Source organism: Sporothrix brasiliensis, assembly GCF_000820605.1.
Source record: "Sporothrix brasiliensis 5110 chromosome Unknown Cont18, whole genome shotgun sequence".
Lineage (NCBI taxonomy): Eukaryota > Fungi > Ascomycota > Sordariomycetes > Ophiostomatales > Ophiostomataceae > Sporothrix > Sporothrix brasiliensis.
Genome location: NW_024467137.1, coordinates 3,355,096 through 3,592,435, shown reverse-complemented (window position 1 = coordinate 3,592,435; position 237,340 = coordinate 3,355,096). Strand labels below are relative to the sequence as shown.

At 55.9% G+C, this 237,340-nt stretch overlaps 58 protein-coding genes and 1 non-coding gene across 59 annotated transcripts; 29 read left to right on the top strand and 30 right to left on the bottom strand.

The window, feature by feature from the left end:
* Positions 1–3,717: 3,717 nt before the first annotated feature.
* SPBR_01256 (catalase/peroxidase) lies at positions 3,718–7,118 on the top strand (the record flags this gene model as incomplete). Its single annotated transcript, XM_040759567.1, has 2 exons — positions 3,718–5,928; positions 7,008–7,118. The coding sequence occupies 2 exons, from the start codon at positions 3,718–3,720 to the stop codon at positions 7,116–7,118; spliced, it is 2,322 nt and encodes a 773-aa protein (XP_040619944.1).
* An 8,599-nt stretch (positions 7,119–15,717) lies between these two features.
* Positions 15,718–17,588, top strand: SPBR_01518 (c2h2 finger domain containing protein; the record flags this gene model as incomplete). Its single annotated transcript, XM_040759828.1, has 2 exons — positions 15,718–16,375; positions 16,462–17,588. The coding sequence occupies 2 exons, from the start codon at positions 15,718–15,720 to the stop codon at positions 17,586–17,588; spliced, it is 1,785 nt and encodes a 594-aa protein (XP_040619943.1).
* Positions 17,589–18,908: 1,320 nt separating this feature from the next.
* On the bottom strand, positions 18,909–19,856 carry SPBR_01921 (transcription initiation factor TFIIE subunit beta; the record flags this gene model as incomplete). Its single annotated transcript, XM_040760231.1, has 1 exon — positions 18,909–19,856. One exon carries the CDS (start codon positions 19,854–19,856, stop codon positions 18,909–18,911), a length of 948 nt encoding a protein of 315 aa, XP_040619942.1.
* Positions 19,857–21,723: 1,867 nt separating this feature from the next.
* SPBR_02083 (cytochrome b5) lies at positions 21,724–22,238 on the bottom strand (the record flags this gene model as incomplete). Its single annotated transcript, XM_040760392.1, has 2 exons — positions 21,724–22,018; positions 22,120–22,238. 2 exons carry the CDS (start codon positions 22,236–22,238, stop codon positions 21,724–21,726), a joined length of 414 nt encoding a protein of 137 aa, XP_040619941.1.
* Positions 22,239–23,699: 1,461 nt separating this feature from the next.
* On the bottom strand, positions 23,700–25,634 carry SPBR_01493 (mtDNA inheritance protein; the record flags this gene model as incomplete). Its single annotated transcript, XM_040759803.1, has 3 exons — positions 23,700–24,662; positions 24,752–25,498; positions 25,563–25,634. The coding sequence occupies 3 exons, from the start codon at positions 25,632–25,634 to the stop codon at positions 23,700–23,702; spliced, it is 1,782 nt and encodes a 593-aa protein (XP_040619940.1).
* A 540-nt stretch (positions 25,635–26,174) lies between these two features.
* SPBR_01979 (uncharacterized protein) lies at positions 26,175–26,992 on the top strand (the record flags this gene model as incomplete). The annotated part of the gene is made up of 2 exons (XM_040760288.1): positions 26,175–26,331; positions 26,397–26,992. The coding sequence occupies 2 exons, from the start codon at positions 26,175–26,177 to the stop codon at positions 26,990–26,992; spliced, it is 753 nt and encodes a 250-aa protein (XP_040619939.1).
* A 2,341-nt stretch (positions 26,993–29,333) lies between these two features.
* Positions 29,334–31,926, top strand: SPBR_01352 (uncharacterized protein; the record flags this gene model as incomplete). The annotated part of the gene is made up of 4 exons (XM_040759663.1): positions 29,334–29,450; positions 29,581–30,627; positions 30,785–31,755; positions 31,845–31,926. 4 exons carry the CDS (start codon positions 29,334–29,336, stop codon positions 31,924–31,926), a joined length of 2,217 nt encoding a protein of 738 aa, XP_040619938.1.
* Positions 31,927–32,818: 892 nt separating this feature from the next.
* SPBR_01500 (uncharacterized protein) lies at positions 32,819–34,740 on the bottom strand (the record flags this gene model as incomplete). Its single annotated transcript, XM_040759810.1, has 2 exons — positions 32,819–34,548; positions 34,620–34,740. 2 exons carry the CDS (start codon positions 34,738–34,740, stop codon positions 32,819–32,821), a joined length of 1,851 nt encoding a protein of 616 aa, XP_040619937.1.
* Positions 34,741–36,751: 2,011 nt separating this feature from the next.
* SPBR_01617 (uncharacterized protein) lies at positions 36,752–38,358 on the bottom strand (the record flags this gene model as incomplete). Its single annotated transcript, XM_040759927.1, has 3 exons — positions 36,752–36,925; positions 36,990–37,297; positions 37,362–38,358. 3 exons carry the CDS (start codon positions 38,356–38,358, stop codon positions 36,752–36,754), a joined length of 1,479 nt encoding a protein of 492 aa, XP_040619936.1.
* A 1,355-nt stretch (positions 38,359–39,713) lies between these two features.
* Positions 39,714–40,508, top strand: SPBR_01982 (uncharacterized protein; the record flags this gene model as incomplete). Its single annotated transcript, XM_040760291.1, has 1 exon — positions 39,714–40,508. One exon carries the CDS (start codon positions 39,714–39,716, stop codon positions 40,506–40,508), a length of 795 nt encoding a protein of 264 aa, XP_040619935.1.
* A 993-nt stretch (positions 40,509–41,501) lies between these two features.
* On the top strand, positions 41,502–44,347 carry SPBR_01316 (uncharacterized protein; the record flags this gene model as incomplete). The annotated part of the gene is made up of 2 exons (XM_040759627.1): positions 41,502–41,579; positions 41,648–44,347. 2 exons carry the CDS (start codon positions 41,502–41,504, stop codon positions 44,345–44,347), a joined length of 2,778 nt encoding a protein of 925 aa, XP_040619934.1.
* A 289-nt stretch (positions 44,348–44,636) lies between these two features.
* Positions 44,637–45,857, bottom strand: SPBR_01791 (uncharacterized protein; the record flags this gene model as incomplete). The annotated part of the gene is made up of 1 exon (XM_040760101.1): positions 44,637–45,857. The coding sequence occupies one exon, from the start codon at positions 45,855–45,857 to the stop codon at positions 44,637–44,639; it is 1,221 nt and encodes a 406-aa protein (XP_040619933.1).
* A 1,550-nt stretch (positions 45,858–47,407) lies between these two features.
* On the bottom strand, positions 47,408–49,477 carry SPBR_01450 (uncharacterized protein; the record flags this gene model as incomplete). Its single annotated transcript, XM_040759761.1, has 1 exon — positions 47,408–49,477. One exon carries the CDS (start codon positions 49,475–49,477, stop codon positions 47,408–47,410), a length of 2,070 nt encoding a protein of 689 aa, XP_040619932.1.
* A 5,538-nt stretch (positions 49,478–55,015) lies between these two features.
* On the bottom strand, positions 55,016–55,424 carry SPBR_02114 (Yippee zinc-binding protein family protein; the record flags this gene model as incomplete). The annotated part of the gene is made up of 2 exons (XM_040760423.1): positions 55,016–55,249; positions 55,326–55,424. 2 exons carry the CDS (start codon positions 55,422–55,424, stop codon positions 55,016–55,018), a joined length of 333 nt encoding a protein of 110 aa, XP_040619931.1.
* A 1,233-nt stretch (positions 55,425–56,657) lies between these two features.
* SPBR_01534 (uncharacterized protein) lies at positions 56,658–58,499 on the bottom strand (the record flags this gene model as incomplete). The annotated part of the gene is made up of 1 exon (XM_040759844.1): positions 56,658–58,499. The coding sequence occupies one exon, from the start codon at positions 58,497–58,499 to the stop codon at positions 56,658–56,660; it is 1,842 nt and encodes a 613-aa protein (XP_040619930.1).
* Positions 58,500–65,166: 6,667 nt separating this feature from the next.
* On the bottom strand, positions 65,167–68,193 carry SPBR_09072 (uncharacterized protein; the record flags this gene model as incomplete). Its single annotated transcript, XM_040767198.1, has 1 exon — positions 65,167–68,193. One exon carries the CDS (start codon positions 68,191–68,193, stop codon positions 65,167–65,169), a length of 3,027 nt encoding a protein of 1,008 aa, XP_040619929.1.
* A 1,580-nt stretch (positions 68,194–69,773) lies between these two features.
* Positions 69,774–73,965, top strand: SPBR_01215 (protein TIF31; the record flags this gene model as incomplete). The annotated part of the gene is made up of 4 exons (XM_040759526.1): positions 69,774–69,822; positions 69,904–69,981; positions 70,082–70,140; positions 70,210–73,965. The coding sequence occupies 4 exons, from the start codon at positions 69,774–69,776 to the stop codon at positions 73,963–73,965; spliced, it is 3,942 nt and encodes a 1,313-aa protein (XP_040619928.1).
* Positions 73,966–75,079: 1,114 nt separating this feature from the next.
* SPBR_01710 (aminomethyltransferase) lies at positions 75,080–76,471 on the top strand (the record flags this gene model as incomplete). The annotated part of the gene is made up of 1 exon (XM_040760020.1): positions 75,080–76,471. The coding sequence occupies one exon, from the start codon at positions 75,080–75,082 to the stop codon at positions 76,469–76,471; it is 1,392 nt and encodes a 463-aa protein (XP_040619927.1).
* A 155-nt stretch (positions 76,472–76,626) lies between these two features.
* SPBR_09088 (cell cycle control protein) lies at positions 76,627–77,610 on the bottom strand (the record flags this gene model as incomplete). The annotated part of the gene is made up of 1 exon (XM_040767214.1): positions 76,627–77,610. The coding sequence occupies one exon, from the start codon at positions 77,608–77,610 to the stop codon at positions 76,627–76,629; it is 984 nt and encodes a 327-aa protein (XP_040619926.1).
* A 1,250-nt stretch (positions 77,611–78,860) lies between these two features.
* On the top strand, positions 78,861–80,690 carry SPBR_01537 (cell division cycle 20, cofactor of APC complex; the record flags this gene model as incomplete). The annotated part of the gene is made up of 1 exon (XM_040759847.1): positions 78,861–80,690. The coding sequence occupies one exon, from the start codon at positions 78,861–78,863 to the stop codon at positions 80,688–80,690; it is 1,830 nt and encodes a 609-aa protein (XP_040619925.1).
* A 1,562-nt stretch (positions 80,691–82,252) lies between these two features.
* SPBR_01452 (transcription factor tfiia complex subunit) lies at positions 82,253–84,299 on the top strand (the record flags this gene model as incomplete). The annotated part of the gene is made up of 3 exons (XM_040759763.1): positions 82,253–82,372; positions 83,003–84,144; positions 84,215–84,299. The coding sequence occupies 3 exons, from the start codon at positions 82,253–82,255 to the stop codon at positions 84,297–84,299; spliced, it is 1,347 nt and encodes a 448-aa protein (XP_040619924.1).
* A 1,606-nt stretch (positions 84,300–85,905) lies between these two features.
* SPBR_01774 (L-iditol 2-dehydrogenase) lies at positions 85,906–87,152 on the top strand (the record flags this gene model as incomplete). Its single annotated transcript, XM_040760084.1, has 2 exons — positions 85,906–86,078; positions 86,150–87,152. 2 exons carry the CDS (start codon positions 85,906–85,908, stop codon positions 87,150–87,152), a joined length of 1,176 nt encoding a protein of 391 aa, XP_040619923.1.
* An 894-nt stretch (positions 87,153–88,046) lies between these two features.
* SPBR_01981 (F-type H+-transporting ATPase subunit g) lies at positions 88,047–88,853 on the top strand (the record flags this gene model as incomplete). The annotated part of the gene is made up of 3 exons (XM_040760290.1): positions 88,047–88,371; positions 88,453–88,541; positions 88,632–88,853. The coding sequence occupies 3 exons, from the start codon at positions 88,047–88,049 to the stop codon at positions 88,851–88,853; spliced, it is 636 nt and encodes a 211-aa protein (XP_040619922.1).
* Positions 88,854–89,785: 932 nt separating this feature from the next.
* SPBR_01707 (uncharacterized protein) lies at positions 89,786–91,183 on the bottom strand (the record flags this gene model as incomplete). Its single annotated transcript, XM_040760017.1, has 2 exons — positions 89,786–90,635; positions 90,735–91,183. 2 exons carry the CDS (start codon positions 91,181–91,183, stop codon positions 89,786–89,788), a joined length of 1,299 nt encoding a protein of 432 aa, XP_040619921.1.
* A 4,427-nt stretch (positions 91,184–95,610) lies between these two features.
* On the bottom strand, positions 95,611–98,128 carry SPBR_01363 (tRNA-dihydrouridine synthase 3; the record flags this gene model as incomplete). The annotated part of the gene is made up of 3 exons (XM_040759674.1): positions 95,611–95,698; positions 95,784–97,787; positions 97,863–98,128. The coding sequence occupies 3 exons, from the start codon at positions 98,126–98,128 to the stop codon at positions 95,611–95,613; spliced, it is 2,358 nt and encodes a 785-aa protein (XP_040619920.1).
* Positions 98,129–99,253: 1,125 nt separating this feature from the next.
* On the top strand, positions 99,254–101,479 carry SPBR_01410 (kelch repeat protein; the record flags this gene model as incomplete). Its single annotated transcript, XM_040759721.1, has 1 exon — positions 99,254–101,479. One exon carries the CDS (start codon positions 99,254–99,256, stop codon positions 101,477–101,479), a length of 2,226 nt encoding a protein of 741 aa, XP_040619919.1.
* A 735-nt stretch (positions 101,480–102,214) lies between these two features.
* On the bottom strand, positions 102,215–102,976 carry SPBR_01993 (mitochondrial hypoxia responsive domain containing protein; the record flags this gene model as incomplete). Its single annotated transcript, XM_040760302.1, has 1 exon — positions 102,215–102,976. One exon carries the CDS (start codon positions 102,974–102,976, stop codon positions 102,215–102,217), a length of 762 nt encoding a protein of 253 aa, XP_040619918.1.
* An 8,070-nt stretch (positions 102,977–111,046) lies between these two features.
* Positions 111,047–114,184, top strand: SPBR_01277 (c2h2 transcription factor; the record flags this gene model as incomplete). Its single annotated transcript, XM_040759588.1, has 4 exons — positions 111,047–111,143; positions 111,201–112,335; positions 112,563–113,964; positions 114,029–114,184. The coding sequence occupies 4 exons, from the start codon at positions 111,047–111,049 to the stop codon at positions 114,182–114,184; spliced, it is 2,790 nt and encodes a 929-aa protein (XP_040619917.1).
* A 9,226-nt stretch (positions 114,185–123,410) lies between these two features.
* Positions 123,411–125,333, top strand: SPBR_01499 (uncharacterized protein; the record flags this gene model as incomplete). The annotated part of the gene is made up of 3 exons (XM_040759809.1): positions 123,411–123,893; positions 123,988–124,673; positions 124,742–125,333. The coding sequence occupies 3 exons, from the start codon at positions 123,411–123,413 to the stop codon at positions 125,331–125,333; spliced, it is 1,761 nt and encodes a 586-aa protein (XP_040619916.1).
* Positions 125,334–126,944: 1,611 nt separating this feature from the next.
* SPBR_01198 (histidine kinase group protein) lies at positions 126,945–132,032 on the bottom strand (the record flags this gene model as incomplete). The annotated part of the gene is made up of 1 exon (XM_040759509.1): positions 126,945–132,032. The coding sequence occupies one exon, from the start codon at positions 132,030–132,032 to the stop codon at positions 126,945–126,947; it is 5,088 nt and encodes a 1,695-aa protein (XP_040619915.1).
* A 6,650-nt stretch (positions 132,033–138,682) lies between these two features.
* Positions 138,683–139,689, top strand: SPBR_01885 (uncharacterized protein; the record flags this gene model as incomplete). The annotated part of the gene is made up of 2 exons (XM_040760195.1): positions 138,683–138,927; positions 139,017–139,689. The coding sequence occupies 2 exons, from the start codon at positions 138,683–138,685 to the stop codon at positions 139,687–139,689; spliced, it is 918 nt and encodes a 305-aa protein (XP_040619914.1).
* Positions 139,690–140,022: 333 nt separating this feature from the next.
* Positions 140,023–141,939, bottom strand: SPBR_01503 (uncharacterized protein; the record flags this gene model as incomplete). The annotated part of the gene is made up of 3 exons (XM_040759813.1): positions 140,023–140,914; positions 140,968–141,633; positions 141,698–141,939. The coding sequence occupies 3 exons, from the start codon at positions 141,937–141,939 to the stop codon at positions 140,023–140,025; spliced, it is 1,800 nt and encodes a 599-aa protein (XP_040619913.1).
* A 1,622-nt stretch (positions 141,940–143,561) lies between these two features.
* On the top strand, positions 143,562–145,137 carry SPBR_01628 (succinate-semialdehyde dehydrogenase (NADP+); the record flags this gene model as incomplete). The annotated part of the gene is made up of 2 exons (XM_040759938.1): positions 143,562–143,573; positions 143,662–145,137. 2 exons carry the CDS (start codon positions 143,562–143,564, stop codon positions 145,135–145,137), a joined length of 1,488 nt encoding a protein of 495 aa, XP_040619912.1.
* A 413-nt stretch (positions 145,138–145,550) lies between these two features.
* Positions 145,551–146,753, top strand: SPBR_01800 (uncharacterized protein; the record flags this gene model as incomplete). Its single annotated transcript, XM_040760110.1, has 1 exon — positions 145,551–146,753. The coding sequence occupies one exon, from the start codon at positions 145,551–145,553 to the stop codon at positions 146,751–146,753; it is 1,203 nt and encodes a 400-aa protein (XP_040619911.1).
* A 267-nt stretch (positions 146,754–147,020) lies between these two features.
* On the bottom strand, positions 147,021–148,044 carry SPBR_01880 (uncharacterized protein; the record flags this gene model as incomplete). Its single annotated transcript, XM_040760190.1, has 2 exons — positions 147,021–147,903; positions 147,977–148,044. The coding sequence occupies 2 exons, from the start codon at positions 148,042–148,044 to the stop codon at positions 147,021–147,023; spliced, it is 951 nt and encodes a 316-aa protein (XP_040619910.1).
* A 173-nt stretch (positions 148,045–148,217) lies between these two features.
* SPBR_09518 lies at positions 148,218–148,312 on the top strand. The gene has a single exon. It is a non-coding gene; the product is annotated as a tRNA-Val (tRNA).
* Positions 148,313–148,432: 120 nt separating this feature from the next.
* On the bottom strand, positions 148,433–152,560 carry SPBR_01216 (WD repeat protein; the record flags this gene model as incomplete). Its single annotated transcript, XM_040759527.1, has 1 exon — positions 148,433–152,560. One exon carries the CDS (start codon positions 152,558–152,560, stop codon positions 148,433–148,435), a length of 4,128 nt encoding a protein of 1,375 aa, XP_040619909.1.
* A 941-nt stretch (positions 152,561–153,501) lies between these two features.
* Positions 153,502–155,556, bottom strand: SPBR_01451 (uncharacterized protein; the record flags this gene model as incomplete). Its single annotated transcript, XM_040759762.1, has 2 exons — positions 153,502–154,982; positions 155,322–155,556. 2 exons carry the CDS (start codon positions 155,554–155,556, stop codon positions 153,502–153,504), a joined length of 1,716 nt encoding a protein of 571 aa, XP_040619908.1.
* Positions 155,557–162,792: 7,236 nt separating this feature from the next.
* SPBR_01567 (protein phosphatase) lies at positions 162,793–164,502 on the top strand (the record flags this gene model as incomplete). The annotated part of the gene is made up of 2 exons (XM_040759877.1): positions 162,793–164,385; positions 164,473–164,502. 2 exons carry the CDS (start codon positions 162,793–162,795, stop codon positions 164,500–164,502), a joined length of 1,623 nt encoding a protein of 540 aa, XP_040619907.1.
* Positions 164,503–164,546: 44 nt separating this feature from the next.
* On the top strand, positions 164,547–164,765 carry SPBR_09102 (uncharacterized protein; the record flags this gene model as incomplete). Its single annotated transcript, XM_040767228.1, has 1 exon — positions 164,547–164,765. One exon carries the CDS (start codon positions 164,547–164,549, stop codon positions 164,763–164,765), a length of 219 nt encoding a protein of 72 aa, XP_040619906.1.
* A 1,751-nt stretch (positions 164,766–166,516) lies between these two features.
* On the bottom strand, positions 166,517–168,931 carry SPBR_01383 (uncharacterized protein; the record flags this gene model as incomplete). The annotated part of the gene is made up of 5 exons (XM_040759694.1): positions 166,517–167,645; positions 167,723–168,128; positions 168,205–168,352; positions 168,424–168,513; positions 168,743–168,931. The coding sequence occupies 5 exons, from the start codon at positions 168,929–168,931 to the stop codon at positions 166,517–166,519; spliced, it is 1,962 nt and encodes a 653-aa protein (XP_040619905.1).
* Positions 168,932–177,039: 8,108 nt separating this feature from the next.
* Positions 177,040–177,459, bottom strand: SPBR_02110 (DNA-directed RNA polymerases I, II, and III subunit RPABC5; the record flags this gene model as incomplete). Its single annotated transcript, XM_040760419.1, has 3 exons — positions 177,040–177,178; positions 177,255–177,313; positions 177,424–177,459. 3 exons carry the CDS (start codon positions 177,457–177,459, stop codon positions 177,040–177,042), a joined length of 234 nt encoding a protein of 77 aa, XP_040619904.1.
* A 506-nt stretch (positions 177,460–177,965) lies between these two features.
* Positions 177,966–181,113, top strand: SPBR_01274 (WD domain containing protein; the record flags this gene model as incomplete). The annotated part of the gene is made up of 2 exons (XM_040759585.1): positions 177,966–178,243; positions 178,359–181,113. The coding sequence occupies 2 exons, from the start codon at positions 177,966–177,968 to the stop codon at positions 181,111–181,113; spliced, it is 3,033 nt and encodes a 1,010-aa protein (XP_040619903.1).
* Positions 181,114–181,561: 448 nt separating this feature from the next.
* SPBR_01795 (isopenicillin N synthetase) lies at positions 181,562–182,773 on the top strand (the record flags this gene model as incomplete). The annotated part of the gene is made up of 2 exons (XM_040760105.1): positions 181,562–182,413; positions 182,438–182,773. 2 exons carry the CDS (start codon positions 181,562–181,564, stop codon positions 182,771–182,773), a joined length of 1,188 nt encoding a protein of 395 aa, XP_040619902.1.
* A 483-nt stretch (positions 182,774–183,256) lies between these two features.
* Positions 183,257–183,731, bottom strand: SPBR_02098 (uncharacterized protein; the record flags this gene model as incomplete). Its single annotated transcript, XM_040760407.1, has 3 exons — positions 183,257–183,335; positions 183,435–183,580; positions 183,717–183,731. 3 exons carry the CDS (start codon positions 183,729–183,731, stop codon positions 183,257–183,259), a joined length of 240 nt encoding a protein of 79 aa, XP_040619901.1.
* Positions 183,732–184,320: 589 nt separating this feature from the next.
* On the top strand, positions 184,321–185,414 carry SPBR_01853 (uncharacterized protein; the record flags this gene model as incomplete). Its single annotated transcript, XM_040760163.1, has 3 exons — positions 184,321–184,426; positions 184,493–184,631; positions 184,715–185,414. 3 exons carry the CDS (start codon positions 184,321–184,323, stop codon positions 185,412–185,414), a joined length of 945 nt encoding a protein of 314 aa, XP_040619900.1.
* A 440-nt stretch (positions 185,415–185,854) lies between these two features.
* SPBR_01916 (B-cell receptor-associated protein 31-like containing protein) lies at positions 185,855–186,812 on the bottom strand (the record flags this gene model as incomplete). Its single annotated transcript, XM_040760226.1, has 4 exons — positions 185,855–186,233; positions 186,347–186,496; positions 186,595–186,680; positions 186,792–186,812. 4 exons carry the CDS (start codon positions 186,810–186,812, stop codon positions 185,855–185,857), a joined length of 636 nt encoding a protein of 211 aa, XP_040619899.1.
* A 1,771-nt stretch (positions 186,813–188,583) lies between these two features.
* On the top strand, positions 188,584–189,807 carry SPBR_01787 (glucose-inducible sam-dependent methyltransferase; the record flags this gene model as incomplete). The annotated part of the gene is made up of 1 exon (XM_040760097.1): positions 188,584–189,807. One exon carries the CDS (start codon positions 188,584–188,586, stop codon positions 189,805–189,807), a length of 1,224 nt encoding a protein of 407 aa, XP_040619898.1.
* Positions 189,808–190,225: 418 nt separating this feature from the next.
* SPBR_01183 (golgi family complex component) lies at positions 190,226–196,030 on the bottom strand (the record flags this gene model as incomplete). Its single annotated transcript, XM_040759494.1, has 2 exons — positions 190,226–194,958; positions 195,046–196,030. The coding sequence occupies 2 exons, from the start codon at positions 196,028–196,030 to the stop codon at positions 190,226–190,228; spliced, it is 5,718 nt and encodes a 1,905-aa protein (XP_040619897.1).
* Positions 196,031–196,911: 881 nt separating this feature from the next.
* Positions 196,912–198,585, top strand: SPBR_01590 (uncharacterized protein; the record flags this gene model as incomplete). Its single annotated transcript, XM_040759900.1, has 1 exon — positions 196,912–198,585. The coding sequence occupies one exon, from the start codon at positions 196,912–196,914 to the stop codon at positions 198,583–198,585; it is 1,674 nt and encodes a 557-aa protein (XP_040619896.1).
* Positions 198,586–199,424: 839 nt separating this feature from the next.
* SPBR_01624 (ring finger domain protein) lies at positions 199,425–201,017 on the bottom strand (the record flags this gene model as incomplete). The annotated part of the gene is made up of 1 exon (XM_040759934.1): positions 199,425–201,017. One exon carries the CDS (start codon positions 201,015–201,017, stop codon positions 199,425–199,427), a length of 1,593 nt encoding a protein of 530 aa, XP_040619895.1.
* A 6,456-nt stretch (positions 201,018–207,473) lies between these two features.
* SPBR_01931 (peptidyl-prolyl isomerase H (cyclophilin H)) lies at positions 207,474–208,399 on the top strand (the record flags this gene model as incomplete). The annotated part of the gene is made up of 4 exons (XM_040760241.1): positions 207,474–207,490; positions 207,617–207,650; positions 207,724–207,942; positions 208,055–208,399. 4 exons carry the CDS (start codon positions 207,474–207,476, stop codon positions 208,397–208,399), a joined length of 615 nt encoding a protein of 204 aa, XP_040619894.1.
* An 813-nt stretch (positions 208,400–209,212) lies between these two features.
* SPBR_01663 (uncharacterized protein) lies at positions 209,213–210,697 on the bottom strand (the record flags this gene model as incomplete). The annotated part of the gene is made up of 1 exon (XM_040759973.1): positions 209,213–210,697. The coding sequence occupies one exon, from the start codon at positions 210,695–210,697 to the stop codon at positions 209,213–209,215; it is 1,485 nt and encodes a 494-aa protein (XP_040619893.1).
* Positions 210,698–214,407: 3,710 nt separating this feature from the next.
* SPBR_01252 (transcription factor) lies at positions 214,408–217,841 on the bottom strand (the record flags this gene model as incomplete). The annotated part of the gene is made up of 2 exons (XM_040759563.1): positions 214,408–216,784; positions 216,877–217,841. 2 exons carry the CDS (start codon positions 217,839–217,841, stop codon positions 214,408–214,410), a joined length of 3,342 nt encoding a protein of 1,113 aa, XP_040619892.1.
* Positions 217,842–221,323: 3,482 nt separating this feature from the next.
* SPBR_01627 (uncharacterized protein) lies at positions 221,324–222,908 on the top strand (the record flags this gene model as incomplete). Its single annotated transcript, XM_040759937.1, has 3 exons — positions 221,324–221,438; positions 221,481–221,930; positions 222,016–222,908. 3 exons carry the CDS (start codon positions 221,324–221,326, stop codon positions 222,906–222,908), a joined length of 1,458 nt encoding a protein of 485 aa, XP_040619891.1.
* Positions 222,909–223,704: 796 nt separating this feature from the next.
* On the bottom strand, positions 223,705–225,225 carry SPBR_01647 (uncharacterized protein; the record flags this gene model as incomplete). Its single annotated transcript, XM_040759957.1, has 1 exon — positions 223,705–225,225. The coding sequence occupies one exon, from the start codon at positions 225,223–225,225 to the stop codon at positions 223,705–223,707; it is 1,521 nt and encodes a 506-aa protein (XP_040619890.1).
* Positions 225,226–225,466: 241 nt separating this feature from the next.
* On the bottom strand, positions 225,467–226,815 carry SPBR_01729 (uncharacterized protein; the record flags this gene model as incomplete). The annotated part of the gene is made up of 2 exons (XM_040760039.1): positions 225,467–225,496; positions 225,571–226,815. 2 exons carry the CDS (start codon positions 226,813–226,815, stop codon positions 225,467–225,469), a joined length of 1,275 nt encoding a protein of 424 aa, XP_040619889.1.
* Positions 226,816–227,921: 1,106 nt separating this feature from the next.
* SPBR_02019 (dynein light chain LC8-type) lies at positions 227,922–228,617 on the top strand (the record flags this gene model as incomplete). The annotated part of the gene is made up of 6 exons (XM_040760328.1): positions 227,922–227,979; positions 228,060–228,082; positions 228,145–228,178; positions 228,261–228,322; positions 228,402–228,471; positions 228,553–228,617. The coding sequence occupies 6 exons, from the start codon at positions 227,922–227,924 to the stop codon at positions 228,615–228,617; spliced, it is 312 nt and encodes a 103-aa protein (XP_040619888.1).
* Positions 228,618–229,620: 1,003 nt separating this feature from the next.
* SPBR_01332 (com1-like protein) lies at positions 229,621–232,328 on the bottom strand (the record flags this gene model as incomplete). The annotated part of the gene is made up of 3 exons (XM_040759643.1): positions 229,621–231,457; positions 231,742–232,076; positions 232,155–232,328. The coding sequence occupies 3 exons, from the start codon at positions 232,326–232,328 to the stop codon at positions 229,621–229,623; spliced, it is 2,346 nt and encodes a 781-aa protein (XP_040619887.1).
* Positions 232,329–237,340: the final 5,012 nt, after the last annotated feature.

Genomic DNA, 237,340 nt, shown 5'->3' with positions numbered 1-237,340 from the left:
TCGCTCCTCCTCCGCAAAGTGCCAGCAATTGTGTGTTGATCTAACCATTCTGGTAGTCGGCCGTTGGAACTTTAAACGGACGCAGGAACTGCACATCGTGCAATGCGGCGAATATAAACTACTTTTCAGCTTCACGTCATATATGATGGTCCCTTCGTCGTTCGATTCGCAGAAGAATGAACGCCTGGAAACTCAAAAATACGAGACTGCGTAAACCAGCCACCAAAACCAACAGCATATCTCGATGTTCAAGACTGCCGACGGCACGTCTACCATAGGCATTGCTCCGTACCATTTAAAAAGCGAGGACTAAACCCCGGGGTACCTTAAACACGTGTTCGGGAAAGGAGCAGGGAAGAAATATGGCGACGAAGAGCGCACCCTGCCGCCATCTGTATCCTCGGTGCGCGTCCGCCGCCCTCATCTCCATCAAGTCTTAGTCTTTCATGGCATATTTTGGTGGCCGGGACGCCCGTTCCATGGGCACGCGGAGATGGTCCAGGTGCATCTCTGGCATCGGGGTTGGTCCAGTGTGCGTCTTCCTAGATTTGGCACCGTTTCTCTATGCCGAGGTCGGTATCGCGGCAAGCACAGAGTAGTGGCTACTACCAATAACACGCATCCTCCTCATCCTGTTCCTCGTGGCGTGCCGGCCGTGTTTCGTTGGTCGGACTAGCACACGTTCCGGACGCAGTCTTTGCAGTCCCGAATTGGGCACTGTACTTTCCGCATATTGCAGTGCCGATCGGGATGTCGACCGGGGATCAACCAGGAGTCAGGCATGAAGTTGGACATGAAGTTGGACATGAAGTTGGACACCGTCGCACAGCTGGGCCGACTAGAGAACGGGTCGGAGATGTCGAGCAGATGGTACTTGGAGGTTCAAAGGGTGTTAACGAGAGGCACGAGTGCTTCTTTATACCTTTTGTTGCTTCATCAAAACAAATTGGCCCCCTTTTTCGGAAGCTATCGCCATTACAGATTCTCTCAAACTCTAGCACCAAACTTACACGAACGGCCCCGTCGATAAGTCGTGCGTGGGTCGCGCCATTCACCTAGCACTGTGTTGAGATCTAAAACCGCCGTTCCTGACATGGTGCCTGGCAGCTGTCAGTGTCAATTCAGGCATCAGTAAGCAACAGCCATTATTGGAGATCCAGAACAAAGCGCTGTGTGGGGTGTTTTTCTTTGTCTGTTTTCTGTCTCGTTTTCGAGCGCGTATCAGGAACTCTCCACAGCCTCGTCAATCAGATGCCGCTATGGACGGTTTTGCTTGTTTAGGATAAAGGACGGGCCATTGTGACCACTTCCCTTTTACCTCTTTGGGGCAATTCGCCAGCCTGTGCCCATCGTCTCTTAACATTTTTGCTCTGCTAACTTTTTTGGTCAACGGCTCGCATCCAACTTGTCTCCATAATTACTGTTGTCGGCGGCCAATGAGGCAGGGTGAGCCGATACAGAGTCGAACAGTTGGGACTCAATACATTTCCTGTCCAGTACGATGTAAATACACTCCTCGTGCTTATTCAACACTCTTCCATGGAATCCACGGCGAAGAAGGAGGGAGGCCAAGGTCTAAAACACAGAGTGCCAGAGAAGCCGAATTGAAAGCGAGACATCCGGTCGGGTTGGAATCCAACAACAACCAACAGGGTCTTCTAACGACCACAGTGCGCGAGAGTTTTGTGGTTGCGCGAAGAGGCTGCACTTGTGATGGGCGCATGCTCGAGTATTTGTATCTGTAACCTGTCGAGCCCGTTAGCTCTGACGCCGTTGCATGCAGCTTGCGTTGCACTCCTTCTTGGCCTGCGATTTCTGCTGTTTCTGCTGTTTCTGCCGCCCCTTTTTGTAGTCTCTCGCTGGCCCATTTCCCGATTTCCGTCGGACTTCGGTTCCCTCGTGGCGGGAGCTCTGGGTCGGTGCCGATGAAGTGCAGGTGTGAAAACGGCGCTTGGCAACCCATGTCCAATCCGAAGCGGTCGTTTTCCCTCTACCTCCACATTCGTGCCATCTGAAGCCAATCCCAACCTCCATCTTCACAGGCAACAGGACATCGTCTCTCCATTTCCAAAGGCTTGAGCACTCCACTTCGAGCTGCGATCGCGCCACCCTCCCAATCAGCCAATCGCTTGCTTGTAAAATGGCTGCAAATGGGACCATTCCGAGCGGCCCAACTCTCTTCCCGGCCAGGGAACAATCGTCCCGAACAATCAATGAACGTGCAAGAGGTCGATTTGGTGCTGTTCTTCCTGTGCCCGACCCCGGCGGCGTGAACCAGGGTGGTGGGGGAAAAACGTACATTCGTACTCAAATGCCATACTCAGTCTGAGCATGCACGGTAGGCGAGAAGCGTGTGCACAAGAGCCGGTGTGTGAACGGGCGGCCCCAGTGTGATTGAACCATCTTGGCCGTGTCCTCGCCCCCGTGTCTTTTTCCTGTCCCTTTTTTCCATTGGGACTTTCTCACCCTTTCTCGTGATCTTACGCAAGCTCGATTTCTAAGCTCGTCAGCGGCCAAGTAGCCAACAAGGTTGCTGCGGTGTGGGCGTTAGTACGGTTGGGTGGGGGGGGCGACGGACGCGAGGGAAGCTCGTGTAGCTCGTGGATTTACTCCTGGGATCTATGTCGATACAGTCGACACAGTCGATGTCGTCGGGTCACTGACAGGGCAAAGTGGTCGTCATCTCGTCTTAGTCTGGTGCAAAAAGTTCAGAAGCCCCGAGAGCCCCTCGTTGCAACTTCCCAAATTGATTTTCCTCTCATCTACCCCGCCAATGAGCTTCGCCGCATTAATACGTGACCGTGGGTGCTGGTCCTGTATCGGCCCCGTACCAGCCTGGCGATCAACCCACGGATGCTTGGCCGCTCCTGCCAATTGCACCGCCATTGGTCCCGTTTTTGTCTCTGACCTGACTCCCTGAGGTGTGCCCTGGCTCGCCTGGTTCCTTCTTGTTTCGTCGCGCTTTCCCGGCACGTCTGCTCGCAACTGCCCTGGCACAAAAGGGCGTCTGAGACCATACAAAGTGCGGGGTAACTTGGTCCGTCCGGGTCCCTCCGACGATGTTGCGCACTGTGCTCAACACGAGAGCACGGGGCCAGGCGACACGCGCTTCCCAGATAGGGAAAAGAGGGAAAAAAGGGGAAAGGAACAAGAGGCGAAATAGGCCGCAAGAGTCGAGCTTGTGTTAGCTCCGACGTGGGCGGGGCGCGTGGTGTAAGAGGCCAGCTAGGAAGGAAAGAACCTGGCGAAACGTACAGAAGAGAATGTGAGCAAGAGGCAGGAGCGAAGCACACGAAACCGAGCCAAAGAGGAAGGAGTGCCACGAACCACCTGCCCTGTGTTGCTCCCGTCTTCCCAGCTCCCCTCTTTGTCTCGAGCGCATACCGCCTTTGCCTCCTCTCTCTCTCTCTCTCTCTCTCTCTCTCTGTCTCTCTCACTCACACACACACTTCTCTCTTCTACCCCTTGCCTCCCCTCCCTCTTTTATATTCAAGCCGCCCCCCATTTCCCACCCCCTCGTTTCTGTTCCTCTTCTTGTTGCTTTGCTCGCATCTCTCTCCTGTCTCCCCATCTCCCCAATCGACGTTGATGCGTCTCTCAGCTCGCACCAACTTCCATCTGCATCCATTGCAAACTCTCCGGCTTTCCTCTAGGCCTTTCTTCAAGCTTCCCTCTTCTTCTCTCCCCCGTGCGCTCTTCTCTTCCTCAGCGCCCACCATGGCCGAAGGCAAGTGTCCCGTAGCCCACAATGTCGCCGGTGGCGGCACCAAGAACACCGACTGGTGGCCCGGCCAGCTGCGCCTCAACATCCTCCGCCAGCAGAACCAGGTCTCCAACCCCCTCGACCGCGATGCCGACTACCGCAAGGCCTTTGAGAGCCTCGACTACTTCCAGCTCAAGAAGGACATTGCCGCCGTCATGACCAACTCCCAGCCCTGGTGGCCGGCCGACTTTGGTCACTACGGTGGTCTGTTCGTCCGCATGGCCTGGCACAGCGCCGGCACCTACCGTGCCTTTGACGGCCGCGGCGGCGGCGGCCAGGGCCAGCAGCGCTTTGCTCCGCTCAACAGCTGGCCGGACAACGTCAGTCTCGACAAGGCCCGCCGTCTGCTGTGGCCCGTCAAGCAAAAGTACGGCCAGAAGATCTCCTGGGCCGATCTGCTGCTGCTGACCGGCAACGTGGCCCTCGAGACCATGGGCTTCAAGACCTTTGGCTTCTCGGGCGGCCGTGCCGACACCTGGGAGCCCGACCAAGCCACCTACTGGGGCGGTGAGACCACCTGGCTGGGCAACGACGTCCGCTACGCCGACGCCGACAAGTCCAACGCCAAGGCTCACGCCGAGGGCCTCGAGACCCCCGTCGCCGCTGCCCACATGGGTCTGATCTACGTCAACCCCGAGGGCCCCAACGGCCACCCCGACCCCGTTGCTGCCGCGGAGCACATCCGCGTCACCTTTGGTCGCATGGCCATGAACGACGAGGAGACCGTCGCCCTCATTGCCGGCGGCCACACCTTTGGCAAGACCCACGGTGCCGCGGGCGGCGACAAGCAGGGCCCTGAGCCCGAGGCCGCCGGTCTGGAGGCGCAGGGCTTCGGCTGGAAGGGCGCGCACGAGTCCGGTGTCGGCCCGCACGCCATCACCTCCGGCCTCGAGGTCACCTGGACCAAGACCCCGACCCAGTGGAGCAACCAGTTCCTGGAGTACCTGTTCAAGTACGAGTGGGAGCTGGAGAAGAGCCCCGGCGGTGCCAACCAGTGGGTTGCCAAGACCGACGACCTCATCATCCCCGATGCCTATGACCCCTCCAAGAAGCTCAAGCCGCGCATGCTCACCACCGATCTGTCGCTGCGCTTCGACCCGGCCTACGAGAAGATCTCGCGCCGCTTCCTCGAGAACCCCGACCAGCTCGCCGACGCCTTTGCGCGCGCCTGGTTCAAGCTGCTGCACCGCGACCTGGGCCCGGCCGCGCTCTACATTGGCCCCGAGGTCCCCAAGGAGAAGCTCCTGTGGCAGGACAACGTCCCCGCCGTCACCACCCCCATCATCGACGCCTCTGACGTCGACGCCCTCAAGAAGGCCATCCTGGGCTCCGGCATCGCCCCCAACAAGCTGATCGCCACTGCCTGGGCCTCGGCCTCGACCTTCCGTGGCTCCGACAAGCGTGGTGGTGCCAACGGTGCCCGCATCCGCCTGCAGCCCCAGCGCGACTGGGCCGTCAACAACCCGGCCCAGCTCGCCGAGGTCCTCAAGGGCCTCGAGGCCATCCAGGCCGACTTTAACAAGTCGGCTACCGGTGGCAAGCAGGTCTCCATTGCCGACCTCATCGTTCTTGGTGGCACCGCTGCCATTGAGGCCGCTGCCAGCAAGTTTACCGGCCACGCTGTCACCGCGCCCTTCCTCCCGGGCCGTGGCGATGCCACTGCGGAGGAGACTGACATCGAGTCGGCCGCTTTCCTCGAGCCCCAGGCCGACGGCTTCCGCAACTACGGCAAGTCCACGCCGCGCGCGCGCACCGAGGAGCTGCTGATCGACCGCGCTCAGCTGCTGGGCCTGACCCCGCCTGAGCTGACCGTCCTGGTCGGTGGTCTGCGCGTGCTCGATGTCAACTACGACGGCTCCCGCAACGGCGTCTTCACCGACAGACCCGGTGTCCTCAGCAACGACTTCTTCGTCAACCTGCTGGACATGGCCACCGCCTGGAAGCCTGCCACGTCGGACGCCCACCCGGAGACCTACATTGGCTACGACCGCGCTACGGGCAAGGACCGCTGGACCGCCTCGCGTGTCGACCTGGTCTTTGGCTCGCAGGCTGAGCTGCGCGCCCTCTCTGAGGTGTACGCCAGCGCCGATGGTGCCGACAAGTTCGTGAAGGACTTCATTGCTGCGTGGACCAAGGTTGTGAACGCGGACCGTTTTGACGTTAAGGTATGAGGGACAACACCACTTACTCTGCCCAGCCAACCCAACCACCATTGCATTCTTTCCCTGTCTTCATTATTTTTCCGCTTCCTCCTGTTGTGCGCAACGCTTTGTTGTCCCTTAACGTTTGCCCTTATCTATCCAAGCCTTTTTGTCATCCCATCTATGTGCTTCTTGTCAGACACTGTTTCGTCTATTTATTTTTCGCCATGGGCCACTTCTAGATTGCGTGGAATGCTGGACTGCGGTAGATGCAAGTTATCAAGCAGGACATGGAGACGCGGGATAGAGAAGAGAGGCAGAGGCAAATGAGTTTGTGTAGGCAGAGGCCACAATACCGAACACAGAAAAACACCAAAAAAGAAAACAAAGACAAGAAAAACAAAGGCCAGCGTGGGAAAAGAGAAACATATGTATCTATCCTACAACAGGTATAGGGCTCTTTATCTCGACAAAAACAAGAAACAAAAAAATCCGTGCTTAATATGTTTTTTTTACGCCGGAGAAGTGCCTGCGCATTTGCACATGTGTTTTTGCTCGCCCTGGTTTTGCCGACACCCTTCTAGCACTTTGTGTTTTTTTATCGCTCACCTCCTCCCGTTACGTCTGTTGCCTGCTCGCTTTCATTCTTCCTTTTTTCTTTCTCATGCTGATTGCCTAGGTGGGCTCTTCTTCTTCTCAGTCCTCGTCCTCGCCCTCGCCCTCGGCTCCGTCTCCTCCCGCTCCCCCAATTTCCCTGCCTCTGTCCCGTCTCTAATCCGGCCACCGCCATCCATCCTCCCGTCCTTGGGTCCTCCGATCTGTCTTCGGCTCTCTCCTCGCTCCTCGTTTCGCCTTCTTGCGTCCACCGTCTTCCACCGTCCTCCACCGTCCTCCACCGTCCTCCACCGTCCTCCACCGTCCTCCACCGTCCTCCACCGTCCTCCACCGTCCTCCACCGTCCTCCACCGTCCTCCACCGTCTTCCGTCTCTCCGCTTCGCCCTTTACTTTTTTTTCTTTTTTCTTCTATTTTTTCAAGCTCAAAGAAAGGTTGCGTACAAAGACTGACTCAACTCCCCGCCACGCCCGGTTTATAAAAAAACAGTCCGCCAACTTGGATGGAACCACCCTGACCAGCCGCGCCAAACGCACCGCCGACGACGCCGCCCATGCTGACGGTAGCAACGAGTTCAAGCGCGGCCGTGCCTACACATAAAAAGGTTATGTTGTTTTTTTCTGCCTGAGCTTCCCCTGACCGGGGAGGGGGGGAAGGTCTAACGATGGCGACGACTTGTGTCTTCTTTGCGTTTTTGTTTTTGTTGTTGTATGTCGTGCCTGGGGGAGGGGTTTGTGATTTCCGTTTTAGCAACCTTGTTAGACAAAAACTGATGTAGTGCAAGCTCTGCCCTTTCAGCAAGCTGATCAAAAATTGATATGCGAATTTATTTTATTCAGTCTCATAATTTGGATCTGAAAAGCAGCGTAGACCAGATAAGGTACACAACTACAAAATACGGAACAGGAGACAGGGAGAAGGCGCGTTGGTGAAATGTTCTTGATTCTACTTGCTACCTGCGCGATGGCTTACTTGTCCAGTTCACAGCATATTAGATGACTTTTCTATTATATCGGTAATACAACATGTATATACGAGTTGAAGAGAAAAGTGTTGTTAAAGTTTGTCACATTCCACCTTTGTTTTGAATGCTGGTGCATTCGACATATATGTGGTGTATCATGGACGTTGTTAATGACGTGCAAAGTTTTTATTTAAAATTTCTGCGCCATTTTTTTTTAAAAAAAAATAGGAAAGGAAAGCAAAATTAAACAAAAGGTATACGTTTATTTGCTCAAAAACAATAAAAAAACAAGGATAACATAAGTAAACAGTCCAAGCTGAATCACATTGCCTGACTCCAACAGGTTTGAAGCTCCGTTCTCAATTCAAGCCACAGTACAGCCTCATCACAAGCGCGTTGTGTTACGACGTAATGGCATACGGAGTACGTCGTACTGCTGTCTAGTTTCTTCGATTTCTTCTGGAAGACCAGTCTACTTTGATTACGGCCATGTGTTGTTTGGATGATACGACGCTGTAATGAGCATGTGTGATAAACGGGACAAGTGAGGGGAATGGACGGACCCTCTTTTTTGTCACGGAGATGCCGAGATGGCCAAATGGGAAGAAGGGGGTGTGGAAACCGAACATTGGGGTTCGCCGAGCGAGAGAAGCCAAGAAAGCTAAAATGGAAGCCTTGGAAGCTTTGGACAGACGGGGAAGACCAGAAGGGAATATGGAAAGTAGGGAAGCAGTGGAGGATATTTTGGTCGATGAGAGAGCGGAGGCTGAAAAGTACGAGAAATAAAACACAAAGAACAGCAACAAAAAGACTCAAAAAGAGGGATAAATCAACAATCGGCTTGGTATGTTTGGTTCGGTACCGAGAAGAGAAGTTGATCGCATTTTGCCACTCCATGCACCTCTCCTCTCCAACTTGGGCATGCGTCGTAAATACAGACCTATTGCCAGCGTACGGCGTATTCCGCAGTTTGATACGTAACTGTTGCTCACTCGTGCATACTGTTCTTTGGATTCCCACTCTTTTGTTGTCAGTCGCATTCGCTAGCGTCAAGGCTGAGTAGGTGGATGGGGTTTAAGAGATGAGCTCCATCTATTGCATCGCCAATTGGAGTATGGCTTCTCGCTTCTGCCCAGCTTTGGGCCAGTTGTGTGGGCTGATGGGGCATTCGTTTTGGCGACGTTTCTCATACTGAACATCTTTTGTTTTTGTCGATTTCGACAGATGATTATCTGTCAAGGTGAGCTTTGAAAAATAAAGTGAAGAAATGATTATGAAAAAAAAAAAAAAAAAAAAAAAATGATACACCGACAAAGACATGTACATGGGGAAAGATGTGACCGAGAATAAAGAGATAGAGGGAAGAGTGCACTGACCCTCACGGGGGTAAAAAAGATTAGCAAGGGGGACGGGGAAGACCTTCTGGAAGCATTTTGGAAGTCCTCCAAAGTGTTCCGTGCGTAGCGAGTCCACTTTTGTATGATACTCCGTACGCCGTACTCCGCACCCAAGCTCCATCCACGCGCCACGTTGCTACCATAGGTACGGATGCATACAGGTGTGGTGACCTTGTCGTGTTGTCTGTTCTTGTCGTACATTCGTATTGTCTCCTGTCTCACCGTGCCTGCAGGCCCGACGTCTGACACTCTTTGTGTTTCCCCAGCCTCACTCTGGAGAAGCTTGCGGGTGTTTTGTTGTTGAGGGGGCCCTTTTGGTATTGCTTTTGTCTCTCTTTTGCGTCTCGAGTCTAACGTAACGAGAACTGGCTGTCGTCCGGCCGCTTTACATTTGGTTTGGTCAAGTGTCTGTCTGCGTGAGGGGAAGGTACAAAAAGCGGGCGATCATGGTCTGAGAGCCCGCTTGCCGCCGTTCCGTCTGCGGTTGCGCGTGCGAGGTGCGGGTGCTCCGAACGATAAGTTCACCTGGATGGCCATCGTGCTCCAGCTAGATGCTCCAGTCAGCTTCTGACAGGCTTTCTCTTCGACAGGCTGCGATGCTTTCAGGCGACCCATTCAAGTAGGCAATGCCACTAAAACGATGTATGTTGAATGCGTCCTCCATACGGCGTTTATCTTTGGTCGTGTTCTTCGCCCGCTGACGAGAGGGTTTCCGTTCTCGACCCGCCAACGTCAACCTCGCTTCGATGTTGTCGCGCATTGCATTTCTTCTTTCGGCGTTGTCTAATGGTGACGGTGTGGGTGCGCCTCTTTGCCAGTCTCCAATCTCCCAAAACGGCAAAAGAAGTCGGCACTAGTACGACAGAAAGGCCGAACACCCTAGGATGAGTCTTCCCCAGATGGCATGAGGCATGAGACGGACCAAGGCTGTGCAGTATCGGAGACATGGCGACGATCATGACGAACGATGAAGGGGATGAAGACGGTCACTGCTCTTTCCTTGTGCAGGTATCTCGCATGTTGTACGAATTACGGAGTATGTCCTTCCCAGTCCGCCTTATCTCAGCGTGAGATGGGAAAGAAGGAGAGGCCAAGTGTGGAAACGAGGGTTGGTTTCGACAGGGGAGGAGGGCAGGAACGAACGGAGGAAGTTAGAGAAGCCGACAGGGGTGGCTCAGGGTCGGCAACAGCTGGCAAACCCACTTTTTGTCCATTTCCCCTGACCAGAAGAAGGAAGCGTTGGAGCGTGGGAAGGAAAGAACACACTGAGAAAGTGGAGACCGGCGCAGCCCACACAGGCAACGCATGCAACGCAACGCACACGCCCCCTGGCCCCTTCCCTTCCTTCTCTTTCCCATGCCCATTTTCCTCGTTCGGAAAGAAGGGGCGCCCCATTCTTTCCTTCGAGAAGACCCATCGAAGTCCGTTGCTCGCGGCTGCAACCACGGGCGCACTCTTCTTCCCTTCTGGTCCAGAGTACGACGTACGCCGTACGAGGCACGGCGTATTATGATTACCCCCGTTGATCATTTCTCGCGCCAACAAAGACGCCAACAACCTCAAACACCGGCTTCGCACTTCACATCTGTCTTATTGCATCTTACGTCGTAGCGTGGCAGACTACCGTCGTAGTGTGTGCCTCCAGCGGCGGAGAAAACGAATGGGCTGCTTGGTCCAAATGAACACAAAACAACGTCCTCTATCATGAGCCTCCGTCTTTGGAACAAGTTATGGGCTATCGCAGTACACCACATCTGTCTACGCCGTGATGTATGTGTGTGGATGAGACTAGGAACGAGAAGATGAGGAACGAAGATCGGGACGACTCATGACCAATTGGTCCCCTTTTTTCTCATTTTCCTCGCCTTTACTTACCTTCCTCCATCTTGTTTCGACTTGTTTCGACCTGTTTCAACGACCCTCTTCCTCTGCCAACCTCCTTGCCGCTATTTCGAGCCTCAATTTAGCCAATGTATATGTATCTTGGCTCGTATCGCACACCTGCATTGTGCCCTGTACCACTCTCCTTGTCGACCGAATTGTTCGGTTCCGTTTATTTTGTCTTTGCTCCGTCGACAGAGGAGAAGACGAGAAGAGGAGCAGAGTAGATTGATCTGCTCGCCAAAAGCAAACAAACACAATCTACTTTCAATCTCGTTCCACGGCTCGTTCCCACCTTTTCTCCCGGGAGAACGGGCCAGCAGAAATCAATGCCAAACGAAACGCAGAGGCCATACCATGCTCCGCGCTCTGCTGTCGTGCATTGTCTGATTGTGCCTATGTTTCTTCCCACGGGACGGGATGAGACTGCCTGTTTGTATCTGCAATATTGGCGGCGGCATAATCCATGTAGAAACGTTTTTTTTTCTTTCGCCAAAAGGGGCGATGTGTTCTTGCATCTTGGCGATTAAACGAACTATTGATGCGTGCTATCTACCTTCTGGGGTCTTTCCACCCAATCCACTTTACTGCCGCTTTTCTTACTGGCCACTTTTAAGGCTGAAATTGGGTAATCTTCTAGAAGGAAAACTGGCTTCTTTGTTTACAACGATTACTCCATAGTCTCGAAACATCCTCGATGGCCTGCAAAGACCCGTCCACATACTTCCTGCTCCTTGCTGGGTATATACAAAGTAGAAAAAGACAAGACTGTGGAGTAATTACAGCTATCATGGGACAGGTGGCACATGGCGTAAAGGCTTTGCAATGTGTAGAAAACAAGTCATGTAAACCTACGGCGTGCTACAAAAGCGGACAGACTTTCAGCATGGCCGTGGTCCGAGGGGCCGGCGTGCACAGATGCATTCACAATACCTGGCAGCGTTGTACTCCGGCAAGGCTCCAAGCACTGACGAAATACGTATGGTAGAGGTCCTCGTCGTAGTCGACAGACTCTGTATTTTGACAGAGGACTTTGCAGACTTTGTTTTAGTGGCGGGCAGACCGTTGCATCTTTCAATTTGACAAGGCCCACTGCGGCCCCATTTTTGGCACCGACCAGCGATCTTCATCACCGAGCCAGGGGGGAATCATAAGCAGGCAACGAGCAACAAAAATCCATTTGTGACGCTACGGTCGTACTCCGTTCGCCTTATTTCACTTCCCCCACAAGACCAATGTCGCTGGCCCTCGTTTTCCTTTGCAAGGGAAATAGGCTTCGTCTCATGTTTCCCAGATTGCATTAGCCCAACCCACTGTGCTCCCCCCTGCCGTGATTGCATCTACAAAGTACGAGGTACGACGTCCGACGTAGATTCGTAAGTCTCACAGCACTACGATTCACAGGTCGCCGTATGTAGTCTTTTGCCCGCGCGCCAAGTGTCAACGATGGTGCAAGATACTTCTGTGTCAATGCCAATGTCCATCGGCAGCTTGGAAGCGGCAGCGAGTGTAGTACGAGTTTGCGTTGTGGATCTACACCGTATTATTGCGAACAGACCAAACAGCCGGGTAGACAAACAAGAGATTCCGCCCTCCGGCTTTTCCGTGTCATTTCGGAGAAAGCAAACATAGAGAGGCGACGGGAAAGCCGGAGGCGCGATGCAGTCGCTGTGAATGGATAAGCAACAGGGCTAGGGTCCACAGAAGGAAGTCATGGAAGTCGTGGAAGTCGCGGACGGAATGGAAAATATAACGAAGCAGGGTCCAATACAAAAATAGACGGAAACGGCCACATGGAGAAGATGGTCCAAGCATCAGGGCAAAAGAGACGGGGAAAATCTTCCAGAACAAATCGTGGAAGGTTGTGCGCCGGGGCCACTCCTCTTCTTTTGTCCTTCAGGTCTTCCTTGTCTCCCTTCACTGAGCAGTCGCCGGCCAATGCGTTGCCCCGTCGGTGCATGGCTTCATAGAGGTAGCATTAGAGTGCAGGGGAACAAGTTGCGTGACCCAGATTGGACCAGGGGGCCACACTCTTGCGACCAGCACCAAAACCAGGCTACCCATGACAAGGGTCTGTTTGGGGCTTGTTGAAGAACACAAAGGAGCCCACTTTTGTTTCGTTGAAGGGGAAAGGAGAGGAACATGATTCAAAATGAGGGTGACCGAATCTTACTTCAGACGTGCTCATGTGCTCACCATCGAGGAACTGTTATTCCGTTCGAGTACTCCGTACAAGCAGCGCCTTTGTTTGTTTTTCCTGTGATTGTTATCCTCAGGACATCTTCGATCGACAGAGCCAAGAGCTGGCATGTACTCCGAACACAGGCGACTGAGGATCTGTGAGATGACTGTCAATTACGCCGTAGAGTCGTTAAGAGACGGGCGTTTGTGTTTTGCTTGTCAAGGCCGTTTGTATTTCGTGCGGAAAGATTCTTACCGGCTTTGTTTCTTTGTTTCTTTCGGGGAAGTCTCTCTCCGCATCCATGAAAGCTCCGCATAAAGTAGTAGTCGTCGTCGCCGTCATTGCAGCAGCAAGAGATCGATATTGGCTGCCATCCGCATCCGCTTCCGTTTCTGCCACACATAAGATACTCTGATGGTCGCAGCTTCAACCGTCGTTCCCCATCCGTTCATGAGCATGGCCATTGCTCCGAGTTGATCATCCGGCAACACGTGCACTCGAGCACGGGTTGTATGTTTCTCTTGATCCGACGTCCAGTTGGTGCTCAATGCTCAAAGCTCAACACCGCGTGCGACCATGAGGTTCGTCAACTCGTTCATCTCGTTGCGCCGTGGCCAAACAAGGCCGGCAGCTGTTTCAGCCACTGCACGTAGGCGAAATGGGAAGAAGATGATGCAAAAAGGAAGGAGTAGTAGCTTTTGGAGCAGCAGGAACCAGAGAATCAGTGCATCGCAGCACCCAAGCTCCTTTGGCGCTCCTGTTCTCCACCATCGTCCATGCGAAAATTGCCCTGGCAAGCTCTGCCCTCTGGCGATGCAAAAATAGAAAGCACCCCCTGCGCGCCCCCCTGGCCATTTCTTGCACATTTGCTTCCTTTCTTCCAACACCCCAGCCCAGCCCTTTTGTCCATGCTCCGTTTCCTTCTCCCGGGCCTTCTAAAAAGCTTCCAAGGCTTCCATGGACTCCAGGGGTTGGACGTCTGTTGCAAGGGCTCCTCCTTTGTTGTGTATCGCCCCTCGCATTGCTGCATTTCGTGGTATCGCCCTCAATCTCCCCATCCTCACCGCATCAGGCATGCACCCACGCATTTCACACTTACTTTGCCCTCCTCATCGCGGTGTGTTTCTCCTTTCTCAGCCACGCCTGTTTCCTGCCCGTTTCCTGCCCGTGTTCTGCCCGTTTGGTGCTTAGCTCAAGAATCCTTCCTCGATCTTCCTCCCGCTGCTTTCGTGTGTTTCCCTTGTCGTCCCAGTGCTGGTCGCGCCGCCAAACACCCACCGTCTTCGTTCTCATTCGTCGTTTGCCCCCCTCGTTTTGTCATGCCATGCCTGCCGCCAAACCAATGGCAAGTGTAGTGAGCCCGGCTTTGTTGTCGTGTTTCGAGTGCTGACCGAGCTGTAGAGATGCGTGTTTTGCGTCTCCTTTTTCACTTTGAACAGGAAGAGGCAACACAAGTAATACTCCGTAGCTATGCACATGTTCTGTAATGGAAGGTACGCTAGAGAGCAGCCGTCATGGCATACCTTCCTCGTCCGTCTCCCAATCTCCCAATTTTATATTTCGGGGGCTGCAAATCTCATGCGTCGCTCCTTCCCCCTGTCGTCTCGTGATTTGAGGGGCGTGTACAAATTACTCAATTGTGTTTATGTGCGTGTGTGTGCCTCGTAGTTTCCCAATCTGAGGCTAATTCGCCCATTTCTCTCATCCCCTCCAAAATATTGGCAAGCGACTTTACCCCTTATTTGTTCACTGTCGTCCTTGTTGCGCTACTGTGCGTCGTCCTGTTTTAGCGTCTTTTCTGCCTGACTCTGCCAGCCTAATCAGCCTGCACCATCCGTTCGCTCTTCACTCCACACCTTCTATCACCGCCCTGTCGCACACCCTCCTGGCGCTGGCGCCGTCCCCTAACGATGGGGTGTCGTTGGCAGCGGTTACAGGGCACCCCCATACTGCAACCGCGCCGCGCCGCCCCAAAAGACCTAAGAATTGACCACTAAATGGGACAAATAATTTATTAAATAAAAGAATAAAACGGCAAAGAAAGTCATTAAAACACAACTGCCAAGCAAGTCAGGCCCAAACCTAAAATAGAGGGAAAGACCAGCCCCAAAGAAAAAACGACAGGGCCCTTTCCCACGACACGGTCCACACCTGAACATCTTTTTTGGTTTGTGCTTCTTCTCCCCTTCTCTCAACCCCCCCCCCCCCCCCCACTGCACGCCCTCTCTCCCACATCCCCGTATACATGTACTTCGCCTTGTCCTTTTCCGTCTCTTCTTTCTCTGTTGCTCTTTTGCTTTCTGTCTCTCGATTCCCCTAAGCAAGTTTCTTCGTTTCTATCAACCTCGTTTTGCGTTTCGCCTTTCGCTTATTTCGTTGTTTCTTTTTTCCTTTAAATTTCGACTCTTTTCCTCGAACGACCGTGCATGACTAGATAATCCCCTTCTCTCACTGGTAAGCTGCTCGCTACGTCTCCCTTACTTTCTTGCTGCCACCATCGCGGCCGAGAGTGTCCGTGCTTGAAGCTGTCCTTGCCGGCTTCATCGCGAGATGACGGGAGTCGTGATAGCTAACAGACACACAGAGACCCAACTACATATCTTCGCTCCCTTCGCCCTCGCCCTATACAGTCTCTCAACCTCGTGGCGACTTGTCTGCTCCACCCGTACCTCTCTCTCGACTGCATCTCCGACTCTTACACGTCTTCGGCACAGCCCTCCCGCTGCTTTTGTTCGGTCTCTCACCCTCGATCCACATTCAGCCTGCCTGCACAATATGAAATCGCCGGCACCTGGTGAAGTGATGGGGATCGACGACCTGTTGAACGAAAAGGGTGGTGTCGTCCAGCAAAACACCTTGTCTCTGCCAGGCGTCAAGCTTGAGCAGCAGCAGCAGCAGCAGCAGCAGCAGCAGCAGCAGCAGCAGCAGCAGCAGCAGCAGCAGCAGCAGCAGCAGCATCAGTTCCACCAGCAACATCAGCAACAGCAGCAACAGCAGCAACAACACCAGTTCCTTCCACCCGTCTCTCTCCCCGGCATGCAGCCCCTGGCCCTGCAGCCGTATCCGTCCCACCACGCCCTCGACCGCGCCGACTCGCCGCACGGCTCCGACCACTCACGTTTCTCGTCTGCCGCCCCTGGCTCGCTCAACGGCCTCGACACGTCCGTCGGCAAACCCTTTGGCTCGCCCACCGCCATGCACAACTCGCCGCTCCACATCCCCGACCTGAGCACCACGCCCAACAGCAGCAACGGCCTCATCCTGCCCAGTCTGCCTCCCCCACTCGCACCCAATATGGGCCCCACCCTCGTCCTGCCGCCGCACGGCATCCAGTACACAAAGATCCCCATGGCCAGCGGCCAGCCGCCCAAGGCGTATCCGTGCTCGACCTGCGGCAAAGGCTTTGCCCGGCGCAGTGACCTGGCTCGTCATGGTATGCTGCACCCTGTTGCCGTTGCTCCTCCTTCTTTTCTTGCCATATATGCTATATGCACATTACTGACCGACCGGCATGTATAGAACGGATTCACACTGGCGTCCGCCCCCATATCTGCGAGTTCCCCGGCTGTGGCAAGCAGTTCATCCAGCGTTCCGCCCTGACCGTCCACCGCCGTGTTCACACCGGCGAGAAGCCGCACCAGTGCGAGCACTGCGGCAAGGCCTTTAGCGATTCCAGCTCCTTGGCCCGCCATCGCCGTATCCATTCCGGCAAGCGCCCGTACAAGTGCCCCTACGCCGATTGCCAAAAGACCTTTACGCGCCGCACCACCCTGACGCGCCACCAAAATCACCACACCGGCACCATTGAGGACGCTGCCCGTGCCACCGCTGCTGTCCTGGCCCGCGGCACCAACCCGATGGTCCGTGTTGCCAGCCGCCCGCCACGCTCCGACGGTTTCAGCAATGCTGGCTCCGACCATGCAGGCTCGCCCATGTCCACGCCGTCGCCGGGGCAGCGCACTATGTCGCTTTCCCCTGCTTCCGAGCTGACAGCCATCAACCAGCAGATCCAGCAGCACGGCCATTTCTCTCTGCCCAACAACAGCTCGCTGCCCGTCCACCTGCGCAACGACCTGCAGGGCAGCGGCATGGCAAGCCCCGTCTCGACCACGTCGTCATTGGGGCTTGGGAGCACCAGCGGCGGCGTTGGCACCACTGGTAACGGCGGTAACAGCAACGTCAACGGGGTCTTTGCCAACATTCGCCCGACCTCACACCCTACAGGCTACGGCCCGCCCTCCACGCTCGAGCCGAGCATTGAGCCGTCCGGCGGTGGCGGTGGTCCCGGCAGCGTTGGCGGTGGCAGCCCGCACATGGGCAGCCTATCTGGCTGGCAGTCGCCCTCGTCGCACCACCACGGTGGCCACAACAACGGCAGCAACTCGCCCGCTTCGCATCACCTGGCGGCGTCCCCCGCCCACAGCCACAGCAACTATGTATACCCGGATCCGGATCCGACCTACGGCCACCTGTTCTACGCCACGAGCGCCCCTAATACGGGCAACGGCACAGGCACAGTGACCTCGGCGCCCGGCCTTCACAACCAGCACCAGGTGCGCCGCCCAGGCGGCAGCGAGTCACCTTCGGGCGCCTTTGACGTGAGCAAGCAGCCGCGCCAGAGCGAGCTGTGGGCAATTGCCCAGTAGGGGAACGTTTAGTCCTCTGCCCTTCTTCTTTTCTTCTTGTTGTTTTTGCTTCCACCCCATGCTATTGCACAAACATACCACTATCTTTTAATCATCTTACAGGTATGGAGGAGGATGCTGAGAGCAACAGCGTATGACTTTTTTCGCTTTTCAGAGCGTTATCCTCCTCTCACCTGCTCCTTACCTTACACTTGCTTTTTTTGTCTTTGGATGGCCGAGCTGGATCTCTGGGAAACAAAACAACCACACTCGAACGGGCATTTTGCTGCCTTTGCTTTTTGTTTCTGACTTTTCTTTTTTTCAAATCCTGGCGCCATGACCTCTCGTCGTTCCTGGCTTGGCCCCCTACCCTTGTCTTAATCATACTGTCTACCCCTCTGCGCGCTTTGCTCTTTTTTTCATGACCGAATCTCCCTTCCGCCATATAATATCCTTTTATACCTTGCACCACACCGATAATACTTCACACCCAACTGCAACCAACAATCTCACGACCGGATCACAACAGACACCAACCCAAAAAAGAATGAGAGAAGCGTTTACTCTACCCTATATACTTGACGCTCAGAGACGATGAACCGGGCAACCACCATACGAAAATCAAAAATAGGAATTCGCAAAAGCATCAAAACTCTTGGCGGCCCAAAAGAAGGCAGCCTGGCAGAAAAAAAAATACCCCAACTTTTTGTTTTTGCGAGCTGTCTTATCCTGTTTTTCCCTTTACATCATACCCCCTTGGTTATCCCCGTTAGATTTTTAGCAGCTGTTGTACTCGTCCTTTGGTTTCCTTTTCTTTCGTTTTATACTTGATTCTCCTGTTTTGCTATAGACCGTGTGCATTTACCATTTCCTTTGTCTCATGCTTTTTTGGTTGGTTATGTCATTCCCATTTGGCTTTGTGAGCTGTCTAGCCGCCACCATTATAGACCTTTTGCAATTTTGCTCCTCTTATTATTTATACCATATTTTGCATTCTCGTACAATCAAGTCCCCGATGCTCATGATCCTCTACTCTGTTGGTAATTTCATTGTGACCAAATATAATAAAAGTGAAATTGTGAGACGAATTTCTGGAAACGCCTTGCCATGTATAATGGCCGCTTTTGATTTACACATTTTCTCAAGGACCCCCCAGATAGCCCATGTTTAAAGCAATCAACCGATATAAAACCACAGACAAAATTCACAAGGCCGAAAAAGAGAACCGCTATAATGCATGTTGGGTGAAACAAAATAACGCAAAGAAGGAAGCGCTTCTCGACCGCTTTCCAAAACCATCTGATCTCCCGCAAGCTCCCAAACCGCCAGTCTACCTCCAGTTTACCGCTTGCTGAGGCTGTAGTCCTTGAGCAGGTGCTCCATGTGCGTGTTGGTCGACTTGCCGGTCCGGCGCTGCGCCCGCTTCTTGGCCTTCTTCTCCTTGGGCTGCATGGCCGCCCGCAGCCGCGGGTCCTCGCTCGTCGGCTTCTGGCCCGCCGCCGTCAGTTTGCCGACAATGTCGTCCACGGACGGGATCGTCGACCGGTGCCACAGCGACTGGAACTCGGGCTCCACCGAAAAGCAGAGGCTCGGGTCGTCCAGCCACACCATGCGCGGGTGGTTGTCCTTTTTCGTGCGCACCACCAGCACGCGGTGCTCCTTCTCCAGCGCGGCCAGGGCGGCCTCGCAGTCGGGCCAGCCGTCCTTGAGGTCCTTGACGTTGACGCCCTGCGCGTCCGTGCGCCGCTGCAGGTACTGCAAGAGCGACGTGCGGTCCTTGACGTTGGGGATGATGGGCTTGTGCTCGTAGGTGCCCGTCGTCCAGTCCTCGTCGAGGTTGGCCGTCGACGAGGACATGACGGCCGTCTCGGTGGCCCGCCAGGCGATGCGCGGGTGGTGCCGCATGCGCTCGACAATCTGCTTCTGGACGGCCTCGGACTCGCGGTTGAGGTTGAGGTGCCCCAGCACGGCGGCCAGGCTCACGGGCTTGCCGCCCTGCTGCTTGAGGTAGTCGAGGGCGTAGACGATGTTGGTGCCAATGGCCGAGCCGACACCCGTGTTCTCGGGCTGCGAGTAGATGGCTGCACCGGCGGGCAGGTTGCCAGCAGGCCCGCCAACCACGCCCTTGGATTTCTTTGGTGTCGACGCCGCGGTGGCCGACGTCGTGGATGCGATGGACGGCGACGGCGACGCGGGTGCGCCGCCGCCGCCTAATGAAGGCAGCGGGCTGGGGGCGGAGGTCTGTGAGCGCTTGATGGCCGTCTTTGGGGCGGTGGTTGGGTAGGCCATTTTGAACGACGTGGGAGGAGGACGGTGACTGAGGTCGGAAAAGGAGACGGCGGTGAGAGCGGTCGAGACACAGAGGCAGAGCTGTTCGCTCGTGAGAGCAAGGTCCGTTGTAGCTCCAGAGAAGGTCGCAGGGCGTCGAAGGCTCGTCGTTGGAGTCGTAGATAGAGTACAAGATGTAAGACTCCAGTGCAGATGGATCTTCTGCTGGGGGGATGTGAGATGACGTCGAGGGCGAGAGGGACGATGGAGACGGTGGAGAGGTTGCAGTCCACGAAACGAGGCTCTGCACAGCGACGGGGACGTTGTGTTGCACGAGGCTTAGTGGAGGCTAGCTACCATAATGACTAAGCAGTTCGAAAGGCGTGAAAGCGGTGAAAGAAATTCTGCCGTTTTCCAACAGCTCGGTTACAGCACATGCTTTTCATGGACCTAACCGCAGTTGACAACTTCTCCTCTTTGCTTCTCCTCACAAGCTCTCGCCCTTTTCCCGTATGCGTCTTGTTTTCCGGATGCATCAGGCCGACAGACGAGATCAATGCATTTTATTGTTTCTTACAAGGTATACCGATATATCGGGCTGATAAAGATACTGGCATGATTGAGTTCAGGGTCCTCTTGCAACTGCGATTTGAGATAGGGAGATAAAGTGTTTCCAGTCGAATTGCTTCAAAGCCGATCCCAGGTTGCACAAGCTCCCGTACGTGGCCGAGGCTGTTTCTGCCGTTGCACCACCACACCATTACGCCGTAGAGACATTTTCATACATTTTTGTCAGCTTCGTGCAATGGACGTCGTGCTACGCCCCCGAGTTTCGCAACTTTCCCACATGCATTGTATTTTCCATATGCTTGTTTTGGTAATTAAGAAGCGGCCAGGCAGCAACTGTTGTCGTCTTGCTGAATATGGGTACGGTACGTTTAGACACGGCGTAGATCAGACACCATCTTCTGTCATCGCAGTGACCTGGTTGAGTCGTCAAATAGCACGAGTAACTTGCCGTCTGTCTTTGGTAACCGAAGCAGCAGGTCGCCGTGCGTGGTCGCAACGGGAGCATTGCCGTTCCTTATGGCCCTTTTATGATCATATATTTTAACAACGCTGTCCGATTCCCCCACGGTCCGGACCGAGAAAGAGGAGACGCAAATAATCTTGGTCCCGGAACTTTTGTCTTGAATTTAGTCGGAATCGGATTCGATAATATGATACCAGTTTTATCGGAAGACGGCAACTTGCCTATTTGCCTACTTCCTCTCTCTTTTCTAGTGCAGTGCCAAATTGGCGTAACCCCCATTGGGTAGAAAACTCCGAAGTTGCGACAAGGACAAATGGCAGAAAAAAACCCCAGAGATAGCTCCGAAAGGTTTGCCTGTTTCCCTCCCGCCAGTGCTCCCGACGCCAGTATCCGCTTGTATGAAAGTAGTGTGCAGACCAGTCGAGTTGGTCCTCGTCGGCAATCACCCAAGGCAATCTTTTCTGGGGGTGGGCAAGTAATAGAGCGCATCCGACAAAAGTACAAGGCCAAAGTGGACAATGGCAAACCACCAAGGCAAGTGTTCCTGAGGAAGTGAAGAAAAATCAAATAAAGAAAATATATATTAAAATTGACTGTAAGGTAATAAAGAGAACACGATATGTAAAGGAGGAACAGAGATCGTGGTGAGAGTAAAAAGCGACAAAATGTCTAAAAATTTATGAATTGTTTCTTGTCGTTTTTCGTTTTCTCTTCGCGTCTCTCTGTATCCATGTCTCCTTTTTTCTGTTTGGAATCATGGAACAATAAAAATGAGCTCGAAACACCACACTGTATCACACTCCTGGCTCCTCCGCTACTCGTTCCGTCCGCTCACCGCTTCGCCCTCTCGAAAGTTTAAGCAGGCGTTTGTTGCTGCTGCTGCAGGTATTGGTAGGCAAAGTAGGCAGCGGCACCACCGACGGCCAGGAACGCGTACAGGCCAATGCCGAGGCCGGCAGTGTCGGTCTGGGCCTTGGGCGCAACGGCGCCGGTCGTGGTGCTCGACGGGTTCGGGTCGCCGGCTTGGCGCTTCAGGCTGCCGACGAGCAGCTGCTGCAGGGTCTCGCGCGCCTCGTCGCTGTGGCCAACATCCTCAAACGCCTCGGTGGCGTCCTGGCCGCCGACGTCCAGAAGAACCTCCTCGCCGCCGCTGGAAAAACAGGGCTCTACGTTAGCAAGCATCCACAAGGAAAGCAAGGAAAATAAGGGAAAATAACAAAAGAGGGACGAATCGAAACAGCGTGAACATACGGGTGCTCGTCGACAAACTTGGTGGCGTCGTAGACCTTGTCGTGGATGACGAGGAACAGGTCCTTGCTGGTGTTGTGCTCAGCAACGTCCTGGTAGGTGTACTCCTTTGCGACGGCCATTGTGGATGTGATAAGAGAGTTTGGAGGGTTTTGTTGGAGAGCAGAGCAGTCAGACGCGAGGTCGCAAGTCGTTCGAAGCAGCGAGCAGGGGTAAATTGTCAAGACGAGAAGGCCGACAGGTCGACAAAAAAAGCGAAACGAAGAGGCTACAGGTGGGAAGGCTGTGAGAGGAGTGGAAAAGTTTGAAATGGAGCAAGACCAGGATAAAGAACAGCGAAGGGGAAAAAGAAAAAAAATTAAATGAAAAAGGGAACGCCAAATCGATAGCGCAGAGATTCAGGGAGCTGGCCCGTCCAGCGCAAAAGGGGCGCCTGCTTTAAAATTTTACAGAAGGGACCAACGGTTCAGGGGCGCACAAGGGTAAAAGAGCGCCGAATGTTGGGTGGATCGGCGCGTGGCCAGGTCGAACGGGGCTGCGAGTGCGTTGGGAAAGTGCCTGCGACGGTGGAATAAGAATACGACCCGAACGAATAGCCAGCATCTACTGGCATAAAGGGAAACAACAGAAATCCGGCCGCTGGGATTGGCTACGGCGCCTTGGGTGGGAAGGAGCTAGCTAGGGGCTCTTCAGATGCCTAGATACCTCCGGGGGCAACAATGGTCCCCTACACGTCAAGATAGGCAGGCACTCCCTCCATAGGGCTTTCCGGAGCGAGAAAAACGTACGACCACGGAAGGTAACGGCAATTGTGTCCTTTCGCATGGCAAGCACGGGCCAGTTACGCTACTCCCCAATTTTTCAGAAAGTGGGTCTCATGAGAGGAGCCGCACATATCTTTGGGGGAAGCCCCCTAGCCTTTCGCCTGGAAGTATTTTGCCTGGTTTCCCCAGGTAAAAATGCCTGGTTTGACCTAATTGGCAGGCCACGAAAGCCGAGAATAGAGGAACTGCGGGCGATTCCCAGCGAAGATACGTAGATGCGATGCATCCGTTTAAAGACCACCCCCAAAAAACAGCCCATATTATGAAATAGTACAGAGTACAAAGGAGTAATCCTTTATTATTTACAAAGTTTATATAGCCTTCGCTCCTTCCCTGCTACCACGGTCATGTTACGGCCGTCCCGGCTCCACAGCACTACATCCTGCAATTTGGTGGCTCTTGCCGACGGCGCGGAGTATCTTTTTGCTGTAGACGGAGTATCTTCGCAAGGTCACCACACCGTCGTCTCCTGCAACGCTGTCCTCCTCCATTGTCTCTGTTCTTCTTTGCATATTCCTTCCACTGTGTGTTATCTTGCTTGCGTTGAAGCGGCCCACTAATCGTAAAGCGGCCTTCCTGTTTGCCTTCCGTTCTTCTTTTCAGCGTCATCGACGGCACGAAAAGTGATTATTTTGTTGTATGCCGTATCGATCCGGACAGTAGCTCCCGTAAGCAATTACTTTGCGAAATATGAATATCTCCTCATTCAGCTCAGAAACATAAAGAAGAAGAATAACGTACAGGCCCCGGTGGACTCCCTCAATCCTCGTCATCGCCGGCATCACTCCCGCTCGACCAGCCGTCATGGTAAGCATCGGCCATGCCGGCCAGGTCGTTGCCCAGGGCCTCACGGTCCTCGAGCCCAACGGCCCACGGTGCACCCACCGTGACAGTTGTGCGCAACGTCTGGATCCGGTCGGCTACGGCGCGGTCGGTGGCCAGCGCGGTCGTCACGGGGATGGACGCGGTGCTGTCAGACGTCTGCTGGTAGATGTAGGGAAAGCTGTCGAGCAGCGGGAAGCCGAGGGGCACGGTGTACCGCTGGCTGACGGGCTTGAGGGCGAAGCGGCGGTGCATCATGTCGCGCCGATCCAAGGTGGCCCGGCGCTCCGTCTGGCTTTCGTCGTCGTCCTCTCCTCCCCCTCCCCCTTTGTTGTCGCCATCCCCGTCCTCTCCCGGGGTGGCTCGCGTCACGACCGCTTGACCAAACATGCGCGGCTTCTTGGCCCGAACGCCACGCCCTGCACGTCCAGCAACCACCACCGACTCGTCCCGCGGGGCAAAGTCAATCGGCAGCTGCAGGTTGCCGTCCATCTTGGTGCTGTCGCCGCCGCCGTCGTCGTCCTCGTCGTATCCGGCCGCTTCGCGCCGCTCTCGTGCGTCCTTTTGGACGGACTGCCACGGCTGCACAACGCTCATCTGCAGGTTGGCGACAGTCTGTTTGCCGGTGGCATTGAGAAGGTCTGTCAGGTACGCCAAGGAGTCGCCGCTCTGGCCGGCGGCACCGCTGCCCAGTCTGCGAAGACGCGCCGGCAGTGTAGCAGTTTCAATGGCCGTAGCCAGCAAGGCAGCCGTGTGCCACGTGGACGTCGAGTCAAAGGTGCTGGGCAGCACAGACGTGAGAGGCGTCGGAGGCACGGCGAGCGGGATGACGAGCGAGGCCTGGCTATAGGCCTCGACGAGGGTGCGAGCCTTGTTGGCCAGCCGCGTGATTCGTTTTTCCTAGCCACGTTAGAAGAGAACCTAGGAACCAGATGCAGATTGAGACAAAAAAGGGGGAGAGGGGGAGAGGGGGAGGAGAGTGGACGCACCCTCGGCAACCGGCCGGCCGGCTGCTGCAATGCCCACAGCCAAATATCGACTTTGCCGTACTCGTCACGCATCCGCTCCAGATACCGCGCCGCAAAACCACCCCAGCTGTCGTCGACGCTCGCCATCACCTGGAAGCCCTGCATCTGGTCGGCCTCCTCGACAAATGGCCGCAAGTCGCGGTCCAGCAGGTCGTGCTCACGGTCCAGCTCGGCGAACAAAGACTCGCCATCGCCCCACGTATACTCGCGAGGCTGTGCCGCGCCTGTGGAGGCTGCTGTCCCTAGTTGTGCCCCGTTTGTTCCATTTGTTCCATTGGTTGCCGTCTGCGGCGCTGACACGTCTGGCTCGTCCCCGACCTCAATCAGCGACCGTGGGTGGTAGTATACGCGGCTGTAGTCCGACCAGTAGCGAACGGTGGCGGGTGTCAACGGCTCCGTGGGCGGCAGACCCGTGTCCAGGCTCTGGGTATAGGCGCTCGGCAGGATGGGCGTCTCGCGCTGGACGACGGTGCGGCCGTGCCACAGGCTCGACGGCAAGTCCATGGCAGACGCCTGCTGATTGTGTGCTTCCTCTTGCGCCTCGTAGAGTGCGTTCACTTTTCGCAGCGAGCCGAAGCCGCCTTTGCGGTCGTAGACGACCGTCCGGGGCAGGTAGGTCTCGGAGCCGTCTGCGCCGATTCCCGCCCGCCAGTGGATGTCGTGGTCGACGGGCGACGGGTCATCCTGGCCATAGGTAAAGTAGGATTCCTAGACGTGTCAGACGGATGGACATGAACAAGAAAAAAACGAAGATCAAGTCACGCCTGCCTACCTGAGCGTTCCAGAAATGTGCCGCCACGTAGTTGCTCTGTCGGCCGAGCTGTAATGTGATGATCTCGTGCATTGTGTTCGTCGGCCGTGACTGGCCAGAAGGATGCAGGCCAGGGCGTGTTTTTCCTCTCAGTCCGGGCTTTTGTGGCTCTCAAACAACGTCTGACAAAATAACGATTTAAAGATAGGAAAATTTAGACCCAACGGAAACTCGGTGTTCGCGACAAGAATATTAAAAGAAAATATCGTTTTAAAACGGCGAAAGATCAAGAAAGCGGGAGATAGTATTGCCAAATATCCATACACAGATGCTCGTTTATGCCGCGCTGTTGACATTATTTTTGCAAAAGTGACGTTGAGGACGGCTGCCACACCGGCGATTGAAGCGGGGAGCTTTATCTTATCGGCGACACCATTTTTGGCCATGGTCGCACCTGCCGTTTTCCGCGGGAGAGCTTGCCCCCAAAGCGGCAATTTTGCCACGCCTAGCCAAGAGCTCGTGATTTCCATCCCTTTGCTCTTCACGACATGCCGCAATTGTTATTTGGTTTCTTATACAGCATCGCACGGACAGAAGTACTACTCCGAATAATCTGAACACATCGTCTCCACAATGGCCCAGCAACAAACCACTGCCGCTGGCAAGGCCACAGGGCCTGTCGTTGCCCCTGTGCCCGTTGTGGACGGCCCGGCTCCGCCGTCTCCCGAGTTCAACATGCCGCGATCGAAGCCCGTCCTCATCGTGTTCCTTCGCCAGTGTGGCGATCCCTGTGGGTCTACGGACTGTGTTGCAGAGTACTGCCGGCCTGGTCTCGACTCGTTGCTAACTGTTCAGTCGCCGAGAAAACGTTCCGCTCGCTGGCCGCGCTCTCCCAGGACCGCCCGGAACTGACGTGCATAGCCGTCTCGCAGGCGTCCCGCGAGATCACGGACCTCTGGGTGGCCGACATTGGCGGTGCCTGGGAGGTCGAAGTCGTTGCTGATCCGGAGCGCAGCCTGTACGCCCGCTGGGGCCTGGGCCTCAACACGTCGTGGCAAATGTTCAACCCGCGCGCGCTGTATGCCACGTACGCTCTGGGCCGCGACGAGGGCATTTGGAGCAGGGCCTGGGGCGGTCATAAGAAGGTGCCTGTCCCGTTGGGGTCAACTGCGGTGTCCGGCTCCGGCTCCGGCTCGTCCCCCAACGGCAACAAGTGGCAGATGGGCGGCGCGTTTGCTGTCGACGTCGCCGGCGGCATCCGCTGGGTGCACGTTCCGGTCGCGTCCGAGGACATTATCGACTTCAACCCCGTGCTCGAGCTGTTTGGCATGCCGCCGCTGCCTTCCAAGACGGCCAAGAAGCGGCCGTCGCCGTCACCGTCGCCGATCCCCGACGGCCAGCGCGCATTGTACCAGACGCCAACCCCCCGCGACCCTCCCCCGAAGCATTAAGGGCAGCGGCAGTGCGGTCTCTTTGACGTTTGTTTTGCATCTGTTGTCTTTCTATTCTAGTTGCTGCCGTTTGCCTCATGATTGGATACCTCTATTTTCGTTGCGTCTGTCCGTTGATTATGATTTACATTTACTCAAGATGGGAATCCTGGACTCTTACGAAATACAACTCATACAATGTTGCTTCGACCTTCCAATACTGGATGCTACGTCTTGCCATCAGCGTCATATGCGCACCCCTCTTCATGAAGCTGTTGCTGTTCTTTGTTCTCGTGCTTGACAGTCGGCAGTTTCCGTCCTACTCATAAAGACCGGGCTAATACGCCATACGTATCTCGAACACCGGCCATGCCATTGCCACCTCCTCCATCTTGCCAGGAGTCTTTTCGGGTCGGCCTCCTGCAGTATGTTGGTCGCCTCTCCACATTTCCCACGCAATATTTGTCGGAGCAGGTGGAGTTTTGACCGGTAAACACGGTGTCTTGTTGCAGTCTGTTTGGTCTCATCCTTTGCGTGCGTCAATTGGTGGTAGTTGTTTGCGGCTGTTGGCCCAAGTCGGGATGCGGGAGCTGAGTAAACACGCCCCGTGGCGGCCATCCAAAACACTCACCATTGTCCACTTGCGGCTGTGGGTATGACGAGTGCTATTGCACCACTAAGCTTCCATCGACTCACACTTGCCCGTCGTGTATCTTGTTGAGTATTGATGGAAATGCACATTATGTAGTTATTCGGCTGGTGCGATGTAATCAATAGCCCCTCTCGAGCCGTCATCACGATCGCTCTTTCCGTTGTATTTACTTGTCTTTACGTTGTACAGTGACCTGCACTGACCAATCGCTGCTTCCTAAAACACGTTCGTGCAGCTCCTTACTGCTGGAATTTCGCTTCTCTCCCTCCTGGACTGGAAACTGGAGTTTGCGCATCCCGCCGCCCTGCGAGTAATGCACGGCATGTCTTTTGTGGAATCTTGGCCAATTGCGCCGGATGCGCTCAAGGTGAGACAATGAGGCTTTCAGTGGGTGTCTTGTACTTTTAAACGACCAGAGACACTTTTACACTTTTTTCGGGCAGTGTTTTATTTATTTTTATCCCTTTTTGGCTGCGGGGTTCATATGGCGCGCTGCAGCCAATCAGCGCCCAGGTACCAGGTGTCGTGTTTGCGTACATTCGTACCTTCCCGTCCTTACAATGGACCCAGTCGCGAGTTCCTTTTGTCGCCGCTACTTCCCCCGTAAGGCCACAAAGTACGGCAAACACTGTAATGCACTTTCCGCAAGGAGGAGGCGAGGGACAAAGAAGACCACAGAAAACCAGCAGCGCCAGTGACGCGAAAATTAAAGTGCCAGAACGAGCAACCGCGATCAACCACAACCACCAAAACAGGAGCTGTTCGCATTGTCATCAATTAAACTAAACAAATGCCAAAAGAGCAGCTGCGACTCACCGCGGCTTCCTTTCTCGACCATTCATCTACTTTTGTGTCCATGTTCGCGGCGCCTTCCCCCTCCCCTCTTCCTTCTTTCCTTGGCTTTTGCTGCCCTCGCGTCCTCTTCTCATCGTCTCCCCATCCCCGACGTCTCTTTTCCCCTTTCATCATCAATAATCACGAACATTGTCGACCACCACCAGGATCGCCCGCCCACTAATTACCCACATCGCAGCCCCAGTCACCCTCCCTACGTTTTTATTAATCGTCGCATTGGACTAGCCTCTTATTTTTTTCACGTTGTTTTTTGCCCTTCTCCTCTTCTGTCCGCCCCCTGTCGTCGCCGTGTCTTTTTGCGTTTCGCAAGGACCAGCCAGCCGATTAAATTATCCAGCGATTTCTCCGGATTGGCAGCCCCGCGAGCGACAACTTGGAGAGTTTCATCGTCTTTCACTTTTATTATTTTATTATTTTGCGTCCTCTGGCCGGTTTCTTTGTGCCCGGATTGTTCTTTCAGTTCGAGATTACGCACGCGCTCGAATTCTGCCGTTTTTCTGACAGCTTCGTGGAGCTCGAAAATCAATATTGACTTTGGACTCTGGACTTTTTTTTTTTCGCTCACACCAGCCACCCTAATCGCGCCTATTTTCTTATTCCTATTACCACACCTCCCTCCCTCCCTGCCGTCGCCCTCCAGACTTCTTTTCCATCGAATTGGCCGCCGCGAACCTCCAACTTACTCTTCCCTCTAATTTGTTTCCATCAGCTCGGCTTGCGTCGCGTCGCATCCCGGCTACTGAAGAAAGTTTTTACCCTTCCACGCCGCGACGCACTTGGATTCCATCACTGCCGAACCGTGCATGGTCCTGGAACACCCGCCGTTTTGACGCCACCGCGCCTTTTCCATCTACGATGCCAACACCGCGCAGATCATCGCAGCGGGCTCGCCGCAACTCGTGGCGCAAGGACTCCGTTGCCGACCAGCCTGAAGAATCGTCGCCGACACGGCCTGCCAAGCGCAGAAAGCAGGTAAGCATGTCGCGTCCCCTCTTGTCGACTCTCGCCACCGTCGCGCGTCTTGTCATTCATTCGCAGGCGTATGCCGCACTCGACGCGTTATTTTACTTCGTGTTGCTGACCTGTGTCGTTTCGTGCCCAGGCCGATGAAGCGCCTCACGATGTCCCCGAAGAAGAGACGTCCAGTCTCCTTGCCGACAACTCCGCCGTGCTGCCCGTCGACGAAACCCAGATTGTCGCCCGCGTGACCCAACATCTCCTCGCTCCGAACGACGACCTTCGTGCAAGCAAGGACCACTCCAACGCGATACACGAGGCAAACAAGGAAGGCGTGCAGGCGTACGCCAAGATTGCTGCACAGGACTGGACATTTTACGTTACAAAGCTCACAATCAACATCGGCCGCACCCCCGAGCCGGCGCCAGAATACCCGCAGCGCTACGACCCCGATGCCGACCCCGATTTCGTGCACATCGACCTAGGACCCAGCAAGATGGTTTCGCGTCAGCATGCCCAAATCGTCTTCAATACCAAGAGCGAAAAGTGGTATCTCAATGTCAAGGGCCGCAATGGAATAAAGGTCAACTGCGCGCCTTGGCGCTTGGGTCAATCCAAGCCGCTCGAAAGTGGTGACGTGATCGACGTCGGTGGTATCGAGATGATGTTCGTCCTGCCGCTGGAGACCAGCCCTCTGCACATTCACGACGTATATCTGCAACGCGCTGGCCTGCCCAAGTCCGAGCCCGGCTTGTCGGATGACACGTCCCTGCAACACAAGCTGCGCGCCACGACGCCCGTCGGCGGCGGCCTTGAATCTTCTCCTCATGGTGGCTCCACAATACGTAGCACGCTTCCTCGTGGCCAGCCTACGCCGCAGGCGATTGCACCCGCACCGCCCGACTATAAGCGCCCTGGGACGCCGCCGTCAGCTCGGAGCCGCACATCCGCCCCAACGTCGCACCTCAAGTCGCCACAGTTCCGGGACATTCCCACCATGGTGGTTCACCCAAACGACGTTGACCTGAGCCTGGACGAAAACAAGAACCTGAAGCCCCAGTACTCGTACGCCCAGATGATTACTCAGGCGATCATGAACACCAGCGAGGGCCGGCTGAACCTGAACGGTATCTACAATTTTATCATGGAGAACTACTCCTACTACAAGCACCAGCAAGCTGCTGGCTGGCAGGTAAGCCGAAGCCGGCGCAGCTCTAACAAACTTCGCAATGCTTCCCCAGTGCCTCCTCGTCCCTGTTGCGAATGCTGTCGCGCTTTGCTTGCTTTTTGAATGTCGTTTCTGCATTCTCTTGTGCCACTGTGTGTACTAATCGCGGGCGCCTATGCAGAACTCCATCCGCCACAACCTGTCCTTGAACAAGGCATTTGAGAAGGTTGCGCGCTCGACCGAGGAACCCGGCAAGGGAATGAAGTGGTACATCTTGCCCGAATACAAGGACGAAATGGTTCGCACCGCCTACCGGGGCGGTCGTGGCGGCCATCGTGGATCTTCGAACCCGTCGTCACCTAGCCAGCTGAACTACGTCAACCAAGGTCCCCGTGACATGGCCGCCAAAGACCATGGATCCGCCCGGAAGCGCCGTGTGTCCCCCACCGGTTCCCCGCAGCCTCGCTCAAGTCTCCGCGACGTGCACATGACACCCGATCGCAGTTCGCGCCGTCTCCTCCCGGATGAGGCGCCTGCGTCGTCAGACGGAAGCCCCTTGCCTCGTTACCGTAGAGGCGCTGCTGCAAGTAAAGCCAAAAACAGCACATCCATCCTCGGCGGGGCAGCTACTAATGATGCCTCAGCCAGCGGCACAGCTCCCGATCCAGTCATCCCACGGTCGCCAACACTAACGTCGACGTTCCTCCAAGACGACATCAGCTCGTCCTTTGTAACGCCGGCACCGCACCGTGTGGAACTCAAGTTGAACCCCCCCAGCACCTTGCAACGACCCAGCCAGCACATGCCGACAAGCTCTCCTGCCCCCTTTTGGAAGTACGCCGACATTGGAAGCACCCCTTTGAAGCCACCGCCCTCGTTTGACTTCAGCCCGTCCAAGGCGCTGGGACTCAGCAGCGGTGTCAGCAGCTCTGTCGCCATGATGCCGGCCAGCAGCAGCCCGCCCCCTGTGAAGCGATCTGGGATTAAGTCTCCCATTTCCAGCCCAACGCGCCCTGCACGAAGCACATCAGAGGCCAAAGGGGAAACGCCTGCAAGCGACGCGACAGAGGTTCCTGCTCCTGCAGAAGCACCGTCAGCACCAGAGCCGGTCCTTCCCGAAGTCGAAGAGGATGGTGGCTTTGACCTTTCCAAGTATGTTTTGCACCCTTCTGCCCTTTGCAGGACCACATTTCCCCCCCTCGCCAAATTTTTCTACATGATGCTAACCACTCTCTCTTCAGGGGATTCCAAAGCATTGGGTCATACCACGCTCCTGTTCGACATGGTTTGCCTGTTGCAACGGCCATGAACGGTAAACCGTGACGGCCTTAATTGCTAATTGTTGGAGCGTATTTAATCCCCGCCTGTTCTTATTACTCTTTTCTGTTCCACTCCTTGTTTGTCCTTACATCTCTCTGTCCTGTTTGTGGCAGTTGGCGTTTTTATTTTATCTGGTGTATTCTTTTCGTTTTATTCTTTGATTGCTACTTTTTGACTTGGACCTCGGAAAAAGGGTGAAGCAAAAGGATTGGAGTACTTTTGATTTGATTTAATTTGGCATCACATTTTGTGAGTTGCTTTTGCTTTCTACTTATGCGTATGCTACTCGCTCCCCGCTTCTTCTCTTTCTTGAATCCCTGTTTATGTATTAACATGGAGAGTATTGGGAGGCTTTTGGTTCTCTGGTGTTTTCTTGTGATGGAAGGCAATTCTTCTGTCTGCTCAGGAAGGCGTTTTTATCATCTTTTTCTGCTCGCTTTGATTTAATTTTTGATTTTAACAATTGCTTTATATGTCCCCTGTGCTTCTTGGCTCATATTGTCATGCAATTATTCTTCGTTTTGGTTCAGCTTGTGTCACTTCTGTTGCTGCATCTGGTGTTTTGGGAAGTAGAAAGACGCGTTCTTCAGAGAACAATATTGAAATTTGGGACTTTATAACAATGTTCCATCCCGTGCTCCGTGCTCTCTATATGTGCAAACTATGACAAAGCGACAGTGATTTTTAGGGACGAACATCGTACATGGACGTGATATCAATTTTGTCACTGCACTTTCCTTCGCCTCAAGCTTGGAAGAATGCATAGTATTCGGCTATCAATATGAACAGATACAATAAAGGCCAAAATATACAATTGGCTCTGACGAAAACCGCTCGGTGTCTTTTCTTTACTCTTTGATGAATTTATTTTCTTTCGTTCTCACGCGGGATCCGTTTAGACCTTACCGCGGGCCAGGAACTTGTTGGGGATGTCGACGTGACGGCAGCGGATGAACTCGCAGAGGTTCTTGCCGAGTCCGTCGAGCGACGAGGTGGAGTTGAAACCACGGTCCAGGTGGTCCTTGAGCAAGAAGTGGACTGTCTTCAAGTTGGGCATCTCAAAGCGGTCGAGGCCGTGGCCGAGATACTCCTTGGCCAGCAGCTCAATGAACTTGTCCTTGGTGAGGAGGCTGCGCACCCAGTCCCACTCGTCGTCGTGGCGCACAAAGAGGCCAATGTTGGCGTTGCTGGCCTTGTCGCCGGAGCGACCCAGGACGACCCAACCGATGGGTCCTCGGGTCGTGGGGCCGAACGTTGCTAGATCGACGGGGGCTTCCGTCTCGTACGAGTTCTGGCGGTGGCCGTAGACCTGGGTGATCTTGGGGGCGGGAATGTCGATGGCCTGGTTGTTCCACTCGAGAACGGCGCGGTGCTTGACGACGTCCTGGGGCAGAAGAGCGACCCAGTACTCGTAGATGTTCTTGGGGGCGGCCTGGCGCTGGTCAGGCACAATGGTGGCACCAGGGGCACTCTGAAGGAAGTTCTCCATGCACCAGCGGGTAAAGTTAGGGCCGGTCATGTTGCCGAGACCAAGGACAGAGGGGTCGCGGGTCTGGACGAAAACACGGAAGTCGGCAGTGGCCGAGTTCTGGTTGTCTGGGTTCTCGGGGACCGAGCCGATCAGCTGGAACTTTAGGCAGGTGAGCTTGTCAATGTTCTTGCCCATAGCATAGCGGATCTGGCGCTCAGTCCACTCGGCCTTCTTTTCGATGTCGAGACCCACGAACAGGTAGTGGAACTCAGCCTGGAAACCGCCCTGGGCGGTCAGGCCGACCTTGGTAGTGGGGGGTGGTGGCAGGCCCTTGACACCCGTCATGCGGACCTCGTCCTTGCCGGTCTGTGTGAACTTAATGCCCTCGATGTTGGCCGTCACGTCCGAGTTGTAGTAGAGAGGGCCCTGGATCTCGTAGACCAGTTGCGACGTAACCGTGCCGACGGACACCTCACCGCCCGTATTGGCCTCCTTGGTCAGCACGGTCTCTCCGTTGGCCTCGACGGCCGCAATGGGGAAGCCGAGGTTCTCGCAGCCATCGAAAAGGTCCTTGAACGCGGAGTAGTAGCCACCGGTAACATAAGCAGAGCACTCGATCAGGTGGCCAGCCATCAGCGAACCCGCAAGTGCGTCCAGGTCGCTGCGGTCCCAGCCGTGCCACCAGGCAGCAGCACCAATGGTCGGGGCTGCGTCGGCAACCCGTCCGCAGACGACAATGTCGGCACCGGCGCGGAAAGCCTCGGCAATACCCAGGCCACCAAGGTAGCACTGGGCGTAGATGGGCTCGTAGCCCCACTCAGAGAGATCCTTGCCGGTGTCGAGATTGGTGAATTTCTCGCCCTTGGCGATCAGGTCCTTGACCTGGGGGGTGACCTCATCGCCCTCAATCCAGGCGACCTTGAGGCTCAAGCCCAGCTCGGTGATCTTGGACTTGACCTCACGGGCCAGCAGCTCAGCGTCGGAGGCACCAGCGTTGACAGCCAGCTTGACGCCGTTGGCCTGCAGGACTGGCAGGCCAGGAGTAAGACTGCCCATGAAGCACGGGTCGAACAGGCCGGGGCCCTGGTCCTCCTTGCCCTCGCGAGCGACCTTGAGGGCACCATGAATGGTCATGGTGCACTCGGACATCCAGTCTGTTGATACTCGGTTAGCCACAATGGTCTTCCATGTTGTTCATTTCTCTGTACGGGTTGTAGAGACATACCACCGACAATGACGTCGACATTGCAGTTTTTGGCGAGGTCGTGAATAGCACGCTGACGATCAGTGAAACCGCCAGAAGCACCGGCGATGCGGATGGGTCTCTTGGCTGTGCTGGAAGGCATTATGGCGGTCTTGTTGTGTGTCTTCGAAGGAGGTAGGGGTAAGGTAAGTATGTAAGTCGGAGAAGAGCAACTTCGTGCAAGACGAAAGCGAGACACGAAGGAAACAAAATAAATAAAAGGAAGGAATAAAGTGAATGAAGAGGGGACAAGAATAACAATTTATGAATGGAGAGTATCTTGAAGCAACTGTTTTCGAGTGGCATAATTATAAATGAAATCCTCTGTGAGTGGTCGACGTCCAACAATGGGTATGGAATGTTCGCACGAGCACCACTGCGCAAAAGCACTTACTCGTCGCTCACACTAGGATCTCCAAGTCCGCGCATTCTCCGAGTCGACCTGTGTCAACCCCACCGATCGGGCCGGGACCCATGTGCTTTTGGTCTCAGGACACTTTTTTTTGCACGAGTATGCTCTTGGCGTCTAGGTGTCCCTGGGTTGTCCATAATGAACCAGTCTTACACCGTCGCGAGGGCAGTTGACCGGGGGCGGACTCCGAGAGTGGAGGGCGTTGGGTTGAGATCGCTGCTATTAGAGGCGACTCCGCTGTCAAGGGAGACCAGGAGGTCGGGATGTGAATAGGAGCGGGACGAAAGCGTGTCGGGTGGTGGTTTGGAGAAGCACGGCCTGGCCATGCCAGGAACGCACTCTGTAGGCAAACGTTTCCCGACTATGAGGCACCCACACCAAACATGCGGCCTGTTAGTGCAGGCTACTTGATTGGCGCACGGTAGCATGATCCATGCCGTGCTGTTGGCGCAGAGCTTGGGCCCCCATTCCATATTTTGTTCCCCCATGCCTTCTTTACTCCAACCGTACCTTTGCTCTCTCCGTAGGGGCTAGTTGACGTGAAGAGGCAAAGGTTCTTTTCTTTCTTTCTTTTTTTTTACTGTTTTTGTTAGTGCTGCCCAGAGGCTCTCTATCACAGCCCTCAGTCCTCATAGTCTCACGCTGGAGAGGTATCGAAACACTCAACAAGTTCAAGGAGAGTTCCGAGATCACAAACCACATCAGCCTCTGTTCTTCGCCATCGGCCACCCGGCTGTGTGTCACAAGACAGCTTGGATGAGGGCTGATGTGTCTGCAGGTTGATGTAAGGCGGAAAAGGTTTTACGCGCATCATTGCGTTAGTCTGCACTTTGGTGCAGAATGGCGGCCACCAGTCGCAGCTCGCTCAGAGAATGTGGGCAGAGCGTTGATAGGGTGGCCACGGTGAGCTTGTGGAGATTGCGCCATGAATGAATCAGTCGTGCGAGTGAGGAAGTCGGCCAGACGCCTGTTTTGGCCGATGTCTATCAGTAGTGTCCTATCCAAGGTTGCTGTGCCCGTCCGTGGTCTGCGACACCAACATTGTAATGTGCCACCGATGCATCCAGAGGCAGAGACGAACGGATTTTGTATCTGCAAATGATGTCAATGTTGCTGTTGTGCAGGTGGAGCGGAATTCGAAGTGCGCATCTTACCAGAGGAAGAGGTCGAAGTTTGATTGGCGGCCTGGCCAAGAAGGCATGGCAGTCGTGATAGACGTGGTATGATGCTTCAAAAGCCACTGGTCGTCTTCTGATTTTTTTTTGGAAAAGATTGCGAAGGCGGACAAAAAGCGTATGGAAGTGAGAAGTTGGAAAAGCAAAAGGTAAGAAAAGGGGTAAGTGGGATATTGGTCGAGACATAAACAAATGTGGAAGGTCCGATGGTGACCTCTGTCCCAAACAAGACACGTCATTTGAGGCACGCGATGCGAGGAAGGCACGATCGGATCCAACGTCTGTCCTCCCTAGTTGCTACTACTTCTATTTGGCACTTCGTACTGAGGAAGGAACCCGGCGACGTGCAGGTGGCCATAATACAATCACTGTTAATTCAACCGTCGGCCATGCTGCCACTTGCACGAAGCTGCTACTGTTTTGCATACCTGTTGCTGCCTATGCTCGCTGCCATGTCCATGCATAGTCGGCCAACGCCACTTGACGAGCTGGCCGTACCAGGGAAATGCATTGCTTTCTGCGGGCCCTCAGACGGCACCCTCGCGGTCCGTCTCAGCCATCTCCTGCATAACCACCTCACCGCCGGCAACTTTGCTTTCCATGAGGGCCCCGCCCGTCTCGACAAAGCCGCGACCGTCGTTGGCCATGTGCACGACGACCTCGTCGCCAAACAGGTCGCCCATCTCCTCCAGCGTTTTGCCCTTGGTTTCGGGCAGGAAAAAATACACCACAATGGACGAGACGATGTTGCAGCCAAAAAAAGACCATGTAGTAGCGCCAGCTGATGTTCCGGAAGGCGAGGGCGGCGGGCGTGGTGTAGGTCAGGGTACCGATGAAATAGGCGAACCAGCCGAGGGCGATGCCCTTGGAGCGAATCGCGGTTGGCCAGACTTCTGCGACGTAAATAAAAGAGGCGGGATCGATGCAAATGTCGTAACTCACAATGTAGAGAAACAGGAAAAGGACACAGGCGGACAGGCCGGCGTGCGAGGCGGCGCCGGTGCCGTCGACATATTGGCGCTGAAGCAGGGCTTCGCCGAGGAGAAACAAGCTGTTGATTGGGAAGCCGATGACTAGATATGCCAGTATTGTAAGATGACGGGACGAGTAACAAAACAACACAAGGAGAAAACTCACCTAGGAGCGTTCGCCGTCCGATACGGTCGGCTAGGTAGGAGCCAAGGAAGGTTGCACTTGTGCCGATCAGTGTGTAAACAGCGTTCATCATAATCGGCAGCCCGCCGGTGAAGCCCAGACTCTCGTAGATAAGGATGGCGTAGTTGCCGATACCGAGGACGCCGGTGCTCTGGCTGGCAAACATGAGAAACAGGACCAGGAGCGACCGCTTGCGCCACGAGGGCCGACGAAACAGCTGCCAGTACGACACGTCAAACTTCTTGTCAAAGGCCACCTGGCGGCAGATTTGTGTAAACTCGGCCTGCGCATTGCGTTGCTCCGCATCGCCGGGATCATGGTGCAGCCGGCGGACAATGTGCCAAGCGTCTTCTTTGCGGTCCTTGAGGACGAGCCAGCGCGGGGACTCTGGGATGAACCACACGCCGATGGCCTGGGCAATCAGTGCCACACAGGCCAGCGCCAGTGGCACACGCCACTGCACGGTCTCGTTGGTAGCATAGTACGTCCCGAAGCTGATCCAGGCAACAACCGTGTAGCCAGTGCCGAGGGCGGCGGAGAACACCCCGATCAGTAAGCCGCGGCGATGTGCGGGAGCAATTTCGCTGATGTAAAGCGGCGCCAGCGTGACGCTCTGGCCGAGGCCGATGCCCTGGAAGAAGCGGACGATGATGAGCATGGGGATGGCGGCGGATCCGGCGGTCAGTGCGCCGCCGATGATGCAGACGATGGCAGCAGCAAAGATGGCGCGGCGACGACCGAGCCAGTCGCTAGTATAGCCCTGTGTCAGGGCTCCAACGGCCGCACCGAGGGCGAAGAGCGAGTTGATGGCATCGATGATGTTGGCTGTGTAGGTGCTGCCCTTGACGAGGTTGAAATAGCCAAAGAAGCCGGGCTGGCCAATGCTGGAAGTAAACACTCCAAATCCAAAGCCGTAGGTGAACCCGCCAGATGCGGCGAAGAACACGGACGCAAGGTTGAGCGCCGTGATTTTGGCCATGCTGCGGACAGTGAACAAACAACGGAGTGGTGGAGAGCTGGAGTTGACCTGAAGCAAATAAAAGATCACGGGGATTGATGGTCTAAAACCTCCTGGGAGTCTGGGCCTGTTGATCTGACCACTCAGTTGACGATTGCCGGTTTATAAACAAATCAAGTGTGCCGCCGTTAGAGCTTATGCTCCGTCGAGTGACTTGTTGGCTGGAGGGAGCTGCACAGTTATGCGATTCTCCTTACTTTCACGCTGACGGGCAGCGGACTTGTATGAACCGACGACTCTTGGCCATTCGGGGTTGGTCTGCTGGCACGGACGACAATGTGCGAGATCTGTGCCCCAGAACGAGTGCCGTGCAATTACCCCGGACGAAGCGAGATGCGATCCTGGGGTAGCGGGGAGGTGGAGACAAGAGCCGTGATGATTCACGAGGACCGGGAGAAGGGTGTGCAACTGCGCGCACATCACTTCCTCCTGAGGCTGACGTGTTTATGTCTGACTCATATGTGTATATGTGTTCTCGCCTTGACTCTTTACTCAGTTCAAGACGTTACTTCCACCGACACGACAAGTGAAGTCAAAGCCGAAAAGGCTCCAGGATTGGGACGTTTTGATTCTTTGAACCTCAAAGAGTGGATTTCCATGATGCATGGCGTACTGACACTAGGCTCTACCACTGCATATTAGACACTAGCTCCATGCTTGTCTGTGCCGATCGACCGTTGTTGGTTCATGTTGGAGTCGTAGAAAGGGTCACCACCCCAATTTGCCGACCATCACGCTGATGCGGGAGCGTAAAAGCATTTTCCGCCACTGCACGGTTCGTATCTGCTGTATCTTTCTCCAACGCGTTCGTGTGATCCAACGTCTTTGAGTTGCAAAAACGCAAATGCGGAACGCGGAGCTCGGTGTCCTCAGCTGATTCAGAACAACGTGCCCAGTCTGTGGCCCCCGGTATTGTTTCGCCATCGCCGGCCAGACCGACGTGCCTCAGAGAATGAGCACTGATGAAGCATATCTGACGCCAGAAAGATTGAGGGCCCGCAGAAAGTGCCAGAGAGAGTGGACGAGAAACCACAAACTATCATGAAGAGACAGAACCAACGCTTGTCCTGTTTCTGCTCCGCATTTTCTGTTTCGCGGATCTAGGAGAGGCCGTGTCTCTGCTGCTGTGTCCGAAGTAGCCAATGGTTCGTCGCGATATATATCATTCTTGGGACCAATCCTCGTCCTCACTCCTTTTCGGCTCTCTCTTTCGGCCAGTGTCTGAGCTGCAATTTGGCCGAGCTTCTATCGCCGGCCACCTTTGTCTCTGTGATTCATACGCGCACGCTCTTGTCGTCCTTGCGGTCCCAATCGCTATGGCCAACCCCAACCGGACGGACTACGAGGGCCCCGAGCTCTCGGGTCCTGGCATTCTCTGGATCAATTCAAAAGTCACCGACCCGGCCACGCTGCCCGTCGACAAGTTCACTCGCTGGTACGAGGATGTTCATATCCCGGATATCATTGCTGCTCGCCCGGGCGGCATTGTCGCGTCTTGGCGCTACCAGTGCACCGATGCCGGGCGCGCAGCTCCGTTCCTAGCCGTGTACAAGTGCCCCGACATGGGCTTCATCCAGAGCACCGAGTTCAAGTCCATCCCCATGACGCACCCAACGCTGCCGGGCAATGGGCCCATCCATCGCTATGCCGACTTTGACGCCCGCTTCTACAAGCACGTGGAGACGTGGAGCAGCCCCGATGCCGCCGACGGACGCACCGCAACGCTGATATCTGAGGCCATTGAGCCGGCGACCAATCTGAGCGCGGACGCGTTCAATGCGTGGTTCCGCACGGAGCACATCAAGGAGGTGGCGACGCTGCCCGGCTGGCGCCGCACGAGCCGGTTCGAGCTGGTGTTCAAAAAGGAGAGCAAAGACGACTCGGACAGCGCAGCTACGATCACGCCGTACTATCTGGCAATGCACGAATTTGCCAGCACCGAGGCCGTGCCGGCTTCTGGTGCTGTAGGAAGGTTTCCGGCACGACTGGTCGCTGCGTCCACGGCTGTTCTGGATGGTGCGCGAAAGGTTGACGTCGCCGCGTTCTCGATACTGCGCGGCTTTGGCGATGTCGGTGCGCGCTGGGTCGACAGCGATGAGAAGAGGGTGTAGGTGGTGGCGATGGCAATGGCAGTAGGTGGCCAACGAGTTGTCGCGGTTTCTTGAGGGTATAGAGTACGACCCGCTGAATCTATGAAAAGCAGCAGAATAAACAAACCGTCCACAGTCCGTGTCTCGACCGTGCCTTCCGCCCGTATCATCCGTGTCCGTGGTTCTTGCCGGGTACCTTCTGTTCTGTACCTCCTTCTCCATCTTGTCCATCACGCCTTCCCCACCAATTCCGTTTCACCGTCACTCCTTCCCTATCAAGTGACTGCCTTCCTCTCCGTCAACAATTACCTGGTCCGGAAATCGTCTTCCTGGAAAGAACGACTCCCTTTTCCTTCTAGTGACGCTTAGTTGCAATCCCCGCACGCTAACGGGGCAAGAGCTGGGGTCGCCTCCAAATACCACCAAAACCGGTCCGTTTTGGCACAACCTTCGCCTTAAACTCTCCTGAACCGACATCGTCTCCCAGCCTCACCAACCTTTCACCACAGGACAACACTACCTTAGACGACCTACATACTTTGTACGGTTAACCAGTTTGCAGGGCCGATCTGTGGTCTCACCGGCCTATTGCAGAGCACCGTTTTGTCAAAGATGGGCCTCACGTATCGACGTACGCGAAAAGTCGAAACGACCAGCTTGGGCCCCAAAGCATTTTGTTACTTTCGTTCTTATCCACCTCTTCTTTCTCTCTCATTTCGTTAGTTTTGTTACATCACCATCCATCTCTTGACTTCTTGACATTCACGAGGTGCGCCACGGCCATGGCGGAATCCTGAACCGAGCCGTAGGAGGAAAAGAGGGAAACTGGAGCGAAGCGGAAGAGCACGACAAGGACGACGACTGGCCCTGCAAAACCCCTGTCAGATCGGCAAAGAAAGCTACTTGCGAAAATTACATGCTTTCGATATCGCGATATTTTGAGTAATTTTAAGGGGCTTCTACACTGGCTTTGCGTCATCGTCACAACGACACCCACCGCGTCAAGTCTTAGCCATGATTCTGGGCCGGTCATCCAAGCCACGGTCCCGCGCATCTATTGCGTGCGCCGGTTGCCGAGCACGACGCACAAAGGTGTGCAGCATTTCCCCAAATCCCCAATGTCTGTTTGTCTCCAAGGTCCGCCCAGTTGACAACAGCAGTGCATTATTGACGAGGGCCAGAGCTCGTGCGACCGCTGCATTCGCCTCTCAAAACCGTGTGTGCTGCGCGACGACGATGAGCGCAAACGGCCCGTCACCAAGGCGCAGGTGCATGCGCTGATACGACGCATCGGCGCGCTCGAACAGCGCCTGAGTGATGCGGGCCTGGAGATCCCACCGGCCCTGACGGACGATGGCTCGATGGCCGCGGCCATGCAGATCCCGCGCGACCAGCAATCCTACGGCGACGACCCTCTTGAGCGGCGCACATCAATGCGTGACGATGTGGCGGCAGCCGTCCAAGGCAGCGTCGTCACGGCGGCAGCACTGGTTGCGGCAGCAACAGGCAACGGCCGGGGCGTGGCACAGGCGGCCGGATTTCGTCGCGACGGCAGCCGGGACATGGGCAGCTCGTCCCCTCCACAAGATCCGCAATCATATCATTTCCGGCCCGGACCCACGTTGACATCATCGACAAACGGCGGCAGCGGGCCTATGTGGCCGCCACCACCAATACAGGCAACGACGACACAAGACCGGAGCAAGATCGGACATGCCACTGACAGCACAGCAAACGGCAGCTTTAGTGGCTCTCGAACAAACAACAATGGCGCGACCGAATCGCCTGCGAGCACGGTCGGGTCATCGGACATGGCACCGTCGGCCTTGTACAGCGAATCCGATCAGCGACGGCGGTTGCGTGCCGGGTCCATGAGCAACATGGGGCCCCGCGGCCACTCGCGCTACATTGGCATCACGACCAACTACCACATCTACTCCAACATGTACCACGCCGAGAAGGAAGAAACTCGGCGCGAGCGCGAGAAGAACATGGCGCGCACGCGCGAGTTTTTGGCCAACATCCCCATTGACGCGCACCGCCACCTGATCAACCAGTTTTGGTCGTGCTACAACACAATCATCCACATTGTCCACCGTCGGGCGTTTGAGCTAGATAGCGGAATGATGGTTGGTGGCGGCAGCGGCAGCGGCGTCGACGGCCACAGCACCGACAGCCATCGAGAGCCAGAGATGGTTCCAGGCGCGGGGAGCAGCAACACTAGCAGTGGCAGTTATTATTCGCCGTTTTTGCATATGTGCATGCTGTCCGTTGGCTACCGCTATGCCGACCGAACGCGACCCGACGTGCAAGCTTTTGCGACCCCAGACGGCGAGTCATTGCTTCATGAGGAGGCCAAGCGACTCGTCGACTCGGAACTGCAGATGCCGGGCGGCATACCTTCGCTGCAGGCGCTGCTGCTTCTCGGCGACCTCGAGTGCGGCGTCGGCCGCTACAACACAGGGTGGCTGTATGCGGGGATGGCGTGTCGGCTGATTTTCGACCTGGGCCTGAACCGGCAAATCGGCCAGGCCGGCCAGTCGCGGCTGGACATGGAAGTGAAGCGGACGGTGCTGTGGGGATGCGTCGTCCTGGACCGGTTCTGGGGGTTGTTCCTGGGCCGGCCGACCAGCATCAAAATTGCCGACATCACCATCTCCAACGGCCCCACTCAGCCGTGGCCCATGCGTGGCTGTCTTCCCATGGGACCCAAGTTCCGTTTCGAGACGGAAATCTACGATGCACTCATTCACCTGACGGACACAGCCTCCAAGCTGACCGACGCCGCCCACTGGCACTACACGACCTCAGATCCGAGCGCATACTATTTTGTGACGGGCCTGCACCATGAGCTGCGCAATTGGCACAAGCAACTCTCCAGCCGATTGCAGTGGACGCCTGCGAACCTGGCGCGCGACCCGCCGTCGGCCTTTTTCAACCTGCACCAGCAGTACCACACCATGTACATTCTAATGTACCGGCCGTTCCTGTCGGCCGGTCAAGCCACACCAGCCGGCACGCACAACACGGGTGGTGGACAGACCAACGGCAACACTGAGCCTGCTTCCAGCCGTGGTGGTGGTGGTAGTTGCAGCCCCTACGATGATGTAATTGACGACACTGGGCCGACCGACGACGGCATGGAGCCAGAGATGGGCACGGACATTGTCACGGAAATGGCGCGCAGGATGTGCTTTACGCACGCCATCGAGGTCGCACGCATCTACGAGGCGTTTTGCGCGCGGTTCGAGTGCCGCAGCATGTTTGTGACGGGCATGCAGCACGCAGCAACGACCGCGTTTGCGATTGTCGAGGGCCTGTCAACACAGAGCGCCGACAAGCAGGCGGAGGCGCTGGTACACCTGCAACGACTGGCCGAGTCGCTGTATGCGCATGCGACCGTCTACTACCCGGCGCGGGTCATGTCCAATATTCTGTTCCGGGTGCTCGGCGAGTACCGTGACAGCCACGCCCAGCGGCAGGCCAACCAGCATCAACATTTTCGGCAGCACCAGCACCAGCACCAGCAACAAGACAGCGCACACCACCCACACCACATTCACCACCAGAGCGTTGATATGCCCGACGCCAATACGGCTGCGCCGACCACAATGCCGCCGGCCTGGACAACGACACCGACCAGCTCTGGTATGATGCAACCACCACCCGTCCCTGGACAAGCGCCGACAACACCTGTCTCGCACCCCGACTGGACGGGCGGTGGCTTGCAAGGCACAATGCTGGACGGGTCGATAATCTCTGGTGCCGGAGCCAACAGTTTTGTCGACTTTGAGTTTGACTCTGGCATTTGGGAGTCGATTATGAACACTCTGTCGCAGCCGTTGGATCTGGGAGCGTAGGCACCGGCCGGGAACGACTCGCGGCACTCCCTCGCCATATTGAAGTGGAGCATTATGATATAATGGCTAGTGGACGTTAGTTGGTTCACAGTCGACGGCATGATGTAAAGAAAGGATGATAAAGCTCGAGTTCCACTGAGAGTATAGAAACAAAATACCAAAACCAAAAGCTACAAAATCAAATTCCACATTCTTGCCAACGTCCAAAAGAAAAGGAAAATGCAACATTCAAATTGAACCGTGAAGCAACGCCCTTCCCCATCGACTTCCGTGGTCCCCATTCTCATATTTAGCTCGACCGGCGGATCTTGTTCTTGATCTTCTCGCCCAGGCTGACCTTCTTCTTCTGGCCCGCGCTGTCGCCGCTGTCGGCACTGACGTTGCTGTTGCCGCTGCCGCGGTTGTTGTTGCCCGCGCCTTCCGCCTCGGCCGTATCCGCGGCGCCCGGCTGCTGGTGGCCCGCGTTGACGACAATGCCCTTCTCCTCCAAGATGCGGTCGGCCTCGCGACCGGCACCCTCGCGCGCGGCGTCAAAATCGCCGCCGTCGGCCTGCAGACCGGTGCTGCGGACGTACTTTTCGCCGGTGCCCTCGCCGTGGGAGGTGGACTGGGGCTTGTCGTCGTCCTCGTCGTCAGCGCCGGCGGCGGCACCGGCACCGCCAGAGCCGGAGCCGGAGCCAATGCCGGGTTGGGCACGTCCCGCATCGCCGTGGTTGTCGCGCGCGACCTCCTGGAGGGGGCGGGGTCCAGGGCCGTCCACATCGGGCTCGGAGGCTCCGCCGCCGCCGGTGCTGGGGACCTTGGAGTCCTTCATGCCTGCGTCGCCCGCGGACGTCGAGGTGGCGGCCGGGTTGTTCGATCCGGCGTTGGTGGCAGTGTTGGCGGTGTTGTCGTTGACGGAGGCGGAGGAGGCAGCAGTGTTGTCAGCCGACCGGGTCCCTGCGACGCCGGCAGCGCCAGCAGCGCCCGCTACGCCCGCTGCACCGGCCACACCTGCTGCACCGGCAGCACCTGTAGCACCTGTAGATCCCGTAGCACCCGTGGTGCTAGTCGTTTCCGGGGCGCCGGCGGCACCAGAACCGACCGCCGACGAGTGCGACTCAGAGTACTGCGCGTTGGCATAGTCCTGCTCGTCCCTGTTGCCGGCGTCGTACGGCTCGCCCTTGGAAGTGTCGCCCAGAACACCCGAAACGGGCTCCTCGTTGTAGTCCGGGTGGCTGCCGGCCGCGACAGCGGAACCAGTGTTGGCACGGCCGTTGTTCACATTGCTGGTGGTGTTGTTGAAGCTGGTGTCGGAGGTGTTGTGCGGTGCCGATGAAGAGGCAGCGTTTGCGGCGATGTTGCTTTGGCCGTTGACATTGTTGCCGCTGTCGTAGGCCGTCGTGCTGCCGTCGCTGCCCACGTTGTTCGCATTGTTGATGTTCTCAGTGGTGGCGGTGCCGTCGTTGTTGTCGCTGTTGGGCCAGACGGTCTTTGCCGCGGCAGCAGCCATGTTGTTGATGGTCTCCATGGTGATTTGATGACTGGGGAGGTCTTGAAAAGAGTTTGAGTGTGTTGAGGGGGGTGTATGCGATATGAATGTGGGCTGGCTAAAAGATCAAGAGTGTCATGAACTGGAAATAAATTTGAAGGGCATAGCTTGCTTATAATGGCCAATTTATCTTAGTTTGGAAGCAGCGTCGACTAGAGAAGCGCCCCCTCTGACGTCGATTGCTCCTCCCTCATTTGGTGGGTGTGACACGACGGAGACAAGGGCTGATCAGGAAACAGGGAAGTCGAGGCAGGCGGCGTGCTCTTTCCTACGGCGTGACGGCGTGCACAAAGAAAGGCAGGCGCGCTGGCGGCTCCTTGGTCTTTCCATCGATCGAACAAACTTAAGAAATTGTGGGGTAATTCGGCCGGGGCCTGCCTCCTGCCCCTTTTTGGCTGCATCTCGTCGCTTCTTGCCACTCTTTGTCCTTTTACTGAGTCGTTTCGCTCTTCGCGCCTTCCCCAATATTCCGTCTTATTCTTTGGCCGAAGTGTGTGGCCGTTTAGCCATTTGTGATCTTTTGTTCACCTTGTCGTTGCTGGAATGTTAAGCTTTTTACGTTTGTTCCTGTCTTTACTAAGGACAGCTCTCTGATCTGGTCTTGCCATTGGATAGAATGGCTTCTACAAAAGCGCCACATTCTTCCCTTGACAGCTCCATCGACAGCTGCCCCGTAGTTGTGGCATCCCGTCAATCCTCTTCATGAATTGTATTCGTGTTTATTGACGTCGTGCATCGCCAACATGGACATCGCCGAGCTCGAGCGGAGAATGACGTTGCTCTGGTGGATGGTCAATTACGTCACTATGCGAATGGGCGTTCAATCGCGATGAGAAAAGTGGGTCATCCCACACGTCACTAACACCGCGACAAGACAGCCTCGCAGCTTCCAGCTGAAACCTTTTAGCGTCCAGATAGGGCCCCCACTGTTTGACCCCACTGCCGCCAGGCGCAGACGACGAACGGAACGAGAAACAGAATGGGAAGGTGCCTCTCAGCATGCTTCTACGACATAATACGCATATGCCCGACGGGAAGGTATGTTGACGTACAAGACAGGCAGGAACGAAGCACTACTATGGCATACTGCACTGTGATACAACGAATAACGTGCATGACTTCATATTTGACCATTTCGCAAGGGCTTGAGGAACCGTCTGATCTTTTTGTGGACCGGGGCTGGTAGTATGTTGAAGAACTCGATCGTGTTTTTTGTTAACAAGATTATATTAAACAGGTATTAAAGAAAGGAGAGAATGTAAATACATAGAGAGAAGTAAAAATAAACCTGAAAATAAAAATACGACAAAGAAAGGAGAGGAAGTGCCATGCGTACAAATCAATGCGCATGATACGGTGAGAGGACAGACAGCACGAATGTAGGGTGGTAAGAAAGTCGTGTGGTATCAATGAGTTTCCGTGGCGTTCCGATCCTTTTCCAAAAGAGTGACATATATAACGAGTGACAAAAAAAGAACGAGCAAGCGAGAGAGTAGCGAAAGAAAAACATGTGCCAAGCACAGACTGCCTTACAGGAGCAGGGCGACGGCAATGACACCGGCGGAGACGGCCAGGCTGCTGCTGAAGATGCTGGCAGAGACGGCGCCGGCCGTGACAACAACGCCCGTGGCGCTGCCCGTCTTGGAGGCCGTCGGCGAGAAGGTGCCGGTGAGCGTGCTGTTGCCGGCCGAGCTGCCCTTGCCGCTGCCGCTGCCACTGTCGCTGCCCTTGCCACTTCCACTGCCACTGCTGCCACTGTTGCCGCTGCTGCTGCCACCGTTGCCCTTGGCCGCGGTCGGCACCGCCGTCGGCGGCGTAAAGGTCTCGACAATGGGCGACGTGCACGGCACCAGCACAACGATATTGGTGCTCGTCGGCATCAAGGCCAGGTGGGCGCCGTTGGTGGTGGTCACGACGGCCGTGTCGGTGGCGCCGCCATTGTAGGTGTAGGTCTTGGTGACGACGTACGCGGCCTGGTACGACGCCGGGCAGTTGACAACAGACGCAGCACAGCTGGTGATGGTGTACGTGGTGGTCGAGAAGACGGTCGACGTGACCTCGCCGACGCCAGCACTGCTGGCTGCCGTGGTCGAGGCCGATGCCAGGGCAGACGAGGACAGGGCCGCCGACGACGTCGGGGGCGGGCTGACGGCGCTCGACGGCGCGGACGAAACGACAGCAGACGACGTAATACTAACAGAGCGGGAAGACGTAGGAGACGAGAGGGCAGGCGACGAGACCGGGACGGACGAGTTCGCAGACAAGGGAGGACGAGACGGGATGGATACGGACTGCTGGGCGCTGGACTTGTTGTTGTCGTAGCCGGAACCCTTGCCGTGGCCAGAGCCGTAGCCGGAGCCGTAGCCAGAGCCGTAGCCAGAGCCGTAGCCAGAGCCGTGGCCAGATCCATAGCCAGAGCCAGACCCGGAACCGCCCGAGTAGGAGCCGGAGCCCTTGCCCGAGCCGGAAGAGCCATGGCCACCCGAATACGATCCCGAGTCCGAGCCGGAACCCTTGCCATAACCGTACGAGCACGTCTCTTTGGGCTTATAACCGGTCGTCACAAAGGTGGCCGCTGAGCTGCCGCCGTACTTGGCACCGCCGGCGCCACCAGCAGCGCTCGTCACAGCGCCCGCACTGGAGCCCCAGCACTGGGTCGCCGTGGGCGCCGACAGCAGCGTCGTCGAGATGGTCGGCACGGCGCCAAAGGTGGTGTAGTCGACAACCACGTCGGCCCGGGCGTACGCGCCGACGTTGCAGTCCCAGTACTCGCGCGCCTGCAGGCCGCAGGTCGCCGTCTTCTCGAGGATGCTGACAAACTCGATGATGTTGGCGTAGACGCCGAGCTCGAGGCCGGCGCCGATGCCGACGAGCGGGGCGTTGCCCTCGACGCCGACCTGCGTGCGCACGCGCAGATCGGCCTTGAAGGTGGCCGTGCCGCTCTTGAGGGACACGGGCAGGGACTGCGCGCTGAGGCCGTCGAAGAAGGACTTGGTGACGGTGCCCTCCAGCAGGCTGGCCTCAATGTACGCGCCGTCGGCGACCGTGACGGAGAAGCCGCCGGCGTCAATGTCAATCTTGTCGGAAATGCTAAAGACGAGGTCCACGGCAAAGACGACGCCGGCGCTGTAGCCCGGCCCCGAGATGCCGAGCGGCGTGTTGGACGTGAAGAGGTTGATGGTGTACACGGCAGCCTCGCTGACGACCACGGACAGGTCCACGTAGGCCTGGACGCCCGAGAAGTCGAGGCGCAGCGTCGGGTCGATGACCGCGGGGTCGGTCAGCGAGGCAGAAATGTTGCCCTTGGTGTAGCAGGTGTTGCACTCAATGGCCATGGTGACGGTGCCGCCAAGATCGTTGGGGAAGGTGCCGTCAAACAGCATCTGGTGGTTCCAGTTGTGGGTGAGGTCGTACGTGGCCACCGCGGGCGCCTCGAGGCCGCGGGCCACCTCCTTGCTCTCGTCCAGGACCCTGCGGGCGACCAGGTCGTTGCCGCGGGCGAGATGGGCCGGGGGCAGAGCCGGGGCAATGCCTACGGGGCCAGCCTGGCAGACAGAGGCGACCACGGCGGCCCAGGTGAGGGGGTTGTTGAAAAGCATGATGGGCGGCGGCGGCGAAGTGTGTATGTGAGAAAAGAAGGTATATCCAACGAAGACCCTGGACGGAAACGACAGGTAAAAATGGTACTAGACCAGCAAGAAGTGAAATTGACGACAATAAGAACAAGTGAAGGGGAAGGGAAGAAAGAGGAAAGATGAACAGACCAGCTCGTCTAGAGGAGGACCTGTTTTCCGTCTTTCTCGAGCGTTGTTAACGACAGACAGGAAATACGTGAAAAATGGGAAAGACAATGCAAACGAAAGTGGGTGAGGAGCAAAGACAGGACGGAGGGAGAGATGAAAGAAAACACGACCGGGGAGAGGGAGAGAACTCTGACTTTATGGCCAACGAAGAGAGAGGACGCAGGACGACGACACAGGAGAGAGAGGGAGAGAGAGGGAGAGAGCAAAGAGCATGGCATGACTGCCACAGTCACATTTCCCATGCAGAGAACACAGGACCACTTACACGACGACGGCCAGAGGAGAGTCCATATCGAAGTGGGTTCCGAATAAGGCCAGACCGGGGCAGGGGATCAACGGACGAGGGAGGAGGCTAGACCGCAGACAAGAGTCGACTTGACGCCAGGAGATGTTGCCATGTTGCCTTGCCTCGGACGAGAAAAAGAGGGGAACGGGTGAAGCTTGACGAGGTTGCGAGATAAAAGAATAGACGCTAGGAATTCTGAGAACCTACGTCGTATGGAACAAGAAACGCAAAAGAGACGGCAGCAACAGAAACAGACTGCAAAACTGCAAAACTGCAAACAGCAAAGCCTCACTCGTTTCATGAGCGAACAATACGGCAATGCTCCGTGCCCCGTGCTAGGCCAGTGCCAGCCCAGCGTCGTATCCAGATGGCGCCCCGATCAAGGCCCATATTTGGGAGGAAGAGAGTACCGAGAACCAGATTGGGCCAGCGCTTTGATCGTTTACTTCTGGATTTAGTGTTATCTGCCTCCTTTTTGTCCATGAACGCGATGGACACTATATTGTCGTCTTTTTCTTGTTCCTTTCCATTTCAACGAGAAACAGGAAAAGACCGGAACACTACCTGCTGGAATCAGACGATACGAGGCCGGTGGAGAGAGAGACGGCCGAAGGATCTGCGGTGATAAACCAGGTTGGCCGGATGTAGACAGCCCTGTACGTCAACAGAGTATCGGTCACGCAGCGGACGAAAAGCCATGGTTCTCGGTATTCGCCAACGCTGCACATGCTTTGCGTTTCCTGGTTTCCCTGATTTTCTCTGATTTTCTCTGATTTTCTTTGATTTTCGTGACGCCCGGAAACTCAATTTCAGCTCGCCTCTCGACTTCCACTGGCCAGCTACTATAATGTCTGTGCGGTTGGTAGTGAGGCTCATCTTAGGGGACAGCCAAGCAGCGCACCAAAAGCGGCATCGATTCGTCTATTTGGACACAACGACCATGGACGGAATCAAGAAATAAATTGCCAACTAGAAGTAAGAGGCCTATGAGGCACAGCAACGAATAGGACAAGTCCGCTTCCCATGCTGCAGAACCCGCGTTCGACAACAACAGCGTCCTCGTACGACATAGGTTGAATGGGAGAGAGGGAGAGCGGGTCTAATGCAGGTACAACGGTTACAAGGGGTAGATAAAAAAAAAAAAAAAAAAAAAAAAAAAAGAAAAAAAAAAAAGAAAAGCACAAACAACAGAAGCGTAAATCATTGGGCAGCACATTGGCTACGTCGAGTTGGTCTTTCACGTGCACGGTACTACGATTAGACTAACGACCTCAAATACTTAAATACACAAATTAGAATGACTGTAAAATCGACCAATTTGAAACTAAAAGAGTGTGAAAAAAAAAAAAAAAAAAAAAAAAAAAAAAAAAAAAACAAAAAGTGGCCTCGAGGCTAGGGGCAAAAAGATGAACCACTTTCGAAAAAGATGATCGGGCGAGATTGGACGAGATGATGGAATGCTGTCTGTCTAATCATCTCACTGAATAAAGACAAAGTGGTTGACTTGAGTTGACAAGTTCACGTAAATGACTTACACTTGTGCTCTGGCCAATGACAGCGCCGCATTGCGGTGGAGACACCGGTCCTCCAAGACCCTGCGCAAAACGTGCACCCAAACTTCTCTAACACGCCAAGGGGGCAGGTACAGGGGGTTGAGGGGCGAGGCGAGTGGGTGGACCTCCCAGGCCTCCTTCCTCGGGGCGTTGCCCACTGAGAGTGCAGAACCGCTGGAAATAGAGTTGACGGGAAGCCGGTGTGCTCCTTCTCCTTGCAGGACATGCCGTCCCCAGTCCCCAGTCTTGTGAGAGGCTGAAGGAGAGAAGGAGCGACCGGGCGATTGGGCTTCAGATTGGTCATGGGAGATATTGTCGAGGAAAGAGCTGCACGTCGAGTAGCCAGTGACGAGCAAGATTGCGCAGCGTCGCCTTGTCGCGGAAGCATTTAGTCTTTTGCGGTAATTGCACTGTATTCAGCAGTTCGCTCATATGACTACCTACTATGGTGTACTCCATGTGTATGCCGTATGCGTCTGCTCCACCAGCGAGGAAGGAGCCATCCAGAGCACTGCACACAAGAAGGGGAAAGGTGACGAGAAACGGCAAGTGCCAACGGGCACACACCTGCCGTCAAGACTCGTCCTAGCCCAGGGCAATCCACTCGAAACAAACTCTCCGGCATCGTTCTTTCTCATTGCGGCCAGTCACAAAATGTAAAACACATCCATCGGCGAACTTCTCCTCTGGCTGTTTTCCCTCTCCCAAACGCCCCCAGCCATCAACAGCCGAAGCCATGCACAACGTTTGTGTTGCGGGTACGGTGTGGGTCTTGCCTTTCCCTCGTTCTTTTCTTCTTCAGCGGGTCCTCGGGACTTGCCAAGTTGTGATGCAAGCGCCGGGGCTTCCGCCACCAGGAGGACCTCAAGGTTCTCGATATCTCAAAGATAGACAAATAGACAACCGGCAGCGCGAGGGATATACTGACCGGACGACCAAATGACCAACAAGACCAGGGCAAGTCGTGTGCGAAAACATGAGGCACCGGCGTCGACACGGACTAGACAGACGCGGTCTCCGAAGTGGATGCTCGCTCACATGCTAAGCCAATGCCGGCACTACCTGAATCGAACTACCTGTCGTCCTCCGAACACTACGGGAGAACCAACGCTCGCCAAAAAGCACTAACACATGATTAGGACCCTGTGATACCCAACAGACGTATCTCTTTTTTCCCCTTTCTCATCCTTCTTTTAGCCCTCTTTCGAACTTATGTTTATGGAGAGAGGGAGAAGCGAAGAGACGAGAGAACCGGAGGGTTCGTGATCAGCCGCGGTGCTTGACCCCATGGCGTGCTTCTGGTAGGCCCCGACATTGTTCTCGGTCGGCAGTTCATCGCATGAGCACTCGTTATCTCAGTCGGCACAGCCTTGTCGATCTCTCCGGAGGCGTCACGATACCGGCTAGACCACTTGGTAGACAGAAAGATAACGGTGCCCAGCTGGACAGAGGACATCCCTGACCGAGTCCAGGGCCCACGTGCTGTCCAACGCTCACCATCAACGACGATACCGCGCACGTGGACCTTGGTTCAGGACGCAAAGAGGCGGAAAGACGCGACAATATGCGACGAAGAGGCGATACTGGACCACAGGAGGCGATCCATCGGACAAGCCAGGCTCAACTCACGCGCACCTGTCTTTCGGGATGCAGAGGGCATCATACGACGTGGATGGATCTTGTCTCGTTCATCTGTCGACACATCGGAGCTGAAGTAGACAAACCAAAAACTAAAATGAGCGAAAAGGGGGAAACAAATCCGGGTAACGATGTCGGCATATGATTTGAGGCAAAACGATCACGCCGTCCAGTACTGATGGAGCTTGATGAGCTTGACGACCTAAACAATTGCACCATCTTTCTTCCTGTCGATTCCTTGTCTGTTTTGTCTGGTGCTTCTCGTATTGAAGACTCCTGGCTGTTTAGAAGAGTTGGGCGGAGTGTAAGTGCGGTCGTAGAGGTAACTCTCTTTTCACAGCTTATGTTTTACACGATCGTCTGAAACAACATTGTCAGTGCCATGGCGTCTTAAACCTTGTGTAGAAGTAAAGGCTGTGAAAAACGAGAGGTGGCAATGCTTCGACCTGTTCCCAAATATAGACTTTAAGGTTGTTTCAGGATCACCAAAACGGCAAAGTCCACGGAAATACGTACAAAACCAGAAGCAAAGCAAAGATCGATTCCTCTTCCGCGGCAGACAAGAATAGAAACAGAGAAAAAGAGGAGCCCGCCGAAGAACATGATTAAATAAAAATACGTGCAAACCCACCACATTGGACACGGAGCGGGACTCGACGTCTCAGAATGAAGCGGGGGCACAAAATGTTCACGATGGAACAAGGCTGGCACGCAGTGCTGCCAATGCAACCTGCCCCGTGCCCTCTGTCGCGACACACAACCGAAAAAGGAGTCGTGATGGCATTCCTGTAACGCAATGTCGGCCTCCTTTAATGTCAACGATTTACCTCGATCGATTTCCGATGCTTAAATTTTACGACATCTCTTATGTAGACTTCACTTCTCCCGAGTCTTTTGATAGATTCTCCCACGATTACCTCCGTACCCTTGCCGCTGGATCTCATGTTGCTGACGATGCAATTATATAACTGTAAGTACTGACCTGAAGCTGCTTTGCACGCTCGTTAAAACCGGCCAAGCCTCCGCTCTGATAGGTTCCCACCAGCCGTACGGAAGCACAACGAAAACGACGTGCAGAAACACGAGACGCTTGCCATGAGGGGTGAAAACAATGCAATTTCGTGGTGTGCGGTTTATCGGCCGCATCGAGAAAATGAACAGAATGGGCAAAGAGTGTACGGAGTATGCCGTACAATGTATTCAATTGTAACAATTGTACCAGTTGCTCATCGAAGAAGCCCGAAGAAACGAGCCAACAAATGCCAAATAAGTTACATATACCCCCGTACCAGACCCAAAAACGAGTGAGAGAACGAGGCGGCAAGCTATCTACGCCTCGTGCCTCAAAGCATGAAGACGTTGTTCATCAATGCGTCGGTCGTCTGGGCGAGGGGATGTCTTCGATACAAGAGCGAAAGAAGAAGCAGAAGACAAAATAAAGTCGATGCCTAAACGAGCAGTAGGGGTGAAACCAGAAAAGTGCGTCAAAAGGCAACAGAATGAGCCGAGCGAGAGACACAAGGGGCTGTCGAAGAGAAAAGCACAGCCACGAAATGCCCGTGTCTCCTGTGACATGTCGTGACATGTCGTGGCATTGTCGTGGCATTGTCGAGGCATGCTTGTCACAGACTCCGAAAGTAAACGAAAGCAGGGTGGGATGTGTAGAGGCGCCGAAAACTCCCTGTGCTGTATGCCCAAAAGTGAATAAAACAACGTGCGCGACTCTGTAAAGTGAAGGGGAGAGGAGGAAGAAAGAAGCCGTCAAGAGCGAGGCATGGGAGGTGCGTCGTGGTTGCAGCGGTCTGTGCAATATGCACGCTGGCTGGCCAGGACATGGCCCTGCGCTCTGCCGCTGCTTCAGTTCACCTGGCACAGCAGCTCTGCCTCCAGAATGTACTTGCCCTCCTTGTACTTCTCCGACGCCTCGTACGCCTTGTCGTACTTCCATCCGACCGTGTCGCCGCAGCCGCGGCACACAATGTCGCGCACAACGTGCCGGCCCGTCGTCATGTTGCGCTCGGCCGCGTTGCCCGCGTCGACGTTGACCACCGAGTTGAAGAGGTATGCCTTGCCATGTTGACCCCGGAAGTTCTGCCAGACGCCCCAGAGGTCAGTTTACGAATTTAGTACAATGGGGCGGTGGGGAGGTGGACGGTCATGCACGCACTCTGCTAATAATGTCATCGTGGTTGGCCAGGTGCGCCTTGCAGACCTTGCAGCCGTAGATGCGCGTGCTGTTGAGGTATGTATTGTACGTGAGACCCATGGTGTCGGTTGTCGGTTGTCGGTTGTCGGTTTGCGTGCGAGGGGAGACTGGGACGGGAGTAGCGTGTCGGAACCGGCTAGACGTCGTGATCGTGATGTCTAGGCAGAAGCAGAAAAGGGAGGCAATGAAGCAAACGCAAGGAGGAGCTTGTTCCCAGAAAGATTGCCGGCACAAGAGGACGGCTGGATCGTTACGAGAAAGTTTGTATTTGCGAGTGCTTCTGTCAGCGACGTTTCGCTTTCTTCGTCGTCGTCGTCGTCTTCGTCGTCGTCGTCGTCGATGAGTTGTCTTATCGGTCGTCTCTTATCCGTATCTCTCCGGGACGCTCTATCGTCGGTGGGGCGAGATTAAGGCTGGCTTGCGAGATCAACGACAAGGGGGTGCAAGTGGTCGGGAAGCCAACAGGGCTGGAAATGGGAAATGTCGATGTGTTGAGAAGCCGAAAGAAATGGACGAGGAAAAGAAGGATGAAAGAAGGTAAAGGAGGAACGAGGGGGCGATGTCTTACCAAAGGCGTAAGATACATGAGGCGGGGAAACAGTGGCCGATTGGAGGCGCACCACAGCGCACAGCGCATGACCAGGTGACGACACATCACACGGCACGGATACGACGGGCTGGCGGTGTTGGCGGGGTTGGCGCTAGGCTCCCAGTAACACGGCGCCCTGCCCAAGTCCGCTAAATTCCCCAATCGGGTACCAGCCGTCCAGTTTCCGTACTGCAGGATTAGGCAAGCTTTCGGTCACTACCATAACGCCGCCTCAGAACAGCATTACACATAGCCAAAAGGCGAGGGAGAGCTAGCAGTCATGCAAACATTACACATGGCACGGAGGATGCATCACTGAGAGCCGCTGTGGTCAGCGACTATTGCATAATTTTTATCATAGTTTTTATTTGTTGATTTGTGACCGTTCTAACCGGGCGACCTCAGAGGCTTCTTTTTATCATCAGCGGCAACGAGACAAGGGAATGAAAAATGGTAGAAAAAAATGTACATAGAAAAAAGACAGTGACGTAAACGGCATCACTTGAAAAGACATGAGACCAGATGAAAAACAAAGCGCGAGATCTTCGCCTGCAGTAGCGACTGTGCGCGCGGACGCCGCATCTATGCCGGAAATAAAACCCAATACCCAGATGTGTAATTACAAACCGAACCAGACACCAGAAAAGTTGGCAGCCAGGCTGCCGTTGTTGTGCGGGTGTGCCGTCTAGAGGCCGCTTGCGCGCCTACCACGAAAAGGCCTCCTCGACAAACTCAATCGAGCCCTGGTACTGCCGCTGGCGGACCGCACGCCGCACCTCGTCGCTCAGCGCACCGGGGCCGCACACCGAGACGCCGAGCGTGCCCACCTGGTTCTCCATCTCGATGCCCAGCAGCGTGTCGATGTTGGGCCGGCCCGGGAACATCTGCACCGTCGCACTCGGCGAGTGGATCTCCTTGGTCGACCGGGGCCGGCTGACAAAGAGCATGATGCGCAGCACGTCGCGCCGCTTGTCCATGGCCAGGATCTCCGTCATCCACGGCCGGATCCACTCCAGGTGCTCGGGGCTCTGAATGATCCACACCAGCACAATCTTGCGGACCGCAACCGTGCCATTGGCATAGCCGACCACCAGATCGCGCACGTGGGGCACGGCCTGCGTCACGCCCACGCCGCCGGCGAACAGCATCACCGTGCCGTACGAGTGCATCTGGTGCAGGCCGCCGTAGGGGCCCTCGACGAGGCAGTTTGTGGCGTACCGGCCATCTGGGCTTGCCGTCGCCTTCTTGTACAGCTTGGCCGTCATGCCCGTGCGCCCGCGGATGATAAACGACATGCTCGTCTTGCGCATCGCAAGCACCTCCTGCCGGTTCATAGCCAGCTTCTCTGTGTCCAGCGACTCGGCCTCCTCGCTCCAAGCGACGGAAAACGGGTGCGACTGCCAGAGACCGACGCTCGGGAAGTACAGGTACGCGTGCTGGCCCGGCTTGAAGTCCCAGGTCCGCGCCATTGTGACTGTGACGCGGCACGCGTTGCCGGGGAGCGCCTCGACGAGCGTCTTGGTGCCGCCTTGCCCAACGTTGTGGTACACGATGCGGAGGATACGGGCGAGTCGGTCGATGGCCCAGATGGCAACAACGCCGTACAGGTAGACGATCTGGGGTAGGTCCTTAAGCTTCAGGTGGTACCAGACGCCCATAACTGCGACGGCAGCAACAAGGATGTGCACAATCTTGAACGTCTCGTAAAATGCGTGGCGGAGCGGGCTCATCGCCTGAACGCCCAAGAATAGGAAGGACACCGTCGCAATGAAGCCAAACATCATGTAGCGGACCGTGAGGGCCGTGTGAAAGGCGGCGCCCCAGTCCTGGGCCATGGCCTTCGGAATAAGGTAGGCAAGCGTATGCATCAGAGCCTCGAGAATGGCAATCCGGCCGAACCAGCGGTGGAGAAGGTTGAACGTGTCAAACGAAATGCCCAGCAGAGGGATCAGCGGGTTGTTGCGGCCGGCCAGGAGGAACAGGGGAACCATATTCACCACGGCCAGGACACCGCTACGGTTGCGCAGCTGGGCAGCCGCCGTGGCGAAGTTGCTGTGCAGCTGGATATCGACGAGGCAGAAGGCAACGTTCGTGCAGAAGTAGGCGACGAGGAAGGCCAGCTGCAGCCGGGTGGGTAGGGTGCCAATGTTGACAGCGGAGCTCAACTGGATCTCACGGTTGTGGCGTTTGTGGAAGACGGGGGCGTAGACCAGGTTGCGCTTGAGCCACGACGTCTTGGCATGGGGACGGGCGTAGTACCGCTGCGTCTCGTTCTGGAGCGAGGTGACGGTACGGACATGGCGGAGCAAGGCGTAGGTGGCACGGTAGACGAACATGGCAGCGGCGACCGAACCAACGATGAGAAGGAGGTACTTGGCGAGCAGCCTGTTCTCCAGGCCCGGGTTAAACGCAGGCGAGGCAGCCAACGTGGTCGCATTTTGGGCAGTAGCAGCTCCGGTCGAGTTTGAGGCGGTAGCGGTGCCGTTCATCGCGGCCGCGTTGTTCAAGGCATCGGGCCCCGTGGCGTTTTGACTGGATTCAGACATTGTCGTCCGTGTCTACCCGGTGTCGGGGTAAGGGGATGTGAAAAAAGGGCGTGAGGCCGGAAACCAGCCGGCAAAATGCTGGGAAGGACACGACAAGGAGAATGGTGGTTCTCCAAGTCTAGGTGACAGATATCAATGTCGATGCGGATGTTGGTGCGGATGTCGATGTCGTCGTCGATGCCGTTGTCAATGTTGTTGTCGATGTCGGTGACACCTTATTTTCCTGTATGAAGAGAAAGTGGGTTTGCGCGCGCCCAATGCTTTACAGATCGACCAGCGAGAGTGGTAGCAAAGAACAGGTGAAACGTTGACAGAGGATGTGTGTAGAGATGGTGATTGATGGGTTCGGAGCAGGTCTTGGCACGGTTTTATACCGCTGGGTCGTGCCGGCTTTGTTACCTAGTTGTCAATGCAACCTGTTCGCGTGTGTTTGTCGGCCTCGTCCAGTCCAGCCGACCTTCACGTTCCGAAGGAGACGAAAGATTACTGAAAATGTGACAAAGGCTTTGTCATATATGTCGTTGTCGCTTGGACCGTGAACAAAAGACTGGTTGTGTATGTTCGCATAAATGTAAGACGGTCGAATGAACAACACTTGATCGTGAAAGAATGGTCGAAATGGTCGGAAAAGGATGCGAAAGTGGGAAATAAACGAAAATAAGGAAACCAGAGAAGATGTAGAGAGAACCGGCTCGTTTGGCTTCCGTAGAATTGGATGTTAAGGGAAACGGTCTCGCCTGGCTGAGCAGTCTGGGACAGATTGGCGTTCTGATGCGTCGATATTGGCCGTGGATGGCTGGTTGGTTGACTGCCACAGTTTGCAAACGGGATCGCGAGACGTAATACGGCGATGCAAATGAAATGGAATAATGGAAAAAAAGAGGGGAGTCAAGAAGAGAAGAAAAGTGAAGGTATGCAACGGCTCCGTGAAAGACAATAACACGCAGTGTTAAAGGAAGGAAGAATGGAGGTTGGAAAAGAAAAGGGAGGTAGGAAGGGAAATGTCAAATTATGGCAAACAGAAGGAGCGGCAGACGCCAGATCGAGATAGATTGTCGAAGGTGCCTTCCTTCTTAATAGATCTGCTCTGGGCCAACCTTCGCAGGGAAAGAGCGGGTTGGAGAAGGAAGGAAGGACCTGCAAAAAGGGGGTGTGCCTTCCCCTTTTGGTAGTTTCTCACATTCCTGACGATACTCGCTCTCTTTCCACACCCCCCTCCCCCGGACTGCCTATGGGCACCAAATGTGCAGGTACGTCAACCCTGGTGAAAACCCACCTAGGTTTGCCAGTCGTGGCTTCTGATCTGAGCAAAAAGTGACATTCGGACCCGGGCAAACACAGAACATAAACTGGGGAGGCTCAGGGAAGGCGCGATCTTGTGTTTCTCCGTTTCGAGTGCTTTGTTTCGCTGGACGAATTTCTCCCCTGTCCGCCTCCTCTGTGCGAAATAAATTGGCGCTGCAGCACCACGAAAAGCAAATACGAGAACGCAGGAAAACCGCAATGCCGATTGAACCACTGCCGCGTGTGATACAAGCAAGCCATGGTTACAAGGACGTACGGGACACTCTCGAAATGAAGTGCACCACTTTGTTCGAGATAGAGTTTCTGTTGCGGCACTCACCCGCAAATTAACTGGGAACATCAAGCGCTTTGCCCATATTGCCGTGCTCGATCTAGGATTCTAGACCTGTTGGAAGAAACAGACGTCGATGGTCAGCTGCTGAGGCTTCCGAGTGTTGCTTAGCATTTGTCCAATCTCAAGATCTCTATGGCATACTAACAGCATTTGATAGATTGCAGGCCTCACATTCTTCCTTCGCCCGGCTTGTTGGTGCTCGGCAGTGCGACACACGACTTTGTTTGTTGGCGGCGGCGTCATTGTTTCATTGCCCTGCTTAGATCCCATTGTTCGCAAGCCCGGTCGTTCACCAGCCTGTTCAGCGGCATTGTGGATGGTTCTGTTTTTGGTCTTTGTGCATTGTCTGCCTCTTTGGCTTTAAGGTTTTTCGACCTTTGCCTATGTATCGGGCTGCACTTCGCTTTTCTCGCGCATCTCAGCCTCGTTTGCCATCGTCACGCCTGTCGGGCCTATGTTTGTCTTTGCAGTGTCAAGGTCGTATTTTGTCGGCGATCTAGGCAGTGGTTCTCGGTTCGGTGGTTTTCTGCAGGCCGCTTGTCGCTCCTGTGGCTGTTTTTTTTCTTCCACTGCGGTCTTACTTTCTCTCGAGGAAGCTGTCTGTGTTCTTCTCGGCGATCTGCCGCAGGGGGGTTCCACTCTCGACGCAGACCCAGCACCAACCACCCCCTGGCTTGGACTTGGAGCCGACCTTGTCTCTTATTATCGAACCAGAATGCTAATTCTCTGATCAGACTCCCTCTATCGTCCTTTACCGATCTCGACAACTTGCACACACAGTGCTTCGAAGGACCTCAGTGGGAGTGCAAGTACCGAAACACTCTTTCCTTTTTAACCTGTGCCCCTTGTCAGAGCTGCCAGAAGGCACTGAGACGCGTCTCCTGAAAGCAACGGCACATACACCTCAGCGGTGACATCCATGTGACTACAAATTTTCGATTCCCGTACTCAACAGACGATCCCTCCAGACAAGAAAAGCAACATGGACAAACAAACAGGACATCAATATTGAGAGGCTCTGAGGCTATGAGGCAAAATGCAGGCGTCAGGCCTTGAAACGCGCTAGTCCTAGTCCAGGCACAAGTCAGGTGGAGGCCAAGATGCCTGGTGCATTCTCCGCACGCTGAAAGTCGGCTGGTGTAACTTCTGCGATCATGAATGCCAGAAAGCGGTTGGGCGCTGTGGCTGAAGAAGACCAAAAGAAAGGGGTTTTGTTTGCATTCTCTGGGCTTCTGGCCGTTCACTGTGTTGCTAACGCTGACAGGATCCACGGCTAACATCCAGCCGTCGAGCGGCGCGCATTCTCCTGGGCGTGGTGTTAGACGGCCGCTCCATTGGAATGATTGGCTGACAGCGGCCTCCTAGGTGAAACAAAGAGAAACAGCCGAAGGCGACGGGCGAATCAGAGGCCTGTCCCTTGCATTTTGCCAAGGGAACCGCCGGACCATGCCCTGTTCTTGACCTGGTAGCTTTCTCGTTTGCAGCTGTCCCACAGGCCAACAAGGCGGCCTATTCACCGTCTCCCTTTCAGTGCATACGACGATATGGCTCCCTAGCAGAAAAAGACGGGTTGTTTTCTACGAAGAAAGGAAAAGGGGCCACATCCAATGATACTTTGAGCGGTGGGTTGATCGCCACATTTGCACGATTGACTAGGTTTCTCCCTGTGTCCTGCACCTCAATTCTCAACCGAGTCTATTCCTCAACCCTTGCCGCCGACTCCCATTGGGTCATTCTCCTCCTGTGTTTGTCCATATGCCCCAAAAGACAAAAAAAAATCATATACGGAGTACGACTTCCACCGTGAGTAACCTTTCCTGTCGACAGGCTAGACGAGACGGCGTCGCGAAAAGCCTTCACAAGACCCCAGCAAGTACGATCCCAGGGTGTACAAAAGCCGAATGGAATCACGACAGAAAATTAAGGGTCCGGGCGTCAAATTTCTGGAGGAAACTCAAGGTTGAAGTACTGAACAAGATAAGAGCCCGAAAAAAAAAGAAAAAAAAAGCGAAGACAACAAGGGAATGTCAAACGACACTCGGGGATCGCAAGCGCGGCGTCGTTCTTGCATGCCCGAACAACAATACCTCTAGCAATAGGAGTTTTATCGCCGGTGCGCTTCTGCTTCCTTTACCAAACCAATCCTCGGCCTTGTTTGCCTCTACTCTCAAACATACCTCTCCCCGTTACAAATGCTTTACAAACCGACCAGATCCCCCGTCAAAGAGGGAGATCATGCTAGCAAAGTGAACCAGGCAACTCCGGCTGAATTGGCGGGTCGACGAGCAGGATAAAAGGCTATGAAAGAGCGGCAAGAGACAGGGATGCCCCGACCACTGGTCAAGGAAATAGGACGATAAACGTCGTCTGGTCTGCGGACCACTTTGTTCGACAACGCATGAAGTTGCAAAATATGCCAAGCGGCAGGGATCGCAGCGGATCGAATACAATTGCGTGCGTAAGCCACGCATGTCATGTTTGAAATGTGTTGCTGCTGGGCCTCACTGTTGCACTGTTGCACTGTTGCGGCTGAGAGGTGCTTCAGTACCATGATACCATGTTCTAGAAAAACAATCACAATCATGCCCTGTGATCAACAGGATCCCTTTCAGCATTTCTGCAAACTACAGAACACCACCCTCGGCACTTGCATATCTGGAAAAGAGGGCCGAGCAAACGGCGCCCATGCAATGGCAGGACGTGCGTCGTGACTCTGCGTTGGTGAGGTGACATAGCTGAAACCATGAAATTTAGAAAACAGCAGACGACAGCAGACGACAGAAACATCCACGCGTCCAGCCAAAATACAAACAAAACAGCAGACGCATGGCGAAACGACTAGAAAACTAAACCAAAAACTAATGACGACGACGACGACGACAACGACTGTGGAAAGCAGGAATGCCAAGCCCTACACGTTTTATAACCGCCGTGGGAAAGGGGAGTTTGGTGTTTACGAATGCTGAGAGAAATATACAGGTATCAAGAGACAAAACTCGTTTTGAAAACTGCAAATGCAAACCTTAATGCAAAACGATTGCGACAGAAGAGGAGAGAATACGGAAAAAGAGATTCGCGTGTCGTTTGCTTATTCCCGTTTCGTCCCCAAGTCGGACAGTGGACGAAAGACACAAATCACTTCTCGCAACCGACGCTGCTTTTCGTGGCCGACATTATCGGGACGTGTGTCTCGTCCATCCTCCGCGGCTCCTTGAGTCTGGCAGTGATGAAGGACACAGCATCACTTCTCTGGTGAGTGGTTTGACCATCTAGGCGTCGTTGCTTCATTGCATATTAGGTGCTCACATGCAGCCACAGCACTTTTCTTTTTCGGATTTCCCTCAAGAAAAGCCTTGTTGTTATTAACACCTGTTAAGGTGGCTTCGTTTTCTAAAGTGAATAAATATATACTTGGTAAATGAAGAAAATTGGTAACAACGAATGCCTCCCGAACAAATAGCATCCCAATCTGTGTCGTACACGAAATTTATTCACGACAAAATTGCATGTATGTGCGACAGATACATATTGCGAGTTCGCTTCGGTCCGCACAAATAAGGTCCAATATGGATGCAAGGTGCGCCTACGCTCCTTGTCATGCATGCAATTTGGATCTCGATGTCGACGAGAAGAATAGGAGAACGAAAACGGAAGGGTGGATACTTTTAAGAGTGGACGTTCTTTTCTCGCCTACCTTGCCGCTTATACGAGAACTTGGCCGGCATGACGACGAGCTTTGGGCTTCGGGTGGCTCGATGCCGCCTTGTAAGCATTTTTATTTTCGATCGGAATATTGTTGACGGTCGTGAACAGATGGTCTGATCGTAATTTGACCATTCCTCGCCATGTGTTCTGTCTCCTCATTATTGCTTGGCTTATGTTCGCATCATGAACTGTGAAAAATAAGCCGAGTAGGCTTTTTAATGGTCCGGCTTGACCTCTACAGTGTCGGATAGAGGGCAACCCTTGAACCTCTTCTTGGGCTGCGTGTTTCCATGCCGCCGGGAGCGGCTTCCGAAATGTCTCGGCCTGGTATTATTTTCATATAAACTACTGCAACCATGGGTATGACATATTTTGTCTCTGATCCGGATTCGAAGGGGCTCGTGGCTGAGTGGAAATGAAAACAGGAAGACGCTCAAAGACACAGTTGGACGCGGGCTCCGACCGACACCTGCATACTCCAAGTTGCAAAAGGGGCGCGTTAGGCGAGTGAGTCGAAGTCTTGATACAGTCTCTCTGTTTCTCCCTGCAAATATGAAGATGCCCATCCGCACATAAAATTTTCACTGGACACGAGTACAGAGCAGTTGATGTGCAAAAGGCTACACCCGAGGACGACCTCGCCATGAGGGAGACCACGTTTGAAACGTGTGACTGCTCGGCGGATTGAGCCGCACAGCACTGTGCCATATGTATCTGTCTCTGCTTAAACTCAGACAGATCGTGTGCGTGACAGCCGGCAAAAGGCGAGGACTGGGAAAGAACACTGCAAACGGCGTGCACAAGTAAATAATCGACAGGGCCTCTCCACCCACCTGATACAAGACGTTGTCGCTCCGATCAGGGTTGCCGTGTTTCTCTCTGCCTTATCGTCTCCTAGTTATGTCGTGCCCAGAGGATGGCCATCGTCCGCCAATCTAACGGGGATCCTGCCTCCGAGGAGAGGAACCTGGCTTCGTCGAAGGGACTCTAACCCCCTAGTCTCCTGTCGTGTTTTCTGCCACGGCTAAAGCCGTTCGAAACAGGATCAACCGCTTTCATTCATTCATATTTTTTTTTTTTTTTTTGTGATCTGCGAGAGAGGGTGAGGAAACACAAGTACAGAAGACTATCAAAAAACGAGGAGTGTTAATAACAAACTGACAAAACATTTACAATATCATCCAAGGGGGGGATCTCAAAGCGTGGATTTCAAACTACCAAAGGTTTCCAACAGAAGAAGAAACTCAATTCAAAAAAAATATAAGACCAAAGAAGTATCAACAGTGTCAGAAGATGGATCAAAGCGTTACCAAAGCCTTCCTCCTACAAACACAACTCGTCGTCGCTGGAGGCTACATCGACATCGTTGCCCGCGGGACGGTAGCGACTGCGACGCACCGGCGCTGCTTTCCCCTTGAACACGTTCCCGGTCGATGCCCAAGCCTCATCGGCCTTCTTGGATCCGCCAGCGAGACCAAAGAGAGACATGCCCGCTGGCATTTCTGTTGTGTAAACGGGCTCCTCCGTCTCATTACACGCGGGTTCCTGGTAGTTTTTTTCGTCTGCATCGTCGTTGTCCGAAACACTATTCAAAAGACCGCGCGTCGTTCCTAGGCGGGGCTTCGATTGCCATGCAGGAGAAACCGCCTGCAGGCTGCGTGTTCGCTTGCGGCGAGTAAATGAGGGAACGTCCGACTGGCTGCCTGGAGTCCTGGGAGACGACGCTGTGTCGTTGTCGCTGTCTTGGTTAGAACTAGCAGGTGATCGCGAAGAGAGAGGGGTGGATGTCGTCAGAGAAAACCGGCTAGATCTTGCCATTGGCCGCCGAAGCGATCGCTTCGTGTCCAACACAGCCAGTTCTGGAGGAGGTATACTGTCGATGAGGACGACCAGCTCGCTCTTCTGGGAAGCCTTTGGTGCTGACGCAGGACGAGACGAGGGCACGCGTGGAGTGGAAACCACCCACTCGCTAATCCCTTCTTCCCATCTGTACCCGTCAAACAGAGCCGCTGCAGCTGGAGGGCAGGTCTTGGAGTATGGCAAGCCTGATGCTCCCATTAAAACCGAGTTTGGCAAGCGACAGGGCGGCTGACGGTGCTCGTCCTTCTGGACAGCGCTCTTGCTAAGGCTCTCGGCAAACGCGAGATCGCGGAGGTCGTTGCTTCGGCTGGCAAGAAGAAAGGCGGCGTCTGCTTGTAATCGACAGACGTAGTTGGAATAGGAGTCGCCGTCAGACGGACTGTATAAGTGATGGGCCGCATGTGAGCTCAGCTTACGCAAATAGGCTTGAGAACCTGGGGCGCTCGACAATGTCGATTCGGAACCTCGGCCACAACACTCAGCGACAAAGGCGACAAACGCAATGGTGGCATCATAAATTTGGCCGCCTTGGGTAGGTGAGGCGGTCGCAATAAATTCACGGAATCTTGTCTCGTCAAAGATGCTGCTCGTATGCGCGTCGGTCTTGGTCTCCACACAACAATCCGCCTTGCTCGTGGACATGGACTGTAGGAGACATAAGGCTAGCATCAAAAGATACTGTCGCGGATAGCAGTGACTGGCGACGTCGAGCCTGTACTGTCCCTTCCTGGCCTTTATCTTCTGTGATATATCGGACAGAGAGCGCTGAACAACCGCCACAACGCGCTTGACGACTGCTGGTCTCGCAAGTGGATTGGTATCGCAGCTATCGAGCGAGGCCTCCTGCTGCAGAATTCCGATGGCACATATGCTTCCTAGAATGCTGACTATCGTGTGATATGATGAGGATGAAGTAAGAGGGATGGTATTAGCAATCTTGGAGCTCGTCGTGGTTTGAGAAGCCGCCTTGGGATGTGGATCGGATATGTCGTCACTTGACCGAGAGTGGACAAGTTTTGCTATTGCTGTTGCGAAGAATTCGAGAAGGATGGCCTCTTCACAAGCGGGCGTGCCCCTGCTTGATAAGAGCCGGATAGCGCGGTGCCATAGGCTGCTGAACGCCTGCGTCGACAGCCATGCAACCGGCAACTGATCGTTATTGAGTAGTTCTGCAATCTGCCGCAGAGATGTCGATGTCCGCCCGGTCTCGTCTGAATACTGTAATAACATGCCCAGCAATGCCAGAGGACCCGATGGCCCGGACAGATCGACGTGTGTGTCATGGGGCCTTTCGCAAAGATGTTGGCCCTTGGGCAGGGAGGACCTATGGCTGTCAAAAAGTGCAGTCACCAAGTTTTCGGCCTCGTCATGTGCATTCAGATGTGTACAGAGTCGCACGAGCAGGCGAATAAAAGTGTCGTGCAAGAGACCTTCGGCGCAGGCAGTTTTGAGCATGTCAATGCCGTGCTCTCGAACGACAACGCGGAGATGCTTCCACCCACTAGTCTCGCTGCCTAGGGACTCCAGATCGCTGTATATACCAAACGATACACTGGACGAGGGAAGCTGCACCACGCCCTCCTTCTCGGCCTCCTCGCGCTCTGCCTCCTCGCACATCGTGACGTATTGGGGAACTTTTCGGAGGCACATGGCAAGGAGCGAATTCGATTTTCGAGTGGGCTCGAGGGTGGACGTCGTAGATCGCAGGAGAGCGTCGACAGCTCGGAAGATCGAGTCGTATAGATGATGGAACTCGGCCGGCGTCGCTTTTTCTACAGCGGCCCAGCCACTGTCGATGGAGGGACTGGAGCTGCTGTTCGCGCCTGGTCGGCTGGGGTTCTGATAGCAACCGCGGTACCTGAAGCCTGGGTTCCTGGGATTGGGTCTGGATGCATTTTCATTGCCGCCTGTGACTGTGGGAATGACAGGGACGTTTCCAGCATCTGTGGGTACTGTGGACGTGATGGGCGACGATGGCATCGACCAAGCTTGTCGATGCTTCCGCGCCCGACTCAAGACTGGTGTCGCCACCACGACCTCGCCGGGACAAAACGATCGTGCCGCTTGTTGCTTCAGCGGAGCGACTTTAACACGACTAGTTTGGCCGCCATCCGCAGGATTTGCTGCCGCTGCGGACTCGCCTATTGCGCCTGGCTGGCCGTATCGTCGCCGACCGGTCCCTTTGAGGGAGTATGTGTAGCGCACTCGTTTCCGGCCGGTTACGCAGTCGTCGGCGATCGGTCGTTTGCTGGGGCTCGTATTCTGTTGTCGAAGATCATTCCTTTGCTTCGACACGGCTCTGGCCGTTTCCCTTCGAAGAGCCATCAAATGTGTCAGCAGAGGTCGGAGTTGTCGGTGGCACCGCGTCGCCGTCCACGGCTGCTCGGCTGCCGCGGCCTCGCGCTGCGGCCAGGCCGGAAGGATGTCGCTGTTTCCGTGTCGGTATATTGGCGGGGCGGGTGCCGTGTCTAAGAAAGTCGGAGTTCCCATCGTCCTTTGTGGCTCAATCCATCACGCATCTCGTGCCCTCCAAACGCGCGAAGCTCTGCTGGCTGGTTTGCCAAAGCGCTCCTCCCAACCAAGAATCGTAAACCAAGAGAGTAGGTATAAAAAAGTCCAATAATATTCACTCTCAAAAGGCTCTAACGATGTCTGCGTGTGTCGCGGTATCTCAAAAAGAGTGCAATTGTAAAGAAGGTGTGCCGCAAATAGCTGTATTGAGGTCGCCAAAAGGGAGGACAGAGGGTCGTAGTAATGTGTCGCAATATGTCGCCGAGGATAGCTTCTATGTGATAAGAGTGGTATAGCAATAGCGCCGGGATGGTGATGCTTGGGAGACATATGTCGATGAATGTATCGTGAGGAAGAAATGGAGATGTCTAGTAGCAGTCGTCACTGTTTGTTGGTCCGCTTGCGGCTGTTTACTTCTTGCCTGTTTTGGCTAGTACGCTTGCCGAGGGCGGAGGACGCGACCCAGCGGTTCTCTACGGCCAAAGGTTGTGGAACTGGAAGGAACGGAAACGGGCGCCTCTGATTGGCTGGGTAGACTGCGGGTTTTTTCGCCCAGGTCACGACTCGACTGCCATTTTCAGTGACGCTATGCCGGGGACGCTAAGGGGAAAAAAAAAAAAAAAAAAAAAAAAAAGAGAGAGACGAGGGAGAGAGAGGAAAGAGGGGACGCCGTCCGCTGGAAAATTGGAGATGACCGCTGGAGACATCGCCTAATCACGGCCAAGTGCCATCCTCCCGGTCTGCAGGAAAGAGCGAAAACGCGAGGCAGGAGCACACTCGGCCTGTCGAGGCAAGAGGACAAGATCCCCCCAGCATTCCTTCCCAAGCTGGCAGATCCGCCAGTTTCCTCGGCTCTCCCGCATGGTCGCCCTGCACACCCAATTGGCGCGCCTTCCCCATTAAACCCAATCTAGGTAAGTCGTTGCTGCCGGCTGTAGCATTGTCCATGATGGCTTATTTTTTTCTGTTAACCCGAAAAAAAAGTTTCTCACGAGCGCAACCAAACATTGTCTTTTGCTCACCACTTCTGCCGTCTGTTGACTACCACACCACACCCTTTGGCAGCGACGCAATTCGATCTCGGCGGTTCTTTTCGTTTGTGCATTGTCTGGTTTTGGAGGTTTGGATCCGAAAAGTTTGTACTACCACCGTTTTCAATTTCCAGTTTTCCAATTCTTTCTTTTGCTTCTTTTTCTATTCTTTTTTTCTTCCATTCTCTTTCTCTTCGCCTTCTCTATTCTCCTCGGCACGATACGCCATTCCGACTCTCCGACTCTCGCTTCCTAAGCTCCAAGGCCTACTCCTAGAGCTTGCGTGTTCTACTGCCTGCTTTTCGCCTGCAGTTTCGCCCCGTGAGAACCCCAAAGGTCCGTGATTCCGCCGTTCGAGTCACCGACCTCTCGCCGCCACCGAATTGGATCTGTCAGGTCCAATTGGGTTGCACAACACCAGACAACCGCTCCGCCGTCCTTTCCACGAGCGGTTGATCCTCCGTTGCCGGCTCCCGCGACCAGCCGGCAGCCCCCGTCCGCCCTCTCCAACCACCAGCTTCGAGCAACATGGCGGCCTCCGAAGAACAGGGCACCGCCCCTCCGGCCGCTCCTGTTGGTGAGTAGAACTCTACCTGGCGCCTATTGTACAATTTTTGTCGTGGGATGCTGTCTACGGGTGCATTGGATACTAATACAGGTGTAGAGGACAAGGTTGCTACCGAGAATGCTGCCGTTGAGCAGGCCGAGGTCGACGAGGCCGAGCAAGCGGCTGAAGGTACGTCAGACGACTGGAGATCCATGCTCGTCTCCAACACGGCCACGCAAATCGCCGCTGTGCCGAATTGGCGTGTTTACTAACCGGCTGTTGTGTGCAGAGTCGCTCTACAACCTCACAATCGTCTTGCCGCACTCGTCCGAGACGCTGACGATCATGGTAAGCAACAAGCCTCGAACGACGTCACCATGGAGCTGTTCGGCCCTTCTAACACATGCCTTTCCCCAGATCTACGCCCACGAGCAGGTCAGTGAAGTCCGTCAGGCCATCATCGAGTCGCCCGCCGCCCAGCAGTACTCCTGCTTCCACCTCGAATACAAGGGCGCCCGCGTCAACGAGTTTGGCCAGGTCTCCGAGATCGCAGACCTTGCCCTCGAGGCCGACATCCACGTCGTCGAAGACCCCTACACCGAGAAGGAGGCCCGCCTCCATGTCATTCGGATACGGGACCTGATCGGCGCCGCTGGCGACCACCCTGACACTGTCCATGGTGTCCTGCCTGGCCTGTCCCTCTTCGACAGCGTGACCGCCGAGGCCACCGCTGCATCTGAGGCCACCCCCGTCGAGTTCGACTTCACTGCGCCGGCCGACCAGACTACTCTTCTCCCTCGCCCGTCCTCGGACGAGGCCGCGCCCAAGACCATCAAGGCGCTGCAGATCTCGCCCTGGAACCCGCCACCAGCACATCTGCGCCAAAAGGGCCACCTGATGTACCTCATTGTGACGACCAACGAGGGCGAGCAGTTCCAGGTCACCTCGCACGTCGCTGGCTTCTACGTCAATAAGTCGTCCAATTCCAAGTTCGACCCCATGCCGCGGCCAGCGCCCAAGGCTCACTCGGCCCACTCGCTGCTGAGCCTGATCGACGACCTCTCGCCGTCGTTTGCCGCCAGCTTCGCCAAGCTGCAGGAGTTCAACAGCCGCCGCGACCCCCTGTCCACTTTCCAGATCACCAGCGCTCTGCCCGCGGCCCCGTGGCTGGTGCCTGCCTTGTCGTCGCCTGCGCGCACACACAGCTCCGACATCACCCGCACCCAGGAGGCCTACCTAATTGCTGGAACGGAGAACGTGGACAACCTGCGCGACTGGAACGAGGAGCTGCAGTCGGCCCGCGAGCTTCCCCGCGACACCGTCCAGGACCGCATCTTCCGTGAGCGCCTTGTCGCCAAGGTGTTCGCCGACTACATTGACGCTGCCACCCGCGGTGCCATGCTCGTGGCCAGCGGCGAGGTGGGCCCGCTAAATCCCACCGAGGGCCGCGATGCGCAGATCTTTGTGTACAACAACATCTTCTTCTCTTTTGGAGCGGACGGTGTCGGCACCTTCACGTCCGAGGGCGGTGACGAGGCTGCTCGTGTTGCTACTGGCAAGGACGTTGCCGGTGTGCGCCGCATTAACCAGCTTGATCTGGACGGCCTGTACTCGCCCGGCACCGTTGTTGTCGACTACCTCGGCAAGCGCATTGTTGGCCAGAGCCTTGTGCCCGGCATCTTCAAGCAGCGCGAGCCGGGCGAGAACCAGATCGACTACGGTGCGGTGGACGGCAAGGACGTTGTTGCTGCGGACGAGCGTTTCGTCGCGCCGTTCGCCAAGATGTCGCAGGCGCTGAACGTCAAGCGGCACGCCGTCTGGGACAAGGACCAGAAGCGCCACGAGCTGGAAGCCAGCGTCGAGACCAAGGGCCTGATGGGCACGGATGGCCGCAAGTACGTTCTGGATCTGTACCGCATCACGCCGCTGGACATTTCTTGGCAGGAGGCGGGTGAGGCTGCCGAGAAGGACGGCGCCCCTGCCTACCCGCACCGCATGACGGTCCTGCGCCCGGAGCTCATCGACATCTACTCGCGTGTCAAGATGCGTGAGTGGCTCGATGGCGAGCTTGCCAAGCGCAACAAGGCCAAGGCCGAAGAGACGCCTGAGAAGACCGAGAAGACCGAGAAGACCGAGGAGACAGAGGAGAAGACAGAGAAGACAGAGAAGACCGAGGAGACGACCGAGGATAAGACCGAAAAGACAGAGGAGAAATCTGAGGAGGGCGAGGCCAAGGCCCAGGACAACCGTATTGACGTGTCCGATTTCAAGTTCGCCCTCAATCCTGACTCGTTCAGCGGCCAGGTGCCGCAGACCGAGGAGGAGAAGGAGGAGACGGCCAACGACGAGAAGGACGTCCGTGCCGTGTGCACCTATCTGCAGGACGTTGCCATCCCGTCTCTGATCTCCGACCTCAGCGATTCGGAGATTAGCTTCCCCATGGACGGCCGCTCCCTCAGCCAGCTGCTGCATAAGCGCGGCATTAACGTCCGCTACCTCGGCCGCATTGCCACGCTGAGCGAGAAAGAGGAGCGCCTCAAGTGCCTGCACGACGTGTCCGTCCGCGAGATGATCTCTCGTGCGTTCAAGCACGTCGCGGCCAAGTACCTTCGCTACCTGCCGCTGCCGCTGAGCTCGGCCTGTCTTGCGCACCTGCTGAACTGCCTGCTTGGCGCTGGCCTGAACGCCAAGCCGACGGCCGATGTGGACCCGTCCATCCGCAGCCTCTACAGCGAGGCCGACCTCGCGTTCGAGTCAGTGACGCCTGAGAGTCTGCGCGCCGATGTCGAGGCCGAGACGGTCCGCCGCTTCCGCTTCACGCTGCCGGCCAGCTGGCACACGGGGATGCGCAACCACCTGCAGCTGCTGCGCGAGGTCTCGCTGAAGCTGGGCATCCAGGTGCTGAGCTCCAAGTTTGCCTTTACCGCCGAGGAGGCAACCGCTGCCACGACCGAGAATGGCCAGACCGGCCAGAACGGCCAGAACGGCACGGCGAACGGCGCACCCGCGAACAATGGCGCGGCTAACGGCGAGGGCAGCAAGAACAAAAAGAAGAAGAAGGCAGCGCGCGACGGCTCGCCGTCGTCGATCGACTCGGAGGCTCGCGCTGCCGCCGCGCGCCCCGCACACACGTTCTCGGCAGACGACATTGTCAACGTCGTGCCTGTGGTGAAGGACTCGGCGCCCCGTGGCTCGCTGGCCGAGGAGGCGCTGGAGGCCGGCAAGATCTCGCTATCCCAGGGCCAGAAGAAGATTGGCCAGGAGCTGCTGTTGGAGTCGCTGTCGCTGCACGAGCAGATCTATGGTATCCTGCACCCCGAGGTGGCGCACGCGTACCACACGCTGTCGATGCTGTACTACCAGATGGACGAGAAGGACGCGGCGGTCGAGCTCGCGCGCAAGGCCATTATTGTGTCGGAGCGCGTCGTCGGCGTTGACAGCCAGGAGACGCTCCTGGACTACCTGAACCTGGCGCTGTTCCTGCACCAGCAGGGCAAGAGCGCGCTGGCGCTCGAGTACGCCAAGCACGCGCTGCGTCTGTGGCGCGTGATGTACGGTGCGGACCACCCGGACGTGATCACGACGATGAACAACGCGGCGGTGATGCTGCAGAGCATGAAGGCGTACCACGAGTCGCGGCGGTGGTTCGAGGAGTCGCTGCGGGTGTCGGAGCAGGTGTTTGGCCGCGCGTCGCTGAACTCGGCCACGCTTCTGTTCCAGCTGGCGCAGGCCCTGGCCCTGGACCACGACAGCAAGGCGGCCGTCAACCGCATGCGCGAGAGCTACAACGTGTTCCTCAACAAGCTCGGCCCCGACGACAAGAACACCAAGGAGGCCGAGAGCTGGCTCGAGCAGCTGACGCAGAACGCCGTGTCGCTGGCCAAGCACGCCAAGGACCAGGAGGCCCGCCGCCTTCGTGCGGGCATCAAGTTCACGACTCGCGGGGCGGCCGCCGGCTCGGTGGTTCCCGGTGCCGGTGCAGGCGCCAAGGCCGGTGCGACGCCGGCCAACGCGGCGGCTGGCTCGGCGGCCTCGGTGGGCGACAAGCCGTCGATGGACTCGCGGTCGATTGATGAGCTGATCAAGTTCATTGAGGGCGCAGAGGGCACGAAGAAGACGACGTCGGGCGGCAGCAAGAAGCGCAGCAACCCCAAGCGGAGGGGTGCGGCGTAAGAGGCTGTCCCAACACTCTCGAACGTCAGGAAAACACAAAATAACCAAATTATAAGAAAAAGAAGAACGAAACAATAAAAGAAAAGGCGACAACGAGGGTAGTTTGCATTAGAAAAGGGGCGGTCGACCGGAGTCTCGAATTCGACAGCTTCCGGGTGTATTATCAACAGCACGCACAACCTCCTCCACCACTCCATCGCGCCATGTCACAGAGGTTCCACATCTCTCCATCTCTTGCATATCCTCCCGATTGCTTTGCATATGTTGTTTGTCATTTGACTGCATTATTTCGCATTTTCTCTCATCTCTGTATCGCCTACTGTCCATGTTGCGACTTTTACATGTTCCAAAACCTATAAAATTCCTCTCTCAACTCCATTTCAGCATTGTTTTCTCAATACGCACACAACCAACCTCCCTCCTATACACATGTACATATAAAAATCATCAATAAGTGGACACGGCTTTTTCTGGTCTTTTCTTTCAGGGTTTGTTTTGTTGTCTTCTTCCCTTTTTTCTTCGAGTTCTGGAACTTACATGCAAAATGGGCCCAAGACACGATAAAAAGGGAAAAGGAGGGATTTATAGAGAAGACGCCTCGCCGTCGAACCTCTTCTCTTCTGGGTATTTACAAAATGGCGAGGGAGTCAAAAAAGAGGGTATTTTATTGTTACAAAACGGGACATGAGGCCACGGCCGTCATTGTATATATACACACACACTCTCCAATCTATCAGCATTCAAGACATAGTCACTATTGCTAGAGATGAGAGAGAAGCCAGTGAGATGCATGTGTATAATAAAGTGGTCATAATGGCAACGTAAAAGAGATTTTCACGGCCCAGGGAATACTGTCGCTTAGTCATCAATATGTCTCTCAGTCCAGCCGGTGTTCGTGGGTCCTCGCTGCCAAAATCGCCTGTAATTACAGGGCAGTTTCGGGCGAATCAGAGACCGGCTTTTGGGGACGATGACCGGCTTTTGGGGACGATGACTTCTCTTAGCTCATGCTTCTGCGTCTTTGAAAGTCCTTTGCTGCGAGGCAACGCATTTTGTCAGCCGGCCTACGTCATTCGCATCAAGAAACCAAAACAAAATCGAAAATATCGCCAAGATGAGTGCACCGTGGCTTGCCGTACCGCGTAGCCTGCAGGGTGCCGCCGCTGCATCTCGGGCGACGTCTGCATCGGCTCTCCGGTCGCCGGCCTCGTCCTCATTCTCGTCGCTGACCATCTGCTGCGCATGCCGGAGGACCCGGAGCCGGACCGGGGCGGCTCGGCGGTCGTACAGCAGCAGCACTGGAGCTGCCTTGCCTCAGGTGCCGGCGGCTGGCGTTGCTGCCCTGGCGTCGCGCCGCCTGATTTCCGTGTCGGGCCCCGACGCTGCAGAGTATCTGCAGGGCGTCATCACCTCGAGCATGGTGCGGTTGCAGACGCAGACGGGCCAAGACGACGGAACGGGCGCAGCGCCACCGCAGTCCGGCTTCTACTCGGCGTTTCTGAGTGCGCAGGGCCGCGTGCTGCACGACGTCTTTGTGTACCGGGACACACTCGGCGTCGGCAAGGATGCCGGCAGCGGCGGCGACGCGAGCGCGTCGTTTCTCATCGAGGTCGACGCCGACGCGGCCGCGACTCTGGCCAAGCACATCCGGCGGTACAAGCTGCGGGCCAAGTTTGACGTGCGGCTGCTCGCGGCCGACGAGCTCACCGTGTGGCACGGCTGGGGTCTGCCGGCGGGCGCGCCGCTGCCGTCCGTTGGCGCCGATCCTGGACTGATTGCACACCACGATACCCGTGCACCCGGTCTTGGCTGGCGGTTTGTTGCGCCGGCCGCCCGCACCGCTTCGTCCCTCCCTGCGCAGATAGAGCTCAACGTCGCGGACGAGGCTGCGTACCGCGTGCGACGCTACCTGCTGGGCGTCGCCGAGGGCCAGCGCGAGATGCTGCACAACCAGGCGCTGCCGCTCGAGAGCAACATGGACATTATGGGCGGCATCGACTTCCACAAGGGCTGCTACGTCGGCCAGGAGCTGACCATCCGCACGCGCCACCGCGGCGTCGTGCGCAAGCGGATTCTGCCGTGTCTCGTGTACGGCGCCGACGACGAACAACCGCGGTCGCTCGCCGTGGACGCACGCGGCACCACCAGCCACGGCCTGGCCGACACGATCCCCGCCGAGACAAGCATTGGTCGCGTGGGAAAGCGGGGCCGCAGTGCCGGAAAGTGGCTGAGCGGCGTGGGCAACCTGGGCCTGGCCCTCTGCCGGCTCGAGACCATGACGGACGTTGCGCTGCCCGGCGAGGCAGTGGCGGCCGCAGCGACGGCGGCAGCGACCTTTGACCCGACAAGCGAGTTTGTGATGAACGTTGTCGAGCGGAGCGAGAACGACAGCGAGGGTGGCAGCGGCGGGGAGGGCGAGGCTGATACCAGCGCACCGCCAACGGCCGTCAAGATCAAAGCCTTTGTGCCCGACTGGCTGCGGCAGGGATTGGCGCCACAGGATTAGGACGGTTTCGTGTTTCCATAGTGGAAAAGCAAACCACTTGTATTCTACTCCGTTTGCTCAAACGAGAACGGACGGGTATCATATCTAATGTACATAGCGCATAGAAGCATAAACCAACACTCCTCACAGCCCCAGGTCTAGGCTAGACCCTCCTCCTAGGCAGCCGTGTCCATCGGCACATGTCCTGTTCTGGCCGACGGCGCCGCCGCCGCAGGGAATTTAGGCACTCTCGTGATAAACTTGCGTACCTCAGGGTCGTCAATCTCTTCCCACTCTGGCTCGAAGGGCGTCACTGTGGCCGACGCATCTCTCGCGGCGTGCCGCCTTTGGGCCGTGCCCGCCGCCTTCAGCCGGTCCATTGTGTACGCAAACAGAGGCCGTTGCTGCACGGTGGCTACGTCGCCCGCCTTGGCCTGCGCAGCACCCGTCTTGAGCAACTTGCGCCATTCTGCATCGGGTTGGGAAACCGGTGGTTGTTGTGCTGTTGCTGCTGTTGCTGTGTCTGATGCCGCTGGTTTGGAACTGTCGCCGTCCCGCACACCACCCTTCCTTTCGGCCCGCCGCCGCGCCTTGTCTTCCTTGTCCCGCAGCCGCTGCTCGATCTCGGCAATCCGCTCGTCCTCGCGCTGCCGCACGCGGTCTTGTGCTTCCTGCTCGCGGCGCTGACGCTCTTCGGCCCGCCGCCGGCCGGCTTCCCGCAGCTTGTCGCGCTCCGTCGAGGCAGCAGGGGCCGTCGACGTGCTGGTGGCCCCGCCAAACCCAAACGGCGCACCGCCCGCCGCCGCTGCTGCACCGTGCTCCCGCTCGGCCGCCTCCAGCTCGTCCTTGAACCGCCGCCGCTCGGCGCTCATCTGCTCGCTCTGCAGCCGCCGCTGCGCCGCCGCCGCGCGGCCCGTGTCGTACACCTTGCGCGCCTCGTCGTCCACCAGCACATCCCGTGCCCGCGCAAATCGCTCGTACAGCGTCGGGTCGTAGTTGGCGCCCGCCTTGTCCGGGTGGTATTTGAGACCTTTGCGCCGCCATGCGCGGTGGATGTCGTCGCGCGACGTGCTGCCGTCCACGCCCAGCAGGTCGTAGAGGTCCACGCCCGCCTTGGCGCTCTCGCGTGCAAACGCGACGATCTCTGCTTTGTCGTCCATGGTGAGGGCGGTGTGTGGGGGGAGTGGATGTGTCGCGAGGAGAGATGTGTGCAGGGAGAGGTTGGATTAGGTGTGAAGTGCAATGCGGTGCCTGGAAAGGTGTGATGTGCCTGCTTGTGGCAGGTGGCAAAATTTTTATCTTATCTGTGCCCATTAACGCGCCAGGCGATAGTGACCCGCGTCAGGCGTAATTCGTTACAGCAGGTTCAGCGAACACCTAGCGCTAAAATACAGGGCCTGGAACCCACTGCCTTGACCCTGTGCCATTCACCACTTTAATGCGCATCTTCCGCTGAACCAGTCTACCCATGTCTCCCTCCTCGCTTCTCAATTGGAGAAGCTTTATGAGCATTGCCAAGTTAAGATGATGTCGTGTCCGCCGTGCCTTCTTGTCTTGCGCTCCACTCGCCGCTCGTCTGTTGCTGCATCAACCCTAGAATTACAGTGGAGTCAGGGCGCCACAGCGGCCATGTGAATGGAGACGTCGTGAGATAAGGGTGGCATGCACTGCAGCACAGAGCCTTTATTCTACACGAGAGTCCTGTAAATAAAAAGATGATGGAACATGAAACCACAAAGCTATGAGAAACGAGACTGTGCCGTCAAACTTCCTCGATCAAAATCGTCAAAGATCTGGAGATGTTAGAACCGCTGATGCCACTGAAGCCACTATAATTATAGTGGGTTACAGTGGACTTCTCGGCGGTCTAAAACAGGTTGACGCCCACACCGACCGCACCTGCACTTTAAATGGGCCAGACGTGGTTGCCCCGTCAACACGAATGGACCCACCCAATGTAAACATCGCCATTAAAAGGAGGCAGACCGACCACTTTTGCTTCACTTTGTCTCTCTCTTTCCCCTTTTCTTTCTTCCTCACCACCTACACTCATCTCCTCCCTCCCGCTCTCCCTCGCATTCCTCGTGCATCCTCTGCTTTTAAAGCGTCATCGCTTGTCCACGTCTCTTGCCTCGCTCCTGAATCTCCTCAAGTCCATTAGATCTTTTCGCTCCTTGCCATCAGATCGCCCCTTCGACTTGCATGCTACTCCCAGCAGGCTCTCACCTCGATACATTAGACCAAAACAGAAAAGAAAAAATAAAAGAAACCTAAGAACCACTAACCACACAACCAACAATTCCAGGAACCATTAGCTTGAGTCTCTTGGAGCTCGTTCGAAACATCGGATAAGCTCATCTACACTCGCATTTTGTCTTTTTCCCGCTTGTTTTTTAGCAAATCCTTCACAATGGCCTCCGCCGCTGTATCAACACCCCTCAAGTCCCATGCTGGACTCTTCTCCTCCCGGACCGCTGGCGGCCGCATGCCCCTGACGCCCTCCCCCCGTCAGCGCACCGCCGCCGCCCCGTCCAACTACGACTCCTCCCCCTTCACACCAGAACGCCAGCCGGCCAACAACGGCGCCGAGCGCATCTGCACAAAATCCGTCTATGGCGGCAACCTGTCCTCGCACTTTGCCCGTGCCTCCAAGTCGTCGGCTGCACACCGCGACTCGCCCAAGTCCAACATTGCCCGCAGCGTTCCAACGCCGCGCAAAGCCCTCGAGCTCGGCGTCTCCGACTTTGCGCTGACCGGCACTGGCCAGCAGGCCAAGACCCCCTCGAGCGTCCGCAGCAAGAAGACAACTGTGCGGCAGAAGACCACCAAGACCACGCTCACCTACGGCGCCGCCGACCGCTTCATCCCCAACCGTGCCGCCAGCTCTGCCATCGCCAACGTTGGCTCTGGCAAGCTTGACTTTGCCGACCGCACGCGCCCGTCCAGCCGCACGGGCAGCGAGGCGTCCACCGTCCTGTCCTCGGCCACCGACGATGCTCTGGCTGCCCTGGAGGCGCTGAACATTGACGACCGCGACGACGACGACTCGGCCAGCTACTCGCGGCCGTCTCCCGGTTCGATTGCCTACCAGGACTCCCTGGCCAGCGCCTGCGGCGTCAACATCAACACGCGCATTCTGCAGTTCAAGCCCGCGCCGCCTGAGTCGTCCAAGCCCATCGACCTGCGCCAGCAGTACAACCGTCCCCTGAAGCCGGCCGGTGCCAGCGCGGCCCAGTTCCGCCGTCGCATCGCCACCGCCCCGGAGCGTGTCCTTGATGCCCCCGGCCTGGTCGACGACTACTACCTGAACCTGCTCGACTGGAGCTCTGGCAACCAGGTGGCCATTGGTCTGGAGCGCAACGTCTACGTCTGGTCGGCCGACGAGGGCTCGGTCAGCTGCCTGCTCGAGACCAGCCCGGACACGTACGTTAGCAGCGTGAAGTGGTCGGGCGACGGTGCCTACGTCGGTGTCGGCCTCGGCTCAGGCGAGGTCCAGATCTGGGATGTCGCCGAGGGCACCAAGGTCCGCAGCATGTTCGGACACGACACGCGCGTTGGTGTCATGGGCTGGAACAAGCACCTTCTCTCGACCGGCGCTCGCAGCGGTCTGGTCTACAACCACGACGTCCGCATCGCTGAGCACAAGGTGGCCGAGCTCGTCTCGCACACGTCCGAGGTCTGCGGCCTGGAGTGGCGCTCGGACGGCGCCCAGCTCGCAACGGGCGGCAACGACAACCTCGTGTCCATCTGGGATGCCCGGTCGCTGGCTGTTCCCAAGTTCACCAAGACCAACCACAAGGCTGCCGTCAAGGCTCTGGCCTGGTGCCCCTGGAACATGAACCTGCTCGCCACGGGCGGCGGTTCGTACGACCGCCACATCCACTTCTGGAACACCACGTCGGGCGCACGCGTCAACAGCATCGACACCGGCTCGCAGGTCACCAGCCTCCGCTGGAGCACCAGCTACCGCGAGATTGTCAGCACCAGCGGCTTCCCCGACAACTCGCTGAGCATCTGGAGCTACCCCACGCTGGTCCGCAACGTCGAGATCCCGGCCCACGAGAGCCGTGTCCTGCACAGCTGCCTGAGCCCGGACGGTCAAATGCTTGCCACTGCTGCCGCCGACGAGTCGCTCAAGTTCTGGAAGATCTTTGAGAAGAAGGCCGGCGCCAGCGCCAGCTCGGGCAGCTCGGGCTCCTCCGGCAAGGCCGACATGGTCAAGCAGATGACGATCCGCTAACTGCGACGAAGGCGACACGACAACACGACATCACAACGACAACAGCGCAGCAACACTCGACAACGAACAACACGAACAACGACACATCAACAACTGCTCGGCTTACTCTCTCCCCGATGTAACTGGCAACGGTAGGTATAAACGGATCCTGGTTTCCTCGTCTGGGCTTTTATATCTGGTTTCATTGGGTTGGCAATTTGTTTTTCGTCTTCTTTCGTCCGGCTCGACAAAGACAAGACTTGGGTCGTTTCAGCGCGGAGTTGGGGATAGGGGGCTTGGTTGGCTTCACGATTTATTTACGATGGACAACTTGGCCGAATGTTCGATACTTCGCCAACAGGAAAAGAGGATACATTTTTGTTATGCCCTTTTTTTATGAGACGATTTCTATTCCACGACGGAAGAGGAGGGTAACTAGGGAAAACTGGGTTTCTCGAGCTCTTATTTTAATAATGAAAGCGGCTGCTGTTATTTGCATTTCAACAACGGCGATATTGAACAATTCGAGGCTTTGACTCTGTCTCTTATCATCTCCAGTTACTCTCACAATGTATGCCTTGTTGTATATAGGATTACCTTGGAAAAATGCGTGGCAAAAGCTGTGATGAAGCGAACCTATTGTAGCATGCGGAGTGCTGTAGAAGCTGTTAGAACAAGCGCAGACCGCTGAGAAATAGGGCGTCAGGGGCATCCTGGAGCAGAGAATTGCCGCCTGGATTCCCGCTAAACGTGCCAAGACTTAGCACACGTGACCTGGCTGCGGTAGTGGGACGTAGCGAGGTGCGGCGCTAACTAAGCAGGCACGGGCAGACTTATTACAAACTGCTGGGCAGCAGCCAAACTTGCCGGAAACAAACCACTGTTTTTGCATCGCCGTCACTGAACGCACCTTTGTTCAACGACGACCGCATCCAGCACCCTCACTCCGCAACCGCATACTGTGTGCACGTAACGACGACGACCCACCGCATTCACGTGTTTCGTCGATTCCCGAACCTCACAAGCCAATTCAAATAGGCGTTGTCGTGGTGGAAGACGCAACCGAAGGCCTCGTGATTTTACAGTTACTTTGCTGCACTTGCAGGACAGCGTCACAATCACGTAACAATCGCGGCGCAATTACAGCAGATTTCGCAGTTGAGGTACAGCTCAGGCGGGACAGACGACGGCAAGGCCAGGCAGAGACAAAAGTCAGGAGACTCCCTTTCTGTGAAAGCAGACTCTGGAGGCCCAAAGCCACCATCATTCACCAACTGCGACGAAAGCGCAATCACATCGACAGCACGGCTGAGTGGAAGTCGAGCCCTGCACGACACGACTCAGCTTCACTTTTTTTTGTGGCCTTTTGGAACCGTTCCCCCAAGCCGCAAACGCCTCCTCATTCTCACCTCGCCGTCACGTCCTTCACGTTCTTCACGTCCCGACTTCGCGTTCCCAAGACTCGCGCCGGCGTCTCACCGCACGGGGGGGATCGATCGACACACAGCACCCGTCTGTAACCTTGACGTACCGAGAGTCGATTGCGAGCCAGAGCGTCTGCTTGGCCAGCCCCAAGTCTAGCCATGTCAAATAACGTCGTCGGCTCGGTCTACGAGCAGATTATTGAGGATGTGCTCTCGACGTCGCGCGTCGACTTTGAGGAGAACGGCGTCGACGAGGGCGTGCTGGACGAACTGCGAAGAGTAAGTGGTTCTCTCGTGCTTCTTCTTGCTTTTCTGGCTTTTGCTTCTTGTCGTTCTTGTTCTGTTGTCCCGTTTTCGTCGTCGTTTCCTCTCCCTTGTGCAGTCTTCAGCGTCTTCCATCGTTCTGGCGCCCTCACGTGCACGACGCAATGTTTTCCGTTTCTCTTTCTTCTCTTCCAGAAACAAATGTTCTCGTCTTGTTTCCGTTTCGTTCCTCCTTTTCGTGTTCAAACTCCTGTTTCAAGCGTCGTGTCGTCGAGTTCTCGTCGCTTTCTTGTCACCCCATCGTCCTCGTTCCTGTGGCCAAAAGGCACGAAGAGAGGGGCGCGGAGTGGGCGGCCATGGCCTATTTGCATCCCTATTTAACTTTGCCACTTTGGCTCAGCCCCACGGTTGCCTAAGGTGCCCACTGAAATTCAGGCGGCTAAAGCGGCCACCGGGCTCCACTGGCCATCACTGAAGGGACGCTAATTGGTGGAAAGTCACCTTCTGCGTTTGCATCACGTGTAACCTGCAATCACTCTCGCATGAGGCCTTGACATTCGTTTGGCATATTCGTTTGCACATTGTTTGGCTTGATGCTTTTTATCTACAATTAAAATATGGAGATATACTAACATTCGACCTCAGGGCTGGCAACGGAAGCTGACCCAGTTCAATGTTGCTCAGTTCCCATGGGATCCCAAGCCGGAACCGGAGGCGGCCGCCAGCAATGGCGCTGCTGCAGCCTCGTCTGGCGGCAAAGCGTCAGGCAAGGACACCTCGCCACCGACGTCGACGGACAACAGCTTCTCCCAGCCCACCATGAGCCCATTGACGTCGCAGAGCCTCTCGCTGCCCAGCCTGCCCATGCCGGCGTTTGAGCCCGCCGGCATCAAGACAGAGGACAGCACGCAGTCGTCGGGCGGCCACCGCATCAAGACGGAGCCCGACGCGCAACACAGTTCGGGCCTTACGGGCGTGCCCTCTGCAGGGTCCCACATGCCCCTGCCCAATGCGCCGCCGTTCCCCTCGGCGGCCGGTGGGCCCGACAGTGCCGCCATGCGTGCCGCCGCCATGCTGAGCAAGGAATTCGGCAGCGCCGCCAACGCATCCATTAACGCCATGAACACGCAGCAGCAGCAGCAGCAGCAGCAGCAGCGTCCGGCGGGTGGCCAGCTCAGCAGTGCGCAACAGTACCGAGCACAAATGTCGGCGCAGGCCGCCGCGCAGCTGAACGGCGCCAACGGCGCCAACGGCGTGGCACGATCGCAGGTAGATGGCGGCGCCGACGACGGTGCCGACGACGGTGCCGACGATGGTGCCGACGATGGTGCCGAGGACAGTGCTGACGCCTCGCTGTTTGAGGGTGTGCTTCTCCAGCAACAGCGGGCCGGCCAGCCGCCCGTCGAGCTGGGTCGAATGGAGATTGACAACCTGCTGCACGAGCAGATGGCGCGGCGGGCGAAGCAGATGGAGGGCGGCGGCCTGATGCTGCCGCTGCAGCAGGCGAGTCAGCGTCAGGCTCGCCAGCGGCGCGCTGCCGCGACGGCCACCGCTGCTGTTCCTGCTGCGTCACAACCCAGAGCCGCTACGTCGATGGCGCAGCTTGATGGCATCGAAGACGGCGACGACGAAGACGTTAAGGCCGACATCTTGGACGACGAGGATGCCATCAACTCGGATCTGGACGATCCCGAGGATGACCGTGAGGATGAGGACGACGAGGACGACGTCATGGGCCCGATTATGCTGTGCGTGTACGACAAGGTGCAGCGCGTGAAGAACAAGTGGTACGTTTCGGCCTCCTTTTCCATTTCGTTGCGTTTCACTTTCTGCCGACGTCTACTAACCCCCTTGCAGGAAGTGCACGCTCAAGGACGGTGTTCTCACCGTTAATGGCAAGGAATACGTGTTCCACAAGGCGACGGGCGAGTACGAGTGGTGATGTCTCTGCGTAGGCGTCCTTGAAGAGAAAAGAATGTGATTGGGCCGGGCAAGGCGGAGCAAACAAATGTGTGCTCACCGTCGCCTTCTATTCAAAAACAGCATCTTATAGTTTCTAGTTTCTTGTATTGTCTTCTCACAATGGTTTCTGGGGTGAGCTTACATAATAACCCCTCACCGTTTTGTTTTTTTCGTATTTTTATTTTATGTTCGACTTTACCAAATGGAACAGGCAGCGGTTGATTTATCGTTTCTTATGATTGTGGGTTGAACGAAGAAGAGATAAAATAGAAACTAAAAACAGTACCGAACCAGTGCCGCCCCAAACATAGTTAGCCCTTTCTCGGTGAGCCGTTGTCCACACGATCAAGCGCAGGAAACGCATAGGCACGTAGAAATAAAGTAGTTTGCGTTGTCGAACAAATGTGCCTCCGTTCTGCCAGTGCCAGTCGCACCGCTCCGAGCTCCGCGACACCGACTTCCGTGAAAAAATCGGGAGAAGCAACAAGGGCCGGCCCAGAGCCAGCCCCCGGGAACAACGACATTTTTTTTTATCTGCAACACCACAAGTGTTCTCCAGCTTCAGGCTTCTAGACCTTCTGGATACGTCGAGGCTCTTGGGTTGAGCTGCCGGACACCTGTCTCGTCTCCCACTTTCTCATCGTCCCCACATTGCAAGCTCCGTAAAAGCCGTCTTCGCTCATGCACGTTGTCAGCTGCCACTCGGATCAGCATCGCCTCCCACCTTCATCTCCGGTCTCCGCAGCAGATTGGGAGAGAAAAGAGGAAACGATACAAATATGCAAGCCACGCAGAGACAACCAAAACAACGCGGCTGTCGGCGGCCCTACTGCTTACGGTCAATCCGTCGCGATTCCCCTCTCTCGCTCCTCCGTGACCCCCATTCCCCATCCTTTGTCGAGCTAAGGCTCCGGCAAAATGCAAAGCGCCCTGCGCAGGACACTAAAAGCTGGCCTTGTAAAAGGGGACGTACCAGCGAGCACAGCGTTTTGACCATCACCTGCCCGAAATATACGACCCACGATGCGGCGGTGCGACGGTGCGACGATGCTCCATCCTGACTACGAATATGAACAGCTGTCCCGACGCCCCCCGTGCACGTATGCTGCAAACCTTGCCTGCTGTGTCCGGTCACGATTGGAGAGGGAGGGATGGTATGCCACCAATAAACTGCGGCACGAGCACGGCAAAGTCCACGATGGTTTAGACCAGAGCCCCTTATTTTTGGCGTTCGCCCCTGTCCTGAGAGGCAAGAACTGTCCGACACACTGCGCTTGTAGATATTTTTTTTCCCTCAGTGTGTGATCTGGGCGAGAACCCCGCACTCGTTCATTCCCTCCTAGGAGCGGAGACGAGCCCTGCCATCCCGTGTTGATGTGGGCGGCTGGCAGTGTGGCTTATATTTAAATACGGAGGGACCGGCGCCTTGCTCTCGTCGTCTCGTCCGTCGTAGTTTCCTCCCCCAAGAAGCATATTTACGGCCAGCTCTACGTAGTTAGCAAGGGAAGCCCGCGTCCAATTTACAGTCCGTCCGTCTCTACACCACAGACCACATTCTACGAAACAACATCACCCTCGCTCGCACAATGCCGTTCGCCCCCTCCGTCGCGCCGACCAAGGCCAACATCGGCGTCTACACCAACACGAACCATGACCTGTGGGTTGCACCGGCCGAGCCCTCGCTCGAGACGGTGCAGGCCGCCGAGGGCCTGAAGCCCGGCGAGGTGACTGTGGCCATCCGGAGCACGGGCATCTGCGGGTGAGTTTTGTGTGTGTGCTGCTGCTTGCGTACGGTTGTTGCACGTCTTGCTCACTCTCCTTTTCCGACAGGTCGGATGTCCACTTCTGGAAGCACGGCTGCATCGGCCCCATGATCGTCACGGGCGACCATGTCCTCGGCCACGAGTCCGCCGGCGAGGTCATTGCCGTGCACCCCGACGACGCCGCCGTCGCCGACGACCCGTCCAAGGGCCACAACCTCAAGGTCGGCGACCGCGTCGCCATCGAGCCCAACATCATCTGCGGCGCCTGCACGCCCTGCCTGACGGGCCGCTACAACGGCTGCGAGCGCGTCGACTTCTTGTCCACCCCGCCCGTCAACGGGCTGCTGCGCCGCTACGTCAACCACCCGGCCGTGTGGTGCCACAAGATTGGCGACACCATGTCCTGGGAGGAGGGCTCGCTGCTCGAGCCCCTCAGCGTCGCCCTCGCCGGCCTGCACCGTGCCAAGATCGAGCTGGGCGACCCCGTTCTCGTCTGCGGCGCCGGCCCCATCGGCCTCGTCACGGCGGTCTGTGCGCGTGCGGCGGGCGCGTGCCCGCTCGTCATCACGGACGTCGACGCCGGCCGCCTGGAGTTTGCGGCGAAGCTGGTGCCGGGCATCCAGACGGTCAATGTCGGCGGCGGCGGCCCGCGCCCGGCGCCAACGGACCCCATCGACGGCCCGGCCGAGGCCACGGCCAAGAAAATCGTGGCCGAGGGCTTCGGCGGCGTCGAGCCGCTGCTGGCCATTGACTGCACCGGCGTCGAGAGCAGCATCGCGTCGGCCGTGTGGGCCGTGCAGTTTGGCGGCCGCGTGTTTGTGATTGGCGTGGGCCGCAACGAGATCCGGATGCCGTTTATGCGCGCGAGCGTGCGCGAGGTCGACCTGCAGTTCCAGTACCGCTACAGCAACACGTGGCCGCGCGCCATCCGGCTGGTGCAGAGCGGGCTGGTGGACCTGAAGCCGCTGGTGACGCACCGTTTCAAGCTGGAGGACGCCGTGGAGGCCTTCCGCACGTCGTCGGACCCGACGACGGGCGCAATCAAGGTGCAGATCCAGAGCCTGGATTAGAGGCGGTGCCAGAGGGAGAGTGATGATGAGTTTTAAACGAATTTAGGACCAGGAGCGTTGTTTGCCTTTTTGGCCGTTTTGCCATTTATTTTTTACACGTTATAGAATAGAATGCCATGCACACTGTTTCAAGCGCACCGTCGCATCCAACTGCTCCCTTTCGTGCCCATACTGCATTCCCTTCGTACCACAGTCGTGTTTGTCCGGTGTGTTTGAATGCAGCACTTCCGGCGCCTGCAATTATGGCCTTAGTCCAGCATGTGGCACGCTGCAAAGAAAAGCACAGGCGCGACTGCACCCCTGCTTGCCACGATCGTCCCAGCTGCAAGCTCCATCAATTGGCGCAATTCCATTGGCTGGGACCACCGGAGAATGCCAAACGTTCCTGCCTTTGGGACCTTGCGACATCTCCCGAGCTTTCCTCTTTTGCGACTAACTGGAATTTTCGCCCTGTAAGTTTTTTTTACTATTTTTTTTGGGCCCGTTCCGTGTCGCCTGCTCGATTACCGTGGCTTTTCGTTCACGTTCCCGTTCTTCCTTTCACGTTCCTTTTTCTTCTCTCCTGACATTTCCATCCCATCGAATCCGACGAAATCGACGACTGCGACGACAGAAGCACGAATTCCCACGGACACGGCATCACTCTCTTTGTCGACCAATCTCCCCTTTGCTCTTTCCCGTGCTATCATAGCTCCTGCCTTGTTTGCTCCAGTCTACCGAGGTGCTCCTTCTGCAACACTTTTTTGCGCGTTTTTCTATCGCGATTTTTTAATCACACTTAATATTTTATTTCACTTCATTCATCCATCCACCTCATCACCATCGCGTTCGCGCACCGTCCCATCGACAGCTCGATACCGATACCGACACCCTTTTCTCCTTTCCACACACACAATGTCTGCCATCCGCACGTCCACATTAGCCGCCGCCCCGGCGCGCCTGGCTCTGCGCCGCTCGGCACCGCGCCGCTTCCAGTCGACCTCTTCTTCGTCCTCGTCGACCTCGTCGGCCTCGTCGGCCTCCACATCCTCCACAACCGCAACCGATGCCGCCTCCAAGGCACGGCAGACGGCTGCGGACGTCACGTCCAAGGCCACGCAGGGCTTGACGCGCGTCACCTCGGCGGCCGGTCCCGCCCTGGCCGGCGCTGCCCGCGGCCTGAGCTCTGCGCTCGGCCGCGTCGGCGGCCGCACGGGTCGCTTCATCAACTTTGTCGAGCGTGCGTTGCACCCCACCATTGTCGCATTGTCGCCATGGATTCCCGTTGAAACAGTCGAGAAAAATCTAACAAGTTGACCAGGCCAAACCCCCTTTGTCGTCTACTACTCCCGCGTCGGCCTCGAACTCGGCCGTCTCGTCTTCCGCAACCAGAAGATGGCTCCTCCGTACGTGACTGGATGATGAACAAAAGAAGCAGAGACGGACCAGGGACGGACAAATTGCTAACGCTTCTTCTTTAGCCCCTTGGCCACCTTCCAGACTGCGTTCCAGAACGCGTGGGTGCAGCTCCAGAACCCGGCCCAGCTGCTCCAGAAGACGACTGCTTTCGCCAAGTCCGCCCGCAACCTCACCCCGACGCAGCTGGCCGCCGGTGGCGTTCTGGCCGCCGAGATCCTGGGCTTTTTCACCGTGGGCGAGATTGTCGGCCGCTTCAAGCTCGTCGGCTACCACACCACCGCCGCCCCGGCTGCTGCCCACTAAGCCCGTCGCTGATTGCAGTGGGCAGTTGCGAGAGTGTGTGGTGTGATGCGTCAGGGCGAAGAGAAGAAAGGAGAGGGGCAAGAACGTTTTTGAGGTGAAGCCTGGGCGAGACTGGCGGAAGAGAGACACGCCGGCTGTCTTTTCCCGTTTCTTCCTGCCTTTTCTCTCTCGTGGCATGGCATATTTTATCCCCTTTAATTTTCTACCATTGTTTTATCTTTCTCACCCTTTCCTCCCTTTTGTTTTTATCTTCTTTGTTTATCGACTGTTCCCACTACGTTTTTTTGCTTCACTACCTTTTTTGCTCTTCATCTTTTATCTTTTGTGTTGTTTTTTGTTCCTTTTCCCCATGTAAAACTTCCAAAAACGTGTACATCAGTTATTGCATCAATACGAAATCGGCAGGTTTGAGATGGGAACAGGTAGGTTAGAAACAGGCGGGCAAAGACAGGGCCCTTGGCGGATGACTGGAAGGCAGAAAGTTTGTCAAAGACGGTTAGTTCATGTCGAATCTCCATCGATATGAACGCACGCTTTGTCACGTTTCTTGTCTTTGTCAAGGTTGATTTGCACTTTATACTACTGCAGATTACAATAGAAAAAAAATACACAATATATTTTCATTTATCATTTATCATGACCGTAGGGCATCCCAAAGAAACTTTGTCCGTATGTTCGTTTCATTACAGTATTGGGTATTATATAAAGAAGATATCTGCTCCTGCCAGTTTGACAACGGCCTGTCGTTCCTGCCGTCTGCACACTCTGCGGTCCTTCTATGTCTTGCGTGCAAAATGCCATCACTCCTTCCCTGCCGGACTACCGCTCCTGCCGCACTGAACACTTTGCTGTCCAGATGTACCTGCGAGTGTTGATTAGCTTCATTCCCTCTCCTCCCCTTGACTTCGCTGTGCGCCTTTCTTTCTTCTCGCTTACATTGTACAACTTGCGGTGCATGACGGATCAGCCACCTCGCGCCGCACGTCGGCCATCAGGCGGTAGATGGTGTCCAAATCATAGCCGGCGCGCAGAAGCGGCATCAGCGTCAGGCCCTCGAGCCAGAGGTCAAAGGCGCGCGGGAACCACTTTTCGACACCGCCGCCGCGACGGCCACTTGGACTGCTGCTGTCGTGGCTGCCGTCGTTGTCGTTGTCGTTGTCGGTGCCGTCTTCCGCTGCCTCGTCGTCGTCGTCGCTCAAAGGAAATACCGACCGAGAATGTGACGAGGGAGACGATAGCGAGGACAACGACGGCAGCGACGTCCGTGTCCTTGTCGGGGATGCCGAAGTCGGGGATACTCGCGACGCCGACGCTCCAGCAGACTCTCTCCGGCCAAACGGCAACTGGTACGTGTCCTGGCGCACATCGACAAAGCCGGCTTCGTGCAGCGCCAAGCGCGTCTCGGTGGGGTCCACGCGCAGCGGCCGACCGGTGCGGTCCATGCAGTTGAGCAGGAGGCTGGCCCAGGCAGCCAGGCACGGGGACGATGGGGTGTTTCCGCTTCCGCTGCTACCACCACCACCGCCGCCGCCGCCGCCGCCGCCACCGATACTACTGCTACCCGCTCCTCCAGGCAATGCGGGCCGGGGAGTCCAATCGATCTCAACGTGCTCGATATAGCCGACGCCCGGGATGAGGTGGCTGTGGACGGTGGCGTACAGGCTGGGCCAATTGCGGACGACGCCATTGAGGCATCGGATGTGAATGAGGTCCCACGAGGCGGTGCCGAGCAGCCAATGTGACTCGATGTCAAGGCTCTGGAACTTGGCATTGGATGGTATTCTGATGGCACATCATCCAAGTTCAAAGCAAGGTTAGTTGATGAAAACGCCAATCAGATGGATTCAGGCAGGCGGGGGAGCGAGGACGGAGGAAACATACAAATGCGGCTGGAACGGAGCCAAGTCGACGCCCCAGACTTCAGACCGGCCGGCATACAGGTCGGCCATCTCGACTACCCAGAGCCCCGTGCCCGTGCCGAGGTCGAGGATGCGCAGGTGCTCGCTGGGCCGAAGCGGTGCACTATGGATGCGAGCACGGCCGCCGCCGCGGGCAAGGGTGGCCGCTTTGTGGAAGAGATCCATGCTGTGCGCCTCGACAGAGTCCCAGGGGAACAGGTACTGTGGACTGGTGGCTAGGAAATGCCGGCCATGTTGTTGTGTGGTCAGACTAGCGGCGGAGGGCGAGGATCGTCGTCCGGCGGGCGGCGAGCGTTGGGACGAGCCGCTGCCGTGTCTGCTGCTGCTGCCATGGCTGTCTTCGTGGGCAAAGGGTATGAACGACCCAAGGCTGTTGATGCGAGTGTGTGGGTTCCGGGGAGGGAGAGACATGGGGGAAATGTGGGCTGTGGACAGATGGACAAGTAGAGTTGAGGCTATTATGTGGAAGGAGAGACAACAACAAAAGAGAAGCAAAGGCGAGGGGTAAAGGCAGGAGGTATATGGGTGCTGAAGGAATGGAGGGGAACAAGAGAGGAGACGAGAAGACGAAGAGGAGCCGACAGAAGGAGGTAGGGATAAGGGTCAATGGCAGGGGTGGAGGATCGGAGCGAACTTTGAAGGAAATATGGGATCGGGCTCGATATATCGTTCTCTATGCAAGTCATATCCGTTTCTCATTCGTATTTATTCTATTTTGTCTTAGAGTTGCATTTCGAGTATATTCTTTCAGCTTGAGGCACGGGCCGCAACGGATACGAAGATGGCAACAAGAAATAAAACATAAATAAAAGTGACAATAAAAAGCGTCGAAGTAATACTGAATAGAACAAAGAGGAGGACAGAATAACTAAGAAACAAAAAAGAAATTCATCAAATGACGGAGCATTCAATAATTGCTGAGTTTTTGGGTGGCCGTTGTTTGCGACAAGGCAAGACAACACAGAACGAAGACTCGGAAAGGAGCAACTCGAGGGAGAAAGAAACTGAAGAAAGTAAACAAACAGCGAGAGGACAGGGACAATGGCGCCGACAAAAGACGAGAGAGAAATAAATCAACAAATAAAAGAAAACATAAAGCTGGAGGGAAAAAAAATCAAAACGTTCGGTCGGGTGAGACATGAAATGTGTCAAAACAAAGCGCATCAAAACAAGAAAACACGGCTGTGCCCGGTGCAAAGACTCGGACAGAAACACAACACGCTCGCGAAACAACGCTGTATCATAACAAAACGTAGGGCCGGATTTGTCGAGGCCAAAAACACAGCTGGCTGCAGGTCCAGGAAAGGCCTCGAGACAGGCCAGGGCTTCCTTTCGGCAATCTAACGGTGTGTTGTCAGTGACAGTCGGTGGAGAACACCGGCAGGAAAAGAAGAATAGAAAAGAACGAAAAGAGAGCAGAGACAAAGAAAAACAAACGCGGCCGTTCCGTGCGACCTTATTGTGCCAAAAGAGGAAGCGGACAAAATATACGACGAGCGAGGCCGGGTCCTGCATCATAGAAACATCAAGCATGGCATCGTGTGGCTGGCCTGGTCAGGCCCGGCCCATGACGGGCGGTTATGAACACATAAGAGGGGGAAGGACAAAAAAAAAAAAAAAAAAAAAAAAAAAAAAGAAGGAGGAAACAAGGTGTGACCCACGATCTCCGCATCTATGATTCGGCCGCCTGAGTAGGCCTGTGGCGTTCGTATTGTTCCTGCAGCCCACAGGACGGACAAGGGAAAGAAAAGAAAACGCTTGGAGGCCCGGCGCCTCGCTGACCATTGTTGTTTGGTTAAGGGATTAAGGGGATGTCACGAAATCGGACAACCAAGTTGGCCGACTATATTTTGTGCAAGTCCGTGGTTGGTCAAGATGGTATTTTAATTTTGAAAATGACCGGATGGTCGGTGCTTTCTGTGAAATTGTCTTGGAGACGTGTAAAAAAGAGAGAAAATAATAATAATACAGAGACTAGACTCCGACATAGCCATGTGCAGTCTCCTTCTTTTCTTCCACACCCTCAACTCCGGCGGCAAGGCATGACCACAGAGTCGCATCTTGCTTCCCACCGATCCCTTGCCGTTTCCGCTTCCGAGCGCTTGTCAGCTCCTTTTCAGCTCCTTCTCAGCTCCTTTCGTCTGTCGGCTCATCCTTTACCATCCTTCATTTCAGCAAAATCGCACATATTGAGAAGAATACGACGTTGTTTGCCGCCGGGCACGTCTATGTCCAAGGATTAGGAGAGAGGTTGTGATTAATTGGAAATAATAAATAACGTACATTATTTTTTTGTATTTCTTTTTTTTTTTAAGAAAAAATGAATGAATGAAAAGAAACAAAGAAACAAGTCTATAATTCTTCACTACATCCACGTTGCACACAACGTCCCGCTTACACGCCACGCATGCAAGACACCTCACAAGCGCGTGGTCACCGCCTATTCACATCTCGAATAGGTCGTGAGATGCAAACCCCCATTCCCATGCGTCCTGCTCCATCCTCGCCCCCATGTCCCATATCACGCATGCCAACCCGACGACGCTCCTTGGCGCCGGTTCGACGTCCATGTTCCCCTTCTGTCCAAGTCCTACCCCGCCAGTCTTTCCGCGAAAAACAGACATTCAGTCCAATCAACCCCTGCACATCGCCTCGACCGCCTCTTTTTGTTCTTGTCTTCTCTTCCTGTCTTGGAAAGCCCTCCGTTTCCTTCATCCCGACAGGCTGGAATAGCTAGCACTGGCCCTAGTTTACCGTCCATCCATGGTGACTGCCTGATCTGCGTGTGACCAACATACGAAGTAGGCCAGCATGCATGAGATGAGCTTTCTTTTTGTTACTTTTCTTCTTCTTTTTTTCTGCCATTGGTTTTAACTGTCCGTTTTCGATTTGTTGTGTCTTCTTCGTCCTTCCTTCACTCCACTTACTCTCAGACTACGTCGTTACAGCCCCCAATGGCGCAGAATGCACCCGCTTCCGCAAATTAATGGAGAGAGCAGAGACGGATACTACGACGAAAACAAAGAAAAGAAACTAGCAGAGACGAATTAAGCCCCGATGATACCCAACGCTCCTTGGAGAGAACACAAAGACCCATGACGCAGGATGCAGGAAGCCCAAGGATGCAGAGGATGCAGCCACAGGGGCCCAGGGCTCGGGAACGGCCAATTGGGTCCGAGGATCGTGGACGGGGGGTATGGAGATTTACTTTGGGCAAGTCAAGCAAACATGGACCGGATCTCTCTTTTTTATTTTTATTTTGTATTTTGTATATTATTTTTTCATCCGGGAAGAACGACAGTCGGGCCGACCCAACAAGCCGACCGGTGAGCAACAATTGAAAACAGGCAACCAAGAAGGAAGAAGGTGGATATACGCTACATGGAGGCTGGCGATGCTGTCTGTTTACTTTGGGTCCTGATTTTTTAATTTTCTATTTTTTATTGCACATTGCCATTCACGCCGTGTTTCAGAACGATTTCTACAACGCAAGGGACTGCCTAGCAAAGTCACAAATGGAATAAAGAAAAAGAAAATATCTCCTGGCAGGAGAAGCACAGCACCGGTGAGTTAACTCTTTGAGACCCGACGTAGCTAGACGTGGGACAGGACTTCTGCGCGCCAACGACCTCTCCGTGCGTCCTTGGATCAAGCAAAGGCACCATCTGAAAAAGAAAAGAAAAGTCCGAATGGTCTCGACCAATTCCAGTGGCGTGCACTGCATATGCAGGTTGATGCAAGGGGACCGGTGAAGGAAGAAGAAAGAATATGAACAAAAGGAGTTAAAAAACAGAGTAATGACTGAAGAAAGAAAGTGGAAATGCCAACGATCCTTACGTGCGTATGCCTACATAACAGAACACATCACCTACCCTTCCACATCTTACAGCACTATGCTATGGTCGGTTGGTTCTGTGTTGTTCTTTTATGGGCTTGAAGTGGCTGGAGTTCTGCCGTTCTAGAATGTCGGCTGTGTCGTCTGTTGGAACCGAGACGAGGAAGGGAATTAATAAAAAAAGAGAGAAAGAATACCAGAATACCATCGGATCGGGTCTTTATTTTGTGGTCTGTCTGTGAAAAAGCCCATCACACGTATCGTGGCTACGCCAGCGACCTGTTTGCCAACGGCACGAACGTGGACAGAGTACGGACTATGGACAATGGGAGCAAAGTTTGGATATGGATGCATTGTACATACAGAATCCAACCTTTGTCGGATTTGGCAAGTCGCCGTATTGTCGAGAATTAAAGGTGACAAAGGCTGGAACTGGAGAGGTGGTTCCGAGACGCAGACCACAAGCCATTGAGCGTTTGAATGTGAGCTGGAGATAAAGGATGGTGGATAAACGACAGAAAGAGATAAAGCAGGTCTTATGTTGCACTCGCGGACGGTAGAAAATGTCTCTTTTAACGAATGTGTCCCTTGCATCGAAAAGACAACAAGTTGCAAAAGCCTGTCATTTTGTCGGAAAAAAAACACAAGGCACAGAAATACGACGAAAATGCAAGGAATGAAAGACGAAGGCCAAACAGGAGAGCCAAGACAGAGGGCCTCGAAAGTCAACCACATACGACGAACCAGAATGGGACGAAGCGAGACAGAAACATGGACGACGTAGAAGACATGAAAGACTTCAGAGACAAGGGAGAGTTGCCCCTTGCTGAGCAGTTATCTCGCCTGGACTGGGATGAAAAGCAAGACAAAAATGAACTCCACACATGTCTACTCAAGGCGCCCTAACAAAATGACAGAGACAAAGGCCAAACAGATCAAAACGGACAATGCACTCGGCATCACAAAATCCAACAATAAATCAACAGAGGACGAACGCCCTCCCTCACCCCTCGGCCTCCATTTCGTATGCGTTGGACTTGTGCTTGGGCACAAACTTGAAGTCGGGATGTGCGGGGCCCAAGAACATTTCACTGTATTGTTTGCATTGTTAGCATTGTTAGCATGGCCAGCAGAGTCAAAGAAAAGAGGCCACAAGGATGCAAACGCCAAACCCACCTGATCTTGATCCAGTCCTTGTAGTTGCGGCTCGCCAGCAGCGTCTCCAGCTCGTTGCGGCCGCGGAAGGCCGGCGGCCGGTCGTTCAAGCTGGGCGGCAGGTACTCGAGCAGGCCGACGGGCACATACCGCGTCGCAAAGCTCAGGTACTCGAGCAGGAACCGCCGCGTCGTGCCCAGGCCGTACTCGTCCGTGCCCCAGGCCTCCATGCCGTACCGCGCAAACCGCTCCACGTACGCCAGGCGCTCCGTCGCCGACTTGTCCAGGTACTGGCCGGCCTGGATCTCCTCAAAGAGCCACGGCTTGATGAGGGCGCCGCGGCCAATCATGACCGCGTCGACGCCCGACTGCGCAAGCTGCTCCTGGTGCTGCACGTGGCTGTAGCAGTCGCCGTTGCCCAAAAAGAAGATGCGCGACGCGTTGGCCTGCGTGCGCGCGTCCGGCTCGCGCACCGTGTCGGCCAGCGCGTCGCGCTGCTCGTTGTACGACCGGACCAGCGCGGCGCACTCGGCAATGTAGCCCCAGTCGGCCGGCTTCTTGTAGCGCTGGTTGCGCGTGCGCCCGTGCAGCGTGATGGCCGCGCAGCCCGGCGCGCCCAGCCGCGCGCGCGTCTCCAGGCCGCCAAACGCCAGCCGCTCAATCACCTTGGGCGCCGTCGGGCTGTTGTCGCGCACGCCGATGCGCAGCTTCGCCGTGATGGGCACCTCGCCCGACACCGCGTTCATGCCGCGGATCATGCGCTCCAGCTTGTTGTGCGACTCGAGCAGCCCCGACCCGCCGCCCGTCTTGTAGATCAGGTCGATCGGGCACCCGCAGTTCATGTCGACGAGCCGCAGGTGCGGCAGCAGCCGCGTCATCGCCTCCGTCGCCTTGATGGCCATCCACGGCTGGTTCGCCGCGATCTGCGCGCCGAACTTGATGTCGCGGCGGTTGTCGTAGCCCGCCACCGGCGTCGTCGGCGTGTAGCGCGGCGCCTGGATCTCCGACGCGTGCGCCTTCATCAGCGCCCACTCCGGCTGCTTGCCCGTGACCATGTCCACCGCCAGCGCCATCTCCGAGTACGTCACCTCGCAGCCGAGCTCGACGCACAGCCGCCGGAACGGCAGGTTGCCCTGCGTCGTCAGCGGCGCCAGCGTCGGCGTCTCCGGCCCAAAGTAGATGCGCCGCTTCTCCGACGGCAGGAACGGCGGATCCACAAACTGGGCCCGGTAGTCTTGCACCAGTGTGCTCACGCCGGCGTCTCGCGGCTTGCTTTCGTCCGCGCCGTTCTCTGCGGTGGGAGCGGCACCGTCGCCGCCGTCTGTCGTCGTCTCTGCCGTCGAATCGGCAACCTCTTTTGTCGCGTCCGTGCCGTTTGCGTTGTAGATCTTCTTGACAATGTTCAGCTCGCCGTCGAGCCACCTGATGTACTGCTCCGACCGGCTCAGATCCATCCGCCGGCGCGTCAGGTTCTGCTTGTCCATGGCCGACACAATGTTGACAACGCCGGGACGTGCATCGTCGAGATCGTCTGCCGCCTCCGTCGACGCCTCGTCGCTGTTGCTGCTGCCGCTGCCCAGCAGCGTCAGCTCCGTGCGCCCGTCTTCGTGCTCGACCTCCTTCATGTGGCTCCCGACAAAGCGGCACTTCCAGCCCGACGGACACCGGCCAAACGCAGTAAACACCGGACACTTGCCCTCAAACGTCTCCAGGTCGCCGCGGCGGCCGCCCCCATACAGGTATTTGCGCAGGTCATGCAGCGCCCGGCAGTTGTCGCCGTAGCGGCACGACTTGGGCGAGAACTCGTTGGAGTGCGACACCGACGAGCACAGCTTCTGGGCGTCCCGCGAGCGGCCAAAGTCGCGGTCCTTGTTCTGGCCGCCCTTTTTGCGGTTCTTGCGTCCGCTGTGGCCGGCGCTGCCGCCGCCCCCTTCACGGCCGTCACGGCCCTCTGCCGTGTCGTCGTCCACATCAGCTTCAGCGCGGGACCCTCTTGGGTCGTCGCCGATGCCCTTGATCAGGTATCTGTCTTTCTGTCAGCCTGATTTTCATATGTACGTAGTGCAATTATGAAGCGAGACAGCCTCAACCGCAACGCACTCTTCCTTGATCATGGCGATGCCGTGGATCTTCTCGCGCTTCGCCGGCCCCTGCACACCGGCATCTGTCTTGACCCGCTTCTGCCGGTGCTCCGTGTCGTCGCCATGGCCCTCTGTGCCTGCAGACGGCGCATTGCTTGCAGGCACGTCCGCTGTGCTGGTTTCGGCTGCGGCGCCATTGCCAAGACTCCGCTTTACTGGCGAGCCAGGTACAACAGCCTCTGCGGTGTCGGTCTGCACGTTGGTATCTCCGTTTTCAGACACCATCGTATGAGATCCTGTCTTCGGGCGCCGAGACAGGAATATGCGTTGTGCTGTTGAGCTGCGGAGTGTAAATAAGAAAGAGCTCTAAGGAAAGGTTTTATAGACCCGATATATGCATATCAATGCACCAACCGGGGCGCTTCAGCTTATCCGGGTGTGAGCGTTAGACCTAACAAGCTCTCGCAGCCGTTTCCGAACATGGCACAAAAGCTCTCTGCTTTCATCGGTCATTCCTAAATCCCGAGTTTTAATCAATTGGGCCACTTTGTCTCGCGTTTCGTCGCATGAACTCGATGTCTTGTCACAGCTATCACCACATCTCGCCGTTGACTGCCGCTGCTCTAGCGCATGCTAGCGCCTCACTGGCCTTAACCCACTGAAGCGTTCCAGGGGGTTTGTCCAGGTGAGCCTGGCCCAGTCGTTCCTGCCAATCCACGACGTAATAATCAGGGCGGGGAGGGAAAGGAGGGGGCTCGTGCACCCTGGAAGTAAAAAAGGCAAGACCGTGTGGGCGGGCTGCGGAAGCGGCGTCCCACTAGCTCCGCACAGCTTCCAGGTGCTCTCCTTCCCAAAGCCAAAAGGTCCAGCCCGTCTCACATCTGGTTCTGTCTACCGCCGCACTCTCGACACACAGACCCAACGAACAACCACCAACCGAGGACTCGCCGTTGGATGCACACCTCGCCCTGGTAAACATTGGCAGCCCCTTTCTGGCTTGGTCTGGGTCTCACCTCCTCTCCCGCTCCTCTTGGTCCCTGCGAGCAGTGTTTCGGGCCTCGTCGTGCCCTCGCCTATCGACAACCTCGTCGTTGACCTGGAACTTTGCTGCATTTTTTTTTCTTTTTCTTTTCGTTTTTCTTTTTCTTTTTTGTTATTTCGTCTCTGGCGATCTCCACCTCGCTGACCTGCTGGCGCTATTCGACCATCTTGGTATCTCAAAACATAGTCACCTCCACGAGCTTCGCCTTTACCCACGCCACTCTCCTCGCCGGCCTTTGCAATTCCCAATCGTTCCCCACACGACTATCCTCTGTCGATACGCCGCTTTGCCGACAGACACCCTCTTCCCACTCGAGCTAGCATCGGCCAGAAACCTCGCCCCGTGGCCAATGCGCCCTGTGGCTCGGCATGGCTGACACAGGCCGCCAGACGCCGCGCTCGCCCCAGCGCTCCAAGGTGATGCGGTCGCAAAAGATCCAGCAGCTGGCCTCGCCCGCCGAGGACGAGGCCTCGACCTTTGACGACAGCCACCACCAAGGCCACGGCAGCGGTGGTGGTGGTAGCAGCGCCCGACGGCGACGTGAGCAGCGCGACCGTGCCAACAGCACGACCAGCACGTCAAGCGCCAACACGACCGCACCCCCCACCGCCGCGATCCCAGTTCCGCCCATTCAGCGCAGCCACACGCCCGGCCACCTGTCCACCAAGAGCCAGGACCGCCGGCGCAAGCCCACCGAGCTGTCCATCCGCCAGCGGTCGCAGTCGTCCAGCTCGCTGTCTGCGGCGGCCACCGCCGCTGCTGCCGCCTCGGCTTCGTCAGCAGCGCCCGTGCCGTCGTCCAACGCAGACTCGCCCACCACGTTCCACCTCTCCGTTTCCAACTCCAAGGCTCTCGGCCGGGCCGGCGGCGGTGCCGGGCCACTCACAACCTCCGTGTCCACACCATCGGCACGGTCACCCTATCGCGGCGGCACCGGTAACGGGACCGGCAACAGCGACGTGCACTCCACCGGCGGCGGTAGCGGCAGTGGCAGCGATTCCCAACCCGCGGCCGAGGGAGATGGCCGCCGCAGGCCATCGGCTATGCGGTCAACATCGGCCATTGCCAGCAAACCGAGTGTGTATGGCAATGTTGCGGGGGGCGGGTCGTCAAGCACAGTACGCTCGGGCGGCGGCGGCGGCGGCGGCGTAGGCAGTAGTTCGTCGTCACGCGCTACACCAGCAAGCACAACAAGCGCAAGTGGTGGCGGCCGTGGGATTGGAGGTGGTGGCGGCGGGAACACCAGCGACCGACTGTCCAAAGGACGACCCGCCGGCTACACGGCATTTCCGCCCTTGGCTGACCCAAGCACAGCGCCCGACGTGCTGCCCGCGCCCTCGTCGGGCATGTACTGGACACGGGCGCCCGTGTCTGGTGTGCGGCATCCCAAGCTGCGTGCGCACACGGCGACGCTGATCGGCTCCAACATCTACGTCTTTGGAGGCTGCGACGCGCGCGCGTGTTTCAACGACCTGTACGTCTTTGACGCCGACTCGTTTCACTGGACCAAGCCGCACGTCGTCGGTGATATCCCGCTTCCCCTGCGCGCCATGACGTGCACGGCCGTCGGCAAGAAACTCGTCGTCTTTGGCGGTGGCGACGGCCCCCTGTACTACAACGACGTCTACGTGCTCGACACCACCAACTTCCGCTGGTCGCGCCCGCGCATCTCGACCGATCGCCCGCTTCCGTCCAAGCGCCGCGCACACACGGCCTGTCTCTACAAAAACGGCATCTACGTGTTTGGCGGCGGCGACGGCATCCGCGCGCTGAACGACGTGTGGCGCCTCGATGTCAGCGACACGACCAAGATGGTGTGGAAGCAGATCAGCGGCACGCCCGACACGGACTCCCCAGACGTGGACGGCGACGGCGGCTCTGCTGCCGAAGGCGGTCCCTCGTCCGCTGCAGGTACGTCCTCGGCGGCGGCTGCGACGGCGGCCAAGGACACGGGAAAGGCCACCGGCCTCGGCGTGACTGGCGCTGGTCTCGCGGCCGGATCGTCCACGGCCACGTCCACGGCCACGACCAGCAAAAACGGCGCGGCGAATCCTGCGCCGTCCACGGCACTCTTTAGCAGCAAGGAGGACCCGGCTGGGGCGGCGTTCCTCAACCAGCCGCACCTGCTGAACCAGGCGCGTCCCAAGGCCCGCGGCTACCACACGGCCAACATGGTGGGCACCAAGCTCATCATCTTCGGGGGCTCGGACGGCGGCGAGTGTTTCAACGACGTGTGGGTGTACGACGTCGAGACGCACCTGTGGCGCGCCGTGTCGATCCCCGTGACGCACCGGCGGCTGTCGCACACGGCCACGATTGTCGGGTCGTACCTGTTTGTGGTGGGCGGGCACGACGGCGCCGAGTACTCCAACGACGTGCTGCTGCTCAACCTCGTGACCATGACGTGGGACCGGCGCAAGGTGTACGGCCTGCCGCCGAGCGGCCGTGGGTACCACAGCACGGTGCTCTACGACAGCCGGCTCCTCATGATTGGTGGCTTCGACGGCGGCGAGGTCTTTGACGACGTGTGGACCCTGGAGCTGGCCGTGCACGCCTACTACTCGCAGATCAGCCACTTTACGATTGAGGTGTAATCCTCGATGTGTTTCGAACATTTTCTCTTCTTTACAACGGCGGTGTTTGTTTATGCGGGCTTGGTTGCCATTCGCATTTTGAGCTTTTGTATTTTGACCTGGGTTTTGTTACTATCCGATTGCCTCTTTATGTACGGAGCACGAGTTTATGACATTTTTTTAACAAGAAAGACGCAAGGGCGGCAGGCTTCTATGTCGGCAGAGGGGATTCTTACCAAAAGTAGCGCAGCATAGAATAGACATGGAGCATGTTGTTAATATTGTTTCGTGTGCTATCATGCATCTCCACTCAGATGTTCATTTTGAACGTTATCTTTCCGTTATATCCTCCAGTATAGTATGCTCATTCTATGCCTTGGATCAGAAAATTGACAAATAAACAGAATACAGCTGCTTTTTCTGTCCGACAAGCAGGATTGTTGTAGACTCTGTACCAAAGACCAACGGATTCAGTTTAAAAAGATATGCAAAACAGTAAACGCCTTGTCTCCTATAGATCGAACCGCGAAAGGACAACAAATAAAACAAACGCCGTGTCCATGCAAAAAAATCAAGATGAAAAAAAGATAATGTGAGAGGGGAATGGTGTATGTCGCGGGTCGCAGGCAACGTGTAGGTCGTAACGCGCGCAAGAGGATGTCAAGTGACAATCACTCCTTACGACTGCGTCAGTTGTGTTAATACAGATGATGCAGCCGGACGTGTGCCGTCTTTTGAGACAACACCGGGGGGGGGTCAATTCTCAGCGGGAACACCAACTTTGTTGTCTTGTTTGGCCGAGGGAGCGGGCGCGGCCTTGGCATTGGCCTCCTTCTGCTCCTTGGACTTGGCCAGGCGACGCTCCTCGGCGGCGACCATGTCCATCCACAAGTCCTGGCCCTCGTACTCCTCCTTGTGGATGCGCTTCTCAATCAGCTTCTTGTGCTCCGGGTCGTTGGGGTCGACGACCTTGACCGTCTCCCAGCGGCCCTTGCCCGACTTGGCGTCGCTCATCTCGAGCGTGGCCGTCCCCAGGATAACGGCCAGCGTCAGGCCCTGGGCGTACACACGTGCCTGGACAACCTTCTGGGCGGTCGTCAGGTACTTGTTGCGGCCGACGAGGGCCAGGGCGATGCCGATCGAGGCGGCCCAGCTGCACATGACAATGGAGTAGCGGTTCTCGCGCGCCCACTGCAGCGTCTTGTCCTTGCCGGACTCGCTGCTGCGCAGCTCGCTGACCGCGCGCTGCGACGCGTCCTGGTAGCCGTACATGGAGTCCCGGGAGCGGGCAAAGGCAATGGAGTTGCGCTCGGCGACGATGATGGCGGACGCCGAGGTCGCCGAGGTGACGAGGAAGGCGCGGAAAGGCAGGGTCAGGTTGCGGACGCCGGCATAGCGGCGCGAGGCCGCGGTGAGACCGAGCAGGCCGACTGCAAGGCCAGCCGCACCGCCGATGAAGCCGCCACGCAGGACGGCGTCGTAGTGGGCCTTTTCCTCGTCCTTGGTAACGACCTTCATCGTGGCGAGTGCGTGTCGACGGGATTGGTCGACGGGGTTGGCAGATGGGGTGTCTTTTGCGAAAGAAGAGTTCAATTGACAATGTCAACAGGCACGAGTTGTAGGCGGAGAATGGAGGAAGAGGAAAAGTGTCGATGTTCTTTTTTTGGCGGGGTGAGAGAATAAGAGGCGAGGAAGGTCCCGTTGGCTGAATTGGGAAGCTTACGGGGTTTGCAGAATCGACTGACGTCTTCCTTTTCCCGGTGTTCGGGTAGGTGCGATTCGCTGCAATTGGCGTTTTGGCAGGCCCTTGTGTGGAGACGGCAGATAGGGAAGGAGCTGCTGGTTCGCAACACTAAACGCTGCAAAGAGCGGGTGGGAGCTAAATTTGAGAGGAAAGAGCGCCTAGAATCGCGTGCGTCTCGCTTCCGCGGAAATGGCCTGCTTTCTGTAATAGGAAGGATGTCGTACGTTGTTTGCGATCAGTGCTGTGAGGACTGGAACAGCAGGGACAGTCGGTTTGTAGGCGGGGAGGGTACAATTGGTTCTCGGGTTTCTGCTGTCGAGCTCCAATAGTGATGTCCCCCAATAAAGTATGGTGTTTTGATGCAATGGATGCAATGGATGCAATGGATGCAATGGATGCAATTGGCGTATGCGGTGTCTTGATGTTATCTTCGGACGAGACTGGAGTGGCAAACAGGAACTTGCATGGCCATGGGAAGAGAACCTTTATATCTTGACAATGTGCTGCTGCGCCGAAACCCATGTGAAGGACACGAGGTTATCTTTCTTGACTCCCTGGTACCTGAGCGGCCGTGACGTCAAATCGCATTTCACGGGAATTAATTCTGTCAAAAAAGACCATGAAAATCTTATTCTAGAAAGAGCGTTCTCTTTTCTCCGTGGACACCTTCCGTCGTTGGCGTGTGTGCGCATGCCTGACGCAAAATTAGGCACTACGGCGGTGCATTTTGGCAGGAGCAGAGGCCGTTCAAACCCCGATTTTCGTCCGTCAGAGTCCCGCAAAGCGTGGCACAGGGAAGGCACGAGGAACGTTCCGGGTTCTCCCATTTCGCAGGTCAGTATTACGGGGCCTTGCAGGCACAGTGGTGCCATTACACCATATCTGCCACCACTATTGACGGGCGTTTACGTGGCGCCCAGAGAATAGGGATTTGAAGCACGCGAATCCCACAGCACTCACAACCAGTCTGATCACTAAAGGTATGCTTGACAGCTGTTCAGATGAGAATATGAACACACAGCCAGCCTGTTCTTTTTCGTCGCCGTTTGGTCAAGTCTGCAGTCGAAAAGGCTTAACCTCAGCCGACAAAAAGCGCAAATGCTATTCTGGGCTTCTGGAGACCGCGGCACGTTGTCATGCTTTTTCTTTACAGGTCGTCCGGCGAGAATCGGTTTGCTTCGTTCAGTTCTGATGTGCCTTCTGGAACAAATCGTAGCTTCCCTTTCCATAACGGCCATTTCTCGGAGACGGGCAAACACGGCAGCAGCGCAACTGTAAAGCAGGAATCAGCAGTCCGCAGGGGAAAATCGCATATTGGCGCTGGAAATTCGGGACTTCGGCGTCTGCTTATTAAGGCAGGTGGCTTGTTGGGGAAATTTGTGCCTTAGGCACGATTCAGTACCAGCTGCAGCCAACCAATCATATTGTCCTAACATGGCCATCCAAAGTAGTGTTAGTCCCCTGCAGGCCAAAAAGCGGTTGGCACTAACAGAACCGACCCCTGCCAAGCGAAGAAAGAGAGCAAAAAAAAAAAAAAAAGAAGAGACATTCGAAACAGCAAAGCAACTTTTCGGGACAGAAGGAAGTACGGGTGTTGTGTTTCTTTGGGATATATGTTGTTGAGGGTTAATCTCTACTGCAGAGCACGGAGAACATCGTAGAATCATACTCTCTTTTTTCCCGGGCCTCGCCCGAACAAAATTGAATCAAAGAAAAAGATCAGCGCAGCGAAGCGGTGATGAGAAAACATTCGAGGCAAGCCGTCTCCACCGGCCGCAACGGTGGTTGCTCCAACACACACACTCAAACAAAACGAGAGAAAAGAAAGGAAAAAAAAGCAGGGTTGCTACACAATCAAATCGGGCAATGGGTCGTGTGTGGACTTCATCGGACGGCGTTTAATCCTCTCCCCTTCATCCTTGCCTATCCACACCCCGTCTCCATTCATCCCTGTTTGACGATGCTGCTGAAGAAGACGGTGATGGTAAAGCAACTGGTTGTGACAAGAGCCGCCGCTTTCTATGTTTGCCTCGGTTATTCTCCCTTTTTCGCCCCCAAAAACGGACAACATATAGCAAGGTTGTACGCTTTCATTATTTATTTTCTTTCTTCTCATCCTTTCCCATGCAAGCCCCTCCATTTTCCTTTCAAAGTACGATATATAAGTAGCATGTCATACTATCAGTGCTTGTTTACTGCGAAATTCTTCGTGAAATTGATCCTGCTTGCGTCTACGGCGCACTTTCCTAGTCGTTTTTTCTTCTGTCCCGCGAAAGCGGTGAACGACTCGCCCACATTGTACCGTGGGGGCCTCTTTTTTGGTGGGCCGACTGGTGGGTGACGGTTCAAATTATGTTGTACAACAGAGTAGGTGTGATTTCTTCTCATATCGAAAACTCTGATCACATTGCACATGTTGTATACATTGCCATGCGCTGCATGCGCTGTATCCTGCATGCAATGGATTCTGAGGGCGAAAATCTAACGAGATGATCTTTTCTTTTTTTTAATTTCTTTCCATCGCTTTTTCGACTGCATGAGTTCGTTCCGCGCGCGGACCCGTCTGCAAGTCTCTGTATTATCTGCCTACGGTGGCCGTACCAAGGTCGGGCAGAGACTGGAACGGGGAGGCGAGATGAGCAACGAGAAAGAGGATTGGAGATGAGATGAAAAGGGGATGAAAGTCATCAGAAGCAGCGCCAGTTGCCGCGTATGGCGAGGACCGACGTCTTTTGAGACTTCAATCTCCCGCTATATGTATTACTTCGTTTGGAGTCCGTATTGTCCGGCGTAGGGCGGTAACGTGAAGCTGCATCATGGGTCCGGGGTTTGTTCTCTATATTTCCCTTCTCCAGAGGACGCTCGTTGCATACAGTTTGCCCTTTCCTGACTGTGGTGGACACCGTAGTACCTCGTCCTCCATCTTGCCCCCGGAGTGCGGATCGGGTGCCACTACGTATCTGTGGTTTGAAGGAGCGGGTTTCAAGACGTACTTGATATGGGGAGGTGGAGAACTACTCTATCAAGCAACAAAAAAAATCACTGCTATTCGAGATACAAAATAGCTTATCTCTTGCGTCGAAGCGACGTCTGTTTCACGCCCAGACGTTGCTATAAATGGAATCGGCTGGCATATCTAGATCAGTCGATCGACAGCATTGTCTGCCAAAATAGCAAGGGATATCTCGAACAAAACACTAATGCTGGTTGCTTGGTCTGGATTTACGGTACTTTTCGAAGAGAACGAAATAGGACACAACAAAGAGAAAGATGGAAGGGGGGACTCGAACGGGCCATGGGATTACAATAGAGTAGTTGCATTGCAACGGGATGAATGTGAATTGGCAATGGTAGGAGACATCTGGTCAACCCCCCAAACCCGCCAGGGAGGGCCTCATTGGGCACTTGATGTGCTCGCTAAGGCGAGGGAGGGTGTGAAGTCAAGGTCAAATGCACGAGCGATGTCAGGGCGAACGGCACCATGTGGCAGGAGGCGGCTGGACGAGTTGATTCGGAGGCTTGGTGTGGTGGCACTTGACGGCCCTGCCCCCAATGCCTTGCAAGGTCTTCTGGTTTCTGTTTTTTTTTTTTTGCCATGGCGGATGCCAACAACAAAGTGAACAGGAGAAGCACCGCAAAAGCGAGGCGAGATTGTCAGGTTTCTTCGACAGCTCGCCGCCTGCTGCCCCAGTCTCTCCCGATCTCCCTTCTCTCAACGTTGGTCGTCTCACTTGGACTCGCTTCGCCTCATCGACGTCGACAGGCAAAGCATCCAGCTGTCGTTTGTTTGCTTTGCCGGCCGTCTCCCACCCCATGCCCAGCCGTGTGTTCTCTTGGCCGTTTGGCCATGCCGTCAGCCGCGTCTGTTGCCGTCCTGCCGTCGTACCTGCCTCTGGGACGTTGCAATTCATGCACCGGCCTCCACGGAAGCGGTGAGCAGCAGAGAGCACACCCAAGAGCATTTACGACAGCCAAATAATGCCACGCGTGTGGCGATGCTTGGCAGTTTGCCGCCCCTACGAATATGCCAACTCCCGATTGTTCCTGGCACTATGTAAAGCTCGCTGTAATACGTCGTAATTACTTTGTATGCTAGCTTTCCAAGACTTTAGCGTGTGTGTCTGGGTCTGCTGGAGGACTTTTTTTGTTATTTCAACCCCTGGTTCTGTCAGCACGCCGTACGCCACTGCATCCAGCAGGCTGTATGACCGTGAATCTTGGGATCACAAAATGCGACTCCCGTCCCGACCAGGCGCATGCATATTCAGCAACGTGCAGCAGAGTCGCCAAGGTGTACTAAAGGCGCAGACTGTTGCGGTTCAGTTCTCTTGAAAGGACGATTATGGTTACATCGTGATGATGAGTCGAACATGGCCAGGCTGCCATTGCTATAGTGTCATGCATCCTCCCGGATGACTCTCTGTCGTTATTGCAAAGGCTCGCTTTCGATTGAGATGCCACGCACAGAGGTGGCTCACAGAGTCGACAGCCTGTAGTCGTATTGGGGGCGACGTTTGTGGACGGCGCATTCCTTCCCTGTCTGACCTTGCTTGCCGTCTGTGTTCCGGCACCCTCCTGCCAAATTCAGCCTTCAGCATGACACCCGTCTCTTGTCAAGCCGGGCCTACCACTTTGCCGTTTTATCGATTTATTGAATTATCGTCATCTCGGAAACTCTTCGCTCGCCACTTCTGTTGTTTCTCTAGAACCCTGGCCCAGCACGCTCCAGTCCTTCGGCAGCCTCGGTTCCACTTTCACAGAGCAAGAGTAGCCGAACGCCCCTGTAATCGGAGCCACACGACTGTCGTATTTGGTCCTTTGAAAGAAAGAGCGACCGCCGTAACGACCGTCTTAGGGCCGATGCACTACTTTGTAGGCGGTCCTTATTTTTCGACTTGCCGCTGCAACGACCCAGTCAGAGCCCACTTTGTCTGTAAGATACGGACGGTCGGGAAGGTGCCACCCATCCCGACGAGCTCTTCCTTTTACCATATTCGGACAAACGAGACCAGCGCGATCTGCCCCTGCCCTTTGGGTAAGCTGTTTGCTGTTAGCGCAGTTTTGTCGTGTTAGTCGGCCCATCGCCCTTTCCGTCTTTCTGCTTGGATGCATTGTGTCAACCAGACTTTTATTTCCCTTTATTTTCCGATTTTCTACTTCCACGCTGGGATGCTCTCACACTCTCTTTCAGCGCTTCACACCATCGGTTGGCTTCTCGCGTGCAAGCCTTGCCTGCTGGTCTCTCTCGTGCAAACGCTCGCTCACCATAGCTTCATTCCCCCTTGGCTTGTGCGTTTGTCTGACCCGCGGTCGCACTGTCCCTACGTCAGTAAATCGTACTTTTCCCGGCCTGCGCCTCTTGTTTTCTTTGTTCCCATGTCTCAACCTTTTTTATGCCAGGCGGTTCGGCTCCTTGTAGCGCCTTCCCTTGGGTCCTTGGGAGTGTTCGGTGGCGTACCTGCGATCGCCGTCTTCTGGGCTTCGGAGACGACCCAACGGATCGTCTCTTGCCAAGGACTAGTCTTTTGTGTTATCATTGTCCCTTCGTCCTCTCGCTCTTTGCACTCACCATATACAAAAGGCCAGCAAAGTCCAAACCATGACAAAGGTAGCCAAACCACAAGTGGCCAACCAAAGAGCCGCCGTGTTATGGACCCTTTCGGCCTCGTGTCATGAATCCTTTGAATGCGGAGCCGAAGTCTCGCTCAACAACGCCAGGCCGCCTCACTCTCTTCCTCTTCGTTTCCTACTTGTTTTGTTGTATGGCTTCGTGCAAGGCCTGTGGTCGATTGTCATATTTCCCTATTTCTCGCGGTTGTCCTGTGCTTTGCCGAGCTTTTTGTAGATCATAGGTCCTATGGTTCCACAGTCTCCAATCGAAATCAGACGACTGATTGTAGATTCGCGTTGATGAAAAGACGGCCTCGTAAGAAGTAGTAAACGAAAACGGAGAGCGATAATACTGTAGATGGTACGGAGTGTGAGTGGTAGTCGACCACAGACCAGCCGCCCGAGGAAGCTACACGACATGTTATATTCTATTTTACTTTTCTTTATTTTTATTTTCGTCTGTCAACCCCCGAATCGTGACTCGTTTCTGTTTGCCTGGTTTACCTTGCCTTTTCTCTTTCACACCCTTTCACATGTCTCGTCTTCTCGAGATACTCACCACTGCCATCCATTGTCGTTATTCCCGTCCTCCTCCTCCACCCCTCCCTCACTTTTGCCCAAGTTGGCTTGACTGTATTTTGACCTCGTTCGCACCGTCCTCTCAACTTGCCGTCGTTCCCTCCGGCCGCCTTTTCCACACTTGCGCATACCGCTTACAGTTCGCCGTTTCTGCGCCCTCGCCTTCCTCCTTCCTAGCCGCCCCAGGGAGATTTCATCGTCATGCCTCCTGTCGGCCCGCCTCACAACGCTGCACGCTCGTCCTAGACCTACATATCTTGCAAAACCGTAAGCCATAACTTTGTGCAAGCCGTTCCCGCGTTTCGGACAAAGAAAAGAAGACGGGGTATTGTCCTCTTTCTTCCCTTTTTCTTTTTCAGTCATTTTTGTCACCTTGCTTCTCTTCCTCTGGATCATTTTACTCGGTTTTCTGTCCTCCCCAACCTCTCGTGTCGTCTTTTACCGTCTCTCACCGTCCCTCACCGTCTCTCGGCTCATCCTGCTTCACCTTCACCTCGTTTTCTTTCGACTCGATTTTGTTCTGTTGTGCATGCCGCCTGCTCCGCCTAGCTGCAGTGTTGCTGATCCACACACCGCCCACAGCACTTACATGCAGGTCAATCCGGACCTCGATCGCAACGAGTGATATACAAGTGCAGCGACAAACAAAGTCTGTTTCCTATCTTTTCCAGCTCAAAAAACAGCTCCCTCTCGCCTTGTTGACGGCCGTCGCACCTGCACCGAGTGTCGTGCCTTCCAACACAAGCTCCCCGCCTTCCGTGAGCAGCGACGTCCACCGCGCGATTTGACACCTCTCGATCGCTCCTTCCGTTTTTACTGTTTCCCGAACCAAAACACACTCGCGCTCCTTCCGTTCCGGTCCTCCTTCCGTTGCCGTTGCCCTCGCCCCTTCTGCTCTTGTCCCATTTCCTACGTCCTTCCTTCATTCTCCTCTTCTCTTCCTTTCTCCTTCTCTTTCCCACAACGAAATAAACTCTCCTCACCTTTCCTCTTTCTCCTCCTCTCCCTCCTCTCCAAACAACATCGCCCTCGTTTCCCCCTTTGCCGTCCATCTTGACGATCTATCGGCGCCACACTGCATCCTTACTCACCGTCGTCATTATTTTGCCCACTTTGCGACGACGACGACGCGGACTCGGACGCACAAGTACGCACTACGCCGTCCAAGCATATTTGACTGCACGACTGCCGCACAGTCACTCTCCTACATATCGCTTCCCTTTCCATGCCTTCATCTTCATCCACTTCTACTCTCTATTCCCACGCCCCATCTGGTTACTGTGCTGGTCCTGCACTCGCGTTTGTCGCCCTAGGCCGCCTCGGCCGCCTGCCAACAATAAGCGCCACCCACACATACGGCACCAAATCGCCTGGCCGCTTGTTCCTCTCAGAAACCCACTCGTGCCACTGGAGACGCTACCACCACAAACTCCGTGAACGCACGCCCCTAACGTCCCCTGGGCCCAGATCCATCAGTCCTCGAGACGGCGCTAGTCCGCGCCGGTTTTCGCCTTTCTGTTCTTTGACGGGCTCGACGGTGGACGAGAGCCCCACCGGAGACGCCCCAGGCTCACTTATAGCCTCTTTTACAGGCTGCCAGGCGTCCAGGCTGAGCGCCAAGTACCAGAGACTTCTACCAGCCACAGGAAGACACCATGAAGAAGGCGTTTCGGTGGTTTGGTGCAAGTAGCGACGACCTCGCGTCGTCTCGTGCGACAGCCGCCTCAGCGTCCACGAATTCCCAGCAGCAGAGTGCGTCTGCAGCTACTCCTTCTGGAGCATCTCCCGCTGGCGCTTGTCCTCGCCGAGGTGCTCCCCTCGCCGCCGCCACCTGCCGCATGACGCCTGCAACTGCCACTGCGGCCCTTTCAGCACCACAGTCACGCATTTCTTCGCACGAGTCCTCGGTGCGCAAGACTCCTTCTCTTTCCCACAACGCCAGCTCCAGCACTGTGAATCCCCCCACCGCCCACGGCTATCGCGTATCTACTGACGCTCTTGCCACCACCGCTACCATCTCTTCCGCCTCAATTCCATCTTCACCCTCACCATCCACCTCATCCTCCCCCTCTCCTCTCCTTTACTCATCACACTCTCTCTCGCCTACGCCACAGCCAGCCACTCCTCATTCCGCATCCCCCGACGACAGCCTTCACAGCGACTTCGACCTCTTCCCCCACGCCCGCCTTGTCGACTCGGTTGCTCACTGCAGCCTGAAGGAGGTCTCCAAATTGCCGTCGCCTGTTGTCGTTCAGCCGCTGTCGTCGTCGGCCTCCCCTGCCGTCCTCACTCCCTCTTCGCCCGCTGTGACTGCATCCCCTGCGACAATCGTGCCCTTGAATCCATCGGCCCATCGACGTCTTCTGTCGTCGTCGCTTGCTGGTAGCTCTCCGCCGAGAAAGCATCGTCGTCTTTTTACCGACGACCAGCACCGTGGCACTAGTCGCTACGAGACGGACGACCTTGAGCGCCCCTCTCCGACGTGCCCCACCAAGTCTTCTCAAACGCCGTCAACTACATCCTCTACGCCAATCTCGCCCTCAACCACATCCACACCCTCGACCGTCAGACGGACATCGCCCGTCGGCTTCGACGCCGACATCGACAGAGACATCAAGGAAGGGAACGTGATAGGAACACCAACCGCCTTTGCCCTCGGCATCTCCGTCAACTTTCGTCGCCCTGTCTCTTTTCGCAACCACAGCCCTCACACCCCTGAGAACCATCAAAAGAACGTCAACATGACGTCCAGTCACCCATTCGAGACCGCCATGAATCGCGGCCGCCAGGACTCCTTTGTCAGCGCCGGGCCCAAGCCCATCTCCATGATCAACCCCAACCGCACCGATGCCCACCGCGCACGGCGCGAGAGCCTTGCGGGCAGCCTCATGGGCGGCGGTATGAGCTGGGGCGGACTGTCTGTCAGCAGCTTCATTCGGGACGAGTAAGTTTGCGAATCTCTTCTTCCTCCCCCCACCTATCCGTTCCCAAATCTGTCTATCGCACTTCAATCGCATTGTGCATGCCATACCGTTGTTCCATCGCGCGCCTGCACTTCTCAGCCATCTCATCTGCCACCCCATCTATCAATCGGCGCTCTCTCTTCAATTCGCATCGTTCTTTTCCTGCGACGATGACCGTTTCTAATGTCCATTTTTTTGTCATTTGCAGGATGATGGGTGTTTCTATGGGCACGTCGCCAAACATGGCGGCCCACCAATCGCCATCTCTACACTCCACCTCGTACCTCCCCAAGATGGAGGCCAACTTCATGCGGGATTTCATGTGCTGTGACCGTATCTGGCCCACCATGCACGACCTCCTTCAGCACTACGAGGAAAGCCACACCCGCCAGGCGCCGTCGACCTCGCGTCATGTTGGCGGCAATACGCTGTCCATCCCGGGCAGCCAGCGTAATGCCAACGGTGCGTCACTCGGTGTCCCCGGCCAGTCCAACCTTCAGGCCATTCAGCAAGGTCAGCTCGGGCAGGCAAGCAGCCGCCCGGGTGGCGCGCCCGCCAACGGCAACGGCAACGGCCTGAGCATGGGCCTCGGTGTCGGTGGTTTCCAGCAGATGGTGCGCCAACAGCAGCTCCAGCAGCCAGCCGGTGGTGTTCAGCAGCAGCAGCAGCAGCAGCAGACACATTCCGGACAGGCTACACCAATAGCCCCTAAGCACCAGGCGCTGGCGATGAATGACGACATGGACGCTGTGGGCGACATGGAGATGGACGATGCCGTTGGTCACATGGACATGGACGACAGCAGCAGCAGCAATCAGCGCACCATCCAACAGACCCGCCAGCTGTTCGGCCAGCAGCGGCCACAGCTCAACCTCAACAGCAGCGGCCTCGCCCACCAAGCCCTGCGCACATCCAACCCGACCACCCCAGCCGCGGCGAACTTTGGTTTCGCCAACAACCCGACGGTCTCGTCGGTCAACACTCCCACCCTTAGTACCCAGCAAGGCTTTCCCAACCAGACGCAGTTCTCCCACGAGTCCACGCCGGACTTGGACGACGACGAGGACGTTGCCGGCCTCGGCCTCAAGATGGATCTGGGCAACATGGACATGACCAACAACTTTGGAATGGGCTTTGCGAACAACCTGGGCGGCCTTGATTTTAGCACCATCAACGACCCTGCGAAAAGCTTGTACAGTCCCAATGGTGCCGCTGGTGGTGGATCCCCGCAGCTCAGCCAGCAGCAGCAGGCGCTGGCGCAGCAGCTGGCCAATTTCAATCTCGACCAGTCGCAGTTCCCGCCGGGTACGGACACGGCGGCTCTTCTACAGCAGATGAGCGCCGCCTTCCTGCTGCCTGAAGAGCCCAAGCCCTTCCGCTGCCCTGTCATTGGTTGCGAGAAGGCCTACAAGAACCAAAACGGCCTCAAATACCACAAGGCCCACGGCCATGCAACCCAGCAACTGCATGAGAACGGTGACGGCACCTTTTCGATTGTAAACCCGGAGACGTCTGCGCCGTACCCGGGCACCATGGGCATGGAGAAGGAGAAGCCTTTCAAGTGCGACTATTGTGGCAAGCGCTACAAGAACTTGAACGGTCTCAAATACGTAAGTGTCCACCCCAACTCTCAACCTCGTATCTCACTCATTCGCACGTATTAACAAACAACAGCACAAGCAACACTCGCCGGCGTGCGACCCCGAGGTTCTTGCCCAACAGCAGAACCTTCTGTCAAGCATGGCAGCGACGCTGGGTCAGAACCCGATGGGGCTCAACCTTGGTGGCATTCCCACATTGCCAAACATTGGGGAAGAACAAATGAACTAAACCGAAAGAAGAAAGACGACTGTTTTGTTTTTGCTTTTCTTTTTGTTTACGTTTTGCCCCGTTTTTTTTATTCCCTTTTTTTCTTCTTCATTGGATTGGCAGTTCCTTGGTGTCGAGAATCTAGCTTTCCTGGACAGCTTTGCTTTAGAGTTACGTCCGAGTTCAAGCCCTATACGCCATATACCCTCCGGTCACTGCTTGTGGTCCGTCATTTTCTTTACGCCTACGATTTTCACATTGTTTTATACACTTTTTCGTGTCCTGTTTCGCGACCCTACACCACCCGTCCTTGGCCAGCAGGGTTGGGAGCTGAAAATCTCTTCTGCAGAAGCGTATTTCTTCCATTCTTGACTCTGAGGTGCGAAGAGGACAGACTCATTGCGCCATTGGATGGCCGGGCAGCGGAAGGGGCACCGGTACCGGATACGTACGTTTTTCGCATACCTTGTCTTTCTCGTTTTCAACATACACTGTTGTTACAGCAGCAAACAAAAGGTGACTTCTCATCTCCACCGCTACTGCCCTCATTTTCATAGACAGTTGTCGAGATTTTGAACACGCAACGAGGAGGAGCACTTGGTTTCTCCGTTGCTATCACCCGCCGTGTCTCGTCCCTCTCTGCTCATTTCCCTTCCCCTTGATGGATGCACGATATTACACATTTCTCCTTTCCCTTTTTTGATCCCTCTCATTATTAGACTCTAATACCGGCGTCATGTGTATGTGCCTTTCAAAAAGTTATCTTTTTTGTTTTATTTGGAGGGAGTCCGTATATAGAAGGGTAGGTTGGGACTTATTTTGTTTCCTTTGTTTTATTCTTTTTTTGCATGCTTTTCCATGGCAATGTTTGGGGCTGTTGGTCATGCCGGTACTCATGCCTGTGCTTGTTTTTCTTTCTATATTTGCCAAGTCTCTTTGTGAGATGATTGTTTTGAGCTACTTCTTTCTCGTCGACAAATCCAAAAAGGGGTCCAAAGTTTATCATCTACATGGCATCAACACATGATGCCCCAGCCCCACTCTCTTGTGATTGTTTTGGTATTTGGCGTACTCATAAGTCAGGTTGTATGGGTTGCCTAGTGACGGCCGTCCATTTCGTATCTTCAAAGCAGCCCTTGTTGGCGTGTCTCTTCATCCGTGTTCCCGGTGCCTGAACGCGCAAGGCTGAGAGATGATGTCCTGGTGGGCCGGCCGGCCACGGTCGCATTGGACTAGCGAGAGGCTTTCGCCTAGGCATCCCATCTGGAATCGACAAGGGAGGATCGTAGGTGGGCAGTCTCCGCACTACAGAGCAGGGCCATATATACCAATGGACCACCACCCAGAAGCAAGCCGATCTGGTCGTTTTGGTTTTGTTTCATTGCCAAATGGTGGTAGGCTTCGCACTGGTCGAGTTCGCCCCGACAGGTGGCTCGACCGGAGGGAGGGGGGAGGAACCCAATCCGGCAAAACCAACTGGCCGCGTGGCGTTCACAAAGGCCATAAACCGACACTTTGGGAAACGGGCGAGGCCACCAGGTGAACTGCCAAATCATGACAATACACACATTCGAGAAGAGCCTAGCTGTCATCGTGTGTCCTACCGTTGGCCTGTCGGGCGCCTGTCTTCTTTGTCCACTTTGTTCCCCCCCATACTCTCAGCCTAAGTCTCGCCATTTGGTGCCAGCTTTTCGCCATCAGCTGACACTAACAAAATCGGTCTGTCCACTTTTGCTGTGGGAAAGAAGCATGACCAACCAGACTCGACCGGCACTTTCCGAGAGACGACAACGAGGCAGGACTCGAAAAAGAAAGGGAGGTGAAGGAGCGGGAGGATTCATGCTCATACGTACTCACAAGAACCTTTCGAGTGGCCGCTCCTCGTGCCAGGATTTACTGCAGCAAAATAAGACAAACGGGCCTCTTGTACAAAACAGGCTCGCAGGATCGATTGCCACTGCCTTTTGTTGCTAGGTTGCGCAAGGGTCCAGAGGTGAGGGTCAGGGCAAAAGTGAGAGTGGCGTGGTTGGTGCATGTCGACCACGCGACGGCGCCTTTCTCTCTCTTTCTCCCTGCTGTGTGCCTGTCTTCCATTCCTTCATTGTCTTGGGTTGTCGCGTTTTCTTGCCCTCCTTACACGTCCCTTTCTGCTTGTCTCCCTTGCTGTGCTTCGTATGTGAATATGCACATCATCGCCAAAGGAAGGCCGTAGACAGGGAGGAGACACTCGTAAGCGGGCAAGTCCCTACAGAGTATCTCTTGCCGACATACGACAGCACTGAAATAACAAACAAATAAAAAATAAGTGATCGGTGTGAGAGAGCGCCGAGGCCGGAGAACTTGGCGGCCAATTTACTTTCATCGCCAATGCATTGGTCGCATTCTGACTGGGTAGATCATCTTTCCAAGTTTGCCCATCTTGCGCGAGCAGAGGCAAAGACGGCCAAAAGAGGCAATGAAAGGCGCCCGAGGTCAAGGCTCCTGAGCGATTCAGGCCGCTGCAGGCAAAAACATGACCAAACCAAACGAACGAGCGGCTGCGGCACCCTATGTATTCGTCTGCATTCCTGGCAGAGAGGGCTCGGTAGGATGTGACCCTTCTGCGTTTTAGTTTGTACTCTGTGCAGCACTGAACCGCGCCGTCGTCACCGACTCGCCTCCGCATCATCACCGGTGCCGGTTCGTATTTGACAGCCCGTGCTAGATGTCGACCAAAGTACTGCAGTATTTGCCAGGCCAATTTGGTGGGAGACATCGTATTGCACCCCCCAAAACGGTACAAAGTCACGAGATGCAGAGGCGGTACAGTTTGTGGCAATATGCACGCCATTAAACGTCAATCTAAGACGGGAGCTCAGGTCGCATGTGTCCTCTGAACACAGGGGTAAGCAGAAAGGGCAGGCTGTGGGATGTGTGGGCGGGGCATGACGAAATAATAGGCAAAGATGAGCCCGCGCCACAAAGTATCGGCCGCAGAATGACAAAACTATGTCCGTCGTATGCGCGAGGAAGTTGTTTGGATTGTCGTTACTCCTCTCTTTTGTTTTTCTGGTTCCGGGGGCACATCGATCAAGGCAATATGCATCAGTATGCACTTTGGTTTGCAACGAGTTCCCTTCTCCATATGGCATCGAGATCAGAATAGAACCTGGATGTGGCATGTCACTTCAACGCATATCGGAGATGCGAAGGATGGCAGTACAAGTGGAAGAGGGGGCTCGACGTCATAAGACACAAAGGGTGGGGAGATGCAACACCAGACGAAAGTAGCCAACGGCCAAGCAACGAAACGGGAAAGATGAAAAGGTCGCAGAAGATGTAAGACAGGAACGAGACGTAGAAACGTAAATGGACAACAGACCCTTCGGAAGGTTTGACAGGTCGACAAAATGTGCTTTGTTCACTGGATGACTCCACACGCACTGTCGCTGGGGGGTAACGGCGGTTGTTGAACGTGCTCGAATATATAAAACCGACTCAAATGAATAGCGACTCTGTCAAGCTGGCAAAATGAAGAGGGTGGAGCGCGGGCGGTCGCCGCTCGCTCTCTGCCACCTGCGGTTTGATGCCTTCGAAGGTAACTTCCAGTCTTGGTTGCACTTGGAGACTGCTTTTGGGTTGCCTTGATCTTTCCTTGGTCTGCTTTGTCCGCTTGGTCTGCTTGGTCTGCTTGGCCTGCCCAGATTGCGTCTGCTTAGAGTGTGTCTGTCCTCCGTGATAATAGGATCATGCGACCCAGGTGACCCATGGCGGGGGGCAAAGAAGGCTTGAGCAGGCAGAATCAAGTCCTTGGCTCGTATGGCCTGGAGCCGTCCAACGTGCCCTTTGCACGTTTCCTTTTCCCATTTTCTCGTGCCCGGCTATGCGTGCTATCCTCCTCTTGAAAAAAGCGGTGTTGATGAGTGATGGGTGAGTGGGGTCAACGGCATGTATTTTCATGCAAGCACTAAAAGCATGTGGGAGGAGCGTGGGTGTTGGAGCATGAAAGATGGTGTGAAGCAAAGCAGTGGTGTGCGGTGCGCTTGTTATCATGAACACCAACAATGGGCGACACCAGAAGCGGAAGGAGACGGATCGTATCTCTGACGAGATTTTTCGTCTGCAAGTCGGGCGGAGTGATGCAACAAATGTCGGGGATGGTGTTGTGGAAGGGATGGCGCGGCGAGACGAAGCGGCCCATGGCAAAGACACGGTGATTGATGCAACGACTAGCCGCCTCAGAACTGAGAATTCAACCACCATAGAATGTACAGCATAATTATTTGCCAGTATCTTCAACGGAGGGGCACGCAAAGGGACCAGCGAGCCAACCGCCTATCGGTCTGTCGACGACCGCCGGAGAAAGCGGCTGGTTGATCGTCGCTGTGTGCACATCGTCAAATGTAAGCTCGTTTTCGCTAGCACCTCAGGTGATCGTCGTTTGCTGATACCCACTGAGGATGATTTGCAGGCGCAGAAGCACAAGCCAGTAGCTTGTCATTTCCAGGCAAAAGCGGCAAGCCAAATAAAGAACAATTAAAGGTCGGACACACAGCAGCGGACAAGAAAAGAAGAAGAGGCAGCAAAAACGCACCAGGAGGCGGGGACGCAGATTCATATGAGGTTATCAACCTGAAGCACTCCACTTTCTTGTCTAGAGCGGTTTGTTTCTAGACAACGTAGGTCGAATTGCGGCGACTGGTATTTTGGCTTTCTTCTCTGAGTCTCGCTGTAGTGTGACGCCAGGCTGTCGGGGGTGTTTAGTGAGCCTCTTGATTTCTCTTCTTTTCCATTTCTTCGGGGTCTTGACTTGTTCGTTCAACCCCGGCTGTGTGTGTGTCTGTTCTGCGTGTTCTATTCTGTCTGTGTGTCTTCACAACCATCCCTCACGGATGTGTCTGAAGTGGTGTCTGAACTACCCACCAAAGCGAGACAAACAAAATGGGCGGCGCGATGACAGTGAACCGGGGGACCTGCGCGGATTGTGTGAACTGAGAAAAGCCAGCTCCGTCACGGATCTGCTGTCTGTCAGCCAGGGATGGCAAAGTATATTGAAACTGGGAGGGCCTTCGCTGGCTCTGGGGTCGTTTCGTGGACTCTCTTGTCAAACGAGGATGCTGTGTTAGCAAGGAGCTTCTCGTCGACGGAGAAATGGGGCTGTCGCTTTGGGGCAATCCAGTGCAACGGTCAAATGAAAAACATAAGCATTGACAACCTCGAAAATAACATCTACCCTCAGCGGCAACAGCACCAGTGGGTAAGTAATATGCATCGCAATACGAGGCATGGACAGCAGCCTGCCAGCCTGGGTACATCTTTCTGGGAATGTCGTGCCTGAAGACCAGCTCAGCCTGCTTTCTTGACAACTGGTTGGTCGATCGTCGACTTGTTCGAAGCACGGCGTCAAGCACTTGGTCGGGATCAAGGCCAGGGCCTGCGGGCCCTGAAGCCACGGCATAACAAAGTTAGCCTCGAAACACGGCCCAACCAGGCGAGCTGCCCAGCCCGTGGCCAACAGTTTTGAAACATGCCGCCAAGGCCAACGAAAGCAGAAAATAGGATAATCGTGTGCAGCCTCTAGAGCAGCAAATCAGGACGGGCATGTCAGCCGCCTCTCTCTGTCGGAGCGTATCTTATCATGCTAGGCCAAGACGACAAGTGCGCAAGGCTAGAACCAGTGAGAGGATTGCGAGCATTGAGGGTGTAGCAGAAAATGCGAGGGGAGCGGGCTTTGGTGGTTCTCCGAAAAGATGGGGCCTGGCTGAGCGCGTCGTGTGTTCTCGACCGATGCCCTTTTTCTGTTGGGATCGCTTCGCAAAACGATGTCAAATATGGCAGTTACGTAGTGGCGTGAGCCTGTTAACAGGGAAGGAGCACGGCGAAGCAGGTACGACACATGCAGTCACCCATCTCACCTTCTTGCTTCGTCAAGTGCGATACGCGCGGAAGCAAAAAGGCAGGAGCGACGAACCAGTCTCTCGCAAGCCGTTCTCGGACGGTTCAAAAAAGAAATAGTATAAAACACTACGGAAAACAGACCATCAGCATCGAATGTACGAAATACACAGTATTCCAAAATGTAAAGTCGGCCCCTCCCAAGCCTCCAGCGCCAAATAAGTGACCACAGACCCAAAACCTATTTTGATGCACCGGTCTCGTAACTCTCTTTTTCTTACGACTTTAATTGCAGTGGATCACGATATTAGCTCGCGGGACGAAATTTAATTGGCAAGTGGGGCCCTTCGTTTTGCTTTCCCTTTTTCCGTTGCTAAGGAGCAGGAACGCGGTCACCGCCCGGCTCCCACAGCGCCTGCTACAGCGATGTCGTCGCCAACCGTTGCCCTCGAACGTTTTCAGGGCAACCAGCGCCAGGCCAAAAACAACAGGCCACGGCCATACGCCAGGCCCATACTTCTCGTTTCTTACGACGTATTTTTACAATGTCTTTTGCGCGCTCCCTTGCGTTTCTGCAAAGTGACACGGCGCATCTCTCTCTGTATGTCTTGCGTCGCACAGAACAGTTCGGTGGAGGGGGTTGACTTCGTTTTGATTTTGTGCTCATGTATCGTTTTATTGTGCTTACCCCCTTAGGAGCGACTGGCACTCTCGTCAGGAAGCCACGGCCTGCACGCCAGATTCGCACATGCTGGTTACGGACAGGCCTGGCCCTTCTTTTTCGACCCTCTTTTGTGACCTGATCGACGCGAAGGAAAACGAGAGAAGGGGAGGGAAAACACCGGACCCTCTCGTTTACGATGTAAAGGTTTTCACTGCTCATTCTTGCCACATACCGACCAGGGAGGCTCCGTGTCGTATCAAAACACCCCTGTGCTGAATCACGATTGCAAGACGAATATCCTCTGGAAAAGACGTACGAATTTTTATTTTTCTTTTTTATTTTTCTTTTTTTAAAAAAAGTCACATGGCGTCTGCAGGCTGCTGCAGTAGGTGCGACCCACTCTCTGGGCAGGTGTCCATTCGCTTTTGATGCGCTACGACTAAGACTCTGGCCCACTAAAAATGCCGGTACTTTGCAGGCAAAGGTATCTCTAGCGCGGTAATTCGGGACTGGGCTGGGCCAGCCTGCCAGTTGTTATTTACTTTCGAGCTGCTCTGCTATCTTACGATTCGTTGGGAATACGGCACAGGTACAAAGTATGAGAACATGCAGCGCATTCTGCTGCTTCTCTACGAATACAACGACTGAGGATTCCATCTTCAAGCTCCTCCTTTTCCTGCCCCCAAAAGCTATGTGATGGGTCCGAGATTGGAAACATGTCTTCGCAGGCGCGTTCTCAGTTCGCCCTTGGCACCAGTTTCGTTGACTCATCGCGACTGTTTCGAGGGGACAAAAGAAAGGCGAAAAACGAGAAGAAAAAACGGGTTTGGCACGCCTGGCACGTCTGCCTCGTAAAACGTTCGGGTTAAAAATAAGTTAAAAAATCTAGCACGAAAAAGGCCGAACAATTGCACGATTCTTGGATGCATCGACACGCAGATTTTTCACGACGCAGCTGGCATGCGAAGGAGCGACCTGTCCACCACAATCGCCCACAGGGCCCGCACTGCACGCCGCCGCTTCGGAGAGTGCCTTCTCGACAACGGCCGGCCGACAGCAAAACTCTCACATCTTCCTCGGGAAATACGATGCTGCAGACGTGACTGACATAAGATACTTCTGTACAGGCTGACAGGCTGCCCGTGGCACCTTCATTCGCCGTTGCCCTGCCGCCGTAGCGCGCACTAGCAAAACTCTACGCTCCAAAATAAAATGATCCCCCCCCTACCCGTACCTACATCGTCAGGGCGATGCGCACATCACGCTTTATCGCGCCGGCAGCGCAAATGACGATCAGAGCCCTGTGCTCAGCCCACCTGCCGCGTATCGGGTTTCTTGTCGGTCGCTGCTGCCCGCCACCCACAAGACACCGTGTTTGGTCCTTGGTCCTGCCCGGAAAAAGCGTACCACGATCACCCCTGTCAGGGCGCCACTACGCTCTTTCCATTTCCCACCCCTGCGCTGGCCAAGCAATTTCAATTGTCCATGTCTGGGCCCAGGGCCCCCCAAAACCCCGTATCAGAAAATACTATGGAAACCCAGCAAATAAAGCTTTTCATGTCGAAAAGGGGCAGGTACGGAAGGTACGATGTACTGTTTTCTCGCACAAATGCTCTGATCCTGTCAGAGGCTGGATGCTCTCCCCAGCAACAACGTCCCAATGCAGCAGGAGCCGCCCACTGTGGAGGCCCAAATAATGGGCATCAGGAACGGGAAGCGAGATGGCAAAACGTCCGCAAACAAGAACCGATGGGGCTCAGGGAGGGCAGGTGCAACGGACAATCTGAGCAATCAACGCCCAAAGGCATGCGCGGTCACAAAGAGGCAAAAAGGTAGGAGCTCCGTGCTGTAAATGAGACGGGCAAGTATTTCGTACTACAGAGTATTCTGCCATCCAATGTGTAGATTGTAGCATCAGGCAAGCACCACGAAGGCCACCACGCGCCGTCGCACGCCCTGGCTTGTGCAGCGTGCACTTCGTGCAGCTCGTTGGTTGCTCTTGCCAGAGCAGAGGCGTTGCTCATTCGTCCTCCAACGTCTTTTCTCCCTCCATCCCTCCTTCCCTCCTTGCTCCCCCTCCACTCCCATTCCCTTCCAAAAGCAAGAGCGTCTATCAAAGGCGGTCCAAGTGCCCCTTCCTCATTCGACACTCGTGCAGCCTGGCCAATCAGGTGTAAGTGTACAAAGTACTTTGAGCTGCTCAGGCGGATCGTCCTCCACCCAGACCACTTTCTGTCTCTCCTGTGAGGTGGTCCCTTCCCCCCTTGGCCACGGGTCCCTGCCTGCTCTTGCCCTCCGTTGCTCCCTCCTGTTCTTTTAAAATAACCGTTCCTTCCTTTTCTACATGCTTCTGTTCTTCTTCTCCTTTCCTCTCTCCTCTCTTTTCTTCTCTCCTCTGCTCTCCTCACCCTTCTTTCTTTTGACATCGTACAAAAAATACCCAGCTTGACCAGTTCAACGCACAACACCCTTCACTAATACTCCCTTTTCTTTTTCTTTCGATTTCTCTTGTGATACCCCCTATTTCATTATAGTCTTGTATTTCTTTTTCTTTCCTAAGATACCCTTCGATACCCCCCCTAATCGCAAGATACCCAAATTTCCAAGTTCCGGAAAGATCACATCCGACAAGCTTTTCGCAAGGCTTCTCATCCCAAAAACAACAACCGTTCAACACACACCAAACTTCCAAACACTACAACCGTCGCAATGGCCGAAGAGCAGAAGCCCGTTGAGGTCCCCGCCGTTGAGGCTCCCGCCGCCGAGGCTGTCGCCGAGGCCCCTGCCGCTGTTGAGGCTCCTGCTGCTGAGACCGCCGCTGAGGCCCCTGCCGCTGTCGAGGCACCCGCTGCCGTGGCCCCTGCTGAGCCTGCTGCTGAGGCTCCCGCCGCCGCTGAGACCGCTGCCGAGGCCCCTGCCGCTGCCGAGGAGCCCAAGAAGAAGGTCGAGCCCATCGAGGAGGGTGTCCTCGAGGCCAAGGGCTCTGGTTTCCCCAAGAGCTTCTTGTACACCAAGAAGTTCTTCTGGTTCCCCAAGGAGGCCGTGACCCCCAAGGACCTGGCTGCCTACGTCAAGTCCGAGAAGGTCACGGAGACCGCCCACCACGTTGTCTCTTGGGCCGCCGAGACTGGCAAGGGTCTCCTTTTCTATGGCGACAAGCAGGGCGAGAAGCCCCACGGTGTCATCCATCTGGTACGTATGCGTATTCATTCATTTGCCGTTTTCACGGCGGCAAGAAATCTACACGTAGACTTTTGTTTTCTAACATGATCTCCCCGCCACCTAGGCCGATGCTTCTGAGCCCACCACCGAGGGTGCCAACAAGTTCCAGGTCACCGCCAAGGGCCACAAGCACGTCTTCAAGGCCCCGACTGCCGCCGACCGTGACAACTGGGTTGCCCAGCTCAAAGCCAAGATTGCCGAGGCCAAGGAGCTTGCTGCCACCGTCACGGAGAGTGAGACCTACAAGAGCACCCTTGCTTCGCTGAAGCCTGCTAAGAAGGAGGCCGCTCCCAAGGCCGAGGACGCTCCCAAGGCCGCCGAGCCCGCCGCCGAGGAGCCCGCTGCCTCTGCTACCGCGGCTGCCGTTGCTGCTCCCGCCGTCGTTGCCGCCGTTGCTGCTCCTGCCCAAGAGGCCCCGAAGGAAGAAGCTCCCAAGGAGGCTGCCAAGGAGGAGCCCAAGCGCCGCTCTGCTTCCGGCAAGCGCACTTCCATCTTCGGCAGCCTGATTGGCGGCAAGAAGGAAGAGAAGAAGGAGACTGCTGCCCCTGCTGAGGCCCCGAAGGACGCTGAGGCTGCCCCTGCTGCTGCTGCTGCCCCTGAGGAGGCTGCTGTCGAGGCTCCTGCCGCCGAGACCGCCCCTGCTGAGGCTGAGGCTGCTGCTGAGCCGGTTGCTGAGGCGGCCCCTGCTGTTGCTGCCCCTGAGGTGAAGACCCCTGAGATCAAGACCCCTCCCGCTACCAAGCGCGGCAGGTAAGTTCACAACCCGTTTGCCGCTGCACTGTGCATTTTCCCTGGACAACTGTCTGACGAATCCCTAGCATCTTCGGCAACCTGGGCTTCTCCAAGAAGAAGGCCGAGGCTGAGGCCGCCCCTGCTCCCCCTGCCAAGGATGCCGCGGCGGAGCCTGCAGCTGTCTCTGAGACTGCCCCCGTGATCCCGGCTGTTGAGGCCACCGAGCCCCTCTCTACTGAAGTCGCCCCTGCTGCTGAGGCGAACGCCGCCGAGGCTACCCCCGAGGTCGCTGCCGCCGCTACCAACGGCGAGAAGAAGGAGGCCAAGAGCGACAAGCGCAAGTCGTCGCTGCCCTTCAACTTCGGTGGCAAGAAGTCGGACGACGAGGGTGAGAAGAAGACGTCGGGCTTCTCTCGTCTCCGCAACACCGTCCGCCTGGGCCGCAAGGACAAGTCTCCTGGCCCCGCCAAGACTGAGGAGGCCGCTGCTGCCGTTGCCGAGGCCAAGCCCGCTGAGGCTGAGGCCCCTGTTGAGGAGGCTCCTGCCGCTGCCGCTGCCGCTGCTCCTGCCGCTGAGGCTGAGGCCGAGGCCGCTGCCCCGGCTGCTGCCGCTGAGGATGCTGCCGCTGAGGTTCCCAAGGCCGTCACCGCCACCCCTGTTGTCGCTGCCACCGCATAGAATGCGCGTTCAGGTTCGCTGTTCAATCGGCGGTGATGAGTTATTGTGATGATTTAACGGCTACACCTCGTTGTTTCGCAACTTTTTTCGTTCTCGCGTCCACCCTTCTTCCCTACTCTTCGCTCGAAGATGTTAATTACGACGACAACCGCCAAAAAAGGAGGCGGCCCTTAAAGCATCTAATACCCCATTGTCTGCCGTTTGTTTCGGGTTGTTCGGTTTCTGCATTTGAGATACCCTGTTTAAGAGAACGACCATGTCACCAGCAGGTTCTCGCTCCTCGTCACTGAGCAGCAGAGCAGCTCTATTGCGTGACATAGGTTGATTCATTTATTTTGCCATTGCCTTTCCTTTTCGATTTGCTTTTTTGTCGTTTTTGTTTTTCTGTTTTACGTGTCCGAAAAAAACCAACAAAAAAAGATCAACAAAAAAGTATACGCCTACGGACTCTATACCACATATCATTACCATACCTCTTAATAATTCACATACTGCTTTCTGCCATTGCAATGTTTTTGTTTCGCGTCCGTCTCTTTGCTTCTTGCTCTGTGCATCTCTTTACGCTGTCGCCAATCTCGCATTGGCGAGCAGCTAGCTTGTCGATGCTTCGAGTGTACATGGACATGAAGGACATGTTGTAGCTAGCTATTGGCGCACACCCCTTCTGCTGGACAAAACAGCACCAGACAAGTATGTTTCTTCCTGTTGGCAAACGGTATGTTTGGCTGCTTTCCTCGATGCGTTTTCAAAATTAGTTGTTTATTTAGGAGACTGTCTGCAAGTAAATATGAAGTTGTTTTATACAGTGCCAGTGAACAAATCCTGGTTGTGTTAAAGCAGATACAAGATGATTCCAATCGTAGTGCTTCTATTTGGTTTTATTTTTTTTTATTCTGTTATTTTTTTTTAAAAAAAAAATGTTCAATCCTCTTTCATTTTCTTCTGGTATTTTCTTTTTAACCCCCTCCACCTTCTTCCCCTCCATCCCCAGATCGTCCTAATAAAATATGCAGAATAAACGGCAAGCCTAATATCATTTTAGATTAACGTGCTGCCCTTTTCTACAAAGAAAAACAAGACGTCTTATATCATTATCATTTGTGTTCAATTAGTGAAATAATACTCCTTGGTGGTATCTTGCGTTTACCATAAAACATCGTCGAAGCAATAGGCTCCGCATGAGAACCTACAACGCCGCCATTCCGGTTCCCTAAGAAAAGTGAAGGTGTCTTGTCTACCCCGCCAATTTTGTAAAGCCGTTTCGCCCAGTCGAAGTCGACATAAAAATGATAAATAACACCCGTGCAATGACCATATCGCGTATGCCCAGTGGCACTGTATTGAAGGGCAAATTTACTTGCTTCGCTTGCTGGCAAAAAAAAAGGGGAAAAACAAAGAAAAAAGAAAGAACAAAGAGACCAAGAGAAAAGATACATGAAAAAGCTAGTGAGGCACGATAAAAAAACCCCCCGAGATGGCACCATGTCTAGATGACTTAGTATCATGGCATTGCGTATGATAAATGTGACGATGTATAAAATAGGATATGAAGTTAAGGAGAGCCGAGGAGAGATATAAATGGGCGTGGCGGATGGCAAAGATGGACGGATATCACCCAATTTCTAAGTTTGCAGTCTGTGCAAGAGGACGCAGTGCAACAGGGTACTTGGCCACCAATTCCTGAATCTTGGGCGTCAGCTGCGCTAGGCGGAACGGCTTAGAGATAACGTCGTCGATACCGGCTGCCAGGGCCGCCTCAATCTGTTCTGACCGGGCGTAGGCTGTGACCGCGATGACGGGAACATGGCCTGGAAGCGTGCCGCTCCGCTCCAGAGCACGGATGGCCCGCGCACAGGTCATGCCGTCCATGACGGGCATTTCCAGATCCAGAAGAACGATGGAGACATATGAACCAAGCGGCCGCAAGCCCGAGGAGGAAGCCGAGGGTGTCATGGCGGCGCTCGCGGGAGCCAATGCCGACGGCACCCTTGTCGCTTCAGGTTGCCCCTTGACACTGGATGCAGGCTCGTCCTCGACAGCACTGCCGCTGTCTGAATTCGCCTTCCCAAAAGAGGCAGCCTGGAGCAGAATTTCCAGCGCTTCGCCACCGTGGTTGGCTACCATTGTCCGGTTTCCACATTTGTCGAGCTGGCGCTGCAGTACCCTCTGGTTGACAATGTTGTCCTCCACGATGAGCACATCCAGTGTCGGCGAGACGTCCGATGCTCTATTGGTGTCGTCGGGGGAGCGCTTGGTAAGTGAGGAGACAGCAGCGTTGCTGATGATAGGTGTGGGAGCGGCCTGAGCCTCTTCCCTGGAAGGGCATTGGTGGGAGCGCGGTTCTGTCGCCGCCAGAGGCCAAAACGGTGACTCGACCATCAGTGGCGGCGATGGGAGCTGGGGAAGGACGGTGGCCGTTGACGCTACCGTTGTGCTACAGGTACAATTCCCGGAGCCATCCTTGAGGCGATTGGACGTGTAGGCCACGACAGCAGAAGCGTCCGTCGCGGACTGTGAACCAGAGACGATGGCGGAAATATCCGATGCGCCGGGCTGAACACCGGCGGGGGTGGACGGAACTTTCCTCGCCTTGACGTAAAACGCAAACGTGCTGCCCTCGTCCTTCTTCGACGCCACGCCGATCTGGCCACCCTGCAGTTCTGTAAGGTTGCGAGAGATGTAGAGGCCCAGGCCTGAACCGCCGTACTGAACATGCGTCCGGGGCGATGTCTGCAAGAAGTGCTGGAATAACTCGTTCTTTTCGTCCTCCTCCAGACCCTTGCCTGTGTCGGACACGGCGACGTGAAGGTTGATCAACTGGCCGTTGCCCCAGTCGGCACCATCGGCGATACTGGGAGTGTCCTGCCGACTGGGCAAGTAGGAGACTTCGGCGATGGAGCTTGAGACATCATTTTCGGCAGGGTCGCATTGGCCGTCGGAAGCTGCGAGGGAGACAACAATGGAGCGCTGCTCGCAGGACTGTGTGAACTTGATGGCGTTGGTCAACAGGTTGATGAGGACCTGGTTCAGCCGCGACGGATCAAGCCTCAGCCAGTTCCCGACGCCGACGAGGTCCAGGTACGAGGGTTGAACGCGGAAGGTGCAGTTGATGTCGTGGGCCAGGAGCTCCGCTTCGAACATCTTTAGTGTGCCGCGGACCACCATGACGGGCTGCACATCGACGGGGGTCACGGGCAGCAGCTGGGAATCAAGCTTGGAGAGTGTGAGCACGTCGTCGACAATTCGCTTTTGATGATTGGTGCAGAGCGTGATGGTGCTGCTGGCTTCCTGGATGTTGTCGAAAGCGCGGTTGAACTCGGTCGTACTTCCGTTGGCCGCCAGACGCCTGAGCTCGTTGACCGTGTTCGTGATCTCGTCGACGGTCTGCAAGATGGCACTAAGGGGATTTCGCATCTCGTGGCTCGTGATGTCAATAAAGTTCTCCTGCTGGCGCTTATGCTCTACGGCTTCTTTGCGGAGCTGAATCTGGAACTCTTCCGCCAGCTTCTGCTGGGAAATGTCGGTGATGCACCCAAAAATGCCCTTGAGATTACCCTGGTCGTCCTTTTCCGGGTATGCGCGCAGCAGAACCCAGGTGGTTGTCTCGATGGGTTCCGCACCCTCGGTCTGGATGGTCGTCTTCTCCTTGAACCGGAACTCGTGCGTGACATTGCATTTATCGTTGACGAGCCGGTTCCAGACCACGGCAAGTCCTGGCTGGTCCTCGTCCTGCACGCTATCCATCCAGGTGCCCCAAACGGACGAGGCGTCGTTGTTGAGGGGTGCAGCGACTTGGACGGGGGTGAGGGAGCTGGATGGAGGTGATGACGCAGCGACATCCTGTCGTGGGTGGCGCGAAATCTTCCACCACATGTCGTTGCAGTATGTTATCCGGCCCGTGTTGTCGGTGACAAACATGCCGACAGGCGTAAATTCGGCCATGCGCATGAATCGGTTTTGGCTGTCGACGGCCTGCTGGGTTCGGATCTGGAGCTGGTGTGAGAGCTCCTGGCGATCCTGTGCCGCTCTGCGCGCTGCCCACTGGCTGCGGCGCACTTCTTCTTCATACAGCACCACGGACGCCAGCGATGTTGTCAGCTGGCGTGCCAGCAGGTGCACGAACAAGCGGTAGTCCCGGTTGTACGACAGCCTCGGGTTCGTGCCCATGACGATGAAGCCCGAAATGGATGGGGAGGAGGTTGTGGAGTCGGACGTGACAGTAAGGTGCTGCACGGGAATGACGACGACGGTGCGGCAGGGATCGCCGAAGCCCCGGTCGCCGTGCAGGCCGGCTAGGAGCTCGGTGGGAAGCGTGCCGTTCTCGATGGACAAAACGACCGGCGGAAGCACGGTGGACGACGGTACGCTGCTGGTGGAACCCGACATGGACTGACGCATATACGGTGCGAAGCCGTCCTCGCTGGTGCGAAGATCCAACGAGTGCACAGCGGCTGGATGGTCGCGCGGTACGCCAAGCGAGCCCTCCAGCACAACATGGGGTTGCGGATTGGGCAGAGTGCCCGGCGTGGTCGACGACACTTTGCTCTCATCGATGTCGCTGCTGTTGTTGGTGGTGCGGACGACGGAGTAGATGAGCGCAAAGGGCACGTCGTACTCGTTGTCCTCCAGGCCCTCTCGGGCCGCCTGCCAAAAGCCGGGAATGGTTTGTGCCGTAGCAGTCTTCTCGCCCACATCGTTCAGAGTCAACATGCGCCGTTCATTGACCTTCCGCCGGGTGTTTTCAAAGGCGGGGTTGAACAGGCCCACAACGGAGCCGTCGCTGCCAACCATGGGCACAAGGGACCAGTCGAAAAAGGTCTCTTCGCAGAACCCATGGCGGTTGATGAACAGGTGGTTGTCCTGCTTCAAGACAGCCTGGCCGGCATTCCAGGCGCTGTCAAAGATGGGCTCCAAGTCGTCCCAAATCTCGGACCAACTTTGGGCGAAAGGCGAGCCCATCAACTGCGGGTGTTTCTGGCCAGCCAGCGAGGTATATGCCTCGTTGTAGATCACCGTGAATGACGGGCCCCAGTACATTGCAGCCGGATGCGGGCTTGCCACGACGAGGTTGGCCATGGTGCGGAGGTCACTTGGCCAGTGCTCAATCGGCCCCAGAGGTGTGGAAGCCCAGTCGATAGATCTGGCAAACCGAATGTGCGCTGGCATGTCGTCGGTCACGGCAATGCGTGTCCAGTCAAAAGACTGCTTCACATCTTCGAGGGGCGGGAACGGGACCAGGCTGGCGCCGAGATCGATGGCGGTTGGTGCCGCCGTTGAAGAACAGTCGCCACCGGCAGTCACAGACGGCAGAGAGATGGCCTCATCTTGCGGAGGGCTCTTCTTGGCCGGTAGGTCAGGCCCACCTGCGGCGGCTACGGTCGCAGTGGTACTGTTTCCTACCAGAGGAGAAGGCTGTGATGGAGGTACTGGCGCTTCGAAGCCGAGGCCCCGAATGACACGGAAGCGTCGCCGGAGAGTAGATGCACTCCACCGCCAACCAGCGAACGAAACAGGGGTTTGGTTCAGGGCGGCGGACTCTGGCGTCAATCGCAGCGCCCAATTCTTGAACTGTGACAAGGCGTCATCGTGGTCGGTGCTGGACAGCTTGACTAGGATAGACGGTAATGCCTTGAGGGCGGTGTTGGCGAAGACGACCGCCCACGGCTTGTCCATCTGTTCGCTATCCGTGGCGCTGGCATCGACGAGGAACGTCGGCCGATCGTCTTGGTTGAGTAGCTCAACGAGATCGGCATTCTGTGATAGGAAGGAAGCCGGCTGCGGAGTTTGCGGAGTGCCTGAGGCCGAGGTAGCCGGGCTGCTTGACTGAGTCGATTTGCGTTCGCCGTTCGCCATGGTGCCCTGACTTACACTGCCTTTGGTGAGAAATTGCTTCCGTACAACTTCGTTCCCGGGCTCATCTCGCAGACGGCCAGTCTTGGCGGCCGTTGTGAGAAGACTGTCTGGCGCGGAGACGTCGTCTTGGAATTCGTCTTGTCTGTTGTCTCCATTTTGTCCGTTTTGTCCGTTTTGCCCGTCTTCATCGTCTTGAGCGTCTAGGCCGAGGATGCTGCTGGTTTCCCGGTTGAAGTCGGAGGGTGTGATGATTTTGGACCGCAGAGACGCTCGCTGCTCCGGTATATCAACGGCAGCACGGTTGTCGGGGAGCCCGGCGGGGGGTGCAGATGCCAGATACGGTTGCATGGCTATCGAGTAACTTCTTGGCCGGAACAAGGAAGAGGGGTGCGGGCAGGGGGGATGCGAAGGCGAGCTGACAGAACGGGGTGTGTCGGCGTCGGTGAGTCCTCCGGATGCACCGCCGCCGCAACATGCGCCACCTCTTGCAGAACAACCCGCCGCGCCAGCAACAGCGGTGTAACCAGGGAACTCGTGCGTGGGTGCTAGCACATTCCGGCTGATTTCGGAGGCAATCCACGCCGGGACCGGCTGGTAGGTGGTCGAAAAGGAAGAGTGGCTGGTCACAGACGAGAAGAGCGAGGAGGATGACGAGGTCGGCGACGACGGGTGTTCGGTCGGCGATGAGACGGACGGGGCGGGCGTCGAGACGACGGGGGCTGCGCCGCGGCTCAAGCGAAGATGCTCCTTGACAGACGTAGCAACGGATGACGGCCTCGTGGCAGAAGAGCTGGAAGGGCGAGCGTGATCAACGGGTCGGCCGGTGGTTTCGTTCTCCACAGGCATGAAGAACATGAAAAGAGCTGTAGCCGATGCGGGCCGGGATGGAGGGGGGAGAACTTTGTCCCGATGGTGAACGATGAAGAATCCAATGGCCCAGTAGAGGCTACAGGGAAAGCTGCACGTTTGAGGGCGAGAAACAGAGGAAAAGAAAAGCCGAAAAAAAAAAAAAAAACGCTATGGAGCTGGCAATCCTCCCAGTCCGAGGTAAGAACGGTCGTATACGGCGTCCAAGAAGAGGGTATCAGAGGGCAACCACGAGTCTATTTCGGATTGTTGATTCATAGAGAGCAGTCTCGGAGACGACTGCAAAGTGTGCTGTCTGTCGAGGCCGATTCGATGAGTCTGAAGGTACACATCAAAGGTCAGATCAATACATCGGGATCGACGGCGATGGTCGTGTGAAGTAAGGCTGGATGCAATTGCTAGTTGGTGAGAGGGTGCGAATGATGCAGGGATGCTGAGCACTGGTGGTGGATGCTGGATATCGAGGAAGACGACGAACCGACATAAACAAGAGAGAACATAAAAAAGCCGCGAACAAAAAAAATAGCAATCGTGATGTGGAACGACGGAAAGAAGAGGGTCGATTGTTTATGGGAGACGTAAGACTCAGGCAAGGCAGGTGGAACAAGTCAGCAAGCGAGAAGGATCGAATGGACTCCGTTCGGCGCCGCATAGGCCGGTCTGGGCCCAGGCTCCAGCATCAAAATATGGGGGAGCCGGGTGTGTGCGCAGTAATTAGAGTTGGAGGAAGGAACGAGGGGAGGTAAACACCAACCAGCTACCAGCTACAAAGTGTCTGCTGTTTGGTGCTCAAATTTAAAAAAAAAAAAAAAAAAAAAAAAAGTTGGCGCCAGTGGCCAGTGGCCAGTGGCTGTTAGTGTTAAGGCTAGCTGGCCAAGGGAGGGAAGGACCAAGGGAGAGGTTGAGAAGCTCCATCGAGGTCCATCAAGGACAATGGAGGCAGAATGGAAGGGCTTTGGAAGGGGCGAATGGCTAGTCCAGGAGCTGGTGGCAGCCAGCAAGAGGGGTGAGCTACAGAGAGGGCAAGAGCGGGCAAGCGCGGGCCAGCATTGGTCTTACGGCATGAGTGAGCTTGTGAGCACCTGAGGAAGGAACCGTAATTGGGTCTTGGAATGGGGAAGGAGGGAAGTTGAAAGAGGAAAGAGGAAAGAGCGGGCTCCGATGTCGAAAAGGGCGTACCAAAAAGGACAAAAAGAAACGAAGCAAGCCCCGGGCCCAGGCCAATATGTCACCAAAAGTCAAAACAAAAGAAAGAAGAAAAACCAAAACGAGCTAGAGCAGGTCGATGACAATCGAAACAGAATGGCCTTCTCCCGCGTGTTGTTGTAGCGGGTGGTAGTGGATTTGCATCGATCCATTTTTGATTGTGTGGCTGCCTGAAGAGGCAGGGGCTAAGAGGTCTGGGCCCTTCGAATTTACAGCTGCGGTCTTGGGCTGCTTTCCTCTCCAGACGGCCCTAGCCAGGTTACATAATCTATGAAAAATGACTGCCGAAGTCGTCGGTCATATTCTGCAAGTCGCTGTCCCTGGAAGGAGACTTGTCGTCCCTTGTTTTTCTTTTTCTTTTTCTTTTCTTTTTCTTTTCTTTTTTAAATATATATTTGATTACTATTGACAGTTCGTGACATGCGGCCGAAGTACTCGTCTGCCTTTGTGTCCGCAGTAATCGCGTCCTTGCACCGCCAGCCATACGTATACGTAGCCCACAATACGACGCAGCTGGACATGCATGCAGGGGGTGCGTCTTTTTGGTCCGCTCGCTCGTTTCCTTCTTCGTTTCTTTCTCTTTGCCGCTTCTAATCACCGGCTCGTCTCGTGACGATGCGTCGGTGCCAAAGGGACGACGTTGAGAGTACGGAGGAACAACGCGTACAAAGACGATAGACAACGATGAGATAAAGGGCGAGAAAACGAGAGACACAAAGAGCCGGGCCCAAGGCAAGGCTGGACCATACAGGCCTGGCCCAGACCACATTCCACAGACCACGAGCGGAAAACGCAGAAAACTCGCAGTCCTCTGGAGACGGCGAACGGAGAAATGCTGAAGCTTTGCAATGCGTGCGTTGCGGTGTTGCGGTATTGTCAGCCTTGGCAGGCGCCATGGAGGGTGAGTGCATATCAACAGCCGTCTGAGGCAATACGACATAACAGACACGTACTTCGTACACATACAATCTTACATGAAAACCCGCTTATGCTCTTCTGCTGAGTAGACACGACAATGGGACGGGTAAGATCAAAGACAAAAAAAGAAGGAAACAAAAACCGAGACCAGAAATTAGGAACGGTGCTGAGGCATGAATACTGGAACGGTTGGACTTGGCGATGCCCCCAGTGATGGGGGTCTCTCGCCAGGCCATGAAGCGCGGAAGCCAGGCCACCGCCAGAAACCCTCAAATGACAGCGGATGCCCTGGCCTGGGTTGTTTGATTGAGGCCAGCCCCGAGCGAGAGAGACTGGCCTGCGCTCCACTTTCGGCGCACATGAGCTCCGGGTAGGTCGGGAAACGCGTGTACGCCGTGCGTGTGTACTTCATACACTTGCCCTGTCGTACTCAGCATGGTATTACGGCGTGGGGCAGACATCCTCATAAGGTTGTGAGGCTTGGTCTAGACTCTCGAGCCAAGCCAACCACGCCGATGTGTCTCGGGCACAGGCATTCTGCGGAAACGAGAACACGGTGCACGAATGGGCAAACAGTGCTGTCGGCAGCTCACTGATACGGACGGGCCTGGTGAGCACACGCCCGTTTGAGAGGGAACAACGCCAGTCTTCCCCAGGGTCAGAGGGTCAGAGGGTCAGAGGGTCTGGGGTCTGAGTCTGGGTTGCCGTCTGATCTGCCAACTGCCACCCTTTGTGCGGTCCACGTTGCACCCACGATTTGAGAGCCACGATGTTCTCAGAGAAGAAGACGACAAATCTCGTAGTAAGAGACTGCAGCGCTGCTCTTTGAAGTGGCCGCCAAGGGACATTGTCGATTGCTCATGCCAGGCGCCGATAGGGACTAGTTCCGCTAGTCAGACATGCCCGTTACATTGCATTTGCAAGGCAAAAGGAACGATTCGGGGTCGAGGGGGTGTCGGCAAAGGCCTGTGTCGGTCCCTTATTGTCCCCTTGCCTTCCTCTTTTTCTTTTCTTTTTTCTTTTTCGTATTTCTTTTTTTTCGTTTTTCTTCCTCGTTGTCAGACACATCGCCGGGGCACATGCCAGCGGCCTCAAAGAAGGCAATTCCTTTCACGTCTTTATTGCCCATTACCTCAAACGAGTCAGCCGTCGGGGCAAGTCAGTGTGAGACAATCGGTTGAATCTCGATGAACATGCTGCAGCCAATCAGAGAACTCCAAATCGGCCACTAACACCAGCTTGTATTGCTCGAGCGGAGCAATTACGCTGAACCGCAAAATCTTTTCTTTGTGCAACAAATCCCTGTTTGCTCTCTCCCGCCTCGCCCTGCCTCCTGTGATCAACCGAACAAGAACGGCCGAGCGGGGCGTGGCGTGGCATAGATCCGGTCTAGACCGCAAGGAACTCATGCCCCTTCCCTCCTAATTCGTACTCTGTTCACAGTCTCCCCGACTTGTCAGGAAGCTTGCTTCCTTTCGTTTTTCTGTGCATAACCATTTTATTCTTCAGCCTGAAAACAAGGATGAACTGACTTTTGGACTGGCTGGAAGAAACGGCCAAGAACGATCGTTTTGCTGTTACGAAGCCGCTAATTAACATGAAAAATCTTGTAAAACAATATGCAATTGTTTCTCTCTCTTCATCCTCGTGGTGCTCGCCTAACATCGCATCCCTCACCAAGTGGCTAACGTGGTATGCTTGGACGGGACCGTTATTTATTGGGCAAATCTAGGTTCGTCTTCTTGCTTTGAATTTGCATTCGCGGCCATTTCTCTACGCGTGTTTACACTGCCACAGGGCTCTACGGAGCTTTACAAACCCCGAAACAGCGACAGGCCGAAAAAAGCCAATCAACGAGGCAGGCTTTTGTACGGCACTGATGGGCTCCCCTGTTCTCGGCATCCGCTGGTTTGGCCATGCGTAAAACCCAACGTCTACAAAGCCTTTTCTTTGGTGCAGTCTTTTCTTGCTGGGGAAAGAAGATATTTTCACATCCTCTAACGGACGCTTTGGAGTCATTGGTCAGACAAACGGGCTGCAAGCTGGATACGGAAAGAGACGTAGTAAAGATCCCGAGAACAGACGGGGCAGACGCTTGGTCGGAAAGCGCGACCCGGTGAGGGATGGCAAAAAGAACGTAAATAGTGGAAGGAACAGACCATCGCCGATTAACCTGCATTACTCCGTCCCTCGGCCTTGGCCATGCCTTCTCGTCTGATCCCGAATCTAGCCCACCCTGGTACCAGTGGAGGGGGCCGAAGGTTTGTGCCGGCCGATCGACGGACGGCTACTGGCCACACCAAAGTCTAGATCGGTGTGCCGCGATGTTGCCGCAATGTTGCTACGGGAATCAGAATGAGGAAGAAAAGAGACGGAAAATTAACACGAAAGAGAACAAAAAGGAGACAGAAACCGTGACGCTCGAAGCACAACTTGGCCGTTTCCTCCGCCCAGTCCCTGACGCCCATCTGCACAACAAACGTCACACCGTCCATGGCACTGGTCTTTTTCACCGGGTCGCTTCACACTGTCAACGCTCGCTTCCCGCTAGGATCATGGGACGATCACCGTGATTGCCGGACATCGAATACGATCGACGGCAACTGCCACACCACTCGAGGTTATAAAAGATAGCAGACACCTTCTCTTGTCTGGCAGCTCACTCACTATCCTGCCCCTCTGCCGTTGGGATCCTCTGATGGCCCACCACGAAGAAGGCTCTGCCACTAGGCCTGGTGGAATCTGGCTGGATTTGACGTGACCCGGCAGTCCCTCTCAGAGCATACGGGCGTTGGACGACCAATGCGGCCATGCTTGGCCTTGGCCTTCAACGGCCGCCGTCGTATCTAGCATTTGCCGTACCGGTCTGGCAATGCCGTTGGTTTCAAACGGTTTATACCATCGTGTCCCTCTTTTATGTTTTCTCCTCTATCTCCCGACTTCTATCACACGTCTTTGTGCTCCCATCGACAAGCACCCAAGTGCGACCGGACCATGAGCACAATGATCGGCGGTGGAACGTGCGCACAGCGTATTGCATCTCTTCCTAGAACTTTCCACCCGCCTTTCTCACTGCTTTTTTATTTCCTTCGTCGTGCTTGATGCCGTCGACCTCTGCGAACGAAACATGCGCAGGGTTGGACGGACGCACGCATTATATTTACATCCGCCATTCGATGCACGAAAATCAAGAAAAGAATCAGCATCAAGGAAAATCGGATTCTCTCTGCTTACGTGACGAGCGGTTGTTTCATGTTTCATGGACACCGCATACTCGCATATTACCTTGCGGCCTGCCGTGGCCCGTGCCCGATGGGCACATTTATCCCCAAAGTCAATGAAAGGCATCGCTTTCGCACCAAAAGTGTTGCCCTTCTGCCAGCCAAACCTCTCGCTTGACGGACGACTGGCGCTCTGATTGGCCTGTTCGGTCTGTAGATATGCAGAAAACAACCACACGGCATTCGAACCCACTTTTTTCACTGTCTCCCCACCCACTGCGAATCGCCCGCCTTTCCTTCCCGGCGCTTAACTGCCTCACTGCCTCGACTTCACGCTGGGGCCCCATTCTTTTGTGCCTTTCCCATGCGCTGTGTGGTTCGCTCCTTCCCCCCCTGCACGCCCGTCTTGCATGTCTGTGATGTGATGAAGACGGCAGGTGCGCCCCTTGATTGGCTGGCACATTGCACATCGTTGCTTCTTTCCCAGGGGGTTACCTTGGTGGTATTGAGTCCGTTTGCTGTGATTCGCTGGATTGCTGCTGCCGTTGAGTGCTCTTGCTCTAACTCGTCCGTCTCTCGTCCTCTTTGGCACTCTCCCTCCCTTTGGTCTCACACTTTCCTGCTGGCGCATGGCAAGATGGCCGCAAAATGGCGACGAACGTGAGTGCGGGCATGGCGGTTAACCGCCGGAAAACATGGTGTGCAGCGCTGTGAGGAAACAGAGCGAGTGTGTGACAAGAGGCGCTCGGGTTGTTCTCAATGGGTGCACACAGCAAAGAAGTGGGCGCCAAGAACCAAGAACGAATGAACCACGAGGAAGGTGCCGGAGAGGGAAGGCGGGATCTAGGACTGGGTGAGAGGGAGACTGGGAGTATGGGAAAGAGCAGATGCTTGACAGTCGTGGGTGGGAAGGTGGGAAACAAATAAAACTGAAAGAGTCGTCCTTTCCCTTCTGATCGGTGTTCCTTCTGCTTCTCCTTTTGCTCCTTTTCCCCTTCCTTTTCTTGCCGTGATCGTTTTGTTGTTCGACCTTCACGTCCATTCGGCGCCCGGCCTCTCACCACCCCATCTGGCTCGTCGACACTGCTGGTCAGAAGACACGAGGCTGTGTCCCTTGCTTCGCATCCCGGAGTCGTCTACATCTGTGGACATATCGACGGGCATTTCCACGTCGACAAGCCCGCACAGAGCTCACGCAGGGCCTTGTTTCTGGATTCCGGCGAAAATCGTTGTCGAAACAACGAGACCGAGCCCGCGCTTCACACACACACCTACACAGCCAAGATGGTCTATCGGCTGCTCCGCCGGCCATGGCCGCGCCGGAAGATCTACTACAGCACGATGATACCGGAACTGGCCTGCACGGTCGGCCTGCTGGTGCTCTTCGGCCTCGCCCAGCCAAACACCTACCGCACGCAGATGTGGCAGATTGGCTTCAACAACGGCTTCAACTCAAACCCCAACATGATTCTTTACGCCTATGCGAACCATGCGCCCCTTCCGAAAATCCCATTTGTCTGGTCTCAAGCGTATGCCTTCCTGTGCCTCTGTTGCATGCAACGTATCTGTACCCCCCCATAAGTCCTTTTCCTAACCCACGGTCTTCTTTTGTAAACAGTCTCACGGACTTCAATGTCGCCATCGCCGTCCTGTCTCTTTTCGTCCTCATCGCCAAGATGATTGCCCTCATCATGCACGTCTTCTTCCCCATTTTCGGCCTCCTCATGTCCATCGCCATGGTCGCCCTGTACGCGACCAGCGTCTATGGACAGGCCGGCCCCGACTATGCCGATGCCCGCTATCCGAGCCCCGTGGCCTGGTACATTGCCAAGAGCTGCAGCTACGCTGCTGCAAACAACGTAGTCACCGACTGCATGATGGCCAAGAGCTCCTTCGCCATCACGGTTCTTATGCTCGCTGTGTACCTCGCCAACTTGGGCTTCGCCATTTGGGCGATGGTGCCGAACAAGGCCCTGGACATTGAAGACGAGGATTCCGAATCGGACGACGACACACCCAGTTCCCGCAAGCAATGGGAGATGCAGCCACAGGCGATTCGGTCGCCCGGACTGCGGTCCGCCGGGCTGCGGTCGCCCGGGTTGCGGTCGCCCGGGTTTGGAGGAGCGGGAGGAGGAGGAGGAGGAGGGGTGTTTTCTGGCGGAGGCCAGATGGCGTCGCCCTTCACCCCACGCACGCAAGCCTTCAACTCGTTTGACAGGAACGCCTCGCCGTTTACGCCTCGCACACAGGCCTTCCACACGTTGGACCGGAAACTGCCGTTGCGGGCGTAGAGTTGCCCACACTCTCGCCATGCATGTCCTGTCGTTTTCCACGCCGTCCATCAAAACGGCGGCGGCTGCACAGAGGTGTAGCACCTCTGTCTGGCGTGACACTCACCATATTGTATATATGAGGTGAATCTCAGATTGCCCATTTCTTTTCTTTATTTTTTTGGCTTTGCTTTACTTTGTACGAACCGAAGATATCTCTGGGTCTGTTTTTTTTGTTTCATATGCCTTCACTTATGGCTACTGGCGTCTTGGTAAACCAGATTAATTTTATTTTCTATCTGAAAGAATCATCCTTTGTCGTTTTGAACAGTCGAATGGGCAGCAACGTCGGGATCACAAATGCAGCAGTGCGGCGCTCGAGTCCGGCACGCTGACTGTTACCTGTCCGCCCTGTGACTGCAACTTCTCGCCTGTTGTCACGTTGGGCTGCTTCACAGGCCGCCCACCGGCGAGCTCCACATTGTAGCTCCAACCGTCCCAGGTGATGCCCGTGATCGCATCACTGCCGTTGGCGAGAAGGCGCTGCACAAGGAACCCCGCACTGTTGTTGTCAAGGCCGCCCGGCACATGCTGTTGAATGCCATTGTGGATGGGTGTAGGCAGAGAGAAGGTGTAGTTCTGGCTTGGGCGTGGCCGGAAGCCAGCAGGCGCTGCTTCGCCCAAACCAGTTCCATCCACCGTCGTGTTGTAGCCTCGCAAGTTGAGTACGAGCACGCGAGCGAGGTGGCCATCCACATAGATGGCGTACGCCGAGTCGATATCACCAGACGACGACGAGCCGGACGGAAACAGCACCGCTACCGATACATTGTGCAGTTGTGTATTGCCCAGAGCCGCCGCCACGGCAACGTTGCCATAGTACGGCGGCTTCGTCCCGCGCGTGGTACTCTCCGTATCAACCGGCTGCCATGAGGCGTACCGATAGTTGGCGCCCTGGTGCATGTGCACACGGCCAATGCCTGCGGCGGCGCTGTACAGGAGAAAGTCAACGCCCCAGAGGGCGGCGCCAAAAGTGTTGGAAAGACCCGGTTTGCCCTCGTTGTAGAGTGAGTTGGCCTCGCCCAGAATGTGCCGAGGCTGGGACCTCCGCGTGCTGTTCCCGGCTGCGACTCCAAAAATGGCCTCGTACTCGGCAATGTGCGCGTTGACAGAGCGCACCGTGTTGGTGTGGTTCATGAGCGTGCCCTGGAGAGTCACGCCGGGTGAGGTGGCGCCGCTGATGTAGCTGCAACAGTTAGTACCTCTCTCTCTCTTCTGCAGTTTGGCCAGCGAACGTACTTATGAGACGAGAACAACGCAATGTTCCGGTCAGCATCCAGACCGGCTTTCCATGCAGCAGGAGCTTTCAGATGGTTGTGTGTCCCACCAAAGGATGGAGCCATGAACCCAGAATAGTCGGGAGGAACAGCCGGCGGCGATGTCTGTGTCGACGAACCTCCGCTGCGAAAATCCTCACGCAACAGCTCTGAGCAATGCTTTTCGATAAGGCGCCGGATTTGCCTCGTGCCATTGAGCCACTGAGAAGCATAGATACTCTCGTTCCAGCCAGTTGGTCGTGTCGGGCCCTGTGCAGATGTCGACAGCAAATCAGGCTCGTTGCCATACTCCCATGTGTAGAGCCGACGACGGGTGTACGACATTCCCCTGTTTGCAGCACCGTTGCTGGCAGTGGTTGTGTCATTGGCTGGTATCACCTCGGGGGCCAATGCATCGCATACCAACGGCACTGTGTCTAACAGGCTTTGCCACCCAGCCGGCGTCGTTGCCAGAGCTAGGTTGAAGCCGTGTGAGAAGCGCGTTCCAGGCAGTGTTCTGTAGCCTTCGAAGAAGGACGGGCCGATGTATACGGTCGTAGGATAGTCGGCCGAGCGCGAGAGGTTGAATGTGCCGTTGATTGCCCAGGGTAAGCTTGCATTGTAGAGCGCATAGTCCTGCGTGTTGCCCCTAGCCGAGTCAGTTTCGTTCCCAGGCTACTCTGCTCTCATTTTCCTCGTCGGTGGCTACTTACCCAACACGAATATACGGTTTCGAGCCCGTCAGTTCGCCCAGGTTACTTAGCAATGCATCGCTGAACGTGTTAGGCGCCGATTTGTTGCCTGCAAAGTCGGGAAACGAGGCGAACTCGATAGAGTAGCTGACGAAGGCATCGAGAAGGGGAGGGCCGGCACTGGCCGGGGCGGACGTCCTGAGATGGTAGACGGAGGCCCTTGCTGCTGCTGCCCACGCCAGAACTGAGGAGACACTCTTCATGTTCGCACTGCGCTGTGTCTTGCTACGTTTGAGGCCTTGTCGTTGTGTCTTTGAAGAATGATGGTTGTACACGCTGGAAGCCATCTTGCCTCAGAAGCCCTCTACACTAGTCAGCAGTTCTGCATGCCGATTATCCAGGCCGTCCCGTCGCCATCAATTGATCGTTTGGCGATATTGACCATGGTACAAACAGCATCTTGCCGCTCAAGTGCTCAACTTTTGTCCATTTGCGTTGCCATGCCAGCTCGCGGCCGGGTGAATTGGCTGTCGCCGCAGGCCTCGCCTGGACGGAGTCCATGTTTCCAAGAAGCCTAAAAACATGACCGAGCTGGCCACGCATGGCATAGATGATCAGTTTATATGTCGGGTAGATTGGCGGCAACAGGCAGCATTGGAATATCAAAGGTGGAGATCGTCACGTTGGTGATGTTGGTGCTACGGTTGGCGCATTCTAGCGGCACTGGGCGCTACTTCCGTGCTAGTATCCAGGTACGCAAGGGGAAAGACCACCGCAACAGGCAAAACGGCAGGAACGAGCTGTTGGTCCCGCGCGGTCAAGCTGAAGCCTCAGGGCCTCGCATCTTGCATCCTTGTTCGGCTATGTTGTCCGGGCTTGAAAGCTCTCTGGCTCTCGGCTATGTTGTCTGGGTCTGAAAGCTATCTACATACCTCGTTTGCAATACCCAATTCGGGACAAGGTTTACGAAGGCTAGGAATGTTCTGCTCTGCCCCGGTCCTCCGATCTGTCCTCCGGATGGATTCGATTTGTAACGGCAGGAACGAGTGACGAGATAAAACAGCCAGCTGGAAGGAAGCTTCGGGGTGACCACCGGAAAAGAAAGAAAGGCCTCTGCTCTTGCCATCCAGGAAGAGTCTTTGAGGCCATGCCCCAAGTTTTTGCCCAAATTCGGAAACTGCAGCCGACCAGCTGCCCCGGCTTGGGGTGGTGATTTAGCGTCAAAGCCAGCAGGAAAGAGCAACTGACTGGACGTCATCGAGCTGGCCCCTCTTTCGTTCAGTTGATTGTTCTCAGGGTGCTACCCCCGGGCGCCTCGGCGCCTTCGGTCTCCTGTGCCACTGCTCTTGCCATTCCTAGCTCCCCCACATTGGCGCTACTCGTTGTGCCTTCCGTCCATCTACGTTCCAATTTCGCCTTCATGACGCTGCGTCGTCCCTCGTCAACGTCTCTTCTCTCCTCTCTCTCCTCTTGTCCGATGCGCGTCTTCTCCACATTGATTTGTCTACCGGCACCTAAAGGATAAGCATTGCAGGCGGCTTACAGGCCAGTGTTCAATCCCCCAAAACCACCAACCAGTGGACTTGTTTAGCGGACCCTGCCCGCATTCTGACGCCGGCTCTCGGCACTCGATTGCTTGCGGCTTCGACAGACAAAAGAATAGCCGGCACCGACCACCACGTTAAATAGGTCGGGAATAGCATCCGCACATAAAAACAGAGCAGAGGGAGGCGAGAGAATAGAAACCGCGCAAGAAGCCATGGCAGCTCTGCGGTCTATCGTGCGTCTTTCTACTCTGCAAACATCTCGACTTGTTTCTCCTGCACGCCGTTCTTGCTTCCAACCTTTGGTATTTCCCACAATTCTCTCCAGAAACGCATCCAACATGGTCCCCAAGGTATGTTTTGTTTTGGCGTTTTGTTTCCAATACTGGCCCGGTTGCGTCTCGTCGTCTCCTGCTTAGCCTAACGCGCCTTTCCCTCCAGCTCAATGATCCGTCGTTGCTGAAGACGGGCGTCTGCTTTGTCAACGGCGAATGGGTCAAGGCCGGCTCCGGCAAGACCTTTGAGGTCAGCGACCCGGCCACCGGCAAGCTGATTGGTGTTGCGCCCGAGTTCGACACCAAGGACACCGAGGCGGCTGTTGCTGCCGCCGCCACGGCCTTCGAGACCTTCCGGCACAAGACCGGCCGCGAGCGGTCCAAGCTGCTGCGCAAGTGGTACGACCTTATGATGGAGAACGCCGACGACCTGGGCACTCTGATTACGTGGGAAAACGGCAAGCCGACGGCCGATGCGCGCGGTGAGGCTGTGTACGCTGCCAACTTCTTCGAGTGGTTCAGCGAGGAGGCGCCTCGCATCTACGGAGACACGATTCCCTCGACCGTCCCCGGCAACCGTGTGCATACGGTCAAGGAGCCCATTGGTGTCTGCGGCCTGATTACCCCGTGGAACTTCCCTGCCGCTATGATTACGCGCAAGGTCGGCCCTGCCTTGGCCGCTGGCTGCACGGTGGTCGTCAAGGCACCCGGCGAGACCCCCTTCACGGCCCTGGCGCTGGCCGAGCTCAGTGTTCGCGCCGGCATCCCGCCCGGCGTTGTCAACGTCGTGACGGCCCTCGAGAACACCCCCGAGGTCGGCCTGGTGCTGACCACGAACCCCACCATCCGCAAGATCTCCTTCACGGGCTCCACCAACGTCGGCAAGCTGCTGATGAAGCAGTGCTCGAGCACGCTGAAGAAGCTGTCCCTGGAGCTGGGCGGCAACGCGCCGTTCATTGTCTTTGACGATGCCGACCTGGACGCCGCCGTGGCCGGCGCCATCACGTCCAAGTTCCGCTCGTCGGGCCAGACCTGCGTGTGCGCCAACCGCATCTTTGTGCAGCGCGGCATCTACGACGCGTTCGCCGAGAAGTTTGCTGCCAAGGTGCGCGAGTTCCACGTCGGCAACGGCTTCGAGAAGGGCATCACCCACGGCCCCGTGATCCACGACCGCGCCGCCAAGAAGGCCTATGAGCACGTCCGCGACGCCGAAAAGCTCGGCGCCACGATCGTCGAGGGCGGCACCTTCCTGCCCGACATCGGCGCCAACTTCTTCGCGCCGACGGTCCTGACGGGCCTCAACCAGAAGATGCTGATTGCGCGCGAGGAGACGTTCGGGCCTGTCGCCGGCCTGTTCCCCTTCGACACGGAGGAGGAGGTTGTCCGCTACGCGAACAGCACCGAGGTCGGTCTCGCCGGCTACTTCTTCTCGCGCGACATTGAGCGCATCTACCGCGTGGCCGAGCACCTCGAGGTCGGCATGGTCGGCGTCAACACGGGCCTGATCTCGGAGCCTGCATCGCCTTTTGGCGGCGTCAAGGAGTCCGGGTTTGGCCGTGAGGGCTCTGCCTATGGCATTGAGGAGTACCAGATCACCAAGATGGTCACGACCGGTGGCTTGGGTAAGCCTCTCCAGTCGTAGGGAGTGGCAAAAACAATACAATAAAGATTACATCTTTGGTTGTCTCGTGGGCGTCTATTTAGTTTTATTTTGCCCGATAATGCAATTAGTTAGAAATCTGATCAATAGGCACTCAGCTTGCAATGTGATGTTGGAGCTTCACTGCGACAGCACGCTGTGCCACTATACGTATAGCGCGTTTAGCGTTTTGCAGCACAACTAAGCAGCCCACTTTTACCGGGGCAACTGCCCAATCAAGAGCCACCGTATTTTCTCTCAATTTTCACCGTCCTATTTTCGAGTCGAGTTTCGTGAAGGTACAACGAAGCTCTTTCGGGCCCTGCATTGAAGCCACATCGGACGACCACAACCACGACGACACAAACACGCAGACATACCCACGGACGCAACTGCGATTGGTGGGTGCAAGAGATATGCCTCGGCCGTCTTTGCGCTCTGCGCTGGGGCGGACCACGCGCAGCCAGTTGACGACGGCCTGCTATGGGGCATCCGGCGCTCGGGGCCCGTTGTCGATCGAGACGACGGCGTTTTTCTCCTCGACACCCTCCCAAGCAGTCCTCAAGAACGTGCGTGGCCGCCAGGACCGCCTGGCCGCAGCGGCATCCGAAGTCGGTTCCCTCAACGACAGCAGGAGCAACAACGCCACAGATACGACAAATACCACAAACAACAGCCGCAGGGGCGGCGCCCAATTGAATAACGGCGCGCCACGGTCGCGTGGGCCATCATATGCGGCGGGACGCGGCGGCGGCAACATCATCAACCTCCGCAGCCTGCCGCGGAATTCACGCGGCGGACCCCGTTTCGCTGCGAGCGCGCCAACGCCTCGCGTTATCTCAAACCCTGCCTTCCAGGCCAGCCCCGGCGGAGAGAACCTGCTTCGTGACCGAGGAGGCTTTGGGCGCGGCCGGGGCCAGGGCCGGGGCCGAGGCCGAGGACGGAGCGGGCAGGGGCGGAGTGACGAAAACGAAGAAGAGGTCCCGGGGGACGAAAAGGACACAGACCCTCTGGCTCCCGAGATCATTGAGTACCTTGCCCGACAAAAGATGGGCGAGTACTCGGACTTTGAGCCGCGTCTGACGCTCGAGGGTCTGCTGGGCTACCGGCCGGCCGTGGTCTCGACCGAAGGCGACGGCGCAGGCACCGTGGCGATGGCACTGCGCGAGATGCGCGTGCTGTCGGGCGGCGACGCCTTTGGCGGCAGCGAGGAGGAGGGCGCGTCGAGCATGACGTCGGTGCCCAACGTGCAGAGCCTGCGCGAGCGCCTGCACAACGGCGAGACGGTCTTCTTTGACACGGCGATGGAGCGGTCGATGGTGGAGAAGGCGCTGCGCTCGTCGAGGGTGCAGAAGTGGCTGGCGAACAAGAAGCTGCCTGCCGACACGCCGCTTGTGGCACCGCTCAGCGAGGCCACCAAGGAGGTGATTGTGGACGCGGCGATTCGCGGCGCGTACGACACCGACACGGCCAAGAACGGCACGCTGCTGCAGACGCTGCACCGGTACCAGGGCAAGGACTACACGTACACTGAGCAGCACAAGCGCCAGTTTGATGCCAAGATCCTCGAACTGCTGCCCGATGCCGGCCACAAGGTGGCGAAGACGGCAACGGCATGAGGAGGGAGACAGAAGAAGAGAAGGGGCAAGTCGATTGTGAAATGTAGTAAAACGAGATGCTTGTATATTTCTGGTTGTTTCTCCTTCCCACCCACCACCCAAAAAAAACCTGTTTACTCGCCAAACGATGTATCAATGTACAATACAAAGCCAAACTTTTCATTTCAATTTTTGAATAATTTACATTGCCATGTCGGTGTGTGATGGCGTCTCTAGATGACCCTTCTGTGAGACCTGCGCTCTCCTTGTAACGATTGTGACCACCCTCTACCGCTTGTTGATCCGTTCGGCGTGCTTGGCCGCGTCCTTCTCGGTCGCGTCCACCTTGGCCATGCGCTTGTCCTGGCCCTTGAGCAGCTCGCGGTCCAGGCGGAACAGGTCGTCCGGCTGCACAGACTTGTCCTTCTTCCAGCCCTGGTGTATCTTTTGCCGGCGCGTCGTGGCCTTGCGCAGGTCCGTCCGCCATGCATTGGCCAGGTCGTGGACGCGCCGCAGGCGCTCTGCCGCGGCGGCGGCCGACGACGTCGTCTTGTCGTTGGCGCCGCCCAGTCTGATCAGCAGCACGAGCTCGTCGTTGGGGTCGGGCTGCGGCTGCTGGCCCTGGAAGAGCGGGTTGCTCTGCACGGCGCTCGTGATGGCCTTGCGGCTCGCCGGGTTGTGCATGCGCAGCTCGACGACGCGGCCGCCGGCGCGCGGGATGACGAGGGCCAGCTGGCTTAGCGGCACCTCGTCGCCGGCCTCATCACCGCTCTTCTGCACCACCCGCGTCTTGCCAATGGTGTCCACGTCCACGCCGCCCTCGCCGTCGCCCGCGCCGCCGCCGCCGCTCAGCGACCGCTTGAGCTCCTTGAACTTTTCTAGGTAGTGCACTTCGGTGCGCTGCCAGCGCGACTCCGTGTCCTCAAAGTTGAAGGCGTCGGCCGCCTTGGGCGCCGGGTGGTTGCCGCCGTCCGCGTGGTCGTCGTCTTCCGTCACCTTCTTCTTCTTGCACGGGACAGCCGTCTGAGAGAAGCTGCGCTGCGCGGCGGCAACGGAGCGGTTTGGGTAGGCGCTCGTCGAAGTGGGCGTCGCCCGCAGGGTAATGGAGACACCGGCAGCCGGGGCGAGTGTTCGCGAAGCGACAATGGCACTGTTTTGCAGAAAACGGCAGCTGTTAGAGACAAGGTGACAAAAGCATAAACGCAACTGCGAGGTCCAATTTGGCCATGGCCTTGAGAGCTTACCTTGCTGAGCGGCCGAGGCCAACTGCGCTGCGCTGGACCAGCCTCTGAACTGCTGCTGCACTGTGCATCTTGGGTGGTGGCTGTGCCTTGTCTTGCGCAGTGTGAACCAACTTGGTGAAGTGTTGTCGATGTTGTGCGTTTGAAGCTCCTGGTTACGATTTTGCGGGGGTTGGAGCTATGGTAAGAGCCCACTGCGGGGTGTAGTTCATATAGTGACATAGTTGAAAATTTTTATTATACTGATCGTGTGGCCTAGTGGTTAGGGCATGTCCTTTACAGTCGTAAAACTTTAATGCTGATCGGATGGGATCGCAGGTTCGACCCCTGCCACGATCATAGTATCGTCTTTTTTTTTTTTTGAATCTTTTCTTTTCTTTTTTATTTTTTTCTTTTGCAACTGCAGTTAAAGAACTTTTGAGTCTAATATAGCTGATTTTTCTAATTCTTAATGGTATCTTAGTCATAAATACTCCAATTCCATGTCTCCATGCCCATGCCGACGACAAGAGCAGAAATACTGCCAGATGCGCTTCCATCACCTTCAATGCTTTCCACGTCACCAGGATCAGCAATGGCGCTGTAACGGTCGTCCAGAAGCTGTATGCGGGCCGTGCTCGCCGCACTCGTGCTCCCCGGATGCGACATGATAACTCTCCATGCTTTGAGCCTCTGGTCGTTGCTGCAGGTAACCGCTGTGAAGCTGGAATTGCCCGTCTTCCCCCACGCCTCGTTGATCAGAATTTTGGCTCCGGTCACGGCGGCGGCATGAGCACTGGGCACGCGGAATGTCTTGTCAAACGCGTAGGTGACGCTGTTGTCGCCATGGACGATTGCGCCAAGGACCGTGACCGCTATTGCGTTGTCGTCGCCGCCGGTAAAAATGGCCCTCCGAGATTCGGTATCATCTTGGCCGGTCGAGACAAGGTCAAGAGACTTGACTGCACTTTGATGCGTCCTGGTCGAACACAAGAGCAAGTAGTCGTCGTATAGAATAGACTCGTGTCCTCCGGCCGCCTCCTGCGCCTCTGGAGCTGCTCTCCACACGGTCAAATGTCCATCGGCAAACGCCGCCAGCACCACGAGATCACCTCCGCGCCGCAACGACAGGTGGCGCAGCTGTGTCGGACAGGCCCCTGTGTAGTGGCCCTGGGACAGCAGCTGCCAGCCGCTGGCGGCGGCATAACGGTACGTCTTGAGGACCGAGTTGGACAGTGCGACCGAGATGAACATGGCGCTGCCATCGTTGTCGCTTGGGTCGAGACTCGCATCGAGGCCAATGATGCGCAGGATCTTGTCGTCCGTGCTGTCGGGATACGATGATTCGCAAAGTACGGCCAAGCCGTCGTATGACGAGTCGGCCATTGTCGATACCCGCCAGATGAAGAGTTCTTCGGAGCCGGCAGCGCTGATCAGGCAGTCATCGCCGAGCCAGGCCAGGCTGTGGAGGCCAGTGTTGTGTCGTTTCAGCACGGAAAGGCAACGTCTCTCCATCGCCGATGATGAGGTTGCTACACTGTTACCACCCGTCTGTGGGTTGTTCCATATGCGAACAACGGTGTCCTCGCCGCCGGTCGCGATATACTTGCCGCTGGCGCTGGCACGAACAGAACGAATCTCTCGACCGTGGCCACCGGTCTTGAGCGGCACGGTGACGCATACATCTTGCGCAAACACGTGCAGCTCGGACTGACGCGTAAATGCGAAACGTATTCTACCCGCGCTCGTCGTCGACTTGTTTCCGTTGGCCCTCCCATAGAGGTATGTATGGGTGCGGTGCGTGCCCCCGCAGTCGACCGCTGCAAGCTCTTGCTGGCGCGTTTCGTTCCAGACGACGAAATGTGTGCTTCGAAAGCCACACACGACAAGCTCGGGAGGCTCGTCTGGCGTTCCGCTTTGGATGAACCAAGCATCCCGGACAATGGGGCCGAACGGCGTGGCTGTCTCGTGCTGCAGGCATATGGAGGGGTTACCGGTGCAGCTTTCGACGATGGTGCAGATGCGGTACATGCCGTCGCGGGCTGTCACGACAAAGGAGGCAGACGATAGGGGAGGCTGGCCAGGTCGTGGAGGGAGTGGGACAATCGAGAGGATCGCGTCTCGGGTCCGTGTCTGGAACTGCGTCGCCAACACAAATGTCGCGGCCGCATTACCGCCGTCGCTCTCTACTGGCTTGTACAGGCACAGTTGTCCATTTCGGGAACCCAGCACAATGTACTCCAAGCACCGGCTTGCAGTTGTGATGACCATAGCCGCAGGTGAAGCCGGAACTTTGGTGGGCAGCTTCATCGATCTCGTGCTCTCGGACACCAGTGCGCCGCTGGACACGTCAATCGTCAAATCCAGAAGGGTAGCCTCATCTCGGAACAGAGTTGTCGCAATGACACCAAGATAAAATAAGGAGCCGCCCACAGCGTTGACGGCGGATATATCGTCCGCCGTATGCGGAAGGAAGAAGATCTCGTCCACCTTTCCAGGGAGGGTGGCAGTAAGTCTCTGCAGCCCGCCTCGTCTCGAGTACAGAAACAGGTGGCCGGTTGCGTTTCCAACAATGGCGAGCCCATCAGCACCGGGACTCGTTGCCACACCGCTGCCACCGTCGCCTAGCGGGCTGCGAACAACGTTGTAGTCTTTCAATGACAGTGTAGTGTCATCCGAAACGCCGGGCAGCTCGATCCACTCGAGCCTTGCTGTTTCGCTGCTTGTGTAGCGGAGGTCGCCGCGCAGAAGCCTTCCCTGAGTCGTGGCGGCTAGCAGCTGATCATCCGACAAAAAAGCATAGCTATTAAACAACTCCTCGCGGATCTTCATCGTCTTCGCTTTCGACTTCTTTTTCGGCACGGATTCTCCTTCCTCTTCTTGTGTGGCAGGAGGAGGGGGTGGCGGTGATGGTTGAGGATGCACTTTTGTGTCTACGCTGCCAACCCGTGAAGGAATCTTTGAAGAAGAAATGGTGCCCGACAGAAGTGTGGCGAGTTGGGTGCCTTGGGATGCGACAGGCTGTGGTTCGCTATGGCGACCTTCGAAGAGCCATATCTTTCCATCGCAACCGCCAGTTGCAATAAGAGGGCCTCGCGGCAATCGCACACCATGACATGCCTTGGGAAAGACAGCCGCCGACCAAATGTTCTTTCCAACATGTGATGAAAAGGTGCGTAAATGCACCAATTTCCCGCTGAAGCTGGGCTTGTCTTCTATGCGCGGGTTGAGACCCAATTCAAGCCGCCATTCTTGAGCCGTGGCGTCTTCACCAAACGAATAAAGAAGCAAGTTGCCGTCCTGAGCTGCCGCTGCCGAAAATTCACCAAATCGCACATGCCAGATGCGCGAAGCGTGTGCCATGACGGAAGCCAGCGCGGGCGACGAAGACGGTGTCGATGGTACCGGAAGGTCTGTGCTTTGGAGATACTGCTTCTTGACCGCCGTCCGAGGTTGTGGGTTTGCACCGTTGGGCGGCTCATCGGTCCGCCGGGCCAGCCCTTTGAAAGTATTCTGGAAACCAGTCTCACGGGCCATGTTCGTCGCGGGCGCACCGACCACCTTTGCACCGCCGTCCGCCTCATTGCTGCCGCTGTCTAGGTACAAAGGCCATATACATATTGTGCGGTCGTCGCTGCAGCTTGCCAGCAACCGGACCCGTCTTTGCGGCGCGGGTTCTGCCCCGCGGCCCACCAAATCGCTCGTGCGTAGCTCCGGCGACACGACGACATCAAAGATGGAGCCCTCGTGGCCCGTAAACACGTCGAGGACGTCAATCCCAAGGTCTGTTTGGCGGGCATTGTCCGTTGTAGGAAGCTGACACGTCCAGACCACGATCTCGCCAAACACGGTGCCTGCCACAACGAGCAGGCGTTCGTCTCCTTCACTGCCGACCGTGCTCTTGTCGCTGCCCGCCCAGGCCAGCTGGGCAGAGTATAGCACTGGTCGAGATGGTGAGATGGGCGCGCCGAAGCGGATCAAACCGCTCTGTTCCACCCACAATGGCAGTATCTCATTGTGCGCCGTGACCAGCGCACCTGCATGCCTTCCATCAAGTCCCTTTGAGGCACGGCGGCGCGGCAAAAGGCCGTCGTAAATCCAGTCTGGTGCCAGGACCTCGTTCACCACGGGGTGCCTTGGACTGGCTTCGTCTGCTACTCTGTCCCCAGCCGTGGCTGCCAAGATTTGGGCAATGTGCTCCCGGCCGACAATTGCCACAGACCGGCCGCCCCAGACGAGAACAGCATCGTCTTCGTCGCCACCATCCTCACCATCTCGACGTCCCACCCGGCATCCTTGGATAGGCTGCTCGGAAAAGATGCGGAGCCGGCCATAACAGCGACGGCCGGACAGGGAGTCAGATCCTGGTGCAAGTCGAGCGTCGCCTTCCAAGGCACCGTAGACGGCGAGCCAGCCGTCTTCCCCCGCAAGCACAAACAGGGAGGGGCTCTCTGTTGAACAAGCGTTCTGTCGAAAGCGGTAGAATGCGAGAGCGGTGACAGGGCACAAGACGGATGCTTCGTCGCGTTGAAGTTGGCGGGGAGCAGCAGGCATCTGGTTGCGTGTTGATTGCTGCTGGGCCTCAGGGGTCAACGTGGCGGCAGCCATGGCAGCAGGTACCACCCCGCCAAAACGGGGTTTGTGATCTCAGGGAAAGAGAGATCCTGCCCGCTGTAGCCTTTTGAGTTGAAATTGGTGTCTGGAGACTTTATACGGCCATATTGATGAGTGGAAGGTGCGATGGTGGCATAAGAGGAAACCCAAATATGAAAGAGCGACTTTGGGCTCCTTCCTGTATTGTGTGCCTTTTTTTGGCGTGTCGTTGATTTTTTTTCTCACGACACTAACTTGGGCGCTGTGGTTCTGTAGCTACAGGTGTCCACTACGACACTACACACAATCCCAGCACCACCTCAAGTTTCGTGCGGAAGAGAAATCACGTTTCTCGAAAACTATGATACCATCGCCCGGTGTTCTTATATTTTGAGTTAGCATCTTAGAATCACAACTCATTCCCGAGCCATTGTTGACGAATTTGCGATTGGAAATGTACTTTGGTAGTCACGTGCGGCTCTCACCGGGTAACCTTGCAAGACTTTCTGTATGTAGTGTCATTATGGTATCAACAGTTAACAAATGTCTGTGTTTTGCATTTTTCCACTTCTACGGCTCATGGCAACTTGCCGTCTCCGGAAGAAGCAGGGTATACAAAGAACAATATATAAAAATAGTTTCTATCGTCGTTACCCAGTCATGGACGAGCAAATATAAAAAAGAAAAAAGTCCACATCCAGCCCCTCATAAGGTAACAGATAAAAAACAACATAAATCGAAAGTAGCAAAAATCGAAAATCGAATCTTTCCAGATAAAACGCCGTTGATGCAGACATCAAATAAGCTGAGGGACGCAAAAATAAGCAAAATAGGTGGGTGTAGGAGGGAAGCGTGCGAGGGAGTGCGAAGAGACGCCGGCAGACGCCGGTCTCCCCTGGGGAGCTTTTCATGTGAAAGACAAAAGCCGAAAGTCAAACAGGCCGGCGGGCGTTTGTTTACACGCGCGAGTGCGAGTACGGCTCGTAGGCCAGATCCGAGCGACCACCCTGCGGGTACCGCGGGGCGCCGTACTGCGGAGCGTAGGCGTTGGCATTGTTGTACATGCCACCGTTGCTGGGGTCGTTGAGCGGCTGGTACGACGAGCTCGGCGGGATGGACTTGTCGTCCAGGTGGCGCGGGCCGTAGCGGTCGCGACGGCTCTCGGGGCTGCAGCAGCAGACCGTGAACATCCAGAAGAAGGAGGCCGCGATGGCGGCGGCGGCCGAGATCCAGACGGCAACTAGGAAACGACTGTTGGCCGAGGCATCGACGCCGTACTTGTTGGCCTCGGCCTTGATCGCGGCGACGACGACAATGGACATGGCGGTCGCCAGGCCGGCAGCGCCGACGACGGCGACGACCGTGATGCTGGCGATGAGGAAGGTCACGCAGGCAACACCGCGGCTGCAGGCCGTGAAGAGACCAAAGATAATCTCCAGTGCCAGAGCGCCAAAGGCGATGATAAAGACGACCTGGGTCCATTTCGCGAGGGTGCCAAACACCTTGATGGCGTTGGTGATGTCCTTGGGGATCTTCAGGTCGGTGCCCGTGGAGCTGATGAGGCTGGTGACGGAGTTCTCCGAGTTGTTGAGCGTCTTCTCGGCCCAGTTGAACTCGGGCTTGGAGCAGGTGCGCGTGCCGTTCTGCTCCTTGACACAGTAGTTCCACAGGCCAATGTCGTACAGGTTGCCGAGGGCCAGGTCGGCAGCGGTGATGTTGCCCGACGGCACGCCGCCGGCCGTGGCCTTCTCACTGGCACCATCCGTCGTGCCCGAGGTGGCGCTGTTGGCATCGGATTTGCCGCTGTCGGTCAGCAGGCTGGGGTCGTGGAAGCCAACCGAAGCACGGGCGACCGAGGCGTCGTGGAAGCCGACTGGCGCGGGCGCGGCAGCACGAGCAAGGGGGGCGGCAACAATGGGGACGGCAGCACGGGTGTCCAGAGCAGCGCCGTTCGACACCGCACGACTCAGAATGTTTACCGCATCGGCGGGGCTGACAGACAGCGCAGTGGTGTTCACCTCGAACATGTACAGGTTCTTGTCGGCGACACCGGCAAGAGCGGCCACGAGCAGGGCCGCGATGCTGATGACAGCCAGCACAAAAGGCAGGGCCACGCAGACGACACGTCCACAAGACACCATTTTGGCGGTTCGGGGATGTCGGTTGTGTTGGCGATGAGACGACAAGGCGGAGGACGAGCCCACGGCTTTTTTCAGCGGGCGCGGCGGAAGAGGCGGGCTAAAGGTGCGCGCGAAAGAAGCGAGCCTCGAGGTATAGGACGGTGGCGATGTGGAGCGGCTGGTGATGTCCTTATCCTTATCCTGTGGAGGCGGAAGTGGTGAAAATGGGGGTCTCCGGTGGTTGTGGACGCTGTAGTGGGCGGGTTTGGGAGGAGCCGGCGGTGGAAACGAAGCGAGTGGATCGGCGCCGCTGTTGACTGCAAAATGAGGTCGAAGTCGAGATCGCGGAGGAAGAAAGGGTAAGGGTGGTGAGGCGGCGGCGTGTTGGGTGGGCGAGTGCGAGGGCGGCGATGAGTCGTGAGAAGACTCGGAGGAGACAGACGACTCGGACTGGCTGGACACCTGGCGACTGACGGGACTCACAGAAACGAAAGTGGGCGAAGAAGAAACGGCGGGAAGATGACGAGGAGCAAAAGCAGGCGATGGGCGAGAGCGTCGGGGAGGGGGCTGCTCATAAATACGGGAAGAAGGGGAGGTGAGACCGAAGGAAGTGGCAGGGGGCGCGGCCTGGCGAGCCTGGTTCGCCTGAGTCGCACCTGCTGTGCGCGGCGTGGAAAATGTGGGAGCCTGAGACCGCGCGAGGAGCAGGGAATCGGCCTTGTCGAGGAAAGCGGACCTGGCTTGGTGTTGATGGTGGTCGCGGTGGTGGTGGCGGTGATTCGAGTGCTGTTCCTGCCCGTTTAGCTGGCTGGGCAGGCTCTGAAGACCAGTGGCGTGGCGCAGGGCGTGGCCGCCAGTTGGTGGATCTGCACAGGAGCGATCGCCCGACATGGCCTAGCGTATGTGTTGCTCAGCCCCTGCTTGGCTCTGGAGAAGGAAGGAGTAGCTGCGTGCGGGACAGGAAACAGCAACACAGGAGACCAGTGAAGGAACGTAGGGACTAGGGGTGCTTCAGGGGTCTTGCGTGCAAAATGGACTGTGTGCGGGTTGATTTCGACTTTGGGTGCTTTGGCTTCGCCGTGCACAGCGCGTTCGTGCAGGGTATTGTAATTTCAATTTGGCAGCGCGGGTGGTCGCGAGGCGCATTTTTGGTGCGAAACTATCCAAGGGGTTTGAAGGAGCAGGTCGCATCCGTCGTATCTTACGGACGATGGCTCTCATGGCAGACTCTCTCTCGACAAGCAGACAGAACAGTGTGTTTTTGTCCTTCACTGGGAGCAGCGAGTTTGGAGACACAAAACAAACAAAACAAAGAAAGCTGTCGATGAAGTTGTTGATGCTGGCAACGCTCAGCAAAGGTCGACAAAGTCGACGATTATACAGCGAATATATCTTACAGCGTTGGTGCAGCAGCCGGGCGTCGCCAGGGCATCTTGACGGATGCCACTTCTGGGCGAATTTGGAGCATCATGCAGTGTAATTGCGCGGGTTCGAAGCTGACGGTTCGTGGACCCGTCATCCTGTCATGGACACTAGAGCCAACAAATCAGCCCAGGCCAGGCACAGGGGGTACTTTACGTGGTTGAAACAGCTCTAAGATATCTTACATGTGCATGTACCAAATACAAGTCTACGAATTACCAACCTGTCCGAAGTATTTCGTATTAACTCGGCCCTGGCCAGGCCTGGCCTGATCTAGCTCTGCCAACGATGGGTTAGTGTGTCAAGAAACTTGTGAGGTGTGCATTGCGAGAGCTAAACATATGCATTCCGCACGAGGGCTGAAAGTACTCCGCACAACCATACGTCGTACTCGTCCGTATCTCGCGTTGGCGCTGCCCTCAATTGGGTAATTACAGGCCCAAGGAAGGGAAATAGCTGTCGAAGAAAATATACGGCGGGTACGGCTTGCACGTCCAGGATGTCAGCCAGAAGAGAGAAAAAAAGGAGGAGATCGATCAACAGCTTCCCTCAAGAAAAAAAAGTGCTGACAGGGAACGCAGCCAATCTCCTTCGACAGGCGTTGGGGCCAGGCCAGGGTCCCGGCACGGTGTCATTTGGATTTCCTTCCTTCTTCCTCCTTCCTCCTTCCTTCTTCCTTTCTCCGTTGTCGCTTGTTGCTGTCCTCGTTTGCGCTGGATTGCGCCGTGAACCAGCAGAAAGCAACCAGCAATATCATCCAGCATAAACAAACATTTCAGTTGGTTCACCCAGCGTCAAGCATCTCCCAGCCTGGCCAGTTCCAAGACGCATTGCGTCACCCCTGACGACAAACAAATAGGCTGTTGCCACCAGAACACGGGAAAATCTGAGGCAGCTTGCGAGCAGCGCCACTAGGGAAAGACACGACTTGACGCGTGGATAGTTGGCTCGGCTGGCCTTGTAGAATATGTACGTATCTTTTGCCAAGTTAAAAGGTGAAGCACAAAAAGAAAAGGAAAAAGAAAAGAGGAACCTGCTCGTCTGCCGAGAATCGACACGTAAGATCTGCCTCTTCTACCTCCCTTCGCCGGCGGTGGAGGTTGCGCGATAAAGAAACAAACGACAAGAACGAAATGCGGTTTAGGTCAAGGGTCCATGAGCGTCGTCGCCGGTCGTGTCTTCAATGCTCTTGACAGTCGCAAAATGAAGCAGACAAAGTCACAATACGGAGTAGGAACGTCGTAATAGGGCGTCGGAAACAGAGGGCAGAGTGGGAAAGAGGCTCAGCGTATTGCGTCGTTCCTTTCGCATGGACACAGTACTGTGGGGCAACCGTTTGGTGAGCCACAAAAAAGCTGGAAACCACGTCAGTGGTGAAACAAACCGCTGCAGGACTCGCTCTGCTCCTAGCGACTGGCAAAAAAGAAACAAAAAATAGAAACGTGGCGCGCGCAGCACCCACCCATGCGAGCCTTATTCGGCGTGGCTGGGGATTTCCCGCTTTTCCTCTTCGCCTTTTCGCCGGGCTGCACTTGTTCTAGCGGGGCTGCTCGCCGCTCCTAATTTTAGAAACAGGCGAAGCCACAGGGAATACAGTGGGATGGAAGGGGGAAGGATGTCCTTATGTCAGCTACGTAGTCTGGCAGTCCCTCCGTTGCTCTTCTCCACTTTTTTGGCCTGAGCAGTCGAAGTGCAAGCTTTCTCTACTCTCTTTTCTTGCGCTCCATCAAATACGTCGTTTGCCAACAACTGCCCATTCGATCGTGGGAGCCATTGTCGTTCAGGCTTGCCCCGCGCGAGACAGTTCTCGGTGCAGACGACCAAACCAATCAATGCGGCGCACAACGTCTCGCACTAACCCCGGGCAACGATACGGGTTATGCAGTCTGCACGATGCCACTTTGAATGACGTTGTCCCGGCAAGGCGGATTGAGACTTTACTTCTTTGAGAACAGTCACAGGTTGGTCGTCGGCGACAAGAATAGAAACACTGCGGAGAATCTGCCAGCGGAAGTGGAAGCAAACGTTTAAAAAGCAGTCGAGCCTCGCCCCTCTTAGTTACGCTGTGAAGTCGCCTCGTAGTATGTTGTACAGGCAGTGCAATACTCGTATGTGGCCTGGTCTCCGGGTTAACGTTATCACGTCTTGGTAGTGCTCTGTGCCGGCAGGGAGGCACAACCTTTGAGAACAACACGACATAGCAACTCGTGGCGTGATGATGCGATAAAAGGCTTTGTAGGTCTGGGGCACAACTTTCACCCGTCCAAGTGCATACTCATATTCGTCCCGCATCTGACTCTTAGGGACGTTGCTTACTCTTCAAGACATCCGACGTACGGCGGCAGCAGCTGCATACTCCTCACACTCACAAGCCGTTGCCGGTCCTCTTCTCGTTGCACAGCAGCCATGGCAGGAATAACGGGCCAGGCCTCCCCTCTCCCTCCCCCTGTGCATGTAGATCCCACATATTGCAAACTCACGGTCCATCCCTCGCCGCATCGTTACGACGTACTACGCTTATTGTTCATATCTCGAGAGTAATTGTGTCCCGTTGTACGTTGACGTGCATTATCGTGCTGTAGGCTTGGCCCTGGCCCTCCTGTTTCTAGTCTCTGGGTCTCTTCTCGTCTCGGCAGCTTGCACTGCCAAGCTCCAGCCGGGAAGAAGGTGTGGTGATACGAAAACACACAGTGAAGCTTGGCCTGTGGTGTTGCGTCGACAGGAAATGCTTGTCTGCTTCTCGTGCCAGTGCTGCCATGGATTTCGGCATGTGTCCTGTCATGAGTGAACGAAATGGTTTCTCCTCGTCTGGAATAACACCATCGCCAGCAGCGCCTCTACAAGTAAACTGTCGTCCTTTTATGAACCTCCGGACGACCTTTCAATAAGCAGCATCCATGGCGTGCGGTCAGAGGTTTGTGAGGCTTCCGGGAGTGTAGACGGTCTCGAACAAACTGACGCTGAGAGTGCAGAGGCACCGGAACGCTTCAACATGGTTGTGCACTCTTGGCGTCGTGTTTGAGCGCCACAAACGGCTTCTTCTGTTTTTTGACGTGTGGCCAGAGTGTCGTCTGTGGTTGGGTGACGCTGTGTTCCGGACAAGAGCGTACAGGATCAGGCCGCGGTCCGCGGAGCTTGGCACAGAGCCCCGATTTGTAACATCGCTGGTGGCAGCACGGCGTCCACCCTTTGCCTGGCAATTCGTCCATCGGCGAGTTGATGCGCGCTCCACTTGGGGGCCAGGACAGGGTCCCGGGCAGGCACGGGGCCAGGCTGGCGTCCGGCGCGTTTCTGCGAATCGTGGTTTCCCACACACAGACAAGATCCAGCCAACGGCCCTTCCTTGGACTATCGCAACGCACCTTCCTGCAGTGACGAAAGCGGGAGAGAAAAGGCGCAAGAAAATAGGAAGCAGGTAAAAAAAAGCGCCCAAAGAGGCAAGCACAGTCTCGTCCTTATGTCGGTGAAGGGACAACAGAGCACGTGTGGCATGATGCCCAATGGGCAAGAGCAAGACACCTGCAGCCTGCATCCCCCATCGTCCCTGCCCCGGTCGGTGACAAACTCTGCCTCTCACGGGACCAGCTTTTTGTCGTTGTCTGTGGTCGTTTCCCCCCCTTTTCTGTCTTCTGCATCCAAGTCCTGCATCTTCTCTGCTTCCCCTTGCTTTTCTCTGCTCATCGACCCCCCCTTAATGCAGCCCCAATTGCTGCATCCCACGTACTGCGTCTCCCACATACGTTGGAGTCTCACCACCTACAGCCTTGCACCCCCAACGGCAGCGATTTGCGGGGGTTCGCAGCGGTCGCTTTTCTCCGCAGTTCGGTCCCTTCTCGCATTGTTTTGACGTCTTCTTGTCTCGGACCCTTTTTGTTTCTCGAATTTCGTTGTTCTCCCTTCTTCTTTCAATCTCGTTTTCGGCAGGCTTCGTAGTTTCGACCTACCGTCGTCTCAAGCTCCATTCATCAATCCAAATCCCCTATCTTCCTTCACTCTTTGTCAAATCGGGAGACAGCACGGAAGACTCTGGAACGCCGAGGAACATTGGCGGCCTGTCAGGCTCTTTTCCAGCCTCGAATTCAAGCTCACGCAAGCCTTGTCAAGCTCAAAACCTTGTTTCCGGCTCGTCTTAAACGCGCGCCGTCCTCACTGCCCACGATCGATATCTCGCCCAGTACAGCTTGGCCGCTCCGCGGCGTTCGCCTTTAGCTTGATACACCTGCCATCACCTTGCAAAGCCAAAGCACCCCTGCTCCTTCAGCGACGGTGCCGTGTTTGTTCTCGACCAGTCTTTGATGGCCACGGCCAGACCATTTGAGCTCCATCCAGCTTGACCCCCAGCCAGCCTATCTCCAACCTGTCCACTCACACGCCGTTTTCCAGCCAAGGACCGCACACCCACCATTGTGCTCACTACCTACTTTGCGTCGCCAAGGAGCCTCTTTTCTTGGGTTATCATCCTCCTGCCCGTGGCGCTGCATCTCATGAGACTTGTGTGCCGGCCAGCACGCTTGTCAACGCTGCCTTTGTCAGTTTAGCTCGTCCTAGATTTTCTTTCTTTTTTTGGAATCAGATCCTCGAACCTGCATTCATCCTATATTACTGTCGAGTTGCCCTCGATCAAGTCAGTACGAAGTACACACCGCCTGCACTCGGCCCCGGTCCGCGGTCCCCGCAAGTACTCCCGGATCGACATCACCAAGTGCACGCGAAAACACCTCCGCAGCGCCAAGCCACGGTGTTGCAGGAAATAGATACGTCTTGCTCCGTACAAAAAGACACCCGCGCCTCCCCACGGCCCATCTTCTATCACCAGCCCAGTGTCGGCATACTCATCGCTCCTCTGACACGACGCGCTCTCAATCTCTCGCAGCCTTGACCTGGTCTGTCCTCTGTCATCAATAACGACCAACAATACAAACAGCTCATCGCCGGCGCTGGTTGGCCGCGGTCGTCTCGGACAACAAACGTGGCCAAATACGGACCGAAGAAAGAAAAGATACAAGGCGCCGATACAATCTGACCTAAGATAGCGACGAAACTAGAGATACGCCGTACTCCTACGCCAAGCCGTGCCCAGACCTCCTCCTCTTCCGACGGCGTGGCTACCCGCCTTGAAGGCCGTCATCTCTCAGGTCGGTAACGCTCCCCATCCACCCCTTACTCGCCGCACCTTTGACCAAGTGCGACTGTCTTTAATCTTGTGTCTTTCTCGTGCGTTCGTCTGCCTTCTTCTGTTTGTGCGCTTTTCTACTCCTCTCTTCTCCTCTTTATTCCTCCCCCGTCGCTCTACATCCTCGGTTTTCTCCAATCTTCGCCGTCTTCACTCTCTTCGCGACCATCAATCTGCACCACCCTCGTTCGTCTTACTTTTCGCCTTCCATTTGTGGGCTCACCGTCAGACGTCCTGCACATAGCGTAAAGCCTCTGCCTGCTACACGACGGCAATACGCTCTTAACATCATTCCTTCGGACCCGTGTCGGCCGGCCATTGCTCAGACCGAAACCTCCGACACCGACGACCGATGTAGCTTAAGAGTCGCAAGGCCCGCTTTTCACTGCGCTACTAGGATTACCCAGCGCGCGTCTTCGTTGCGCCTGTCCCGGATTCCCTGCCAGTGCATGTGCCCAAAGTCCTGCGTCAGAGCGACAAAAAATACATCACAAAAGAGAGAGAAAAACTCCGTCACATACTACCTCACATCCTCCCATCGCACAACCCAGCGAAACAGGCCCCTTGCATCACCTTTTCACCTTTTTGAGTCCTGTGTCTTTGACTCGTTCCTGGAACTGGAAACTCCATCGCGGGCTCAGTCTCAGATACAATTCGAGCCTTATGCCCCATTCCCCTCTCTCCCTCCGTTAACGCCCCACGCCCTCGGCGCCGCTCCCCTCTAAATCCGACTCGGTGGCAAAATCTGGAACTTTTGCTGACTTAGAAGAATCTCGACCACTCTTCTTTTGCATCTCAGCTGCTTTGACCCTTTCACCCCTCACATCCTCGTTTTTTCGAGCTTGCTTATCCAATTGCATCGCTCTCTCTATCCCCGACGACACATCACGACCTATCGCTCGTACATTTCCACGGCGCATCCAGATCTTCTGCTCAGACACAGATCCAACCTGCGACATCCTCCTCAGCGTCGACGAGTCACCTGCTGAACGTAGTCACCAGCCAGAAACCTACCCTGCCAGTTTCTTCATCCTCCACCCACAACGCCCGTCGCTCGTTTTTCTAAATCGCGCTCTTCAACCTCGTCACCGCTGTTGTTTGTCGTTTTATTCGTATTTCTCGACTTTCTCGTCTTCGCCGCTTCGCTGCTTCGAGCGAATACGCATATTTTTTTTCAGCCGCCGTCTTAGCCGACCCTTTCCCCAGTCGTCCACCACGGCATCCTTATCGCCACCCCATCCTCTCGCAACCCGCCTCATAGCGCTGGTACTCTTTTCTCACCTGTTACATCCCCCATAGTATTACGACCGACTCTTACGCCGGAAAGAGGGCAACAAAGTCCGCAAAGCTGATTAGGTGGCTTTGCGTCCCGTTTGCTCTCTCTCGCCCCTTCTCGATCGTTTTTGAGGGTTACTGCCGGCCCTCCTATCTAGGACATTCTCCTATACCAGACCAGAGCAGGTGTTCAACGACAGACCGTTCTCGCTCCATCTTTCCATCTCGCCTCTTTCTTCCCCTCCTCCTCCGGCAACATGGGAAACCAGGGTTCGAAGGAAAGCGGCGGGGCGTCCTCCAAGTCGTCCGGGCCCGATGGCCTGCAGTCGTACCCTTCGTTCAGCCGATCCGATACGAAAGACTCCACCCGGTCGTTCAAGTCGCTTCGATCTAAGATTCCCGGGGGCGGCAAAAACGACAGCCCACGGTCCTCCACCATCCTCAGTAACACCGATGCGTCCGTCGAGAGATCTGATGCAAGCTCCATCAAATCCAACCGAGCCAGCCGGTCATCCCTACCACCACTCGCGCGGCTAAATCGCAGTGACTCAGCTTCGTCTCCGACATCTGTTTCGTCGTCCATCGACTCAGCGCACGTCAAACCCTCCTCGTCGTTTAACGAGCTCCAACCACCGCCGTCTCCCATCCAATCTGCATCCATGAAGGCCGGAAAGCACAATGTGAGCGCCGCCCAGGCCAACGGCGAAGTCGGCCATGTTTCCGAATCGCCGCCCGCCGACGCTGCGCCGGATCCGAGCACCCAAGCTGAGCAACCGGGCCAATCCATCCTGGTCCGTCGTGACAGCAGCACCAGCTCTGTCGTCATACCCACGCTTACGGGAGCTACGGGCAGCCCAGGCACCGAGGAAGCAGGCGTCGCCATGAGCGAGATCAAGGATATGGACCTGGACGACTACATCAAACGCCTGCTCGATGCTGCCTATGCTGGAAAGGTCACGAAGAGCGTGTGCCTCAAGAATGCCGAGATCGTGGCCATTTGCCATCGCGCACGCGAGACGTTCTTGTCTCAGCCTACACTGCTCGAGCTGGATGCGCCCGTCAAGATCGTTGGTGACGTGCACGGTCAATACACCGACCTTATCCGAATGTTTGAGATGTGCGGCTTCCCCCCGTCGTCCAACTTCCTGTTCCTGGGCGACTATGTCGACCGCGGAAAGCAGTCTCTCGAGACCATTTTGCTTCTCATGTGCTACAAGCTCAAGTTCCCCGAGAACTTCTTCCTTTTGCGCGGCAACCACGAATGCGCCAACGTCACCCGCGTGTACGGTTTCTACGACGAGTGCAAGCGGAGGTGCAACGTCAAGATTTGGAAGACGTTTGTCGACACCTTCAACACCCTGCCAGTGGCCGCCATTGTTGCCGGCAAGATCTTCTGTGTCCACGGAGGCCTATCACCGGCACTGGACCATATGGACGACATTCGCAACATTGCCCGCCCCACCGATGTGCCTGACTATGGCCTCTTGAACGACCTCTTGTGGTCCGATCCTGCGGATATGGAACAAGAGTGGGACTCCAACGAGCGAGGCGTTAGCTACTGCTTCAACAAGAAGGTCATTATGGACTTCTTAGTGAAGCACGATTTCGACCTGGTTTGTCGAGCACACATGGTGGTAGAAGATGGTTACGAGTTCTTCAGTGACCGTGTTTTGGTGACCGTGTTCAGCGCGCCCAACTACTGCGGCGAGTTTGACAACTGGGGTGCTGTCATGTCCGTCTCATCAGAGCTGCTGTGCAGTTTTGAACTACTCAAACCTCTCGATTCCAACGGGCTGAAGAACCACATCAAAAAGCAACGCAACAGTCGCAAGAACTTTATCAACTCTCCGGTAAGACTAACACCTACCCTGCCGCCTGTCTTTAACCCCGCCCTTCGGATTTCACTGTGCAATTTACTAACTTGTGATACTCAATAGCCTGCCAACTTTAACCCGCAAAGTGTGTAATCCCTGTAAACAAATGGTGCACGACAAGACCAAAGTTACACGATATGCGCCCAAACGCACACAAGGAGCTCATGGCCATGCGCCTGAAACGGCCTGTGGTTCCACTGAACACAACAATTCGACACGTTGGCGACGTGACTGCACAACGTAGCATCTTTTCGCGCTACTACACAACATCATACAACGTGATCGATGGCAAATACGCAGCGACATATGCTTATTCTACCCACGGGCTACTCTCACACTCGGTGGCCACTGCATGACCACCAGCAGACAAGGGGCGGACGAAAGAAGAATGTGGTCTCTGTAAAATGGACTACATCTGCAGCATCTAGCCTTGTCTTTATCAGCAAGTGGCTAGACATGAAAGCCGTGCCGAGATGCACGGTTTCTAGACATGACAAGGCCGACGAAATGGCAAACCCAGAGAGCAACTGCAGATCTGATTCGTTATAAAATTTCAGCGACTGTTCTTCTGCAGTCTCTTTCTCGATTCTAACCAACCCACCTAATATGGTGCTGCTGTCTTATGCTCTCCGGGTCGAATGGAGGCGGAGCGGCTCTTTTTGGCATTGGGCATTGTGTAGGAGTCTTGTGTGGCTTTGAGTCCTTGCACACCCGCTTGCCCTTGGCATTCGCTTTCTCTTCATGCGCTCTCTCCCTTGATATATTTCCACCACCGGCGTCTCTGTTCTCATGATGGGGTCGCTTACGACCACAACGAATCGTGTACTTTCTTTGCTTTATTGTTTCGGGTTTTTGTGCTCTTTTCTCGTGCATGGGTAATATTCGGGCGTTATCGTTGTGTTGTGACTGTTACATTGTGTCTCAATGCTTTTTGTCTCTTCCTCCTCGGCTTTTCCTGCTTTTCGTTTACTTATATGACTGGTGTACGATGTTTGTTTGTCTAGTTGTTCTTGAAAACTGTAGGCAGCTTGGGAACAAGAGGGTGCACGTTCAGACGTCCCGGTCAAACTAGATTTTTTTACACTGTCCATTTTCTCGTTTTCGTTCATGCGTTCCTTGCGTTCTTTACTATTGCCAATCGTTTACTTTGTGATTTCCATAATTCTGCCGTTGACAATGGTCTAGAAGGACACCGAACCATGTGACTTAAAATATCCCATCTTTTAGGTGAAATTCACAATAAAAAACTGTGCTTTTTAGCTGCTGGGCTGGGTGCAAGCGACTGGCTTTCTTAGTTTACTTGATTTCGGTCCTTTGTCTTGTTTTTTAGCTGTGTAATGGAAAATATAACTATGCAAGGAAGTTAACGTACATTGTGTGATGAGTTGTACCTATTATAAAGTGATATCAATGTTGATACAGTTTATTTTATTGTAACATACTATAATTTGTGTACCTGTATACATAATTGTATTATCTAAACTATGCGGTCAATGACGATAATTGATATTTGTTGAACATGGTAGATTAATATTTCGAATAAGGTAATCGGCGACAGTTTTACTTAGCAACCCCACTAGATTGTTCTTCTTGCAACGGCATTTGAATAGCATGATAAATTCATATGGAGTATATAGAGGTATGTATAAGGGTGGTCTTGAAATATAAATAACGAAGTGAAGAAAATACGCTGCGAAGAAAGAGAGCTTAGAGGCTGGCAACTGACGACATGGGAAAATTCAAGAGCATAGAACTGTCAACGCTTTACAAAACACAGGAAAGGAATGGTCGAGAGGCAGATAAGACCGTATCTCCATCGTGGCGTCGTTTTCTCTCTCTCCTTTGCCAAAGTTACAAATCCGATAAAAAGAAGAGAGGTCCACCGGCGAGCTTATAAAATGACACAATAGAAATCCGCCTAGGAAAAACGAAATTGACGAAATGGGAGGAGAAAGGGGATATCTCGCATTGCTGGAAGGTGTGTATAATAGACTGGATTTGTAAGGGAGGGGGAGAAAAAACGGAGATAGGTAAGCTTGAGGAGAAAGTAATACCCGCAGTGATGTGCAGTTGTATTATTGATTTTAGGGCTGCCCCAGTGTTACCACTAGACAGAGATGCTCGAGTTCTTGCGACTGTCGGCTTCTTCAAGCGGAAAGCTGAACACCAACCGGAAGAGGTCTCGTAAAAAGCCGTACTGGTTGGAGCGCAGGGTCATCCAACCGACGCTCTTGGCCGCATCCGAGGCAGTAACGCGACGGCCCCGAGCTGGTAGGCTGTTTGTTGTCCGGAACGAGTTGTCGGCAAGCACAAGACTCTTGTAGCTCTGTAGGAGCGTCGCATGTGCAGGAAGACTGCCAAAGGAGCCGGTGGGCAGGTTCTTGACAAAGGACTGGAGCGACTTCGTGCCGCCCGCACCGTCGGAAAGGGCGGAGTCGCGGTTAAAGCCGATGTTCATTGCGGCTTTCAGAATCAGCATCTTGATGCGTACAATGTTGATGTCTTCCGCCGACGTTGCCGTCGTCGCTGTGCTGCTGGTCTTGTTACTGCCCTGCGAGTAGCCGGACAGGTTAGACGCGCTGCTCGGCCACCGGGGTCCGTTGCCGTTGGTTGAACCGTGCCCGCGCCCGCTGGTACCACCCACGGATCCGCTGTCACCGTTCGTTCCAAGAACCATGATGTTTGGCATGACTGGGCTAGAGCTCTGCGGAGAGATGGGCGTGTCTTCAAACTCGGTGACTGGTGTCTCCGGAACTGGTGGCGGATGGCTCTGCCGCGATTTCCGAGTCGAGGTCATGGAAGCAACAGAGTTGGGCCGGTCTTGAAGGCCCGGGTAGCTGTCACGCTTTGAGAGCGACGAGACGCGGGTTGTTCCCGAGTGTACACTGCCAGTATCCGAGGCATATGACTGTTGGAACGTAATCTGGCTGGGGCGTGGTGTTCCACGGTCTGGGCGAATCTGGGTCCATCCTTCGCGGAAGATGTCGCAGAGCTCCCAGCAGGCCTGAACGGCTGAGCCGAGCAGCTCTTCGTCTGGTGCTTTCCCATCGCGGGAGTTTTGCCGTAAGCTGAACAGCATTTCAGCCAAAGACCAGCATGCACGGAGAAGAGAGTCGGTCTCTTCGGCAAGTTCGCTGCGCTGCTTCATGAGGCGGTGGCAGAGCGTGATGTAGAAATCCAGGGTACGTTCCTTGAACGGTTCGGGCAGGCTCCGAGAGTCCTGAGCACTGTAAAGGCTGCAGAGGGAGAATTAGTAAAAAGAAAACCAAAGGTATATCAAACAGAATGGTAATGAGCTCATGTATCTGCTTACTGGTTGTTCAGTTCAAAACTGACTCGCAAGATCGAGTCACCGATCTCGTCTTGCCTTTGCCGGACATCGAACAAAGCCTGACAGAAATCCCGACACAGGTCCAGATTTATACGGACACTGAAGCCATCCGAGGCCTCGTCGCGGCTCTGGTAGAGTCGCTGACACAATTTCCAGCAGCATTTCCATGCCATTTCGTGTGCGTCGGGGGTTCCGGAGCTGTTGAATACCCGTTCACGATGGATAGAGCTGAGGTTGGCGAGTGTGTTGCACAGCGTCCAGCACTCTTCAAGGGCCGCTCGGAGAGCGCCAATTTCGCCTTCTCCTTCAACGTCGAGGTGCGGGCTGGTCACGTAGTCATCGTACCGTCGTTCATCTTGATTTTCGGTCTCACGATGCTCTGGAATGTCTGAGACGAAGGGAGCGAATATTAGCAAACAAACGGTTTCTAAATCAAAATGTTGGCACAACAAGTGCCTGCTTACCCTCAAGGCCGCCAACACTCGAGGCACGCATCCTCGCAACGTCGCTGAGGACATCGTCCAAGTTTTGGGCCTGTGGTGTGGCCGTTTCAATGCTATACCGGACCGGCTTGACGTCTGTCGAAATTGGCGGAGGACCACCGTGGTAGGGCTATTTTAAAAGGCAACCTGGTAAGTAGTTTGGCAAGAATTGCGAGGCACCTGGGAAAGGAAACGACATACTTGACCATTACTGCCATTGGGCGCAGAACTCATTATTCCAAGAGCTCTCACGTCGTTCAGTGACTGCGGCTCAGGCGTGGAGTTTCCAACCTAATTTATGTCAGCTCCAGTACGAAACCGAGTTTGTACCGAGGAACGCCAGCATACCCATGAGTGGAAACTTTCGGGGGCATGAATAACAGAGACTGCTTCTTCGCTAGAGGCGTGTCGTGCGTGACTGGGTAGATTCGTTTTCAACATCTTCAATTGCTATTAGGAAAGTTAGTTACAACTGTGCTTGAAAACTGACCCCTCAGCTGGTGGGAGAGTATTCTCTGACCTGTGTTTGGAAACGAGCCGGCTCATCCCCGGGCTCTGCAGGCTCGTCGTCTTCGATCTCTGTTGTTTCGGTGCCGTTTGACGTGACGGGAGAAGGTCCGACGATGTCGCTCGTCGGACTCATAACCTGGGACTGGAAAGCGCGAAGCACAGAGTTGGGGCGCGTGGGGACGGACTCGGAGCTCGTCATCGATGAAGTGGTTCTGTTGTTTTTTGTTAGTTCAACGTCATATAACATTGGGCGGGCAAGCACCAAAAGCAAAACAATTGGTTGGAACTGGCCCATCATGCGACGTACACTGGCATGAATTTTGAGCTCGAATTTGTAGATTCAGGAGACGTCGCGGCTATGTCCGACTGTCCGGCGATGGAAGACAAGCTTCCTGTCGACGTTCTCACGGGAGCTTCGAGAGCCATGGTCACAGATTATATATATGATTTCTGAGAGCGGAGTATCTGGTGATGTGCAAGACAAAGACGTGCAGGGCGACGTGGTGCGTCCGGTATCAGCATAAAGCTTTGCCGCCACGTCGTACAGTTGCCGCAAGCTTCAAGCCACTCTGCCTTGCGCTTGTTGTCGGGGCCCGATCTCTTGGCCAGCCAGGCGTATCGGGGCAAGTGAAGGTGTTTTTGTAGTATGAAGGCACCTGGGCAGTGCAGTACAGGAAGACGGAGAAGCTGCCCTCTGGGCGCAACAAGAATAAAAAAAAGCGTTGGCCAGCGACGACAAGTGGGCGTTAACAATCGTCGAGCGCAAGTTGAGAAGTAGAGTAAAGAGGACGAAATCATGAAAGAAGATGACAGGTCGTGCCAGAAGCGCGCAAGAGGACCAACGTCTGCCTTGCAGGTCTTTTTGCGTAACGCCGGCCTGGGGAAGGGAAGATGGACATTCAGGACCGATGGGAAGGACAGGTCGAGAGAGGAAGACAGCAAATATGGTTGGGTCGAAGAAGGCGGTCGCAGAGAGCTTCTTAAGGCGCAGGCGGTCTCGACAAGCAGGTTGCACGGTGGGTCAGGCCATGCGAAGGATGGAAAGGGTATGTGGGAGTGACCCTAGAGACCGGGAAAAGAGAAAAGGAGAAACAAGAGAGAGATGGGAGTGTTGTCGCTCAGATGAGTGCGCTCCAACGAGACGGAAAGTAGGTGGGGAATGGCACAGAGAACCAATGGCGCAAGTGACAGGGTAGAGAGGCGCGCAACGAACGAGAGAGAGAGAGGGAAATACCAAGGGAGTAAAGAGAGGCCGATTGCAACGTTGGCGTTGGGCTTCACAACAGATGGAAAGGAAACGAGGAGAAAATGAACAAGGGTAAGGAGGAGAGAAGGAAGGACGAAGTCGGTACAAAGTGCAGAAACCGAGAAAGAAAATAAAGTTTTGGTCGTGAATAAGTGAGATAGGAGCAGCAGCATCAAAGGAAGCGGGATGTAGGAAGCGGTCGTTTTGCCCGATCGGCTGGTGCAACTGCCTGGCAAAGCCACTTCGCAGACGGTTTTCCTTTTCCCCTTGTTACTTTGGTCCGTATAGGTTCAAGTAGCACCACAGAGCTGCACAGTTTCCTTCTGTGGCAGTTTTGTTCGCAGCGAGCTGGTTTGCTATTTCATGACCAGAAAGCTGCTGGTGAGACTGATGTGAGTGCCGGCGGCGACTTCTGACGAGCTGCAGAATCGGTGCGAGACGATATGAGCAGTGGGATTGGCTGCCTGTTTGGCTGGCTGGTTGTGAGGAGCCGGACAAGAAATAAGCGGCAGCGATGTACATATGCAGCACAACGACGAGGGGGACAGAGAGTGGAAGGCAAAGTCAAAAGCTGCCTAGCTTGTGATTGATTCCTTCGTGGTCTGGCCTGTCCTGTCCGGTCTGGGTGAATAAGAAAGAACATAAAAACAGGACGGAAGAAGGCGCAAGTTGAAGGAGGGGAAAGGGAGGTGCGGGTGTAAACCAGCAGACACGCAAAACACGAATACAGGGGGGGTGTGAGCAAGAACGAGAAAACAAAACACGACGAAGAACCCCCGAAAGTGATTGTGTGGGGATGTGAGAAGGACAAGCAAAAAGCAGAGCAGGAAGACCACTTTCGTCGTATGTCGTGCCCATTCGCTCCCTGTGTCTTGCCTCTCCGCTGGATTATTGCTTCAACGAGCGGAGTTTCTTGCCTCTTCGCGCAAAAGTGGATATCGCTTCGAGAAGGGCTGAGCTTAAATGACGGAAAGCAGAGATCGAGACGTAAGATGCGGTGGGAATACAAACGGGATCACGAATACCAGCGCCAATGTGTCTGTAGCCTCGCCGATAAATCCTCGCCGATACATGGCGGAGTTTTTGAGTAAACATGCTTCTTGCTCCAGAAAAAAGGTAGGAAAAGCATAAAGAAGATGTTTCGTCGGAGACGGGTTTTGTTAACCCCAAGGAGTACCAAGTGAAAACTGTAACTCGAAACAATGAGGCAGATGAGCGCCGCTCACGAGGCGAGCAGGAGAGCAAGGGTGCATTGAATGAGCCTGCCGTGGGTGTGGTGGACGCAGAGTGGACGGCGGCTGTCGACACTCAACATTCCCCCGATTTCGTGCATGGTTCATTTTCTGTCCACCTTCTGTCTTCTTTTGTTCTCTGTTTCCATCTCTTTCATCCAATTTCTCATTCATTCCTCCGTTGCCTGTCTTTTGGTGGTCGGAAGAGAGGCATATTCCCTATTTCCTCCATTGAAGGATCAGAGGTTGATGGCGGCGAAGTGCGAGGGGGGGCTGCAAGAGCGAAGGGAGGGTCTGTGGAGAGAGAGCAAGCTGGGACGTCCAGCCAGTCAGAGCACAGACAAGGTGCAGTCTGGCTGATGGATGGGTATGCAAGCTACTGGAGAAGCCGCATGAAGTGTGACAGGGGTCGGCGCTTAAGTCAGGTAGAGGAGGGGAGGAATGGGCGAGAGGAGCCACACTCGAGTAAATTGGGCCCTCGCACCTCGGTTTTGATGTTCCCAGCCTCGTTAGCCATTCTTCCTTTTCGTTTTCTGTCCTTGCTTGTTTGTTGGTGCTTCCTTTCGTTGTCGTCACTTACCAAAAGAGCACAGTCGCCCACCCCCTATTCCCTGTCCGTTGTGTCCCATTGCCCTTGTCCAGTACCAGATTGTGTCGTTGCTCCGCTCGTTTCGACGAAGAACACGTCGTCCGGGTCTGCACAAAGTGCGGCAACTGGCGGGCACAAAACGGGTTAGGCACATCTTGGAGGAGTAAGTTGAAAGTCAAAGGAGCGTTCGAGGACTCGGTTGTAACGTAGCGAACATACACGAAAAAGAAGGAAAGAAAAGAAAGAGGGCAAGAATTAAGATGTAAAGGGCCATGCGGGCAAAGCCTGCATACGCTATGAAAGCTGAGATACCGAGACTTTCATGGTGGAATTGGCAAAACGGGTGGAAGCAGAAGAAAATGAGAATGGTAGAGGATTGGACATCAACAGTGTCGATTGTGACAAAAAACTACCCCTTTCGTCACTCTCGATATTAGGGAGGTGCGATGGAGGCTGCTGCTGCTTGATTTGGAAGATGTTGTCTGCCACCCTACAAGGAAGGTGCAATGTTGCAGGTGTGAACAGCATCATTTCTCTGAATTTGCAGCGGGTTGAGCCGCTCAGTCGTTCTTTCCGCGTCCCTCCATCTCGCCCCTCGCCCCTACCTGGAGGGTGTCATATCAACAGTAAATGAGGAAAGAACCATCGTGCACAAAGGGCACGAAGTATACCACATTGGGACAAGGGACAACTTACCGACGTCCTGCACTCTCTTGAACGATGCCCCTTTATAAAGCAAACAGCAAATATACATGTCATGGAGTCATTCTCGGGGCCATTGCAACGCGTTTGGCGCGCCTCGCAACCGCAGCGGAGCACAACAAGGGAGCAAGATGCGCCGACCGACTAACAAATAGACGCATAGGGGCGACGACTGAAACCGGCAACGGCACGAAAAGATCCCTCACCATGCAGCCACATTCTCCCAGAGGATTCTTGGTTCCGAGTTGCTCACGAGTTCGGCGCAAGACGCGCGATGCAAGACTGAACAGCACACCGTGGTCGGGCTTGTACCTCCCATCTATTTCCCTTCAGCTGGTTAAGCTCTCTCCAAGCACTTTTGCATAAGTCTCTGTGAGTCCACTATTTGTAATTCTTGCTCCAGTGGAGCTACCACGTTGTGTGGACAATGTGCACTTGGTGATCGCCCTTTTTTTACACTTCTATCCTTCTTTCCGACGGTCTGGGCGTCCACTCGTCTGGTGTAAGTGAGGAGCTACACACTAGCGCCGCCTCAGATGCAGATGGGCATCAAATGGCCGTCACCGACAGTTTTGACTTTTTCTTTCCTTTGGCGTAGGACATGTGCGTGGCGAAGAAATCAGTTCGATGACTAATTATGCAGAGGACGAATCCGTCGTTCTCCTGGGCAATTGCACAGCTGCAGAGCCGCATTGCCCCGAGTGGTGTTTCGGTGACGGAACGGCACCACAATCAGAGACACGATGCAAACAGTCGCCACGAAACTTCTCATCCGGACAAGACCACCGTTGTTGTATCTTACTTAAAGGCGTTGCAACGGACATGGCGACATAGGTTGCACTGGATTCATCTATCGCGGCTGTACTATTGCAAGACATGCACGCCTTGCATCGCCTCGACTTCCAACGGTACAAAGTAACTGCAGGACCTTGGGGCGGCAGGAAATGGACTGCGATGAAGTGTGCGGGACCTTATGGATAGAAGCGCCGACGGTGACACAAAACAAGAGAAGAGGGTAAACAGCGGACTCGTTTGTGGATCGGGAAAGGCGGAAAACGTCGACGACAACTTGACAAAATGTGGTGGGAGAGGATGGCTCATGATGCAAGATGCAGGAGGTGCAGGAAGAAGGGAGAAGTGCAGCTTTGACCGGCACCGTCCAATAAGCCTCTCGCGGCTGGCGTCTACAGAAACGACAATGGAACCTGTGGTTGTGCACCTCGTAGCTCTCGAGGCCGGACACCCTTACCCTCATGCAGCTTCCTTTGCCAGCGAATAAGGTCATGACAGCACAGCAAAGTGGAAAAACACGCTGGAAGAGGGAGAGGCGGAGAGAGGAGAACAAGAAGAGAACAAATGAAAAACGGCAAACAAAAGCGCGGTGTGTCATGTTTACTCTGACTTCTCGTCCTTTCCCTCATCCGTTCATCTCGCGAGCCGCGTGTACTACCTTGTTCGTCTGCCGCGTGCGCTTCTTGCGCATGGCCGAGGCCACGATCAGGCTGTTTATTGGAAATGTCGGTCTGGACGTCCACTTGTCTGCGTTTACGATGCAAGAAAGTCACATATTTCTTCATAGATGGGTACAGAACAAGGCCGGTCCCCAGACAAAAGGGGCGGTGTACGTCGAACGTCGTAATAATATTCTGTACTGAGTACGTCTTAATCTGCATCGACATTCTGGAGCCGCGCTTTGGTCCTGCGTTCCGCGATTAATCGGACAAAATAAGCGACGTCGCGGACTGCTCATTTTTTTGTGGTTGGCTGGAACCTCCTGTAATTTCTCTTGGATGGCCTGTTGGCCAGGCCAGCTGGCCCGTTGGCCGGTTGGGCCTGGCCGTTTCCTGTTGTTGCAGAGGCACCGACGGTTGGGCAAGGAAGGGCCTTGATCAGAACCAGACAGAGCCAGACGCACAAAGAGGCACGAGGTGTGCGAGAGACGCATGCGGCACGCATTGCAGATGCGGGCAAGTGGGTCTCGGATATCTGGTCTTGTTCCTTTGCTCGAATTCGAAGGATCGTTCATCGCTTTTGTTCATTGCTTTCCTGTATTTGTATTTCTTTTGGCCGTCCATGAATGTGCTCCCCAATATGTCAGTCGTAGGATCTTGGCCGCATTCGACCTGTGGCTGTGATACGACCAAGAAGGCGGATGATAACCGGGCAGAGCATCCTGGCAAGGGTAGTCGAATGTACAAAGAACAGATAGTACGACGTTTATGGAATAGAAACAAGAAAAGGAAAAATAAGGAAAGAAAAAAAGGAAAAAGAAAAAAGACTCCCGGAACAAAATAAAAAGGTAAAATCAAATCTCGGCCCAACCCAACACACAAAAACCCGCTCCCCATCTTTCCCCCCTCTTTACCTCCAATGTGCCCCCAAAAACTGACCACCCCTGGTCGCTGGTTACGCGCCCGGCACGACGGAGCTTGACCCACCCAGCAGACATCCATCCATATTGAGCTACGATGCTATCCGGTGTCTTCTCCGTATTCCGTTTCTAGACCCCCCCTCGTCTCTCCCCCCTTGTCTCCAGAGAGTGATTTGAATTAGAAAGACAACATGGGGGCGGCACAAGGTGTTGAAATCACAATCTGGTCAGGCTTCCTCCCCACTCGTACGAAGCAAGTCAAGTTACAACGCTCTCTGTCCAAGACAGCCACCAAGTTTTCTTGGAAAATTCGAGCCTTTCTGGACTAGACGCGGTCTCCATATTTTCAAAGTACATGAGCCGGTACAGCTGATACTGGATGTGCGTGCTTTTTGACCTGCAAGAAACTCAGCCGTGGCGTGAGCTATGGCCCGAGCCAAATAGTCATATGTCACGCAATTATGGCTGCATGCACCTTGCAAAGAGATATATGGAGACCAGCTGCAATGCGCGGAAACAGGATGGCGGTTAACGATAAACACTATTCTGTAAGTTGTCTCGCCGGCAGCCCTTGGAGTGCGACCTAACCAAATGAAGCTGTTGGTGGCAATGGACATCCAACAAGACTCCGTACTCGTATTGAGTCTGAGAAAGTCATACGTCGTAAGACGCATGTCGTACTCTGAAGAAAGAGTGTGATGGGAGCTGTGATGAAGCCTCGTGCGCCTCTTGTCACCCCAGTTCCACGCACTCGGGTACGAGGCGCCCATACACACAATAGCGAGACGGGGAATGCCAGCAGGCTATTCCGCAAACACAAGAGTACAATGTATGAGCAGATGCATCGCGTTGGCCGTTGGCGAAAGACTGTCCCTGTTGGTTTAGTGCCTTCCCCTGGTTTGACAAGCGCCAACACGCCTCCCATGGGACTGGAAGCAACATGCCTCGACTCAGCCTGGATCTGTTCCTGTGTCGTTCGAGGCCAATGGAGCCACTAGCTCGAGTCTGCCCTCGCTAACCTGGTTTTGATGGCCAGCCATTTGAGCCGACCCAGATGGCAGTGTCGACTTTGCCGATCCTTGTTGTATAGATGGACACCATAGAAGGATCAAATATTGAACTGTCGTGGAAGAACGAATGATCCTAGGTATCCTGGCCCATCATGTACTGTTCACTGCGACAGGGGCATAGCAACCGACGCCGTCAATCTCTCGTTTGCTGGTGAAATCGTATGAAGTTGCAAGTATGTTTCTATGTACACCGCTGAGCAAGTTTCAATAACAAGTATAACTGGGACAACTAGGCACCCATGAAAGTCTTGTAGTCATGACTTTTTGTCAAATGCTCCTCTCCACTCGGCCAAGACGATGCCTTTCCGTCGCTTCCGCAAAAGACAAAAAAACCCACACCGCTGGGACATGCATGCCTCCTCCACTTCCAACGTATCTGCTGTGCGCCTGTTGCAGGATGCAGACGCCGACGCGCTTGTAAGCAGACAGAGTCTGTTGGATCCATTGCAAGCTCGTCTGTAAGCGCCGAGCGTTACCCAACAGACAGACAACGAGCCGGATGGAGAAAGAGTGGCGGGTTGCGGCTTCGGCATTCGGGTGGAAGAGGAGGATCGTCGGGTGTGTCTTTGGACCTTGGCCGCCATATCGAGTTCTTGTCTGGGATGTGCATCCTGCCCAACTTCCAAACATACCTCGACCCTGTCACATCAAGTTGGTGACACCCCATCTTCCGAATCTTCTCAAGTTGGTTTAGCCGAAGTGGTCGTCTCGTCTCCATGTCCTCCTCCAGCTCTCCCCATGGGTCTCTTTCACCAAAAAATAAACCAAAACAATCAAACTCCATACACCAGCTGTGCAACGTGAAGATAAATGCAAAACAGACAGGTTTGCAAACCGCAAAAGATGAAATACGTCGAACGCCAATAACAAAGAGAGATCGGTTTGGCTTGAGAGGGTGGGTGAGGGTCCTTCAAGCAAGAGAGGAGCCATGCCGTTGGGTCGCCGGGAGAAAGTCGGAGGAAAGAGTCAGGCAGCGCGCACGACTCTGATAAATGAACGAGTGTCTTGTCGTATTCAAGTCGACAGTCAGGTCGGCTGGGTGGCATAGCTCGAGTGTCGCTCGAGACGTATCAGTCGGGTCGTATGTTGTGCGTCGACTATGAGTTGGCAAGGGCAATCTTCTTCTCGCTGCGGCCGTCGGGCGTGTACTTGAGCAGCTTCTCAATCAGGTCGACATGAGTCATGATCATGCGGCGGCAGCAGTACCGCTTGCAACCGAGCTGATCCATCGCATCACTGATGGCGGAGAGATTTGTCAGTATTTTAAGCCATCGACATGCCGGCAGAGAGGACACAGGGGAGGGAAACATACCCATCCGGGATATTGTCATCCAGGAGCTTGAGATAGCGCTCCCAAAGATCGCCGGTCACCTATCCCTTCGTTAGCACGAGATATCCATTGCGAGGGTCGGTGACCACAGTGATGATGACAAAAAGCGACATCGTCAAAATGTCCTAGAGGGAGGCGCGCTGTGACTGACCTTGCCGCACGAGAAGCACCGAATGGGGATAATCATCTTGACTGGTGTGGATGAGGAATCGCGGTAACGTCCGTCACGTTGATGGTGGCAGAGTGGTTGTGGAGGAAGAGTGAGGACGATATCGCGAGATGCACGTTTCTCTTTTTTTTGTCGTCCGTTTCGACAGTTACTTTTCTACAGGCACGCGATGAACAGACGGTCCTTCCTTCTTTGTCGCCGCCGCCTGCAGTTTTAGCGGCAAAAGGAAAAATAAAAAGGCCGCCGCCCCACTATTTTCTTATCGGGCGTGCCTTCCCAGTCTTATCGCAAAAAAAGTTTCTTTAGAGCAGTAGCGTTGGACATTTGGGGGAAGGAAGCAGGAACATAGGCGGCAAGTGAAGGAAGGCGCCTTTGCTACCAAAAAGGACGAGTTTTTCCTAGTCGAATGCAGTCAAGAACAACATCACGACATTGAACACCTCTCTCTTTGCACATACAGCATTTCACAAAGTGGAACGATACACTGTACTGGATTTGAACTCAACAAACCTCTCCACAACAAAATGGCCCCTCGAAAGGCAGCGGGCGCGGCGGACAGCCAAAAGAAGCGGAAAAGAGACAAAGCCGAAGACGTCGTTCGTTTAAAGAAACGCAAGGGCCAACCCCAGGAGGAGGCGACAGTCCCGAGTTCAGAGAAGAAGAGCAGTGGCCCCGGCCGCAGCAGCCAGCTTGCCCACCCGTCGACACGGGCGATTGCCAACCAGAGGACGACATGGAAGCTCTCGGAGCCAATGGGCGGTGCCATGGCCGACATCGACCCCGTTTTCTCGACGGACGAAGAGTATGTTGTTCCCGTGGCTGGACCTTGATATATACTGGCCATGTTGATTTTGGTTTGCTTCTCTGCGGTCGAATGTGGCCCTACGCTTGTCGTGCTAACACGCTGCCCTTTTCAGACACCTCATTATCGCGTACCACACGTCCCTCCAAATATACTCGACCGCAGACTCGCTCCTGGAGCGCCGGATAAAACTGCCAGAAGAGGACCGTCCGGCCCGTATTGTTGCTATTGCCCTGTCGCCCAAGTCCGATGAGCTTGTGTGGATTGGCTGCGCAGACGGCACGCTCTACCGGGCCAACTGGACGTCGGGCGAGATTGAGCGGATGACGCGCAAACAGGCACCTGCCCTACGGCTAGCTGGCATGACGGTCGAGATGGTGCAGCTTGGCAAGCTGGAGAAGGAGGTCCTTTTTCTCTCCGAGGGTGCTCCGGGCGCATGGAGCGTGACGGCGTACGACGCGACGACACTGGCCAAGACAGCCGGCCGCACGCTGTTCACGGCTCCCAAGAACAGTTCGACCGCCATCGACCTTTTGCGTACGGCCAACAACGGCCGCTTCGTCGTCGGTTCGAGCGGAAACACTGTGTTTGTTGGCGGCCTGAAGACAGCGGCGGGCGGTGACCGCTCGTCCGAGACCACTCTGGACGACGTGGCGTACCAATTCTACTCCCTCGATGCGGCCGACGAGATCGCATGCCTCGATGTGCGGCCCACCAACACGAAGCGCGGTGCATCCCTCGACCTTGTTGTCGGCTGCGTCCGCGGCGCCATCTACGTCTACGAAGACGTCTTCAGCCGGCTGCAGGAGGCGACGGCGGAGAGCTCTCGGAAGAAGAAGGTCAATGTGCGGCCGCGGAAGCACCACTGGCACAGCCGGACCGTGAACTCGGTGAAGTGGTCCAGAGACGGCAACTACTTAATTTCTGGCGGCCCCGAGTCCGTCCTAGTCCTGTGGCAGACGGAGACGAGCAAGCTGGACTTTTTGCCGCATCTGTCTGCCAGCATCGAGAACATTGTCGTCTCCCCGCGTGGCGCATCGTATGCCGTGCACCTCGACGACAACTCGACCATGGTTCTCTCGACGGCCGAGATGAAGCCGACCTTTTACGTCTCCGGCCTGCAGTCTCTGACGCTGACACAAATGCCCGCCAAGGACGCCCATGTGCGGCGCACCTGGCAGCCGATCCAGTCGATTACGAAGCCCATCCCCGCCGCCATAAACCCGGCCGATGCCTCGCGGATCTGGCTGCGCGTCGGCAATGGCCAAAAGGCAGCCATGACAGGCGACCAGCCGTCGGCGTCGCTCCTGCAGACCTTTGACGTGTCGTCCTTCCGCAGCGTGGCCAAGCAGCCGCTGGCCCGCACCAACCCCACCGAGAACAACATGACAACACAGGGCCAGCCGCTCACGGAGCCGACCGTTACACACCTCTGCGCCTCGCGCGACGGCCAGTGGCTGGCCTCCGTCGACGAGTGGCAGCCGCCTGAGCGCGACATCAGCGGCATGCCCGGCGAGCCGTCGCTGAAGAAGGAGTGGGCGCGCGACCGGCGCGAGGTCCACCTCAAGTTCTGGTCGGTCAGCGACCGGCGCGAAGAGGATGCTGCTGCAGCTGCTGCGGGAGCGGCGGACGAGGAAGTGAATGCGTACGACCTGGTGACGCGCATCGACGAGGCGCATTTCACGAGCAAGGCGGAGACCATTTTTGCCGTGGAGGCCGACACACGGCACGGCAGCCGGTTCGTCACGCTGGGCGACGACGCCGTGGTGCGGTTCTGGGGTATCAAGACACGTGTACGCGACGGCCTGGTGGCCAAGGACGACGCCGGCCGTCCGCTGGTGAGCTGGCACTGCACACAGTCCGTGCCGCTTCCGCTCGGCGAGACGGACGACGAGAAGAACGGCCATGGCGGCAGCCCGGCCGCCCGCCACAACAGCGACCGTCGGAACGGCGCCCTCGCCTTTTCCGAGGACGGGTCGACCGTGTTTGCGGCGTTTGGCGGACCAGACAACGAGGCCGTGCTGTACACAATCGACGCCGAATCGGGCGTTGTGCGCGACACGCTGCAGGGCATGTTCCGGGGTCGTATCCGCGGCGTGGCAGTCATGGGCTCGTCGCTGGTGCTGCTGTCGGCCGACCTGCGTGTCTTTGACATTGTCGCCGACGAGCTGCGCTACGGCCTGACCGTGCTGGACAGCATCCCAGAGGCCGAGCTCAGCACAGCGTCCGCGCTGACCCAGCTAGCCGTCGGCCGCCTTGCCAACACGTTTGTTGTGGCGGTGCCCTACAAGCTGGGCGCGTCAACGAGCGAGACTGACGCTGCGACTACGGCTACGGCTACGGCTCCCAAAAAGACGGGCCAGACGACGCCATCCCGTTTCGCCTCGCGCCTGATTGTGTACTCCCCCGACCACGCCGAGCCCCTGTTCACCAAGAACCTGCCGCACCTGGTGGTGTCGCTGCTCCCCGCCGTCGGCCTGTCGGGTTTCCTGGCCATTGACGCGGCAGCGCAGATGTGGTCGATTGCGGACGCGGCCGACACGGCATCGCTGGGCCAGTCCCTGGCCGATCTCAACCTGCCGTCCACGACAAGCACGTCCAGCAACGCCATCGCTGCGACGCTGGACATGAACGGCGATGACGACGACGAGGAAGAGGCCGATGAGGATATGCACGACGCCAACGGTGCCGGCGCCGAGGACGACGATGCGTACGGCGTCGAGGACGCACACGACGTTGTGATTGCGCCGCAGAAGCTGCGGGAGATCTTTGAGGCAGCGCCGGCCACGGCCTCGACGTCCATTGAGGAGCTGTTCTGGCAGGTGTCAGGCTTGCTGTCGAGCCTGCCGAGCGTCGTGCGTGCGGGCTGAAGAGCAAACAAGAGGCCCCGTTCAGAAGGGGAATGCCGAGCCGAGCCAACGTTATGCGGGGGGCGAGTCTAGTCGAAAAAGTGAGAGGTCGCCTAATTTTGGGGGGGGGGTACAAAAGCCGGCGATTACGCCATATCTTTGGTGTATTCGCTACTGCACCGATCCCCGGACCCGGTTCGATATAGTGTTGTTTTTTTTTTTTTTTTTGGGGGGCACAAAGGTTATTTGCATGTTGGAGATTTTGTGACTTTGCATCTCCTGTCTTGTTTTCTATCTCATGGGCTGATTTGTCTGTTTTTTTATATCTGTCTGTTTCCTGCCATGATTTCGCATTTGCCTGTCTGCATCTGATCATATATTACAATTCTATACAGCATTTCGTCGTTACTATTGTCGGAACCACTTCTTTTTTTCTCCTTGTTCTGGCCGCCTCGTCCGCATCGCCGAGATGTCTTTCACATCGATTCCCGTGCTCGACGTCAGCCGCGCCAGCGACCCGGCCACCAAGCCCGAGTTTCTGTCGGACCTGCGCAATGCACTGATCGAGGTCGGCTTCTTCTACATCAAGAACGTTGGCATCCCCGACACCCTGTTCCAGACTGTCATCGAGCAGGGCCGTGCGTTCTTCGACATCCCCGAGGACGAGAAGCTCAAGATTGAGATGAAGAATGCGCCCTCGTTCTTGGGCTACTCGCGCCTGTCGGCCGAAGTCACGGCCGGCGCCGTCGACCACCGCGAGCAGATTGACCTGTCGACGGAGCACGCGGTGCCCGGGCCCGACGCGCCGCGCTACGACAACCTGCTGGCGCCCAACCAGTGGCCGGCCGACAGCGTGCTGCCCCGGTTCCGGCCTGCGTTCACAGACTTTATGACGCGCATGGGCGACATGTCGCTCTACTTCACGTCGCTCATGGCCGAGGCCATTGGCCTGCCGCCGCGTGCGTTCGAGCGCTACTTCGACCCGGACCCGCGGCGGCGGCAGCACAAGCTCAAGATTGTCAAGTACCCGGACGTGTCGGAGCTGGGCGCGGCCGCGGCCGGCAGCAACCAGGGCGTGGGCCCGCACAAGGATAGCATGTACACGACCTTTTTGTTGCAGGCCAGCGAGCACCGCGGGCTGCAGGCGCAGAACACGCGCGGCGCGTGGATTGACGCGCCGCCGATTGACGGGACGCTGGTGGTGGTGATTGGGCAGGCGCTGGAGGCGCTGACGCAGGGCGTGTGCGTGTCGACGACGCACCGGGTGCTGTCGCCCGCGGCGGGCGCGGGCGCGCGGTTCTCGATCCCCTTTTTCCAGGGCGTGCGGCTGGACACGGCGTTTTAGGAGCTGGAGCGGGTGGGCGTGGGCGCGGTGCCCGAGGACGTCAAGGACCAGCGGCGGGCGGTCGTGGCTGCTGTCGGCGGACGGCTGGACGACGTCGAGTTTACGTTCCGGACGGGCGGCGCGGCCAAGACGCTGGGCGAGGCGACGCTGCGCAACCGGGTCAAGAGCCACCCGGACGTCGGCGAGCGGTGGTACCCAGACATCCTGGCCGAGATCCGGGAGGAACAGCGGCTCAAGGCAGACGAGGCTGCGGCCAAGAGCCGCGAGGCATCCATCACGGCGACTGTGGCCCCGGGTCCCGAGGCATCTCGGACACCTGCTGTGCCGGCACATTGATGAGGCCGGCGGAGGGCAGTCGTACGACGTACTGAATACTCCATAACATGGCAACAAGACACAATGAATATAACGAGACATGACATCATCTTGAGGACCGAGCCGGCGATGACTCTCCTGTCCCGATTCAACGGGCTAGACACTGGACACCTCGTCGACAATCTCGCCTTGCTGATTTGTCTTTTTGGTATTCTAGAACGGCTCGCTTGTCGCTGGTCGCATTGCACTCTTCTCCCACCGTATTCCGTTCTCCGTCATGCGTCATTCTTCATCATCGTCTTCTGTCTTCAATTCGATTCGCCCAACACCGGCTCCCGTTGTAAAATAACAAAAAATAAATATAATAAAAAATGTACAACATATAACGCCTGGGCCCTGGGCAGTCCACCCATCTATGCATCGTCTGTGGCCCCGCATCGCCCCAGATGTCCCTAGGACACGGCAACGGTCGCCACGGGTTGTCGCTTTGCCTGTGCTCCGTGCTTATTTCGAGGCGGCCTTGAAGTCGGGGAAGCAGTCGGCCAGCGTCTTGCTGTGCTTGTTGGTCGCATGGTCGTTGAGGCTGGACAGACGCAGTTTGCAGTTAGCAGTGAACGGAAGTCTCTTGTCTCTGTGTGTGTGTCTCTCTGTCCGTCTGTCCCACCACGGGAGCTGGACCTACGCATTCTCGCGCGTCGTGCTGAGGAACGTCGCCTTGCAGACGAAGCACTGGATGTTGAGCGCCTTCTCGTTGGTCTTGAGCTGCGACTTGGCCGCGCCAGCCTTGTCCTTGGCGTTGCGCTCGCGCTTCTGCGCAGCCTTGGCACCCTGTTGTCGAGAGACGAGTCAGTGGACCGGCGAGGGAGACGGGGAAACAAGACCATGTCTTTCTTGAACGCGACGCCGTCCTGCAACAGGTGAGGCGTGAGAAAGAAAGGCCCCTGGAGGCTCCTGGAGAACGTACGTTACCGCCACCCATTTTGAGAGTGAAGAGGAGAAAGAGCAAAGACGAGAGCGTCGAAGGAGGAGATTGACAGAGTCTGGAAGTCGGTTGGTGTCGGGTTTGGTTGTCGCAAGGCTGTGATTGTCGGAGAGATACGTTGGTCGTTAGGAGTTTTTTTTTCTGTCTCCTTTTTTTCTTTTTTTTTCCCTCCTTTCTTTAGGGATGCGCGGGGCGATCGGCGGCCTATAAAAAGAGAGGGTAGGCCGGCAGGAGACAAAAGTTCAGGCGGCTAAAAACGAGAAAGAGCGACGGAAGACATGTGCAGCAGGTGCAGGTGCGAATGGCGGGGTTCTTCAGCCCGGCCAGAAGGAGACTAACTCACTAATTACACGCTGACAGCAGGTCCAGACCGCCGAGACCGCCTGTGCCAGTGCGCTGGACGCTGATTTGCTGGGTGCCCCAACTTACATCGTCGAAGTGGAGCGGGACGCGCTTGCCTACTGTGCATAACGTCGTCGCGTTGTCACGATGGAATGCTTCGTTTAACGTCCATCGCAACAGTCGTACGCGGCACGCCTCTTATTTCGGCCTCCCACGACAGATAAGCTCGCGGGCAGTTGTTGCAATGTCTATGTCGATTCCGTCGCCCGCCGCCATTTCGGTAGAGGCCTTTGCAGAGTACCTCGGCCGCTATCCCGACGTCATCGCTACAGTTTCCGCGGCGAAAGGGGGTGCGTTCAACTCATGAACTTGTGTTCTCGCCGCTCACATGGCTTGTTCTAACGATGTGGTGACAGCGAAGCCTGGCCAGAAGAGCCTGCTGGAGCTGGACGAGTATCGCTACGTCACGGCGCCAGCCACGTTCGGCCACCATCCTGGGGGGAGGCACAAGATCGCAACCCGCGATGATGTCCTGACGCTCGTTGAGTGGAAGCTGTACGTGTGGACACCAGAAGGGTCAATGGAAATAAGGGGGCGAAGGGCGAAGGGCGAAGCAAAGACGTCACTGACACACACAGCCGCCATGGCAAGTTTCGACCGACCCTCATGAAGCTTGTCGAGTCCAACCCCACGGCCACGCTCCAGGAGACCATCCGGGAGGCTGGGAAGAAGTTCTTTGCTGCCACGTGCACGGTCCCCGTTCGTGATGTGCGGCTGCCCGCGCGTGACGGGGCAGCGCTGCGCTCAGTTAAGATGCTCTGCGAACTCAAAGGCATTGGCCCGGCCACAGCGTCTCTGCTGCTTGCTGTGCACTACCCAAAGGAGGTCATCTTCTTTAGCGACGAGGTCTATGCGTGGTTGTGTGGCGGTGCGTCCCACAACCCGCCGAGCAAGTACAACGCAAAAGAGTATGAAAGCGTGGTCGACGGCATGTTGGCGCTGGTGAGACGGCTGCCCGAAGAGTTTGGCCCGCTGGATGTCGAGAAGGTGGCGTATGTCGTGATGTACGACAAGAAGAATGGCTCGACTGTCGTCAAGGTGGACAAGATGGACAAGACGGTCAAGCCGGAGACGACAAAGGACGCAAAGACGGCAGACGACGCAAAGGACGCTGGCCCGGGGAAACGCAAGGCGGAGCAGTTGGCCTATCTCGTGCAAGGGATCGACACCAAGTGGCGGAAGCCACATTCGGAGAAAGCAGCCCCGAAAGCAGCCGCGAAGGCGGCACCAGCATCCACCAGAACGCGGCGGTCAAGCCGGCTCCAGAAGTCATCGTAAGAGGGGCCATCAGCGCAAAGTATCAATGAGGTTTTTGTATAGCAGCGTGGATACCCATATTTTCCGTACATGATCAAAACAAATGTGTAAAATGCATAAATGCACACCGAAACCAAAGCAAGCAAAGCAAAACCAAACCAAACCAAAATAGCCGGTGCTCGTTTATGAGCGCCACGAGCGCGTGTTCCATAACGGAGCAAATCGAGAGCACCACAATACCCCAGCATTCTAGCGAGTGGTGTCCTTTTTATGCATCCCCTTCAGCCTCCACCGGCCTCTTGCCTCATTGTCCAGCCTCCATTCTCCGCGGACGAACAACAATCTCGCCCACCTTGTCAGACTTGTCAGGCCCGTGGACCTCCGTCCCGCCTGCAATCACCCGGCAAAAGTTGCCGTCCGCTGGCCCCCGTCGTGCAGTTCCACGTTCTTATGTTTCTCCCTTATTTGGTCTTCTTGGGGCCGGCCGGGGCTTGTGTGGCGCCGTACTTCTCGCACAGGTCATCGTACTCGCGCTGCAGGCCCTGGGCCTGTTTCTTGAGCGTTTCGATATCGCGGTCCTTCTTGGCCAGCTCCTTCTTGAGGTTGCCAATCTCGCCAAACTCGCCCGCCTGCGTCAGCTTCTCGCTCTGCTTGGTGTCGGCCGCGGTGCCCTCGTACTTCTTCAGCTTCTCCTCGAGGCGCAGCACCTCGAGGATCATGGTGTACGTGCGGTTGAGGATGAGCGACAGGAAGAGGGTAAATCCGCAGAGGTACATGTTGCGCTGGCTGTAGAACTTGCGCGCCTGCACCTCGAGACGTTCACGGCCAATGATGGCAGCCCTGGACAGTTAGTGGGTGGAGGAAGAAAAGCAGAAAAACCCGAAAAAGAAGGAAAAGAAGGAAAAGAAGAAAAAGCAGAAGAAGCAGAAGAAGCAGTGCAATGCCAGACGTACCCGTTAGCGGCATTCTCCGAGCTGAGGCCAAGTTCAACCTGCACACGGTAGACACGATTGACACTGTCGATAAACAGGATGAGGATAAATATAAATGTTATCTTCATGCCATATTGCACTTTGGCAACGAGCGGGTTTTCGGAGAGGAAACTGCGGCGAAGAAAGTGGGCACATGTTAGCGGAGGGGAGAACACTTTGGTGTGGAGGACGGAGCCAGGCGTCGGGTTTGGACGCAAGGGAGGACATACGTAAAGATTCTGCGCTTGAGCGTGAACGGCAGCGGCACGATGAGCACCACAAACAGTGACATCTCAAGCATGAGCAGCATAAACACCTGAGTAGTTGGTCAGTCAAGCCGAGCTTTGAAAGAGTAACACGAAATACCCAGAAGCAATAAAAAAAGGGGAGAAAAAAGGAAAATAGGAGAGCAAGAACATGAACATACCATAGTATAGTAGAGCGTCATTTTGGCGGCTGGGGTCGGTATCGACGGGAAAAGCAGGCGTGGAATTGATGTGTTAGGTATGGTAGGCTGTTGTCGGCAAGTTGTTTGGTCGGCGATGCGATGCTGGAAAGTGTGGAAAGGAGGGAAGAAACGAAGAAAGGAAAAAGAATGGCCGGAGGGGAGCTTTAAGAAAGAGAAGGAGGTTAAAAGGACAGCTCTGCTCCTTCCCTCTTTCTTCCTTTTCGCTATTGCTCCTCACAAGGTTACGTAGTGGTGGGGCCGTCAAGCTTTGAGGCAGGTTCTTTGGTTTGCTGCTTCCGGGGCTGACAAGTGCCTGCCTGGGAAGGAACAAGGGGTGCATGGCGGGTCTCAGCGGTTCGAGCAGCCTGCAAAGGAAAGAACGATGACGTTGTCGGTGGCCAGTGTGGGGCCCTAAGCTCTCGATTCTGGAAGAGGAGAGTCGGCATCTGTGGCTCCTGATTGGCCTATGCCGATGATAAAAAGTGGGTCGTTACATAGAGCAAATGCTGAAGACAGAACCTTGCGCGACAACATGCACGACACAGCTGTTGCCGACCTGTCAGGCGTAGGTAGGACAGAGGAAGTGATACGAGATTGAGAACCTTCAAGTCCCAGGAGACTTCACATAGGATGCAAACCCAACGGTAGCAGGTATAAATGACATGGTTGAAGCTCGCTCTTGTCTGAGACAATAAGGAAGGTGCGATCATCAAAAGCCACGCTACGGCTCGTCATGTCATAAGCGACAAGTTCCTGCTTGCAGCCATCGTTCGGGTCTATGCCTAGACAGCTTGTTTAACTGAGATCCCAAGCTGTTATTATGAATTAAGATTGTTTGTTGATTGTTCTTTGATACTGGTTTATGTCTAACGCACGTTCATTGGCTTAGTCATCAATCGGTATCAAGTGAAAAGTCCCGCTCTTTTTCCGTGCAAAATTGTGCGGACAGCCAAATCGCGCTCGTACGGTCGAACAAAGGTCGTAAACTCACACTAACTACTCACTTCGACCGGCTGTCTGTTGACACCCCTATAGACCCCCTAATCTAAACAACTTCCAACTTGTCAAACAATGCATTTGTTCCTGGTCTAAGGAACTCAAGTCCCTTCAATCTGTTGATTCTACGACCCTGTCCGTAACACTCTTCTCGCAATGTAGAAAACAACCCCACCAAATGGCCTCTCACCGAATATCGAGGATCGGAAGTCAGACAAGACGATGGCTGCCAACGTGACTCTGAAATTGCACTCAGCGATAACCCGTAAATAAGAATATGCGGCCGCCGGGTTGTTGCGAGCCAGGAAGGAGCGTCTCTCAGCAGCTCTTGCCGTACCTCGCTCATGTGGGTCCCTGCAGTCTCCCAGGGCAGGCACGTTTTGGGCCGCTATTGCCAATTTGACACTATTTTGGTTTGGATTTAAACTCTATTTTTTTTGCGCTTTTGCCTCATCGTTTTTTCTGTCACAACTCTCACCGACTTGCCTGTCCCACATAGCCATCCAGCACATTTCAAACACCACACCTTCACCATGTCGACCTTTCCGATCCTGATGCGTATCTCGGCTGCCGCCCCCCGGCGGTAGAGTTCTGCGTTCACCCTCGTACTCAAATTATCGTGACTTTGAGCGTTCATAAAGCCTTCCTTTAGACATTTGTTTTCCTTCTTTTTGTCACTTGCCCTTGTTTGATAGATTTAGATTCCACGTGTACACTTTCCTTCTTCCTATTTCCTTTCATATTCCAGCCCTTCCCTCCTCCTGCACCGCCCATCATGCACATCTCCGGCCTCGTCCCGCCGGAGCTCTTTCCGGCCATGCGCCAACAGCCGTCGTATGTCGACATTATGGCTTGTCTTGACGGACTGCGGGCCTCCCCGTCGGACCCACTGGCCCTCGACGACGAACGCGGCGAGCACGTGTGGGACTGCGCCACCCCACGCGACGAGATCGAGGCGCTGCAGGCCGCCTCGGCCCACGAAGTCCAGCGCTATGCCAACGCCGTGTCTCGCTACCTCAACAGCATCATCATGAACGACCTGTCGTGGCTGCCGGACGAAGAGGAGCGCGAAGCCGTGTGGGCCGCCGCCAGCCGCCGCATTGCCGAGCGGTGCGGCCGCACGGCCATGGGCGACATCACCCGGCGGTGGCCGCTGCCGCTTCCCGCTGAGGAGACCGGCGGCCTTGCGTCTCCGGGGGCGAGCGACAGCGACAGCGACGGTGCGTCCGTGCCGAACCGGCCCGTGCAAGTCGACCTCGTCATCAAAGAACCCGCCCTCGTCGGCGACAGCCTCGGCTTCAAGACCTGGGGCACGTCGTATGCCATGGCCCGCATGCTGCCCGCACTGGCGCACGCGCCGGGCCTGCGCCACCTGCAGCCGCTGCTGCGCCAGGGCCTGCCCGTGCTCGAGCTCGGCGCCGGCACGGGCCTCCTGGGCCTCGCAGCCGCCGCACTCTGGCGTGCCGACGTGGTGCTGAGCGACCTCGCCGCGATCGTGCCTAACCTGGCGGCCAACGTCGAGCGCAACAGCAAGATCATCCAGGCCCGCGGCGGCCGGGCGCGTGCCGGCGTGCTGCAGTGGGGCGCCAGCCGCGACCAGAACGACGCGAGGACCGGCACAGTCGTTGTCGACACGGATCTGTTCCCGCAGGACCACCAGTTCCCGCTGGTTCTGGTGGCCGATCCCATCTACGACGAGGAGCACCCGGCGCTGCTGGCCAGTGCCATTGACGCGCAGCTGGCCCTGGCCGGTGAAGACGACGACGACGGGGATGGCGGCGGCAGCAAGAACAAGAGCCCGCGTGCCGTCGTCATGGTCCCGCTGCGCGACCGGCAGACGGAGACGATGGCGGCCATGTTTGTGGCCGAGATGGCCGAGCGCAAGCTGGTGCCGGTGGACGAGGGCGAGATTGCCGGCCAGGACAGCGACTGGGCGACCGGCGGCGCTGGTGTTGGCTGCGAGTTTACCTGCTCGTGGTGGGTGTTTCACCGGGCGTGAACGACGATGAATTCACTCTTTTATTATTGCGAAGCGACTTTGATTTACAGCACCAGACATAGACCGAAGAAAAAAGACATCAAGATACACTAGATTAGAATTATAAACTAGAATGAGCTAGAATACAGAAAAGACAGCAGCTTCTGGTTACCGTCTTATGCCAAAATAAAACACAATAAATGTACCACTGACCTTGAAAAGGGGCGTTGCTATGTACATTGTAAAGCGGTGCTCGCACGACGAAGAATAGGACACAAAGCCGTCGCTTGATATAGTAAAGAAACCCGACAGTCCGGCGGACAAAAAAATTCAAAACACAAAAGGAAACTGAGTCTGCGGCGGACAACACCATAAAGTAAACAGACATAATCGCAATACAAGAAAAGATTTTTGTAAAAAAAGGTTCGACGACACCCAATCACCCATCAATGGGGCACACATAGTCGCGGTCCCGCTCGCCATGCTGGCGTCGCTTGTGCACCATGCCGTTTCCGTTGCTGCCGCCCGCCGCGGCACCATTGCTGCTGCCATCGGTCTCACTGGCCGCCCGCGCGGCCTCCAGAGCGTCGAGGCATCTCTGGTGGTAGATGTGCCGACATGCAAACAGCACCAAGGGGCCCAACGCCGCTGCAGACGGAGACCGCGGCCCACCGACGCCGCCATCGCCGCCATCGCTGCCCGGAACTGCAAGACGTCCATCGGATGCCACGGTGGCGTCAACAGCGCCGTCCTTGTTCGGCCTCAAATAGGCGTCTCCACCGCCGGGCGCCGCCAGTTGCGGCTGCAGCCCAGGCCGGGGCGACGGTGTGCGCCGCCCGCCAGGCCCACCGGTTCGGTCGGGGAGTTCGAGCAGCGGTGACGACGGTGGCGCCAGGCGGTCTTTGCCCTTGCCCCCCGTGCCATGGGCGGCGGCGGCGGCGGCGTCACCATTGTCTTTGCCCTTGCCGCGGTCCAGCCCGCCGCGGCTCGCCATCAGGATGGTGCGTTTCTTCTCGTTGCGCCGCTCCGTCTCGGCCGCCTGCTTCGCCTCCCACGCTTCGTAGATGCTGAGTCCACCTTCGCTTTGCGTGCCGCCTTGGCCCGGCTGCAGGGCCGCCGTGCCGGGCCCGCCATGCGATTGCACAACGCCGGGACCCCAGACGCGGCGGCCGCACGCTTCGCAGGTCGACTTCTTGGCGCGCCAGCCGCGCTGCCGCAGCTCCACGGACCGCTGCACACTGACAAACAGACTGCGCTCCAGCAGACGGTTGGCGAGGCGCAGAATGGACGCCTCGTATGTGTAGGCCGAGAAGATGGATGCCAGGACGGTGCGCAGGTCGGCCAGGCTGGGCGACGAGACGGCCGCCCGGGTCAAGAACGCTTTCAGGATGCGCAGGAACGACAGGCTGTTGCCGGCGCCCGTAATGGCACTGCCACCGCGGCGGCTGCTGGAGCGCGATGGTGCGCTGCGGCCGGGCGACGGCGTGGACGGCAGCGGGCCGGAGGAGGTGGTCGTCAGGAGGGCGGTAAACGTGTGCTGCACGAGCGACCGAAGCAGCCCGACAAGCTTGTCTGCTTCTGCTTTTGGGACCGGCTCGGAATCGGCACCGGTTCCTGTGTGCGCAGCCGCGCCATTGGTCGTTGCGGGCGCCGCGTCGGCTGTCCGCTGGCCGTCCGGAGTGTCGTGTATGTGGGACGAGAGGTTGCGCGTAATCTGGACAGTGGCATCAATCAGGTCGAGCCACAGCTTTTCGTCAGGGGAGAGGCCGTCGTCCTCCTTGTCGCCGGCACCATCTGATGCCGTCTTCGACGTCTGTTGCGTCTTGGACAGCGGCCGAGACGGCCGTCGGATGGTCGTGTCGGCCTGTCTCTGGCAGAGCCAGATGCCGACGTGCGTGTACCTTTGCAGCGCACGCATCAGGTCTTCGGTGGCACTGCGCTGGACAACGGTGGCATTGGACGCCCCGCCGTCGCTGCGCGCGTCCTCGTCGTCCGACGTGTCCGTGCCGTTTTGGTTCCCACCAGAATCGCCTCCGCTGCCGCTCGGATTCGCCGTCAAGAGACCCTGGACGGCTGCCTCGAGGGCGTGCAGATGCTGGACAAGGCGCCCCATGGCTTCGCGGACCTGGCCGTCCTGGGCCATGAGAACGACGGCAGCATCGATCACGCCCGTGTCCTCCATGGTGGGCAGCAGCCCCTCCAGACGCAGGTTGGCCGACTGCACCATGCCGACGTAGTCCGACACGTGCTGAGGGTCGAACTCGCACATGAGCCGCACATACTGTTCAATCAAGTCTCGGCGGCTGTCGGCGCTGGGGCTGGCGGACGAGGTGTCGCGATGGTCCTGCTTCGTTTGCCGTCGGCGGCCGCTGTCCGCGTGCGCGTCTTGGGCGGCCGTGTCGGCTGCTGCGTCTTCCAGGATCGTCTTCAGATAGGTGTACTGCAGATCGTGGCGGTCGTGGATCGCGTCCAGAACGTGCGGGTGCAGCTCTGGGGCATACGCGTCGAGCGTCCGGGCAGCCTCGGCCGGGTCCAGCACGACGAGCTCGACAGAGTGCTCGCGAATCACATTGTGCACCTCCTGGACGCGCCGCTTGACCACGCCACTGCCTGGGCCTTCGGCGTGGCCCCCCGTGGCCTGTAGGCGCAGGCACTCGGCGATGCACGCAAACACGCCATGCTGGTCGTCTGGATCCTCAAAGTACGTCTGGACAAGCTTTCCGTAGTGCTTGTCCGTGCGGTAGATGCGTTTGAGGATGCGGTAGAAGCCGGCCGCCTTGAAGAGCGGGATCAGGCTCGCCATGTCGGGCGGGTGGTAGACGGACAAGAGGTACTCCGCACTGAGCTGCGCGTCCTCTTCCAGATCGCCGCCGGGGTAGTGGCAGAGGCCCGCCAGCACCTTGGTGAGCGTCGACTCCGGGATCAGCAAGTACTGCGGGTATTTGGGCAGGTTGCGCGCAATGAACATGTCGAGGTAGATGGTGTCTTCGGGCGCAAAGTCGGCCGGGTTCATAATCTCAATGAGGATGGACAGAATGTACTGGCGGTCGACGGTGAGGCCAAAGACCTGCTCCTCCGGCAAATCGCGCGCCGGACGGCTGCCATTGACCAGCTGCTTGTCGGGCGAGTCGTTGAGGAACGAGTCCTCGAACGCTTCGTTGAGCGCGCTCAGGAAACTGGGCGCGTGGAATTTGAGGATCATGCGCAAGTACGGAAACGACGGCTCTTGGGACTGGTTCGGCCGTGTCAGGAACCGTCTGCGGGCGCTGGTCCCGCGCGGCCAGGCGACGCTCTTGCCCGAAAACAAGAACCAGAGGATCTCGGACTTGGCCTGCTGCTGCGTCGCGTCGTCCATGCTCTCGCCCGTGGGGTAGATGCGGCCCGTCAGCACGTAGGACAGATAGGGAAATAGTTTGAGCGCGTTTGTGTCGTGCATGTCCTGCTCGCCCGCTGCGTTCTCCGGCGCCTCGTACTCGCCGTTGGGCATGTGCGGCACAAGCAGGGACAGCAGGTCGATCAGGGGCGTGATGAAGTCGCGCATCGCCTGGTTCCAGACGTACACCAGGGCATCGTACAGGCCGTGCTGCTTGCAGAGAGACGTGATCTGGTCCAAGTCCAGCGTGGCGGTGTTCATGTGGCAGATGATCTCCTCCAGCCGGCTTTCCATGCCCCGGCCAACGTAGTGGCCGACCATGGCCTTCACGACAGTCGGGGGCACGGCCGTGATGGTCTGCTCGAGGATGTAGGGCTCGAGGGTTTCGAGGAAGATGCCCTCTGTGCCCGATTCCTCAAACCACTCAAACATCTCGTCAAAGACAAAGGCAGTGTCGCCGACGCTTTCACAGGCGGCAAAGCAGGTCTGTGCCAGCTCCCGCAGGTGGCTGTCGTCGGCGGTCTCGCGGTTGTGCTGGCGCCGGCTGAAGGCATACTTGAGCGACGCCGCCATGATCTCCATCAAGCGCTCCTGGACCATGGTGTGCCGCGTCTCCGTGTGCTCCGGCAGCCCAATCGTATGTTTGTCGGCGTCGCCCGTGTAAAAGCTGGTGGCCAGCTGGATGGCGCCGACATAGTCGCCGTGCTCCATCAGGGCGATCAAGCGGTCTGCCCAGTTGGACAGCGCGCCGATGGCCATGTCGTTGAAGCCCAGGAGGAACAGCCGGCCCTTGTAGGCCTTGAAGCTCATGTAGAACGCGTCCGCCACGACGCCGTGCATGGACGTGTCCGCCTCGTCGAGCGTCTCGACCACGTTCTGCAGCTGGCGCGAGAAGAGGTCGGTGTGGTAGATGTAGCGGTTGAGCAGGTCGAATGCCTCCGTGACGCGCATGCTGTGGTCCTCGAGCACGATGAGGCGCTGGGAGATGGTCAGCACGGCCAGGACGGAGCGTGTCAGCCACTGCACGGCGACAATGGCCTCCTCGCACTTCCAGCGGCTGCGTGCTTTGCAGTGCAGGCTGTGCTGCTTCTCCTTGTCCTCGGACGGGATCTCGTCGACGTCCAGCACCGTCAAGACGTTTGACCAGCAGTAGACCAGCTTCGCCCGGGAAATGCGGTCGCCGCTCCGCGGGTCGGGCACATTCAGCCGCACCGCCGGGAACCACGCCAGACACCCGCTCATGGCACTGTGGGGCGCGACTTCTTTTGGCCGCGGCGACTTGTGCTGGGTGTTGGCGACGGGCGTCGTCGACACAATGACAAGCAGGTAGGGCGTCAGCATGGCCGTGAGGCCCATGCTGTCGGTGGCGCGGTCCAGGTTGCCGAGCGGCAGAGGAGCAAACGCAAGCACAGTGCTCGGCTTGATTTGCTTTCCCGAAACAGGCGGCTTTGCGCCGGGATAGCGACCAAGGATCCGGCTCGTCTTGACCGTGCGGCCGAGCGCGCCCGTTCCGCGCGTCGCAAGGTGGGCAAAGGCCATGCCGCGGTCGTCGGCCGACACAAGCGCGGTGCGGCGGGTGCCGAGGAAGCCGAGGTGGGTGACACAGAAGCCGGGCATATGGCCGCTGGCTGTGCGGCCAGGATTGTGGGCCTGGGCGGCGTCCATGGGCGGAATGTGGAGGAAGGGTCGTGAGGACCGGCTTGTTTCCCAGGTGAAGATGGATCCGTCGGCGTGGCCGCCGGCAACGGTCGTGTAGTCGGAGGAGATGGCCACCGACGTGATGGCGCCCGCTTCCACGGCTGATCGAGTTAGCAGCTGGTCTTACAATGCATCATGCATTCCGTCAAAAGCACGGTCGCTGCATCGTCCCCGCTCTGATTCCTTACCTTTTGTCCCCATGCCGATAATCAATTTGAGGGTCTGGTTGTAGTCAAAGACAAGCAAGACGCCCTTTGTCGTTCCGACGACAATCGACGCAGAGACGGCCATGCATGTGGGCGAGCCAAAGTTGCGCTTGGCCGACTCCGAAAAGCACTGGCTGGACAGCTTCGTGAGCTTGGTCCAGCGCACAACCTCCCATGGCGGTGAGGGCGACTCGGTGCTGCCACCGACGGCAAAGGGCATGGACGACGGGTCGGCGTGCTGCAGCTGGCTATTGACGGAGCCGCTCCGGTTGTGCGAGGCGTTGAAATGAAGCAGTCCAGGGGAGGATGGACGGCCTGCGGGCGACAGCAGTCCGCTGCTGCTGCCACTGGGCGAGGCGATGCGCGACTGGAAGCGCTGGTCAAAGGGACGGAACGAGGGGCTGGCACCACGCAGGCCGAAGCGAGACAAGCTGCCCGACGATGGGAACACGCTGCTGCCGCCGGCCGAGGAGACAATCGAGTTTCGGTTGGAGGCGGACGAGTCGGGCACGGAAACAAAGGAGTCGCCGCCGGGGCTGCCCGGCCGTCGTGGCAAGCCAAGAGCAGACCCGTCCTCGGAGGCACTGTCCTGCTGCTGCTCTTCGAGGAGCTCACGATATCGGCTTCGTGAGGCCGTCCCGTTCCCAGAATGCACCGGCGTCGACGGCGGCTCTGGCCGGCTCTCAGTAGGTGTAGTCGCCGCGTCCTCGCCGTCTGCCGCGCCGTCCGTGCCGACTGACACGTCGGCTGCATCGTCCTCAGCGTCAGCACCTCGTATTGTCCTCGAATCCTCGTCGTCGTCATCGTCGCCTTGGCTGCGATCATGCTGAGCATGACCGTCGTTTGCTGCAGTCGACGAACCTGGCTCTGGAAGCTCGGGGACGTCCTCGTCTACAGCACCGCCACCACCCATGACAACGTCGTCCCTCCCCCCGTCGCCGTCCCTCTCCGTCAGACTAGAGCTCATCGGGAGGCAGGCATGCAACGCATGGCGTCGGCGGGCGTAGGATGGAGGAAGCTCGAGGCCGTGAGCGGACGGGTCGGGGCGTGTCGGTGGTAGGGCCCAGGGCGTACGAGGAGGCCGAGCGTGCGGAAGCCAATTCGAACGAAGATGTTACAGAGCCGGCAGAGTCGATGGACGAGATCGTCAGAGAGCGAGGAGGGACGTGAGTTGGACCTGAATAGGGGGGGCAGTCGGTTGCCAGAATCGCAGCTCGAAAGCAAAGATGGCAGAAACAAAGCCCACGCAGCCGCACCGGTTCAATGCATGCAAACGGTACCGCAAACAGAAAATCGAGAAACGAGAGAAGGCAAGACAAGGAAGGACAGGCCGTCAGGTGTTGTGTGTGTCGTGCTTCGTCGGGGCCCTCTTGGAGGTCTTGGGTGTGGGTTCGTCTCTGGTGAACTCTAGCTGTGGCCGTTGCGTCTTGTGGAGCAGTTGGCTTCGTTGATCCCCTTGAGTGCTGCCGGGCGCACCTTCTGTCTTTGCTGTTTGCGGTTTGCTTTGCGCCTGCCTAGTTTCGTTATTACTTCCTGTCGCGAAAAGTGGAGACCTTTGTCGCCACAGCCTGTCGTAGCTTCCCTGGAAAAGGCTCTGAGGCTGTGAAACAGCCTACGGTCTCAGCGAACAAGCGGCAGGAGCGCACAGGCATTTGGAATCGGTGCAACAGCGTTCCCCAAGGCCACTGAGGTCAGGCAGCTTTTAGCGGGTCTGCGGGCCGTTTTTGATCCGGTCAGCGCATCCAGCCTCGTGGAAAGGTCACTAAGATTGTCTCCAACCTATCGCTATCAAAATGTCGACCGGCCCGAAACCCACCTCTGACAACCTGTTCAGACCACACACCCGCCATGTCGTCCCAGATCGGCCCGGAGCTGCCGCCACACCTTGCCAAGAGGAAGCGCACACCCGACGATGACGACGAGGAGGGTGGCCGGCGTGTGCGGCTTGCATCGCAGGCGACCAATGCAACAACAACAACAACAACAATCGGACCCGCGGCGCCTAGACCTGACGCAAAAGGGGCCCAGGGCCCTTCCTCTCCCCCTCAAGGCGCTGTGAACGAAGACGAGATCGCGCTCGACGATAGTGACGACGACGGAATGGACGACGGCGCCGGTGCCGGGCCAGCACTTCCTCCAACCCCCAACAAACCGGCGCGCCCTGTCATGGGACCGACAATGGGCCCAACAATGCCGCCGCCGCCATCGCACACAGGTTCGCAAAGTATGGGAACGGAGGACTCGGGCAGGTTTGGCACACAAGGAAGACGTGCAAGGTCAGAGTCTAGGTCAAGCTCGGGCTCCGACTCTGAAGACTCAGACTACGGCCCGGCCTTGCCCAAAGCAGGCGATGACCACCGAAATGCGGCAGCGGCAGCCGGTGACGACGCGGAGACGGGCTTGGACAACGATGATGCGCTGGGTGCTTCTTCCTTTGATCCCTACAGTGCCACCCCGGCACAGCGCGACGACTGGATGATGGCGCCTCCGGCCGATGGCACGGCCGCAAGCCGCGCTGCCGACCCGACCAAAATCCGTTCACGCGGGTTTGCCACGGGCCGAGCAGCAGCAGTGGGTGGTGGCGGCGGCGGTGGCGGCGGTGGCGGCGGTGGAGGTGTTGCATCGTCAGCGATCGGGAGCCTCTGGACCGAGACCCTGCAGCAAAAGTCCCAGCGGCTGGCAGACACGGTACTGGGCCGCGCACCAGACCCACGGCAAGGGCGGCCAAGCGCGGCGGCGGCAGCAGCACCCACATCAACAATGTCGCCTGCTGAAGCCGCCGCGAACGCTGCACGCGAGGCACAGATCCGGGCCTACACCGAATCAACGCGGGGCAAGAGTTTGTACGACGCCCACCAAGAATCACGAAAGGGTGGGAAATCAAAGAAGGACAAGGAACGAGACGACACGAAGGACCACGATCGAGATCGAGATCGGGGTCGGGATCGTGAACGACATCGTGAAAGGGAGAGAGACCGTGACCGTGATGGTAGACGAGAGAGGGATCGGGGAGACCGCGAGGAGAGGAGAAAGCGGGACCGCGACCTGGACCGGGACCGGGAAGACAGGAACAACCGAGAGAGCCGTCGTGATAGAGACCGGAAGGACCACCGCAGTGATCGGAGCCATCGAGACGACCGGGACAGGGGAGACGGGAAGGAGAGGCGGAGTAAAAGGAACGACGGAGACGACAAAGAGGATAGGGAAGACAGACATAGGCGCCACAGACGCGAGGAGAAGGAGCGAGAACGGCGGCACGATAGACACGATCGACATGACGGACACGACCGTCACGACCGTCACGACCATCGCAGTCGCCGTGACCGGGACGACCAGGACGGTTTCGACGCCGACGTTCGCTCCACCAAACCCACAGAAGAGGACGACGACCCAAGCGCCCGCGCGTTTGACCGTGAAAAGGACATGCGCATCGGCGTGCAAATCAGCAACAAGCAGCGCAGGGATCTGGTCAGCCGCGCCGGCGACTTTGGCGGTCGGTTCTCCAAAGGCAGCTTTTTGTAGCACAGATCGTATATGATTACAGAGTCAAAAATCAACGTGACATGGCATATTTGACACATACGTTTCACGCAAAAGACAAAACATACGATGAGCAGCTTTGATATATGACTGGTCTCTCCTCCCCAGACGTACTATTACACGCAGGTCAGGGAGAAACGCACCATGTATAATACGCTAACAACTAATGAAAATGAATATAAGGACGCTTTCTGCAGGAATGTCGGGTCGTGTAGGTAATGGTGTCGTGGGAAGTGACGTAGGAGGAAATGGGATAGGTAAAAACAGAACGCCGCATCGCATGAACGCCAAGTTATCTTTTTGCCTATGGCTTCGCCGCAAATTCCAAAAAGCAACATAAAAAACAAAGGGCTAACCAATCCACCTCGAGCAATGCAAACCGACCGACATGACAAAAGCAAATCCCAGGGAATCAAGTGAAGGGAAGGAGGGAGGATGGGAGCAAGGAAAGAGACGCAAATAATGCAGAAAACACTTCGTCCCCCGCATAACGAAAAGCTAATTACCATACGTATATCCATCCCATGGTGTAACAAACAATAAAAATGCCAAGGTAGACGCTGAAAAAAGACAAAAAATTGCAATGAAGAATACCGTAAGGTTCAAGGTCGATGTCGATATGGCGAGGGCGCTGGGATGTAGCGTAGAGTACTTCAAGAAAATGAGAAGTTGAGGGAAGGGGAGGGGTATAAAGGTGGCGTTGGGTGGTAGGTGGGAGGTGTGAGGTACGGTTGTTGATAGATTGAAGGTTATCGCGGTGGTGCAGGTTGTGTTGCAGCACCTCAGACGTAAGATACGGGGAGTATGTATGCGGCCCGGCTCTACTGGGCACGCACACCAGCCTCCAGCTGTGAGGGCGTCACTTCCGCAGCAGGGGCCGCGGGCTCAGCGGCATTGCCAGCTGCAGCAGCAGGCACTTGCTCCTGGCTGGACTCGCCGTTCCGCCGGCGGAAGGAACGTAGCCAACCACCATGCGTCGGAGCAGGCTGTTCCGGCAGAGGTTGAACCTCGGATGCAGCGGCAGCAGGCACTGCGTTGGCGTTGGCGCTGGCATTCGTGTTCGGCTCGTTCGTCTCGCGTTGGGGGGGAACACGCTCGGCGTCTTGCGCGTTGGCGTTGCGGGAGCCCGGCATGAACCGGGAAGGTAGAATGGCCGACCGCCACGAGGTGCCGGGCCGGGCTTGCATGTTGGCACGATTCCGGTCAGCAGTAACGGCGGCGGCAGCAGCAGCGCCCTGGGCATTGGCGGCATCGGCACCCTCAGCAGGCGGGGCGCGGGGCTTTGGCGTGTAGTAGTCGGCCTTGCAGAGCGGGCAGCAAGCGCGGCGGCTTGTCAGCCAGGGATCGAGACAGACAGCGTGGAAGGCGTGGCCACAGGTCAGACCGCGCACGTCGTCGTCGTCCTCGAGCGTGTCGATGCAGATAGCACACGTATCGCCCGAGGTGCCCACACACTCAGGCGGAAGGGCGGAGTCGATATGCTCGTCGTCTTCGTCATCCGAGTGGTTGTAGTGCTCTGGCAGGGAATCCTTGTTGTAGACGCCCAGTCCGACGTCGCCGTCAGCCGACGCGAGCGAGGCGCGAGTAATATCCATCGTGGTAGATTTCGGGGCGGTCGACGTGCTCGGTGCACCGGGTGCAGCATCCGTCGTAGCAGAAGCGGCAGCGGCAGCGGCACCGTCAGCCGTCGTCGAATCGTGCACCGAGGTGCCGGCTTCCGCAATCGAGGTGGGGGGACGTTCCTTGTCATTGGAGTCCTCAGGCTCGTCCGTGGAGGCGCGTCGTTTCCGGCGTTCGGTCTCGTCCACAGAAGCAATCACACCCTCGGCGGACCGTACGCTGTTGGCCCGGCTGGGGGCGTCGATACCACCAGTCGTTGGCAGACCCTCCTCGGCACGCGTAGCGACCCACGTCTTGTACTTCAACATGGGGAACTTTTCGTTGACCTCGTCGATGGTCATGAGCTTCTTTTCTCTGCGGCGGCGGCGGGGATGTGGTATATTCTCGAGGTTTATTGGCTCGCCGTCTTCGGCGGCCAGGCGCAGCTGGCGAGCGCGGGCATTATAGCGGAAGCAGTACTTGACACCAACGATAATCCACAGGTTGGTGAACACGACACCAAATCCCAGGGCCACGAAAAACAGCAGGGGCGAGCTGCCGCCGCCTCCGCCGCCACCACCACCACCGCTCGTGGTCGTGGCGCTCGGGGGAGGACCACTCGTGCCGGCAGGTGCAGGATTTGTGGTAGTCGCCGGGGCACCCGAGGCTCCGGGAAGAGATGCAGTGTTCGTGGGAGCGGACGCAATGGCTCCCGTTGTGCCAGTCGCGGCAGATGTGACGGCCGTGGCGACAGTCGACGAGGCCTGTCTGGCTAGTAGGGCAGCGCCCTCGAGCACTTGGTCGATAATCGGCATCGTGTCGTCGGGATCGCCACAATGGACGCGTGTTCAAGATCAAGCGTCGACGGATACGTATGGGCTAGAGACTGGAGATAAACAAAGAAAAAGTAAAACGCAGTAGAAGAAACGTCCGAGTTGCCAATGTCGGGCGGGTGGACAAAGGGAGAGCCGTCGGGGCGAGGGTTGTATTGCAATGGCAGTTGTGAGACGCGAGGCAAGTTGGTGTAAAAACGAGTCTCAAACAAAATTGGACAGTCGAAATTGGAGGTTCGAAAATTGGAAACAGGCGCTCGATCGCGAGGCGCTTGGCAGAACACAAATTTGGCGGCGAGACACACGTAGATACAAATGTCGAACAACAGCCACGGTACAAGGGACTATGGCAGAGAGAGACGTTGGCAACTCATAAGGATACGTAAGCCAGCAGCGGAGGATGGTTCGAGGATGTCGACGGATGTCAATGGAGGTCGAGATGCGGAAATGTCGATACGCGGCCGTCGCTGTCAACAATGACGTTGACAATCAGAGAGAGTAGGTAGCAAAGGCGAGCTTCCGAGAGTTGAAGACGAAAGAAGGAAACGAAAGAAAAGAACACGAAACAACGTCACGCGTGAAGCGACAATAGGTTTGCATCCGGGCTTCCCCGTGGCTCGAATTAGGGAAAGGCGGTCGGATTCTCGTATTTTCAGAACGTCGCACGACGGTTCGAATGCAGAACCGTGTCGGCGTCCGAGGTTGCCTGAGCGAATGAACGAGAAGAAGTCGGATGGGGGGGAAGAGAGGCAAACGTGCCAGAAGAGGGCGACGATGTTGCGAATGTGACGATGGGAGGACAAGGAGAGAAAGTGGTGGCAGATCTGGGAAGTGCGGGATAAAAGAGGACAGGAGGAATGGCTGCCAGGAAAGGAGGCGGCCGGGCGAGGAATGGAAAGGGCAGTTGGGGGTGGGCGATGTGAAAAAGAGGAGAAGGAGCGGAGTTTAGGTGGGCGCAGGCGGTACGAGGTTTAGGGAAGGAGCGCCCGTTTAGTGCCAAAAGGGGACACATCAGAGGCGGAAAGAGCGGAGCCGTCTGGGGGCCCAATAGTGACGACGCACGCCACCTGAACCAGTGGTGCGGTCCTAATTCGTACACTCAGCACGGACGGAAAGTGTCGTCCGGGGCGTTTCGGTGGGTTTTCTGGTCGCAGAAAGCAGGGAAGCAGCGAACCAGGGAAGCAGTTTGCCGTACGAGGAAAGAACAAGGAGACACAAAAGGAGAGGCGAATAGAGATGCGAAATCAGGAAAAGGAAAGAGCAGCGACGGCCTGGTTCAACAAAGAGAAAGAACGAGCGAACGCTGTGACGACCGCAGAGGAGACAAACAAGCAAAATAATAAAATAAATGAATATAAAAATAAAATAAAGAAAAAGAGAGCAAAAAGCAAAAAAGCGGGCACTCTGGAAGTGATGCCGAGCAGACGCATTTACTTGACAGGGAAGGGGCGACGGGACGCTGAGGGGCCTCTTTCTGGATCTAGTCTGCATCTGGCTTTGCGGTGGGCATCGAAGCGCTGGGAGCTGTCAATTTTTGTCGAGCTTGTCAGTGAAGCCAACATTTACGGGGCCTGTCTCTGGTGTGCATTTTGCTGCCAATCGCGCTAGAAACAGCAAGGACGACAGTGCCAACAAGGCCAACGTCAGAGATGAGCGCGGGCGCCATACGCAAGGGGAGAGAGAGCAGGGGGGAAGGAGCGGAGGAGCAGAGGAGGTATGGCCAACAGCGAGGCGCCGCACTAGTCGACCGGTATTGTGGGTACGAATTACTTGGAAGGCGTTACTGGCGTGCAATGGTTCTGAGTAGGGAAGGAGGCAGGGAGGGGAGGGCATGGGAAGGAAGGCGGGGCTGGCGACACACGGGAGTGTCTGACGCTGGTGCTTGACGGCCGAACCCTCCTTCCTTCCCACGATCCCCGTTCCCCGTCGTTATGCAAAACGGGCAGGAATGGGGCGGGTGCCAATTGCAGCACACTGCGGTAGGCTCCATATGGAGAAACTTCTACGGAGTGTTCTATGTTCTGTATTTGCGGTGCCGCCGGTCACTTGGCATGCGTCCTTTTGTTCATGTTTTGTTGACAGCAAATCTTCCAAAGCAGATGCCAAGGCTCGCAATGCACTGAGCTGGTTCTCGGCCACACAACTAGCGCTTCGTCACCGGGCAAAGGTGGTGTGTTTCGCGTGTTCAAATGGCCACCTCAGTTGTCCAGGGCCCGAGCCAAGACCGCTCTGGAAGCCATCATGTTCGCCATGTTGGTTGGTGGTGTGAGGCGTCTGGCTTTTCCAGAAGACAAAGGGCCTAGATGGGCGCGTGGCTTTGTGCTTGGCTCTTGGCTTGGAGGCGGTTGTGTCTCTCTCTGGCCTGGCCTCTGGGAAGGATGGAAGCAAGCAAGAAATCAACACAGAGGCGGCCCTGGCAGAGCAAATCAGGATCCGTTAACTACATTTTTTTGTCTCTGGGAGAGCCTCTCCCAGCATTTAAAAGGGCGAAAACTAGCAGATCGATTACCGATGCGGCTGCATGGCGGCGGCTGCAATCAACAGCACAATGCGAGAAGAGGCGGTTGGTGGCCGGTCTGGCCACTGTCCTTTCCACAATGCGGACTTGTGTGATGAGGAATCACCGCATTTTGCCCAAGCCGGCCTAGCCACCAATGGCAAGGGCAAAAGGCACAACGCTGCAATCATTGCAGGGAGGGTGTGGTTGTCGCTGGGATAGGAGGAAAGAGGAGGGTTACGACGAACACGACGCAAACCATGGACGGGCGACAAATGTGCGGCAGCAACAGATTATCCGTTTGCGTCTGTGCGTCTGAAGAGAGAAATTGTGTGCATGTCGTCGACTGGCGGCGTACGGAGGAATACGTGTGCGCGCGTGTGCTGCTCCGCCTCAGTCTCCTGTCTCCGCGTTTTCAGAGTCTGTTACAGAATACAGGAGACGCAACACAAGTTGCGCAGGTAGCATAGCACGAATCTTTCTGAGAGGCTGGGGACAGGGGGTCGCCGTGGCCGTGGCGGTAAGAACCAGCAACAAGGGCCTGGCTAGAGACGAGGAAGCGATGCGACAGGGGTCGGATGGATAGGGTATGACAGATAAAACTCGAATTGCAAGCGACGGCACGACATATGGCAGAACTCCGGGCCTCGCAAAGGGACAGCCTCGCCTCCTCCCATTTAACCTGGGAGAGCCAGTTCATGCGGTCGACCCTTTAGACATTAAAAACGACAAAAGAAAAAGGGGGTAACGAAACGAGAAAAGGGAAAAGAGCGCGGAAGGAAACAATATTGGGCAATCGCCGGTTTCCCTCTGGTGACGCCGATCTCGATGGGCGGCTAATGTGATTGATGCAGACCAAACCATGGTGGGAAGCATTCCGTCCTCCATACATCGTAGACAGAGTTGTGCTCAACCCTCTAATCTCGCGTTGCATGTCGCAGCGGACAGTCTCTCCTGTGCCTCGCGGTCTCAACACAGTGAGGTGCACACACGAGCATATAACGGGCTGGTGATGGCGCAACGCGATGAGAGACATCCTTTTCATGCAGGACCAAGACACAGAGGCCGTAAGACGAGTACCCAGCGAGACTGGTCTCTTCACCCAAAATGCAGCCCTCCAAATTATGGTGCCAAGAACGCCTTCTTCATGGCGCTCTTCTCAATTCCTGCGCAGCCATGTACACGCTGTTGTGGAACGTGCAATCAAGTAGCTCTGTTTTCAGTCTTCACTTGGAGTGAACAGAGAGAGATAGGCGACAATATACGAGTTTCCGGTGTCACGTCCGGCCACTGGCCACACAGGTCTGGCCTGGAGGACGCGATGCGGTCAACGCGATGCGGCCACAATACAGTTTGTTTTGGGCCGACTTTGACTTTGCTGGCCATGCACGCGTCCCGTTCGTCGCAGAACAAATAATGATGAATATAAAAAATACAACAACCGAGACAAAATACGGAGTACGCTCATACAGACATAAGCAATCGCGAGACAACAAAAACACGTCGCTCGGCTGACTCCAGGCTTTATCAGCAAGGGCAAAATTCCATGGTCACTATGCAGTCGTGGTGTCCTCAGCCTTCTCGATCTTCTCGACGGCTCGACCAGAATCGATTTACCTTTTATTTTTCCACTCTGCTTTTTGAAGCACTCTCTTTTCGCCCGCCTGCCTCTCTTTTGCCCGACTGTCGATTTGCCTTGATCTGCATTCCTTTTCCAGCCCAGAGCGCCGATCAATCGCCTGCAGTGGTGTCACTGTGGAGACTCAACTGGCCGCCCCGTACCTCTTTCTGCGCGGCCTATTAAATCCCCCGACCGGGCGCTCGTCCAGGTTTGACCTCTAATTACTGAGCAGTCAGTTCCATGACGCTGTGATAATTCCCTGCAAACTACATCGTACGGAGTGTGGACAGAAGACAGTGTTCGAGCTGGGCTGGAACCCTGACCGCCTTTGCCAGAAGATGCGAGCAAAAGGGATGATGATGTGGAATCCCAGTGAGATGGATGTTCACTTGTCGATACGCCTTTCTTTGCTTGTCACACTCTCATCTCGTTATTGTTTTATCCGACGTTTCCGCTGGCCGAGAAGGTATCCAAGTACTCAGTATTTGCGAGAAGAAAATACTTCGTACGTCGTAAACGTAAATACTCCGCAACCTGCTCACAGACGGGCCCTAGTGATATGTCGTATGCCCCGGCATCCTTCTGAAGCATCACAGCTTTCTTTTTTTTTTTTTTTTTTTTTTTTTTTTTTTTTTTTTTTTTTTTTATGGATGAACATATTGTTTACCGTTCATGTTCATCCGCCTTCCGTCGCGACGTAAGACCGCGTGAGCCTTCGGGGGAACCCAAATAAAGACAAAGAAATCCCTCTGAGCCTCACCGTAGCTCGGACCAATAGAGAACCCCTAGACGTCTCCGGCTTGTCGACCAGCCGAGCCATCACAGACACGTGCAGGCGTTGAATTCAAATCATGTCGTACGACGTGGAATTTCCCGTTTCTGGCGAATCCGTGTCTGATGTTGGGAAGTCATCTTGTCGTCGTCATCACCAGCATAGCCGCAGTGAGATGGTGTGCGCCCTTGCTTTGCACATTGCTTCTCACGGTCTCGTATCGTTCTTTGTTAACAGCTTTGCATCGCCAACACAGGCCCAATTGCCTCCCTCGTACCTGGCATTCGTCCACCTTCAAAAGCCACGACACGAGAGCTTGTTTTTTGTGGGCGCCGGATACGACGGATACACCCCGGATGGCCGCGCCAGCCTGGGGTCAGCCAGAGGGCGAGCACACCGCAAAGGAACAGCAAGTAGCACCAAAGAATCAGTGAGTCGTTTGACAGCGGCGTCCACCAAACAGAACATCATAACGTCTGGGAGGAGTCGATAAAAAGCATGCCACTTTTGCAGGGCACGGCATTCGGACAAGAATGCCATCGCACCTAGACGGCGCTCTTGCCTTGCGCACCCAACGGTGCCTTCTTTGGCTTTGCTGCGTTGCACCTTCCCCGCTTTGAAAAAAAAGAGGAGGAAGGAACAGCCAAGCTTGACCCACCACACCTCATGGCTCAACAGGGCAAGTGCTTGCGCTCTGTGCAGACTTTTTTTAGGTGCAAGGTCACTGGACACTTTGAGAAACCACCTCACGACAAGACGGAAAAAGCCGTCCTCCGTATTAGAAATCTGTACGAAACTTTACCGGATATATGTTGTGCGACATACTTACCTTATCCATGCCCTGACTCTGGAGGATTTGGTTTACATTAATTTGTACTCTGTTTAATTTTCTCCGCTCTCGGTGCCGTGGTTAATTGGAACAGAAAACATCAACAGCCAGCTTCTATGATCCGCGGAAGGCCACTGTTAGGAGGCAACTTGCAACCGTCAAGACGGTAGTGTCTTGTCAGGTTGGCACTTGGCAGCGCCCTTGTTTGTTGGTGCGCACTCCGTTCTTTGTTCCCTTCTCTTCCTCTCGTAAATTGACACCGACACGTGATCACCCAACTGATGCAACTAGCAAGACGAAAGACACGGAATAATCCGCTCTTACTGAAACAGGTCACAATTTGAGATGACTTTTGCATCAGTCTTTGTTTCGTCTCCCTGTCCTGAGCCGGTAGCCAAATACGATGTAGTAGAACAACTCGCTACTGACACCAGATCGAGTGAGACCGCACTGGATTTATGTCACGTGATTTATGGACATGGAACGGAGTAGCTGCACTGTGAATCAGTTGGCACCTGCCGCTGAGCCGCTTAACCCCCACCCGGTAGCTTCCCCGCAAAAACCTGCGTCACTGTTCACTTTCCATGCAAAAGCTACCGTAGCTCTGATCGCCCCGACTTGGAACTTTCACTTCTCCTTGCCTGCTTTTCTTCTGACTTCTACAACACCACGTCTTTGCTCCATTCCATCTCTAGACAAATCACAAAACGACCGCCAGAATGACTGCAAACCCCATGTACGTTGCCTCTGCTTTACCCCTTGGAACCGTTGACGTCGATGTTGTTGCGTCAAGAAGCTTCAGCTGCTCTGTTTGTTTACTTTCAAAGAAGCAACCGATTGCTAATCATGGTTCGGCGAACAGTGTTTTCTTCGACATGACCCTGGGCGGTGAGTTCGTCCCTCTCGATTGCTGACAATCTCCTGCTCTGATTTTGATGCCGTCCAAGCTCGGGACGCTCGCGATGGCAGCCCCCAGGGCATACTCTTCGGTCGCTGCCGTCACCCGTCACCAGTCCGCTGACATTGTCCTTCTTGGCCGCAGGCGAGCCCCTCGGCCGCATCAAGTTTGAGCTCTTTAGCGACGTCGTCCCCAAGACCGCCGAGAACTTCCGCCAGTTTGCGACCGGCGAGGACAAGGACGCCCAGGGCAAGCCCCGCGGCTACAAGGGCTCCAAGTTCCACCGTATTGTGCGTCTTGCCCCGTTTATCACGGCCTCCAAACCCCCCCCCCCCCCTCCCTTCCCCTAATAGTACTCGTCACGCACGCACTCACTCACTCACACACCCCCCTTTCCTGTAGATCCCCAACTTCATGTGCCAGGGTGGCGACTTTGTCAACGGCAACGGCACCGGCTCCACCTGCATCTACGGCAACAAGCGCCAGTTTGACGACGAGAACTTTACCCTCAAGCACGACGCGCCCGGCCTGCTGTCCATGGCCAACGCCGGCCGCAACACCAACGGCTCGCAGTTCTTCATCACCACCGTGGCCACGCCCTTCCTCAACAACAAGCACGTCGTTTTTGGCAAGGTGGTGGAGGGCATGGACGTGGTGCGCAAGATGGAGGCGGTGCGGACGGGCAGTCGCGGCCCCGACCAGCCAGACCTGGATGTGGTGATTGCCGAGTGCGGGCAGATCTCGTAGGAGCCTACATCTTGAGCGTGACATTTTGCTCTGCTCGTCTTTCACTGATAAAGATGAAATCCAAAAAGGGGTGACCAGAACCATGACAGAGGAGGTTCATATACGGAGGTGTACGAGACGATATGATATATACTCTACTCCCACGGGATAGAAATGAGGATAGCTGGCTTTGCGAACCAATTGTCAAAAGGTACGGCGGCCTACTGTGGCCCTACAAGAAAAAAAATTGCCAGTGTCGTGTTCAACTCTCAAGCTGTTAAGACAAAATTTTGCAATTTGTTTGTAAATTTGGTTGAAACATCGTTGATGTTAACTAATCATGTAAATCTCTCTCCAGGACCAGATGCGGACGCTGCGTGTCTTGTTGTTACCAGCACAACGCAGACTGTTCCCTATCCGCCCGTCTGTTTACCTGTACGTGCTAGTTTCTCCATACCGAAATTCAACGCGTGTCCCCGTGTTCCGTGAGCCATCCTTGTTACCCGTGCCCATGTTCCGTTGTTCCATACCCCGTGCCGGACCGATGCACCGTAAAACCTTGAACCTTTGAACGAATGTGAACTTTCACCGTTGATGAAAACAAAGCGTGATCCGGGGAAAAAAAAAAAGAAAAGAAAAGAAAAAAAGACTGTTCAAATATGTACAATAGAAGTGAAGTGATTGTGAAAAAGTTGGATTTTTGTGATCAAATTAGAAAGGGGACAAAAAAAATTCAAAATGGTATTCTATACATGCTCACTGGGGTATGCCATCCGGGTATGCCAGGGGGATGGGGCATTTGGCCGCACATGTTGTCAACTTTTCGCCAGTTTCTTATGACCGGCGCACCCGTAGAAGAGTGGTGGCAGTCCCATTACGGCTGCTTCCACCAATGCTGCTGGAAGAGGCCGACAAGAATGGCTGGACAGTAAGGGACTGGCCAGGTGTTGGCGTGAAGTGGCTCGGCGTGGTAGAAGGAGAGGCAGCGGAAGGTGAAGACTTGCTGCTGGCAGGGTCCGCAACACCGCCACTATTTTCGGAGCTGGGTGGCTCGCGCGTCCGGGTAACAATGAAGGTGTCGGTATCCGTAACCGTAAGCATCCTGCCGCCGGTCTTGGTGGACGATGAAGATGAGGTAGTCGTCGGAGCACCACCAGCTGGCACGGTTACTGTGACATAGTGAGGCTCCGTCTCGGTGACGGTGACAACAATGGTGTGCTCATGCTGACCACCGGCATTGACAGATGCCGTGTTGCCTGGCTTGGTGGTGGCAGCAGTGGCCGGGTTGGTAGCCGTGCTGTTTCCGCTACCACTGTTGCTGCCAGCACCGGCACCGGCACCAGCACCGGCACCAGCACCGGCACCAGGGACCTCGACCTGGAAGGCGCCATTCACCAGCTGGCTGAGGACGGCTGCGTCATTCAGGTCCTGGCTACGAGTGTAAGTTGAGGCAAAGTTGTGGGTGATTGCCTTGCTACTGCCACCACTGCCACTACCACTGCCAGCAACAACAGACACGTCCATGCAGCTAGTGTAGTGCTGGAGCAGGGTGACGTTGTAGCCAGCCGTCGGGATGTCCGTCGGCGAGCCGGCGGCGTTGAACGTGGGCCAGTTCCAGATCCAGTACAGCGTGTACTTGGAGCCAGCAACCAGATCGCTGGGCAGCTGGATGTCGTTCTGGCACCACAGGTCGGCGCCCTGGGGGTTCTCGGCCACCTTGGTGAACTGGGCCTGGCGGGCCTCGGAGATGTTGCCGTTGTTGATCTGGTAGCACTGGCCATCGTCAAAGTTGCGCGTAGCCAGCAGACGGCCGCGGCCGTTGCCGCCGGTGCCGTCGGCTGTCCACTTCTGGAAGACATCGAGGAACAGCTCGTTGTCAGAGGGCTGAGTGGTGCCGTAGATGTAGACGGTGCCGCGGTTGAGAGGCTTTGTGGGGTTGACCTCCGGCAGGGTAACGTGGCCGTTCTCCTGGTACCGCAGAGCAATGTAGCCACCGGGCGTGACGGTCAGCATGGGGAACTTGGTGCTGTAATTGCCAATCGTCTGACTCGGGTGGCAGAGCGGGTCGGTCGACAGGATCTCGTTGCCCGTGGGGCGGCCGTTTTCTGGGACCAGGAAATCGTCCATATCGTCGCTGAAACCGGGCATGGCGCGCGAGACGTAGCCACGGATGTAGCCAGGGGCGCCCGTCATTGTACCATTGCTGGCAATGGACATGAGCTGCTCGACCCACGAGTGGGCAGCGACTGGCTGGGCAGCGAGAAGCAGAAGAGTGCCAAAGACCGAAAGGCCAATGTTGTGAAAACCGCACGGCTTCATTCTGAGCGAAAGAAGCAAGAAAACAAGGTTAGAAAGGAGATACAAGAGCCTGTCTTGAGGCTGGCGTCAGATTCGTATTGAGATTGCTGGAAATGCTGAAATAGCTTGTAGTGTCGAGATCGTCAAGATCGTCGTTCGGGCATCGATATTGGAAACAGAAGGATTTGAGATTGCGGGCAGTTGGTGGGTGATGGTGAAGGAGATCGAGAAAGAAAAACAAATAAAAGGAGGAAAAGTCGTGAAAATGAGCAAACCGGGGGACTTTGTCTTGGCGCTGCAGACACCGACGGTCTTATAAAAAGCACAAGGGTTCGAAAAGAGGATAAAGGAGTGTAACGGAGTGGGTGAACAAGAAGGGTGAACGACCGGCGTTGATTGTTGTGTTGTGACAAGACAGACCTGCTATTTGAAGGGAAGAAAGAAAGGTGAGAGAGAGGCGACGGTGAAGAAGTCGTTCATGTCCCTTCGGGGGCAGTTCCTGCCTTTTCCCCCTCTTTGTGTTTATTTTCTGTACCCCCTCGCTGTTGCCTTCTCTATTTTTTACTTGTTCCCTCTGCTCGAGAAAATTTGTGCGTTTGTCCACGTGCCGGTTGCTTCGTCAGGGCATCAAAGGCATTGTCGCTGTGAACAGTAAAGAAATTACCTAAACGGGAAGGAACGATGGACAAGTCCTGTTGTTCAGGGAAGGTGGGGGGCGAGTCACCACGTGATGGCGGGCGGTAACAAACGGCAATCCAGGCACAAAGAAGGAGCACAGCAAAAACGAAGAAGGGAGTAAGAGTGTCGAACTGAACAAGAAACAAAAGGTGGTTGTTCACAAGGCTGTTCGCGTTGGTGACGGTTGTGATGCGGCGGACGATGCGTGACAGACGAGCTGGCCGTGATGTCACTGTGAGAACGGAAAAGATGGGAGAGAGAGAGTCGTAAAGAAACCTCAAATGGAAGGAGCCAAAAAGGTGATGGGGATGCTAAGAACGACGTCAAAAGAGGAAGGAAGAGGAGAATAAGAGGATCTTAAGGAAACAACAACGGGCGTGTCGATCCTGTTATAATCTCTGTCTCTGCCTCTCTCTCTCTCTCGTGGGCATCGTTTCTCAGACCCGCGTGCGTCCTGGGGCCATCGTTTCATGAGAGGGCGAACAAAACGGGGCCAAAATGACGACCTGGTTTGGTGGCCAGCCATCGACTCGTGGTCACTTCCACCTTCATCCACATCCACGCCCACGCTCACGCCTGTATCGCCTGCAGGCCCCGTCTCTGGAACCCGCAGACGGGACCCGGCAGCCAAAGCTTGGCGCTGCACGCCCATTCCATCTGCGCCTGGACTCTTGTGTGCTTTATTCCTTGCTTCTTGCGTCTCTTAGGGCGCGGCCATCCGAAGGGGGAAGAGGGGGACCAACACCTCCGTGTCGATGTCGCGTATCAGGGATCGACGGACCATATCTGGCTGCGACGAAAGAATGGGAAGGGATCTTGTTGGGGGGTGGGCAACGCCGTGAGGGAGGCTAGAGAACAGACCTCAGGACACAAGGGACACGGCTGGATGGGAAAAGAGATCGGAGACGAGGCCAAAGATACGTCGGGTAAAGAGGCAACGTCCGATGACAAAATAATGAAAGAGGACACAGGAAATTTGGACGAAGACAGCCCAAGTCACAGCACAGACGACTGCCAGCCAGTGGATGGCGGATGACAAGAACAAAGCGTGCAAGGACGCACAGGCGTGACAAGGCAGTGGACGCCGCAATCTGAATAGGCGCGGAGCTGTGTTGGGCAAGGAAAGGACAGGTACAGATAGTATGACTCTGTACGGCTGTCGACTCTGGTCACTGGACACACGCCGTCACCAAAGCACGCACACGCCCTTGCAGCCGGGGTTGTGCGCAGACCCTCTCCATCGGGTCGACGTTTCAGATCTCCGGCAGGGGACACGATATGAAAAAGACTGGTGAGTGTGGAAAGAATGGGAGGAGCAGAAAAGAAAAGAGAAAGAAGAGAAAAAGAACAGGACGAGAAAGACAAGAATGGGCGATTGGCGGCTAGCGAACCAGGGGGTTGTTGTTTGGGGTATCGCAATTGTTGACTCCACCAGGATTGATTGGATGGAAGCGTCAGATTTTGGGCGTTTGTGGAGAGGCACCACACCAGGCTGGACCCGCGACTTACACGACAGATGGTCTCGCTCACAAATTGCAATACAAATACAAAAAACTGTAGTCGCCTTGATTTCGGGGCATTTCATGTCGGACGATGGCCGAGACGATGGGCGAAATGAGAGACAGAAACCCAAATGAGGACAAAGGACAAGAAAAAAAGGAAATGAGAGGGCGAACGACAAAGTAGGAAAGGTGCACATGACGGGCATGCCGGATTGAGCTGGGTGGGTTGGAGGTTTGATGCTCGTCGCCGCTTCTTTCTAGGTCGTATCTGCGCTTGTCTTGTTCCCTCTCTGCTGCTCGCCTGACCTTCCTCTTCCCATCCCTCGTCTGTGCGTGCTGTCAAAGGTGTCCAGTATGATCGCCATGCAGGGGAAGGCCTTGCGCAATGCCAAGCAAAGCATTCTGGCAGAAACGAAGCGCAACAGCACGAAACGAGGAGAGAAAAGACGAAAATAGGCTTTAATCATCCGTCATACATGGCTGGTGGTCCCCGTAGAGTCGACTTGCTCTTCTCTGATCCGCCCGTGTTGCGCCCTCGTTCCGGGATCGTGAGCGGACGGCTTCAAACCTTCAACGGCAACAAAGAAAAAAAAAAAAAAAAGAAACAGGAAACCAATACAGGCAGAAAAGAGATCGTCTCACATCGCCCTCACATCTTTCGTCTCCTGCCGCGTCACAAGGCGTTTTTCGGAGGAATATGAAATAAAAGCAAAACAAAAGTGGCCGTCTTTCTTCCGGCCGGCTAATTTTGCTGTGCGACAAGAGAAGGGGAGGAGGACAAGGAACGGGAATGCCTCACAAGAGACGTTTCTCCAGGCCGTCGGGCTACTTCCCTTGACTTGTTTCTCTGCTGTACTTTTTTTGTTTCACCATGTGGATTTGTTTGTAGCAAAAAAAAAAAAAAGAATGACGATGGTCTCGATCATGCCGTTGCTGTTGCGGATAGACACGACTGTCGGGTTTCAAACTCAACGAACGGGAAAGAGAAGTGCCCAAGGGACGGAATCGCAGCGAAGCTTTGCTTTTCATTGAGAAATGAAGGCAATAAAACAGAGAGGGACGTGTCGTCGCATTCTTCTTCAGTAGTGGGTCTGGGAAACAATCCTGGAGAGCATCGTCGTCTCTTTTGTTTCATGTTTCGTCACCACATATCGTTTCCTCCATGCGGGACTTTGCTAGCCCTGTGGCGCGATCAGTAGATCAGCACAGCGGGAATGAATGACGCGGAAGGAATTGCTGCGTACAAGTAGGTTTTATGGAAGATCTTGTATTGTAAATGATTAAAAGATGGCCAGGTTGCTGCATAGTTGCATAGAGAGTATCAAAAATAAAGGCACAAAATGAGGAAGAGTAGAAGTGAAGAAGGAAAACGGCAAAACAGAAAGTCACAAAAGTAAAAGAGCTAGCAAATCCTGACCAACAAATAATAGACCAAAAAGCAAAGTGCAATCCAGAAAAGGAACCCTAAAAACCACCAAAAAGAAAACAAATCCCACATGAGTTCATATTAGTTTTTTTGCTGTTGTTCGTTTCCTATCCGCATCATGTTCATTACCGCCAGTTGTTGAAGCCGTTGTGGTTGAGCTTCGGCATGGACGCCGCAGGGAAGCCGCCGTTGCCGCCGTCGAGGCTGTCGGACCGGCCACGCTTCTGGCCGCGGTTTTGCGGTGCTGTGGAGGTCGTGGTCGAGGTAGGCGCACCGTTCACCGCCGGCCAACCCTCGAGCGCAGACGTCATGTCGTTGGCGTCCCAGTCGGGCAGCTCACTGGCACCGCCCGTCGTCTGGTGGTGCTGGTGAACACCGGACGTACCACCACCACCGCCGCCGCCAGCCAGGAACGGGTCAATTTGGACCGACTGCTGATGGTGCTGAGCGCGGTGGGTGTTGTGCTGGCTGTGGTGGTGGTTTTCCGCACCGGGCGAGCTACCCGAGGCCGTCGAGCCTGCCGACATGAAGCTCAGCTGGCTCTGAAATCCCTGCGGGTGGTGGGTGTAGGGGTTGTTGCCACCGTTGTTGGACGCACCCACGTTGGCGGCCGACGACGGCTGCTGGTGGTGGTCGTAGGGCGAAGGGAGAGAGGCTGTGGGTGGCGGCGTGGTCAGGCCGGCACTATAGGCTGCGGCCGACGTGTCCAGCAGGTTGAGAGGCGACGGCACGCCATAGGGCTGCGGTGCCTGCGGCGACAGCGAGTGGTGCTGGCGGTAGACGGTTCCAGCAGGAGCCGCGGGGTTGTAGCCAGTGGCAGTCGTGGTCGACATGCTGCTGTAGCCGGTGGCTGCAGCCACAGCCGCTGCCATGGTGGGATCCCAGGCCGCGCCGCTTAGATGCTCGCTCATAGCGGCGTTGAGATGCTGCTGGTAGCCCGGGTGCGGCGACATGATGTTGTCGCGGCTCGTGGGGTAGCCCATCTGCTGGTGGTGTGCCGGTGTGTGCATCTGCGGCTGGTACCGGGCCTGGGCCTGGGCCTGCTGTATCGCTGCCTGCTGCTGCTGCTGCTGCTGCTGCTGCTGCTGTTGAGCCTTGATGGCCGGCGTCACGAGAGCCTGCTGTTGGTGGAACTGCGACGTGGGGTCAATGGTCGTCAGGAAGCGCCAGCCAGTGCCCGCGGGGCTCTTAACCACCTCCATCTTCTTTTCGTTAACACTGTAGATCGTCTCAAAGGTCCACAGGATCACAGCGCGGCGCGTCCAGGTCTGTCCATCGGCGGCGCCATCGTTTGGCGGCGACGAGGTGGTCGTGGCCGACGAAGGACCGCACGACCACAGCTCCTGGAGCATGGCAATGTTGCGGACCAGGTCCATCTGCGTGGGAGGCGCACCACTGCTGCCGTTGCTGCCCGAGGATGAGGTCGACACGAAGCTATCATCGCCCGTCTCGTCACCAGCATCGTTGCTATGGCGGCGTGAGGTGGTGGTGGTCGTCGTGGTCGTCGTGGTCGACCCGAACGAGGACCGCTTGCTGCTGCTGCTGCTGCTCTTCTTGATGGAGCTGGCGCGCTGGGTCGTGGTGTACATCTCCGAGCCGTCGCTGCCGTTCTCGGGCTCCAGCGGATGCTTGCGGTAGCCGGTGAGCATGCTCAGCATGGTGGCCCATTCGGGAGCCGGGAAGGGCACGGCCAGCTGCTGGCGGCGCAGGCGCGAGCCGTGGAAGCAGTCGCAGTGGCCGCCGTTGCCAACGCCGTGGCAGCCAGGGCGGTGCATGTACTGGTTACCAATCTCGCGCGTGATGACCGAGACGGGGACCTGGTCGGCATCGTTGGTGCCCTCGTCGGCGGTGGCACCGCTCGGCATCAGCTCCCAGGGGCGAGCCAGGCGGGTCACCGACTTCCAGCGGTGGTTCTGGAGGTTGGGCTGCTCAATGGTGACCTCGACGAGGCTGTTCAGCTCAGAGCCCTCGGGGAACCGGTCAGGCTCCTGGACGTCGAGGGTGACGTGGAAGTGCAGAATGTCGCGCAGGTCGTCGCGCACAATGCCGTCCAGGGCATCCATCATGGGACCGGGGAAGCGCTCCTCCCAGTCCTGGGAGACCTCGCGGACGGAGCTGGCCTCCTTCTGGCTGAGAGCGCGCGTGTACTCCTGCAGCAGGGTGCCGCGGATGATCTTGCCACGCTCGGGCCACTCCTCACGCTTGAGGTTGAGACCGAGGTGCGGGTACATGCGGCCGTCGAGGGGCAGACCATCGCTCTTGAAGGCCTCGCCGCGGCGGTGGCCCTCGCTCTCGAAGCGGACGGCGGACGAAGACACGAGAATCCAGCAGAGGCTGGGGCGGACCGCCACGAGGGCATCAGACGCCAGCAGCTGGCCAAAGTACTCGTAGTTGGGCCGCTCGTCGGGCAGGCGTCCCTCAAAGAGAGCGCGCAGGACCGGGTTGTCCTTGAAGGACTCCTTCTCGACAACGTCCTTGCGGCTGTCCTCCTTCTTTTCCTTGCTGGGGAAGAAAAAGTGGTCTGGGTTGTTAGCAGCTGGGCCGGGGCTAAAAATCAGTATTAGGTAGGTAGTGTGTTGACAAACGTACAGCACCGATGGTGGATGAAAAAGTTCTTGAGCACCTGAATGTGGCTGGAGACCTGCTTGCGGCCACGGGCCATCTTGCGGTCGGGCTTCGCGCCAGGCGGCAGCGACAGGCAGTAGGCGACCCACAGGTACTCGCTGATGAGCATGTTGCGACCATGCAGCTGGCCGCGCATAGCATACTTCTTGCGGCCCATCTGCGGGATCAGCAGAAGAGCGTCGAGGAAGGCATCCTCCAGGACGTCCGGCCAGATCTGCTCGGTCTTGTCGTCCTTCTCACCCTGCTTCTTGCGGTAGGCCTGAAACTGCGGCGACAGGTAGATGGGGTTGACATCCGTGTTGGTCTGAGCCGCTGCGGCCACCTGCAGCGCAAGGACGGTGTTGTTGGAGGCGCCACCCGTCACTGAGTGGATACCAGGATGGCCATAGGTGTTGCTGAGCAGGCTGTTGCCCGCCAGGGGGCCGGTCAGGCCTGCGAGGCTGCTCGCATTGTGATGGCGGACAGCCGACTGGCGTCTTGCCAGAAGCTGCTGCTGCTCGTTGTGATGGTGTTGTGATGGTTGCTGGTAGAGAGGCTTGGCCAGGGACCCTGCCGAGTACAGGTTCTGCTGCTGGTGCTGGTGCTGCTGCTGGCTGTGGTGGTAGGCATTCTGCTGCTGGCGGTCAAGCGACTGCGTAGGCACAATGGGAGGCGTGGGAATGGAAGGTGTGGGCGTGGCAGAGGCTGGCGTGCATGAGACAAGCGGCAGCGATGTGGGTGCGGCCGATGAGACGACGGCTGGCACGGCGGTGACTGGAGAGCAGTAGCCCGAGGCCGGGTTGCTGTTGCTGGCACTGTTGGGGCCGCTGGCATGGGGTTGCACATTGCCAGTGGATTCCTGAAGGGGAAGACGATGGTGGCGAACGGCGGCGACGGCCGAAGCGTCGGCGTAGTCGGTATGCTGTGAAGGCAGCACGGGCATAGAGACCTCCATGGCTCGGAGCATTTACACTGAACAGAGAATGGCGAAGATTCGTAGACCGAAACGACAGAAAAAAGTCGAGACGAGCCGTTTTGGAATGCGAGGCGAAAAGTACGAAAGAGACTCAGGCAATTGTGGACATGCTAGACAAGGTAGATGCCTGTTGAAAAGCAGGGGCACGGAGGAACGAGGAGGCTTTGTTGAAGAACAAAGAAAGACACAGTCGAGGACAATGGAGATGTGTGTATGTCAAACGTCTGTTTTCTCAAGGAGAATGAGGACAAGACTAACGAGCGTATGAAAAATGCAAAACAAAGTGCAAAAGAGAGCCGTATCAAGGAAAGTGATGCCGTGTAAAACGACGAAAGCAAAAAAAAGGACGCTGAGAATGAATGTATGCCCCTCTGTTTGGAAAAAGAATGGCTGCAAGGGAATTTCCTGTGCAAAAGAATGGACGAGGGACGGAGAGCAGGCGAGAGGAGGAAAGGAGAGAGAAGCTTGGATTGTCAAGCCATGCCAACAACGAAGAACGAGCGGACCTCGTCATGCCTTATAAGAGACGAGAATGGGACACTCGGAGATGCCAACGCGTTTTGACGGTCTCGCGGTCTGAAGAATGCAGCCCTCCATTCCTCGCGCCCGCGTGCCAGTACAGGAGATTTGATGGTGTTCGTAGGGAGGAAGAGCAGGAGGAGGGGGTGTGAGAGTGTGAGAGCGAGCGTGTATGCGAAGAGACTTGCGCATACGGCTCGCCCAGTCGAAGAACACGGACGGAAACACACGCATCTAGCCAATCCAATGGAGACGGCGTATCAAGGAGGTTCAGGAAGGGAGGCCAGGTCCGGCCTTGCCCCTCCAAAAAGGACCGTGGTCAAGGGAACCGGTCTCCTTACAAGTGGATGGATGCTCACCGGGGATTCTTGCCGGGTGTATTGCGTGTACTCGGCAGCCCAGCAAGAGAACGTGCCAGAGAAGGTACCAGAGAACGTACCCGTAGCAAAGGCAGGCGGGAGGGAGAGAGGAGCCCGCCTGGCTTCAGAGCTCTTCATCAAACGAGCCCACTCTTCGCCGTCTCCTTGGTGAGGAGGGAGAGGGAGGGGAGGGCCAGCGACCAGTGGTCCGATGAGGGGAGAAGCACGATGGGGCCGTTGTTGTAGACTCCGGTGGGGGAGAAGGACGAAAAAGGACGCGGAGGACAGACGAACAGAGGCCAAAGTGGGTTCTCCAGTCTCCTTTGGCTGCTTCTTTTGTCTTGTCCTGTCCCTGGGGACGAGGGAACAGAAACAGAGACACTAGCCAAGCTGTCTGGCTGTCTGAGGCGCCGAAGGGGAGGAGTGCAACTGGACGAGCAGACGTCGATGGGCATAGTGTGGCGTCGCTGTGCAGAGTGTCGAGTGAGTCGTGGGCGTGACACAGGTACCGAAGTGGACGAAGTAGTGAAGTGGATGAAGTGGATGAAGGGGGGGAAGGGCGACAAAAAGGGCGGATGCATTAATTGCACAAAGGGAGGGCTGAACACAAGGGCAGGAAAGAGGCACCGGAGCGCTCAAGTGGGAAAGAGCCTTTTTCTTCAAGGCCAGGAAGGCTCGATGGGGCATCCTCAGCCCCTGGCGTGGCTCGCACTCTAGGCTGGGCCAGGGAGAGTTTGACAGGCGCGTTTAAAGAGAGAGGTGGTGTGCGGACAGCTGAGAGCTTTCTCGCGCAGGCGGGGGTTACGCGTTTCCGAGCTTTCTGTAAACCAGGAAACCCGCTGACGATGTAGCAAGCATCGGAGGCGATAACGTTGTGCCGTGAGGCGTGAGGCGTGAGGCGTGAGGCGTGCGGCCGCGAGATGTGATCACGGCCTTGCTGTTCTTGGCTGCAAGAGCAGGCACTGTTTCTCACTCGAGAACAATGAGAAACCCCTCTCGTCAGTCCGCCACCGCGTCATCTCGTCTCTCTTTCGTCCGGATTTTCTTGACGCTTGATGAGATGATTTCCCACGAGACATGTGCATTCTTCACGACGACGCTTTGAGCGCCAGGTATTTGGCAAGCCAAGCTAACAAGAGGGCACGAAGAGCCTGAACACGAGCAGAAAGGACCATACTGGCATGCAAAGAGATGAGATTGGGGAATGGTCTTGAGGGAGGAGGGGGCGTGTAAAGCCGTGTTCCTGAATATCAGGTTTCGGGCGTGATGCTGTCGCGGGGCGTCGGCAAGGAAAGCGCGGGGGCGAGGCGGCGGCAATGACTTGCAGACGCGCAACAAGACTGGAAAGAGCGGTAAAGAAGAAGAAACCGGAAAGGAAAGAAAGACGGGCGAGTAGGCGAGTCGTGTGGGGAAGGTGAGCTGGCCTTGCTGGCAGTGGCTCTCCCTGCAGTCGCCCTTCTTTCGAACGGAGCAGGAGCGCACGACAGCAGAGATCCACAGCGCGCCAAAAGGCGCCAAGAAAAAGGCAGCACATCTTTGCGCTGCTCTCCCGCCCGTCGTCTTGTCGGCAGACCTGGGCCTCGGAACTGATAATGCGCATACGATCTACGGCGTGTTTGTGGCAAGCAGGTCGGCCAGTGCCTGGAGTGCTTGCTTGTTGACTGTTGCCCAGCACTGACCGCGTCGGAATGCAAAATGCGGGAGGTGAGGAATTCAAAAACAATCAAAAACGAATGCCAGTGTGTCTCCAACCACAACACGAATGGCCAGCATGCTGCGAGCTAACCCGCGTGACGTGTTTGCCAGAGCGACGTGCATATATAAAGTACACGCACCGGCCCACCGTCGGCGGCTTTGCAACGACAACAAGGACTGCATACGGCATACGGCAAACGGCAAACGGCATAAAACGGGCACAAACGACGGCCGCCGCGATGAAGGGATGTCGTAGATTAGATGTGGGGGCCTGGCCTGGCGGTTCTTCGTCTCGTTTTCTTCACGCATGACACAAACGTTGTGTCAGTTCGTTTGCAGGCTGGGATGTCGTGAAGAAAGGGAGGTTGCTGAGTGGAGAGACAGAGCGAGACGCGCCCAGTTCGCAGACGCATCTTACATGCCCTTGCGGCGTACCTTTCTGGCTCGAGCGCTACTGACAGGCCCTGGCCCGCTAAAGCCCACTGTATTACGACATTTATATGCAGGCACTTCCACATCGAGCACCTTGGTGCCTTGGCTTTCTCTGTCCTTGCTTTATTCTGGCGTCGATTATCTCTGATCTTTATCGACTTTTCTTTTTCCTTCCAGGATGGGCTAGATCGTGTCGTTGAGGATGGTGTAAGTCCTCTGCATCGAGGCCACATCGCCAACACAGGCTTACATTTGACGGCAGGATCGTGGGTTGGCCTGGCCGAAAGCGACGTAGACGGACGGAGCCTTGCGTGGCCCGAGCTCGGCCTTGTCGTCCAAACCAGTTCGCGTGCCGCTGCCACAGAGACCGGTTCCTGATTCGCTCTCCTTGTCAGCCGCCCTCCCGCTCTGCGATGCGCTGCACTGTCCACAGCATCCACAGACCCTTCAAGCACAATGCCGAACAAACGAGTGTCCCAGTCCCCAGTCCCCATATACGAGGTCTTTCCGAGCGACGCTTCTTTTGACTACCATGACGAACCTCTCGATCATGGACGTGCCACGACCAACGGTACGTGTCTCGCAGGACCCGGCACGGACCTTGAACCCCTAGAAGACTACAAAGAGGGCGGGTTCCATCCAATCCATCTTGGTGACACCCTCGGTACGTCTTATCGTGTCCTTCGTAAGCTCGGCCACGGGGGGTACGGCACTGTTTGGCTTTGTCGAGACACGCGCGATGGCTGCGCTGGCTATGTCGCTGTCAAGGTGACCATTGCAATGGTCAAGGCGGAGGACGAGATCTCGGACCTGACCATCTTGGCGGGCCTGGATCGGTCGTCGGTACCCGGTTCCGACCATATTGCCTTTCCACTGGATACCTTCTCAATCACAGGCCCCAACGGAACACATCAGTGCATCGTGCTCCCCCTTCTCGGGCCTTGCGTCTCGCCTGACTTGTGGGTGCGGCTGAAGGACGAGCCGGGGCCTGTCCTCCGGAAAATGGCCTATCAGGCTGTAAAAGCCATAAACTTCCTACACACAAACGGCATCTGTCACGGAGGTAAGGATATAAGATCCCTCGCCGAACTTGTGTTTTTTTTAAAAAAAAATTATAAAATTCACCTAGTTCACTCCTTTCGTTTTAGACTTTCGGCCAGCCAACATCTTAGTCAAACTGAACAGCCTCGATTATATGTCCGAGGAAGAACTGTTGTCACGCTTCGGCGAGCCGAAGTTGGTCAACGTAGTGACAGAGTCGGGTGATGACCTCCCTGTCTCGTCGCCGCGATATCTGACGCCTGCAATCGACCTCTCCCGTCTAGGCGACGACTACCTGACAGATCAGATCTGCGTCATTGACTTTGGCGAATCCTTTCGTATATCAAACCCCCCAGACGTCTCGTGCATTCCAGAAATGTATCTGTCGCCCGAGGTACTGCTTCAACTGTTACGAGACGAGAAAAATGGCTATGGGGATGACGATATAGGCGATTACAATGTCTATAACTACGACAACGATGACGATAATAACGAGGAGGATACGAGAAAAAACAATAAAAAAGACGAGGACGTGGACAACAACATGGACAATCCAAAAGAGGAACGAGTGGCCATCGGTCCAGCCTGCGACCTTTGGGCTCTCGGGTGCACGCTCTTTGAGATACGGCAACAGACTGCGCTCTTTCACATGATTCATGACCCAGATGATCTCGTTGCTGAAATGGTACGTTACTTTGGCAAACTTCCTGCCCAGTGGTGGGACGCGTGGGAGCGTCGGGCAGAGTATTTTGACGAGCAGGGGACGTGGATTCGAGAGAACGAGGACCGGTCCCTTGAGTGGCTACTCGGCCAGTCGAGTGATACTGTGCAGTCACCCACGTTCCAGCAGGACAGCAGCTACATACGGTGGACAAGCATGACCACACCGCAGGCAGAACAGAAGCTGATGGCGGATCTTCTGTACAAGCTGTTCCAGTACGACCCGGACAAGCGCATAAGTGCCGAGGGCGCGGTGACGCACGAGTGGTTCAAGATGTAGACAACGGCCGAATACTGCTGCGGTGAGGATGGTACCGGATGAAGGCACCAGTTTTGGCCGACTGATGGCCGGCACGTCTATTTCTTTGCGATGATCGGACTGTTTTTATTCTCGTTTTCTATAGCACTTTCTAGTTCTTACTCTCGCTTTTTACATCCCATTTTCTCCATCAAGACCTTGCATCTACAGCGGTCTTCAGGAGTAAAAAGCAACCCCCTGTTTCTATGCTTCTTCATCGCCTGGCTGTGGAGAACGACTAAAGAATCCCTCGCGCAACTCACATCGCCCGGCCTTACATTGCGTGTTGCTCCCTTTATATGAAATAGTGATACGTCGCCCCTTTCCGCTGTCCGCCTGGGTGGCGCCTGCCGTGGCTGCTCGCTCTAGCCCTTTCCGCGTTCACACCCCCACTTTTTAACCCAGGGAAGGGACGGAGATCGTCAGGGCATCCGAACAAGGAAGGCAGCAGGCGCAAGGTGTGTAGCGTGCGCGCGCGCTCTCTCTCTATGAAGAGGGAATCGACACTGATCACGATCGTATCTCTCTTCGGACAAGGCACAAGAACCACACCCACTTCCACGCAGGTATATGCAGGGAACAATCGGCCCAGGGGAAGTGTTGTATTCAACAAATTAAAAAGAATAGGACATAACGCCTGCAAAATGCTATCCCTTGATTGTTCGTCATTCGAACCCTCATAAAACTCCATTCCTGAACGAAACCCAAGACCAGTTCAAAAAAAAAAAGACGAAAAGCCGGTTTGTTGAGAAAGCGCAGATGCCGCGGGTCTCGCTTCTCACAGCTGCTCCTCCTCTTCGTCGCCAATGGTCACCTTGGTCCGGTGGCTGCGGCTCGTCGCCAGCTGCTGCATCGCCACCGAGTCCATCTGCGAGCCCACCTTCTTCTGCATCTTGGCAATCTCCCCTTCCGCGTCCACCGCCTCTGCCTCGGCAAACTCAATCACCAGGCGCCGGCCCAGCAGGTGCGTGTTGCGCAGCGCCGTCATGGCGGCGGCCGCTTCGCGCGCCGTCACAAACTCGGCAAACGCGTACCCGCGCGTCGCGCTGCCAAACTTCTTGGGCATCCGGACCGCCTTGAGCTGGCCGTACGTGCCCAGCAGCGTCCGCAGGTCCGAACGGGACGCCTCAAAGGGAATGTTCTTGATAATCAGCTTGCCGCCGCGGTTGGCCGCCAGCTTCTTCGCCTGGTCGGCCTCGCGCTGCGCCGCCGCCGCGTCCTGCAGGCCGCGGTGCGACGCCTTGACGGCCAGCGTGTGCCCGTGCAGGATGTGGCCGTCCATCGTCGCGCACGCGCCCGCCGCGTCCGCCTTGGTGCGGAACTCGACAAAGCCGTAGCCCATGCTGAGCGTCTGCCCGGGCCGCTTGGGGTCCGGCTTGGTCTTGACACGCGCCGCCACAAAGCCCTGCAGCGGCGAAAACAGCGCCGCCAGCTGCTCCGTGGTCGTGGTAAAGTTGAGGTTGCGCACAAACAGAGAGCTGGTCTGCTTGGACCCTGCGGCCGCCGCCTCGCCAGTAGTCTCGTCGCCAGCAGCGTCTTCGGCCTGGCTTCCGTCGAGCAGGTCGCTGGCGACCAGCTTGGTCTTGCCCGCCTGGCCGGCCGTGGCTGCCGTCGTGTCCAGGACGCCGCTGGCGCTGTTGCTCAGCAGGTTGTCGGGGCACTTCTCGAGCATGAGGACCGTCTCGTTGACACGGCGGTAGGCCAGCTTCGCGTAGGCCAGCCGGCCATGGGCGGCCTGCGCAAATTGCACAATGGCCAGTGTGCCGCTGGGCGGCATCAGGACCCGCACGACGGGACCGTACTCCTCAAACATCTTGCGTAGCTCCTGCGAGGCCGTGCCGTGCGCAAAGTTCTTTACGAGAATGCATGAATCGCCACGCTTTGTGTTGGGCTTAAACGCCTCGAGGTCCACACCGTTGCTCTCAAAGTAGTCTTTGGTCTCTTCAATAATGGACGTCTGGCGCACGGCCTGGCGCACGGCCTCGTCCGACGACGTCGGGTCGAGCATCTCCGACTTGGACACGCCCAGCCGCTCTGCCATGGCCGAGTTCACGGCGTCCTGCGTCATAAACAGGGCATTCCACGAGAAGCTGCTCGTCGCCGCGTCTGCCTTTTTCCGCAGAAGCCGCTGCTGCTTGAGCGGCAGTTTTGCCAGAGCAAACTCGTCCAGCTCGGCAGCTGAACCAGCCGTCTTCTTGGCCTTTGCAGGGAGCACATGCAGGATCCGACCCTGGAAGGTCTTGCCATCGGTGTTATGGAAAGCGGCGAGGGCGACGTCCGGGCTGGCAAAAAGGACCATGGCGTAGCCCTTGTTGACGCCTGAATTTGTGACTGGGAGTTGGACCTGAAGACGACAACGTGGACACCCGCTGGTTAGCCATCTGTTGCTCGTTTCCTTTTTTTTTTTTTTTTTTTTTTTTTTTTTTTTTTTTTTTTCTAAAATAAGCGAAGCAACCCATCAAGCCCAAGTACTGCATAAGCACAATACATTGGTATCAGACCACGAGGCATCTACTAAAATTCTCGGCCCAAGGATCTCATCACATGCCATTGGCATAAGTTGTCCCTATCTGGGGTTCATCATTGAAAATGGGTTGCTTTGCGTAAAACGCTGTAAAAGAGACAAATGATGTCAAAGACTCACCTCTTGAACGGTACCAAAGGCTGTAAAGTATTTCTGGATCTGGGCCTCCGTAGCGTCGTACGGCAGGTTGCGGACAAACAATCGGGATGTCTTGCGAATCTGCTCTTCTGCAGGCAGAGGTACAACTGGTGGTGCAGGGGTAGGGGCGGCGGTGGTGGCTGCTGGTGCTGCTGGTGCTGCAGCTGGTGCTAGTCTCCGAATCGGGTTCTCGTAATCATCATTTGCATTGTCGTGCTCGTTATTTGCGTCAGGCATTTCCTCGTCGTCCTTCTTGGTAGCAGCCGGGAAAGCGGTCGGGAAAGCAGGCGCCGCAACAGGTTGTGATGGTGCGGGCAACTCGCTCGGGTCGAGCAGGTCGAGCAACCGGTTGGTACGTGACCGCAGCCAGTCATCGTCTGTTGCTGAAGAATCCAGCTTGGGCTGCAGTGGCGTTGGGGTCGGCTCTGGTGCAGATGGCGTCGGCCTTGCCTCCTCTTCTTCGATGGACGTGGCTGTAATGGCAGCCACCCTGGAAGGCCGACCAGCTTCTGCCGCTGGCTCTGATGGTGCTGGTGCTGCTGGTGTGCCTTCGCCCTCCTCGTCTTTTGTCGTCTTGGCCTTCTTGGTCGATATGGACTGGTATTCGTCCTCGTTCTCGCTCTCCTCGGCGTCCAAAATTGCCTCCGGAACGGCTGCCTCGCCAGCAACACCAAAGGCTCCAGCACCCATGGCAGACGTGACGTCGGCTGTACTGCTTAACCCCCTATTTTGTGTGCTCATGACGTCGAGGAACTCCCGCAGCTTAGGGTTGCTCGCCACATCCAGATCCTCTCGCTTCCGCTTCTTCGAGGCTGCCTCGTCGTCTGCCGGCGGTGCTGGTGCGGCCGGCTCAGCTGCCGCCGGGTTGTGAAGGTCATGCAGCCGCTGCATCTTATAGGCCGTCGGCAGAGTCGGGTCCGTGATGGGCTTGGCCAGCTCGACCGACAGCTTCGACATGCGGATGAAGGAGCGGTTGAAGTAGCGGACGGCAGCCTTGGCCTCGTCAGCCGAGCGGTAGCCAATAAAGGCAATCCGGCGACGGGCAATCAGCTTCAGGTCGGTAATGTGGCGGCCACCGCCCGAGAAGTGCTTCCGGAGCTGGTCATCGGTGATGTTGGGAGGAAGGTTCTTGACGAAGACCCGAGAAGACTCTTCGACCGAGGCGTCGTCTGGTGGTGAATTCGAGCCCGCGGCCGCCGCCTCCTTTCTTGGAAATGAGGATTCCATGGTGTCTGTGGGTATGGCAGAGGGCATCGTGGCATCTACATTTGAGTCGGGAGCCACAGTATGCCAGAAAGGGGGGAATGGAGAGAAAGACTTGAGAGCGGAAGAAAAGTAAGTGTGAAAAGTGGTGAAGAGAAAATTGCGCGAATCCGTGACTTTTTTCTGCTGCCAAAAAAAAAGTCTTATCTTATCGACATTAGTGGGCCCCTTCCGAATATCGACCAATAGAATGTATTTGTTTAGTAGCTGCTCATGCTTCCTCCGTCTAACCCGGAAAGTGATATGCGCTAAGGATCAGCGCCAACAGCGCCGTTTCACGCGTTCCAGCGCGCGAACAGGCCCTCCACAGGGGACCTTGCCACTAAGCCAGGGGACAGCACGGCACTCTTCGCCCGCCAGCCCTTTCGAGCCTCAGGGCAGCCACCCTCCCCCTCCCCCTGTAATTACGGTGCGAGGTTGCCGGCTCTCACTGATGCGTGCCCCTCCCCTGTTTGTTGTTTCTGTTGCGAGCTCCCCTATTCACTCGCATTGTGATTTCTCGACCATCGTGCGCAAGACAATCGCGACGACCTCTTGTCCCAGACGCCACGACGACCTCGAGTCCGACAAACGCAATTCTCTGTCCTCCTCCCTTTACCGCAATTCCCTCCCGAACAAACGAAACAGCCAAGTAAGTGCACGCTCGGCACCGCTTCCCCTTCCCGTTCTACAATTGGCCGTGCACTTCGCGAGGATTCTCTTCTTCCGTTTCGGCTACAGCTGGACGGGCGACAAACGAGACGCGACCGGTCCAAGCTTGGAAGCCATTGTTGCCGCATTCCTTGCTTTTGCTGTCGCTTTTCTCGCCTAGACCCGCCGAAGAGAGGAAGACGTCACACGACGAAGCTCAGCCGTGTCGGGGTATCATCGGACTACCGCAGCCAGGTCGGGAGTGCCGTGGACCGTGACTGGCGGCGAGGGAGGGTGGTGTACGACAAGGTCCGAGGAGAAACAAAAGTGCTGACCTACAATCTCCTTATGTACAGTCCACCGCTGACTGGTCTTCCACGATCTCGGTTCCGACACCACCCGACGACTTCAAACGAGAGACGATACACACGAGCGCAAACATGGCTACCGAAGCGAACGCCACCGAGACCGCGCAGCTGACGCGGGAGAAGCTGGAGGGTGAGCCCGGGACCCCAGGGGGCCATGCCGCTTGGCGTACGCGACACGCAATGTATGCTAACGAGAGTGTCGATGTGCAGCCCAAGTCAAGTCTGCAGACATGGTAGGAGAAATACGTCGCCGCCACCTCCCACAATAGGCATGCAGGACAGCTAAGCGGAACAGACAGAAGAGATGCAGGCGGAGGCGGTCGAAGTTGGTAAGTTGCTATGGGAGTCAGCTGCCGTTGTAATTTTTAAGATGGAGGCGGGCCCCGGCTGACATATTGCTTGCTACGACAGCCCAAGAAGCGATGGCCAAGTTCACCGTCGAGAAGGACATTGCCAAGCACATCAAGAAGACTGTACGTTGCGTCACTGTCCCAGACCCCCGACACCGACATCGCGGACTGACCTCTGCGGTTTTTTTGGTTTTTTTTTTAGTTTGACGACCGCAAGGGACCGACTTGGCACTGCATCGTGGGCCGCAACTTTGGCAGCTTTGTGACGCACGGTAAGAGACGCCGCCTTCACGTGTCGCCAAGGGCGTCCCTTGAACTTGAACGCGAAACTGACAGACGGCCGGCCCTCATAGAAACGAAGCACTTTGTGTACTTTTACCTCGGCCACTGCGCGATCCTGCTCTTCAAGACGCAGTAGATGGCTGTGGCTACGACCAGTGCATCAACAAAAGGAATGCCGCGACACGTGGAATGAACGTGCCCAATGTGCAGCGCATTCCATCCAATGTACGCCTTGCCATGTGCACCTTGGAGGAAAGGACGAAACGGCTTGGTCATATGCGAACGAGTGCACGCCATCACATAAACCATCTATGGGACCCGTTGTCCCAGCCCATTCCTTGCCGCCAGATCTATTTCTTATTGTTGTCTCGGTCTTCGGATATTGTTACTCTTACGTTTGGCTGTTTTTATATACACAATTATGAAGATATGAATCGATCTCAGAAGCTACCTCCTTGGACTTGGAAAATCATCATGAAAAACGTTAGTTATTTCGTAGGTATCACCACGTGAAAAATTCGGGTGTCTATTAATGGTATCACGGCATAGACTCGTTCTGTTTGTGGAAAGAACACAAACAACATGCAAAATGCAAATGGGGAGTCTGCTAAAAGACACAAAGATGGCAAAAGAAGTACATCAGACATCAAGACAAGGAGAGCATTGGTCTCTTTTGCTGTAGATGGAAGGCGAGCAACAGGGGAAAGGCAGAGCCCTGTCCTCAAAATAAAAACACCACGGCGTCCACTTTGCCGAATGGACGCAAAGATACAGGAAAACAGCAAAGAGAGTACAAAGCAATGCAGATGCGAAAACAAAGACCCGTCTTCTTTTTGTTTCTGTTTTCGAAACAAAACAACCAAGAAACCGTGGGTGATGTGTATTGCGAGATATTGTGCCGCTTCGCCTCGTAGCGGGCGTGTGTAAATGCAAAAGTGAAAATGCAAAAATTGCAAACATGTCAAATGGAATTGAAAAAAAAAAAGAAAAAAAAAGAAACAAAACTCCAACTGTCTGGTGCTTGTCCTGTTTTTTTCCTCTGGTATCATAAAAAATGGACCTCGTCCATTGTATGCAAGTCTTCCCTTTTTCTTTCTTCAAACTGTTTTCGTTCTCATTCGCGAGGAGCCATGTTGCGTTCAAGCGCGCATCATTGCCTCGTTGTGTATGTCGTTCTTCATTTCTTGCAAGCGCGCGTGCATCTTGAGAAGCTCGGCAACACTGTCCTTGGGTGGGTTACGGCGATCGGAAATGTCACGGTACAGGGCCTCATACTTTTCGTAGTACACCTTGAACCGCAGAGCCTTATCGACCAGGTCGTCAGGCAGGTTCCGCCGCTTCTTGACTTTGCCGCTGTTCGGTGAAGCCTCCGTCGTCAGGAGACTGCTGCGGTGGTCGTCGGCCATCTTGCGCTTCCGCATGGTGTTGGTGGTACCAATAGGTGGTACACTGTCTTCGGATGAGAGGTCTAGCTCAGAGGCATTCGTAGGAGGCGATGATGCCAGCGGAGACGACTTGACCGGCGACGTGTTCTTGGCCTTGCTCGATGTGGAGTTGCTGCTGCCGTCTCTGTTGTTGCCATTGCTACCGCCACCGCCGCCACCGCCACTGCTGCTGCTACTGCTGCTTCCGTTGGGGCTAGCATTTGAGTTGCGCGCAGCTGGCTGTGCCGACAGTCGAGGCTTTGCCCGTGCCTCCCGACCGTCACGAGCATCACGAGCATCACGAGCATCACGCGCGTCTCGTGCATCCCGTAGAGACGAAGCCTTGGGTGCCGACTTGAGGGGCTTGATGCGCTTGCTGAGAGGCGTGCCAGAACTCGAGGAGCTGCTGCTATCGTCATCGTCGTAGTCGCGAGCACGCTTCTTTAATGGTGGCTTCGGTGGAAGCAGTGTCTTTGCGGGCTCCTTGACAGGCGAAGGCTTCGTCTTGCGCACAGGAGCAGTCGTTGCAGAGGATGCCCGTTCCCTAGAGACGGGTGGTGTGGACGAGGCGGCCTTGGTCGACGCAGCCTTGGCCGATGCAGGTGCCAAAGGTTTGCTGCTGCTTGTCGTACCACCGAGCTTCGACTGGTGGTGGTGGTTTTGGTGAACCGTCGATGCGAGGGGCGCAGATTCCGACTCCGAGTCCGACGTATCCGACTCGGACACAAACTCCTTGGATTTGAACTTGCCCGTACTTTCGTTGGCCTTGGCACGCGCTGCGGCCGACTTTGCGGGTGATGCTTTGGTCGATGTCGTCGTCGTCGCGTGAGGCGATGTTGACCGTGCTGGGGCGGACGTCGGTGGGCTCTTCTTCTTGTTGGTCGACAGCAGCCGCTTCTCCTGGGCCTCACGTGCCGACGTCTTCTTCTTGCCTCCAGCAGCAGCTGTGGTCGTGTGACGGGATGGCGAGAGAGTGACCTCGGAATCGACACCCTCCTCGTCTGTGCGGTTGCTACCACTGCCGTTGCCGCTCTCGCCGGATTCGTGGTTGGTGTGCCCGGATTCGCCGGCAGAATCGTCGGCTTTTTGCACACGGATCTTGGGTGCCGACGGACCCTTGGCGATGGAGACTTGCACCTTGCTCAGGATGCGGCCCTGGCCCCTTTCTTCGCGAGGAAGCAGCCGCTCCCATTCGGGTTCGGTCGTGGATAGCCGCATCTTGTCGAACTGGCGGATAGCGTTGTCGATGGCCTGTTGCCGCTCCTCATCGCTGGCATAGTCGTGCCGCCAGACATCCAGTTCCTTCCAGTACTTCTTGCGAAGAATGTAGTTCTGCGTCTCCTCGTCCAGATCGGCGACCTTGTCCAAGGCATTTTTGAAGTCGGCCTCAGATGATCCTGGGTACTTCTGCCACAGCATGTCATATGGCTGCTCCTTGAAAGCCAGCTCGTGGATAATGGGTGACCGGGCTTGTTTTGTCCTCTCGGCAGCTTGTTGTGATGCAGCGTCGGTGGGAACAAGAGACGGGGAGCCAGCAGCGCTGAGAGCTGGGCTGGTAGGTAATGGCGATAGCGAGGAGCGGTTGAACGGTGACCGTCTGTCGGAGAGTGCCTTCTGCAGGGAGCCGGCGCTACGTTTGGCAGTCGATTTGCCGTTTGGCGCGGGTGCGGTTCCTTCAATGACTCTTGTCCTGTTGGTGCAACACGACACGGTTAGCTACATTGGGTTTCTGCGAACCATACCATATGGATAACGGATAAGGCAAAAAAAAAAGGAAGAAACAGGTAAAAAGAAGGAGTAAACACGCTCGAGAGCGAACAAGGGCACAGCGCGTACGATTTTTCGTGTTTCTCAGCCTCTCGTTGTGCTAAGGAGTCGCGGAGCAGTGCGATGTCCGAGTTCAGAGCATCGTACGAATCTTGTTCGGCGTCTTCTGGCTCGGGCGACGAGCCCAGCTCATAGTAGTCGTCGTCCTCGTCCTCGGACGAGCTGTTGCGGTAGTGTGCCCATGGGTTGCCAAGCTCTGGTTTGCGGAAGAGGGACATGGCGAGCTGGGGAAGGCGCTCGGCTTTGGCCGGTGTGTCGGCGGACTCGAGGAACAGTTCTATGTCGTCGGTCTCATCTTCAAACGTCGGCTCAATGTGGTAACTGGAGTTGCCGTACAGGAACGTCTGCAAATTGTTAGGAGGCACACGCGAGAGGGGGAGGAGGGGGGTGTTGCAAAAGGTAAGGAGAGAGCAGGAGCATACCGGCTTGTTGCCCAGGGACAGGCGGATCTCGTTGCCCTGGTTGACGGACTCGATCATGCCGTCGACGACATCGTCACTCAGGTCCAGAATGAAGGACTGCGTGGGCAGGTGATCAAAGTTGCCCGTGAAGTCCTCCTCCAGCTGGAGGCCGGCACGGGGAATCTGGAGAGCCATCCCGACTACCGACCAGCAACCAGAGAGGTGGAAGCTGCGGTATCAATTGTTGTTGTGTTCCGAGACGTGGTTTGTGTATGGTTGTCGTCGGTCTCGCGGGTGGTGCACAAAGTGAGGGGGAAATGAACGACGGTTGGAAGGAGGGTCGTGTCTCTCTCGAAGTCGGGCATACAGACAGGGGCGAAGTTGGGGGGAGGAGAGAAAGAGAAATGGTCGAGGTAGAAGAAAGTAGACGACGGAGAGGGCGGTGGCCAATTCGGAATCGAGACAATAGCTCGCAGAAAATGCGCCGGACAGGAAGAGCAAAGGACGAGTCGAATTCGCTATTGAGCAAGGTATAAGAAAGGAAGGGGCCTCTCTACTATGACGAGTTTGTCGAGAGAGATTGTTCGGTCGAAAGTGAGGAAGACGTGAGGAAGTGCGGAAGCGAGGACAATGTGACAATAGCGGCCTAGGCGGAGACCGGAGATCGAACAGAGAAATAGCGGGCGTCAAGACGAGTCGACGGTAGGAAGAATGCTGAAAGAGAGCTCGTATGGCGGAGTCGAGAAGCAAATCGTACGAAGAGAAACAACATGAAAGTCGTGAGGGTGGTTGGAGAGTAGAGAGTAGAGGTGGAGGAGCAGCAGAGGAAGTCGTGATGAAGAAAGCCGAGCGGTCGTCGAGAGGACTCGGGCAGGACGTTGTTGGGCTGGTTCGCTACTGGTCACTGGTCGTTGGTCGTTGGTGCAGCGCTCTTTCCTTCTAGGGGCAGTTGGGGACTTTGGTTGGCACTTTCCCCTTTCTCACCGGCGCCTTCCTCGGAACGGCGTGCAAAGAACACTAGAATTTGAGTGCACAGAGACGAGCAAATGAGAGAGAGGGCTTTCCCAGACTGGGTTTCATAGCATTGCTCCCAGGAAGGAACGATGCACAGCTGGTGGTGAGGAGGGGGAAAGAATAGAATGATGTCGAAACGGCCCAGGGAAGGCACGATTAGCAAGCGATGGGGGCTGGCTGCCAGGCGAGCCAGATGCACAGTGATTGATCCCAGGCGAAAAGCCGGCTTAGGCGAGGGAAAGGGTGGGAGACACAACAAGAGACACACACACCACCCATGGAGCACACAGCACAAACAGCACCGCAAGAGGCACGGAGCAATACACAGTACAAAGTACAAAGTACATGGGCAGAGTACGAGGACAGCGCGCTAGCTCAAGTAGAGTGACCCACTTTTGTCTTTCTCGGTACAGAAAGTGGAGGGCAGGGACGATGGGCGGATGGGAAGAGGAAAAGAAGCGCAGCAGGGGCAGGGCAGGCGCGCGGGATGGGGTCTGCTGGGCCGGTCACCGCCTGAGGAAGGCCCAGTGCGTCCGCTACACATTGATATGTCCCATTCCGGTAGGAGACAATATACGACCTTTGTACGAAGTAGCCACGAGACGAGTTGGCGCTCTAGAAGAGAGGCACCACGAACGCTGCGTTTTGGCAAGGTGTGGGCTACAGCGCGGTTGGTGGGCAAGAGGCGTAAGATTACTGTGTAAGATACGCTATCTTACAGGAAGAGGGTGAGCTGTACGCTGTTCCAGGAGCGCCACAATCTGCTGTAGCTAACTCATAGACAGACTTTAGTGGCGTTCGTGGAACAGTGTATCTTGGACGTTATCGGAAGGAGCGTACGACGCAAAAGGCGCTCATTGCCAGCGAATAACGGCGTCCGCAGAGCGAGACAGGAGGAAGGAGGGAGGGAGAAAGGCAACTTTCGGGCAGTATTACGGTACGTTGCACTTACCGCATTCGTACGTTGCCGGGGGGCCCAGGCTGGAGAGGGCTTAGCGGGCGTTGCAACAAGGCGCTATTGAAAGGCCGACGAAACTACGACGCATGGTCGGAAGTGTGGGAGGAGAAGAAGAAGGACGGCTGTAAACTGTAAACAGGGACGAGAACACAGCAGGAGCAGTGGGCAAGACTACCCAGGCGAGGGACCCTCCATAAATTAAAGAGGAGTTGAGAGAGCCGAAAGGCTCACGACGTGTGCCCTTTTGCCTTTTGCTGCTCCATATGTATGCACCATTTGTACGCACCATGTGCATGCACTCCAATTAGCATTTATATACACAATATACAATGGATCAAGCGGCAATATCCAGGTACCATAGATACTCCATCGTGACTGCAATTTATTCGATGAGCAGAGGGGACGTTGAGAGGGCGGTTTGATACTGAGTAATTCGTATGGAGTAGGTGCGGAGTACGACGTTCGTGCCTGCCCATAGTGGGCAGAATGAGGCACACACGAGCTATTTGGCTGGGTCGACCGGGGCCACGCCCCCGTTAGACAGCCGACGGGCCGGGTGGAGCACGTGTAGAGTACCTAGCGGGACCCATAAGGTACTTGTCAAATTGCAGGCGAAACGGCGACGGTATAAGTACCAATAGGCCCGGCCTGGGACAGGTACATAGGGCGAGCGGCACAGCACATTTTGTCTCCCACTGCCTCGCGGCCAGCAATCCACAGAACATGGGTACGTGTGGGCGTCATGAGGTCAAGAAAAGGAATCGGGGAACTGGGGGGAGGGGGGGGAGGGGGCAGGGCTGGCATACAAACGACAGAGTGATAAACGTTTAACCATAAAAAGAGGCGAAGAAGCGGTCGAGCGAGGAAAATTGCAAAGATGGTCAGTGGTCGCTGCGCTGCAGTCGTGACGAAGAACGACACTGCCGCAGAGAGATTGAGAATGGAAAAAGGGCGGCGAGGAGATGTTGCCGAAGAACGAGAAGAACGATCTTGACAAGACAGCCAAGACGACCTGCCGATCAATCAATGGCAAAGGTCCGACAACAGAGACATGTCTGCCAAATAGACGGGTACGAAACAGCAGAGGGCCGAAGTAGGGTCGAAGTGGCCAATAATCACGCACGGCCATCCGAGGCCGCATGATCTCGGTGCTTCCTTGTCATTTCTGTCTTTTGTACTCATACGGCGTTGCAGTATATTAAGATACCTATGACTTTGGTTCTCCTCTCTTCAACGTTCCTCCTTCCTGTTGGGGTGACTTGCGGCATGGCAGGACTGCTGTGAGAACATTGGGAGAACAAGGAAGAAAATACGCTTGCAGTCACGAAGGAGCAGCCGTCGTAAACTGGGGCGGTGAACGGAGTACGATTTACTCCGTCTGCCACAGCTCACGGACTTGCCGGCAGTCGTTGAGCGAAGAGTCACTGTGAACTACGTCGTATGACGCAGCAAAAGACTGCAATAAACAGCAAAAGACCGGCCAGGCGAGTGGGATGCGCGAAAATGCAGAGGTGTGACCTGCAGGGCAAATAGGCATGTGCTGTGTCCCGATTCGGACGCTGACATGCAAAAATGGCTGTGGGTTTTGCGAGTTGTGCGAGTTTTGCGAGTTTTGCGAGTTTGCGAATTATGCCAGCTCAATCCATTCTGCAGTTCCGATTTGAAGATTTGTCGTACGTATATATACAGCAGACACAAACACAATACACAAAGCACGACGTTGTCCATTTTGTCTCGTCTGTTGTGCTGATGTTGATGTGCTGTCACAAGTCAGTCCTGCGGCTTGTATGTCAGCCCGCCGTCCGCCTTGCCTTTTTTTGGCTTTTGCGCGGCTGCTACGGAACGGCTTTCTTCGCCGTGGCTCTTCAAGCTTCTTTTTCCTAGCCACACATTAAAACGACAAGGGTCTGTGGGCAACAACTAGATAAGGCAAGCGCCGTCGACGACCCTGATGACAAAAACAGTTGCAGAGGAAGCGAACTAGCGTCTGTACCTCCGGGCAACGTCTCAACGTCTGCGGGAGACCCATTGATCGGTCCCGCAGCAGTGGCGAGAATGGATGAGCTGGCGTGATGATGGAGAGAAGAAAATGAAACGTGCGGCGTCGAGTACATTACAGACGGAGGGAGCTCCCGCCGCCGGACGAACCAAGGGACAGGTCGCTGACGGCCATCCATGTCGGTGCCACATATTAATGCCTCGTCGGTTTCTCGATTGCGCATAGCGTGTTTGTGCTGCAGGTCAATGGTCGTGAACGCACAAAGTCTCTGCTTCCAAGGGGACCTTTCAGTCCGGCCTTTGTGTTCGTTTGCCAACAACTTGGCGTTGTTGCTCCCGTTTTACGACGTATTACTTCATCCGCACCTTGCTGCAGCACACACGTCGTATCTGAGTCTACGGAGCACACCAGGGCAGCCATCAAGAACAATGCTACTTCCCTGCATCCCTCGGAACAGACCGCATAGAAACGGAAGAACCTGTCTGCACGAGGAGGAGTAATCCGCAGCGAGTGGGTTACATGGCCGAGGACGGCCGAGGGGAAAGAGCACAAAAGGGAATTGAATTGATAATGCTGTACGAAAGGTACCCCGAAAACATGCGCGCACACAACTTGCTTTTGGTTTGCTTGACCAACGACCACTGCCAGCAGGGCTATCTACCATTCGTTTTAACCAGGGATGCCCAGTATACTGCTGTGCCGCAGTCGAATAACATACGCCGTGTCTTCCATAACGGGCGCCATGCAACAGATGTCGAGCAAGTTGGGCAAATTGGTTCAGCGGAACAGGGTCGGTTCGAGCACATGGCCAGCCCTGTGACGGCGACAAGTCCGTTTGGAACCAACAGCGGATTGTGACAGCGCCTCCTGGTTTCACCGATAGTACATCGGCTACGTCGTACTGGCAACAGTATGTTGTATGTCGACACTCAAACCAGCACAGGCTGTTTTGTGCAGTGTAATTACGGAGTAATTACTTCGTATTAGTATTGCGGCCAGGCCCAGTCTCCTGTCATTAGGGTCCTGTACGGGCGGGAAGGAACAACAGGCGACGGTGATCAGAAAAGGCAGGAGGCGTCTTGGGCCGTAGCGTAGCCTGTGTGCCTGTCTCCCAAAAAGGCAACAGGGTGATTTGCATGAGTCGATTGCAACTGAAACATTGCCAATACAGCCGCACCTGCTTTCCGGGACCAGGCTCCGTCCCAAGAAGAGAGATGGGTGAAAGCGAAAAGTAGA